General features: G+C 53.1%; 6 protein-coding genes across 18 annotated transcripts; 4 read left to right on the top strand and 2 right to left on the bottom strand.

Annotated features, from left to right (window-relative positions):
* Positions 1-82,590: 82,590 nt before the first annotated feature.
* Positions 82,591-105,703, top strand: ELN (elastin). 9 transcript variants are annotated; one of them, XM_065647338.1, is made up of 35 exons: positions 82,591-82,761; positions 89,369-89,422; positions 89,868-89,894; positions 90,082-90,114; positions 91,325-91,369; positions 91,965-92,057; positions 92,454-92,531; positions 92,619-92,684; positions 92,770-92,817; positions 93,866-93,937; positions 94,153-94,179; positions 94,388-94,459; positions 97,461-97,487; positions 97,943-98,011; positions 98,301-98,345; positions 98,479-98,598; positions 98,686-98,748; positions 99,641-99,715; positions 99,809-99,856; positions 100,419-100,586; positions 100,668-100,736; positions 100,889-101,050; positions 101,143-101,202; positions 101,907-102,038; positions 102,233-102,286; positions 102,484-102,636; positions 102,801-102,848; positions 103,264-103,305; positions 103,641-103,685; positions 104,104-104,145; positions 104,253-104,279; positions 104,525-104,566; positions 104,787-104,816; positions 104,942-104,992; positions 105,094-105,703. In XM_065647338.1, exons 1-35 carry the CDS (start codon positions 82,680-82,682, stop codon positions 105,141-105,143), a joined length of 2,319 nt encoding a protein of 772 aa, XP_065503410.1. In that variant the 5' UTR covers positions 82,591-82,679; the 3' UTR covers positions 105,144-105,703. The 9 variants fall into 9 exon arrangements, with proteins under 9 accessions (XP_065503410.1, XP_065503411.1, XP_065503409.1 ...); XM_065647339.1 differs by having other exon boundaries at positions 97,461-97,502; positions 100,449-100,586; XM_065647337.1 differs by having other exon boundaries at positions 97,461-97,502.
* Positions 105,704-107,396: 1,693 nt separating this feature from the next.
* Positions 107,397-117,109, top strand: LIMK1 (LIM domain kinase 1). 2 transcript variants are annotated; one of them, XM_065647001.1, is made up of 16 exons: positions 107,397-107,563; positions 109,690-109,786; positions 111,579-111,717; positions 112,059-112,168; positions 112,256-112,447; positions 113,269-113,374; positions 113,460-113,644; positions 113,728-113,911; positions 114,021-114,107; positions 114,308-114,439; positions 114,548-114,607; positions 114,728-114,793; positions 114,891-115,047; positions 115,171-115,226; positions 115,662-115,819; positions 115,904-117,109. In XM_065647001.1, exons 1-16 carry the CDS (start codon positions 107,506-107,508, stop codon positions 116,058-116,060), a joined length of 1,944 nt encoding a protein of 647 aa, XP_065503073.1. In that variant the 5' UTR covers positions 107,397-107,505; the 3' UTR covers positions 116,061-117,109. The 2 variants fall into 2 exon arrangements, with proteins under 2 accessions (XP_065503073.1, XP_065503074.1); XM_065647002.1 differs by lacking the exons at positions 107,397-107,563; positions 109,690-109,786 and adding an exon at positions 110,239-110,320.
* A 7,302-nt stretch (positions 117,110-124,411) lies between these two features.
* SEPTIN4 (septin 4) lies at positions 124,412-137,798 on the top strand. The gene is made up of 12 exons (XM_065646826.1): positions 124,412-124,463; positions 130,257-130,556; positions 130,781-130,874; positions 131,006-131,092; positions 131,927-132,050; positions 132,215-132,349; positions 132,437-132,554; positions 132,894-132,995; positions 133,366-133,462; positions 133,739-133,901; positions 136,266-136,365; positions 136,637-137,798. Exons 1-12 carry the CDS (start codon positions 124,461-124,463, stop codon positions 136,694-136,696), a joined length of 1,383 nt encoding a protein of 460 aa, XP_065502898.1. The 5' UTR covers positions 124,412-124,460; the 3' UTR covers positions 136,697-137,798.
* A 5,966-nt stretch (positions 137,799-143,764) lies between these two features.
* CCDC183 (coiled-coil domain containing 183) lies at positions 143,765-150,429 on the bottom strand. Its single transcript, XM_065647319.1, is given in 16 exon segments — positions 143,765-143,877; positions 144,528-144,624; positions 144,851-144,976; positions 145,089-145,248; positions 145,813-145,973; positions 146,252-146,352; positions 146,435-146,489; positions 146,597-146,725; positions 147,580-147,702; positions 148,083-148,187; positions 148,319-148,480; positions 149,203-149,277; positions 149,420-149,541; positions 149,628-149,958; positions 149,961-150,119; positions 150,121-150,429. Coding segments are annotated over 16 exon segments (2,328 nt in total).
* Positions 150,237-157,065, bottom strand: SBDS (SBDS ribosome maturation factor). Its single transcript, XM_065647320.1, has 5 exons — positions 156,896-157,065; positions 154,951-155,080; positions 153,908-154,108; positions 153,201-153,365; positions 150,237-152,585 (listed from the first exon to the last, which is right to left on the bottom strand). The coding sequence occupies exons 1-5, from the start codon at positions 157,021-157,023 to the stop codon at positions 152,457-152,459; spliced, it is 753 nt and encodes a 250-aa protein (XP_065503392.1). The 5' UTR covers positions 157,024-157,065; the 3' UTR covers positions 150,237-152,456.
* Positions 157,066-157,157: 92 nt separating this feature from the next.
* LOC135995620 (S-adenosyl-L-methionine-dependent tRNA 4-demethylwyosine synthase TYW1-like) lies at positions 157,158-272,435 on the top strand. 4 transcript variants are annotated; one of them, XM_065647071.1, is made up of 16 exons: positions 157,158-157,177; positions 159,762-159,910; positions 161,094-161,195; positions 161,791-161,892; positions 162,687-162,881; positions 164,311-164,592; positions 165,871-165,993; positions 184,529-184,655; positions 199,448-199,500; positions 202,356-202,474; positions 210,670-210,779; positions 216,502-216,679; positions 220,895-221,030; positions 245,859-245,969; positions 258,469-258,636; positions 270,870-272,435. In XM_065647071.1, the coding sequence occupies exons 1-16, from the start codon at positions 157,168-157,170 to the stop codon at positions 271,089-271,091; spliced, it is 2,187 nt and encodes a 728-aa protein (XP_065503143.1). In that variant the 5' UTR covers positions 157,158-157,167; the 3' UTR covers positions 271,092-272,435. The 4 variants fall into 4 exon arrangements, with proteins under 4 accessions (XP_065503143.1, XP_065503142.1, XP_065503141.1 ...); XM_065647070.1 differs by having other exon boundaries at positions 161,094-161,234; positions 202,356-202,456; XM_065647069.1 differs by having other exon boundaries at positions 161,094-161,234.
* The last annotated feature ends 7,463 nt before the right edge of the window (positions 272,436-279,898 follow it).

Here is a 279,898-nt window from a genome sequence, read left to right as displayed (position 1 = left end):
GGGTGCAGCCCTTGTGCCTTTGGGGACAGCACCCCAGGAAGGGGTGCAAAGGCTTGGATCTCTTGGAAGCAGAGCGAAAGGGAGCATCTGGGTGGGATGTGGTGTCATGTGAGACCAGCTGGGCTTTGGGGTGAATCTCTGCTGTCTGTGGCGTGTCTGTACATTAGTGCTGGATATGACCTGGTCTTCCTCGTGATGTCTCTGAGGTTTTGCCCAGGCTGCAGCATTGCAGAGAATCTGGGCTGGAGTGGGTGCTGTTTGGCCAATGATGTCCCAAGTGCTACCTTGCTTGGCCTTTGCTGGAGCCAGGAGGGGTGTGGGGTGGCAGAGAGGGAAGGAGTGGGGCTGGGAGGATGCCAAGGGAGGGTGCAGATGGTGTGCAAGGTGTGGACCCGACACAAGCACCCCGATGTGGCAGCCCCACAGTGCGTGCCAGCTCTCTTGTGCCACCAACGCTGAGGAGGGAAACAGCTCTGGGCAAAGGGGTGATGGCATCCCTCACTGATGCACATCCATCACTCCCAGTCTGGGGCCTGTGCCAGAGGGAAAGAAAACCCAAGTGTCTGCATCCATGGCAGGTGCTCCTGTGGCTCGGGATGACCTTTCCCAGTGGGCTCAGTCCCAGAGATTCAGTCAGCCCATAAATCTCCCTTCCTCTGTGGCGCGGACCGTGGAGAGGCAGCCCTGACTCAAGGCTGGGAGTGTCCAGCTGCGGACGATATCTCAGCGGAGGAGCCGTGTGTGGGGATGCCAGCATTTCCAGGCGAGAGACAATCGTGCTTTATTTCCCTGCCACATAGGAAAAATAAAAAACATTCCTCAGATTTGTTTGCAGGCTGCTTTGTGGAATAAATCTCAGACTGTTGTTGTCTCCCTGGACTCCCCAGTCCCACAGAACTGCCTGTTCTCACTCCATGAGTCACCGACGCCTGCGCTGCCGCTGACGGCACCTCCGAAACCCCGCGCAGTGGTCCAGGGACTGCTCAGTGTTGGATGTGCTGTGAACACCCGGAGCAGACGTGCTCCATGCCCTTGGGGAGCTCAGGTGGGCACATGTGTCTGTCGGGATTGATGAGCCCCCTGGACATCTCTGTCATCTACCAGCAGCAATCGAGGCAGCCCTTGGCATCTTGTCTTGGGCCTTCATCCCAGGGTCTGACAGCATGACATGCTGCAGATCTTCAAGATGAAGGGTCTGTCCCATGGGACAAGGGTTTCCCTGGAGAAGATCAACCTTGTGCTGGAGCCAATGGCCTTTCCTGTCCTCTCTGCCTGTGTGGGAAGGAGATCCAAGGGGTGCTATGGTCCTTCCACCTGTGGGAATATCCATCAGCAGTGCCCATTTTGGTGTGGCAGGATCTGGCCCTCTCCCAGCTGGTGCAGAAAGCTCAGCCTGATGTAGACCTTCATGCTGGAGATGTGGCTCCAATGGGGAGGAGGTGACCATACCCCTGTCCTAGCTAATCTCCATGGAAGCATCTGGATGCCACAGGAGGTGTCTCGAGAGGGAATTGTCCATGCAACATGCTTGAATCCAGATTCACACCATTGCTGATGAACAAGTCACATGTGCTGTTGGACAACATGAGAGCGGGAGACAGCAGGCAGTGCTGGACGAGCAACTCCTGGAGCAGCAGTTCTTGGTGTGACCAACAAGTAAACATTACCCACATCATGTCCAATGCCTAGCAAAGTGTGCCCAGTACCCAATCACATGTGGAGACCGCATAAACTTGGCATCTAACCCTCCCAGCTTTCCTCCTGCAAATGGTCCCACCACCTGGGAGACCAAGTAGGTCCTGGGAGATCAAGGAGGCCCTGGGAGCTTGGTGTGGACCATGTGTGTGAGTGGGGGCAGCTTGTTAGGCACAGGACCCTGGGTCAGCTGCTGCAGGATGGTCCCCACTGTGAGTGACCTGTGCTGATGGGCTGAGCCCCTTGGCACAGGGCTGGGGCACCTGAGCATCAGTGAATGTCCTACAAGGCGGGACGCAATAGAGGAGTCTCCAGGAGGTCGGTGTGTGGACACAGCTGGATGTCTGACCTCAGCCGCAGCATTGCTACACATGTCCCAAAATTAGCCAGTTTTAGAAACATGAAATCTCCCCATGCTATTGCCCAACACATGATACAAATATAGTGGCAGCAGTCCGTCTAGTGAAAGTGTCGCCAGAAGTAGTGCGAGTTACGGCAAAAAAAAAACGGCTTTTAGGAGTGAAGGTGGCTGGGAGATACTCGGTCCCTGGGGCTGCCAAAAACCTGGCAAAGGACTAGTCCAAACTCAGGGTGTTTGCAGAGCTGTTCATGGTGAATAATAGTAATAAAACCCCCCAAAGGTAAAGTATTTAACTGCCTCACAGGGAGGGAAAAATGGGCTGAGGAATGAATGAAGTGCTGTTGCCAGGAGGGGTTGTTCAAGCCCTGGAACAGCTGATAAAAAGCCTTGATGAGCATCGTGACCCCGGGAGCAGAGTGGCTGCCGGGGATGTGCTGACTCAACCGAGGGGCAGGAGGGGACCAGACACAGTCACCGATGGCTCTGGCACCCACCTGCCACCCTGCAGACAGCCCAGCTTCTTTAATTAGAGGGTCGTTTAGGGGAAATGTGGCTGCAGCTTACAGGAAAGTTTGTGTAGGGAAGGAGCTCCTTCCCTGGAAATGCCCGGTAGAGGCGCAGCAGATGTCTTGTGCAGCCAGTGATGTAACTTCTCAAGAGTTTCTAAAAATCCTAGATAAGAGCTGGTCATTACAGAAAGCTCTGGACACTGTCAGGGTAAGGAGAGAGTGGGCTCCGGTCTGTTAACAAGAGGCTGATTGCTGGGCTCGGGTGCAGGGGATCTGTAGGCACCAGAGAGCGGCGTGGCTGCCTTGGACATCAATGAACAGAGTGTTTATTTGGACATCTGAAAGGTCAGATTTGCTAAAACGTGAAACAATCGCTGGCATGTCCGGCTGGGTCTGTAAATTTAGAGTGGGAGGTGTTAGCAAAAACTGGGACTCATTCAAGGACATCCCAACAGTGCCCCAAAAGCCATGATTTCATAGACCAAAATAATTCTCCCAGGGAAGAGGCTGTCAGAGGCGGTTTGGACGTGTAAGCGTGGTGGCCCACAGCCGGAGGGGGAGGACCGCTCTGCCCTGAGCGATGCAGCAGGTGGGAACCAGGCGGGAGCCTGGTCGGCATCTGGGGTAGGGAGAAGAAAGCTGGATGAAGGCCAAAGTATTTACTTCGTTTCATTGCCTCAAAGAGGGCAGTGTGCCTTCCCCTCTTCCTCATCCTCTTTCTTCTGCTTCAACCATGTATTTTGGAGGGGTGACTCATACTGAGCAGCCAGAGTGAGCGGGTGGTGGTGTGGAACAGAGTGGCCATTGGATGAGAAAAGCAACCTTGGTGGCATCTCCTGGGACCACGGGGCAATTGCAGCTGGTGGAGACCTCAGCAAGGGTCTGCCCTTAGACCCTGCAGAGCCACCAGCCTCCTGCCCGGGCTGCTCCGTCCCACCAGAGAGGGGTGATCGGACAAGGAGAGCTGTGGCTCAAGCTCTTGTCCACCTTGGGAAGGGCTCTGTCAGGCTGGCTGTGGACAGACACAGGCGCTGTCACTCCCATCAGTTGTTACTAAGCACAAAAATGGTGCAATTCAGTTTCTCAAGCTCCCTGAAAATCAGGCACAAGCTCTGCTGCAGCCCAGGAGAAGGTTGTACAGCAATGAAATACCCAGGGTTAGCATTTCAAGAACAGTCTGTCTGGTCCATGGGGTGCTCCCATCTGTCCTGCCACCTCTTGTGCAGGGCAGGCAGGAGAAACCTCCTCCTGCATGGAGAAGGCTTCTTGCCAAGAGCCTAGGGTGTGTCAAAAACCAAGGTCCAAGCCATGAGCTGGAGAAGAGGGAGCACTGCAGGGAGGATGGGGAAAAGGGGGAGTGAAGAACTGCTGGTTAAAGTCTGCAGGTGGTAGAATGGGAAGCTAAACAAATCAACGAGCTGTTGCTGGCTAATGACAGTCAGAAGTCTTCGAAAATATACATTTAGGACAACCAAACCAAGCCAACCCCAAGTCCCAGCCCTGCGCAAAACAAATAGAGTCAAGCTGTAACAAGCAAAACCAGAAGTATTCAACAGATGACTCCAGCCTGTGCTTGGGTCAAAGCACAGAGACACGTTCAGTCCTGGAGGGGATTGAGATTAACATCTGTGATGGTTGGAGGCTGTGCAATCCCGGATCAACCCTTGAGCCGGGAATGAGCTGCTGGAAGAGTCCTCGAAATGCTGATGTTGACATTGAACAAGTCTTGGAAAGACAGGACAATATCAAGGGCTTGGAGACCTGCCAGGATCCAGGGCTTGATGGCCCAGGGAGGGTGATGTGCAACCAGACGTGGTGTCCACTTGTCATGGACTCCTGGTCCCACGGGCTGGGAAATGAGCTGCAGGATGTGTGTCTTGGTTTATACTGCTCACTCAGAGAAGCCTGGGAGGTGACGTGATCATTTTTATAGGTACGTGCACATAAAGATGTTTCCTGGTGGGGAAGGCTTTTGGGAGCGTTGACAAAAGTGTGCTACGGTCCACTGGCTGGAAACATAATTTACACAAATTCAGCCTTGAAACAAGCTGCAGTTTCCCACTCCTCAAGGTTCACTGAGCACTGGAGGAGATTTTTGGATACTGGGAGGATTCACCGTTGCTTGGAGCTGGGACAGAGCAGTTTTAATCGGTGGAAATGGGCTTTACCTTTGGTGGGGCTATCCAGCTGAGCAAAGGGTCAGAGTACTCGCAGGAGAGTGGGTCTGCGCCCAGGTCCTGCACCAAAGAGCTTCTTGGGCCACAGGCCACCCACAGAGGACCATGAAACCAGAATAGTGATGGACACTGAAAATTATATAGAAGACAGACAAGACAGCGCAGAGGAGTGGAAGATGCTATGGAACTGAGATATAAGCCATTGAACATGACAATACAGACCAGCAGCAGACAGTGCTGGGGACAAGGATGCAGCTGGTGGTGCTGACATCTACCTGTGTGTCTGCAAAAGGATCTCGCTTAGTCTGAGAACCCATCTGCCATCTGCCTGTCATCACCCAGCAGCAGTGCCCAGCAGATGTCACCAGCAGGATCAGGCACCGGCTGTGGCTCTTTTCCCAGAGCATCCACTGCTCAGATGCTACCATGTCACCCACCTGCCTGGGAACATCCTTGTTATCTCACCCCTGCCCACTCTCTCCTCCTCTGCTCCATCCTACACCCCCACCTTAAAAAGCAAAGGAGGATTTGCTGATTCTGTGCATTGCAGTGGTTGGGGCACAATTTACCTCGACCCTGTGCGTGCCCCTTCCTCCAGGAGCTCTGGGGAAGAAGGCTCTGGCCAATCCCTAAAGAGCCCGTTCCAGTGCCAGAATAGTACCGGCCAGTTTGCCCGGTGCCATTTGCACAGCTCGTGCTTTGGCCAGTCCCGAGAGCCACCCGGTGCTTTATTTCTGTGGCAGTCATTAAATGGGCTGGAGGGAGCGACAAAAATAGATGCTGAGAGAAGAAGCAGATGAGAAACCCCATCCCGAAGGGGAGGGGATGGGGTCAGAGCACCTGGGCCCCACCAGGCACTGTTACAGGAAGCTCACAGCAATGGATTGCTGCCTGCACTGGATCGCCCCAGCACTGGGGTGACTGTGATCCTTTCCGTCTTGCTCAGGGATGGGACCAGATGAGCCTTAACCAGGGGATGGTACCAGCTGCTCTGAAGCCCTGCTCAGCTCGTGGGAAGATGTCCTGGCAGCACAGGAAGGGCTGGGAGTGGGACTGTGACCCTGCAGAGCTGTCTCCCTCCAACCAAAACAGGTGATGGTCCCAGGGGACATGTGTTGGGGAAGTTCTCCTTTCTCCTGGCACTGACCAGGGTCACAAAAGGTCTCATGGGGAGCTGGGGTGGTGGTAGCACTCATGCCAACTCGCTTGTGCAGACGCAACCACCACCGTGCCCCTGTCCCAGGCTGAGCCGGCTGTGCTACCCTTGATCTGCCTGGGATGAGACTTGGGGTGGTCTCGGTGACCACCCTCCCAAGATGTCCCCATGCATCTCACTGGGGCTCAGACATCCAGCCCAGCCGGGCTGCTCTCGGCTCTATCCCCTTGTACTCCCCGGGGAGCCAGCTCCACAGCTCCCATCCATCCCCTTCCAGCCCCGGGGAGAGGTGTCCACTGCCCGCTCTATCTCACTGTCTGGGAATTTCTCCTGAGACTTTGCCTGTCCTTATTTGCACCTCTTTAGGCTCATTTATACCCTTGCATTGTCTCCTCCCCTCCTTGGTGCATCTCCTTCCCTCCACCAGCTGCCCCCTCTTGCTCCTGGACCTCTTTTGGTGGCCCTGTGGCCATTGTCCAGCACTGGTGTGAATGACCATCACCTCTCCCTGCTGACCCCCATCTCCAGGGTTGGTTTCTGAGCCCATAAACCTGTCTCCACCTCCATCCCGTTCTTCTCTGCCCTGTTGCAAGCTGCCTGCCTGGTATCCCACCCTACTAGCTCGTGCCTGGCCCAGCCCTGCTCGCAGCCCCCAGTTTTGAGGCTACTTTTTGCTTTTCATCTCTTCCTGAGTGAAGGCTGGAGCCAGCTGGGTACCTGCACTCTCAGGCTGGGTGCAGCCTGCACATGTTTGCCTGTTTCTCATCCCTCCCTGCAGCTCTGGGGTAATGCAGCACATCTGGATTCCTTGTAGCCAGCCCCCATCTTGATGTGCCACATCTGGATTCCTTGCATACAATCCCCGTCTAACAGGCTGTGTCTGGCTTGCCGGCATGTGATTCCTAGATAACAAGTCACTCCTGGATTTCCTACATGTGATTCTTGGATAACATGGCATATCTGGATTCCTTACATTCAATTCCTGGACAATATGGCACATACGCTCTCTGGCCAAAGCTGGGTCTGGAACAAGACTTTCTCTTTACAGTTTAAAGGATTTTTTTTTTTTCTGGAGAAAATGAAGCTTTGACCTGAATTGCTGGCTGCCTCACAAAATCTCCCTTCTACCTCGGCTTTGGCTGCTCTTGGCTGGGAGCCTGGCTTGAAAACAAAGATCCTATCATCTCCCCCCACCTCCTGGGCTTTGGGATTGCTGGCGGTGGACACGCTGCCCCTCGCCAATCACTGCTTACAATAATATTTTTCTCTAGGATTGAGCTTGGAATAACTTTGTTTTGACATAATCTGAACTAATGTCTCCCCGGCAATGGCAGTAAACACTCGGCAATAAGTGGCAAGCATAGCCCTGAAGCTCTGCAGAAGGGGCTCCGGGATGTGAGGGTACGGGGCACAGCTATGGGGAAGGAGCTGGTGGTGGCAGGGTGGGCCATAGCCCCAGAGCTCCACTTTGCACCCTTTTCCCTGCAGACACATCCCTCACTTGCTCTGCAGAGGATGATGGAAAATGCAGCGTGGGGCCATGGCTAATCAGTTCGCTGGGCACGAGGAGTTATTGTGTCTGTGGCGGTGGCAGCTCCAATTTAAACACTGTCACTGCACTATTAATGGTCCTGGCGCTTGCTGACTCAACAGCTAAGCCTCGGACCTAGGAGCACTAATATTTGTGCAACCTAGAAAAAAACACTGAGCTTCAGTCTGTGCCTTCTGCTGGCCATCCCCAGCTTTCTCCCAGTGCTGTCCCCATAAACTGGTGTGCTCAGGGTGCTTTGTGCTGGCACTGGCTGGTGCTGCCATTGCACATCACATCAGGCCATGATTTCTCCCCATCTCTTCTGGGGAAGGACCCCAGAAGGTCTCATCTTAATGGGATCAAACAGCACCCACCAAAACAGCTGCAAGAAGGCTGTGCAGCCACACAGCATCCCCTAGAGACCAGCTGACTGCTGGACCGAGGCATCAGGGTGGGAGAAAGACAAGGGGCAGGGGCTGGGGCCTGTGGGGAGGGAGCAGATAGGGACAGGACCACCTGGGAGGCCCCTGCAGAGAGGACACATGGGCAAGAGGCAGTGGGGACATGTCCGTAGGATCTTCCTCCCTTCCCTGTGTTAGCCAGTCCCTGAAGACATCTCAGTGCCTGCATGGCACCTGCTGTCCAGCCATGCATTGAGCAGTAGCTGGACCTGGACCTGGACCTGGACCTGGACCTGGACCTGGACCTGGACCTGGGCCTGGACCTGGACCTAGACCTGGACCTGGACCTAGACCTGGACCCGGACCTGGACCTGCTGTTAGCTCTGGGGCTGCACACAGGGCCGTGAAGAGCTGCCCATGCACCTCTGAGCTCTCCATGTGCCCCAGAGCCTCTGGCTCCTGGGGACCAGAGAATGTCCCACTAGTGCTTGTTCCTTCCTGGGTCTCTCCCACCACTGTGCTGATGCTGTGGTCCTTTGAGCCTCCCATGGGATCTCTCATGTAGCACTGGTCCCAAACTGACTCTTTCTTAAGCCCATTTTGATTTGTTTCATGAGCCAGCAAAGCCTGTCCAAAGGCTAAAGCCACTCACAGCATCTGTCTCCCTCCCTTGCTGGAGAACTCTGCTTCCCGTCCATCCCACCTGCACCTCCTCATCCCATCACACACTGAGACACTGCAGAGGGAAAACTAGTCCTGACAGCAAACAGCTTCCTGCTGGTTCACCTCCCTTTTTCAGCTCCCATTTTTGGAGTAATTAAGATGCTGACAGTGGTTTAAAATAGCGTCCTTAATGCAGCAGAGGTCTGTGTATTGCAGGAGCGAGCTGTGCCCATGAACAGCTTCTCTCCATGAAGGTAGCGTTGGCTATGGGCAGCGCAGACCTGTCTCTGTCCCTGTGGTCAAAACATGGGGACCAAGGGAATAATCCTCCCTCATCCCTATTTTTTGTGAGCCAGACATCTCACTCTGAGCCTGTTCCTCACAGCAGCGAACAGCAGTTCTGAGCTTCAAACCAGTGCAATGACTTCAAATCCCAGGGCTAAGGACACCAGAGAGTAGGTGACACCAAGTAGACCCATCCCTGGCTCAGCAGCATTTGGGCTTTGTGGGGAAAGACAGAGGTGCAGACGGGAGGTCCATCAGGGCAGGCGGGACTTCAGGCTGCCAAAGGTGGCTTTCCCAGAGATCTGCAGCCCCATCCCTGCTCCTTGCTGGGGACCACGGGGGTTTCCACATTGCAGGAACTGGAGGATCATGTCTGCCTGGGAACTCAGCACTGCAGTGTGGAGTTTGTAGACTAGTCTTGAGCATCTCCTGAGGGATGTGAACTGCTCTCAGCATCCTCCTCCAGTGGTCTCCTTGGGTACAGCTAGAGCTGCAGCTCCTCTGGTTATTCTGGAAGACCACAGGTTGCCTTCAGGGTTTTTTTTGGATGGATGAAACTTTGTGCTTGATATTGGGGCAGGAAAAAGGAGCTGTGGAACAATACCTGGGAGACTTCTGAATGTCAATGGAGCGAGCCCTGGAAGACTGGAAAATGGATGGATATGTCTGATGTGACTGGTGCCAAGGACAGCAAGAAAAGTCTGCCCGGGGCTGTGTGTTTCATGCAAAGAAGTGTTCTTTAGGGAGGATGTAAAAGGGACAGGATGAGATACGAGGCTCATTTAATACCTGCAGAACCATCAGCTCCTCTGAATGGTCAGGGCAGAGGTCAGGGAGCTCAGGAGTAATGTCTCTGCTTGGCAGAAAGGAGCCCTGCACTGATGAAGTTGCACTGAATGGCTTGTCTGAGGAGGAGCAGAGGGGACAGGCAGGTGGTGATGATCTGGCCACCGAGCAGGTGCTGAGGTTCCTCTCCTCAAGGGAATGGTGGGCTCCCAGACAAGCCTGGGACCAGTCTGGGTGGCCTTATTCATCCCTGTCTCCTTTTCTTGCCTTTTTGTCATGTTCCAGGAATCCTTTCATCCATGTGTTTGTTTTTCTTTCCCTCTCCTTGCAGATGCTCAGTAATTCTTTGAACACATCAGACGGGTTTGTGTATCCCTGTATCTGAGCTGTTCTGCGGATTCCACTCCCCCAGAGGAAAACAGGCACCTCTGGAGCATGTTGCACACTGGCCTGAGGTCATGTCTACCAGCGGGTTGGCAAACCCTTGCTGGAACACTGGCTCTGAGCAGAGGGCAGGCGGCGAGCTCGAGGGGAGAGCGATGCTGCACATGGGAGCACTTCCCGAGGTGAGGCGGGGCGGTGGGCGCTGGTGGGAATAAACATTGTGGTGCAGAAAGGATAAGGCAGCAGCGGCTTGTGAGTGCAAAAGCCCAAGGCTGTGGTAGAGCCATGGACAAGTCTGGCAGCTCCTTTGGAAAAGTGATTTTGCAGATCTCCTTTCCCTGGATGCTTTGTGGAGCATCAGATTGGCTGTGGGACATGATTTTTCTGCAAGCACATCTCCTCTCCAAGGCTAAGCTGGCCCAGGAGTGCCAAGACCTTCTCTGCCCATGGACGAGTGCCAGGACACCAAGCCCTGAGGGTCCTTCTTACTTGGTGTCTTGGCCACGTTGGATGTTACCCTTCAACATCTGAATGAAGAGGTGCCCCAAAGCAAGAGTCTGGTCCTTTGGAAAGCCATGGGCACACAAACTCCCCAAATACTGTACTTCAGGTGTGCCAAATGAGCCACTCCATGCAATGTGGGTCCAGCGTCACGCCCATATCTTCACTTGCTTTGGCTCTCAAGTACCGTGATGAACATGCAGCACCTGAACAGCTCAGGGACCAGGGTCCTCGGGATGTGAAGCTGAGAAGTTCAGAACAAGATGCACAAGACAAACCATCAGCAAGTGGGAGAGCGATGCTGCTGAATGAATGACACATGATTCAGCGATAGCTGCTGCCCACATGGTGCGAGACAAATTTTGGATAAATATTTACTCTAATGACTTGCATCTTCAAGGGCTTCCATATCCTTGGTGACAAAATATAGAGGTGTCCTGTCTCTCACACTAAGCAGACATCGCTGTCCTAAACAGGTGACCAAGAGGAGGATAAGGACAGAGCTACTGGCTCTGCCACTTCCCATCACTCCCAGGGATGGGACGTGCTTGTTGGGGCTGACCAGAGGCAGCTCTGCAGCCACCTTCTTCCCAGTCACCCAACAGCCTGGGCAGAACAGGATCCACTGCAGCACTCGGGGTCACCCCCGGCTTCCATGAAGCCCTTTTGCAGGCTGTGGCTGCCTCTACTCCCTCCCCAAAGGAATATTGTGAGCACAGCATCCAGGAGCTGCCTCTGCCCAAGTGCAAAGGAGGCCTGAGGACATGGATGGGGGGCGGGGGAGGCAGCACAGAGGAACAATTGAAAAAAGGAAAAAGGAAATCCTCCTGGAGCTGTGAAAGTGTTTTCTCAGACTGTCTGGCCGCTACAGTGACCTCATTCTCCGAGGTGATGTTAATTGGGCTGAAAGACTGGAGAACAGGACGTCCAGCCCTGCCAGCCCCAGTGCCAGGGTCACCTGTGCAGCCCCTCCTGCCCAGCAGCTCTCCCTAAAATCCTCACCCAGGCTGTCCCTCTGGGGACCCCGAGTCCCCGGGCTCCTGCCAGTGGCCGTTAATGAGGGTTAACAAACCACACATTTCCATGAGTTCATCTCAACTGTTTATCCTGGAAAATCCCCTTTGCAAAACCCGGTGATGCATGCGGAGATCTGGAGGGAGGAGGGAGCAGCTGAGCGCTCTGCAGGCAGAGGGAGGGTCTCCGAGGTCTCTGCTCATCCCCAGGCACCGACACCCCTGGGTGAGAGTGACTCCTGGAGGAACATGAGCCAGTGTTGTGCCCAGGTGGCCAAGAGGCCACCAGCATCCTGGCTGGTACCAGCACTGGTGTGGCCAGCAGGCCCAGGGCAGCGACCGTCCTGTGCTGGGCACTGGGGAGGCCAAACCGCAAATCCTGGGGGCAGTTTTGGGCCCCTCACACCAAGAAAGCCCTGGAGGTGCTGGAGGGAGTTGAGAGAAGGGAACGGAGCTGGTGAGGGGCTGGAGCACAAGTGTGATGGGAGCGGCTGAGGGAGCTGGGGGTTCAGCTGGAGAACAGGAGCTGAGGGGAGACCTCAGTCTTCACCTCTGTGTTTGAGTCACTCAGGGCATGCCACCAGACAGGGACCAAACCTCGACGGTCATTTGGTTTTCTCTAGAAACCTGTGGTCACTTAGAATCATAGAATCAAAGGGTTTGGGTTGAAGGGCCCTTCCCAGCTCCCCCAGTGCCCCCCCTGCCATGAGCAGGGACATCTGCACCAGCTCAGGTTGCTCAGAGCCCCGTCCAGCCTGGCCTGGGATGTCTCCAGGGATGGTTCATCCACCACCTCTCTGGCCAACCTGGGCCAGGCTCTCACCACCCTCAGGGGCAACGATTTCTTCCTCATGTCCGGCCTGAATCTCCCTCCTTTAGTTTAAAACCATCACCCCTTGTCCTGTCACAACAGGCCCTGCTCAAAAATCTGTCCCCGTCTTTCTTACGGGCCCCTTTTAAGTAAGGGAAGGCCACAGTAAGGTCTCCCTGGAGCCTTCTCTCCTCCAGCCATCAGTGTTGCTTATAAACATTCTCTAAAATACCACATGCCATGTATTTGTAGCTTTCTTTAAAGATAAGAGAGGGTTCCCCATGGTACTGGAGACTCATTCCCACCCCCGCTGGGCGCCTTTATAATGGTTGCAGTACCATATTTGTCCATTCCAAACCACAAAAGGTCTTCATATATTTTTCAATGCTGGCATGTTGCTCTAGGATTTCAAATGCCAGTAATGAGCAGGGACTGATAGTGGCATTTTTTGTGGTGGAGCCTCATCAACTTTTCCTCCAGGACAGATAGCAGCAAGCAAATCCAAGAAGCCCTCTTGGGACACTGTCTGCCAGAATGAGCCATGTCTAGATCGAAGCTTTGGATTAGAGGTCTGGCTTGCTGAAAGCAAGCTCTGACACCACTGACAGCACTGGCAGGGCCTCTCATGTCCGTAGTGAAGCTGGAGGAGATACTCATGTCACATCCGTGCAGAGCCTTTGCGGTTGATGAGCAACCAGCCATCGATCTGCCGACTCTCTCATTCCTTTGTCTCCATTTTTGTTCCTGTGGGAGATACCTGTGACTGCCAAAGTGGCCACAGCTCTCATCCGATCAGTCCCAGCTTTTCAGATATTTGGAAATTTCGCTGTTCAAACCTTCATTCTTCATTGTCGGCTCTCACCTTCCTTGTGTCACTTTGCAATGTCTTCCCTTATAGAAATGCTTGTAAAGTTTTGCTTGTCTTGAGCACAACGAATAAAAGATTTTGAGGCAAAATAACAGATGCCATCTGGTCTCAGTGCCCCAAATACTCGTTTTTATTGCAGGATCTCTTAACTACTTCTGTGGCAATCTTTAGTGTTTTGGTTTTTTGGGGTTTTTTTATATCTTCTTAAGCATTCTTAATGTGAACAACACTGTTATGCCCAAATAATTCTCTGAAACTGGATCTTCTCTTCCAAACCTGGAAAGCTGGAATCTGCTCCTGCTGACCTTCAAGATGTCTTTCCTTTGGTTGGTAGTACAGAGTGTTTTGTCCACAGAAATGGACTCTGCTGCAAGAATTTTTTTTTTATTTACATTTGTCTTAGTACTATCGTGAACATTTCAAGCTGTATGACTTTCACATACTTTTAATTTCCTACCAGTGTTGCTGTTATTCCCTTTGGAAATGGCTTTAGATTGAGACTTCAAGCCCCCTTGTTTTTCAGGATACCGCTGATTTTTCTTATGGGATGACTTTAGCTGATGAGTTACGACTTTATCTCCATTTTTCAAACTACTTGGGAAGCAGCTGATGTTAATTGTTGAATCTTAGTGATGTCATGGGACTGCATTTGGAACAGAACTTTCATTATGCTCTGTCTCAACTTAGACTGCAGACTCTAACAGTGAAATCTTGCTGTCTTCTTTGCTGTCCAAATTTGTTTGAAAAGTTTCTTGCAATACCGTTGAGCCCATCTCTTCCTTAAGGATGTCACTGAAAGCATTGTTATTAGGCATGAGAGTATTGACCTCTGCATCTGGTTTTGTGTTGTTTTGAGACATAACTTGAGATCCAGATTCTTTGCTAATAAAATCATCATCTCAGGCAGAATTTAGAGCTGGCATATTTTGTCCTAGTACTTATGTTTTAATTTTCTCCGTTTCTGAATAAACAAACCAGACCTGAATATAGTATTTCTTCTTTTTACTTTTTTTCTCCTTTTGTTTATTTTTTAGTCTATTTGAGCCAACAACTTTACATGGGTCCAGCCCACGCTGTTACTCACCTCTCTTGCCTAATCTAGATCTGAACTCATCAAGAATAGCCTTGCTTTCCCCAATGAGCTACTGATGTTTCGTTAATGACGTTTTCTGCTCCAGCACTGGGACACCGCTCCCCCTCTTCCCCTTCACTTGCCAACTTGTTGGTGGGCAGCAGCGGGTCCCCCCTGATGGAGAAGGGCTGGTGCTCAGCAGATGCTCTGGGGGTGGTCCAGAGGGATGGGAGGGTAGGAAGGCTGTGATGGGGTTCTCCACTGGGCTGCTGGTGGAGTTGTTAGGCAGGACTTGGTCTGGGATGTGTTTACCTTGTGCTGTTGGCCCCACACATACCCTCACCATGGGGTGACCATCTCCAGGAGATGCTCCAAAGCCTTTCTGAGATCTTCCTGGCTCCTTGCTTGGGAGCACACAGGAATCCAAGACAAAGGACAGAGGGTACATGTGAGGAGGAGCCCAAGGTCCATAGGGACAGCTGATAATAACACCCAGGTCCAACAAGACCAGGGGCAGCTGGGCTGCCCTGGCTGACCCTACCCAACCAGCTTTGCCCACACCTTGCTCCACACTCCCTCCGCAGTCTGCTCGTGTCCTCTGTCCTTGTCCTTCCATCCCGTCTGTCCTTCCAGAAGACATGGGTGGGCAGCAAGAGGGTGCTGGCAGAGCAGCCATCTATCCTGGACAGGACAGCTGGCACAGCAGCCGTATGTCACCCTGCTCTGCCCGTCCCTGCAGCCCAGCCCTCGCGTGCCACCCCAGTGCCAGGGACAAGGGATGACATCCTCTGGGGGTGGGGCAGGGCAGTGAGCGGGGACAGCAGCGTGCCCTGGTGTGGCTTTAGTGGGGTGCAGTGGCAGCCCCATTGCACCAAGCCTGACGTTCCTCCCAGCAGAGCAGCAACATGCAGCCCTTCCCTCTGCGGGCAGCTGCCTGGACCTGCCTGAGCGGCTCCAGATGTACAGGCGGCCGGTGAGCCAGCTGTGCGCTGCTGCCGAGACTCCTTGGGCCGGCTGTGTCTGAGGGATGCCGCTAGCATGCCCATCCCCTGCCCATCAGAGGGCTGGGGGCACAGCCCCTGGGGACGCCCCTGACCCCCAAGTGCTGCCTGTCTGCAGGGAGCCCCTCTGCATGGACGCGGGATGGGCTGTGCCTCCATCCAGATGTTTGCATGGCCCTTGACCCCCTGTTCCCTCGCAGCAGGGCCTGTCTGGGTCACACCAGGGGCTGGGGCTGGGCAGGTTTTGAGAGCACTGGCTGTTTTTGTTGCAGTAGAGGAGATGAGAGGGGATGCAGTGCAGCAGCAGGCATGTCCTGGCCTGAGCAGCCCCCGTCTGGCTGGAACCCCAGTGTGCCATGGGGAGGGCATCCCTCTGGGATGTGCTACAGGGAAACACAAGCTGCTGGAACGTGGCAGGAGGAGCAAATCAGCCCATGGTCCCACCAGTGGATGAAGCATGGAGAGCAGAGGGGCAGGAGCCAGGGACAGGCAGGGCATGGAAGCAGCCAGCCCTGTTCCCCCCTCTGACACCAGTCAGTGTCATTTTGGCAAGAAGCCCCTGGGACAAGTGCCAGCAGCTTCCCACCTTGACTCTGGTCTCACTGCAGTGCCCTGTGGGTCTCAGACCTCCAAACCCTTCAGCCTTGCTCTGCTTGGACCATACAAGCTGCGGGCAAGCCCTGATGTCTCATCTGCTCATGCCTAGGATGATGGGGGAAACTGAGGCACACAGCACCACCATGATGGTTCCAGACCATCTCCTTGCCTGTGGAGTGAAGGGCTAAACACATCCAAGTACTGGTGGACTAGTTGACCAACTATTGTTCATGGTGGGGATGACCTTGGGTGCACATTCAGAGGGGCTCAGGAGGAAGCCTTGGACTCTGGTGTGCTAGACAGCCCAGGGACCACCAGGCTCTAGATTTGCAGCTCCAAAACACGGGGTCTTTTGAGCAGGGAGGGAAGACAGAGCAAATGTTCAGGTGGTGCCTAGGCAGAGCACAACTCCTCTGCTCCAGCATCTTCATGTCTCTCAAGCACAGGCTGCTCAGGGGACCCGAGCACTGGTGCAGATTCATCTGGGCCAGTCCAGGCTGCAGAGACCCCTTTCCTGCTGGGTGAGGACATCACAGTCCCTCCCTGCCAGGGAGGCTTGTGCCCATTCCCTTACTTCACCCCATGGCACTTTGATATCCCCCAGAGCAGCCTCCTCGTGCGCCTCAGCATCCCTGGGATCCCAGTGCAACCACAGCTCTCCTTGTGCAGCCCAGAGCCAGCCCCACGTCCCCACCCTCCACACCCTTTATCAAGTTCCTGCAGCCTTCCCCCCTTGCCCGCCTGGGCCCTTGGCCAGGTCGGATTGGGACTGAGGATGTGGCAGAGAGCCCACAGCCCCCTGGTCCCCTCCAGTTCCTGGCTGCTCACCATCTCAGTGTGCAGCCTGCTGTCCCCCCGGCTGCTCCAGCAGCCTACCAGCCCATGGGGGATGGATGCTTTGGGCACAGAACCACAGGCTGGTTGGGTTGCAGGGCCCTCTGTAGATCCCCCAGACCCAGCCCTGCTCACGCAGGATCACCAGAGCAGATCACACAGGTCGGTCCAGGCGGGTTTGAATGTCTCCAGAGAAGGAGACTCCACACCCGCTCTGGGCAGCCTGCTCCAGGCTCTGGCACCTCCCAGCAAACAAGTTTCTCCTCATGTTCACATGGAGCCTCCTGTGTTTCAGTCTGTGCCCGTTGCCCCTCACCCTGGCGTTGGGCACCACTGAACAGAGTCTGCTCCATCCTCTGACACCCACCCTGAGATATTGATCCCATTGATCAGATCCCTCTCAGCTTCTCTTCTGCAGCTCAACAGCCCCAGCTCTCTCAGTCTCTCCTCATCACAAAGATGCTCCAGACCCCTCAGCATCTCTGTGTCCCTCCGCTGGACTCTCTCCAGTAATTCCTTGTCCTTCTTGAACTGGCAAGTCCAAACTGGACAAAGGAGTCCAGGCATCTGGGCAATGCATGTCCGCGCTTAGGCGACACAAGAAATGCCTCCAAACACCTCCCAGAGCCAAGATGAAGCACCAGAGCAAACCCTGTGCTCACTGCGATGCTGTGGCTGTGCTAGGGGTTGCTTTCAGCACAGGGGTGCAGCAACACTGCCTGGGCAGTGTCAGTGCCTGCTCCTCCTCGCAGATGAATGGGGGGGGCAGACCCAGCCTGGTGTGGGCTTTCTTGGGGTCAGGGGACACCTTGCATGGACCCAGACTCTCCTCTTCCTCGCTTGTGCCCCATGGCTGCTTCCAAACCTCATCGATGGGCTTGACACCCAACAAGCTATCCCAGGACAGATGTGCCAATGTCCTGGAAGCCCAGCAGTCCCGTGACCCCACTGGAGACCCGCCAGCCTTTCCTCCTCCTTCCTGAAGCTCTTCTTCCACAGGTGGCCCTGCAGCCCATGCCCAAAGTCTCCTCACCCTGCTCCAGCCCCTTCCTTTGCATCATGACTGTTCATCCATCCTGAAGAGGTGTGACAGGCAGAACCATGACCTTGACCCTTCAACAAGCTTTTGGTGGTTTTGAGGCAGCAGGGTTGGGTGGCAGGATGAGGTGGCTGTTATCTGGATGAGGGGGCTTGTGGGATAGCAGCCTTGGAGACACAAATACCTGGAAGAGCATGGGTCTTCCCATGGCCCCTTAGCTGGCTGAAATGCTATCAAAGGCTATGCAGGAAACTCTCTCTGACCAGGAGTCACCCCAACTATCAGGAGTTGGTTTTGGATGAGAAATTGTCTGGCAGAGGCTGCCAGGCGGGATGGGATGGGCAGTGTTCAGAGGAAGCGAAGGCAGGATGGAATGGGATGAAATGGGATGAGATGGGATGAAATGGGATGGGATGCCCAAAGTGTGGCAGAAGGACCAAGCACTGCCAGGCCACTCCAGCCCCCTGAGATGTCCTTGGCAGCAAGCAGAGGTTGAGCTGAGACAGGAGCTGGTGCTAAAGGACACGTTCCTGATGCTGATCAGGGATTTGGGAAATGAGTAGCTGGAAAGGCTGGAAAATACCCTGTCACAGAATCATAGGATCATGGAGTCATTGAATCATTTTGGTTGGAAGAGACCCTCAAGATCATCGAGTCCAACCATTAACCTAACTCAGTGTCAAGTGCCAAGGCACTGCAGGATGTGTCTGGACCCATCTGCCTGGGGATGGGGCAGCACAGAGTTTGAATCCCTGGCCACTGCGAAATTGGTGCTGCAGGCAGTATCTGGAGAGCTGCTGCTGCCCTTGGGCTTCTGCTCATTGTCATGGAAAATCCCAGCAGGAGAACCAGAGTGAGACCTTGCAGTGACTTCCACCAAGCTGTTGTCAGATGGACAGTCATGAGTAAATCTGAGGACCCCAATGCTCAGTTATAACAAATCATGCAAAATAGACAGTTTTCAGTATCTTTTTTTCCCCCAAAAACAAAGTAGCGTCAAAAATGCACAAGATGTGGTGAGACAGTAAACCTGGAGTGTCACAGGTTACTTTTTCCATAAGATGTGCCTCTGAACAGGCACGGTCCTGAGGAAGGTGTGGTCTGCGTTGGCTGGTTCCCCACACCTGGTCATATCCTGGATTTTCCTCCTTGCTCAAGTGCTCCCATGCTGGAGAGGACTCAGCCCACCCAGTGCTTTCTCACTCCTCCTAACCCCTCTTGGTGCTGGGGGCCACCCCATAACCATGCATCCATCCTGGTGTCCCCTGGGATGTCACAGAGCCACCCAGCCTGTGCTGGCCTCAGAGGGGCTGAGCCCCTCACCCAGGCACAGGGCCTGCTGCAAGCACCAGGCTTCTCCTTGCTCCTCAGCTCCACAGTCCTCTGCCACCCTCCAAACCTGCTTTGCAGCCACAGCACCGGCAGGACACAGGGGACACTGCAGCAGAGTGTCCCTGTGTCTCTAACAGCACCATGGCATGAGGAGGGATGTCCCCTGGCCATGACCTCCCTGTTAAGGACAAGGTGTCCCTGGGGAAGGTGCATGTCTTGAAATGTCCCGTCTTGGTGCCTTGGCAGCTTTGGCTTTGCTGTTATTTGTGTCTGGGCCTCTTATCTCACTGTCCCACCTAGCAGGGTGCTGGCTCTGGTGACCCCGGTGCCAAGGCCATGTCACAGCCCTGTGCCCAACCCAGCACCGCTGCTCAGGGGACAATTGGAGGAAGCCATGTCCCTCAGCAAACCCTGAGATTTCTTCTGGAAGTGACAACTGCCAGGAGAAATGGCAGGGGACAATGCCACACACGAGGACTGGCACGGGCCCAGGCAGCATGGCAGGAGCCATGCCCTCTCCTGCCTCACGTGCAGCCCCTGCCTGGACCCCCAAGCCTGCCGGGAGGTTCAGATATGGTGGGCAGGTGGGTGCATGCGCTGCAGGGCATCCAGCGAGCACCCCATGCTTGCTGTGGGGCTCACACAAACCTGCAAGCACCGGCTCCTGATGACAGAGCCACACGTGCACATCTGCACGTACGTCCCTGCTTGCACACAGTCGGCCATGGCACACACACACCAACACAGACATGAGAAGGTGGGGACCACGTGTCTTAGCACAGATATGAGTCATGCACTCGTCTCAGGGCATAGACACTTTCTACAACTAACCGAAAGGAGGTTGTAACATGGAAGATGTTGGTCTCTGCTCTCAAGTAGCAAGTGATAGAACAAGATGGCCTTGAGTTGCACCAGGGGAGTTTTAGAGTGGATATTGGGAACAATTTATTCCCAGAAAGGGCTGTTGGGCATTGGAACAGGCTGCCCAGGGCAGTGGTGGAGTCACCATCCCTGGAGGGGTTGAACAGACGTGGAGATGAGGTTCTCAGGGAAACGGGGCAGTGCCAGGGGTGACAAAGCCTGGGCGTGAGGTTGGGCACACACCTTGACACGTGCTCAGGTCCGGAGAGCCCTCAAATCCCTGCCCAGGCCCCTTCCCACCCAGCAGTCCCCTCCGCTGCCCCTGAAGTCCACCCAGGTGCTGTGGGGTCCCCAGTTCACCAGCTGGTCCCCATGGCGGGTGCTGCCTGCTTGTCAGTGCACGGAGTGCTGGATGGCAGCCGGCCGTGCCTGTGCCACACTGCCTGGGATGCTCGGAGAGAGCAGGGAGAGTTCAGCCATGGGGGACAAGCTTCTTAAAGGGCTGGAGATGTGCAGGCAGCTGAGGCTTTCCCAGGCAGCCAGGAGTTCCTGGAAGTTGGCTCCCTGTGCCAGAGACCGAGTCCTGGAGAACTGCAACGAGTGAAACTTCCTGAAAGGAGCCGCCTCGTGCCAGCCCTTGCCCCACCGTGGGCTGCCCCGGGGGGACTCTACTGCCCCTGCAAACCCTCCACTCGCTCCCGTGGGCAACTGGTGAGCATGATCTCTGCCACAAGCTCATCTCCCAAAAGAAGCCAACCTCATGCCCAGGTTCTGTGGACATGTGGCCAAGAACCGCCGTCATCGCAGTCCCTGTTCCCTTCCCTGTGCCTCTGCTGGCCCCGTTCCCTGGCTGGGAGACTGTCCCAGGCACAAGCTGGAGTACCTGCCAGTCAGGACATCCTGTGGCTGATAATGCCCCTCAGCTTATAGCCCTGTAGCTCCTTTGCATGCCCTGTGACCTCCTGGGCTCCCAGCAGCAAGGTGGGTTCTCACAGCCTTCTGAGTGGGGTAAAGGTAGGTCTCTCCTTCTGGTTTAGTCTCCAGTCTTGGAGCAGTCCAGCTTGTCTCGACCCCACCACATGCTTGGGATGCCCAGCGTGCATCCTCCAGGAGCTCATCCCATGGGCCAGAGACACCTCCAGTCCCACACAGACAATTGAAAGGTGCCTACTCCCCATTTGGTCCCTTGGCAGTGGCCAAGGTCTTGTTTTCCTGGAAGCTCTGATGAAACCCCAGCCATCAGATCCCTCTGGCAAGCCAAGGCCATGCAATACTTCTGTCCCTTCCTCACAGAATCCCAGAACCCCAGGCTGGTTGGGTCGCAGGGCCCTCTGTGGATCCCCAGCCCAGCCCTGCTCACGCAGGATCACCAGAGCAGATCACACAGGTCGGGCCAGGCGGGTTTGAATGTCTCCAGAGAAGGAGACTCCACACCCGCTCTGGGCAGCCTGCTCCAGGCTCTGGCACCTCCCAGCAAACAAGTTTCTCCTCATGTTCACATGGAGCCTCCTGTGTTTCAGTCTGTGCCTGTTGCCCCTCACCCTGGCGTTGAGCACCACTGAACAGAGTCTGGTCCATCCTCTGACACCCATCCTGGAGATATTTATAAGCAGTGGTCCAGATCCCCCCTCCACCAACATCAGCCATGAGCCCAGCACATGGCTGGACAGGAGATAGTAACGAGACAGTGGGCAGCCTCCAGGACCTGAGGAGGCCTGTGGACAACACCACCGTGGGTCTGTGCTTCCCAGGAGAGGGAGAGGACCAGGGTACATGGTGGTGCAGCTCACAGAGGTGACGGATCCTATGCCCCAGGATCCCATGTCCTCGATCCCAGGACCCCAGCCTCAGTGACCCCAGGATCCTTCTGACCCTTTGATCCTCTTGCCAGAGCCACCTCACATTGCTGGTTCAGGGCTGGCATCTGCAGCCTGGCTTTGCCTCAGGGGCTTCCACCAAAGTCACCTCTTAGGCCATAGCTGCCATGGATGGCTCATAGAATCATAGAAACATTACAGCTGGAAGAGACCCTCAAGATCACAGAGTTCAACCATTACCCCACCCCTGGCACTGCCCCATGTCCCTGAGAACCACATGTCCGTCTGTCCAACCCCTCCAGGGATGGTGACTCCACCACTGCCCTGGGCAGCCTGTTCCAATGCCCGACAGCCCCTTCCAGGAAGAATTTTTGTTCTATGTGCAAAACCTTCTTGCAGCATCATACCATGCTCATTTTCTCTTACTCCAGCTCTCGATGCCACCCATTTGCTGCCCTCCTGAAGCCTCCTGACCCACTGTATTCCTTGCTGCACCTCTCTGACCTGACCTCAAAAATGCATTTTAAGGAGCTCTGCTGGCTGCTGTGCCTGGCCCTCCGGCACACCATGTCCTCTTCCTGATAGCCCAAGTGATCCTGTGTCACTCTGCTTCTCCTCCAGCCTTCCCCGTAATTAGCTCTTGTCTAAAAATAAAAAAAGCAAACCCAAAAATGAACTTTATTTTTTTTTTTTTTTTAAGATGCCAAGTCAATCTGGTACAGTCTATCCCTGATAAACAGCCCTCCCAGGAGGCCTCTTGGGATCAGAAATAGTGCAGGGGCTGGACCTGCTCGGAGCGAACATTCTTCCCCGCACACGCATGTCTGCTTCCCCTGGCCGCCGGCAGCCCGGCCGTCCCCTGGGGAGCCACAGTGCTGCGGGGACCAGTGCCATGATCCTGCAGGTCCTGTCAGCACCCGGGGAGGGGGACCCAGCCACCCCCAGGCAGCTGCGCGTCCCCCCCAGGGCATCCCCCCATCAACCTTCCCTGCAGCAGGGCTTGGCTGAACTTGCTGTTTCTGCAGGGAAAAATATTTATTTATTAAAGTGTGCCACTGAGTCATGATAATCCCCGAGGGGCAGCCAGTAAAGCCCCCGCTGATCCGCACTGTGCTGAGCTGGCGGCCGCTCATGGCTGGTATGTGCTGCTAATCCCTTGGCCACCTCCCGGGGAACCATCTCTGGGATGGTCCTGTTTGCTCCCCAGGGAGCAAATCACAACCTCTCGGGTGTCCCCCTGCCCTACAGGGCTCTCTGCTCCGAGGGGAGATGCAGGGTCCATCCCTGAGCCCAGGAACCTCCTCTGCCCCTCATGCAGGGCCAGTTCTCTTGCTGGGACCCTTCTCAAGGCACCAGCACCCAGTGCTCCCAGGATGGGCCGCTTGTTTCCAGCCCTCGCAGCGCTGTTAAGTGAAAAAGTTTAGCATTTCGTACAACAGACTTTGCTCTCTGAAGCCTTGTCCTGCTCATCCTTCTGAAGGTTTTCCGTGATCTCTGTCTCCTTTACCTCATTCGGGTTTCAGCACCAAGGGCTGACCATGATGAGCTGCCCCTTCCCGGGTCCCTGCTGGGACAGCAGCTCCTGCCCACCCTGCTGTACCTGGGACCTTCCCTCCATGTCATTTTTTGGGGACAGAGTTTTCTCCTCTTCTTCAAGGGGGGTCTGCTTAATGCAATCAGTTTCTTAAAAGATTGCAAAACAACTCTGTGAATAAAGACATGGAGCCCCCACATACCACCCCTCACAATGTCTTTGTGGACACCATAAAGTGTCCTCTGTAGCTCAGTGGCTCCTGATGCTCTCTGCTTTCTTCTCTATGATAATTTTTATGACTCTTCCCCGAATTCCTTGTGGTGGGTGTGAGCTGAGCACAGCCCCTGGTGGGGACACACCAAAACACTCGCAGCCTTCCCACTTCTGCTCCAGCTCCCCTGTGTCACTGCTTTGGGGACCATGATCACAAATCACCTGCCAGACTCCCAAGCTGCCTCCTGGGAGAGAGCCCCCGACCTGTGGGAAGGGGGGCCAGGACCCTTGGTTTGCGGGTACAGGGCCAGAGCCCCTGGTCTGTGCTCTGTTCCTGCTGGAGTGGCTTCACACATGGCTAGAAACACACAGGTCACAGTGGCTGCTCTCTCTCACCACAGCCCGTGCCATCTGCAAACAATATTAATCATGTTTTTCATCCATTAATCACTTATAACATTAATCATGTTGTCTTCATGTTAAATAGCGGAGGACTGGGACTGCAGGAACTCGCTCGCAAGTGATGGGCCTCATCTCAGCTGCTTCCGAGAGCTGACAGCCAGCCAGCACTCAATTACATTTCACGTGTGCCATGTGGCTTTTATATTGTTTAGTCTCTAATTGAGATCTGGGGCCGGATTGAATTACCTGTCCCACAAGAGTACACTGCCTTGACACAACTATCGCCTCTAGAATTACATCGCAGAGTTCTCATGTTGGCTGGAGGAGATCCCTCACCCGTAATTGCGCAGCGGCTGCTGGGCTGTGAGCCATCCACGCACGCCTCACAGAACATGGTCTCTTTGTCCAGTCTGTGGCTGCCCATGACCGGAGCCAGACTGGCAGGAGTGTAAAAGTGGAGAAACAGCCATATGAAACATGGTCCTCAGCCCGCATGCAGGGCACCTGGATCTTCTGGCTGGAAAGGTCCAGCCTTTGAAAACATCCCCTTGGGGTGGTTCTCCCAGAAACCGCCAAGGCTTGGTGAGTGGGGGGCTCCAGCGGCATCAAATCCCATCTCTGACTCACAGCAGGACCATCTCCAAGATGATGTCTGGGTGGTTGTGGCTTTATCTGCCTGAGGCTTGAAAGCCTCCAAGGATGGTGATCGCCCACCTCTTTTGCTTGTCACCATACTGAGATCCTTCCCAAGAATCGATTCTGCATCTTGGGCACCAGAACAGACACTCCAAATCTTGGCCACAAAATGCATGGTCTCTGCTTTTCTACCAAGAGCAGAGCAATCTTTCTCCTGTGTTGTGAAGTGCTCTTGGTCGGGGGTCCAGTCCCTGTTTCATTGCCACAACAGCATCATTTCATTGCCACTTCACATCTTTGCATCAGAAGGATTTGTGCACGTAACTGACACTTAGCACAGCTTTTCCCCACCTTTTACCCGAAGCCTGCCTCTGAACCTGCCCGAGGAGGACTGTCATTCTTTCAGCAGGCCGACATGGGGGGCAGATTTCTCCTATCAGGTCTCTACACTTCTCCCCAGGGACTGAGCCCCTCACCACCACTCCAGGCTGCTGGAGACACTGGAGCCTGGTACCAACACATGATAGCAGAGCAGCAACTCTGATTTCCCCAAAAAATCTGACACTTGGAGACGTGAGTTTGTTTGGACATAGAATGAACCCAAGGCATGGAGCTTCTCCAGTCGACAGATTTTTTTGCAGGGGCGGGGGGCTTGGATCTGAAGCTGGCTGCCCTGACGCCCAGGCCCAGGGAATTCCTGGGAACGCTGACTTCGCGCTACTCCTCTTGCTGCTCTGTCCTCCAGCCAAAGCCCAGGTCAGCCATGGGAGCTGAGCTTCTCATGGAGTGGTGAGTGGAGACCTGGGGCTTGCAGACTCTCTAGGTTCTTGGGTTGCTGCCCATGCCCCAGGCAGCTGCTCGGGAGCAGGGAGAGGAGGATTGCCAGGCAGCAGGTCTGGCAGTTTCTTGGCAGAGTTTGACTTGTAATCAAACAGTCTCCACAAAACATCGCCATGAGCCAGCACATTCCAATGGAGAAATGTCTTGTCTAAATGTTTCTGACCAACTCTCGTGCGGCGGCTTTCTCACTTTTCCTCCTGGCTGTGTTTCTGAAGGAAAAAACTCTTCAAACATGCAGCCTTGGCTAAGGATGCTGTAGGTGTGACTGTGCCGTCTCAGCCCAGGTCCAGACCCTCCACCCGGGGTCTGAGAAGCCTCAGGAGAACCCTACCAGTGTTGGGCTGCCTGAGGATCCCTGAATGGGCACGAGAGGAGTGTGGTGTGTGTGCCTCATGGGTCAAGGAGCCCTTCATGAAGTGAAGGGCTGCATGGACCCAAGCCTGAGGAGCCCCGAGGTTGGGCTCATTGTGTGTGTGCATACGACCCAAGAGAGCTGAGGTGATGCCCAGAAGCAGATGAGACCCAACACTGAGCTGTGTTGGATACGTGGAGGACAAGATGTCCTGTCCACACCAAGATAAACACCAGCTCTTGGTGCTGAGATCTTCTCTGGTGGAGGGTGCAGACCTGCTCCCCACCTCCCACTTCAGAGTCAGCTCCTCTGCATCCACATCAGAGGGACTTGGGGTTTCCTCCTCTGCTGAGAGCTTCTAAGGCTCCTCAAGCTCCTGCTGCTTCTTCAGAGATGTCCCTCAACCTGGTTGTCACTCCTGGCATGTGCAGCAGAGCAGGGAAGGATGCTCTGATCCCTGGAAGCTGTTGGAACAGGTGTCCCTCACCCCAAGGATGGGTGATCCCTGCCACACCAACTATACCAGGGAGCAGGAGATCTCCCAAGACAGTCTGAGGGCACCTCCCAGCCACCATGGAGGTGCTGGACAGGCCAGGAGGAGACATTGTCCCCATGCAGAGGGGAGGTCCACCATCAGCGTGGGGCTGGCTGGAGGTGCTCGTGTTCCAGGGAAGGTGAAGTGTGCGGGGACACAGCGTGTGCCAGTGGGGTGTGTGTATGCACGTGTCAAGGCACGTCTCTGGCGACGGGTGTTGTTGTGCTGGTCGGCTTGGGGAGGGTGTGCGCGCCGGCCGACATGTGGTTTGTGTTTAGAGCGTGTGTGTCTGCTGGTGTTTTGTAAATGAGGTGCACTCGGCGATGTGTGTGTTCATTCTGGCATGCCGCGGCTGGTGGTGCCGCATTCCCTGGCTGTCCGGCACTGTTTGTATAATGGGGCAAAGTGTTCAGCAACACGGGGATGCTCGTGCACACGCGTGTGCCACCCGTGCGTGTGTGCACCTTCGCATGGCAAAACACGGCTGCTGCGTGTCCACCCCGCCGCAGGACCCCCTCTCATTTTGGAGACACGTTCAGGACTGAAAACCATTTTCCCTGTGTGGCTGCCATTCCTAGGACGGCAGTCCCTGCTCCCTCCCTCCTCCAAGCTGACCCCAATTGGGATGTGTGAAGGGGGGAGACGCTCCCCCGCCGCCCCCCACGGCGCCGCGCTCCCCGGGGAGCTGATGAAGTGTGATGGTTTGCCGGCCGGTGGCCCTGGCGAAGCCCAGCAGACAGCCTCTCCCTCCGCAGCACCCTTTCCACAGGCGAGACCCGAGCAGAAACACCTGGAGCCAATTCCCAGCCCTGCCAAACCGGCAGAAAAATGAGGCATCCGAGGCCTCGACGGGCTGTTCGCTTTCCCCCGGAGGAGGAAGGAAGGGCGGTCCAGTGGGCTGGCTGGATGGTCCAGGGATGCTTGGAGCGAGATGAAAGGCGGCGAGGTGACCCACAGAGCATCTCTGCGCCGTGCCTGGGGATGCAGGGGTCTTGGACAGGAATGACCAGTCGGGAAACTGAGCGGTCAGCTCGCAGCCAGCTTTATAGCACTTTGGAGAGGAGGAAACGCTGTCTCCATGGTGGTGAAGCTGCTTTCCAACCCTGGCAATAGTTCAGCTGTATCGAGCCCAGGCGGAGAGAGAGGCTGAGGGAAGGCAAGGGGAGACAGGGGGAGAGGAGGCAGAGATGCACCTGAATAACCCTGGAAAAAGCCTCTCATGTCTCCTGCGTGCTGTGGATAGGCAGTAGGGCTAAAGCCTCCCCGCCTCTTCGGTTTGGTGCATGGTAAGCAAGTCCTGAGGTATCAGCACTGATGGTGTGGCATGGGGACCACCGACTGCTCTGGAGCCAGGACAGGTTGACAGCATGGGGACGCAGCAGGACCTTAGCACCTGGTGTAAGCAAGGAGAGGTGACTCGTCAGCAGGAGCAAATCCTGTTCTGGCAGGAGCAATCAGGGGACCCATCAGCTCCTTGTGCCTGGCTCAGAACAGGGAACGGGGCTGTTGCACAACATGGCATCTTCTGTGCTTCCCAACAAGATCCAGGTGGCATTGAGCTGTCCTGCTCCTGGCTTGGATAACGGAGAGCAAACCTGGCAGATGGTGGACGATCCATTCTGGTGCAGCTCCGCAAGGCCAGGGACAGACATCGGAGGAGAACAGAAACTGCCCGAGGAGCTGATCACTGCACTTGTGTAAAATCATGAGCAATGGCAAAAGCAGCAGAACGTGGGAGGGACGCTGATGCAGAGCAGCTTCAGAAACAGCGACGGATGGAGAGAGAGTCTGGCACTCCACATCCGACTTTTATTCCTAGCTAAATAACAGAGCACGTCGTAGGAGAGAAAGTCATTAAGTGTGAAGAGCCAGATTTTGGAGGAGTTGAGCGCCAGATTTCCCAGCGCTCAGCACTACAGCCGGGGCCAGGCTTTCCGAAAAGCCAGTTCCCATTTGGAGCCACCGCAGCCGCCAGCCTTGCGACGGGGCTGGCTGGGGCTCCCGGAGGACCTGTCTGGATGGACTTGGGGGGACACAAGTGCCCAACCTGCTCGGTTCCTCTCTGACATGCCTGGTGCCCACGGGATGCTCCCCACCACTGACCCTGCGAGGTGTCCCCGCTGGGAGCGACGAGTTGTGTCACCTGGTGGGCTGGGATGGTTTCAGCCCATGGTTGGGCTGGGCTGAGGCTTTTCAAGCAGGAGACTGACAAATTGTGGGTTGTCAGCTTCCTGTGGGAATTTCTAAGTGAATAATCATTGTGAACATCATGAAAAGCATTTTAATAGTCAGAGAATACCATCTGGATGTTCACAAACAAAGGCGATATAAATCCACGACTGACAGCGCGTTGAACTCACTGCTTTCATAAGTAAAAGTATTTCCAAATTGTTTCCCAAATTATTTAGGCAAGTCTTTCCTCTAACGAAATTCAGAAAAGATCCTAACAGAGGCAAACAGTACAGACTGAGCACAACAGAGCCTTTATACAGAGGAATTAAAGTTTGGGTTGGATGTAATCAAATGACATCCCCTGCCTGCGAATGCCGTTCACATTCAGTGATAAGAGGAATCCCAAACACTTCTGCAGCGGGAGGAATAAATCTGGAGGTGCCAGAAGGGAACTGGAGGAATGAAAACCAGTTTTTGTGGGTGTGAAGGCCTTGCATGTGGGCGGCAAGCACTGCGGGGCTTGTTTGAGAGCGGACCAGGAGGATGTGCTTGCTCTGGTTGCAGTCACTGCTGAGGTCCCTGCAGTGGGGGACCCAGGGAGGGGCGATAGACAAGGGATGCTGCAGATAAGAAGAGGAGAAGCCGGCCAGGCACAAGCTTGTTTTGCAGGGGCAAGTGCTCACAGCCCAGCTGGGTGTTGGCTCTGAGGTGATGAGCATGATGTAGGAGAGCTCTCAGGAGAAGATGACAGGGACAGGCATGGGGTCATCTCCAGCAGCAGGAATGGACCTCTCTGCCCACAGGTTTTGGGTCAGAGCTGCACAAACCAGCACGAGTTGGGCTGAATGGGGAGGCCGCAGGACTCCCAGCTTGTGCTGGATGGTGACATGCACAGGGCTGCTGCTTTCCTGGACAAAAACCCTGGAAATCAGGCAGCATTGCAGATCCTGACCTCCATGTCCTTACATCCCAGAGCGCAACTCTTGACAGCGCAAAGCCATTGCTGAGCCAAGGGCTTTGTTCAGTGTGGACCTCTGTGGAGAAGGAGCTGGGAAGGGAAGGGGTGGTCAGGAGCCAGTGGAGGCCACACCGACAGCAGAGTAACCTCAGACATGCAGAAACCGGCCAAACCAGGCTGTGAGCTGGTCACCGGTGAGCTGGGACAGCCACTGGAGAGGTGACTTCACCAGCAGCACCTGGACAGCTGCGGCTGGCAGCATCACTTTCTGATCAATCCTAACCCAAGGACAACTGTGCCTCTGTCACTCCTGGACCTCTGGCCAGACTTTAGGATCCTGGCAAATGGTACAGAAACATCTGCTCTTGCTGGCTCTTCCCAATCTTGCAGCAATGGTTCAGGGTCCTCCAGCCAGCAGGGGCTGGAGAAAACTTTGGGCTGTGGATGAGGCATCCCACAACACTCGTACTGTGGTATTTGCTTGCAGACATATCCTTATGGGCATAGGACAAATCTGTCGTGCCCTCCATGCAGGAAGACCACACTGAAGAAACCTTGGTTCGAAAGCAGGCAGCCCCCAGCCCTGCCAAGGCACCCAGCACTCCTCCAGAGGACACCCTGCTGTCCAAGGGGACAGTGAACCTCACTTCCCAGATTTCACCAGAATTCACCTTCTCCTGTGGCGATGGGCAGTCTTCTGAGTGAAAAAAAAAAAAAAAAACAACATGTTTATTCATTCCTATTTAAGGCAAAGTTTTGAATGAGAATGGGTACAAGTTTTGGAAGCAAAAATGGTTACTCGCAGAAAGAAATAGGAAATAAGATCTGATCTCTGCAGCGTGATGGGATGTCTACTCATGATGGGACACCTACTGACAGCTGGACACCCCCTCTGCCAGACCCTCTCTGCTGAGATCAGTCTTTTCCCCTCGCCCCAGATGCTCATTTCCACCACAAGGTCGACTGAGCAAGCCTGGCTCAGGGCAGGAACGTGGGAGGAGGACAAGGTGCGGGGTCACTCGGTCATGCTGCCTCTTGGCTCCCTGTCCTCCCCACCTTGTGCCAGGGTTTGCTGCCTCCACGAGGCTTGGAGGCAGCTTCGAGAGCTTTGCAGGTTTCCAGTGCTGTGCTTCGAATTTCTCCTTGGAAACATTAATTGTACGTGCCTTGCGTTCAGCCTATGGGCTCCAGCGTGGTCTCAGCGTTGGACTGAGACCATGCTCGGCCTCTTTGGATGCTTCGGAAAGATTCCAGACGCAGAAATATAGTGTTTGCCCAGACATGCCGCCAAGGGCAGGCTGCCCCACACAGGACCGGCTGCCAGCTCGGGGGGTGCCATGTCCCCAGCTGGCCCCCAGAATGTGGCTTCTGTACGTCATGACAATGGGACTGACGGCTGGACCACTCCTGCCTGGATAAATGGAACAAGTGGTGTCACCAGTGTTGGGGGATCAGAGAAGCTGCCTGTCTCCTTGCAGTCACTTTGCTAACAAGCCCCTAAACCTTCTCCCAGCCAGAAAAAGCATTAGTCACCGTTACAAAGGCAGGATGAGCAGACAGAAATAACAAGTGCGTTCGTCTAGAGCACGCCCATGCCAGGCAAAATATTGTAGCTGGGACCCTTCTGTGCTTGTTCTGGGCAATGGGCAGAGGAACCTGCTCAGCCGGAGGGGAAAGCAGGGACTGCAGCACATCACCCCAACACCTGGCCAGCCATGCAGGGTGCTGGTGACCGCTGGAGCTTCAGGAGTCTGTAGTGATGCACTGACCTGGCAGAGGGGCTGGTGAAGCTGTTTGGCTCTGGGCAGTGCTGTGAGATGAAGAAGGACTTACGGAGGCGATGTTGTGACCTCCTGGCCATCAGAGACTCTCTGGGCTAGCACATGGCCAACCGTGACCTGGTGGACATTTTGGAGGGGAGCGCAGCTTGGGATCTCCTCCATCCCACATCAGCCCTGTCCATGATACCAACAGCCTCTCCTCGCATCGGGCAGCAGGTTGCCTGCGAGGGACCAGGCAGCTCACCCACCCTCCCAGGAGACTCCTGCCCCTCTAATTCAGCCTGTCTGTCCCTTCAGCATCACTGCCGAGGAGCAGATACTCTGGGAGTGGCATAAGCCAGGACCTGAATACTAGCTGAGGAGAGAATGGAGTGATATATGAAGTGGGCATGTGAAAAAGGAGAGCAGGGAGGATGCGGCCGGGTGCTCATGACGGGGGTGGCTGCAGACGGTATCACAGCAACGTGCTGGCATGGAGCAGGGGCCAGTCTGAAGTCAAACATAGGGAACATTTCTACCAGACGGGACAATTACACACTGGAGCTGCTTGCCAGTGAGGCCCCATCACGAGTGGAACAGATCCCATAAGATACTTCTAAGTTTAGAGTAAAGAAGCCCTCTCCAATAGGGGAGGATGTGAGACTGGAGAGCTAAATCCCGCACGACGCCGCCAAACCACACTCCCCGGAGAAACACACACACGAACCGCTTTTGCAACACTCGAGTTACGACTGAGACACACATTCCAGCCGAAACCCCTATTTTCAGTTGTTTATACATCGCTCAAAAAATATCCTTTTGGATTGAATTTGTTCATGCTTGATCTCAGCCCAAAAAAACGAAGGATTATTTGGGGATGGTTTGAACAAAACCCGTTCAGCTGTTTCTGTGTTATGTAAGCATCAGAATAAATATGTTTTCCTCTTTTCAAACATTTTTTCTCATCCTCACTAGCTGTCAGATAGCTCAAAATCAGCTTCATGATTTGGAAGCATTGTACTTATCCCATGCCTGGCTGTCAATGAGGGACCAGCCTATTCATCAGCCGAACGAAACGTCGTCAGGGAGTGGGGAAACCAGAAGGGACTACAGCTCTTATGTGTGGTGCTCGACATCCTTAAAGGTGACCTCCAGAGGCATTGGATCACAGCTGGGCACCTTGTGGGAATGCTTGGCAAGAGGAGCTTGGCTGGTGCCAGCTGAGGGTTAAATAATGAGACATTGAACAAGGGTGTGGAAAAGAGACGTAAGCGTGCAAAGCGGAGGTGAGCACGGTGCTGTTGCACAGACCACACGGTAAGAGGAAGGTTTTTGAGGATTTGTGTGTGTCTTACTGTCCACCTATCAACTCCATGAGAGCTCGCAGGTGCTCTGGAGCTTTATTTGTGGTGTGCCTGTTGGTGGTTGTGTTTTCAGGAGAGGAAGAGTGAGGAAGAAGAGCTCACAGATTTGGGGAGACTCTTTCACCCCAAGATCATGCCCAGGTGCAGAGAGGTGTCTGGTGATGGGCATTGCAGAAGGAAGCCCAGTCCTTGATGAGGTGGATGAGGCAGATGTTGGAAAGACTTTGTGCCAGCATCTTTGGGATGGGGCAGAGCTGTTGGAGGTTAATACGGAAATATCCTTGAAATACAGCTCCAAGGCTGGAGAAAACCATCATCCAAGTTTTAGGGGTTCACACCAAGTCAGTGTACAGGTGATGCCTTGACCCAGCAGACCCGTGAGCTCACAGGACTTCCTCTTGGATGAAGCAATGAAGATACAACGTTCACCCCCACGAAGTGCTCCACAGGAGTGAGGGTCTCCAAGACACTTGGGTGCTCACCTCTTCCAGGTGTGAAAAGGAATTAAACACCTGAACACCTGGCAGCATCTGGGACGTCATTCCTGATCCAGCACCTACAGAAACCAAGGGAAGTTTGTCTGTCCAAGTGCTCATTCTTAAGTACGGGGCATTTGTTCAAGGAATGACATTCAAGTAACTACAGACAAAATGCTATAGCAACGAAAGCTGAGCTTGCCAGTAATAGACACTCCAACATCATGTCACTGTTTTGTGGAGAAACCATGGGAAAAATGGGAAGGATCATTCTGAGCTGGAGACGGGGAATTTTCAAGAGAATCAGGATGCTGATAAAAATGCCCTGAGCACAAAGGGAATTAAATTAAAGTCCTCCAGCTGAATGTAGAGGCTGCTCGAGCATCTGTAAAAGCCACTAATGGCTCACAAAAATTGAGTGAAGAAAGAAGGCAGAAACAAGAATCACTTTAAATCTGTCAGGAGGGAAAAGGCTTTGAAACCATGAACAGGAAAAGGGAAAAATCCCCATATATTGAGGGAAATCCAGAAACATCTTGACCTTGACTGAAGTCCCCAACACAGGGACTAGAGGAGCAGGGAAAGGCACCAGGAGTCAAGGGGAGACCTCAGTGTCTCCAAGGGGAGACCACAAGCCCCCTGGATCTAGTGTGAGCCTGAGATGGCTCCTCGGAGCAGAGGTATCACTTGGACCCACAAGGGTGTCTGGTCCCCTTTGGAAACTTCCAGCACCTCTAGGCTGGCTGAACTGGTGAGAAACCAGCACCTCCAGGGTCCTGGGGCAGGAGGAGTGATTTAACCAGAGAGGGGGTGTTGAACTCTTGCTGGGACTGAAATAAGAACATGTCCAGAGCTTGGTGAAATCTGCCTCTGCCTCCTTCCTTGTTCCACTGGAGGATCCTGTCCATGGCTCCAGCAGTAGACAAGGACATGTGAACATCTTCGGATTTGCTTTAGGGCAGCAGAGGCATCTGGAAACCCAGCTATTTCCTTCTGACAGATCAACTTGGTTGATTCTGCACTGAAGCAGGTAAAGAGTGCTTCCACAATCCATCGTATGAGCAGGGAGAAATATGTTCTTAACTCATCCCAGATGTTTGCAAAACAGAGGTTTATCTTGCTCCTGACTAGCAGAAGAAAAATCACTGTGAAAAAATGATACATTAAAAAAGAAAACACCAGCTACACATGGTAGAACTGAGAGTGCTCAGGGAGACTAAGAATGTAGCAGCCGCTCTGTCAACTGAAGAAGGCAATTTAACATTAAAGCAGTAGCTTTCCAGAGGTCTACGGTGAAGCAAATGTTGTATTGGTCTGCAAAAAAGGCAGCAGCAATGATCCTGGGAGTAGTCCAGCATCTCTTTGTTCAGGAGAACATGCTGGAAGGAAGCAATCATTGAGGTTCAAATAAAGCCAGATGGAGGGACCTTGAGGTCCCTCTGTCTTGTTGACAAGCTGGATGGATGGGCCAACAGGAACCTTGTGAAGTTCAACAGAGACAAATACTGTGTCCTGCATCTGGGATGGAACAACCCCATGTGTCAGGACAGGCTGGGGACCAACCAGATTGGGTGCATGAGCCTTGCAGCAAAGGACACAGGGACGAGGTGAACAAGTTGACCATGAATCAGCAGTGTGCTTTTCCAGTGATGAAAGCCAATTGGTGTGCTGTGTTAGCAAGAGAATAACCGAAATCTGGAGGGAAGATGTATGAGAAGAGGCTGAGGGAGTTGGGGTCATTCAGACAGAATGAGAGGTGATGGTTTTAAACTAAAAGAGAGGAGATTCAGGCCAGACATGAGGAAGAAATTGTTGGCCCTGAGGGTGGTGAGAGCCTGGCCTGGGTTGGCCAGAGAGGTGGTGGCTGAACCATCCCTGGAGACATCCCAGGCCAGGCTGGACAGGGCTCTGAGCAACCTGAGCTGGTGCAGATGTCCCTGCTCATGGCAGGTGGGACTGGGTGAGCAGGGAAGGTCCCCTCAACCCAAACTGTTCTGTGATTCTGTGACAAGGGGGATCTAACTGCATTTTCCTCTGCCTAAAGAGGAGCTGCGGAGAAGACAGAGCCAGACTCTGCTCAGAGGTGAACAGCACGGGGAAAACGGGCAACAAGCAGAAGTTGCAAGCAAGGAAGGTAGCACTGGACACAAGAGAAAATGTATTGTGCAGCCCTGGCACGGGGCAGGGTCAAGTTGATCATCCCTGAGCAAATGGATTTGGCCTTGGAGTTAGCCCTGCTCTGAGCTCAACTGGACTAAAGACTTTGTGTGTTTCTCCCAAACGGAGTTATTCTCTGGTCCTATGGTTTTCTGATAAAGGGGGATGAGGGAAAATCACATTTCTCAGTTTATAACACAGTCTTAAACAGATTGGCAGAGCTATGGATGGAGAAAGACTGCTCTTTGATCCCTACAGTTTAAGATGAGATTGTGCCACCACTGGAGAACACTCAAAATTGCTGTCAGACTCTGGAGAAGTGTCTCTGTGTTGGATGGGGCCAGGACGGTGAATGGTCTGCTCCCTCTGCAGCATGATGGGCTGCTGCTTGGGAGGCTCCAGGATGCCCACAGTGATGCTGCCTTCTCCCTTTTAAATTCCCTCAACGTGCAGCCTGGAAACAGAGTTTCTGAAGATGCTCCAGCCTTGGAAGAAGAAGGAAAGAGTTTGTCACCATGCTTGCTGTGCTCGGCACTCATTCAAACTATGGGCAGAGGCTCTGAGAGAGAGCTCTGGCACTGCCTGAGGAGACCCTGGCACCTCTTGGCAGAACAGAATGAATTCTCCACTGAGGGACACCTTCAGGCCTCTTCCCCCATGCTCAGATATCTCTACTTCTTGGACAAGGTTGCCACTCCATTGCTTTTCCATTGCAACCACAGACAGGAGCAGGTGCCACCCTGAGCACCCACCACAGCATCAGAGCTGCTGGGTTGATCTGCACAGGTTGCACTAGTGACGCTCTCACTTGCCTTCCACGACTGGGATGGCACAAAATCCTTGCAGCCATCTCACATGTTGACTGCTGCTGGCCTTATCTCCAGGATCAAGACCATGTTTTTCTCCTTATTCCAGGAAGGACAAGTTTTAAGAGGCCCAGAATTGGAAACAGCTCTGCTCTCTTCCCATGCTTCCCACACATTTATTCATCAGGGGGGTTGTTTACCGTAGTTATGCAAGTGGAGAAAGAGGGTTGGTGTGAGAGTGGAGTCTTGGCTGCCGGGCACAGTGTGGATCCCACCACCCTGCACATCCCCCCTGGCCCCTGCATCCTGCGTGTTGCGATGCTGCACTGCACGGGAGATGCATGGGCGAGCAGAGGCAGAAAGAAACACCCAGGTGAGCAGGGGCAGAAAGAAACATCCCAGGTGAGCAGAGGCAGAAAGAAACATCCCACTTCCCTGTTCAGAAGGGACAGCCCTCTGGAACTAGAGAGCACCTCCAGCACCTCAAGGTCTTTCTTGTTGTGAGGATGCTGAGGCACAACGCAGCACACATCTGGGAATAGCTGGTCAGGATGCCATGCTCAGCCTGCTCACAGGATTGTGTGGAACAGGATTTTCTCAAGCAAGAGTGCTGGCAGAGTCATGAACTCAGTGTCTTGCTGCCAGCCAGCCCCACACCGGGCTCTTCCGCCTTCTCTGGGTACTCATCACAGCCTCAGATGTGCGCAGGGACATTGCTGGCTCCAGCATCTTAAACAGGACCACTGCTTCCCCACCACCTCCTGGAGGTGAAAGCACTTGACTTTACTCCTTCCACCAAAGGATTTATGTCCCTGGCAAATGTGATGTCCAATTGATGGTGCCAGCAGATATGCAAGCACCGTGGGTTATTCCCTGAACCCCACAGAAGAGCTGCATGCAGCATTTCTCCTGCAGCACAAGCTGACACAGCACGTGATTTGTCCTGCATGGCACAGATGAAGTCCTCACACCATGTTCTGGTGCAAACGGCATGAGCAGACCAAAATCTTCGGCCAAAAAGCGGCTTTGCAAAAGCAGATTCTGCCTGAGGTGTCTTTCAGCCTCCGTTTTTGTACCCCCTCAGAGCAGCTCTCTCCTACTACCGTCACTCCTGGTTAGGTCTGGAGAGTATCAGGGCCCTGAGGGCACCAAGAGACCTTAATTACCCAGATCAACCTCATCTGTGCCCCGTCCACACCCCTGCCCATGGCCCAGGAGCAAATATTTAAGCTCAGCCCTGGGTGTTCAGAGCCTTTCTGCGCAGGGTTGTGGGTGTGCTTGTGTTCTGCAGCATGGCCAGGGATGGGGTGGGATCTGCCTCCTGTGTGGTGATGCTTTTCTCTCTTCCACCATCCTTCACTTGTCATGGTCCCTCCCTCCTTGCCTTGTCCCCCTCTGGCCAGCTCTGCTCACCCACAGAGCACCTCCGTTCTTGCAGGGGGTCTTGATCAGCCTCTGCTCCTCATCCAGAGGAGAGAGCAGACTGTATTGGGGCAGGACTTTGTGCATAGCCTCATGGGGACCATCTCAGACCCAGCAAGCTTCACTCTGACTCCTGCACTGGGCAAAGCTCCCAGCTCAGTGCTCACGGCCCACCATCAGCCTGGGATGTTTTGGGGGTTTCAGGATTCCCAAGGGGTTGAAGGATGCAGACAGGGATGTTAGTAGTGAAAAGACCTACTAAAATGGGGTAATGTTGGTGGACCAGATGAAGCAAAGGGCAGTGGGCTGGTGCCCATGACAACGCCTGTGGCTCTTCAATCATGAGCCATGCCAGGGCCAGAAGTAGGGGTGACCTTAACTGGTGGGTCTCATGTTTGCAGTCCTGTACTAGGGAGGTGAGCAGAGCTTGGAGGACACTTGAGAAAAGGCCAGAGCTTTTGGCAGCCCTTCTGCAACCAGAACAATAGCTGACATCATGTTTTATTTAAGAGGGAGAAGGAAAAAAAAAATTGCAACCAGAAGGACCACGGCCCTGTAGCCCTGGGAGAGACAGAGTTTATTTTTCCTGCCTGCTGGTTCCTCTCACTCTCCCCAGGCCCTGGCCGTGGCACAGTACATTCCTTTGCCATGATCTCCTCCCTCTCATGCAACAGCACATTCCTCCCGCGCTGGCTGCTCCCTTCTGCCGTGACCACGTCGTAGCCCTGCTCTGGCCACCCTGGCATGGCCGGGGTGGAGGGAACAGTGACCACCTCTCCTTGGTGCCTGGGCACAGCTGGCAGCTCTCTGCTTTCCGCCATCGCTCGGCTCAGGCTCAGCCATAGTACATGTGGCCATGCGTGGTCCTGCTCGTGGTCCAGGTCCTGCTCCACCCCGTGAACAGGTGTGTGTCCTGGTGCTGGCCTCTCCATCCCTGAGAGAGTCCTGGAGAGATGGTTTGAGCACCACCACCTGTGTGGTCCCTTCCACTGTTGTGCCCCACTCTGTGGCAGGCACGATGGACCCAGGGAGGTTCCAGAGACATGGGCCAACCCTCCAGGTGGGGCTTCCTGTGCACCCCAGCCTGATGGGCCTGGGGGAATGTGACGTGCCAGACATGGCTTGCTGTCTTCTTATGCTGGGTGGAGCGAGACCAGCCTGGGCTTGGGGTCATCCGTTTGGATCCCAAACAAGCAAAAGCACAGGAAGGTGCCTGCCAAGTCCTGTGAGCTAACGCCTCACAGGGCTGAGTTCATGGGGCTGTGAGCAGCTCCAAGAGCAGGGGCCACCCTGGGCAGGGCAGATCACCCCAGAGGGTCTGGCTGGACCCTGGGGTCATGTTTACCCCAGCCAGTGCTGGTGTGGGGTCGGGAAGGCTGAGCTGTGGGTGCTGGTGCTGCTGTGCCAGACCAGTGCACTCTCTGCCTCCAGCACTCCCACCGAGTCGTGCTGGCAGCATGCTGCCGTGTCCCCGCTGCCGTGTCCTGCTCCCTCCTGACACGCTGTTGTGAGCCCAGACACAGGCCTGGCTTCTTGTCTGCAGCATTTTTCCCGTGCAATCAGACAAACGGAGGTGTTACCTTCTACCAGGACATAGCCCACGCTTACTCCAAAGCCTCTTCCCAGGCATTTGCCCTATCTATACCCAACCACAGAGGCTGACCAGCAATGTCCCCATGCAGCCCACCAGGACGTCCGAGAGGTCAGAAAGTCTCTTTCTCCTGTTTTTTCCACCTCTACCAGCTCCGCCTTGCTACTGCTCATGCTGGTGGTTGCACAGGACAGAGCTGGGGGCCTTTGGTGTAGGCTGGGATCCATGTTGTGGCAGGTCCTGCAGCCAGCCTGGGGACCTGTGTGAGGACAGGGGCCTGTGAGGATGAGGGGTCTTCCAGCACCATCAGTGTCACCCACCCAGGTGGCTCTAGCCCAATTTTGTGGCTCCTGGGGAGTCTCAGCTAGATCTGGGACTCAGCACCCACCTCTCTGCTCCAGGCACTGGGGAAGCCCATGTGTGTACGTTGCAGCCATGGGACACGATCCCTCCATGCAGCTTCAGGTCTTTGCCTCCACCACTCAGATCTATACTCCTGAGCCTGTGTTTTTCGGAGTAGCAAATCATAGAATAACAGAGCAGTTTGGGTTGCAGGGACCTTCAAAGCTCTCCCAGTGCCACCCCTGCCATGAGCAGGGACATCTTCACTCAGCTGAGGTTGCTCAGAGCCCCGTCCAGCCTGGCGTGGGATGTCTCCAGGGATGGGGCATCACTCAGCCTCTGGAGATCTCCCACTTTTGCTGGTTGGTACCATGACCATGCTCAGCCCAACACCAGCTCTCTCGCTGATGGATGCAGCCTCGGTGCCCGTCATTGTGGGGGATGCTCTCCATCTCTGATTGACACCAGCCTGGTCCTACTTTGTCCCAGGGAGTCCCAGCAGCTCGGGAGATGGGGACCTGCAGCCTTCCCACAGCCAACAGGCTCCTGGAGAGCCAGTGCTGAGGAAAGGTTCTGCACCCTGGAGTGCCCCTGTCCATGCTTGGCACAGCTGGTGGCCTAGCAAGGTGGGTGGCTGGTCCCGCTGCAGACTTCAAAGATGCCCATACCCCGTGGTGCATCCCATATCCAAACCAGTGCTGTAGCTTCTAGAAGGCAGGCAGTCCCATGCCTGCTGAGGGCTGCAGTGCTGGGGGAGTCAGATTGTCCCCACAGCCTGTGCCTTGAGCAGTAGCCAAGGCTGCAGACAGAGCTTCTCCTCCCCATGCCCCTTTGCCGTTCCCAAGGAGGCAGGAGGAGAAAGCAGAGCTTGCTTTGCAGCAGAGACAGGGCTCCTGCCTGGCTCTGGCTCTGGCTCTGGCTCTGACAGGCAGGGACATTGGTTGGCATTAGCTGATGGCCCTGGAGCAGCTGGTTGCAGACTCCAGCTGGTGGCACAGGCTTCAGCTGGGCCACATCAACCTGTCCATCATTTGTATTTCAAAGTGTGTGTACCAACAGGGATCTGGAGAGACACCACTGTCTGGTGTTCACCAGCTGTGTTTCAGCAGCGTGGCTCTGGGGAGGAGGCTGGACTTGGTGGCTTGGAGAGGCCCCATTTAGTGAGACACTGTCTCATTGCATGCTCCCCACGTGTGACAGGCAAAGGGACAGTGGCTGCTTGCCCCTCCACTTGGTGTCATTGCAAGGCACTGGGTGGCACAATGGCCTGGAAGGACATAGAGAGATGGTTGTGGCTCCTTTTCCTGTCTAAAGAGGAGAAACCAGGTGGTGGGTCTTGGACCATGGCTGCCTGAGGGGTATGTGAGGATGCTGCAGCCGCTGCTGTGAGCCTCAGGTGGGGTGAGACACCTCCAGCAGAAGATAAATGAGCGTAAAGAGGATAAACATAGTGTTCCTGGGGAACCAAATGGTTTCTACTGCCTGTACACACCAGGAGGTTTTGCAGGAGCAGGGAGTGCTGGCCAACATAGGACTCCGTAAGCCTCTGCCCTTGAGAGCCTTCGGGGAGGTGATCTGCTGGGATGATCCCTGCTCCCTGTGCTTTGGAAGCAGTGGCGATGCAGGTTGGAAGATTTCACACTTGCGGCTTTGTGTGTGATGTGGCGCTTGGCCCCACGTGCCCCTTGTTCATGTGTTTTGTTCCCCACCTTCCCGAGGCAGGGAGGAGGGTCTCTTCTCCCCACAGGCAGGTTGGGGTCTCATTCTGGGGCTTCACCTGCCCAGCACCCATTGGTTCACCAGCACCAGCCCAGAGGTGATGCCCTTTCTCCCCAACCACTGCCATTTCCATGTGGCCACCTGGGTTCGTCCTGCAGATCCTGCAGAGCGACAGCGGGAGAGGATTAGAGGCAAGCAGTCTCCTGGCATGGTCCCTGCTGCACAGATGTCTCTAATTCACCTGCTCACCATGCACAGGGAGGCAGAAAGGGGGTCTGAGCATCAGACCAGCCGCAGGGACATCTGTGAGGCAGTGGCTGAATGAAGGGAGCAGGACAACCGCAGGGGAAAGGGCGGCTGCTGCCCAGCGCCAGGCTTCTCTCCCTGCCAGCACACTGAACTGCTTAGAGCTAATGTCATGCTAACTCCTTTAATTCAGAACATCTCAATTTTCATTTGGAGAAAAAAAAAAAAAAAAAGGAAAAAGAGGTTTCCACGTTCACTTCAGCCTTACTGAAGCTATCTGGGAATATTCTTCCCGTAGACAGTGCCCAGGATTGCAAGGATGCTTCTTGTCGGATGTGGCATCACTTCCTTCACTGCATCAAGAGCAAAATCACATCATGTTTCTGCAGCAAGACGTGTGTTCAAAGTGTTGTGCAAACACAACAATCAGCCCAATTTACTGTTCCTGGTGACCTCGCTCCGAGGTTTCTGGCGAAGGATTTAATCTCTAGGACAATATTTTTCCCTTGCTTTCCGAACACTTTCCAAACAAGCTCATCTGAAATCATTGACTCAAGGGTTTCAAGAAGCTGTATCGAGCATAAAGACACGTGTCCAGAGACTGGTGCCTGTGGACTTGTCAGCTCATCGGCTCAAGAAATAAACAATAGATGAAGCAGACCTCTAAACATCTGGTGGGGGAAGTAGGAACGTGTTCCACAATCGGAGTGTCTGAAGGAGAGATGGGGCTGGATCAAGTCACAGCTCCTTTCTTTGTCCGCCTTGCAAGTGGGGCAAGCGTCATAGCTACAGTCTTCAGTGATGCTGTGAGTACAGCATCTTGGCACTTCTCTTTCACCAGCTTCGAGGGGAATAGCGACACATGTGTGAAAAACATGCTGCTGGGGCATAACGTCCAGGGTCCAAATGGCAGCGAAGACGGGAGAGAGAGAAGCTCTGGGGACAAGCTGAGCTCTTACTCGCAAACGTGCTCGGGCAGGGTATGCTGTGCTGGGACATGAAGAGAAGCTGTCAGTCTTGGAGAGCTGCAGACACCCAGAGAGGATGGAAACCAGGCAGAAAGTCGGATTGTGAGCAAGTTGGCTTGTTTGCCTGGCACTCTTGCTGGGGGAGACTTCCCTAGGGGTGGTTATTATACATGGACCTGACCAGGAGCAAGTAAGGGAAGCTTTAGCAAGCTTCTCAGCTAGGTCTTGCACCTTCTTTGTCTTCATAGGTTGGGCTGAAGTAAAAATAAAATAATAATTTTAAAAAAATAAACAGGACCTTGAGGATCAAGTAGCCAAGGAGCAGAACTTGGAGTCTGGCATGGAAATACATCAGCCAGTGAGTCTGGTGATCCCTGACTTGGAGTTAAGTGCGTGAGTGTCCCACTGATTTCACTTTGGGAGGAGTGTGCACTTAAGTGCTTTGCTGGATGAAGGCCTAGGAGATGGGAGGGCTGAACTCCAAGTGGAGCTGGGAAGGAAAGAGCTTTACGCACTTTGCTGCAATGGTTGGGATTTCCAGCCTGGAGACAAACGAGCAGGGCAGGCAGAGTGTGGAAATCCTGCCTTGGAGCCCTGAGCAGAGTCAGCATCTCAGAGAGCCCAGCTGGTGGTTCCCAGCACGCCTGGGATGGGGTGGGGAACTCTGGGGTGCTGTGCTGTTCCCCAGGAGGCACGAATATGGCCAGGCAGCTCAGATGTTTCTCCATCCTGAGAAATTTCTCCTTCCAGAAGCTACAGCAAAACTGACATAACAAGTTGGGCATGGGTGAGTGACGCAGAGACTGTGCCTGCCTGCAGAAGAGTAGGGATGGTCCTCCTGAGGTCTGCATGAGCAGGGATGAGAGACTATGACTCAGGAGAGCCACAACCAGCCAGGACACTGAGGCAAAGACCCCAACAAGGAGACTGATGATCTTGACATGGCGCAATGTTTAGGTGCACACATCTATAAGTGCCACACTGTGTAGCTGGGAAGCTGTGGGTGCTCTTGGCCTTTGACTGTGACACTCTCCCACGCCCAGCAGTAGCCATCTCCAGGTGACCATGATCTTGAGGTAGTCCTGGGGAGATGAGCAAGCAGAGAGGAAGAGGAGGAGGTATCACTGACCTGGGGAAGGGGCAATGTGGATTGGGGGAGGGTGAAAGGAGATGATCTCGTGCTTGATGAGGTAGGGCCAGGCCATCCTCAGGTGCATTGGAGGCCACTCCATCCCTGTTCCCAGAGGTCTCCTGGGGGCTTTAGGAGGTGCTCCTGGAGCAACACGCCTCGCTCACAATGCCAGGTCTGGGGCAGAGGTGTCACATCCCTCCCACAACCACAGGGGACCAAGGACAGCCTCTGCCATGAGCCTGTGCTGACAAGAGCACCAGCCCCTTCCCTTTGTCCCCTGCTCGAATCCCACCAGACCTCCAGCTGCTCCAAGGTCTTGGACCCCAGCTGTTTCTCCCACAAAACCACCATGCCAGGCAGGAGATACCACGGATGGCTCCATCCTGTACCTGCATCTCCCTGGGGGTTTGGGAAGCATGGCCCATGGCACCGTGCAGTCCTCCTACTGAACCACATTCCTGCTCCTGTGGGCCAGGAGAGGCCAACACACTGCCACCACCAAGGCTGGGGACAGGCAGGACATGCAGCTTGCCTATTTGTTGGGCTGTGCCCATCAGTGTCACCGTGCCCAGTGGTGACTGCTCCTGGTGGGGCTGGCCAGGGCTGTCCCTGGTGAAGAGCAACAAGCGCCCGAGACCATGGAGAGCTCCTCCACAAGAGGTCCATGAGATCCTGAGACCTCTTCAGGAGGGATATTGCCCGTGGGGAGCTTGACAACAGCTCCACTGACCCATCCACTGGCACTGGCGTGGCTGTTCCCTGGACATCTGAGCGGCCAAGGGATGCTTGCGTGTACAGGGGAGAGGGAACGGCTTCCTTGCAGCTGGGACTTGGCAGAAGCGCAATCTCATGCACGGGAATGATACTCAGATATCATCTCTGGTGATTTATGGCTGGAGCATGCAAGTGTTGGTTTGGGAAGATCCTCATAAATAGCTCTGGCATGACAGAGGGCCTGCTGGATAATGGAAAACTGAGGGATCATCCCTCACCATGGCTCTGTGTAGTATCTGGTGGTTAACCCTGCTGTGACAGCCGAGAGGGACACACAACTCTCCAAGTCAAGTCCTTTGGGTCCCCTCACACCAGGCAGGAACCCACGGGTCACCTCACACCATGACGGGCAGGACAGCATCGTGCCATGCCAGGAGACAGACCACGGGCATGCTGCGACATGGCTGTGACAGGCAGCAGGACATGGGTCGTGCCCCACCACACCAAGCTCCAGTGGTCATCCTGTGCTGCATTGCACTTCTCACGTTGCTCTGCTTGTGTGTCTCCACATCTTTCCAGCCCTCTCCTGTCTCCCACGCAGATTTTTGCAGCATTGGTGTGGAACAGTTTCTGTCTGGAAGCTCTGCCACCTGTTAGTAAATCTCATTAGAGCGTGGGCTTTCTCTCTAAAGCCAGACCTCGTGTTTGCCCCATTATGTTCTTCTTGACAGCTTTCTGCTCTGAAGCTCACCTCCTGCTCCCTCCTGCTGCTGGGGAGATCTCATCTCCCACAGCACTTGCACAGGGCCTTGGGAGCTCTCCCTGACCAGCTCCCCATGGACCTCCCTGCACATTCACAGCAAAGCCACCTCCCCAGGTTGGTTCCATCCCTGCAGACCTTGGCCAGAACTCATCCAGGTGTTCCCAGCCTTGACACAAGTACTGGACCGTCACCCAAGTTCCCATTCTTGCTGATGAGCCCTGGAGAGATACTGCCACATCTAAGCCAGAACAAAAAAAGAGAAATCATGGTCCCAGAGTAATGGAGTAACCTGCAGCCCCTCGCAGCAGCACTGCTCACCTCTTGGCATGGCACTCCTCCCAGGTGTCCATCCTCCCCAGCACAGACCTGAGGCTGGTGGCCACTGTCAGGACTCTGCTGGGGGGAAGATGAAGCATGGGGAGGGGGTCACAGAAGATCTCCTCTCTGGCAAGGGGTATCCAGTGCCCGCTGGACAAGTGCCCAGGCAGCTGGGATGGGCTTGACAGCATCAGCTCTGGTTCTTGGGGAGAAACAGATGGGATCCATTAGCAGAGATTATTGAGATATCTCCAAAGAGCTCTGTCACAACCCATTACACTTAGAAAAGCAGACATAATGAGGGCTTAACACGGCTGTCTCGGCAGCACGCCTGGCACAATTCAGCGCTGGTGGAGTCGTGCGAGGACACTTGTTGTGCACAGAGACCCCCTTCAGACCCCGGGGTCTTGGCAGGTCTGTTGAGAGGTGGCCCCAGCCCTAGGGTGCATGGTCTGGTCCTCCCAACATGCCTCTCTGCTCCCACACAGCTCAGGTACCCAGCAGCCCTTGGGATGGGGGGATGCCAGCTCCAGATGTGCTCTCCTGTCCCAACCTCAACTATTCCTCCCCTCCAGCATCCCCCTTCTGCAGAGAAACAGGAGGACACTGTTGTCCCAGGGCTCTGGCACTGGTCTTGTTCTTGGACCCATCCTGGGCCAACACACACAGGTTGTGCATGATCCCTGTGCTGAGCCTGGGAGCTGCCAGCTCTCCCGATATCTCAGCCCCCGGCTTGCCCAGCCTGGTTCTCAGAAACACAGCGACTGGAGAGGATCCCTCCACCATGGCCCACCAGACCTACCCCCATTGCTTCCCCAATAAGCCCAGACGCCCCTGACTGACGGGTGGAGGATGCCGCAGCCAAGAAAGGCAGCTGCCTCTGGCTTCTGGCCGCATGGTGCCATTTCGCAATGCCTCTAGCCCAGCGGGGTGGCTGGAGCCTGTCCCGCTCCTGCCGGGTTCCCAGCAGAGCTGGGAAGGTGCCATGTTATGCCGAGACCTTGCAGCTCTGATGCTGCTCAGCTACATCCTCGCCGGGTCTCCACTGCCACTGTCTCTGTTTAAGGGACTAATTTTTGCTGCTCTTTGCTTTCTCACAGCATGTCTTGTGCTGTGCGAATGCCATGTTTCAGAGGGAGGTCTCCCATGGCAGAGAGGGCTCATTGTCCTCTTTCGTGGAGGGTTTGGAGACCAGGTTTTCCCAGGAGATGGAAGGAGGGCAGGACATTCCCCAGGGCTCTCTGCAGAGGAGTGGACGTGTCTTCATTTACAGCTGCCCTGCACTGGATCTTAGAGCAGCCTTTAATGCAACAGTAGTTAGCCAACATTAGAGGGAAAAGGCTGGGAGGTGTTGGATGGAGATCCACCACACCACCAGGACAATTTCTGGTGGGTGGTGTATCCCTTGAACGAGGATGCTGCAGGATCTAGTGCATGTTCGGCCCATTATCCCATCTGTCCTGCTCCCAGGGGTGCTGCAGAAAGTTCTGGACTACCCTGTCCCACAGATCACATCTCCCAGGGGTTGCAGGGAGTCACCTCCACAGCGTCCTGCCCAGTGCTCCCCATACACATTGTCTGCAAAGCCTGGATGAGCTGTCTCCAACCACAGCGTGCCTTCTGCTGGCTTTCCCCATGGGATTCATGAGGCTTCCCAGGTTTCAGCTGCGGTGGTTTGTAACCAGATCATCTGTTTCTCAGCCTCTGTGTGTGATGGCTGCAGTTTTGAGGCAGTTCTCCAGGAATTTAGCAACACTGAATGGATTCTGGATGGAATGGCTCAGGTATCTGAAGGTATGTCAAGCCTCCACTCAACGATTTGACAGTGTTTTCCATGACCTCATTAGACTGAGGGTCATTAGCCTGGTCGCTACAGAAACTCGAGCTCCTAACAGGGAATTATGGTTCATTATTTGCTGCCAGCACAGTAGGTATGTCATGTCTAGCGAGTGCAGCTTTTATATACGCCATTACATGACTGGGCGTCGTAGTCTCTAATAATGCTATTTCTGGATTGCAGTAATGATAATTGAGAACTAGCATGTCATTAATTATACAAACGACTTCATGCCAGCGCTGGATTGTGTCTCTAATTTCTGGAACTACTGTCCTCATTTGTTTTCTTTGACAGCTTCTAGCATTTGATGTCTTGCATTATTTGACGTTTTATTCTACAGCCACAGTGAACCCAGGCCAGCGCAATGCATGTCCCTGTAGATGCCTGACCTTCTCCAGGCTCATCCTGCTTCCAAGCAGAGACAGCCCGGGATCTCTGCAAGAACTCCTGCTTGTAAGTGCTCTCCTCCCACACTGCCAGACGCATGCTGTCAGGACATGCAGCGTTACCAGGTTGGAGTTTCACCTTGTGCATGGTCTTTGCAGTGACAAGGCACCTCTGCTCATGCCAGGGAATGTGTTGTCCTCTGTGTTTACAGTTCCATTCTCCCTCGCTTCTCCTTACAGCTCTGAAGAGAGGGTTGGGGAGCACAGAGACTTTCCCAGGTTTCTGTCTTAACCGAAAAGGACAGTCTGTGCCCTCTGGCTAGTTTAAGTAGCCCAAATCTTTAGTGCCCGTGTGGGTCCAGGTGGAGGGGATGGGAAGGGTGTCTGTGCTGCTGTGCTGTCTTGCAGGGGTGCATCCCAGAACCACACCGAGGACCCATCTCCAGTGAGTGACATGGTCCATTTTTGTTCATTTCCCAAAGGGAATGAGCTGAATTTGGTCTGGGATTAGCCAGCTGGTTCAAAAAATGTTGCTGGTTTGGACTGGTGCACAGGTGGAAGACCAAGTGATGTCACATGCATGAAGGCTGAGGCAGCAGGTATGGTCTGTGTGGGCAGCTCCTGGAGTGGCTGAGGCTTCATCTTTGTTCAGCCACTTTTTCTCATAAGTTATTTTTTAACCTGGAGTATTTTCCTGTTGTAAGTCTCTCCCAGAGCTTTTCAGGACTCTGGTTCTGTTCTTCTGGCGTTTTTCCCTGTAGTATAATACGATCCCTGTGAACTCCACTGCCTTCAGTATCTCAAATATTTGCAGTATCTTTTTGTGAAATATTTTGGATGAACAGCATAGCCCCAGGGAGTCCCGGGAAGCACCTCCCAGATAAGGCATTGGGAGCACACATGCACGAAGGCTTGGGCTTTGTCCAGGGGATCCGGTGAGCATCCAGATGAAACATCCTACACTAGAACATCTGACCCCTGCCACTTGCTCCAAACCATCTCCCCTGCCAGGCACAGCAGAGCATATCATTTTCACACCAAATTTAACCGCAGAGTGAATAGCTGCTTCTTTTCCGTGTTGCACAGACCCACTCTGCAGTGCTTTGCTATCTAGTGTCTCCCTCTTGCCAGCTGGTTCCTCTGTTGGATCTGCCAGAGGGACATTTTTAGCTGCTCTTATGAAAGGACAACGTTTTTTTTCAAAAATTCCATGTTACTGATCAAGTCCTAAGCTTCCACAGCCCTGTCCCAAAGAGGACACTGAAGACAGGTCCAGGCATCACCCCCAACCCTCATCTCTGCCCAGTGGCCAGCAGGGAGGCTGGATGCCCAGCACAGATGCACCGAGCCCTGCTGTACCCATCTGAAGGTCAGCACAGTCCCATGCTGTCATCTGGCATATTCTGCCCCGGCCAAATGTTTCCCAAAACAGCCTCCAGCATGATCTTTTCCATGCTGACTCTGTCTCCCATGCAGCCACTGCAGGATCCCCCCTCCCCCGCCCCAATCCAACCGTGACGTGGTTGTGCTCAACATGATGAGTTTTTTCCAATGAGCTCCTTTCTGCAGCTTTAAAAAACCTGCACTCCAGGATCTGGCTTACAGGCAGGCGGTTCATGTGTGACCAAGGGGATTTTCCAGTCCCTACTTGTACAGTTGCTCAACAGTGTGCACAATGAATCCATCACTGTGACATTGTCTCCTCTTCAAGGACTTCTCCTCTTCTCTTCTCTTCTCTTCTCTTCTCTTCTCTTCTCTTCTCTTCTCTTCTCTTCTCTTCTCTTCTCTTCTCTTCTCTTCTCTTCTCTTCTCTTCTCTTCTCTTCTCTTCTCTTCTCTTCTCTTCTCTTCTCTCCTCTCCTCTCCTCTCCTCTCCTCTCCTCTCCTCTCCTCTCCTCTCCTCTCCTCTCCTCTCCTCTCCTCTCCTCTCCTCTCCTCTCCTCTCCATCCTCATCCTCATCCTCATCCTCATCTTTTTTCCTTTTTTATGGTTTGATCTCCAGAGATGGCTCTGCCTTCTGCAAGCAGAGCAGCCCTGGCACAGAGCATGGCAGTGCATTTATTACATGTGCCATGAGACACATATGGTGCTTCGTGCTGCATCCCTCATTTTACATTCTTGCGCTCCTGGTGCTGCCACCCGATGTTTGCCATCCAGCTCTGCTGCGCCACAGTCATGTTTTACCAAGGACTGGCAGTGCCATCCAGGTACATTCTCTAGGCTGGCAAAATCAGATTATTTTTATAAGCGCAACCTAGGATTCTCCAGCCATCTCTCTCAGCTTTGTTTTTGGGATCTACATTAGTTTCTGGGCTCAATTAGGGACCTGAGTAACCTCCAGTGCTCCCTTTGATCACTCAACAGTCTCCAGTTCGCTGTACATCTCAAGTGTCCTCTACTTGGGGCTGCTCCTCCCTTCTTGCACCCCAGTGCTCTCCCCATTCCCACGGTGCTGCCTCAGCGTCCTTTTCCCTTTCCAGCAGCAGCAGTTGAACAGCCTGTGCCTCTGTCTCTGCGCAGTTATCCTGGCAAAGAAGCCAGCAAGGAGTCCTAGGAGACCCATCAGTGCATGGCTGGAGAGGTGGAACCTTCCCATACGTGGTGGTCTCTGTCCCATCTCCAGAGCTCACCTCTCTTTCTACCTACATGCAGGGTGTGCAAGGGCAGTGAACAGGAGCTCGTAACTACCCGTCTGTAAAAAAACACTGAAGAAGCTGAGAAATACCAGTGGAGGAGGAGGGCTTAGGAGGGAGCTAGCACTTCTCTCTGATCTCAAACCTCTGTCCCAAGCCTTGTGCATGGACTGTCCTAGGAGGTCTGCAGCATCGAGCATCTCTCTGGGACGCACAGTTCCCTTTGATGAGAGGGGGAAGGACATCAGGATGCTGGCAAGGACCTGTAGGGAAATTACTGAGCTCTCACTCACAGGTTAGGAAATTCTTACAAGGTCCAGCTTAAAGATCAACATGAAGATCATCCACACTTGAGGCTCCTGTCCATTTGGGAGTCTCCAAGTCCAGGCATCGTGAACATCTTAGGCTTGCTGAGAAACTTTAGGCCGTGGGCTGAAGACAGTGATGGAGCTGAACAGGTGTTTGGAAATCTTGGACTCTCTTCTTGTTGGATGTCTCCTTACAGGCAATGTCACTTGTGAATCAGGGGCCCTCAGCAAACAGCTCCAAGTGCCATGATGTTCAGTGACAACTCTGCGGGCATCCAGAAAAAAGTAAGGTCAGGGAGACAAGTGGTTTCCATCGTGTTTTCTTGGGATACAGACTATGAAGTAGAAATAACCGTGCTGATCCTGACCCAACTGCATTTCTGTAGTCCAGGTCTTTGGTGGTGAGAGATGTCCTCAGAGGGTGGTATTGTGTCCCCATTTCAGACATTTCTCCAACCTCTCCACCTTTCTGTAACGTGTGTGTAACTAAGCCAGTGCTCCCATTTTTACTGTGAAGTGCTTTCTCCCACTATTAACATGAGTACATGGTTTTATCAACACTGCCTTCATGAATTTGGGGCAGTATGATTCAAAAACCTTAGTCTGAGACATCTGTATGCTGTCCTAGCTGGATATCCAGAATCCAACAGTATTAAACTCTGGGCTAATAATGATCAGGACCACCACTGTTTTGAGACTAGTTTGTGCAGCATCTGTCCGGAATCGTTTCAGATTGTATTGAAATACTTTCAAGAGCCCTACAGCTGAGGCTTAAGCAGGAATAAAATGTGTATATCCATGATGTAAGATGAAAGAGAAAGCACTTCTTCTATGGAAGGGAGGTGTGTAATTGCAGAGACGTGAACTAGATCTGGTTTTAATCCCATTGGACAGATTGGACACTGTCAAGTGCAATTTCTAATCTCAGTCCTGCTCTGCTGCGTTGGAGTATGGCTGAAGGTGGTTTTCAAGTGTTTAGGAGCCTTTCCAAAGACAACAGTATCATCTGGATAACATCAGCCTCCAGGCTGGTTACCGTGAACTGGATGCTCTTTGTAAAGCCCTCAGTGCTGATGCAAATCCATATGGCGCATGTTTAACCTGGGACGCGTCCATCTGTAATACATGCCATGAGGTTCCTGTGGCTCCCGCGCTCTGGCTCGGCCACAGTCAGCCCGTAAGTGCAGAGCAGAAGTGCTGTCCCCTCTCCCAAGTCCCACAGGACTTCTACAACCCACAGAATTAGTCAGATGGGTCACAGAGGGCTCCTGCCACACTGATTGCCCACATACAGTCTGCACCACTCCAGATCTTCCCAGCTCTGCGTGCAATGAACCCACTCAGCCTTTCTATGTGTGCAGTGCTGAGCTGGTCTCTGCACCAATATCCCCAGCAGAGCAAGAGTGCAGGGAGTATGGACCAGCCCTGGCTCAGCAGGGGTGGTCTCCTCCAGGGATGCCCTTGGTGGAGCCTGGGCTTGAGCAGGGATTCAGGGGGTGCAGAGGTGATGCTCAGCGCCAGCTCAGAGCCCTGGGAGGATGGGCAGCGCTCTCTGCATGCATCACCTTTTCCATCTCCAGTTTCAGGCACATTGATGCTCTCCCTGCCTCTGTCTCCACCTTCATCCCCAGGACACCCCAGTGCCAGCCTGGGGTGGATCTCTTCCATCCCCAAGCGGCTCCTCCTTTGCAGGGAGAGCTGCTCCTGCCCGTACCAGTCCTGGAAGACACACAGCTGGGAGCCTCTGCCCTGGGATGGAGTCAGCAGCCACCCCTTCATCCTTCAAAAAACAGTGAATGATACCACTGTGTGGGATGCCAGGCCTCCCCCTGTCTGAAAAGAAGGCACAGGAGGGTCAGCATCCACCAGCTGTGGGGCCAAGGGCTTGATCTGGCCCCAAGTCAGAGTCACCCAGCTGATTCTTGCAGTGGAAGAGTATCCACTTCTCTCTAAACAACTCTGAAGGGGCTTTTTCCTCTGTCCCGCTGACACTTCAAAAGTCCTCATGCTTGGCGCAGCCACACAGTGGTGCGTTCTTGGGTTTCAGTTTTCCTTTTGCTGCTTCTGTAGCTCTTCCAGGGGTGAAGAGGTTTGGAAAAGCTGCAGGTGGAAATGGAAAAGTGGAATGAATACAGATCCTAGACACTCTTGATTTTTATGGCTATGAGCAGCAGAGGGGAAGAAAAGAAAAATAGGTGTATGTTCCTGGCTGGAAACTTCCAAGCTGCAATTATAACAAGGAGGTGTTTGAGGAGATCAGGAAAACCACCATAGTGGTTTGCAAAGTTGTTTTCTGACTCGCTTTAGTGCACAGCCTGTCACTTCAGACAGCTCAGACTCCAGGTCTGGCCAAGAGCGGAGAGAATCAGCTATACGACGGCTGGCATTGACCGCGGAGGAGCAGAGTTTTACTTTCCAACCAAGAATGAGGATTTGAAGCATAGCATGCTGAGGAAGGTACAGAGAAGGGCTTAGATCAAACGTTTAGACATCCCTGTACTGTGTTAGGCTGGATATTGGCAAAACTGCATCAGTCTGCTGGGACACCAGCAACACTTGGCACCAGTGCAACAAGCCTCTGGCTAGGATTAACCTTGTGTCATCAGAATGTCACCCTACATTTAGGTACCCAAAATAAATCATGTCCCTATAGAGCAGCTGAGTGAGAAACAGACCTTTGCAGCTTGTCTTCCTGTTTACATTTGTTCTGGTGTCTGTCCCTTGTAAAGTGTCTGATCCACGTTTGCAGAGGGAGGACAAGCCTTGGAGGAGCACACATGGGCAGCAAATGCTGCAGCTGCACAATGGATGGTCAAGCTCCTGTGGAAAGAGATTTCCAGACACAGGTGCCAGCACTGCTGTACCTATGGTAAGGTAGAAAGAGGGTGATTTGGACCCTTTTACCTCTTTGTTCTACCCAGGCTGGTGGACTCCCAGCATCCCTGCCCGAATCCCACCAGTCTTGGGAAGGACAGTTTCCCACAGGGCCAGCCTGAAACAAACAGGTTCTGCTTTTGGAGAAATCAAAGTCTGACAGCATCTCTCTAGGGGCCTGAACTATTCTCAACTCCTTCCTCTTATTTTGATAACTTAATAGGTATTAATTTAATTCTTTGAGCAAAACCCTTCTACTGCCTTGGTAAAATAAAGACATTCTGGCTTTTTCTTAGCAAATCAGAGTTTTTGGAAAAGCAAATCTTTGCTTTTCTGTCTAAGCTTGCACAGGCTTTGCCTACACAGCCCCTGTACCCGGGGTCTGCAGCCAGATGCCCACTGATGCCTCGACCACGCTCCGGATAACCCAGAGCTGTCTCACACAGGTAGCTGGGGTAGAAATGAAGTGCAGAAGAATTTCATCTTCCCTGGTGCCCACCACACCAGTACCCAGGTGCTGCTCCCATGGCCCAGCTGGGTCTCGGTGAGCTGACTCCCTGCCATTGTCCCCAGGGTTGGTATCTTTGCTCATTTTCCTTCCAGAATATGGTGTCGAGATGCAAAAAAATATCATTTTCCCCTTTGGCACAGGACCTCTGTTTGCTGTATTTGTGTCTTCAGCTCACAGATTGGCCTGCTCCCATTGGGTGATGTTGCATCTGCACAACCATCCCACCAAGTGTCTGGAATGTGTTGCGGTGGTGGGACCAGGTTGTTTGCCAACAAAGGTGACACTGAGTGGCTGCCAAGTGTCCCTGGGGACAGATCAGTTCTGCTGGGAACTGCTTGGCCAGGAGGGACACTCTGGGCAGTCCTGGTCCAGTGTCCCACTGTCCCAGACCTGTCCCTGCTCGAGTTGCCTGCGGGTCACAAGTGTCTCAGGGGTCCCCAAGAGGTGGGTTTGGCTCTGCAGATGGGAGCACAGACAGACCCTGGGGCTGAGAAAAAGGATGGCAAAACACAAGAGAAAACACATCCCCTGCTGCGACTGTTTCTCCTAATGAAGAGCAGGGCTTTACCCAAGCCTGAGGGCATGGAGGAAGCGCTGAGCAGAACTTGGCTGGGGAAGCACTCCCTGCTGCAGAGCCGGTTCCCGTGCAGGAAGGCTCAGGGCGGGGGTCAAGCTGACAAATTTGATGAGCCTTGGGGACAAGGACCGGCTGGCTGTTGCTCCTCTGAGCCACTTTCCCTAGAAAGCAGACAGCGATGAAGACAGGCACGGTCGGAGGAGAGCTGCCGAGGTTTCTGGCGGGGGACACAGGGACATGCTGCCAGTCCGGGGAGGTCTGATGGGTCTCGCAATTGTTCAAGCTCTGCACTGCTGCCCCCGGCCAACTCTTGGGCTCTTCGGAAAGTATTTCTGAATGATTCCCAGCCATCGTTCCCATTTTGTTCTGTTTAAATCTTTTCCTCCAAGACAATCTCGCTCGTAATTGTTCTCAGATTCAGGAAACTGGCTCTTCCTGAGACCCAGAAAACATTGTTGCAGGTTGGGGCAGTATCCTTCTTGCTCACGGTGTGCTCCCTCGGTCAGTGTTTGTGCCTCGGGCTACTGCAGCGTCTCAGACCAGATCACGACCTCATTTTTGCTGTCGGTGTGAGGTCCATGCTTCCACCACCGTGTGCTCGGCAGAAAAGTTTTGGCTTCAGACATCAGCTGTGGCTTTTGGAGAGCCACGAGCGTTTCACGGTGGTGGGGAGACCCTCTGGTGCACACGTGAGCATCTGTGGCACGAAGGTGCTGCTGCAGGTGTTTTGGGCTGTCTGTCCCTCTCTCCAGGGACAAAAAGACCTCTGCCATGCAGCTTGTCTGGCAGGACAGTGATGCAGCAACGTGCGATACCTCGAGCCTTCAGCAGCCCTAAACTGAGCTTCCCAGTATCTGATTACTGAGCTCCCCAGTTTCTGATTACATCAAGAGCAGTTTTCCTTTAAAAATGCATCCTGACAGTATCTGGCTGGAGGATCTGCGCTAAACCAGCTCATAAATGCACTGCCTGAGCCCTGAGGGTGTTTTACCGCTGCCCTTGGCCTCCTCTTCACCAGCAGCTCTTCCCTCAGCGGCTTCCGTGCTCCAGACCTGGAACCGCTGTAAGGGGAGGTTGGACCATCAGACTTCTGCCAGCCAACACTTACCAGTGGATACTGGGAACCAGTTCCCCATTGTTGGGAGCCCAGTGCCTGCACTGGAGCTAGACCTCCTCTATCAGTCTGTCTAAGAGGCAAGATACAGAGATGTTCGCTCTCCCTTTGAGCATCTGGGATGGGGTGATCCAGGAGGCTGCTCGCGCTCTCCTGTTGTGGCACAGAGACGTGCTCATTGCATCTGCCTGGGGTTGCTGCCAGGATTCGTCCACCTGCCCTTCATTTGGCGAAGTGCAGGGGAAAAAGCCGCATGGAAATAGAGCAGAAAGGTGGGGAAATGGGGACAGAGGTTGGACTGTTGGAGAGGGAGGAACTGAACAATGGAGGGCAGCAAGAGGGTGTGCTGAAAGATGAGCTATGGCTTGAAGGCAGCTACTGGAACTGGTCCTGAGACTATGGTCTTGCTGATGAAATTTGGTAGACTGCCAAATGGGAAAGCATCATGGACACAGAGAAGGAGAAACATAACCTTCTGGAAAGGCTGGGCTGGGAGAAATATTATGGCAAGGTCAGGTGTCCACACAGCACCCCCAAAGGTGTCCATGAAAGTCAAAACGGTAATGGAAGAGCAATCTGGGAACACAGGAGCTGCCCATGTAGCCTTGGGAAGATCAAGCCCTGTTGGCAGGGTGCTCGCCATGGGGACCAGCTCGCACTCACTGCCGAGAGGTACCCAGTCCCGGCTCTGCTTGCCCAGGGGTGCGATAAAGGGCTCAGCATGGGAAGAGGTGGGACAGGCGGGTGGAAGGAGAGCTGGTTTTATGAGAGGAGCCTGGAAGTGCTTGGCTTGTTTAGTCTAGAAAAATGAAGGCCAGGAGAGAGCTGGTCTATAAATACATCTGGGAGTAAGCAGCAGGAGGGAGAAGAGCTATTTAGGCTGGAGGACAGTGCTGGCAGAGCAGCAGATGGCTATCAGCTGGCCGTGAATGCGGTTACGCTGCGAGCGAGAGGACCGATCCCCTCAGCAAAAGCCAACCCTCCAACAGCCTCTCCTGGGGTCAAGCGGGGCCAAAACCCACAGCTCAGTGGAAACCTTCAGCCCAACAGCCGTGTTGAAAATCATGTTGCATCTTCATATCCCTGAATGTCTCCGTGCCATCGGGGCAGTGATGGAAGGTGAGCCGCTTAGCAGGGCCAGCCCGGTTGGGCATCTGGCAAGGTCACCTGAGAGCATCACGGGGATGATACTCAGAGCCCCAGGTGCCACCATGGCCAGTATCCCACCACACTCGTCACTGGTGTGAGCTGTGAAGCTGAGAGGCACGTCGATTTGCCAAGCAGCTGTAGGGCTGGGAAGCTTGTGGTTCACCGGAAACTTAAAAAAAAAAAAAAAGCTGGTGCAGATCCAGTTTGGCACCAGCCCAGATTAAAAAAACAAACACGACATTTCTGGTGAACTAGAAACCCTGGCGCCTGGCCAGCACTGCAAATAGCCCAACTGGTTTCAAGATGGAGCTTGAAAAATTTATGAGGAGGATTACCCGAGCGGTTGCCTGTGGTAGCAGGGGATGGGAATGGGTCCCTCAGGAGTGCTTCCCGGGCCGGTGTTCGACCCGCAGCCGCAGCCCGGCACACGAGGACACGGACGCCCTGCTCAGCCTGGCTGGGAGTGGTGGCCTGGGCACCTGCTATGGGACCGCTCTCCTTCCACCACAGAGACCGCCCCAGGGAAATCATCCTTTGGAAAGCAGAGAGGGAAAGGATAGGTGTGGGAATCCTGACCATGCTGCCCGGGTGATGCTGCAGGCAGATCTCACGGCTGATGCAGTCGATGCTCAGGAGGTGCTCAGGGCTGGTATCTGCACAGCCATGCTAAGGTGGTGCCCAAGGGCAACTTGCACATCGCTCCCACCCCCCTTGATCCCGCTTTGTCCTCCAGCTCCATCCTCCCGTCTCCCTTCCCCATTGCAAGGGCTCCCTGGGCACAGTGGGAAGATGTCCCATTTTGGTCCCCGCTGCTCAACCCCTCCAGATGTGCAGTGGGAGTGGAGAGCTGGTCGTTATCTCCCGTGATTGCTGATGCCTGATGTGTAACATGACGTGCACACTCTGTGCAAGTGATGTGTAACACGATGTATAACATGACATGCACACCCAGTGCAAGCAGTGTGTAACACAATGTGTAACACAACATGCCCACCTGGTGCAAGTGATTTGTAACACGATGTGTAACACGATGCGCACACCTGGTGCAAGTGATTTGTAACATGAAGTGTAACATAACATGCACACCTACTGCAAGTGATTTGTAACATGATGCATAACGCGATGTCAACACCCGGTGATGTGTGACACGATGCATAACACGATGTGCAACGCGATGTGCACAACTGGTGCATGTGATTTTTAACACGATGTATGACATGACGTGCACACCCGGTGATGTGTGACATGATGTGTAACACGATGCACACCCGATGCGAGTGCAGCCAACTTCCACCCTCACACCCTGACGACAGACCTGTGCATCCCCAGGTGCTCCCAGTCAAATAATCTCATGACATGATGTGTCACCGGGGAGATTCCCACCCAGCTTTGCCACTCACAGCTTTCTCCATGTGACCTCATCGCTTCATGTTTCTTATCCATTTCCTCTTCCCCCCCAGCTGATTTGGATGATTTGTTTTATTTTAACGACCTGCCCCTTCCCCATCCCTCGAAGCCCAGGAGAAGCAGGAACAAACTCTGCTGGTGCTCTCAGCTGGGCAGTTGTGACGGCTGCAGTACAGTGTTTTAAAAGAGATTTGAAGTATTGCTCACACTTGGGGGGCTCAGGGCCTCTTTCCAGCTGGTTGAGCTTAAAGCAGGTTACAGCTTTGGGAAATTGGGCCCTTTTGAAGTGTCAAATACACCGTGCTTTGGCGTTCCCAGAACATGTAAGATGAAAACCTGCTACCCAAGCACAGCAAACTCCCATCCCCATAACATCATCTCTTTCAGACCCCCCAGGGACCCCTCTTTAGGATGGGCCCTGCCTGTGTTGGATTCGCCGCTCAGCAGAGTTCCCAGGCACAGTGATATAAAAACCCGTGTGGAAATAAAGAAAGATTTTATCTCCTGCCAGTGCTCAAGCTGCCAGCAGCCTGTGACTGTGTCGTTCCTTCCCTGGGGGACCTTCAAACATCTAATATCCAGCCCAGGCAGCGGAGAGCGGAGTGGGAAAGGATCGCAACCAGGTTTTTGATCCACCAGCCACTCCTGCCCCTTGCACCAGCCTGCTGCTGGGCTCTGCAAGCCCTGCCGGGGTGCAGGAAACCTGACCCTCCAGACAGGGAGACAAAGATGCTGTCGGGGGGCACCGAGGCACCCAGACACCCTGCACTAGGCTGCTTGGGCATCCTTGGCTTCATTACCCAGCTTCAAGCCTGCTCTGGCTTCGTGCAGCCCGGTGCATCACGGCACTTTGGCAATCCCAGCAGCGCCGGTGGGTCTCCTGCTCCACAGCTCCCATCGCCCAAGTGTCCTCAGCGTCCCCAGCTCCTCTGGGCTCCTGCATACCCAAGAGAACCCTGGACATCCCAGGCTCAGGGCTTGTCCCAGCTCTTATCGCACATGGGGATCCCCTCTCCTCCATGGCCTGGGGCTCATGGGGCGGTATCGCTGTGCTGGGCTGGGTGACCCCCATCTCAGGGTGCTGGCCCATCTTCCCGGGCTCTGGGATGGTTGTGTCTGCTCAGCCTGGTGCTCTGAAATCACTGCTGTGTTTTGTCTGTTCGAGACAGCTCTGCTGGATTCAATTAAGGGCTGTGCTGCATCTCGCTTGTGAAAGCAACTGGGGCTTGGCCTACTTGGTGTCTGCCGCTTCGCCTCAGTGCTTCACTGCCAGTGTCTCTGCTCCAGGGCTGGGCAAGGTGGCTCAAGCCTCCCTCAAAGCTGCGCAGACATGGCAAACGCCACCAGGGCACTGCCAGGGGCAGCTCGCAGCACTGGGGACAAGCGCGATACGAACCACCTCGGGTGGTGGCAAGGGCACAGTCCTGCCTCAGCAGCACCCCCCTCTCCTACAAAAGCTTCACTCTCTCTCCTGCGTCCACATCCCACCCCATGCACAGTGGCTGCTTGTCCTGCTGCCCCAGACACCGTGGGGCTGTGCAATGGGGCCAGCAGTGCCCGTTGCTCGTCTTGTGTGTGCTTGAGGACCGTGCCATCTGCTGCCGTGGCTCTCTGTTGGGACAGGGCAGCTCCCGTCCCCGCACGCCCCACGGTTGGGCATGGGTGCCACCGGGTGCCACCACCTGCAGCATCTGCACCCACTGGTGCCTGGGCTGTGCAGGCAATACCTCTGTGCTTGGGGAAGTCATCTGGCTGCTCGATGCCAACCCCCCTTTGTTATGTGCTAAGATGCAAAATATTTTAATCCACGATTCTCTTTCGCGTTTCTTTTCTTTCCCATGCTAGATTCCTAGAAGACAGGGAATTTATGGTGTGAGTCCGCTCCAGCCACAGAGAAAGCCCAGCCAAGGTCAACACCACGAGACAGGCAGCTCCTGCCAAGGGGGGAAAGAACGATCGCTTAGTGCTTGGCGGAGGAGGAAATCAAACCAAAACCCTTCCAAAAAAATCTAGATATAAAACACCCTCCGCCCCAAAACCCTTTGGTGGAAAAAGACCAAAAGCTGTAAGGACCGTGCCTGCACGGTTCCCCCCGCCGGCCCCAGCCTGGCCCCAAGTCCCCTCCACCCCATCCCTCTCTGCTGGCACCGTGCAGGGAGGCCAGTGAGTGGGGACATGGCCGGTGGCACGGGGAGGTCCCCACCACTGTGCCCAGCTCGATCGTTCACCTGGAGGTTAGATAGTCAGGCCAGTCTTCAGTGTTCAACACCCAGTTTGCAGGCTACCTTTCTTATTTAAGGGCTGTTCCTGCGTGGCTGCTGGGTTTAGCATCGCTCCTCAGCATCCTTCCCCGCATCCTGCCCTGGTGCCTCTGCCAGATGCTGATCTGAGACCTGCCAGGTGTGCAAGGGCCAGAGATTTCGGCATCTCGTGGCACACACTTTCCCAGCCTGGTCTTGGCAGCCGCAGGGAATTAGAGCCATTTCATTGCGTTAAACGCTGTGCTTTGGGGTGTTCTCCAGCAAACTCCCTCTGTGCCCTTCCTGGCGTGTGGCTGCATCTGCCAGTGCCTGTGCCAGGCTCTGCTGCATGGACTCATGCGTGTGTCGGTGAGGTTGCGCAGTGGGATCGAGGCCAGGGCACTGCCTGCGCTGCCCGTGCTGCCCGTGCTGCCTGTGGCATGGAGAGAAAGAGAGGGGAGAGAACGTCAATCTGTGGGGCGAGCAGCTCTAGGGAGCGCGACGGGGCTTGCAGAACCTCGGCAAGGACAGACGTGCTGGTCCTTTCAAAGACATAAAACAGCTACAGAGGGGAAGGGAACAGTCTGTTCTCCCTGCTCGTGGCAGACAGGATATCAAATGGGCTGAAGTTATAGCGGAGAAAAATCAGGTTAAACACCACAAAAAGCAATCTGAGCAAGGCGGCCGGCACAGCTCTGCTGGTGTGGAAGTGCCCGGACCTGGGGCCGGAGCAGGGAGGGACGGCAGAGCAGCCCCCAGCCCTCCCAGACCCCCCACCCTCCATCTCAGATCCTGTGGGCATCCCTGGGCATCGGCGTGGGCACTGGGCTCTGCCCCCCTCCCAGCCTGAGCCAGGCTGCCTGTTCCTCCTCCATCCCCTCTGATCTGCCCACATTTCTCTCCTGTCACCCCTTCCCCTTGTCCTGGGAGCTGGGACAGGGCCCCCGCCTTGCCCGGGGAGCTGCTGGAGATCACAGGAGGATCCTGTCGCCCATGGGAGGTGGTGGGGGATTGTGATGAGGGGGCTGGGGAAGCGGAGAGGTCCCACAGCCAGAGAAGCGGTGGCTGAACCCATGTGGTGAGGGTTGCTGTGCTGGCATCACGCACCACTCCTGGCTCCCCTGCCTGCTGCCTTTACCCCTTTGCTGATGCCAAAGCCTAGATCTCCATCCTGGTCCCAGGGGTGACCTACACAGTGGCCTGAGGCCACTCTCCAGCTCATGGCAGCCATTGGGAAAGCAAAGCCTTGCTGAGGCAGTGCTGGCCCCAGACCAGCCCCATCTGCTGTGGTGTCTGGGACGTGTCTGTGTCTCCCACATCTGCTGGCCCAGGATCCTTGTCAGCACCAGAAGGGACCTGTTCAGGCAATGCCGACAGCTTGCTGGTGCCCTGTGTGCTCCCAGCCCTCAGAGGAGACACCTGTCCAGGACAGAGGGGCTGAAGATCCCCATTGGGCAGTATGTCCTGCTCTCCTTCCACATCAGGACTGCTGTTCTCCAGGGCTTCCTTAAGGACAAGCCTGGACCGACCCACTGAGCAGGATTTTCACAACCTGCCCTGAGACACCAGCTCCATCATTTCACAGGAGACATCTTCTGGAAGTCAGAAGACACTGTCCTTTCTCCAGCTCTGCTGGGTCATCCCCATAGCCATTCTGCCTGCCCAAATCAAGCCCCAGGAGCACATGCACCAAGAACCCCAGATTGCCCATACTCCAGTTGTGCAAGCTTCACTGGGCCAGTGACCAGTGCTGGAAGTGTCCTCTGGCCATGGATCTGCTGGGGGGCGTGAAGTGACATCTGCTCACATCTAGGCAGGTGAAGTTGCAGTAGATGAGCAAAGACATGGTATGGGCCAGTGCTCAGGATGCCAGTGGTACTGGCCTTCTGTGTGAGTTTTGCAGGGAGGAAGAAGTTGCTCATTATCTTATCCACGGTGGTGGGGTTGACTGCTCAAAGCCCTTCAGTTCATCATGCAGCTGGGCAGCTAAGCAGTCCCAGAGCTGGGCACCAAACCTATCCCAGTGCAAGACATCTGGTGTAAAAGAGGTCCCGTGGCACAGGAGAACCCACTGCTTCCAGTGCAGCACATCAGGACGAGTGGTGCTGGGCAAAAAATCTGCCACCTTCTCCAGCTGGCTTTGCTGCTTGTGTGTGTTCCCTGCACCCAGCAGTGCTTGGGACAACCTGTGCCCGTGGGCTGGTGCCAGCCTGTCCTCTGCACCTTATCCAGGGGAAACGGCGTTTCCTGCGGGTGTCCTGCCCATCGGCTGCCGGCCGCCGCGGTGACTCATGCAGCCGGTTTCTCCTTGCACCTCCCGGCCTCTCCCGTCCACTCCCACCCTTCCTTGGCAGGGAAGGGTGTGAAATATCCAGCTTATCGTGGCCCCACTCCCCAGCGATTGCTATTGCTTCTCATGTGTAGGCACCTCCCTGCTCCACACCACTCAGACCACAGAGCTGGGGGGACCAGATGGGTCTCCAACCTGACCACAGCCCTCCTGAGCACCCTGAGCACAGGCACCTGCCTCTTGGGAAATCCTCAAACCTAGAATGTGCCTTGGCCATCTCCTTAGAGAAAGCCCCTGGCACAGCCCCAGACCTGGAGGTGCCCCATGCCTGTAGGGCGGGGATGGAGACTGACCCCCCCCGAGCTGATGGCTCGGGTGCAAAAGTGCAGGTCTGGTGACAACCACACACCACTCATCTGGACAAGCATGCTCACTTGTCACAGGAGCTACCTTCGGTGCGTCATGGTGACTGTTCACTCCATGCCCAGCAACCACCTTAGGGAGCCAAGGAGGGGAAGTCAGAAATTTCCAGCAGCAAGATTTGTGCGGTCTTGACACAATTCATTGAGGGAAGAATGACAGGGTTTGTGGTTAAACGTTTGGCGTCTAAGACATTGGCTTCCGTTCCTGCCTCTGCCACGCTTCAGTTCCAGACCAGCCACATGAAACCCTTTGGGCTGCTCTAGAACAAATGCCATGGAGCAACTGCTCCCCACCACCTTGGTCTGCAACGGGGCTGGTTAGACCAACGCTGACCAAGGCACTCGGCTGTTTGGGGTAAGAGAGTCGCCGTACATTTGTCCTAGACCAAGGAAGGGACCGTTGCCTGTGTTTACTCCATTTGACTTCTGAAGCTGACTGAGGTCTCCCTGTTTGAGGCCCCCTCAGCTCGACTCCATTTAAGGGGCTCAGGAAGAATTGAACATTGCTGGAATTCTTCTCTTGCTAACTTTAAACATTCATTATTTTAAATGCTAATCCCCTGGGATTATCCAATTGGAGAGAGAAATGTAAAGAAAAGGGGGAGAGAACAGCATGTCTTCTTGCCCCTTGCGCACCAGCTGATGGCTCTTTTGGGGAGGGAAAGTGTGAAAACGCCAACACAAGCTTCTCCAAACCTGGCTTGATTTCTACACCTTGGTGTGGACTCTCAAATAAGCCAAGTCTGAAGTCTCATGATCCAGCTGGTTTTGAGTCGTACATGTCCAAAGTGTCTCCGTGAAGTGTGAGGGGGAAATGTGTATTTTTCCATGTGTGTGACTCAGAAATGACTGAACTCAGTCGGTTCCAATTTCTTGAAAAATCTGCTTTTGGCTTGAGCCCAAGAGTGGAAACTTTCAACCAAAAAGAGTTGATTTGAGCTCTAAATAATATAAAAAAAGACTTAGAAGGGAAACTGGATTTCAACCATCATTATGGCAATCACTTCTCGTGGCCTTCTGACAGCAACAGCAGAGCAAGTAGTGAAAGTAATTCCCAAGGAAAATTCGCTTGGATTCCACGGGCAGGTCGGGATTCGGCTGCAGACGCTTTGTACCGGCCGTTCACGAGCAGGAGAGAGCTCAGCCCTTGGAACGGCGAAGGAGCAGGAGTGCTCAGCTCCAAAACGCACAGAGGACGGGGGTCAGCCCCGGGCCTTGGCACCGACCGAGCGCAGGGCAAGTGCTTTCGGACACAGACACAACCCTGCCCGGGGAGACGTTTCTCTCCCCCTTGGGGTTGTGCCTGAGCTGCGAAACGCCCTGTTCAGTCGAGGAAGATTTATTCCCTGAGAAGTGCCTGAACAATTTCAAGCCACAATTAATTAAAGACTGCTGCAATCTGCTTGCAAACAGGAAGCGGGGCAGAGAAAAAAGACACAATCTCTAGAAAACCGACGTGTTGTGAATTAGCTCTAATCAGGCTAACGATGATGGATGCACTCCCCCAGTGGCTTTCATCTGCAAGCTTATTATGCTGATCGTTGCGAAGGCCCTGTGCTGGATTAGGATGAGATGGACCAGCTGATAGACTGGGTTTCTCCTGCATTTCAAGGATGCTGGATCTCGGTGTGGAGATGCTGTCCAACTTGGCCGTGGTCACACCAGTAAATCAATGGCCGGGCTATAACCGGCAATGTGGCTCCCTGGCTCTGAAGAGAGGCCGGCAGATTTTCCTGAAAAGAGCAGACTGTTTATATTCGGTGAAAAAAAGCTCCATTAATTGGAATGAAAGCCTAGAACATGTGTTGCTCACCAAAGTATGCAGGACATCGTAGTATGGCACAGAGCTGCAGGCTGGGAGGGATCTCTGGTGACCCCGTCCAACCTCCTCCTCGAAGCAGGGCTAGCTCCAAGGAGAGACCAGGTGTCTTTGAGCTTTGTCCAGGCCAGTTTTGAACATCTCCAAGGAGGATTTTCACCCTCGCAGTGAAAATCTTTTTCTTCACGTCACGCTGGATTTTCCCTTGCCACAACTTGTGTCGGTTGCCCCTGGATCCTTCGCCACACACCTCTGAGAAGACTCTGGCTCTGTCTTTGTTACTCATTAGGCAGCTGATGACAGCAATTAGAAAGTCCCTTAGCTGAAGACACCCACTTCCCTCAGCTTCTCCTCGTGTATCACATACTCCAGCCCCTTACGATCTTGGTGAGCCCTGGAGTCACTCCAGCATGTCATTTTTTTATAGTCATCCCAACACAAATACAACACTAAGTCCCATCAAGAGCTAATCTGGGCATTGCAGAAATTAGTGAAGGTACAAATCACCATGACTTTGCCCCTCTGGTGTCACCACCTGACAGACACAGGTGTCTGCTCATAGCGAGCGTGGTCAACCAAGTGCCCAGCTGAAGGGGATGAGTGGTTGGGCAGGTGCTTGGGTTAAGCAGAGGACAATACCAGGTTCATCAAGCAACACGACTGAGGCCAAAACCATGGAGAGATGTGTGGGCTGTGGCAGGAGCCCTTGTATCTCATCACAGGATGTCTGGTGTGAGACATGGCTGTGGTGAAGGGAGATGTGAGCAGGACACAGGGGATGCGTGAAGGGCATGGGGTGACCCCATGATGGTGAGTGCCATGCAGAAATGTAGTACATCACTGTGGATGTGCCAGAAACCTGCTCAGATGAAAGGGCTTTGAGGGTTGATGTGGTTGAGGCTTCACTGACTTTGGGTGCAGGCTTTGCTTTGGGAAAAGGATAAATATCTCCAGGACTGTGCAGAGAAACAGGCTTCTCCAGAGCGCTGTGGTTGCCTCCAGATTGGGACCTGCACCTCATAAAAAGGAGGCTGTGGAGGGAAGCATTGCATGAGCATGGTGGTACTCAGGTATTTTTGGGTCAACTCAGGACCACAAAGATGATCAAGTGCCACAGAAGTTCTCAGAGAGCTGGAACAGCTCTGCTGGGAGGACAGGCTGAGAGACTTGAGGTTGTTCAGCCTGGAGAAGAGAAGCTCGGGAGAGACATTAGTGTGGCCTTTTCGTACTTAAAAGGGTCCAATAAGAAAGATGGGGACAGACTTTTGAGCAGGGCCTGTTGTGATAGGACAAGGAATGATGGTTTTAAACTAAAAGAGGGAGATTCAGGCCAGACATGAGGAAGAAATTGTTGGCCCTGAGGGTGGTGAGAGCCCGGCCCAGGTTGGCCAGAGAGGTGGTGGCTGAACCATCCCTGGAGACATCCCAGGCCAGGCTGGACGGGGCTCTGAGCAACCTGAGCTGGTGCAGATGTCCCTGCTCATGGCAGGGGGGGCACTGGGGGAGCTGGGAAGGGCCCTTCAACCCAAACTGTTCTGTGGTTCTATCATTTGACGATTCTGTGCTGGAGTAACTGCAGCCACTGTGGAGGAAATATGATGGGTGGGATGGGGTCCTTGTCTCCATCCCCTGAGGAGCTGGGGCAGAGAGGCCCCATGGAGAGATGCACTGGCTGAACCCTGCTTCTCCTAACACGGACCTGTGGAACTGGAGCCCAGCATGGCCTGGGGGACCATTCACATTGATTGTGCTCCAGTCCTTTTTAGGCACCGGAGCAAGCAGTCTGGGTATGCCCCTTAATCACGACTGCTCATAAATCCTGCTGTCACACTGGGAGCCTTTCACTTCCAGATATAGATTGGAGAGCAAATGCTACCGACTATTCTGGGACGTGGCAGCTGATAGATGGCTCCAGAATTTACTATTTCAGACTTGGTCTTTGCTGTTGGGAGACACGATAGAAACGTCCGTTGCAGAACGTGCACATTGACCACGGAGGTTTCATCTAAAACAAACTGAAGAATAGCCTCTGCCAGATCCATGGTTCAAGTGGGGTATTTCTCTTTCCCGTATTCGGAGAAGTTTAGGGACCCAGCCACCGAAGTCAACTGAACCGAAAAGCTCAGAGGCTGAATGTACCAGAGGATGACAGGGTTTTCAAGACAAAAGTATAAACCTATTTGGTACCCCCTGCAAGAAGAGTGGCTTGCCCACCAAAAATCACAGTGAGAATGAACAGAGCTTAAAGAGATGGGACAGATCTTCAGGTAAAAGCAGCTCTGGGGACCTGGAAGTGCCCAGCGTAAATGGGAATTGCCAGAAGTCAAGCTGAGCAGGACCTTGCAAAGGTAGTTCAAACAAATAGCGAAAGATTCTAGCTAAGTCAATAAAGAGACAAGTCGGTATGTGGATACAAGAGTGGAGATCAAAGGTAATCTCAGGATGCTCCCCATCCTAAATGCATTGTATTTCTTGTGAGATCAATGGTGCAGCCACCATAGGGTGACTCATGGCGATGTCCCCAGGCAATCAAACCCAGGGGTGGTCTCAGCTCAGGAAAGCCCACCTACCACAGTCCTAAAAGGACTGGCTCCAGCTCAATGCAGCGCCCATGGGAATAGGTCAGTGTGGGCTGGGGAGGGCCAGCAAAGGTGAGGGGCTCATCAGCCACCCCTAGCCCTGAGACAGGTCTGCCTGGAGCCCTGCGAGCCTCCCATCCCTGTCCCATTCTCAGGACAGCATCTTCTGGATGTTTAGCATCTAACTGGAGGTTTAGATTGGATATTAAGAAAAATTTCTGCATGGAAATGGTTGTCAGGCATTGGAACAGGCTGCCCAGGGCAGTGGTGGAGTCATCATCCCTAGAGGGGTTGAACAGACGGAGATGAGGTTCTCAGGCACATGGGTCAGTGACAGTGTTCGGTTAGTGGTTGGACTTGATGATCTTGAGGGTCTTTTTCCAACCAAAACAATTCTATGGTTCTATGATCCTATGGTGCTGCTGGGAGGCAGCAAGGTCTGGCCCATGAGATTGTGGTCTTTATAGTGTAGATACTAAATGCATAGGTACTATAGATTCTAGTTGTGTGGATTTTCATCATAGGGCTTATGGAAGACATGGAAACACTGACCTGGAGGAGCCATTCTGAAGGAGCCAGCGGGTAATGAATTTTAACTGTTAAGGCAATAAACAGGGATACTTGCACATCCTCGAGAAATTCATGCACTGCCAGGATTTAATATTTTGTAGATGTTGGGAGGAGAAAATCTCTTTCCAGTGTGCAGCAGGAGTTTGAATCCTTGCTCTAGTTGTAAAGGAGGAGGACCAGGAGATGCAATCTGCCTTCTCTCCCCTTGGACCCGGCTCAGCTCTGTCCCCTGCTCTCAGCTCTGTCCCTTCCAGCACCCCAGCAGGGCTTTTCAGTTTAGCAAGACCCTTATTGCTCTCCCACCACAGCTTTGCTGTGCGACTTGGCCCCGCAGCCTTCACCCTTTCATGAAGTGGAGCTTGTACCAGGGTCCAGTCTTGGTCCCATGTGGCCCCAGTGCACATGCACATCGCCTCCAAGGAATGTGCTTTCTGGGTGGAAACTGTGTCATCAGAGAAATATTTCATATTTTTGTTCGTTCACATTCCCCAAATGAAAAATGAATCGTGAAGTCTCATAAATAAGGGGCCGAGTTTCTCATTTACATATTTCTGTGGTTGTTGGAGCAGGGGCAGCAGTGGTCCTGCCAACCATGTCCTAAGCCTTCTCCTGTGCACCTTCACTCTCGCTGGCAGCTGCCTGTGCTCCCTGGAACACGCTGCCCCAGGACCCGCGCGCTCGGACATGCTCCGCGTCCCTTCGCTCACCCTTCCTCCTGCCTAGCCTTTCGTGCCTCCATGGGCTGCTAGCATGAGCATGGCGGGGAGACCATGGGTAGATGGGAGTCTCGGAGAAATCCCAGCCCAAGGAAGGTTTTTGGGATTCAATGTGGGGTTTGCACAGACCAGGAGAGTGTGCCAGAGAGGGAAAGCCCCACAGCGTGGTCCCGGTTCGGCTCTGGTGACAGGGCACTGGGGTGATGACGGGCTGTAGAGAACATGAACCATGGAGCAAGTGGAAGAGAAGAGGGCAGGGAATGGCAGGTGAAGAAGAGGAGGTTGAAAGGGAGAGGGAAGGAGGGACTGGGGCAGGCATAGCCTGAGGCAGCAGGCAGATGACCACAGGCTGATGTGGCTCTGCCTACACACTGGAAATGTCTGATTGCCCAAGGCTCCCTCCTTGAGCAAAGCCAACTGCTTTGCCCTCGCTCACCATGGGCAAGTCTCACCACCTCTCCATTCCCCCTCCTCACCCCAACCCTCTCCCTTTGCACCGTGACCAGGGCCACTTTGCAATTTGCCTTATCCATCCTGTTGGACCCCACTATGGGGACTCTGAACCCTCAGGGTCAAGTGTGTCACCACCGTTGAGTGTCTCCTCTGAGGTATAGCATTGACATGGGCAGGTTGGAGAGAGGACCAGGGTCTCTGGGCATCCTGCATGGATCCCCCAAAAGCGTTCGTAGCAAGGTGTGTCAGGACTTCTATCTGGGGCATATGTTTTCCTCCCAGTTCCTCCAAAGTTGTCTGCGTGTCTCCAAGTGGGTGCAGGGCAGCTGGGAGCTCTTCTGGGTGCATGGTGGGACCATCCCAGGGCACACACAGAGCTGGGAGATGCCTCTGTCCTTTGGGATGCTGCCATGCACATCAGTGACTGTCCTTGTCCTGGTGCACACCTGGGTGCAGGCACATGGAGGGGCAGCGCAGACATCACCTGTGACCACAGCTGTCCTGTGGACCTCCTTCTCCCCACACCCTGCTTGGGGGTTAAGGTGGGCCACCTTCTCCTGGCGCTACAGGGGGAGTCCTGTTCATGTCACCCAAGGGTTAAAGGCTATAAACTGTGCTGCTAAAGCCATCTTCTGGTTTCAATTTAACTTTGCATTTGCGTGTGGATTAGACTCAAGGATGTTCATATTCGCTTAATAATCTCCCCACTCAGGCACTGCAGAGATGAGCGCTCAGTTGCCAGAGCCAGGGGAGGAAGGGGAACATTTAACACTTGTCTTACTGAAAGGTGACCCCACTTTCCCAGGTCTTGGCCAGCAAGGAGAGCTGGACAACTGGCCATGAAGCCATAATGACATTCAGGGGGCAGATATGAGCTCAACAGGATCCACCATGCAAGGGCTTGGGAGAGATGCACCCCTGAGGTCTCTATCCTGCTCTTCCAAGGGTGCATCAAGAGCAAGGGGTGTGGGACAGCCAGTCTCCCTGTCCTCCCACAGTGCTCCATCCAGCAGACCACAATAAAATGCCCTGAACCCTGGCAATGCCGTGTGTGAGATGGAGATTATCCACCCACACCCACTGAGAGAGGATCAAGCCAATCCTGCTAAGCCCAGGGAAGCCCAACGCCAACATGGCTCATGCTTTCCGCCCAGGCACACAGACCCCGGGAACTTGCCTTGGCTTTCACTGGCCCCTCTCTTGTCAGGCTTCAGATTCTTGCAGAAAAAAAAAAGCTGTTTTTGGAGCTGGAGCAAACGTGTCCTGCAAACTTGTCTAAACATAGCACAAGGAAACAGGAACGTGGGGCAAAGCTCTGAGCGCAGCAAAAATAACACGGGGCTCACTGCTCACAGCTTGGCCTCCTCGCCGTCTCTGCAGCCAGGTCCCAGGGATGCTGGGCTGGCAGAGCAGGACAGGGCTGTCCCTCAGCCAAGGAGTACTCTGGGTGCCTGCCTGGGCAGGGATGAACTGTACACCACCCCAAGCCTCCTCTGCTGTGCTGGGGCTGAGGGACACCTTGGAGATTCAGAAATCCATGTCCAAAGGGGTTGTAATGGCACCAGTACTCTGCTGGGGCTCTGCTGGGCTCCTCATCGCTGGTACATCTTCCCTGCAAGACTGGTGCAGTCACTGTCCCTGGAGAGGACAAGGGGGTGAGGTGTCCACTGCCCAGAGTCTTCCCCAGCAGACCAACCTCCAGATGCTGATCATGGTCCTGGTGCCACAGCAGAGAAAGTCATAGTGCCATGGGCTTGCAGGTGAGAAAGCTGCTGGGAGACCCACACAGGACCAGAAGGATTAGCTCCACCAGAGGATGTTGTTTTGACCTTTCCCAGGCTACAGCTCTTTTCCACTATCCATCTCAGCAATAGGACCTGGACATGTTCCAAGTCATGGACACAGTCCAATGGACATGGTCTGTGGGCAACTTGCTCTCAGGTGACCGTGCTTGAGCAGGGGACTGGGCAAGACAACCTCCAGAGGTCCTTGCCAACCTCAAACAGCCTGTGATTCAGTGACTTTCCGCCTCTTCAGCCACTGGACATGCTCTTCTCAGCACTATCTCCATCCTTCAAGCCCAGGCTCCTGGTGCATGGACCAGCAGGTGGTTCTTATCTCCCCATCCTTCAGTGCTTGCTCAGAGGACACAGGGGATACATGCCCTGTGATGGACCCTGGCCATGGTGACCCTGCCATTCAGCCTGGGGCAGCTGGGCTGGCACACACACTTCCTTGGGAAGCAGCAGATGCACCACCAGGAGGATTTTTCCCAGTTCAGATCCCTCTGCAGGTGGCTGCCAGGTCCCTCTGGTGACCTCCTTGAGCTGCATGGTCTCACAATACCAGTGATTCTGCAGAAGTCTGGACTTCTCGGGGCAGCCACAGCAGCATGCAGGATGCTGCAGGCGCTTTCTGCAGCTCCATAGCTCTCCTGCTCGTCAGTCATGCACAGCCCTCATGGTTCTTGGCCAAGGGTTGTACTCCATCTCATGTTCAAAATTTGAGTTGATAGCAGCCTGGATACGCCTTGTGCCAAAAGGGACCTAATCAGATTAGGTGGTCTTCACCAGAGCAGACAGGGTCCTCACCTCCCCGTCTGAGACTCTTTAAATAAAACGGAAAGAAGGAAAAGGGAGCTTTTAACATAAAACATCTGGCATGTTATTCTGCCTTACACATTAGGATGGGAGAGAACTGTGTCCTCCAGGCAGAGGGGAGGAAAGAGGAGATCTCTGGATATATACAGTAACTGTCACAAGAGCAGCTGGACCAGCTGTCTCCATGTACCCACTGCCTTATGATCCCATGTCCCACAGGGTTGCACTCAGAACCACGGCTTGGGGACATGCCCTGTACCCTTGTGTGCCCTGGCAGAGATCAGGCTGCAGGGTCCATGGACACCTGGAAGAGTCTGAAGCCGCCTTGAGACCAAAAGCAGGGGTAGACCTGCTGACCACTGCTGCGAGCTGACATCAGGCGAGGTCCTGAGTTCCCTTTGGGAGCTGGAAACTCTGCACCCGGTGCAGGAGAGAGCCGGCAGAGTGAAACAGGGACAGGCTGCAGGAGGGTGTTAGAGAACAAACCGTGCCTGGGAGAGAGCTGTAAAATACTTGGTAGTCTGTCCAGCAAGCTGGCAGGAAAGCGAGTTCAGATGGACTCAAACATTGCTTCCACCTGGTCTGAGAGCGGTCCAGAAGAGCGAGGCAGCGCGTGGAGCCGAGCTGAGATCAGAGCCTTGCAGTGACCCAGACTAATGCTCCCTTTTATCACCCAGCTTTAAACACAACGCTTTTATGATGTGCGAGAAAGGGGCATATGGTTCTCTAATTAACTTGAGAGTGCTGAGTTGTGAAGTGCTGCGAGGAAAAGCAGCTACAGCGGAGATGGCAGGAGCATCGTCAGCTCCCGCTGCCACGCAGCCCCGCTCAGCTCGGGGGGAGACGCCTTCGCCCCAGGGCAATGCCTGCTCCCGGGCAGAATATTTGCCCTCAGAGGTGCCACTTGAAAACCTCTGTCTGATGAAGATGATGCTGATATGGAGGATGCCCTCATGCAGTAGTCCCTGAGGAAGTTCGCCGCATGGCTCTTTCTTCTTTACTTTCATTTTGCTGGGACTTTGCTCTTCACCTTTTGCATTTGGATGCTCTTTGCATCCAGCTGGATTAACACACGACAGCAGCAGGGTGACCTTGGCCCTACGGTGTCTGCGGTGGGTGACCTCTCGCCCATCACGTCTGCACATGTGGGGCTGGTGGGACCTTCCCAAACCCACCGCAGAACTCACCATCCTTTCACCTGCTCACGCTGGGGCACCTCTGGGACTTGGAAACACCTTCAGCATTTCCAGCACAGCTAAAAGCCCGATGTTTATCTGTTCTACCCAAAACCAGTGTTTCCGTGATTTCTACCCCCGAAATCAAAACTAATTCCCTAATAATCTGGATTCAAAGTGAAATGCTTGTTTCAGTCTGAAACACGCTGTCTGGGTTTGCTTTATTTGTTTGATCATGAAATATAATCCAGTTCCATGCTAGGATGAAAAATCCCCCACGTTTTGCTTTGAAATGGTGAAATACTTTGTCAATACTCTTTTTGTCTGAAGCCTCTTCAGCAAGCAGCTCACCTGGCCTGAGGCAATGTTCTGCAGTAAGAGAAGTATTAACTAAATTGAAATATTATCCATGTGCTAGTTACAAATGACACCTTAATTATCCAAGTCAGGCCAAAGTATTACTGTGAGCAGCAGGATCTGGGTGGCAGAGCAGAAGTGAACTTGGAAGTTGTTCGAGAGCTTCATCCATGTGTGTCCCCAAGACAAACATCCTCTGTTTTGGGCAGATGGCTCGTGCCGGGGCACTCGCACCATGGGGAGCGGGTGTTTTGAACACCCGCTCGCATGAGCACATGGTAGGAAGAATTATCCCGGTTCGGACCCTGCTCCTGGGAATAAATCATATAATCACAGAATAGTTTGGGTTGGAGGGCCCTTCCCAGCTCCCCCAGTGCCCCCCCTGCCATGAGCAGGGACATCTGCACCAGCTCAGGTTGCTCAGAGCCCCGTCCAGCCTGGCCTGGGATGTCTGCAGGGATGGTTCAGCCACCACCTCTCTGGCCAACCTGGGCCAGGCTCTCACCACCCTCAGTGCCAACAATTTCTTCCTCATGTCCAGCCTGAATCTCCCTCCTTTAGTTTAAAACCATCACCTCTTGTCCTGTCACAACAGGCCCTGCTAAAAGTCTGTCCCCATCTTTCATACCGGCCTCTTTTAAGTACAGAAAGGTGCAATAAGGTCTCCCCAGAGCTTCTCTTCTCCAGCTGAACCCCCCAGCTCTCTCAGCCTGTCCTCCCAGCAGAGCTGTTCCAGCCTCGGGTCATTTCTGGGGCTCCTCTGGCCCCTCTCCAGCAGGTCCATGTGTGTCCTGTGCTGAGAACCCCAGAGACGAGGACACCGAAGCCTCTGTTATGTCAGCAGGAATAAAGGACCTGAGGGATGGAGACACCATTGGTCCAAACAACAGGTGGAACTTGGAGGCTGGGAGGAAAATTTAGTGCCAGTTGTGACCCCATGCAGAGGGAGATGTGGCAGTAATGGGTTGTTTTTCTCTGAAAGTGAGGAAGTTCTTACCCTAGAGAAATACTCCAAATACCGGGGGCTGCTGATGGACCCTGGTGAACCAGAGACAGCCCAAAAGCTGGACGAAGACATGAGCTGCAGGACCCACCACCATCAGTTCCCACTCCCATTGGCTGAGGCTTATCCCCAGCATCGTCCAGCCGCCGAACCCAGCCCGGTGCCCTGTGTTACCCCCCGCTTCCCCGCCGCCTGCCTGCACTCCCGGCTCCTCTCATGTCCTCATCTGACTCCTTTTGGCCAGCCGGCCGGGAGGAAACAGCGTGCGTTGGTGGAGGGCCAGGGCTTCGCTTGTGCTGGAGCTCGCTGCCAGACTGCACAGCGAACGGCTGATCCTTCCCGGGGAGGGGGGGCTGTGTTTTGGGGCTCGCTCCTCAGCCCAGACAGGCCGATGGGAACCGAAGGACATTGAGACCTGCCAGGTCTGGGCAAGCGGCTCGCAGGGCTCTTCAGGAGGGAAGCCAAACCCCAAGAGGTGGACAAAATCATGGTTTCACCCTGGGAAGCTGAGACCTATGGTGGGGCTTGGGGGAAAGAGAGGAGCCATTCAGTCAAACAGCCCCTAAAATTGCAATACATGCTGCGCAAGGGCTCTTGACAACCTCCCTGTCTCCCCAAACTGGGTCTAGCAGTGTTTCTCACCTTCATCTCCAGGAGGATATCACAAGAAGAGGCTCTGGATTAGCCCTCACACATCCCTGGGAGAGATACAGGGGCAGCTCCTCAACATGATCCCTCCCAACTGTGCCAGGTGTCGGTGGTGGTCCAGAGACATGGGGGTCTGCAGGCTGATAGCAAACTGGATGGGGTCCCTCCTCCCTTCCTACCCCCAGAGCGAACACTCAGGGGGAAGCATGCACTGGGGACACGTTGAGAGGGATGTTTCCAACACCTCTTGCAATGTCGTCCCTTCTCTTTCACTTTCCAGCTCTGAGAGTTGGACCCTTTCATCACACATGGTGTTTGACCTCTCCATTTCGTGTTCCGATCTTCAGGCTCCCATCTTGGACTGGACCCTTGCAAGGGTGCTGGTGTCTCCTCCTTGGTCACCGCTCTGCAACACCAGGCTACTCATCCTTCTCCTTGTCCCTCCATGGTGCTCTCCTTTCCCCGTCTCCCCCTTGATTTTGGTGCCTGGTTCCCTCTATTCCTTGTCCCACCAAATCTCTCCTGCATTGGCGACCCCTTTGCTCCTGTAGACAACCCAACTGGCAGCATCAGCTGGGTCTCCCTCGCTGCAGGTCACACCAGTCGACTGCAAGTCCTGCTCCAGCTCTCCTTGCCCTGGTCCAGCCACCTTCTCAGCCCAACCTCTGGACCCTCCTGGCCTCACACCTACATCACTGTGGAAACCCTCTGACACGGCTGTCCCACAGGTCCACGATCTCCTCCATCCCTTCCTTACCATGTTATTTTGTTAGAGCCATTAAACCCCACAGCCACATTTCCACTTGCCCGGGCAGAACCAGGCCAGGTGTGGGTGCAGCAGGGAGTGCTTCTCTAGTGGGAAAAATAATGAACAAACTCTCTGTGGGGAAGCTGTGGGTCCCAGGGAGGGTGGCAGAGGGACCAGGCCAACAGTCTGCATGTATGTAGCCAGCTGCAGCCCTGACAGAAAGCACATTTTTAGCTTTTTTGGAGGCTTTCTGTCATTTCCCAGCAAGGAGATCAAAAAATGCCAGATCTCCAGAGTTCAGGGGTTTTAATCACACATGTGGTGCCTCTATGGGACTCAGATAAGAAGGCTGGACATTACTGCTGAACCAAATTCCCCCCTTGACAAGCATTTTGGCACAGGGAACTTATCTCAAGGTCACCCCATGGCTGATCTGGTCCCTCTCAGCCACCAGGTCACCTCAAAGCAGGACGGGTCGGTGTCCTCCAGGGTCTGTGAGGGCTTACAGCTCCCTGCAAGGAGCCTTTTTGGGAAAGGACATCCCCATGGTGCTGTCTCCATGGACCCACAGCCTTGTCACCATCAGTGAATGCATCACTCCCTTGCAGGTTTTTCAATCCCCATCTCCTGGAGTCATGTGCCTGAGGGAGGCTCAGGTTTCATTTTGCTGAAAGGAAAATGTCGAGCCCCTCTGGATTCATAGAAAAGCTGGAGGCATAAACCTTATGGCTTAAAAAGCAGAACACAAGAAACCATACCCGGTGTGTGTTGGGTTTTTTTTTTTTTTTTCTTTTTAAATAAGTCGCAATTTGAAGCTCTGCTCTTGATTTTTGGGCTCTGACTCATGCTGGGGATTATCAGGGCTCTGGGAGCCATCGACTGGCATTTGCAGGGTGCGTTGGGAGGGGAGGGAGGCAGCCCAGCCCTGCCTGCTATATGTTTCCCCTCAACACCACAAGGATCTGGCTGCGAGATAATAGAGCTCCACCGCCTTTTCCTTAGGGCCCCTCTGTGCTACAGACACAAACTGGAGCACAGGCAGTGTCTAAAGTTCACGTTCTGGCTGAGTTTTACCAGTTACATCTCTATGCTCGGTTGCCCACAACTTGCTTCAGTTTTCCCCTTTCTGGGTTGATATTTTCCAGCCTCAGTCTCTGTACAAAAGGCGATTTGAAAGGAAAGTCTCCTTGAACACGCTTTGGCCATTTCAGAGTACGCAGGCAGTGAAAAGCAATATCTCCATAATAAACATACCCTTTTTTGTTGTTGTTGTTTCGAGAATACAAAACAATCTTCCAATTTTTAAGCAGCTCTACTGCCGAAACTGCTGGGGGTCAGAGCTGACATCTGGCAGGGAAACAGTCCTGACCGAGAACGGCCGTGGCGCGTTCCAGTAAACACTGTGTTTCAGTTGCTGAAAGCTCTATCCACCCAGGCACAGCACGTTTTACAGCGATGGTACCTTTTAATCAACGCTTGGAAAGCTCACAAGCAGCCTGCAGAAAGAACGAAAACAGCCACTCCAAAGATGTGAGCGAAGCTCCGGGTGGCGGGGATGGAGGAAGGGAGAGGAGAGGATTCACACCCGAGCGGGGAGCGGGGCTGCGCCACGGCCTGGAGTCACCTATGGGCAGATGTTCAGCTGTCCTTGAGAAGGACGATGTGAATGAGATGTATGGAGCCAGGACCACTAAATCCCTCCTTGGCCAGCGTTGGATCATAACGGTTCAGCGATACATCACCGAAGGCTTCTCGGAACTACATACATACCGAAGAGAATTTGATATAAATCACTGAAGGATTTAGGTTGGGAGGGATATCTGGAGGTCTGCAGCTGAGCCCCTGATCAAGTTAGCACTCCAAAGCTGGATCAGGCTGCTCAGGGCCTTGTCCAGGCACATTTTGAGCATGTCCAAGGATGGAGATGCCACCACCGCTGTCCCAGGGCTGCACCACTCACTACACAACCTGAGCCTCACAGGTGCTGCACATTCACGTGTCTTCTCAGCACAAGGAGACCTGGTTACCTGCAGGAGAAGGGAAAAGGAGAGGAGAAAGAGGCAAAACGTGCAGAGAAGGCATCATCACAAACATCTCCTGGTTGTTCACACGTGGCAGAAAAGAGGGGCCTGGGTTAGGTGTCCAGCCGAGGGGCTGGGGGTGGTGTCTCCCCTTCTCTCCCTGACGGGACTCTGGTGATAAATGTTCCTGAGAGGTCTCTGGCTCCCTCCATGGCCGTGGGAGAACAATGCTGTTTCTGTTGGTCATGCCAAGGAACAGTGTCCTTCTGCTGCACACGGCTGTGGCTCCAGCACTGGTCCCACCAAGCAGCATCCTTGTGTTGGCAAAACCTTCCCATAAGAACCGCGGGAAGCGCCTGCCAGAGAAAGACGAGCTAATGGAAAGTTCAGACTGGGCGGGGTACTGCTGGGGTCACACGAGCCTCGTTAGTTACTCAATCAAACCCAACTGACACACGGACAGGACCTGCCAGTGATCGGCAGCTGGCGGGGAAGGGCTGTCTGAGCCCCCGCGGTCCCCAGACAACCCCCGCGGTGCTGGCAGCGCTTGACGGGCTTGGGAAAACACCCCAGTGCTGAGTGTACGTGGGGAAAGCTGAGAAGATCCTGCCCATGATGCTGAACCAGGTCTCTGAAGTGGCTTCCAGCCTTGTGCCAGGGACGGGACGGCTCCCTCAGCTGTGGCTTTGGGTACCAGAGGGGCGTCCCATGGGGCCACACGCAGAGTGGTTGAATGTTCCCCCCAGGGAATGCGTGGGGCTGACGTGATGGGATCCACAGCAGAGTGAGAGATGGAGACTCCATCCCCAGATCGCACCCAGTGGTCCTCAAAAGGGATGCCGGTGTTTTACCAGCTACCTATCCAGCCCAGTCTGAGACCAAACCTGTGGCTCCTGGATGACTGGTATGAGCAGCGGTTGACGTTCCAGCCCCGTATGAGCAGCGGTTGACGTTCCAGCCCCTGATGAGCAGGGGTTATCCAGGTTTCTGGTGAGAAAACACCGGAGCTACAGCCGCAGCCACGTGCTGGGGTGGTGACTGGTCACCTCCCTGCTGCCCATCGCTTGGACCTGGCTGCCGATGTCAGAGCTGGTTCAGGAGAGAGCCATGGAGGGGACCGCGGGCTGGTGAAAATACCTCCAAAAGATGAACTTGACAAGCCTGAAGGTTTCGCTTGCCAAAAATAAGACTGAGAGGAGACTTGACTTGTTTCCCAGGTACAACAGAGCCCTGTTCGTGCCTTAGAACCTGCCTCCCCCTCCTGCCCCATGCCCTGGGATGCAGCAGACAGACTTACGGAGATTTCTATTTCAATCAGACTCTTTCGTTTTAAGCTTTCCCTTTGCAGCAACTACAGGAGTGATAACCTGTTCATTAACAATTAGCAGCTGGTGAACCAAGGCAGGAAAACAAGGATGCTCAACCACGGGATGAGGCAGCTTCCCTGTCCCTTGGGACTTCAGATGAAGCCTGCACCACCTTTCTGGAAGACACACAGTGGCCAAACACGAGACACTTGCTCAGCAGAGAGATGAGCAGGTGAAATGAAAATTTTGGCCAACACAATGCTAGTCAGAATGGCTGGACCAAACCCACAGAGCAGCCCCAGCTTCCCCAAGACCATGAAAAAGCCACACTATTTCAGCTCCAGCATCAGCGCGCGGCAGCAGCGAGGACCGGCAGTGGCCCTGCTGCATCCCCAACCGCTCCCTGTCCCTTGTTCCTGCGGCTGCATCTCTCCTGGCACAGGCACCAGCTGCCGCAGCTGGTCCCTTGCAGAAATGCAGACGCAGGACAGAAGTGTGATGTGTCCTGGTCACTGCTATCCACTTCAGGATGCGCAATCCTCTCTCATCCAGCTTGCCCTTAATTTGCATCCAATCACAGAGCACTGGGCCACTTCTCCACCACCACCCGCACCACGTATCTCCTCTCCATCTCTTCTCTCAGAGCCCAAGAAACGCAGGGCTTCCCATGGGTGCTGCCCTGGGCATTTCAGGATATCGCCAGCTGCAAACACATCTTAGGTCCAGATCAGGAAAACTTCTTCCCCAGGAGGGTGGTGCAGTCCCAGGACAGGTCCCTGGAGAGGTGGTGGATCCCCATCCTTGGCAGATTTGTAGCCCAGACCACCCTGAGGGGTGACGGTGCTGCCAGGAACCAGTGCCGGGACCGGACACCTCAGAGGGGCCTCTCTCACCGGTGTTCCTGTGACCTGCCCCTCGCACATACCTTTCCTTTGAGAGCATCCCGTGCGCTCCCACACAGGCACCGTAAAGCCCGTCACACCCCGTTAGCTGGCGCCGTTTCCTATGACAACACTGTCAACAGCGCGGAGCAGGATTTGGGTCCGGGGGGAGGCAGGTGAGGGGCTCCTCCGTAACTATGGCAAAGGGGTGTTTACTTCTGTGTTTTGCATGTCAGTGTTACCCCCGGGACAGCTCGGTGTGTGTGCAACAGCAGGGTAAAGCTGTTCGGCATCTCCCCCAGCAACTATGTCAGCATTTTGGGGAACCGTGTGCAACCTACGCCTGCCAGCTGCTGCAATGGGACCCACATCAGGGACCGGCTGCACAAAACATCCTCCCCACAGCTGCCACGGCTCCCAGCAAAGCCCCCAGCCCTTCACCTGCCTCCACGCCGGTACAGGCAGGTCCTGGATGTGGTCCCAGGTGCTTTTGCTCCAGCCCCCATGGTGGGTTTTCTCACCCAAATATTGCACTATGCAGCAAACCCCCTCTTTTCCACATGGGCCCTCCTCGAGGGGGAAATATTTTCTGCCTTCTCCTTTTCTCATCAGTCTGTACCCGTAGCGGTGCTGTCCTGGCATCGGCTGAATCACACAGCTTTTCCCCGACACTTGATGAGCTTCGGGGAATGCTCCCAGCCCTTCCCCGCGGGCAGCTCACGGAGCACTCGGCTCTGCCCCGGCCAAATCGCAAAGGGCTTGGATCCCGTTCCCCGGCGCGAGTGCCAGGGGTGTGGAGATCTTGCCTTGCATCTATTCTTTCTAGGTACAAAACACTCTTTCAAAAAGTCCGAGCCGTTTCACTGGCAAGAGATAGAAGCTGCTAGAGGTGGCCAGCTGCCCCAGTTATGATTTCCAGCAAGGCCGCTTGCACAGCCCTGCTCTCTGCATGTTTTGCACACACACAGACCAAGGATGCATTGCCCAGACCCCCGGCCAGCTCCGACCAGGGGTCTGGATCCCCACCAGCCCTGACCCAGGTCTGCATCCATCCCCACCAGCCGCATCACAGCCCTGAGCCCGCTGGAACCGCTGCAAAGATGCTCGTCCCCGTACCCATCCACCCATCCGCTCCCGTGTCGCTCCTCTCAAGCAGAGCGCTCGTGTTTAATGACCACGTGTGTTTTCGCTCAAGAATTACATCATTCGGCAACATTAGCCGGGTGGACGGACAGGCCAGCCCGGCTGGCCTGCCCTTGCTGGTGCCCACCCCCCTCCACATGGTGGGGCACTCCGTGCCCCCCCAGCTTTTCTGGGGTCACAGGTGAACAGAAAATCAGCATCCACGCAAGGTCAGCAGCTCCTGCACGATCCCCCCCAACTCCTTGACTTGTCCCTGTGCCGGGTGTGGAGGACAAAACACTCCACAATTTCCACCTCCCGGATTTCCTGCGGCTGTAGCCACCCGTGCTTTCCCTAAAATAAAGTGGGAGCTGAGCTAAGCCAGACAGCCAGGCTCTGGGGGGACTGTCCTGAGCGCGAATTTAGCTCACACTTCTCTAAATGAGCATCCAGGTTTGGGACTTCACACCTCTCGCAGGCGGAGAGGAGCCAAGTAGATTTGGTGATAATTTGCTGCCAATTTCTGCAGCCGTGGAAGAAACATGGGGATGGGGGGAGAGGGGGCCGCTCACGGGGAGCCCCGCGGGAAGGGGGTGCAGACAGGACGTTTCCTTGCACGTGCTCTCGCTCCTCGGGCAGCAGATTGGGGCTCATGCGGAGTCAGGTAATGGGATGAGCAGCATCTCGGCCCCCAGCAAAGAGGGAGATCCCCTGTGTCAGACCCACAGCGATGGCATGGAGCCCTCGAGTGTGGCGAGGGCTGCAGGGAGAAGGGTATTTTGCTTTCCTTGTTCTTCATCCCCCCCGTTTAACTTGCTGCTCCCCAACAGTTGTCCGGAGGTGCCCTATGAGAAGAGGGATGAGGTGGCCGGCAGGGACACAAGGTGGCTGGCAGGGGCAGGTGGTGCCTGGGTTTGCACCAGCATCAACCCAGAGCCGAGGGAGTCAGAGCTCGGGTGGCCCCGAATGAACCGGGGCTGGAAAGGGGGGAGCAGCCCAGCTCGGCTGCAAGAATCCCCCCGGTACCGGACTCCGGAGGCGGTTGGGGGACACGGTGACCATCACCAGCCACGGCCAGCGCGGGCCGGGCTCTGCGTGTCCCCAGGACACCCCGGGGCCGGGAGGAGGCAGCTCTCCCGGCTCCAACCAGGGACATTTCTCTGCAAAACCGGCGGGTTTCAGGTTCTCGCCGCCGGCCGGACACCCCGCGCCCGCCACCTACCGGTCACCGCCGGGGGTGCCCCGGGCCGGGCCCCCCCGGAACCCGCAGCACCCCGCGGCTGCTCGCTCCGCACCCCGCTTGCACCCCCAAACCCCTTACCCAGCCTTCACCCCCGCCCCCAGCTGCCCGCTGCCCCCCGGGATGCGAGACCCCCCCCCGGTGCCACCAAACCCCCCGGTGCCACTCAGGGACGTGGTGGCCCACGGGGGTGGGCGCAGCCCTTCCGCTGCCTCCCCCCGCACCCCGCAGGCTGCCTTGGCAGCTCCCCCCTTCCAGCTTTTTTGGCAGAGAAGCGCCCGGATTGGAGCGAGCAGCGAGGCAGAGGAATTGAAAAAAAAAAAAAAAAAAAAAAAAAAAAAAGGAAAAGAGAAAAAAAAAAAATTAAAAAAATAACCAAGCAGCCAGCCCAATCGGCTGGAGAGGCTTGTGTGTGTTTGCCCTTTCCTTATGACGTCGTGTCCTGTGCCTCTCTCCCCCCTTTTCCCCTCCCTCCTTCCAACCCCCCCCCCTTCCCCTCGCATCCTTGGAAGCAACAATTAAGCAGCTCTGGGATAAAACACACAGCCTGCGGGAGCACGGGGGCATTGCTTCAAGAGATGGCAAGGCAGGCAGCTGCACCCCTCCTTCCCGGAGTCCTCCTCCTCCTCTTCTCCATCCTCCCGGCTTCTCAGCAAGGAGGTAAGGAAAGAAAAAGACTCTTTCCCCTTCTCCCCGGCCAGCGCTTCTCCCTGGCTCCGCGGGGACCCTCCACGGGTACCGGGGCTTGGCTGTTGCCCCCGACAGCCCCTGGACAGCCCCACACCTGCTCCGACTAAGGACAAGCAGCCCCTTGCCCTGCCTTGGGGACATCCCCGGGGGTGGGACGGCAGCACCCCTGGGTGTCGCCTCCCTGGAGGGCTCTTTCCCTCCCCAGCCTGGCAGGTGGCATGTGCCATGCCCGGGCAGGGCGGGATGTCGCTGAAGGGGATGGCACAGGGCAGTCCAGGAATGGCACCGCTGCGCGAAGCACTTGTCAAGGGGGGGTTGCGAGGTACTGTGTCCTGGGGAGAGGCTCTGGGACACCTGAGGCTTGGGGACACAGGAGGCTTGGGGACACGCAAGGCTTGGGGACACACAGGCAGGGCGCAGGGCAGGGCAGTGGGGGGTGGCTGCCAAGCTCCCACGGGGATCACAATTGTGAGAGACTGGGGGACCTGGCACCCGTCACCCCCCAGCGCGATGGTGGGGTGAACTGCAGGGGCAGCGGGGTACGTGTGCCTGCATCCCACAGCTGCTGTGTGCGAGCTGCTGCGCAGTGTGTGGCCCGACACAGCCGAGCAGCTCAACTCGCCTGAATCGCAGGCTCTGGCTGCCTGGGGTGGCCCCGGCACCGTCCTCCTTGCACTTGTGTCACCAGCGTCGGGTCCATCCCCCAGGCACGGCACGGCTCGCTGACCGGTCCCTGGCTGGGCAGTGGCAGGGGCTGCGTGACACCCCCAGCAGATGCACATCCAAGTGCAGCAAACCCGCTGCTGGAGTGGGGAGGAAAAAGCCAGCGAAGCGATGTGTGTCCCACAGTGCACATCCCGTGGTGCATGTCCCATGGTGCTGTGTGACAAAGCCGGAGCAGCCGGCACAGCAGGTGCCTGCCCACCGGACAGCTCGCGTCTCGTGGTCAGGCCAAGATCACGCACAAAGCGGGGGAGAGAGCACAGATTTACAGCCTGCTGCAGTGGCTGAACTGCACAAAACTGTGTGAGGTGGGGACAGCAGGATGGAACAGCCACCTCCAGAGAGCCAGGCGCAGGTCACCCCGAGTTGCGCCATGGAGAGTGTGCGATGGGCAGAGCCAGCGTCAGTGACGGGGTCGGTGCCAGAGCCATCGTGTAGGGTGTCTCGGCCACAGAGGAGCGAGGAGCAGAGGGAGGCAGAGGGCAGGATGCCGTGGGCAGGGGAGGGCAGTGCCAGGGCTGCGGGGGGCACTGGGCAGCTGCAGGCTGGGCCACCCCTTGCTCTCCGCAGCCCACAGCATCATCAGCCAGTGCCCTGCAGCTCCCTACTCTGCCCCGGTGTGCTGGGCTCTAGGAATCCCAACCATGGGCTCGTCTGTCCCCAACTGCACAGGTGAGGTGATCCTGGTGCGGTGCCAAGCCAGGCAGCTGCCTGTAAAGCCGAGTTTGACTTTGCTTAATCCTGGGGAGCTGCAGCTTAGGGTCAAGGTGCCATCCCCAATGGGATGCAGCTCAGTCCTGGGTGCTACTTGTCCCCGGCAGTGATGCTCCACGCTGGCTTGCTGAACCACGGTGGCTTTGCTCCCCTGCTGGGACAGTCTCAGGAGGACTTTGGCCCCAGGGTGAACTCCTGCAGTGGGTTCTGAGCAGTTTGGGGCTGTTGGCCCTGCTCCAGTCCCTGATCAGTCTCCAGGGGTGTTCACTGGTTTGGGAAACAACCCACAGAGGAGGTGGCCCTGGCCCTGGAGATGGTACCAGTGCTGATGGGGACACCCAGGAACACTTCCCCATGGAGAGGTGATCAATGTCTCTGCAGCCTGGTGTGCTGGGTGACACTGGGCAGGCTCAGCCATACCCTGCCAGCCCTCGGGGACTGAGCCGGGACAGAGGCACAGCCAGTGGCACGGAGTGGGGGACATGTGAGGGTGCTCTGGGTTGCACCCACCTGGAGAGGGCTCAGGGCAGCATCCTCCAGCACCCCCTGCTGCTGCAGCTCCAACAGCCTGGCAGGAAAAGTACCTTTGAGGGATTCCAGGGTCAGGGGGATAGGGGGGGAGCCCCCTTGCACACGCAGACTGTGCCCTTCAGCACAGTGACCCAGGCTTGCAGCAGCTGGAGGTACCTGGGGAGCTCCCAGCAGTGGGTCGGGATCAGCCCTGGCTGCTCCACACCCCCCAAGGGAGCAGAGTTGTCCTGGGCACCGTGGGGACATGCATGGCCAGATCTAGGCTGCTGCATGAGGACGGTGCCTTGTGTTCACCTAAAAGGTGCCAAGTTCCCCTAAAATGTGACAAGTGCAGCATGTCCCAGTGTTTGGAGTGGGGCATCCACCCCTCAGTTTCCATTCGTCCCTTGGTGCTCCCATCCATCCATCCATCCATCCATCCCTCAGTGTTTCCCATGGCGGAGCACAGGGGATCCCCAGGGACTGACGCCCCCGGGGGGACAAGAGGGACCTTGGGGTATCCCAGCCCTGCAGGCTCTGGGACCACAGGTTGGATACAGAGAGGCTGGCACCGGCTGTGCTGACATCCCAGCCTGGGCACCGTGGGGACCCTCCAATGACAGCCAGAGTCCCCAAGGTGCCTCCAGGGCCGGTAGTGCCAGTTGTAGGGCTGGGATGGCATCTCCTTCCCTCAGGTGGGCACGTCCCCAAGGCACCAACCTGTTGGGGCTGCTCCCTCCCCAAACAACTTGGAGGGTGCAGCTTGTCCGCCAGCGCTCGGAGATGAAAGCTGAAGCCTCCAGGGGGGCTGGAGAGGAGCCAGGCTCCGACAGCAGCCCCCCCTGCTCCCCCGAGCCGCTACCAGCGAGCTCCGGCTGGGATGCAACTCGGCTTCAAAGTTGCTTGGAGACTGCGTGTTTTCCAAAACTGATTCTCCCAAGAAAAAAGAAAACAGCAGCGTGAGGGAAGAGGGGAAATATCTGCGGCGGTTTCGTGCTGAGTCTCCTCCGGGAGCGGTTGCCCATGAGCGCGGGGAGGGCGGCGAGGGCCGAGGTTTGGCCAGCGAGGATGTGAGCTCCTGTCCTGCATGGATCCCGGTCTCAGTCTTGAAAGGAGGAGAAAATTAGCTTTTGAATAGAGGAAACATCTGTATTTCTGGCTTGTAAAGAAAGCTGCAAGCAGCAGTGCAGGTAGAAATGGTGCAGATGATACAAACAGTGGTCAATCCAAAATAGTGCAGGTGATGGGAGCGTGCAGATATTGCAAATAGTGATCTATGGCACAGAGCTACGGAAGAAAAAATCTAGTTTCTATAAATAAGGCTCCATCCCAGATCCTGAGCACCTCCAGGGGTTAACCCCTGCTGCAGCTGGGGCTGCACACGTGGGTGCAAATTCTCCTGCCCCTGACTTGATAAAACAGCGCTGGGGTGGGTGCTAGGGTGCTGGGGGCAGCCCTGTGCTCTGCAGGTTTACAGCCCAGAAGACAAGCTGAGAAACAGGAGAAACTCCCCCTTCCCAGAGTCCCAGCAGGCTCTGACCAGGGGCAGAGGCAGCACCACGCTCCTTCAGTGCCGGGAGGCTGGTGCCTCAGTTTCCCCTTCCCCAATGTGCCAAGGGAATGAGCAATGGAGAGGCCAAAGGGGGACATGCCATGCTGGGGAGCAGACCCCGAGCTGGGGAAGGACGAAGACCATCTGGAGAGCGATTATCATAGACCGGTGTGGCCTCGGGGAGCCCCCGGTGTAGCTGGTGCCAAGCACGTGGGGCTGCTGTCAACACCCCAGCCGCTGGTGCAGCCCATGGGTGGGACTGGTGATGCCGGAGGGAGTTTTGCTGCTTAGGGCTCGTCCATGGCTGGAGAGCTGAGTAGGTCAGAGGCCCCCATGTCCCCTGGCAGCCCCTTCACTGGGCACTGCCCCCCGGCCCAGGACAAGCCCAGCTTTGCCAGTGCCAAGGCAGCTTGTAAAAGAGCTTCCAGAAAAACACAGAACTGGCCACGTGTGGCATCAGAGCTGGGCAGGGAGAGCAGAGAGCGAGGAGCAGGCTCCTGCACTGCTCCTGAGAAATAACCTTGGCTCCCCAAAGCCATGCAGCACCCCGGCCATCCCACTGCCCCCCTGGCCATCCTGCTGCCCCCCCCGGCCACCCAGGCTTCTGCCGGGGCTTGCTGACCCCCTTCCACCTCCTGATTCGGACCGGCGCAGCCTCTCTAATCCTCCAAAAGGTGCAGACACTGGGATGAGCACAGTGCCTCGGCACTGGGATGGTACCTGGGGGATGCCTGGGGAGGGGACAGTGACAGTGACACGGCAGTGGGACTCACCTGCCAGGATCTGTAGCACCCAAGAGGGTGACACCGATGAAGGGCTGAGCCTGGCAGCCATGGCCACGGGCAGGTGTCACCTGGAGTTTTCTGGGGTCCCCACACACCCCAGGAAGGCTGTGAGACACCCCAGCCCCTCCCAGCTCCCCCAGGGTCTCTGTCTGGAGGGGACACCTCAGTCCGGGTGCCCGGGGTTGCCCAGCATCACCCCAGCACCAGGGACCTCGCCTGGCCATGGGGGCAGAGGCTGGGGACACTGCGGGGGGGTGAGCACAGCAGGGACCCTCCCGCTTGGGGAGGGGGACAGTCGCTGGCCCTGGGCAGTGACCGGCTGGGGGTCCCCGGATCGTGGCCGTCCCGCCAGCTCTGGGTCCCAGCAGCAGTGGGTGGGGGAGGACAGTCGATGTGTGGACACTCAGAGTTTGTTTGGAAACAGGCAAGAAGTTGGGATTTGTTTTTCCAAGCTGGGGGAGGTGGGTGGGGAATGTGCCGGGAAAAGGAGCTGCTCCGTACAGGCCTGGCCGGCTGCCGGGCTGTGCCGTGCCCGAGGAGTGAGCCGGCCGGCTGGAGCGATGACCAAGCGCGTGTCCCCTCCGCTCCAAGGGACGTCAGCTGCTCCAGGGCTGGATTCAGCCCCTGGCCCCAGCGGGACGCTGGGAGGTGGTTTTGGGGGGCGCAGAGCTGCGCCCCGCTCTTTGGCATCGCTGGGGAATGTGGGGGCTGTGTGACAGGTCCTGGCAAAGATCCTGTGTGTGCATCCCGATGGGTTTGTGGTGCGTCCCCACGCACAGCCTGGCACCCCTCCTGCACGTGTATGTGTCCTGACACGGCTGTGCATCCCGGTGCCCTGTCTCTGTGTGGCCGGGCTCAGGGTCCATCCCAGGTGCCCTGAGTGGTGGGGGACACACCTGAGCAGGGCCCAGGGGACACTCTTGTCCCTGCCATGTTGTAGCAGATAACTGCTGGAAGGGGGAAGTGGGGGAGCTCTGGGGCAGAGAGGGGGACCCCCAGAGTTTGCACCGTATCTGAGATGGACATGTGCAGCACAATGTGACCCCCTTGCAGTCTGCCAGCTCTGTCACCTGCCTGCCATCTGCCTGTCACCTGCCTGTCACCTGCCTGTCACCTGCCTGTCACCTGCCTGCCCTGCCCAGCCTGCAGTGGTGTTGCCAAGGGGTGCCAGGAGCACCCAGGTCCTGCGGGTGCAAGGTCCCCCCATCCTAGCCAGGATGCTGGGGAGGCCACTGCTACCTCGGAGCACGACAGCAGGTCCTCAGGTCCCATCTGTACCACTGCAGGGTCCCCAGTGCCCATCTGCCCTGAGCTCCATCCCCTCTGCCCAGCGCAGGCAGGGAGAGGGGTGCAGGGGCCATGGGGGGTGCTGGCCACGGCAGCCCTGCACTTGTCACCAGCAACCCCCAAATCGTCCTGCCAGCCATCCTGCAGATCCCGCAGCAATCCCCCTCCCAGTGCCAAAAATATGCTCCAGCCAAAAGCAGAGCATCCCTCTGCATTGCCACCTCCTTGTGCCACCAACCCCCCTGCCAACCCCTAATGGGGCAGGAGGGGACACCCAGGGCATGGTGGCCTGGTGACCTGTAGGACACAGACCTTTGTCAGGGTCCAAATTAGCCAAAAAACATTGCTGTGGTGTCGGAGCACAAGCTCCAGATGCCCTGGAAAGTGGTGGGATCCGGGCACTTAGCTTCTCAGCTTGGCAGAGGGATGCACGTGGTTTTTGGGGGTCTCAGGACTGTCCCTCCAGTCCAACGCCACCGGCCTGGCCTGAGCTGGCTCTTCCAACTGGCAGGGCAGGCAGAGCAGGCAGGGCAAGCAGGGTGGGAAGCGTGGGCACAGGACCAGCGTGGGCTGCAGGGATGAACTGGAACAGCCTCATCCCCCGACACGTGATGCATTCCCCCAGCACCATGTGAAGCTGGAGGTGATGGAGATGGTGCTGGCTGTGCTACGGGACAGGTTTTGGGAAGCAGAGCTGGTCACCAGCCAGACCTGCTCCGTGCCAGCTCCGTGTCCCTCCTTTCCGTGCAGGACCGAGTCCTGCTGACACCTCTGCCAAGATGCGCACCCCCAGTTCTGAACTGGGGCACCTCCAAGGCCTGTCACTACTGTCACACTGGGGAAACTGAGGCACGCAAGGAAAGGCAGGGACCTGCCCTTATGCCCTCGCTCCGGGACTCTGCATCCCACCCCCTTTCCCCATCCTAGGAGGTGCCTCCCCTGCCCGGACCCACCAGACACACTTGGATTCTTGGGGGGATTTTAATGGGTGTCTCTTCTCTCGCAGGGGTCCCTGGTGCTATCCCGGGAGTGGGGGTCCCAGGAGCAGGTTTTTTCCCAGGTAAGGGGGTCTGGGCAGTGGAGGGGGGGCATCATCCTGCTTGCAGGTGTCTGGGGTGTCCCTGGGTACCCCTGAGCCCAGCATGGAGGGCTGGGGACCTGCCAGCTGGGACTAGGGGACATGAGAAAATGCTACCTGGCCCATCAGCCCCAATGCCAGCCCCACGGCAGGGGGACAGGACAGGGTGACGGTGCCAGGCTCATGCTGGGGGTCACTAGCCCAGTGCTGGCACCTCCACCCTGCCCAGCTCCAGGCACAGGAGATGCTCAGAGGTCACAGCCTGTCCCCAGTGCTTCACCCAAAATCTTGGGGGCATCTTGAGGTGGGGATGCCACATCCCTTTGCACCCTTGTGACCATCTTTTCCCCCCACAGACCCCTGGGACCCTGGCATGGGGGGTGGGATCTCACAGGGATGGGTGCTAAGGCTGTGCCATTGCTCGCAGGTGCTGGACTCGGTGGTTTGGGAGCAGGTGAGTGCTGGAACCCCTTTGCCCAGGCTGTGCCGGGATGGGGAGCGGGGCAGCACCCCCGGCAGAGTTGCCTTGTGGTGGGCAGGGGGTTTGCCATGAGGCTGGTCCCGTCCCACATGGCGTCAGCCCCTCGGGGGATGCTCAGAGGCAGGATGGCTCTGACCCCTCTCCATTCGCTCTGCCCTAGGGCTCGGGGCTGCAGGAAAACCTCCCAAACCAGGTAAGAAACATTTCCTTGGTCTCAAACCCTCTCTGGCTGTGCCAGCAGCCAGGATACTTCCTGACCCCCCTTGTCCTCATGTTTCTCCCATGTGGCTGAGGGGAACCCCCCACCCTGGGCACCCCCGTGGCCAAGGCACGCAGCAGCCGGCACTTCCCGCACTGTCCCGCCGCGCTAACCCTCTGGCGAGCCTGCAAGGGAGCCTTCCATCCATCCCCTGCTTCGGCACACTGCCCTGTCCCCTCCAGCCCCCACGGGCCACCCTTTTGGGGTGCTTGCTGCCTGCAAACCTGCAGCAAAGCTCCTGGGGATGATGCAAAGCCGGGTACCGCTGGGAGCCGGTGCTGGTGGGCAGCTGGCAGCACCTGCGCCTGCCCCGGTCTGCAACTGAGCAGCTTTTGCTGAGGCTCCGCAGCCCACGCTGGCTTAGAAATGAGGGGATGAGAGGAGAAATCACCAGGAGCGAGATGAGGTGCTGGCAGGCCTGGGACACTGTGGGGAGGCGACGGGCACGGCTGGGAGGGTGCTGAGCTGGTAGGGACCGGCCATGCATGGGTCAAATTTGGTGCCTATGGAGATGCTGAGTGCCCATTGGGGCCCAGGGAGAGATGCTCTTTCAGGTGGAGACCCTATAGGGTTGATGGAGGTCCTCTCCCCTCCCCTCCCACCCCAGGGGTACCTGCTGTGCCCGGGGGCAGGGGCACACTGCCCCCCCAGCCCCCCTGAACCGGCCCGTCTGCGCGGCGGGAGCACCAGCCCGAGGCGGGGGCCAGCAACCTCCGTTTACTCGGATTTCAACTCGTGGAAAGAAAAACAAGGCCCTTTATTTCGGCGTAATTAAAACCAAACGCGGTGCGGCCGCGAAGGCCCAGCCGGAGCAGCGTCCGCGCCCTGAGCCAACGGCACTGGAATTTGCGCCTGGAGGGAGCGAGGGCTGATTAGCCCCAGATGTTGGAAGGCAGCGCTGGCCCGAGCCGGAGGGACTCATTCCTCAGCCATAAACATTTCGGCTCCGTCCCCTCGTGGCCTGGTGGGGTGGGGGGCAGGCGAGGCAGAAAGGGGATGGGATGGGGGACCTGCGTGCTGGCGGGCACATCTGTCACCTGTCCCTGGAGGACACTCCTGTCCCACTGGGGTGGTACAAATGGGATGCTGATGTTCTTCTGGCCCCGGCCGTCCCCCCCCCACCTCACCCCACTTTTCTTTCCAGGGGTCGCAGGCCTCGGGGGACTGGGCCCACTTGGCCTGCAGCCAGGTGAGCCTCAGACTGTCCCCAGGGTCATGTCCCCAGACACCCGCCTTGGGGACGGCATGTGGCTTGTCCCCATCGGGTGCTCTCCGCAGCCTGCCTGGTGGGTCCTGTCTGGGCTGGGCGCCCCTCCCAGAGCCGAGGGACTGGCAGCCACCAACGGGCAGCCCTGTGTTCCCCCAGCATCGTGACATCAACCACGGTTGGGTGACCCCACGCAGTGATAGGCAAGGAGGGACGGGGGGTCCCTATGGGGTCTGTAGCAGGGAGACAGTGTCCGTGTGTGGCCCAGCCAGCCCGCCCGGAGCTGCAGGGCACCCCGGCGTGCGCAGCAGCCGGTGACGCCGCTGGGTGGTCTGGGATGTGACTGGTGGGATGTGGGTGGGAGCAGGTATTTGGGGGGAATGCGGGAGAAGCCAGTGCAGGACAGCTCCGCACCCGCTAACCACCGCCTTGCCCAGCCTAACGCCAGCCCCGGCACCCCGCGCAGCCCCCGCGGCTCCCCACCCCCTGCACCCAGCGCAGCTGGCGTGAAGGGCAGGACACCTCCTCACCAGCCGCTTTTTGGGGATGCTCACACTGGTTGCTCTCCTTCCCGCAGGTGCTGCGGGTCTCTTTCCCGGAGGCGCCTTCCCCGGCGGCGTCTTCCCTGGTGCTCCCTCCGCTGCTGCGCTTAAAGCTGCTGCGAAAGCTGGTGAGTGCCAAGGGTGTCTGGTGGGATGCTAGGCCAGGTGGTGATGCTGGGCCAGGCAGCGATGCCGGTCAAGGCAATGCCAGGGCTTGGGCAGCCCCCAGGGATGCCCAATGTCCCCTGGGTGCCTGGGTTAGGAGACCTTTCCCCGTGGACCTGTTCTCATGGGGATCCTCACCAATGCGGAGGGATCCTGGTACATCTTGGTGTGCTGAGAAAGGGGTGCTGGCCAAGCCCAAGTGCCCAGGTCTGGGGCACCCATGCCTGATGCTGCTTTGGGGTGTCCCTTCACCCTTAAGAGCTGTCCTGAGCTTGTCCCTTCCTTTGGCATCGCTCTGGCAACCCGCAGCCCAGCAGTGCCATCTCATACTGGTCCACTCCTCTTCCCAATGCGCCCAGGTGTTGGTATTGGTGGCGTGGGTGGACTTGGTGTTCCTGGTGGACTTGGCGTTCCTGGTGGCCTCGGGGTTCCTACAGGTAGGAAATAGCCCTTGTCCCCAGTGTAGCCGAGCCAGGGTGGGCAGGAGCTGGTGTGCGGGGCTCAGGGGTCTCTGCTGCCCACAGGTGCAGTGGTACCAGGTGCGGTGCAGCCCGGGGTTGGTGCAGCAGTGAAACCCCCCAAAATACCAGGTGGGTGTGTGGCCCTGAAGCAGGGGGCTGGGGTGGGGAACGGTTTTGGCCAGTTGCTCCTCCCTACCTTTTTTCCACCCGGCAGGTGCTGGGATTCCTGGAGCTTTCCCGGGCGGTGTCCTCCCTGGCGCAGGTGAGCTGAGGGTCCCAAATATCCAAGGGGATCCCCATCCTGCCAGCAGCACCCCGGTTCGAGTCGATAGCCTCGTGGCCAGCTGCACCCTGGGCATTATCCCACCTCCCCTGCCTGCCCTGCAGAAGGCTGCCTGCAGCCCCATGCTGCCTGCTTGCCCGACTCCCTGCCTGCTCCATTGCTGCTGCCTGCAGTTTCCAAACCCTTTTTCACTGGGGCCATAGCGACATTTCCACTGTGCCAAAGGCGGGGGGGGGACCCAGTGTCTCCGGGGGTCTTGTGCCAAGCTCGGCGGGAGCAGGCGGCATCAGCGCCGGGAGAGGAGCTGGCACGGACCACGGCAGGGCTGACTTGCCCAGCCAAAGGCGGCGTGGGAAGGAGGGGGAGGAGATGATGGAGAGGAGGAATTCCTCACTGCAAAGCAATTTGGGGGAGGAAAACTTGTGAAAACAAGATGTTTCGACATTGTCAGAAGGAGAAGTGTGTTGCTGGTCAGGAATGTCTTTTCCATGTCTGAAAACGCGTGAGTTATAATGAAAGACACTTGCAAAAGGGGAAAAAAAAATAGCCCCCCCAAAAACATCACCAAAAACCCAACCCAAATGACTGCAAGGCCAAAGCGCTGCCTGTTGGCCCTGGAGGGCCAGAACTCAGTGGGCAGGATCCCTCTCCCGCTCCCCAAAGAGCCCCAGCTTGCACAAAGCATCACTGGCGTAGAGAGCAATGCCTGGGCTTGGCTGGACCGTGGCCTGGGCTGGTGCTTTGCTGTCACGAGTGGGACCCTCTCGTGGGTGCCACGTGCCCTGCAGGCACCCCAGGCTCCTGCGTGGGCTGGAGCAAACCTTTCCCCAGCAGCTCTGCATGGGGATGCTAGCACAGGGGAGTCCCAGCGAGCCCCAGGGGGATGAGGGGACCCTGTCCAAGGGCACAGAGGTTACTGTTGAGCCAGAGATGGGTGACAACGATTTGGGAGCTGGGTGCAGGGCTCTCGGGTACCGGCAATGCCATGATGCCACCATGCTCACCTGGCCCCTGGTCTGTGCCGCAGGTGTCCGATTCCCTGGCGTAGGCGTGCTGCCCGGGGTACCCACAGGTGCTGGAGTCAAGCCCAAAGGTCCAGGTAGGTCCCCTCAGTTCCCAGGGACACTGGGCTGGAGGGCGGGTCCGGGGTGTCCCCATCCTGCTGTGGCTGGCTCCAGCCCATCCTTTGGGGATCACAGCCCCACAAGGCGTGCGGGCAAGTGAAGCTGATCACCGGCTAAGCCCACACAGGCCAGTTTGGATCCCAAGGACCAGTCCTGAGGCTCACACGGGTACCTTTGTGTTTCTATCTAGGAGCAGGAGCCTTCGCAGGAATCCCCGGTGAGTGTCCCATCTCTCTCGCTCATCCTACTCTTCCTTCCCAAGCCTGTTCATCACAGCTGTGGCCTCCCCGTGCCAGAAGATGCTCCAAGGCTTCCCAAGCCACCTGCTCTCCTCTCCTGGGGTGTCCCAGGGCACTCCCGTCTCGTAAGGATTGGTGGCAGCCTGGGTGCGGGCTCCAGGTGAGAGTCTGCTGTTGGCTTTGCAGGACTAGGAGGTTTTGGAGGTCAGCAGCCCGGTGTCCCTCTGGGGTATCCCATCAAAGCTCCTAAGCTCCCAGGTAAGCTGCCACAGCCAGCGGGGCTGGGGGTCAAGGACTCCCCAGCAGTGCCAGAAGGACCCGCCGTTCCCCAGGGCTGAGCTGCCGTGTCCCCGGGTCCTCTGGACCTGGTGGTGCCGGTGCTCGCCCTGGGACAGCAGGACAGAGGAAAGGACACAGGGTGGGTAAGCCCAGCAGCAGCCCTGCCCATCGCAGCCCCACACGCACCTGCCTGGTCGCTGATGCTGGTCTTGGCCCCAACCCCTGAGGATGATGCTGTGCCTCTCTCCGGCTGTTGCAAGGTAGGAAAGAGCAGGTTCTGGGAACACGCTTTGGGCCAGGCCACCCCAGGCTGTCCCTGCCAGCTCCTCTTGGCACGAGGTACAGCTCTTGCAGGGACCATCTGCCTCCTGTGGCTCCTGGGGTTGCACTGGGCAGCACTGGGCAGTCACCAGGACCAAATGTCCCAGCTCAGGGAGCTCCAGCCAAGGCCACCAACGGCAGGCAGGCAGTGGGGATGGAGCTCTAGGCAGGTCTCCCTCCCCATTGCCTGCCCGGCCCAGGGAAGCCTGGGGGTGCTCAGCACCCCTTTCCCCAGCTGCGCTGCTCCAGGGACCTCCATCCCCCAGCCCTGTGCTGGGTGCCATCTCTGCTTGTCACCAGCCACACGCAGGGACAGTGGCACGACAGGCAGTGCCAGGCAGCCAGCACCACGTGCTGTGCCCTCCAAGAGCCACGCTGCCGGTTTGCTGGTCCCAAGAGCATCCCCGAGGAGGGGAATGGCCAAATCCAGCCAGAGACCTGCAGCCCTGGAGTGCTGGGACATAAGTAGATCCACAGGCATTTTCCCAAGTTGCTACAGGCAGGAAAGACTCGGCGGGGGGAGCCCAGCCCTGGGGAGCAGAGCCCATCCCGACATGAGCGCCAGCCGCGGCAGCTCCACCAGTTTCCCCCGCCGGGGCCCGTCGCCGCAAACGGCGGCAGAAATACTTGGCCCGCGCCAGCTTCCTCCTGCGGAAACAGAGTTACGCTCGTTAGGGCGACCCGGCCCTGCCGCCATCGGATACTGTCTGGCCTCCCGGCCGCAGCCCGGCCCCTCGCCGCCTTTCATGGGGTGCCCGGTGTGGAGAGCAAACCACCGGCACCGGCACGGCCGCGCCTGGCTCCATCCCACAGCGGCCCCACCGTGGCCCGCAGCCCGGGCGGGACTTCACCTCCGACTGACCCACTTTTTGGGGAATCTTCATTAAGTAAATCAGGGGAGGACACCCATCTCCTTGGCCAGGGAACCTCGTCAGTGCATTGCGCCTCTTGCGGGAACCATGGGGACAGTGGTGGTGTCCCCAGCTGTGGTTTCAGCTGCGGGTGCTGCCTGGCACCCAGTCCTTCCCAGGGTGCAGAGGGATGTTAGTTTGTCACCTCTGAGGGCTCAGGGAAATGCTGGGCTGGCTGGCAAAGCTCTTGATTTGAAGCTGCAGACAGACCCAGGGTCTCCTGCACATCCCCGTGTCCCCTAAACTGTTTCCCCATTGCAGCAGGTTTGGGTTGAGAAGAGACGAGGGGACAGCGGAGAAAATAACGTTTTCAGTGCAAAGTCTGCTTTTTAGATTATTTGCTCTAAATGCCCCCCCCAGCTCCTGCTCTGTGCTGTCCCTGATCAGGAGGTGACCCCAGGGCCACTCCGGCACCGGGGGCTCAGCCTGAAGCTGTGGCTGAGATCAGGGTCCCACTCCGTGCCATAGGGATGATGACTGCTCCCCAGTGCCCGGCTGTGCTGCGGTGGCATCGCTCTGTGCGAAGCCTTTTCCATGCCAGCCAGTGTCACCATCGTCCCTGAGACCCCCCAGCACTGCTGGTGGCATCCCAGCAGTGATGGTGGCAGCCCAGCAGTGTTGGTGGCATCCCTGCGCTGGCACAGGATGGGTGTGCACAGCCCCTGGCTGGGGGCTGGTGGGGAGCTGCGCTTGGACCTGGCAAAACCCTCAGAGACCCAAGGGCTTGGACTCTTGGCCCGTGGAGTCACCTCCATGTGTCTCACCCAGCACTGGACCATTCTGCAGCTTTGGGGTGAGCAAGGCGCTGATGAGGTGCCCCAGGATGGGCAACGGGAGTCCCCAGGGTGGGGGGACACCTGGTACAGATCAAGGCCACCTCAGCCTGGAAAGCCTCTGCCTTCCATCAACGCCACGCCGGTGCGGGACATGATGGAACAGCCTGGCAGGGTGGAGGGAAATCTGGTCCCCACATGTTGCTGGCAGGAGGGGACGATGTCCTATGCTCAGGGAGATGTTTTACCATGAGCAATCCCGTCCTGGCTGCAGGGAGCTGCATCTCCACCCTGCCCGCAACCCCGCCAGCAGGAGGGCTTGGTGTGTGACGTGCAGCTCGAGGTGTCCCCATGGGGATTTGGCATCCCATCACCCCTCCTCAGGCTTTCTGCCAGCAGTGATGGCAGCTCGGCACTGCCAGCTCCCAAGCACACCGTCCCTGCCGAGTCATGGGCGTCCCCGCGCCGTCCCCAGTGGTGGGATCCTGCTCTTTTGCAAGGAGATATTTCCTCGGCCGCAATGTTCCCGCTTGTAATCCTTCCTCATCCCTTTGCGCCGACCCCCTAACGAGGTCACGTTTCAGCAGAGGCTCCCAAGCCCTGATTCCAATTAAAACCTTTTATTTGGAGCCGACCATGGCGCAGCCAGCTGGGTACAGCTCTCGCCGCAGGGCTCACGGGGGACCCCCCACCGAAGCGGGGTCACAAGAGGTTCCTGCAAAACCAGCTTCGGGTGCCACAGCCCTCAGTGTGGGGCTGAGAGCAGGTGGCTCTTTTTGGAGCCGCTGCTTCCAAGGTGATGGAGAGGAGCAACTCACGGCCTGGCTCCATCACAGGGGGTTGTATCTCGGAGGATTTCTGATCCCAAGGGCTGGTCGTGCAGAGCCGGCGGGCAGAGAGGGGCTACACCGTGGGGCAGAGGGGGCACGGCCACTGGCAGCCAGGCGCTAACCCGCCGCCTTCTCTCCTCTCCAGGTGGCTATGGATTGCCTTACAGCACTGGTAAGCTGCCCAACGGTGAGTGCTCGTAGCCCTCGCTCCGCGGTTGTAGCTCCTCGCGGCTCTGCCGGCTGCTGCTGCTGTGGCCTCACGGCCACCGACCCCCGGGGCGGTGTGAGGGGCATCCCGCTCCCAGGGTGACGTGGTCACTCGGGGGACCCGTGCTTTGCTCTGCCAGGATGCCCGTGGACCCGGCTGGGAGCAACCCAGCTCTCCTGGCATCCCGGTACCGTTAATCCACAGGAACGCTGTGGCACGGCTGGCTCTCTGCTAGGACACGTCCTGAGCCGCGGCCAGCTCCAGGCAGGGGTGCCCGAACTGGCATCTCAGCTGGGGGGGGCTCCAGCATTGCCCCCACATCTCTCGACATTTGGGCTGAGAGAGTTGCTCCATCTGCCTCATCCCCCATCCCAGGGCCAGCACCTGACCCGGCTTTGCCATTCTGTTTGTGATTGCAGGCTTTGGGCCCGGCGGGATCGGAGCTGGCATCGGGGCGGCAGGGAAGGCAGGGTACCCCACCGGGACAGGTATGCTCTCTTCCAGCAGCCCCGGAGTGGGGGACTGGCACAGGCACAGTGTGGGGACCAGGCACCTCCATCACTTTGGCAGTCCTTGGATGGGGTATTGGGCACTGCCTGGCTGTCTAGTGGCCCCAGGGTGTTGGTCTCACCCCAAGGACAGCCTGGAGGGGTGCATCACCTCCCGAAGGATGGAGGATGGTGACAGGAGGGGCTGGCCCCCAGGGTCCCTGTGGGATGGGTGAGCTGAGGTGGGAATGGTCTCGGGACCTCAGCGGCTGCCCATGTCCTTCCCCAGGAGTCGGAGCACAGGCGGCAGCAGCGAAAGCAGCAGCGAAATATGGTGAGTCGCACTCTGCGGGCACATCCGTCACCCACCTCCCCAGTGCGTGGCTTCTCCCTCCCTCCTGTGCTGGGGGGATGCTGGTTGTGCCTCCGCATCCCAGAGCTGACCATCCCCTTCTCCCCTGTGGCAGGAGCCGGTGTCCTCCCGGGAGTCGGAGGAGTGGTACCCGGTGTTGGCGTTGCCCCAGGAGCGGTACCCGGTGTTGTCCCAGGAGTGGTACCTGGTGTCGGCGTTGTCCCAGGAGTCGGAGGTGAGGCCATGGGGTTCAGCTCTGGGGCTCGGGGACGGTCCCCTCCCGCTGTCCGGCTCCCCTGACTCTGTACCTGTCCCCTGGCAGTTGGAGGGCCAGCAGCAGCGGCAGCAGCGGCGGCAAAGGCAGCGGCGAAGGCAGGAGCTCTCGGTGAGTCCCCTGCTGTCTCAGTGGGTATGGCAGCTGCCTGCAGGGCTGGGCTCACTCTTGGGGTGCATCAGAGCTGCGCATCAGTGCCAGGGGCTGCGTGGCTTCACCGCCTGCCCCACCACCCCCTGCCCCATCTCCTGGGGTGCTCTCCCAGCCCCAGATCCCTGCCCCGTCTTGCCCAAAGCTCAGGATGAGGTGATGCCAATCTGCTGAGCCAGCAGCTTTGACCAGAGGAAAGTGGGAAACCTCCGCAGGGCTGCAGAGGGGCTTAACCCGCTTGCGGGGACAGATTCCAGCAGCCTGTTGGGAGAGCCAGGCTTGGGCGTAGCAAAGCCTGGTTTGCAAAAAGCAGCTTTTTTGGCAGTAGCTGGAGGGTTCGTGGGCTACCCCATGGCGCAGCAGCCTGGAGCGGGGCTGTACGTCCCTGTTACCAGCGGCCTCTCCATCAGAGGAGGTTTCACTGCCCTGGGCTCTGGCAGGGAGTCCAGGGAGACAGTGTCTGTAATGAGCTGACATTTGTTAGCTGAGGGATGATCTTTGTGATGCAGATCGCGTGTTCACTGCTCCTCTCATTAGTTATTTCACGGGAGAAAAGCAAGTAGCAAACGCATCAGCCCCAGGAGCAGTTGGGATTTACAGCCACGGCCTCGGGGGACCTCAGCGGTCTCCAAGCTCCTGGATTGCTGAGTGGGGTCCAGACACTCATGTTGGGTGTAGGGAGCTGGGAATCCCCCACCTGTGTCCACCCCCGGCCCCCTGAGCAGGTTTGGGAGGTGTGGAGAGCCCACCTCAGTACCAGGTGCCCTGGAACCTCCCATGACACTGGCGGAGAACATGCCCTTACCAGTGGCACAAGATGTTTTTTGGGGGGTCTGACTGTTCTTCCCTCCAGCTCCAGGAGTGGTGCCCGGTGTTGGCGGTGTTGCCGACTTGGTGCCCGGTGTCAGAGGTGTCCCCGGGGTGGCAGGTGACTGTTCCCAGGAGCCCCATCCCCACCACCCAGCTCTGCTGGGGGCTGCAGGGTCTGGTGGCTGAAGGTCCCTCTCTCCTTTGTCCCCAGGAGTCGTGACACCCTCAGCAGCGGCGGCAGCAAAGGCAGCTAAGTACGGTAAGTGCCGTGCGGTGCGAGGAGCTCCCCAGCAGCTCCCTGGGGACCCCTGCTGACCCTCCCCACCCCTGGCACCCAGGGTGTCCCCAGGCAGGCAGGTGTCCCCTGAGGATGTCTCCTGATGGGTCGTTACGGGGAAGCACCCAGGGTGGGTGTCAGAGGATGGAGCAGACTCTGTTCAGTGGTGCCCAACGCCAGGGTGAGGGGCAGCGGGCACAGACTGAAACACAGGAGGCTCCATGTGAACATGAGGAGAAACTTGTTTGCTGAGAGGTGCCAGAGCCTGGAGCAGGCTGCCCTGTCATGATGAGGATCATCACGGTCCCCTGTGCTGGTGACTTCCCAGCCTCTCTTTTACAACATTTACGTTTACATTTAACATCCTCACTGGGGCCTCTTGGGAGACACGGGACCCGTCTGTCCCTTGCACCGTGGTGTGTGGGATGAGGTGGTGGGGTGCTCTCCTCATCATGCCATGGTGGCGAGAGCAGACCTATGATGAGGTCCCACCTTTCAACTGCTGCTGCAACGAGATCTAATTTTCCCCACTCGTTACCTGCAGGAGTTGGCATTGGCGTTCCTGGCATTGCAGGTGTTCCTGGTGTTCCTGGTGTTCCTGGCGTTCCCGGTGTTCCCGGTGTCCCTGGTGTCCCTGGTGTCCCTGGTGTCGCCGGTGTGCCCGGTGTGCCCGGTGTGCCTGGTGTGCCTGGCGTGGTGCCCGGTGTTGGAGGTGAGCGGATGGGCTGACATGTACTGATGGGGTGGTCCTGGCCTCACCGGTCCCCTGACTGTCCCCTTTCTGTCCCCACAGTGGGTGTCCCAGATGGCGCGGCAGCTGCAGCAGCCGCAGCGAAGGCTGCAGCAAAAGCCGCGGCATTCGGTGAGTCACCATCATCCTTCCCCTGGCAGGGAGTGGGGACATTTGCAAAGGGGCAGGGTGGGGGGTCCCCAGTGCTGCGGGCAGCGGGGAGGGTGTGGGACCCCTGCCTATAGAACCTGCCTGCCTGGCTGCATCCCCGAATCTCTCTGCAGGAGCAGGGCGTGTACCCGGTGTCGGTGTCCCCGGTGTCGGTGTGCCCGGTGTCGGTGTCCCCGGTGTCGGCGTGCCCGGTGTTGGCGTGCCTGGTGTCGGTGTGCCCGGAGTTGGTGTGCCTGGTGTCGGTGTGCCTGGTCTGGTGCCCGGAGTTGTACCAGGTGAGATGGTCTCTAAGGGATGCTGAGGTTGTCTCTGAGCCATGGGGCCACCATGGGCCATCGCTGACCCTCATGGTCCTCCTCTTCCCCAGGAGTCGGAGCTCCAGCGGCCGCCGCTGCTGCCAAAGCAGCTGCCAAAGCAGCCAAGTTCGGTAAGCCAGGGTGTCCCCGGGGTTACCCTGCGTGTCCTGCCACCTCCCCATCCCAGGTTGCACCCCTCTCTGGGGCTGAGGTCAGGCACTGTGCAGGGTCCCTGTGGGTCGGGGTGAGGAATGAGCTCTCTGCAGGGATGTATGTGGGCTCAGGGCTTGGCTGCATCTCTCTCCAGAGAGGTGGTCTGCATGGAGGGTCCTAGGTTCACCATCTATACACCTTCTCATACATTTGTCCATCCACCCTCCCTTCTACCCACCCACCCGCATCACCAGCCAGCCAGCCAGCCACCTCAGTATCCAGCTGTCCACTCATCCGCCCATCCATCCGCACCTCCATCCATTCATCCATCCATCCAGCCATCCCTCCATCCATCCATTCTACGATCCATCCGCTCCACATCTATCCATCCACCCTAACATCCGTCCACTCCACATCCAGCCATCCATCCACCCATCTACCCCAGCATCCATCCACCCCACCATTCAGCCAGCCATCCCACCATACATCCACCCCACCATCCAGCCATCCATCCACCCATCTACCCCAGCATCCATCCACCCCACCATTCACCCAGCTATCCCACCATCTATCCACCCCTCCATCCATCTGCCCACCCCAGCTTGCCCTGCCTTCTCAGCTGGCTCCTTCCACCACCTCTCTTCCTGAGCTGAAGCCCCAATCCTTCTCTCTCTCCTTGCAGGAGTGGGTGGCTTGGCTCCCGGTGTGGGTGGCCTGGCTCCTGGCATAGGCGGTCTAGCTCCTGGTGTGGGTGGCCTGGCTCCTGGTGTGGGTGGCCTGGCTCCTGGAGTGGTCCCCGGCGTTGGTGTCCCAGGTGAGGAGGAGGAAGGTGGGTGGTGATGGTAGCTTGACTGGTGCAGGGGCAGGTCTGGGGCAGAACAGGCATGAGGAGGACAGTTGTGGTCTCCATCAACTCATGGTCATCCCTTGGGGAATGATGGGAGGGATGGGCATTGCTGGAGAGGACTCCTCAGGGACACTGACCCCATTCTTGCTGTGTCTGCTCAGGGGTGGGAGTTCCAGCCGCAGCAGCAAAAGCAGCAGCGAAAGCAGCCAAATTCGGTGAGTCGGACGGAGGAGCCGTAGGAGCTCACAGCTCAACCCAGGTTGGGCATCTGGGGTGTCCCTGTGAGCACAGACGGTCCAGGGGCAGCTGAGGGGCTCCAGGGTGGGCACCCCATGCCGACCACATTGTCCCATGGGAGTATGGGGGTCACACAGGGATCACCCCCACACTGCCTCACCCCCTCTCTCCACAGGTGCTGGGGTCGGAGGGGTGCCAGGTGCTGTTCCTGGTGTCCCTGGTGTCCCTGGAGTGCCAGGAGTGCCAGGAGTGACACCCGGAGTCGGCGTCGTGCCCGGATTGGTGCCGGGTGTGGGGGTACCTGGTACTGGCATCCTCCCCGGGGCAGGTATGTGCTTCATCACATCCCCTGCTTGGGGACAGCGGTGGCCAGGCATGCTAAAAGCCACTGAGCCACATGGCAGGGGCGATGTAGGCGGGATGGGCGATGGTGGCATGCGAGAGAGGTGCAGGGTGACTGTCCTCACCATGGTGCCCTCATTCACTTTGCAGGCATCCCCCAAGTAGGGGTTCAACCTGGTGCTAAACCTCCCAAATTCGGTACGTATCTCTGGCACTCTGTCCCAGGTCCACCTTGGACCATCACTGGGCACCCTCCTCCTGTGGCCATCAGGCTGCTGGCCTCACTTTGTGTCCCCTGCATGCCCCATGGTGCCCTGGCGGAGGGTGGCCCAAGTGTGGGAGACGGCATGCTGTCACCCATGGGTGCCAAGTGCCACCTGTGCTTGCTCCCCTGGGACATTTTTGTCCTGCTCTGCTTTCCCTGCAGCAATGTGTCAGGCAGAGTGTGAGCCCTCTCTGGGTTCACTTGCTCTGGGTGCTGTCAGATGGGTGCTGGGGACACCCAGGATGTGTGTCAGGGCCATCCCTGCGGGTTGAGCACCAGCTGGGGGTGCCCTGAGCTGTGAGTGCCAGGCTGAGGGAAGGACACCAGTTAATGGTCTCTCTCTGACAGGTGTTCCCGGGGTTGGAGTCCCAGGGGTTGGCGGCATCCCAGGTAGGTGCTGGCAGGAGCTGAGCAGGCAGCAGGGGTGTGTGGGCAGAGGGGTGCTCACCCAGAGGGATGCAGGCAGAGGGATGCAGGCAGAGGGATGCTCTCCCAGAGGGATGCTCTCCCAGAGGGGTGCAGACAGAGGGATTTGGGCAGAGGGATGTGGGCAGAGGGATGCTCACTCAGAGGGATGTGGGCCGAGGGATGTTCTCTCAGGGCTTGCAGGGGGACGTGGGGGCTGCCCAAGGACAGACAGGCACACGTGGTGCTGGGTGAGGAGCGGATCAGATGCTGCCCCACTGCCCGTCCCCACTGGTGCTCACCCAGGGTCCCTGTCATAGGTGGCCTTGGAGTCGGTGGCCTTGGAGTTGGTGGGCTTGGTGCTGGTGAGTGATGCTGCCCCTGGCATGGGGGCTCCCCAGGGCGGGGATGCAGGCAGTGGAGCAGCAGTGCTGGAAGCATGATGAAAAATATAGGGGATTTATGGGATGCAGGGTCACTTTCGTCCCCTCTCTGTCCCACCCCACATTGTAACCGTGCCCTGTGCTCCAGCTTGTGTCTGTCACCCACCCTGCCCCCAGGATGCGATCGGGAAGGGATGCCCATCGCTGAGCAGGTACCCAGGGTTGTGGTACCAGTGTCACCCATGGCACGGGGACAGAGGACAGTACTGTACCATGTCCCCAATGTGCAGAGATGCAGGTTCCTGCCTGGGGACCCTCTGGGTTTGTAGTGGGGTCCAGCGCAGCTGCGGGGGCAGCAAGCCCGGGGTGGGGGCTGCACTGACACCCCTCTCTGACACAGGAGCCTTGTTTCCAGGAGCTGCTGGGAAACCTCCTAAGCCAGGTGAGGAACAGGGGCTGCTCCAGCCAGGGGAGCTGGAGGGGTGACCCCATCCCTGTCGCCATCCCTGTCCCCATCCCCACCCTCACCAGGGCTCTCCCATCCTGCAGGTTTTGGTGTTGGGGGACTGCAGCCAGGTGAGTGCCACAGTTTGGGGCTGGGGTGGGAACATGTCCCCAGCCCCACCATGCTTGGCCCCGTTGGCTGTCCCCATCCTGCTGCCGTCCCCTGCTTGGCACATCACTGCACAGGAGAGCATCCCATGGTGGGGACAGGGGCTTTTGCAGCGGCTCCTGTCCCTGCAGTGAGCCAGGATGTCCCCAGCCAGGGTTGGGGTGGCACTGCTGTCACAGGCTGTCACCAGCTGCTGCTTTTTCCCCAGGGGTTGGAGTTCCGGGCTTTGGCGTGTCACCGATATTTCCAGGTACCGTCCCCAGGTCCTTGGCACGCACCCAGGGCACATCTTGATGTGAGGCTGGCTCACGGGGCCACGCACAGCCCGCGGAGCGTGGGGACACGGTCACAACCTGGGGGGGACCCAGGGGACTGCTCCGAGCCCGGGAGTGCTCAGAGGGGATGTGGGGCAGAGCAATGTGGGTGCCGCTGGGTGCCGCTGGGTGCTGAGGGCTTCGCTCTTCTTTCAGGTGGGGTCGCTGGCCAGCTGGGATTCGGTGGTGAGTGTCCCTCTCCCGAGTGGGGCATTTTTGGGGTGTGTGGGGGTGCATAACCCCCCTGCACCCAGCAGCCAAGTGTAACGGGGATCCCGCTCACCCTGCCTTTCTTCCCCACCCCTCTCCAGGGAAGCCCCCCAAGACCTTCGGAGGAGCCCTGGGTGCCCTGGGCTTTAGAGGTGAGCGCTGCTGGATGGCCCCTGCACCCCCTGCCCTGCTCCCAGACACCCCCTGGGGGGTCGGGGGGTGCAGGGGGGGCTCACCCTGTGTATCCCCCCAGGCGGCGTGGGCTGCGCACAAGGGAAGTACTGTGGGAGGAAGCGGAAGTAACCGTCCGCCGTCATCCGTGACCTCATGAACTTTGGTGCTACTGCATGGTCCAGAATGTAAATCCCAAGCAAAGCTGAGACATCCCCCCCCCTCCCCAAAAACCCCGGACCGTCCCCCCCACGCCAGGGCCATCCCCAGGCCCACATTCCCAGGAGGGACCGTCCCCCCCACCAGCCCCTCCGGCCCGCAGGGAGCGCGGAATAAACTGCGGGGAGCAGCCGTCCCCCTTGGTGCTATCACTCCCTGCGGGATTTGGGGGGGTCTTGGGGTGTCAACCCCCCCCCAGCGCCAGAGCTGACCCCGCCGGGGGGGAGGGTCAGGATGAGGGGCACCCCACATTGGAAGGAGGGAGGGAAGGGGGTCCCGGCGGCGGGGGCTGCGTGGGGGGGATGTCCCCGTCGCCCCGGGTTTCCTCACCGGTCCCCGTGGTCCCCCTGGCCCGGGGGGGCTGCGGGCGGGAGGGGCTCAGTCCCTTCATGTTACTCACTTTGCTATAACTGGGTGGGACGCCCTGTGCAGAGGGACTCGCTTCCAACAGACTAATAAAGGACAAGTTTTTAAAGGACTCTGGCTCTGTCCTGTGTCCCTGTCCCCCTCCTCGTGGTGGTGACGGGTGGCACTACCTGTGTCTTGTGGCCGTGGCTCTGCCCAAGCCTGCGGACATGCTGTGTCCTTGGTCTGGGGATGCCGTGTACCCCACTGCACAGTCACAGCCCTGGGACACGGCGGGTGGGTCAGGGGACAGCCTGGGGACCCAGGGGGATGCCCATGTCCTGTCCCACAGTGGCAGCCTCAGGAATGAGGGGGACATCCATGTTCTGTCCCATGGTGACAGAGCAGGGAATGATGGGGAGGTCCATGTCCTGTCCCACAGTGACAGCCCAAGGACCCTGCAAGAGGTCTGTGCCCTGTCCCATGGTGACACCCTGGGGATGCAGGGAGTTGTCTGTACCCTGACCCACGGTGACAGCTTGAGGACCAAAGGAGATGTCCATGCCCTGCCCTTGGTGACAGCCCAGGGGACGAGGGACACATCTGTGCACTGCCCCATGCTGACAGCCTGGGGGCTGAGGGGGACATCTGTGCACTGCCCCATGGTGACATACCAAGGGATGGTGGTGATGTCCATGTCCTGTCCTGCCGTGACAGCCTAAGAACCCAGTGAGATGTCCATGCCCTGTCCCATGTTGACAGCCTGGGGGTTGAGGGGGACATCTCTGCAATGCTCCAAGGGATGGTGAGGACAGCTGTTCTGGCAGGAACAAGCCCAGGTTTCAGTATAAGTTGGGGAAAGACCTGTTGGAGAGCAGTGTAGGGGAAAGGGACCTGGGGACAGCAGGGTGACCATGAGCCAGCACTGGGCCCTTGTGGCCAGGGAGGCCAATGGGACCTGGGGGGGATTAGAAGGGGGTGGTCAGTAGGTCAGAGAGGTTCTCCTGCCCCTCTACTCTGCCCTGGTGAGACCACATCTGGAATATTGTGTCCAGTTCTGGGCCCCTCAGTTCCAGAAGGACAGGGAACTGCTGGAGAGAGTCCAGCGCAGCCACGAAGATGCTGAAGGGAGTGGAGCATCTCCCGTGTGAGGAAAGGCTGAGGAGCTGGGGCTCTTGAGCTGGAGAAGAGGAGACTGAGGGGTGACCTCATTCATGGGGATCAATATGGAAAGGGTGAGTGTCAGGAGGATGGAGCCAGGGTCTTCTGGGTGACAACCAGTGATAGGACAAGGGGCAATGGGTGCAAACTGGAACACGGGAGGTTCCATTTAAATATGAGAAGAAACTTGTTCCTGGTGAGGGTGCCAGAGCCTGGCCCAGGCTGCCCAGGGAGGTTGTGGAGTCTCCTTCTCTGCAGACATTCCAACCCGCCTGGACACCTTCCTGTGTAACCTCAGCTGGGTGTTCCTGCTCCGGCGGGCGGATTGCACTGGGTGAACTTTGGAGGTCCCTTCCAACCCCTGACATTCTGGGATTCTGTGATTCTATCCCAGGCGACAGCCTGGGGGATGACAGCGATACCCACGTCGTGCCCCACGGTGACAGCCCAGTGGCGCTGGGGACCCCCGTGTCACCCTCGCTGACAGCCCCATCGCCCCGCCCCATCCCCGGCCCCGCCCCCTTCACCGCGAGCCCCGCCCCCGTGCCACTGACCACGCCTCCATGTCCACGGCCACGCCCCTTTCCCCGCCCCAGCTCTCTTGGCCCCGCCCCCCGGCCCCGCCTGGCCCCGCCCCCTCGCGGCCGCGCCGGCGCCGTGCGCCCCTGCCCGCCCCGCCCGCCGGAGCCGCAGCGGCAGGGCCGGGCCGGGCCGGGGCCGGGAGCGGGGCGAGGGCAGGGCCTGGCGCGGCGCCGGGCGGTGCGGCTGCATGAGGTTGATGCTGCTGTGCTGCACCTGGAGGGACGAGCCTATGGGAGAGGACGAAGGTGCGTGACACCCCCCCCCGGGCCCCCCCTCGCCTGACTCAGCGCTTCCGCCACCACTGGGGCCCCGCGACCCTCCCCCGGCTCACCCGCAGCCTGCCTGCAGCCCCCCCGCGTCCCACCTGCACCCCCACATCCTCCCCTGCACCCCCTACCCAGCCAGCATCCCACCCGCACCCCCACGTCCCCCCCCGCACCCCTCATCCAGCCCACATCGCCCCCTGCATCTCCTGTTGTACCCCTCTTGCAGCTGCATTGCCCTTGTAACCCCACATCCCCCCCGCATCCCTCCTGCACCCCCACATTCCCTGCTGCCCCCCTCATCACACCACATCTCCCCCCGCACCCCTTTTCCAGCCTGCATCCCCCCTGCAGCCCCAATCTCCCCATGCATCCCCTGTCCAGTCTGCATCCCTCCATATCTTTCCCTGCACCCCCATCCAGTGTACACCCCTGCCTGCACCTCCATTCCCTGCAGCAACCCCACATTTCCCCTTGTACCTCCATCCAGCCTGCTCACCCCTTGCGCCCCGACATCATCCCTGCACCCCTATCCAGCCTGCATCCCTGCCTGCACTCCACAAACACCCCCACATCCCCCCTGCACTCCACAAGCAACCTGCACCCCCCCCGTACCTGCACATTGCTCCTTGCACCCCACAAACACCCTGCACCTCCCTCCCTGCACCCTGATATCCCCCACACCCCCTGTTTCTCCTGTCTCCTCCCCTGCGCCCTCATATCCCTCCTGTGCCTCCTGTCCACTCTGCACCCTCAGACCCCTCATCCCTCCTGCACCTCCAGGACCTCTGCACCCATCCTGCGTCCCCCACCTTCCTCCCTGCACCCCCATATCCCTCTGCTGCACCCCATGTGCCCCTGCACCTCTTTCCATCCTGCAGTTCCCCATCCAACACCCGTCCTGCGCCCTTCTGTGCCCCCCCATGCACTCTCCATCCCCCGGCACCCATTCTGCATCCCCTTATATCCCCCAGCACCCATCCTGTACCCCCTGCATCCTCCAGCACCCATCCTGTACTCCTCTGTGTCCCCCCATGCACCCTCCATCCCCCAGCACCCATCCTGCACCCTCCTACATCCCCCTGCACCCATTTTGCACCCCTCTGTGTCCCTGCATTGCTCCTGTATCCCATCTGTGCTGGCATCGCCCAGCACTCTGTGTCTCTGCACCCCTCTCTCCTCCCATGCACCCTGTGTCCCCCAGCACCCATCCTGCCACCTCTCTGTGTCCCTCCATGCACTTTATGTCCCTCTGCATCCCTCCTTTATACCCTTCCGTCATGCACCACTTCGTCCCCTCGTACCCCTCCCTGCACCCATCCTGCACCCCTTCACAGCCCCCGCACTCCTTGCACCCATCCTGCACCCCTTCACAGCCCCCGCACTCCTTGCACCCATCCTGCACCCCTTCATCCCCCCTGCACCCTCTGTCCCCATCCTGCAGCCCTTCACCCCTCCTGCACCCATCCTGCAGCTCTGCTGCACTCTCTGCCCCCCTCCCGCACCCTGTCATCCCTCCTGCACCCATCCTGCACCCCAGTGTGTGCCCCCCATCCAGCCCCTCCTGCACCCCCCAGCTGCGGGTGCCCAGGGACCCCTCCACCTCTGTGCCGCCCAAAATCTGTCCCTGCTGTGTCCCCAGCCCCCCCATCACCCTGCACCTCCCGACCTGCCTGTCCCCTGTGCTGGCTGAACCCTGCACCCCCTCCAGCACCTCCATGGGACACCCAGGGTCCCCAATGCCACCCTCTGCCCCCACCCTCGGCCTCCCTGTGTCCCCCCACCCCCATGGGCACCCGGCACCCCCTGGTGACATGTGCAGTGCCCTGGGGGATAGGGGCTCTAGAGGTGGCATGGCACAATGCGAGCTGCAGCGGCAGCACTGCGCAGAGCCCCTGCCCTGTCCCCAACCCTGGGGACATCAGCGCCACGACCTTGGACATTGTCCCCATTATAGGATTGATGGGTGGGTGCCCAAGGGGAAATTTGTCACCCTGGGCTGAGGGACTCAATCCTGGGGGATGTGCCTGGGTGATGCTTGCAGGGAGGATGGGTACAGCTGGCAAGGTGACAGCCCTGTCCCCCTTGTGTCCCCCCGCTCCCTGCAGGGACCGACCTGCCGGTGTGTGCGAGCTGCGGGCAGGGCATCTACGACGGGCAGTACCTGCAGGCGCTGAACGCCGACTGGCATGCTGACTGCTTCCGGTAGGGACACCGGGATGGCCCTGGGGACACTGGGATGCTCCGTGGGGACAGGGACCGCAGATCCCACTGGTCCAGCCGTGGACACGTGCGAGGCCATTGCACGCACCCGGATGCTGGCAGAAGTGTGGCTGCGTGTCCTGGTGCCCGTGGGGCCGCGCGGCGGCGGGTGCAGGCGGCAGGGTGCAGGTGGCGGGGTGCAGGCGGCGCTCAACCGGTGACACTGAGCCCAGAGGGCTCCTCTGACATCCCCCGCTGTCCCTTCCGGGGCTGATGTCACCCTGTCACCCGGCCCCCCTCCGTCCGTTTCCTCTTTCGCTCGCACCCTCCCGACAGCTCCAGCTGTGGGAGCCCCAAGGAGGAGGAGGAAAGTCACAGGTCTGGGGGTGCAAGGGGTGGCTGGGACCTGGTTGGGGGGGTCCCTGTGGGGCTGGGGGTGCTGAGTGTGGCAGGGGACCAGGGTGGCGTTCCCCCCGTCCCATGGAGGATGCTGGCGGCGGTGCTGAGGAAGACCCACGTCCTGAGCGCCGGAGCCAAGTGAGTGGGAATGGGTTGGGCCAGACCCTGCGCCCCCCCGGGTCCCCGGGGTGCTTTGCCTGTGTCCCGTGTGTCCCCCCACTCCGCTCCCCGTGTCCCCAGGCTGCTGGATGCGGCCCCCCCGCGGTAGCCCGGACTCCGGCAGCCGCGGGCTCGCTGGCGCAGAAGCCTTCATCCCCCCCCGCCGCCTCCTCTCCCCCCCCGCTCCCAGCCGTGGTCACGCGTGGGAGGAGGAGGAGGATGCGGTGGCCCCGGGGGAGGGCGGGATTTAAGGGGGCGGGGCCGCGCGGCCGCCCCTCATTGGCCACCGCCGCCCCCCCCGCCCATCCCCGCCAGCCCCGGGGAGGCTTCGTGCTGCACTCGGGCGGCGGAGTCCTCGGGCGGTGACGTCATGGGGTGGGGAAATTCCGCGCCGTGACGTCACGGCTGGTTGGGATTCCACCTGCGCGCGGTGCCCGCCCCCGGTTGGGGAGCGGAGGGGGGGACTGCGGCAGCTCCCGTGCCCTCCCCCACAGCACCCCCTGCACCGTCCCACCTGCACCCCCTCCTTGCAGCCCCTGCACCCCCCGAGCACCCCCCGCACAGCCTGCTGTGCACCCCATTGCACAGCACCCCCTGCACCTGCCTGTGCACCCCCAAAATTCACAGCCCTCTCTGCACCCCTGGGCACGCTCTCCCATTGCACAGCCCCCTGCACCCCATCTCAGTCCCACAGGAGCTCCCCGCACCCCCTGCACCCCGTTTGCAGCACCCAGGGTGTTGTACCCCCAAGACTGGCATGTCCAGGACAAGGGTGACACACCCCTCCGTGCGTGGCTGTGACCAGGGTGGCACATCCCTCCATGTGCTGTCTGTGATCAGGGTGACACATCCATGACCAGGCTGGCACCCCTGTGACCGGAGTGGCACATCCCTCTATGTGTCTGTGCCAGGTGGCATGTCCGTGACCAGTCTGGCGTGTCCTTCCATGTGTCCGTGACCAGTGGCACATCCATGCAGGGCTGGCACATCCCTCCCCACGCCTGTCCCTGCCCTGTGTCCCCTGCCTTGTCCACCCCAGTGTCCCCACACCACCTACTGCCACCCTGGGGCTGATGACACGCAGATGCGGTGACCCTGCAGCAGGGTAGGAAGCAGGGGAAGCAGCTTGGTTGGAGGACTGTGGGTTTGATGAGTACTGAGTGCTCCTTGGGGTGACAATGAGGACAAGGTGACGATGAGGACATGGTGACAAGGGGGTCCTCATCCCCTGGGGCAGGTGCTGCGAGTGTGGGGCTTCCCTGTCCCACCAGTACTACGAGAAGGATGGGCACCTGTACTGCAAACGGGATTACTGGGCGCGTTTTGGGGAACTCTGCCACGGCTGCTCCGAGCAGATCACCAAGGGATTGGTCATGGTGAGTGCCGGGGTGGGGGGACACGTAGCCCTGACCCACAGCTGAGCCCCCTGGAAAGGGGACAAGGTGGGGGGAGGTGCAGAGCCCCAGCCAGGTTGGGCTCTGAGGGTGGCAGTGGTGTCCTCTGTGTTTTAGGGGGACCCTGAGTGGGGGTGTCCCCCTGTGTTGGGGTGGGGAATGCACGGGGTGGTTGGGAGATGTCCCTGCAGCTGTCCCCAGCCTGGTGGCATGACTGTCCCTGCCACACGCCATGGCTTCAGCCTCGCCCTTGCTTTGGCCCTGGTGCACCCATGGCTGCCCCAGACGCCTGGGTCCCCAGGGCTGATGGCATCTGCCCGCAGGTGGCTGGGGAGCAGAAGTACCACCCCGAGTGCTTCAGCTGCCTCAACTGCCACACGTTCATCGGTGACGGGGACACCTACGCGCTGGTGGAGCGCTCCAAGCTCTACTGGTACGTCCCAGCCTGGGTGGGTTGTGGGAGGGACACACACATGTCCCCTGTCACCCCCCACCCACCCGTGTCCTCTTGTGTCCGCAGCGGGCACTGCTATTACCAGATGGTGGTGACACCGGTCATCGAGCAGATCCTGCCGGAGTCGCCAGCGTCCCGCATCCCACACACCGTCACCCTTGTCTCCATCCCCGCCTGCTCCGACGGCAAACGCGGCTTCTCCGTCTCCATCGACCAGGGCTGCGGCACCGAGCACCCCCGCACCGTCCGCGTCCGCGAGTACGACTGTCTCCTCTGCCTCTGTCCCCTCCCCGAGGCTGGGGACATCCCATGTCCCTTGTGGGGATCCACCCCATGGAAACTTTTTGGGGTGGGAGGGTGAGGGGTGGGGCTGGTGTGTCCCCATCAGCTTGGGGGTGGCAGAGGGGACTGTGGCGGCATATCCGCAGCTGCTGGGATTGCTTGTGGGGACCGTGCTGGCACGTCCCCAGCCGTCAGGCTGGCTTGGGGGTGACATGTTGGTGTTGTCCTGTCTGCCAGGGTGGGCTGTGGGGACAGGGCTGGCGTGTCCCCATGCTTAGGATGGCTCGTGGGGACTGTGCCAGCATGTCCCTGTCCAGGAGGAGTGACTGGTGAGGACCATGCCTGCGTGTCCCCAGCTAGAAGGGGTGACCTGTGGGGACCAAGCCTACATGTCCCCAACACGCAGGGGTGACTCGTGGGTAACATGACTGCGTGTCCCCATCAAGCAAAGATGGCTTGTGGGCGGTGTGCCTGTGTCTCCATCCAACAAGGGTGACTCGTGGGCAGCGTGCCTGCATGTCCCCATCCAGCGAGGTCAGCTTGCCTGCCTGTCCCCGGCTGGCAGGTGACACGTGGGCAGCTTGCGTGGTCGGGGTGACCCGTGGGCAGTGTGTGGGCAGCATTGCAGGGGTGACTCGTGGGTACCATGACAGCACATCCCCATCTGGCAGAGGTGACTCACAGGGGACACAACAGCCTGTCCCCATTGGCTGGGGGGGTGGCTCGTGGGCAGTGTCTCAGCACATCCCCACCCATGACAGTGTCGTGGGGACACACTGACCCCCCGCTGTCTGCAGAGTGGATCCTGACTGCATCAGCCCCGACATGAAGAACTCCATCCATGTGGGCGACCGCATCCTGGAGATCAATGGCACCCCCATCAGCCACGTCCCCCTGGATGAGGTACAACCCCCCCACACCTTTCCCCAAAACACCATCGTGCCCCCCACTCCTAGAACCCCCCTGCCATCCTCTTCTGCCCCCCCAGATCGACCTGCTGATCCAGGAGACCAGCCGCCTGCTCCAGCTGACCATCGAGCACGACCCCCACGAGCCCCTCGCCCGCGAGTCGGGGTTCGCCTGCAGCCCCCCTCCTGCCCCGTACACCCCGCTGCGCTCCCCAGCGCCCCCGCCCTGCGGGGAGCCCAGCCCCACACGCCAGCGCGCCGTCACGTAAGGCCACCCGCTCACCCACCTCTCCCGTTTGGGGACTCCCTCCTTGGGGTTGACCCCCTGTCTGTCTGTCTGTCCCGCAGGAGGAGCTGCAGCACGGACAAGTCTCCGGGCTCCGGCTCGGTCGGGTCACCCGCGTCCCAGCGCAAGGACATCGGGCGCTCTGAGTCCTTGCGCGTCGTCTCCCGCGCCCATCGCATCTTCCGTCCCTCCGACCTGATCCACGGCGAGGTGCTGGGCAAGGGCTGCTTCGGCCAGGCCATCAAGGTGGGGCCGGGTGGCCACAAGTGTCACGAGCGTGAGGGTCTCGGCTTGTGTGTCATCTCCCTTGGGGTGTCCCCAGAGGGGGTGGCTCAGCCCCTGCCCTCCCTGCCAGGTGACACATCGGGAGACAGGCGAGGTGATGGTCATGAAGGAGCTGATCCGCTTCGATGAGGAGACGCAGAGGACCTTCCTCAAAGAGGTGAGTGTCCCCCTTTCATCCCCCTGGGCTGGGGAGGGACACGAGGGGCGGGGGTGTCCCATCCTGCCCCCTCCCGGCATGGGGTGCTGGGTGCACACAGTGGGGTGTCCCTGCCTGTTCCATGGGGGACACTTCACCCGGGGATGGGGTCTGTGCGGGTGGGTGCCTGGGGGTGTCACGGCCGCGGGGGGGTCCTGCAGGTGAAGGTGATGCGCTGCCTGGAGCACCCCAACGTGTTGAAGTTCATCGGGGTGCTGTACAAGGAGAAGAGACTCAACTTCATCACGGAGTACATCAAGGGGGGCACCTTGAGGGGCCTCATCAAGAGCATGGTGAGTGCTGGGGGATAGGTTGGACCCCCCCAACCACCCCATAGCCCCAGTGGGGCTGGGAGACCCCCTCTCCTCTCTCCTCTGCTAAATCCCCCCTCCTGCCCCCAGGACAGCCACTACCCCTGGAGCCAGCGGGTCAGCTTTGCCAAGGACATCGCCGCCGGCATGGTGGGTGTCACCAGGGGATGGGTGGGTGTCACCAGGGGACAGGTGGGTGGGATGGGTGCTGATAGGTGGGGGGCCACAGGGTAGGGGTGCTCCCCCAGCTCTCATTCATCCTTCCTCCAGGCCTACCTGCACTCCATGAACATCATCCACCGCGACCTCAACTCTCACAACTGCCTGGTGCGGGAGGTGAGTCCCACCTCGGCGGTGTCCTCCTCCGACCTGGGTGGGGGTCTGAGCCCCCCGCATGGCTCTCCTTGTCCCTCGTCCCTCTCCATCCACCCAGAACAAGAGCGTGGTGGTGGCTGATTTTGGACTGGCTCGGCTGATGGTGGATGAGAAGAACCAACCCGAACATCTCAAGAACCTGAAGAAACCGGACCGCAAGAAGCGATACACAGTGGTGGGTAACCCGTACTGGATGGCCCCTGAGATGATCAATGGTGAGTCTGGCCACGGTGATGGGAGGGGGGATGTGACCAGCCAGGGCTCTGTCCCTGAGGAGGGGACACTCGGTGGGGCAGGGACAGGGCATATCGTGTGGCCTGACCCATGTCTCTGTGCAGGGAGGAGCTACGATGAGAAGGTGGACATCTTCTCCTTTGGTATTGTCCTGTGCGAGGCAAGTACCATTAGAGTTGGGGTGCTGCGTTGGGGTTGGGGTCTCCTCTTGGGTCAAGTTCTTCCTTTTGGGGTGGGGTGTCCCCTTGGTGTTGGGGTCTCCAGCTGGGGTCTCCCCTTGGGGTTGGGCTCTCCAGATCTGTGGTTGGGGTCTTACCCTTGAGGTTGAGTTCTTCCTTGCGTTTGGGTTGTCCCCTTGGGATTGGGGTGTCCCCTTGGGGTTGGCATCTCCAGTTGGGGTCTCCCCTTGCGGCTGAGTTCTTCCCATGGGGTTGGGGTCTCCAGATCTCTGATTAGGGTCTTTCCCTTGGGTTTGAGTTCTTCCCTTGGGTTTGAGATATCCCCTTGGGTTTGAGGTCTCCCATTGGGGTCTCCCCTTGGGGTTGGGTTCGCTCCTTGGGGCTGAGCCCCCTCTTCCCTCCCACTGTCCCCCCAGATCATCGGCCGGGTGAGCGCTGACCCTGACTACCTGCCCCGCACCACCGACTTCGGCCTCAACGTCAGGGGCTTCCTGGACCGTTATTACCCCCCCACCTGCCCCCCCAGCTTCTTCCCCATCGCCGTCTGCTGCTGCGACCTGGACCCCGAGAAGCGGTGAGTGGTTGGGACCCTGGGGCTGGTGGCGGGGGGGTGGGACAGGGCCAGCGGAGCTGCCACATGTTCCCGCTTGTCCCCTAGGCCGTCCTTCAGCAAGCTGGAGCAGTGGCTGGAGACCCTCCGCATGCACCTGGAGATCCACCTGCCCCTCAGCTCCCAGCTGGAGCAGCTGGACCGAACCTTTGGGGAGACACACCGGCGGGGCGAGGGGGGGCTGCCCGCACCCCCACCCCGATAGAGTCCCCCCCACCTGCACCCCACCTCTGAAGCTGTGGGAGAAGGAGTTGCACCCGCCGCCAGCATCTCCTCCGGCTGCCACCACCCCCCGGGGCTGGATCCCGGGGGCTCCCCAGATGAGCCCCCCAACCCTGTCACCTCTGCACGGGCTGCCTGTGCCGCTGCCTGTGCTGCTGCCTGCACCGCTGCCCGCGCGGCCCCAGGAGCTGGCTCTCCCCAGGGCTGCACCCCCCACGCCGTAGCTCTTTCCCCCAGGACAAGCCCCACCAGCCTCACCCTGGGGACCGTCCCCATGTCCCCCCCACCCTGGCTCAGCTTCATCTTTGCACGCCCAGGGGCTGCGTGGCCACCTCCTCCCGGAGCCCCGGGGGCTCCCCCCATCCAGAGCCGCAGCCTCGCGGCGGTGCCTTGGCTTTCCCTGAACTTGCACTGCGACACAGGAGGGACCTCCCGTTCCTTTAGGGGGGTACACAGCCCACGGACCCCCCCTGGGAAGTGCAGGTCCCAGGGCAGCCTCATAGCAATGTCTTTGTCCTTGGCCGGTCCCTCTCACGCTGCTCCTGCTGGCACCCCGGGCTCGGGAGGCTGCCGGCATCCCCGGCTGAGCGAGGGGTCCATGGGGGGGACACCCCTTTGGCGTGGGGACAGGCACGTAGCGGTCCCCGCCACCCCCACGTCCCTGCTGCCCGTGCTCATCTACGACCACGCATCCCCAGGGTGGTCCAGAGGGACGTGGGGGATGCGGCTCGTCTGGTCCCCTCGACCTGGGGTGGTTTTGGGGAGGGGGGTTGCGCCAAGCGGTGCTTTTCATGCTCTTTATTCAGGTTCATTTTTTCTGTAAGATATTTAAAGAGAAGAGTTTGTATTATTTTTTCATACGACGTAGCGTTTGCCATTTGTCACTGCCTCGGTTCTGCTTTCCTGAAGGGATGAAACTGTGAAGCCGCTCTCCGCGCGCACTCGTGCCCGGGAAGTTCAAGGCCATGTCCTCTCCGGAGGTGGGAAGGGAGCTCAAACTGTGATGTACCCCGAGCTGTGAGTCAATAAATCCTTCCCTGCTCGCTGCCCGGCCTGCTTGGGAATTGCTCGCCTCCCCCTGGGGGGGCTGGGAGCTCTTGGGGAAACTGAGGCAGGAGGGGTTGGACCCTCCGCTCATGGTGGTCGGTGGCACCAGGCTTGGTGGCATCTCCCTGGCTGGGTCACCCCCGTGGTGGCAGCACTGTTGTCCCCCTTCATGCCGTTCCTACCGCATCATGGGTGTCCCCCCAGCCCTGGGGCTGATGCCACCCCTGGCCTGCGTCCCCAGGACCTCAAGCCCTGTGTCCCCTCCCTGCCTGGCTGTGCCCACTGTCACTCCACACGGTGACAGAACCCACGGTGGTGACAGGCTCGTGACTGTAGGTGCCGTGGAGCAGCTTTGCCTTCGATGGAAAACAAGCCCCAGGGGACAGCAAGGTGGACCATGCCCCACACTGTGGTGACCCATGACTGTCCCGTGCTGTCCCTCTGTCCTTGTCGCCTTCCTAAACCAAATTAAGGTCCCCAAGGTGGGGGATCTCCATCCTCAGAGGGGTTTGAGCTTTGACTAGAGAAAAAACAGACCCCAAGGAGCTTACTGGGGTGTGTGACAGGGGAATGTCCCCGAGGATGTCCCCAGGGATGCTGCAGCTGGGCGAGGAGGGTAAGGGACAGCACAGCCCAAAGGGTCCCAGGATCCAGGCTGGACCCCCCCCGCATCAGGAAAACCTCCTGGTTTATTGCTCCAGAGATGTTCAGCCTCATCATGGGAGGGACCGGGGGGGTTGGTGAGGTGACAGCAGCTCTGTCCCCCCCCGGGGTGGCTCCTTCATCTGACTGCCTGTCCCCCACCACCCCGGTGAAGGGTCGGGGCGGACACCCTGCCAGCGTCACCGTGCTGTCATGACGCCCTTGGTGACATCGCACGGCGCTGGTTCTTTGCTCCGGGAGCGGGACAACCGTCGCTCCCCAGGAACATCGGGGCAGCGGGGGACCTGCTGAGGCCACCCCCCCGGGAACCACCATGGTCCCCAACCCCCTGTCACCACGACAGAGCAGGACCCCAGGGGACCCCCAGCCCAGCAGCAGAAACCCCCTGTCTCCCCGCAGCCCCTTGTCCAACTGGACAGAGCTGCAGGGCAAGATGTGCGTGGTGCAGCCGGTGTCATCGGGCCACTTGCTGGTGACACTGCAGAACACCTTTGGCACTGGGGGGGCAGAGGGCCAGGGCAAAGCCAGCAGCCGGTCACAGCAGGGACAGAGCGGTGCCAGCTCGGGCACCCCCAGTGCCAGCACCTCGTCCCAGCCCAAGCCATCTGCCGGGAGCCCCCCGTCACCGGGCAAGGAGGTGGCCCCAGCACAGCCCCAGTGGCCCAACGTCATGGCTGTCACCCACCCAAAGCCACCCCCTAGGGGGCCCAAATCCAGCCACTGGCGTACGCGGCACTTGTACACCCCCCAACCCCCGCAGCCCCCCCCAGCTCAGCCCGATGCCAGTGTGATGGGCTCGGTGTCCCCGCTTCTGGCACCTGACTGTCCCCCCCAGTCGTCACCTCCCTGGAGGGAGAAAAGCACCCAGACCCAAGCCACCAAGAGCTGGCACCGTGCCACATGTCCCCCCCAGGGTGCCCCATCCGAGGGACTCCCCAGGGCCAACCCTGGCAGGGCTCTGCCCAAGCTCGTCAGCTCGCTGTGGTGGCCCGAGCAGCAGGCGGAGAACCAGGGGTCCCCATGTCCCACATCCCCACTGGCAGGCCAGCAGCCAAATGCCACCAAGGTGGTGGCCAAAGGCACCAGTGGCTTTGGTAAGGACATGGCTGAGCCAGCGCTGCCGGGCAGAGCCCCCCTCACCAATGCCCTGCATGAGGCCCCGGGCCAGAGCTGCAGCGGTGATGATGGGGACAAGCCACCGGCCACTGGGTTTTTTGCCTTCCTTGCGCGTAAGTTTGGGCAACTGTATGGGAGGGAAAGCATGGCAGCCCCCCTGGCATCGCAGCAGGGTGGGCACCGGGGCTGGGGAGACCTTCCCTGGGGGACCACAGCTGCCTGCGGGTAGCGGGGTGACAGGCAGCAGGGTCGTCACAGGGCTGGAGATGTGCAAAGAGAGGAGATGCTAGGGTCCCACCAGGGTGCCCACCTCCATAGGGATGTCTGGAGCTGGACAGGGGTCACTGGGGTCCCACTAGGGTTCCCACTTCCATAGGGACATCTGAGGGGTCACTGGGCTCCCACCGGTGTGCTCAACTCCATGGGGATGTGGGGAGCTGGAAGAGAGGTCATTGATGTCTGGCCGGGGTGCTCACCTCCATAGGGACTTCTGGAGTTGGACAGGGGTCACTGGGCTCCCGTCAGGGCCCCCAGCTCCATAGGGACGTGGGGAGCTGGAGAGAGGTCGCTGTGGTCCATCCGAGGCACCCAGCTCCATAGCGACGTGGGGACAGGTCCCCATCCTCAGCCACAGGAATGGTGCCAGAGGATTTCCCAGCAGCCTGCAGGAGATGGCAGTGGGACCTCCAGAGCCATTGCCACCAGCATTTCTGTGGCTCTGCTCAGCCCTGCTTTGAGCTAAGGCTGGTCTAGAGGTGTCCCCAGATGTCTCTTGTCCTACCCCTTTTTAACCTACCACCCTACACCTGCTGCCTGGCTCTGCAGGGTCTCTATCATGGTTGGCACTGTCCCCAGAGCCACCCTTTGTCCCCTGGGCACGTCATCCATCCTTCCAGCTCAGGATTGAGGGTTTTGCAGAGTCCAGGAGCAGCCTGAGCTGGGCACAGAGGTGTCACTGTCACAGCCTCATGTGTCCCCCCCCGCCCCCCGGCCTCAGACAGGAGCCACCTCCTTGAGTCGCTCATGTCATTGCTTCACTGTGACCTGGTGGCTCCATGGGGCGAATCCAGACCCCAGAAACCCCAGTGGGGCACCAAGGCTGATGCTGGCAGGTCGGTTCTCACCTGCCTCAGTTTCCCCTCTTGCAGAGGCATGGTGGGGGGTGCTGGATGTGGGGACGGGCAGAAAGGCCGATGCTCCAGCTCCTTCTCCCCCTGCAAACAGGGTGATGAGGGACATGCTGGCGTCCCCTGGTCCCTGAGAGGTGAGGCTGGCCCTGGCCAGGGAAATTCCATGGGTCACATGTTGCCGACTCCCTTGCTGGCTGTTTTTGTAGGGTCTACATAAATGTGGCATTTTTAAACACAGCAGTGGGGATACAGCTCTCCCCTGCTCCCCTGACTTCCCTGATCACTCATCCGTCCTTGTCCCAACTGGGGACACGAGGGTCCCATCCCTGACCCAGCTGGCGGTCCTGGGGGGGACACAGGGGCATAGGGGGGTTGCAGCCAGGGCTTGGTGGGGGATCCTGGGAAACCTCAGCTGCTTCTGATGGGAAAACTTGTTTCTCCTCGGTCCTGCTGCTGTCCTCTCCTCCCCCGGCTCTGGTGCAAACCCCCCCCGGCCGCGGCTCCAGAGGAGGAGGTAAGTGATGGGCTGGGGCTGCGGGGTGGGAGCGCGGGGGGACACCCAGTTCCCCAGTGCCACTGTGTCCCCAGGCCTGGCACCAGAGATGGGCAGTGCTGGCCGGTGAATCCTTTGCGAATGGTTTGCTGGGGCTGGTGCCGTGTGATGAGCTGTGGGAGGGCTCGGGGGGGTGGGACAGGCAGGTCTGTGTGGGTACAGGTTTGGATGGCTGCGACTTGCTGGTGTCACTGTCCTATGGAGTTCACCCTGTGCCCCCGCTAGGGGCTGGCACTGGCTGGACACGGGGGATCGTGGCCCCCAACAGCCCCCAGACCCGCCCTGGCTGGAGTTGCCTGGAGAAAAACAGTCTGGGGGACTTGGAACAAGGATGGGGTGACCCTGGCACATGGGTTTCAGGGGGCAGGGAGACCCCAGAATATGGGGTTTAGGGGGCTGGGAGACCATGGCGTGTGGGTTTAGAACTTTGGGGACCCCAGCCCATGCATTTTGGGGTCTGTTGCCCTGCAGGCATCTGGCACAGGGAGTGACCTGGGCACCGACAGCCCTGACAGGCTGAGATCAAGGGAAAGGTGGCAAAAGGTAGGAAATAAACCCCAGGTTTTTGGGGTGTCACCCTGAGCACAGACCCTCAACCCACCTGGAGCCAATCTCGGGGGTGCCTCAATGTAGCTCATCCTCTCCGTGCTGGGAAAAATGAGTTTATCCCCAGCTTGGAGGCTGCTTTGCTGCTTCAGAGCCCGGCAGTGCCACCTCCCTGCCCAGCTGCCACCTCTGCCCGTCCTTGGGGCAGCTTTTGGGATGGACCCTTCAGGGTTTTGTCCCCTGGGCTATTTTATTTGGAACATCGGTGAGGTGCTCCGCTCTGGGCAGCATTCCTCAGCGTGGCCTCTGCTCTGGGAAGGCCCCAAAACTGGACCCCTTGCGCCAGAAAGAGCTAAAAATAGCGGTTCTCACGGCGGATGCAGAAAAGCATCCGAATATGTGGCCTTTGAACCTGCCAGCAGCTGAGGAGGGGGGTGACCCCTCAGCCCTGTCCCATGCCCGGCAGACACCCTGTGGCCTCTGTGACCCCAAGTCTTCCCCCACTGACCCCCCACTTTGAAACCCCACCAGTGCAACCAAAGCACTTGACACTGGGGTGCTGCCGGGTGCAGGTGGGGGGGGCGCAGGCAGCCCCCCGGTGCAGGCAGCCAGGAGGCAAAGGGTTAACCTCCCCACACCCGGCAGATGCAGCATCCTGGGATGGGCTCTTCCCATCTTGTTTTGGTTTGGAGGATAAAAGCTTTGGCAGCAGCATAGCGGCTTCCCAAAAATAACTCAGCCTCCCATGGTAATTACAGAGCTCTGGTCCCCGGTAGCGGATCGCAGTGGCTTCCCCGCCTGGCTGTGCTGTGCTGGGACCTGATAACGCTGCTGCCAGCCAGGGTGAGGGAAAGCAGGGTGACTCAGGGACCTCAGGGACCTCTTGAGCAGCTCCAGCCTCCCTCGGTGTCACCCTTGCTCCCTTTGCGTCATCCGCTGGCCGAGAAAAATGCAGCCCCTTGCATCCCCCCTCCCACTCCACAGCTGATCCCTTCAGCTTTTAATGCTCTATTTAAAGCCCGGGTTGCAGCTTGCTGGCCTCCACGGGCACCCGGCTACCAAAGCCCAGCCCCGGCAAGCTGACGGCTGCTCCAGGCTGTGTCCAGCAGAGCTGAGAACACCCAGCTCATCACAGCGGTGCCTGCCCTGCCCTCCCGCCCCCACTGAGCCCGACACTGCTCCTCAAAGGGCCGGGAGAGACAGGGCTGGGATCCGGGAGCACCCCAGCCTGTAATCCCTGTTAATCTCGGAGGAAAGCGCTCGCTGCAGGGATTAGAGATGCAAACGGCCACACTTACCTGCCTGCCCCTGCCTGCCCCTGCCTGCAGCGCTGCCGGCAGCCCCCTGCCCAGCAGCCAGTCACCCCAGATAGACAGGGTTTGGGGGGCTGCCGGGGCTCCCCCACACCATGTTGAGCCTGTGTTGGTTATTTATGGGAATAACGGGAACATGGAGCCATCTGGCCGCAGCCTGGGCCTGTAACGCGGGGGGAGGCAATGCCTGGAGCAGTGACAATGTTGGGGACAAGGCTGAGATGGTCACTGAGCCTTGGTGGGAGTCTCTGTGTGCGGCTGGATCCAGCTTTTCCTGCTGGGAAATTACCACTGGCTTTGTCTTATGGGTGGGGAAACTGAGGCAGGGAGGACATTCCCAGGAGAAGGATGCTCTGGGGTTACGTGTGGCCTTGCGGCCCCCCTGGCACGGGGGGCATGAGGACAGCCCCAGTAGGTGGCTGGAGCGGATGGCTGAAATTTGGTAATGCCTGAGCCTCTGCCAGCTGCTCGCCGTGGGGAATGGCCACCGCTGGCCAAGACCCCCCCAGCCCCTTTCATGGCCAGGAACACACCCCACGCTGTCCCCACTGGCTGTGCCAGCGTCCTCCCTTGCCCTCAGCGAGGACAGAGGGGTGCAGCCACGTGTCACTGGCACCCGCTGCCTGTGACAACACGGATGGGGACTGGGACTGGGGACATCCCAGGCAGAGGCTGCGGGGACTGGCATGGGACGGGGATGGGACAGGGACACTGTCCGCAGGGTTGCTGGTTCCCCCTGCCAGGTTTCCAGCAGGATCACATGGCACCAGCCCCAGGAAAGGCTCCAGGAGAGGGAGACAGGCTGGGATTTTGCAGAGGGAGCATTGGGAAAGACTGGGAGCTGATGCCCTGTGCCCAGTGCAGTGTCCAGTCTCTGGTACCCAGCATATGGTGCCCAATGTGTGACACGGTGCCAGTGCATTTGTTCCCAGTATCCAATACCTGCTAACTGACACCCAGTGCCCAGTGCTCCTAGTGGCAGTGACTAGTGCCCAGTACCTGCTGAGCAATGCCCGGTACTGGTGCCAACTGCCAGGATGTCACTCCCCCAGTGCTGGGGCCATTCCCTCTCACCTGCACCAGTACCTGGTACTGGTGCCCTGTAGCTGGTATCCAGTGCCAATGCCCTGTACCTAGAGCAGGTGTCCTGTTCCCAGTGCCCTGTACCAAGACCCTGGTGCTGGTGCCCCATGCCCTGTGCCCTGTGCCCCGGTGCTGCTGCCTTGTACCCCTGCCCCATTCCAGTTGTGTGTTTCCCAGTGCATGGTGCCAGTGCCAGGTGCTGATGCCAGTGCTGGTGCCCGTTGTACAGTCTGTGGTCCCAGTGTATGGTGCCGGTGCCCACTGCCAGATGCTGTTGCTGGTGCTGGTGTCTGGTGCTGGGTGTTGATGCCAGTGCTTGGTGCTGATGCTGGTGCCAGGTGCTGATGCTGGTCCTGGTGCCCTGTGTACGGTGCCTGGTCCCAGTGCACAGTGCTAGTGCCTGGTATTGGGTGTTGGTGCTGGTCCTGGTGCCCCATGTACCATCCCTGGTGCCAGTGCCTGCTGCCGGGTGCTGATGCCAGTGCCAAGTGCTAATACCGGTGCCAGGTGCTGGGTGCTGATGCCAGTGCTGGTGCACAGTGCTGATGACTCGTGTACAGTGCCTGGTGCCAGTGCCTGGTGCCGATGCCGGTGTCCAATGCTGATGCCAGTGCCCAGTACCAGATGCTGGTCCGGTGCCTGGTGCTGACACCGGTGTCTGGTGCCAGTGCCCGGTGGTGATGCCAGTGCCGGATGCCGATGCCGGGTGTTGACGCCGGTCTGGGTGCCGCGTGTACAGTGCTTGGTCCCAGTGCCCGGTGCCGGATGCTGATGCCGGTGCCCGGTGCCGGTGGTGCCGAGAGGCCGCCCCCGCCCCGCCCGCCGCCCGCCCCGCCCCGGGCCGCCCCCGCCCCCGCCGGCTGCTATTTCTGCTAATCCCGGCCGTGCCGCTCGGCAGCCGCCGCTCCCGGACGGCGCCCGGCGCCGCAGCCATGGTAAGGCCGGCGGCGGGGGGGACCGGGCAGAGCCGGGCCCGGCTGCACCGCACCGAGGGGCCGGGCCCGCTCCCGGTGGCCTCCGTGAAGGTGACGGGGCGGCGGGGGCGGAGCGGGCCGGGGACGCCGGTGCCGCAGCGGGGCAGGGGGAGGACGACACTTGCTCCGTCCTGGCGGGCAGCAGCCGGGCAGCGTCCCGGGAGGAGATGGGGAGGTCACGCGGCTGCTATAGGGGAGACGGCGGGGCCGCCTGCCCCCCGCCCCTCACCGTGGCACCGGGGCGGGCGCCTCCCGGCAAAGCGACGCTGCCTTTGAGTGGCACCTGCGTGTCCCCGCGACTTGCGGCACCCCCGGGAAGTCGCTGCGCGGACAGGCGGGGCTCTGAGCGGAGCATCGGTCACCCAGCCGTGCCTTTGGCCGGTCCCCCGGGCTGCGGTCCCGGTGGCGCTGCCAGCCTGGCCGGGCCCTCCTGCGGGGACCGTCGCGCACGCCCGGAGCCCGGCTGCGCTTTGGAGCCGTCTCTGCAGTTACCTGCAAGGGCCGGAGCTGCCAACAGCCCTCCCGGCTCGGTGGGAGCCTGTCCTGCGTCGCTTGTCCCGCCTCACCCCTCTTCGGTGGTGACGATCCCCAGAAGCCACTCGTCAGGGCCACGTCCCCACGGGGACCTCGAGGCGCTTGCCATACCCAGGGTGGGGATGGAGGTGGAGGGTTGCGGCTGTGGCTTGTGTGGCATCGGGGCTGTGGCCACTGGGACAATCCCTCTTGGTGGAGACCGTCGCGGCCGTCCTTCCCCAGCAGCTGCCGTGGGAACGGGACCGGTACATTCCTCCAGAGCGGGACGCAGTGAAACCGGATAGGAGGGAGACTGGCAGAGCGTGTCACAACCAGCTCCAGCGAGCGCCTTCGCGAAAGGCTCCAAACCCCGGCTTTGGGGATGGACAGAGCCAGGCTCGGAAACATCTGGGAGGGGAGGATGACAGCAATAACTGGGCTGCTGTGGATGTGGGGTGATTTGGGGCTGGAGGTGGGTGTGGACGCATCCAGAAGGACCCGCGGAGGTGGAGCTGGTGCTCTCTGACACCGGTGCCACATGCCTTTGTCCCCAACGTGGTCCACGGCTCACCCAGAGAAGTGAGATGAGCAATTATCCCCCTCCACCGCTGCTCCCAGCTCTTAGTGGGCTGGGTCTTCTCGATATTCATGAGCTGAGATGTCACCTTGTTTCCAGCCTGCATGGGCCCCGCTGTCACTTGCCGGCTCGGAGGAGCCACCACATGTGGTCCCATCCCAGGGTCCCTGCGCAGGTGCTTGCAGGTCCTTCAAACCAGAGGATTCCCTGCAGGGAAGGGGCCGGAGCTGCTGCACCGAGGGATATTTCGGAAAAGCTTTTGTCCCATGTGCTCACCGGCCTGACGCTGACACCCTGCCCAGCATGGAGACCCGTGCCCCTGCATCTATAGGGTGCCCAGCACCCTGCTCCTGCTCAAGCTGTTGGTGGACTCAGTTTCCCAACTGAGATGCTGCCGATGGGGTGGGAGGGGAGAGCCGGGCGTAGGAAACTCCGATTCCAGCACACCGGTGGGAGCATCCTGTGCATCCGGGGGCAGGTCGGAGCAAGCACAGCCCAGCTGTGCTGGGCAGGAGCTGGGCTGGTCCCGGCAGAGCTGGGCTTTGACAGGGGCCACTGTGCCCTTGTCCCACGTGGAGCTTGTGCCTTTGAGACGGGGTGTTAGTGCCTGGGATGCTCAGCTGTCGTGCACGCTGTGCCATGGGGGGCACATCTGGATGTCACCTTTAGGTGGGCTGGGGACACCTTGGCCAGCCTGGCTGCCCTCTGGCTGTGGGGACAGCCCCTCACTCGAACATTTCCTTCCTTTCCCTGCAGAAACAGGCTGGGAAAACACATCCCATGGGAATGTGGTGCCGGGCAGAAAGATGCTAACAGGCAGCTGGTGGCTTTCCCAGCTCAGGCTTTGCCCACTGCCCCCATGCCCCTTGCTGCCACAGCCCCCGGGCTGTCACCATGCGGGGAAGGTTCAGTGGAGCGTGACATGTGGGGACAAGGCAGCGCGTGTGTCACCTCACTGGAGCTGCGGGGCTGGTGACAGCCCCAGTGCCGGCTCACGCGCAGACGGGCGTGTAATCCGCTTACAGGGCACCAGCACTGCCCCAGGCAGTAAATCCCCCTCCCCAGTTCCTGCCGAGAGCACGGGGTGGGACAGTTGGGAAGTGGTGGGTGTTGTAGGAGATCTGTGCTACACTCAGCAGGGGGGTTTTGGGAGGCGAGGGGCACCGTCGGTGGGGTGCAGAGCCTGGCCAGGCTGCTGGCATGTTGGGGGGTGCTGCAGCCTGTGGGGGTGGGGAAAGGGGCTTCAAAGCCATTGGGGAGGGGTGGTGTCAGCCAAGGGACAGTGACACTGCTCCCCTGGGTCTGGGCTGAGCAGGGACACATGCCAGGGTGTCCTCCATTGGCATTGGGTGGCCTCAGAGCTGGGTGGGGGAGATGTGGCGCTGGGGTTAGGAGCATGGCTGGGACCTGGGGACCAACACAGAAGCATCCAGGCCCCTCTCTGTGTCCAGCAGATTCACGGTTCATCACACCTGTCCCGGCACCAGTCGATGCTTGAGTGCTTTTTAGCGCTTTCCTGGTGAGCGCAGCCCTTCCATGGCTGAGCAAACCCATCTCTGCACCTGAGCTGCTCTGATGCATCTCGACATGCGTCAAGGTGAATCACTGTCCTGGGTGACCCTGGCAGTGACAGCTCGGGTGGTCACTGTCACCTGCGGCTCCTCCTGGGGCACCATTAACCCTTTGCCTCCCCAAGGATGAGCTGGGGAAACTGAGGCAGGGCCGCTGGAGCTCCTGCCAGGAATCCTTGTGGTGGGCACCATCCCTGCTTCTCCCAGCCCAGGGCTGGGTCACAGAATCCCAGCACCCCAGGCTGGTTGGGTTGCAGGATCTCTGTGGATCCCCAGCCCAGCCCTGCTCACGCAGGATCACCAGAGCAGATCACACAGGTCGGGCCAGGCGGGTTTGAATGTCTCCAGAGAAGGAGACTCCACACCCGCTCTGGGCAGCCTGCTCCAGGCTCTGGCACCTCCCAGCAAACAAGTTTCTCCTCATGTTCACATGGAGCCTCCTGTGTTTCAGTCTGTGCCCGTTGCCCCTCACCCTGGCGTTGGGCACCACTGAACAGAGTCTGCTCCATCCTCTGACACCCGCCCTGAGATATTGATCCCATTGATCAGATCCCTCTCAGCTTCTCTTCTGCAGCTCAACAGCCCCAGCTCTCTCAGTCTCTCCTCATCACAAAGATGCTCCAGACCCCTCAGCATCTCTGTGTCCCTCTGCTGGACTCTCTCCAGTAATTCCTTGTCCTTAAACTGAGGAGCCCAGGGTCCGTCCTGGCTGAACCCGTCAAGCCCAGCTGGAGCAATGACTTGGAACCGTGCGGGGAAGCTTTAATTGTCAGGTGCAAAAATGTTGAATTTTCAAAGAGGCTTTCACAGGAAACCTGTTTTTTCTTCTTGAAGAGGCTTTGGGGCCCTGCCTGGCAGCTGTGCCGTGCTCCAGGGTGGGGAGCAGGAGAGGAACTGGTGCGCACGGGGATGGAGGAGGTTATTGTCCTGGGATGGAGGAGGTTATTGTCCTGGGATGGAGGAGGTTATTGTCTGGGATGGAGGAGGTTATTGTCTGGGATGGAGGTGTTTTCCAGGGCTGAATGTCCTCCTGGGCTGCAGCAAAGCTGTGTGCTCAGCCTATGGGGGCTGGTGCTGATGGTGATGGTCATGTAGCCCCCCAGGACCTGCGTTACCACCTCCTTGGCCAACAGCACTTTGCTGGTCGCTGACGTGTCGGCAGCCAGGCAGGAGCTGGCCTGGGGTCTCCCCTCCTGTGCCCCCCGCTGGCCCTGCCCCCAGCACCCGCAGGGGCCGTTCCTGGCTGTTGGGTGCCGTGGGTGCCCGGTGCCTGCCCAGGGTGGAGTTATGCTAATGCTGCTCCCCATCCCTCGGCGCATCTGGTGCTGCTCATCATCCTCTCCCGGCCACGGGTGCCGCCGGCTCTGCCATGGCCACCTGCCCTGAGCTGCAGCCTGGGCAAGAGGTACGGGGACAGTGTCCCTCCCTGGTGGGACAAGAGAGGGGGCAGATGGGGATGGGGGACCTGGAGCACCCCGGTGCTGCAGGAAGGTGGCACAGTTGATGCTCCATCCCTGGGACAGCCGCTGCTGGGGGATGCACTTAGTGCAGAACCCCCCGAGGATGCAGTGCAACCGCCCCATGCTGCAGCATCGATGAGGCCAGCGGTGTGTCTGGGGATGGAGGACAAGGGGGAGCCACGAAGGGCTGGAGCCCCACGGGATGGAGTGGCGGTGGGGCTGGGAGCACCTGGTGGTGGCGGCATCATGTCCCAGCCGTGTGTGACCCCCGGCTGGGCTGTGCAGTGGTGGGAGCTGGTGCTGAGCCCCCCCCAGGTCAAGGTCGGTGAGGATGGTCACACTGACACACCAAGCGCTGTCAGCCTGCGGGGGGAGAGGGCAGCGTGGGGGCCCCGCAGCCCCTGCCCTGGGGCACCTGCTGCCCCCTCAGCCTGGGACTGTGGCCCCCGGTGCCAGAGGCTGCAGGGGGAGCGGGGGGCAGGCGTGCGAGCGCGCAGCGCCAGCAGCGCCGTGACCTTGTTTCCAGCTAATTCGGTGCATCTCGCCTCGCCGCCGGCACTGCTGTCCCCCCGCTGATGGAGCGGGGACACAGGACGGGGGAGGACACGTGTCCCCGTGGAGGGCCCTGATCTGGGGGTTGCACTGGCCCCCAGGTTGGAGGGTGAAGGATCGGGGGCTCCCCCAGGCCTGGTGTGCCCCCCATTTGGGAGTATCCCGGCCTGTGGGGCTGGTGCAGGACGGCTCGGTGCCACGAGAGTCGATGCCGGACATGCCCTTGGAACGCGTCCCCTCCCGCCAGCGCTTGTAAACAGGATGTGGAGCCGTCCCTGTCCCTTGTCGCAGCCCTGCCACCCCCCGGGGCCACCAGCGCAGGGGCCACCGCACCCGGCTCCCCGGCCCCTGCGCGGCTGCTGCCTGCACCAGCTCCGGGACCGGCAGAGCCAGGGCGAGCGGATGTCGGGGTCCCCGTGCACATGAGGACATGGCCATGGTGTGGCCGTGGGGTTCATAGCCCCCTTGCATGACAGGGTGTGCTGCCCTTTTGCACGTGATGACTGTGGGTCAGGTCTGTCCCCTGGGACCACAGGGACAGGAGCCCCTTGTGTCCTTGTCAGACCCTGGGAGTGGGCAGATGGGTGGGGGGACAGGCAGACCCCTGCCCAACATCTGCCCCGCCGGGTCTGGCCCCCCGCCAGCTCCGCCACTGCTGCTGTTCATCTATCTCGGTGTCTCCCCGGTGTCCCCTCCCCGTCCTCCCGGCAGGCCATGGGGTGCGTGGGGGTCCTGCCTCCTCCAGAAGACCCCGAGGAACGGCAGGGTGCCCAGGGGGAGGGTCCCTGTCCTTGTCTCCCAGAGTGCCAGGAGCCGGCTGCCATCCCCGCGCCACAAGCTGTAAGCACCTGGGGTGCATGGGACCATGGCTGTCCCCGCTGCCGCCCCCATAGCTGTCCCCGTGGCTGTCCCCAGGGTGGTGGCTGGTCCCCCAGGGTGGCTGTGTGTCCCCTCTCCTCCCATCCCTGCCATCCTTGGGGTGCATGTGTCTGGCTGCTGCGGCTCGGGGGGCTCATGATGCTGGGTTGGGTGATGCCACCTCGGGCTGGCACTGCCACCATTGGTGTCACGTCCTCCCCAGATAAAGCGTTTCCTGAAGGAGGACTCAGAGGAGGCTGAGCTGACCCAGCTCCTGCGGGATTGCCCACCGACCGACAGCCCCAGGAAGGTGGAGACCCCGGAGAGCCGGCGGGAGCCCGGCCACCCCCTCTCTGGTGTGGGCAGGGTCCTCCCTGACGAAGCCACCGACGAGAGGGACACCAGGATCTTCTCCCGCTCTCGGCCCTTGGATTTCCAGCAGCACATCACCGCCCCCCCGCCCCCCAGCCCCAACCGCCCGCGGAGCCCCTGGGGGCAGCTGGACCCCTACGACTCCTCCGAGGTGCAAACGCGTCCGTGGGGAGGGGGGGACAAGGGGCTGCAGGATTGACTGTAGAGGTTGCTCCCCGATCTGAACCCAAGGGGTTGGGGTGGACGTGGCTGCATCCTGCGGTGCTCCAACCGTGGGGGATCTCCTGGGGTTTGAGGGGGAAGGAGGTGACCTCTCAGGATGGGAGGGGGGGTGGGATGGTGACATCCCCTGTCCCATGTCCCCTCTGCCCACAGGATGACAAGGAGTACGTGGGCTTCGCCACACTGCCCAACCAGGTCCATCGCAAGTCGGTGAAGAAGGGCTTTGACTTCACCCTCATGGTGGCAGGTACGGGGGGTCCTGACCCTGCTCCAGATCCCAAAAGCCATAGAGGGGGTCTCAACTTCGCCAGGGCATGGCCAGAGGTTCGTGTCCCCTGTTAACAGCTGCCCCCCCTCACCCTTGTCCCTCTGTCCCAGGGGAATCCGGGCTGGGCAAGTCCACCCTGGTCAACAGCCTCTTCCTGACGGACATGTACAGGGACCGCAAGCTGCTCAACGCCGAAGGTGAGGGGAGACAGTCCCAGCAATGGGGGGACAGTCATAGTAATGGGGCGTCCTGTGTGTCCCAGGGGTTGCAGAGCTCCACGCTGCTCCTGGGGGGCTGCAGCCCCTCTCCCTGCCCAACTGGGCTCCTCCGGGTCTCTGAAGCCACGTGTGACATGTTGGCAGCTGCATGATGGCACTGGGGGCTACTCCAAGGCCACGGGGACCCCCCTGCTGCCCAGCACAGGGACCTCCCGCCAGGGCTTTGTCCCTGCAGGGAAAACAAGTCCTGGCTTGTTGGGGATCAGCTGGAGCTGGGACAAATCCGGGAGGCTGGGGACAGTCAGGGTCTGGGGCACGGTGCCTGTTCAGCTGCAGGTGGTTTTTGAATTAAAATTGCCCAAACTTGCCCGAATCCTCAGGGGTTCGAGGTGGTTGTTTGATTTGTTTTGAGGCAATTGTTTGATTTGTTTCCGTTGCTCGGAGCAAAAGCCAAAATGCCTGTGGCCACACACACACGGTACCATGGGAGCATCCTTGGGGACACAGGATGCAAGGACATGGTGGTGCCTGAGCCCATGTGCAGTCCCAGAGCCGTGGGGTCACACGTGGGGCCAAAAATGCTCCCGCAGACCCCCGTGCTGCCAGAGATGGGCTGTCATGGGGAGTAGTGACACAGCCACCGAGGGATGGGTGGATGTGGGGGTTACGGCGTGCAGCAACATCTCTTGGCACTGGACACCAGCACATGTTAGGGCTGATCCTGCAAAGCCACCCCAGCCCCCAGGGTGGAGGGTGACACCCAGGAGCTGCAGCGTCTCCCCGTGTCACCCTCATTGTCTCCCCCCACCACAGAGCGCATCACGCAGACGGTGGAGATCACCAAGCACGTGGTGGACATCGAGGAGAAGGGTGTCAAGCTGCGCCTGACCATTGTGGACACACCGGGCTTCGGTGATGCTGTCAACAACACTGAGTGGTGCGTCCCATGGGGTGTGGGGTTCTCCCCAGGGCTGGGCAGCACCTCCATAGGTGGGATGCCCATGGGTCCTCGGGCTGCGATGCTGAGCCATGGGAGGTGTTGAGCTGGGGCTCCAGGCAAAGCCCAGGGGTCCCACAGGGGTCACCTCTCTGTCCCCACAGCTGGAAGCCAGTTGCCGACTACATCGACCAGCAGTTCGAGCAGTATTTCCGTGATGAAAGTGGCCTAAACCGCAAGAACATCCAGGACAACCGTGTCCACTGCTGCATCTACTTCATCTCACCCTTTGGTCATGGGTACGGGCAGCCACTGCCTGCGCTGCTGGGAGGGGGCTGCTGGGGAAGGGGCTCAGTGGGGTGGTGCTCACCAGGCTCCCCCCACAGCCTCCGGCCCCTGGACGTGGAGTTCATGAGAGCCCTGCACCAGCGGGTGAACATCGTGCCGGTGCTGGCCAAGGCTGACACACTGACCCCCACCGAGGTGGAGCGCATGAAGAACAAGGTAAGGAGGGGGTTGTCCCAGGCTGGAGCCATCCCAGCAGGTCCATGGGAATGGGGGTGCCCTGGGGCCTGAGGTCCCCATTTGGCTGGGGCCTCTCTCCATCCCCTGTCTGGGCTTTGTCACAGAGAGTCCTCCATGCTTGCAGCACTGTAGAGGACAGTGTTGCCCACGTGGCCACCAAGGACACGTCTCTCTGGTGCTCAGCTGGGGGCTGGAGGGGCCTGAGGGGGTGTCCATGACATCTAAGTCTGGGGGGACAGGCTTTTGTGGGTCCCTGGGGGACACCGGCGCCTTTCTGAGGGCCAGAGCTGTGCCCTCAGCGGGGCCGTCTGCCTCCAGATCCGGGAGGAGATCGACCAGTACGGCATCCGCATCTACCAGTTCCCCGAGTGCGACTCAGATGAGGATGAGGAGTTCAAGCTGCAAGACCAGGCGCTGAAGGTGTGTCTGGCCCCTCTAGTTCCATCCTTGGAGGAGCAGAGCCCCATGGCCAGGAGGACATGTCCTCCTGGGGTACCTTTAGGATTCCTTGGGGCCCCACGAGCTCTCTGGCAGCCCCAGCATGGTAGGGTTGGTACATATTGCACTGCCCAGATGTGTCACCAAGACCCCACAGGTGCCACCTGCAGCTTGTGGGGATGGGGCTGGGGTGGAGAAACCCATGCTGCTGTCCCACCTGGGGGTCTCCATGGCTGGGGCTCAGGGAGATCTTGGCAAACGGGGATGGATATGGCCCAGGAGATGCGTGTGGAGGGACATGGGTCGCGTCGGCCAGGATCGAGCTCTGCCAACCCCTGCTGTCCTCCCACAGGAGAGCATCCCCTTTGCCGTCATTGGCAGCAACACGATCGTGGAGGCCAAAGGCCGGCGCGTCCGCGGGCGCCTCTACCCCTGGGGCATCGTGGAAGGTAACGCTGGGCTGTGTCCACGGGGTCCTTTTGAGGACATCATAGAATCATTTTGGTTGGAAGAGACCCTCAAGATCATCGAGTCCAACTATTAACCCAACGCTAACACTAAATCATGTCCCTAAGAACTTCATCTACGTGTCCTCCAAACCCCTCCAGGGATGGTGACTCCACCACTGCCCTGGGCAGCCTGTTCCAATGCCTGACATGCCCGTGGTGGCACAGGGGGACGCGGGGGGATGGCTGTGGCCCCCTGACCCCGGGTTCCCCCTGCAGTGGAGAACCCGTCCCACTGTGACTTCGTGAAGCTGCGGACGATGCTGGTGAGGACCCACATGCAGGACCTGAAGGACGTGACGCGGGAAACCCACTACGAGAACTACCGCACGCAGTGCATCCAGAGCATGACCCGCATGGTGGTGAAGGAGAGGAACCGCAAGTACGGGGCCTGGAGTGGGGTGCCAGCTTGGGGGGGTCTGGAGGGACTTCTCCTCTCTTTGGGGTGACCTCGGCCCATTGCAAGTGGTGATCTCGGGGGACTGGGGTTGTGTGTGGGTCCATGCTGGGCATCGTGGTGGGCTGGATGAGGAAGTCTTGGTGATGTGGGGGGGTGCCCCAAGGTGTGGGGGGGGTTCTTCCCGTGCCATTGGGCTGGGGCTGGTTGCGGGGGGGGATGCTCCAGCAGCAAGGGAGACCCTGCATCCCTCAGAGCTGGATTTGGGGGGTGCTCCAGCAGTGATGGGGACCCTGTGTCCCCCAGGGCTGGGGCTGGCTAAATAGGGGGGGATGCTCCAGCGGTGAAGGGAACCCTGCACCTCCCTGGGGGCAGCTGAGGCGGGGATGGTCCAGCAGCATAGAGGACCCTGCATTCCCCCTGGGCTGAGGGTGTCTTGGGGGATGCCCAGCAGCAAGGAAGACCCTGCACCCGCCTGGGACAGGTTGGGAGGGGATGCTCCAGTGATGAGGGGGACCCTGCACCCCCCTGGACAGGTTGGGGGGGGATGCTCCAGTGATGAGGGGGACCCTGCACCCCCCTGGACAGGTTGTGGGGGGATGCTCCAGTGATGAGGGGGACCCTGCACCCCCCTGGACAGGTTGGGGCGGGATGCTCCAGCGGTGAGAGGGACCCTGCAGGCTCTGGGGCCAGAGCAGGACCCAGGAAACAGCTGGTCCCAGGGCTGTGCCGCTGGTGCTGGGCACTTGCATCCCTGTGAGCCACCCCAAGATACTGGAGGGAGTCCCCCCACAGCAGGGTCCCTGTGGGGCTGTGCAGTCCCGGTCGGGGTGCTGGAGCGAGCGGAGGCTCTGTGGGTCAGGGGGGGCTGAAGCAGCAGTGCTGGTGGTGGGGATGGCTATAGGTGCCTCTAAGCTGGTCTCTCCATACGTGCTGCCGGGGAAGGCGGCACCCCTCCACGCTGAGGCTGTGCTGCAGCGACTGCTCCGCCGACTGAGCCACGATCAGGCCAGGGCCACCTTGGGCCCCTCTGCCCTCCTCCCCCTCCCACTGCCCTCCCGGCCCCTACATAAAGTACTTGTTGGTACCCAATGCTGTCTCGGTCCTTCTGTGCCCGTGCAGGGGCCAGGCAGCTGCTCCCGGGGAGAACTGGCCCTGTGTCCACCCATACGAGTCACCCTTGGGTGCCAGCACCAGCACCCTGGCTCGCCCAGGCAAAGGGGGCTGGGGGGATGCGTCCCTGGGTGGCGGCACCCAGAGTTTCCCAGCCCAAGCGCAGGGCTGCAGGGTGGGCACCCCCATCATCCTGCCCTCCCAGGGGATGTGTTTTTGGGGCGCAGGAGACAGCGGAAGGCGGGTTTTCCTGGGCCAGTGCCCTGTGCCCAGTGCCTGAAGCCTTGTCTTGCTGCCAGGGATGGACGAGCTTCCTCTGGGTCCCTCCCGGGTGAGGAGCCGTGACAACGGGCAGTGACTTCCAAAGCAGCTCAAAATGCGGCCAAAACCCTTAACACGCTGGCACGGCCCCTGGCACGACTGGGACCGCCCAGGGCCCAGCCTGCATGTGCAACACCCGCCGTGTCCTTCACCCTTGGCACGTGGAGGGGATGCACCGGTGGTGGCACACGGCGTCACACGTGACGCCTGCCAGTCGTGACAGCGGTGTCCCAGCCACGTGGTCGCCCGCTGGGGCAGCGTGTGGCATCCGCAGGGACCCAGCTGGGAGAGCTGGTCCCTCCCCATTGCCGGTGGCGTGGGACAAGCCATCGATTTTGCTCGCTGTGGTTCTGTGCGGTGGGGTGCCCCCGGGGGACGCCTGCAGCTCCCTCCAGCAGGGATGGGCTTGAGCGGGACCTGATGCTTGGAGGGGAAAAATGGGCATGGAGCATCCCCAGGGCTGGCCGGGCAGTGGGCCGCTCGGGGACTCCATCCTGCCTCAGGGCTGGGGATGTGACAGAGGAAGGAGATGCTGAGTTTATGATGTTTGGAAGCAGCAGAGAAAATACTGGGTGAAGAGAGCCCGAGCCCAGATTGAAGCACCCAGGCAGGGCTCTGTGCCTGGGGGGTCCCTGGCACCCCTGCTGTGGTGGTGCCTCTCTGGGTCTCCCCAAACTGGTTTGCAGCAGATCAGGGATGCTGAGGTTTGGGGTGGTACCTGGAGGTGTCCTTGTTCCCTCCCGCCAGGAAAAGGGCCCGTCCAGGGTGGCGCAGGATCTGCGCAGGTGGGCAGCAGATATCTGCAAGGTTTGGGGTGTCCAGGGCTGCAGCACCCCTGGGGAATGTCCCCCTGGGGGGGCGGGCAGGGGCTGGCAGGGCTCTGGCAGCGTCCTCACCTCCCCTCTCTGCCCACAGCAAGCTGACGCGAGAGAGCGGGACCGATTTCCCCATCCCTGTCATCTCCCCGGTGCCAGACGCGGAGACGGAGAAACTCATCCGGGAGAAGGACGAGGAGGTGAGTGTGGGGGTGGGCTGAGCCCCCCCGAGCACCTCATTCCCCATGTCCCCAGCCCCAGCGATGGCCCGGCCGCGAGGGACCACCCTTCCCGTGGCATCCCAGCAGCTGCCAGCCATGGTGGGGGGTGCTGGAGGGGTGTCAGAGGTTCCCTCCCCAACCCACAGCACTTGGGGATCCCAATCTGCTTGGGATGCTCAACTCAACTATGTTTGCAAGAGGGCTGGGGGGTGCCAAACCCCGCCACGCTCCCTGCTCTGCTCCCTTCCAGCTGCGGCGGATGCAGGAGATGCTGCAGAAGATCCAGAAGCAGATGAAGGACTCGCACTAGCCCCCTCCTCCTCCTCCTCCTCGCCACCCCCCCCCAGATCAGAAATGTTTACATCACGCTCCATCCTGCCCCGGTACCAACACCGCACCCACCACCTTACGCTGCTGCGGTATCGCCTTAGCCAACCGGCCAGCGCCCAGCCCGCGGGGACAGCGAGGGGACAGGCCACCCAGCCCAGGGGTCCCTTGTCTCGGCCAGATACTGCCCCAGCCACCCCCCACGGGCTGGGGACAGCTCTGTCCCCTGAGCTTTGGCTTTCTCTGTACCCCCTGCAGCTCGGGGCAGGGCCACTGGCCAGCCTGCTCCCCAGTCGTGTCCCTTGTCCCCGTGTCACCTCGGGCTGCCTGCTTACAGCTGTTATGCTCAGCTTGGCCCTTGCTTAAGGGGGAGAGTGATCCCAGCCCCTCCATCTGCCCTGCTGTTGGGGACAGAGTTGCTCCCCCCCTGCCCTTGGCTGGCACAGGAGGACAGTCCCTGGAGAAAGTCCCTTGAAGCCCAAATCAGAGATTGGGTCCCCAGCCTGGCGCCCCCGGAACGTTGGCCCTGCAAAGCAATAACAACCATCACCTGCCCGCGGCGCTGCCCGGCCTGCGGTGACAGCATCGTCCCTCGCTGGTGTGTCAGCCTCTGGTGTCACTCGCTTGTCTGTGGTGTCCCTATGTGTCCCTAGGACGTCCCTGCTGCTTCTTGGCACAGCAGCACTGTGTGTCCCTGCGTGTCCCCCAAGGACGTCCCCATCCACGTTGCTTCCTAGCAAAGCACTGCTGTGTGTCCCAATGTCCCCCAGGGATGTCCTCATCTGTATGGCAGTCCCGCAGTGTACTATGTCACGTCCCTGTGTCCCCCCAGGATGTCCCCATCCGTGTTGCTGCCCTGCAGAGCACTGTGCCATGTCCCTGTGTCCCCTGCAGGGGTGTCCCTGGGTATGGGGAAAGATGACGGGACAGCAAAGCTGCAGGGTGGAGGCAGAACTGGGAGCAGTGGGATCACTGGAAGCTCACTAGCATGGGGACATGTCCCCTCCCTAGCAGGGCCATCTGAGCCATGGTCCCCGGTGGGGTCACCCCTGGGCGAGGGGTTTGCACACCAAGGGCTCTGCTGACGGGGGCTGTACGGGGGGTGGGTGCTGCAGGGTGCTGGGGCAGTGTCCGCGTGTGTCACCCATGTCCCCGTGCCAGCCAGAGGGTCCCTTGGCCCCCGCGGGCAGGGACCCCCCTAGCATGGCAGGGCCCTGCAGGGTGTATTAGTGCTTTCCTTTTTTTAATCTTGCTATTTTCTTACAGAAGTACCTACCTTCGCATGATGGTCATAGAGGCATTTATTAAGGGAGAAGCAGAGTATAGGTTTATAAATTCTTACAGAGCTAGTGGAAATATTTTTAATCCCTCCACAACCATTCTCAATAAATACGGCTGACCCGGCTTGTCTGCAACCCCGAGTGGCTTCTGCGCCGGGAGGGGCTGACGGTGGCCACTCAGCGGCTTCTGGCTCCTATTTCCTGGAAAAAGGCTTAAAATGGATATTGGGGGGGTTTCTGCTGCACCCACAGGGGCACCCAGCTTGGAGGGGGGTGGGAGAGCCCTGTGGGACCCCACTTGGGGTCTGGGGCAGGACCCAAGGGTGAGGGTCCCCCCACGCACTGCCCTGGGGTCCCGCTGGTGTGGGGACCATGATGGGACCTGGCGGGGCAGAGCAGGGATCCTGGGCCAGGGATGCAATGGCTCTTCATGTGCTGCCCCCCAACATCCTTGTGCCCCGCCATGATGGGGTGAGCCCTGCTGGGATACACTGTGGGCGCTCGGTATGGCTGGGCCCCGCCATGAGCACCAATGCCCACTTACCCCAGTTTGGCTTCACCAGGAGCTGGTGGGGTGGTACTGGGATGGATGGACTGTGTTTCTACCTGCCTTCCAGTGGGCATCGTCCGTCTGCACCCTGTTATTTCTCTCTGCACCCCACTATCCTGTCCTGTACCCCACTATACTGCCCCTGCACCCTGCAACCCCCTCCCAGGCCCCCCTGCACCCCAATGTCCTCCACATGGTGCTGTTGGATGGATCCAGCTCAGCACAGGGTGGGGTGCCCGACAACTCTCCCTGGGTCCCCCCCACCAAATCCTGCTGTGGACCAGCAGATCCCAGTACAGCCCAGCACTGCTGTGCCTGCCCAGGGGGTGGCAGCCAGTGGGGGGGTGCCCAGGAGTGGGTGCTGGTGGTTTGGAGGAGCACCCGCCTGGCCCAAGCCCAGGGCAGCGTGTTGGGGTGATCCTGGGTCCCCCAGCATGACACCCAGCCACAGCCATTACGTGTGTGTCACAGGGCTGTACTTGTCCCCCTGTCCCTTGCAGGGCTGGGGACACACACACATCCCCAGGCACCTCAGAGTCCGTCCCCACCCCCCTCCCTCTCCCACAGGCATCCCCACCCTGATGCCTAAATCACCCTGAGCATCCTCACCTGCACCTCAACCCCCCCATCCCAGTTTAAGCCCAGCAGCCCCAGTGCTGGGGGTGTGTTGGGCTCAGCCCTGTTCTCTGCGCCCGCTTGGGGGGTTTCCTGCTTCCCCCCCTCACTTAGGTGTTTTATTTCCACCTGATGGGTGCTGGATGTGCAGGGGGACCTGCTGCTGCCATGGTCCCCTCTCGCTGCCCGGGGTTGGGGTGCTGGGGCCACCCGCAGCCCCAGCTCGTTTGCTGTACTGAGCACCCCATAGGTAGGAAGCCTGTGGATTGGGGGGGTGGTGACTGGCAAACCAGCCTTCCCCCCACCCCGGGTGTACCCATTCTGCCCCCCTCTCTGTGCACTGTAGGTTCTCCCCATCCCTCTTCCCCTGTGCATCCTCTCTCTAGTCCCTCTGATCCCAAATATCACAGCTCCTGTGCTTCCCCCATGCTGGCACTCACCCCCCCCCCTACCCCCCAGATTCTTTCCTGGGTCTCCCCCACTCCTCTTTACCCCCCAAATCCCCTCCAGCTCCGTTCCCCTCTGCAGGACTTTGTTCCTGTCCCCTGCTCGGCCACCTCTATCCCCACCAAGCACCTTCAGCTCGGCTCTGGTCCACTGCATGCTCACTCCTGCCCTGTGTGACACCCCCTGCACCCTCCCATCCCCTTCCCCCTCCCCATACACACCTGGATCCTCTCTGGACCCCTCTCCAAGACCCTCCCTGAGTTTCTGTGCCCCCTGCTCTGCTCCAAGCTCCTCCGGGGCCACCCAGACCCCTCTGTCCCTTCCTCTGCTCCCCGTGCGGCAGAGCTGCCTGCGAGAGCTTGGGCGGGTTGTGCCCCCTGTGTCCCCCATGGATGGGACCCTGCCCCATGGTCTCACAGGGAAAAGAGCCTGGAAAGAGGCTTTGCTTTCATCTGCTTCAGGTCGCCCATGGCAGGCTGGACCGGGACAAGCACCAGCCGCCTCCTTCCCCAGGTAAGATGGAGTTGGTCATGTCATTGTGCAGGTTTTGGCAGTTGTTCTCCTTGCTGGTGTTCTTCAGATGACCCAAATCCCAGAGCACAAAATCTTTCCCATTGATATTTCTCCCGAACAGGCACCGGTGTCAGAGCCAGCGAGCTCCTGAGCAAGAGCTGTGCCATCCCCGCGCTGTCCTTTGTCCCTGCGTGAGCGGTGAAAGCCTTGCAGCTGTGTGGGTGTGTTATTTTTCTCTGCTAAAGTGGCTGAAGTATTTCAAAGGGTTTCCCCAGGTGTGCCTGGCAGAGAGCTAAAGCCAGGCGCGTTTCTCTGGTCTCTGCATCACCCGAGACACTTCAGTTTTGGTTTTCCACCAAGCTGAGTGGTGCAGTCGGTGCACTGGAGGGAAGGGGTGACATCCAGAGGGACCTGGACAGGCTGGGGGGTCCATGTGAACCTCATGAAATTCAACCAGGCCAAGTGCAAGGTCCTGCACCTGGGTCAGGGCAAACCCCAGCACCAGCACAGACTGGGCAATGGAGGGAGGGAGGAATGGACGGATGGATGGACGGATGGATGGATGGATGGATGGATGGATGGATGGATGGATGGATAGCAGCCCTGTGGAGAAGGACTGGTGGGTGACAAATGTGCACTTGCAGCCCAGAAAGCCAAGTGTCTCCCGGCCTGCATCACCAGCAGGTCAAGGGAAGGGATGCTCCCCTTCTGCTCTGCTCTCCTGGGACTCTCCAGAGAACCAAGTCCAGCTCTGGGGTCCCCAGCACAAGACAGACATGGACCCCAGCGGTTCTGTCCCTCTGTCACCAGTGCTGCCTCAGTCCCACCCTGGTCCCTCCAGCATTTTAGAACGATGCTAAAACCCAACCTGTGGCTGGTGATGCCAACCCAGGCGATCTATGGGTCAAAAATCGCCATCACAAATATTAACCCTCCTACAACCAACATGGAAATGGCAAATGTTTGTGCCTCCTTGTGTGGAAGCAGCTCTGGCTGCCTCATCCCGCATCCCACCCTTGCAGCTCCAGGACAGACCCCACACTGGTGGCCCTGCCTGCATCTCCCATCCCAGAACAGCCAAAGGAGCCACTTGTTTTGGCCTCAAACTGGCTGATTTAGCCTGGTTCCCTTTCTCCCTGAAGGATAAAACCCGGTGCTGAGGCTTTGGTGTCAGTCACAGCCTGTGCCTACCCTTCGTTGCGCTTCATTTCATGTGATTTTGATCACATCGTTGAAAATAAAAAAAACCTCAAACCCACTCAATCTCAGCCCTCCCAGGGCAGAGATATTTCCGTGTGGTGAACGCTCGGATGCAAATTCTCCTGTGTCCTATTTTAGGTTTCTCGCCGGCACCGGCTGCAGACAACTACGCTTGAGCTGCCATCAAGCCTTTGGCAGTAATTGTTGTGGAAGGAATAAGGGTTTCTCAGGCCAGAAGAGGAAATCTCTCCTTTCCTTCTCTGGGCTGTGCCACCTCCCACCTGATGAAACCCCAATGGCATCAGCCCTGGTCCTCCCCTGCATTTCTTAGTTTATTCCTTATATTATTAATTTTCCTGTATTAGAGAGCACCATGCAACCTTTCTTTTCCCAGCATTTGGAGACGTGTGCTCCCCAGGGCAGTGGTGGGATCACCATCCCTGAAGGGGTTGAACAGACGCAGAGATGAGGTTCTCAGGGACATGGGGTAGTGCCAGGGGTGGGTTATGGTTGGACTTGATGATCTCGAGGGTCTCTTCCAACCAAAATAATTCTACGATTTTATGATCTCCATCTTGGGGACCCCCCCACGTGGCTTTACTGCCCCATGGCCTCCATGGGGTGGGGACAGTGCCCTACTGTGCCCCATGCAGCTCCCCTGCCCATTGCAGGCAGGTTGTCCCAGGCAGGGGTGTCCTGTCTGGCCCAGGGGTCGCTTTGGCAGAAGGATGCTCCTGACCCTGCTGCTGCCTTCCTGGTTGGTTGTATTTTGGTTTTTTCTTACTCTAGAAACCCAGGCATTGCCTCTGGTGTCTTCCCACTCGCTCTTGTACCTTTTCGCCACTTGTCACATCCATTTCCACGGCTGCCTCTCCCGGGTCAGGGTAAGACAGCGGCAGTCAGTCCAATTGCACCCAGCGTTGTCTCCTGGGCTGGAGCACGCTGGTGGGGTGACGCCTTCTCCTCGCCGCGCAGACATGGTGAGGAGTTGGGATGCTGTGTCTGAACACATTCGGTGAATGCTCATGATAAAGCAATTGGCCTTTGTATCCTCTGCTCACAACTTAACAGTATCAGTAGACCTGAAATTCCTATGTTGTTGCGTGTCGTTGCTCTTCCCTTCCTTTCAAGGCAGCTAAAGCATCTCAGTGTTACCTTGCATCTGGCAAACAGGCCACAGACCAGATTCTCCGTAAATTGAGATGGAAAAATTGAGTCCAGCTTTATCAGAGAGAAGTCTTCAACACGTTTTGTGGCTTCTCTGTTCCCCACAGCCAGAGTGCAAAGAGCAGACCAAGAGCCTGAAACAATTGCCACCAGGGGAGGTTTCGGTGGGCTATAGGGAACAATTTCTTCCCCAAAGGGCTGTCGGGCATTGGAACAGGCTGCCCAGGGCAGTGGTGGAGTCACCATCCCTGGAGGGGTTGGACAGACGGGGATGAGGTTCTCAGGGACATGGGGCAGTGCCAGGGGTGGGTTATGGTTGGACTCCATGATCTTGAGGGTCTTTTCCAACCAAAATGATTCATGAGTTTTTAGTGTTTATCCCAAATGATGGGAAACCCTAGTTCCAGCTCTGCTCTTTACCAAATACCTTTTAGAGGCTGAAGAGGAAGGAGACACAACACCTCAGCATACGGAGGGTTTTCCCCAAAGCTTCCCAGTGTCCCTTCTGTCTCCTCTGTACATCAGGGCAGGGCACAAAGTACCACCACCACGCTCTGAAAGGTCATCATTTCTACCAGCCACAACCTGATCTGGGTGAAGATGTCCCTGCTTATGGCAGAGGTTGGACTGGATGAGCTTTGAAGGTCCCTTCCAACCCAAACTGTTCTGTGAGTCTGATTCTGTGATTCTATTGTTTTCTTCTCTATGACCTTCAGGCTGTCAGAATACCTGGAACTGGGACATTCCCGATTGTTGACCAACAGACTTTGGATCTTGGATTCGGTGATGTCACTGCTGAGAGGTGGGTTTCTCCGTTACCCTGAGACTTTGGCAGATGTTTGTGGACACACACCAGCCCATTGGTGCACCCAGAGCTCCCTGGGGGGCAGAGGTCCCAGGAAGTTGCTGGCTCCACAGGATCAAGGTGGGGAAAGCCAGCCTGCCTCCAGCTTTGCTCTGGCCAGGGATGCTGTCCCGACCCCAGCCCATCCCCACCTCTGCGAGGAGAATAGCTGGGTGAGGGCCAGGGTGACGGGGCTGCCTCCAAACCCAGGTGAGTGCTCCTCAGGGTTTGACCCCCATGCGTCCTGGGTGACAGAAGCAAGCTAGGACCCCCCCATTCCAGCTTTACCACAGGTTTGGGAGGAGTGAAAAAGATCTGCTCTATTAAACCTGCTGGAGAAAGGGTGGTGGGGGCATCCAAAGCCAAATGGATGGTCTGGGCCATCCAAAACACAAGGGGTGATCTGGGGCATCCAAAGCTCTTGTGGAGCGACTGCTACTTCTTCTTGCTGGCTTTCTTCTTGCTTTCGATCAGCTGCAGCCCCTGCTTCTTGATGTCTTCCCGGGTGAGGACCTGGCTGTCATGTTTGTCAACAAAATCAAAGGGGTCTGGAGGAGGGAACAGAAAGAAATGGGCTGGGGAGGGTCTGCGGGGCCACCTCCGCTGTGCCTGTGTCACCAGGGAGAGCCAGCACGTTTTGGAGGGCTGGTGGCATCACAGTGAGCTTTCATGCCAAGCCCTGGCTCTTCCAGCCCAGCATCTGGGGGTGACCTGCAGGGCCTGGCAATGCCACTGCTGTGGCTCATCTCCAGCTGCTGGGGCTTCCCAGAAAGGTCTGGAGCCACGCGGTGGTGGACACAGCTCCAGCCTCATTAAAAAGAGGTGGTAAGCTCCAAAAACTCAGTGGCTCCTCCAAGAGCATCCAACAGGAAGAAGCCACAGATAGACCCAAGCACTGGTTATTCTTCACAGCCAGGTGATTTTGAAGACAAGGGTCTCCCTCCTTGCCCCACAGCATCTCTCCTTGTTCCTTCTGTGGTTCAATGCTCACCACCCCACCGGCTGCCTTCGTGCTCCCACATCCGCACCTAAAAGCACCGCCCATGCTCAAAGCCTTGGAGACAGCCCCAAGGTCTGGAAAAAACTCATGGGCTGGGGTCTGCTGGGACAGTGGGAGATAGGCGAGGATGGTCAGAAATCCCAACAGGCAGGAGCAGGGACAGTTGCCATGGGACGTGTCCCCGCTATGCTCTCCTACCGTGGACACTGCTGCCTCTGTCCTTCAAGGAAATCTTCAGGTTCTGCACATCATTTGCAGTTGTTTTCTCCAGAAAATTCCTGACCTTCACAAAAGTCTGTGAAAGACACCCTGGGTTAATTGCTGAAGGGGAGGTGGGTGTTACAACCCAAGGGATGCCCCACCTCGATGTCCCCCTGGGAGAACACCCTGCAGTGGCCAGTGCCACCTGGGGCTGAGCTGCTCCATGGGGCCTCCTCCATCCTCCTAACTTGGGACGGGCCATCAGGAGGAGCCTGGTGCGGGTCCCCAAAGACCCCAGCAGGGATGGAGATCCCACATACCTCATTGCTCTCGTCAGAGATGTGACTGTCAGGGGGCAGGTCGGCCACCCGCTGTGCCAGGTACTGCAGCTTCTGCTCGCAGTGCTGGAGCTTCTCCTCCACCCCCCGGGACATGAGAGAATCATCCTGGAGACAGACAGAACAACCTTGGTGGGGAAAATGAGCCACTTGGGGTGACAGTGGCTGCACCAAGTGTCACCGTGCCGTGTCACTGCACCACCCAGCGCTGTGTGGGTACCTGGTTGGGCATGGTGATGCCGTGCAGACGGAAGATGAGGTTGTCGATGCTGTTTTCAAACTCGAGGAGGAACATCTGGTTCCTCAGCATCTGGGCTCGCGTCTGCTCCAGCCGGGCCTCTTCTGACTGCAGGTTCACCCTCAGCTCCTCCTCCAGCATCCTGCAGCCAACCACATTCACATCCATACAACTGCACAGGGGTGCAGAGACACCACAAATCTGTTGCAAAAGCTGCTCACGTTGCACCTCCTACCCTCCAACTACAGAACAGAGATGCTGCCTGCCCACCCAGCTCCATGCTGCTGGTACCACTTCCCACACCAGGCAAGGAGAAAGAGGCCTCCTGTTGTCACAGAGGGAGATTTAGGTGCTCGGCCAGGACCAGAGCTCAGGGACACCCGGCTCAGAAAAACTCCCGGAGCAGGAGGGGTGAGTGGCTGCAGTGGGAGGGAGGAAGGGGGGCCCTGTTGGGACATCCATGATGCACACGTTCCCCTCCAAGGGCGGTGGCCCAAATGACATGTTGTTGGGCATTGGAACAGGCTGCCCAGGGCAGTGGTGGAGTCACCATCCCTGGAGGGGCTGGACAGATGGAGATGAGGTTCTCAGGGACATGGGGCAGTGCCAGGGGTAGGTTATGGTTGGACTCAATGATCTTGAGGGTCTTTTCCAACCAAAATGATTCCGTGATTCTATGACACGGCTGTCCCAAGGCCAGCAGCACCTGGTTTTGTTGGGGGGCTGGTGAAACTTCAGCTCAGCCTGCTGCAGCTCCAGATCCCTCAGTATCTTCTTCAGCACCTGCTTCTTCTCCTTGCTCTCCCTGATGTAGTTCTCCAGGTCCACCAAGGACTTCTGCTGTGCCAGGAGCTTGCTGGGGATGTCCTAACCAGGGGACAGCATGAGAACTCAGCCCACAGTGCTCATGCAGGGTGCAGCATCTGGGCCATGGCCTCAGAGTGGTTTCTGCACCTTGGACCACTGCAGGCTCAAGGCATGGAGAAACATAGCTCCATCCCTGCCCACACAAGAGGCGCTTTGGGGGGCTCCAGGCCCACAGGAGAGCTGAGAACCCCGCAAGAAAACAAGGTGAGCAGAGAGGTCTCGGCTCCCCGTGGCTACGAGCAGCCTCAGGTTTTTGGGGAGATGGGTTGTTACGTTACCCAGAGGCGGGAGCACTGCACCGCAGCCTTGGCCGCCTCCATCTTCTCGGTTATCCAGGCTGCGTGGTCCCTCTGGGACTTGGCAGCCTCCAGTTCAGTGGCTGAGGTGGGAGAAAAGTGGCAGAGGGGGGTGTCCGGAGCTGCCCCCGTGTCCCACCCCCCTGCTCCCCGCCAAGCACTCACCCACCAGTGGGTCCTGCTGGGTCGAGAGGTCCATGGTGAACTCGTACTTGGCTTGCTGTAAGGACGTTCATGGTCACCCCCCGAGCTGCTGGCACCCTGGGGAGCTGGCCCTGCCACCCCCACCCACGGGGGCTCGGTGCTGGTGCTTTCCCCCCAGCTCACCGCTCGCAGATTCTTTTCGCTCAGTACCCTCAACCAGAGCCTGTCGATGTGAACCTTCTGGCTGGCCAGGGAGCGGTACCTGAGCTGTCTGTCTGCAAGGAACTGGGTTTCCCTCTTGGCCATGTCCTCCTGGAGTGTATCAGAGAAGGGAGAAGTGGCTGCAGAAGCTGGGACCATAGAATCATTTTGGTTGGAAAAGGCCTTCAAGATCATTGAGTCCAACCGTTAACCCGACCCTGGCACTGCCCCATGTCCCTGAGAACCTCATCTCCGTCTGTCCAACCCCTCCAGGGATGGTGACTCCAGCACTGCCCTGGGCAGCCTGTTCCAATGCCCCACAGCCCTTTGGGGAAGAAATTGTTCCCCAGATCCAACCTCAACCTCCCCTGGCGCAACTTGAGGCCGTTTCCTCTGGTCCTGGCGCTTGTTCCTGGGGAGCAGAGCCCGACCCCCCTGGCTCCAAGCTCCTTTCAGGCAGTTCAGAGGTCAGAAGGTCTCCCCTCAGCTCCTGTTCTCCAGCTGAACCCCCAGCTCCCTCAGCCGCTCCCATCACACTTGTGCTCCAGCCCCTTCCCCAGCTCCGTTCCCTTCTCTCAACTCGCTCCAGCACCTCAAGGCCTTTCTTGTGAGGATGGACCTATGTGAGCCAGCTGAGCTTCTGGGATGGCCAGTGTCATAAATGACCCTCCTGTGTAAATGGGCTGGGTAGGAAAGCGGGCAGGATGGAGGGCAGGGAGAGCTGGAGGGTGGAGCGTGCTGCCTTCATCATGGCTGGTGCTTTGGGCGTGTTGTCCCCAGCCCCAGGGCACCCTGGCCCAAGAGTGAGATGTGAGAGGAGCTATGGAGGATCTGGGTGCTGTGGGCCAGCCCAGCTCAGTCTCTTTTGCTCTTCATTGCAGGAAGATCCACCAACCTGGGTGCATGATGCTGTCTGTGGGCTCCAGAGGGTGGGAGTGGGCCGCAAGGTGCTCGGATGATCTCACCTGGGCTATGTCAGCAGCTTTGCGGGCATCCGAGGCCATGACCTCCATGTCCTTCAGCTCCATGTGGTACAGCTCGGACATCCTGCCCAGGAGGTCCAGGTGTGAAGGCAGGTGGCTCAGCTCCTAGGACACAGGAAACCACAGCATGTCACCCCACTGAGCCACGGGGGTCCCCACGCTGTGACAATGGATGGAATCACAGAATCATAGAACAGTTTGGGTTGAAGGGACCTTCCAAGTTTATCTAGTCCTACCCCTGCCATGAGCAGGGACATCTGCACCAGCTCAGGTTGCTCAGGGCCCTGTCCAGCCTGGCCTGGGATGTCTCCAGAGATGGGGCATCCACCACCTCTCTGGCCAACCTGGGTCAGGCTCTCACCACCTGCACCTACAGAAGGACCTCTCTGAGCCAGGAGGATGTCCCACCAGCACAGTCCCTGGGGCACCTCACTGCCTTTGCAGGTAGAGCGGGTGGGCCAATGGCCCGGCGAGGAGGAGCTCACTTTCCTCAGGACATCCCGCACCCCCAGGTACAGGGTGGTCACATTCTCTCCAGCACGGACTTTCGTGAGCATCTTGTCAATGTTGTTCTCCAGCTGGCGAATCACCTGGGGCAGAGATGGGAGGGGACACATGGGGTGACACCACATGCTGAACCCAGCACTCACCCACAGGGTGCAGGGGTTGAGTTAAAGCCCCCTATGGGTGCTGCCACCCCAGGAAGAGAGGTCCTGGGTACCTGCACCTGCTGCTGCTTCTCATCCAGCTCCATCTCCTGCAGCCGCTGCAGCTGCTGCTGCAGCTTGTCCCAGACTTGGCACCGCTGCCTCACCTGGTGCAGCAGCATGTTGCACGTGTTCACCTGGTTGTAGACTGTGGCCCGGAGCTTCTCCCGGGCCACCTGGATGGGCAAGCGAGAGGTCACCAAGCTGGAGGCAGCGCTCGCTGGGCACCCCGGGAGAAGGGGGTCCTGCCTGGGAAACTCCCCCCACGGTAGAGCCGGGGATGCTGGGACGTTGCTCCAGGACATTGTCACTCCCTTGGAAGGATGAGATCTGGGAGAGCTTTGCTCTTGGGGGTGGTTGGGGTAAGGCAGAGGTGACATCAACATCTCAGGGCTCGGGGACTGAGTCAGGCAGACCCGGGGTCGGGTGTCAATAAAATCGATCTGTGTCCCAGACGCAGATGCTGGCGGAGAGCGGCGGCTCCGCTCTGTCCCTGCCAGAGGCCCCCAAGCAACGGCAGCTCTGTGGTGCCACCACCGCTAATTCCACGGGCTGATAACCAGGTCACAACCTTGGGACAGGCAGTGAAGGGCAGAGGCAGCATCTCTGTGCCAGGGACGCAGCTGGACCCCGCAACAACTCAGGAAAGGCAGGGTGGAAGGGCCAGGAGCTCTGCTGGGGCAAGGGATCTGCTCCAGGAGCTAAAGGAGGACCTGCACGGATGGGTCCTGTGGTGGAAAGGGACCCATGGGACGCAGGTGAACACCCTGTGTCTCACCACACCAGCCCTGTGGGGTTATCCTTGTGCCGACACCAGGTCCCTCCACCGTGCACCCTGTTCTGAGTGTCCCTGGAGCCCCAGCCCCTGCACCAGCCCGTGCCCACCAGACCCCGTTACCTCCATCGTCTGCCTGGCCAGATTGGCACTCAAGTTCTGCGCCCCGAGGACCTCGGAGGCCATGACGTGCTTGTGCTGCAGGCAGAGAGAACGTCACCGTCAGCCTGGGGACAGTCACATCCTACTGCTGTCTGCTCCCGGAGAGGGCTGGCGGAGGACGTGGCTCTGCAGGGCCACCACCGGGCAGGGGGACATGGCAGATGGGACCTCCCGGTACCTTCCGGGTGATGTCCAGAGTCTGGGCATCCTCCTGCACGGCCTCGCGCAGGCGGGGGAGCAGCTCCCTGTTCCGACTGAGCTTTTCCTCGCATGACTGTGTGAAAAACTTCCTCCCTTGCTCTGGGGGACACCAAGGTGCTGTTGGTGCAGGACAACCAGGGGACCAAGAGCCCCAGCCCATCCCCGTGAAGCCCAAGGGGCAGCACCTTGCAAGGCAATGACGGCGCGCAGCTCCTGGGCGCGCTGGCTCAGCTCTGTCTTCTGGCCCCGCACGGTGGCAGCCGTGCCCCGGCTCTCCGGCCCTGCTGCAGCCATGGCCGCTCCACCGCCTGCCAGAGCTGTTGCTGGGCTGGCACCGTGCACAGAACCGGGTGCCCGGTGCCTGCGGAACCGTCACCGTGGCAGCTCCGACTGCCACATATCACACACCTCCCGCTCGGCCACGGCCACTCACAGCCCCTTCTCCACGCCTGCATGCGACAGATTAACTAATGAGCAATTACTGAGCGCTCTGCGGTAGCCAGAGGCAGGACAACGATGCAGATCCCAGCTCTGTTTCCCATCACCGTGGCTACAGCAGTTTCAACCAGCCCAGTCGGGAGAACCCTCCAAACCCCAACAGACACAGAACAATTTCAGGGAAAATACGTGTATACGGACACACAATACAGCAGCGCTCGCCCGGGAGCTGCCGGCTTGTTCCAAATGGCAGGAGGAGTCTATTACTCCCTGGACATCCTCCTTCAGAAATTCCAGTTAATTAGTCAGGACATGGTTGTGCAGGAAGTTATTAAAACCGGCAAAAACAAACCAGCTGCCAATACTGATATTTATTTGGATGCTTACCATACATTCTTGCTGAAGGACAAATATGACAAGAAATGCAAGCATGTACATTTATTTGTTGATAAATAAAATGAAGCTCCCTCTACCAGAGAAAATACTTAACATTTGATTTGCAGAAAAAAAGACTTCATAAGGAAATTGCCTTCCTAGCACCAAGCTCATAAATTGGCTTAGATTAAGTTTCTGTAACAGAAGATCTTTGACCTGCAGCCGTCCTCTTGTGCTCTGGGTGTTGGGATGTAGAAAACAAATGATGGGATTATGAAATCAAGTATTACTGACACAATATCATCGGAGGCTCTTCCTCAGTGTCTCACTCGCAGATTTATGAATTGTATGTTAGCGCTAACTGCCAGGGACAAGCTAAATATCAACGTTACCATCCTCAGTGCTTCACAAAGCACGCATGAAGAGATGGGCATCTGAAAAACACGGATTGTACACACGAGGAATCTTGCCAACCTGTCCACGTAGAGATTTCCAAACTGAGGCTGTGGCCACACAGCAAATATAATAATTATGCCACTGAACTTTCCTCGGCAGCATTTAAACACCACGGAAGATTACTCTGGGGGCAAGAGAAAGTGTTTTAAAATGGACAAAATGGTTCAAGAATCTCCACGTCAGTGGCCCTCAGCAAAACTCAGAGTCTATAGTGGCAAATACTTTGAAAATATTCCTAAAGAAACTTAACCCAGCCTTGCACAAGCTCATGTAAATCAACCACCGCAGAAATCAGCTTCCAAGGGGATCTAGTCTCGCAGACTCTCCGCATGTGACACGTCAAACCTCCTCCCATTGACATCAACTCTCCCTGCTTAAATTCACACCGTGTTAATGGCACAAAGGCAAAGGTCATGTCAGGAGCACAAACCAGAGCTCTGTTTAATCATCACAGAACAGGCAGAGCAAACAGCGACCACAGCACACGCTCTACTCGCCGGCAGCTCCCGCCTCACCGTGTACTAACCACGCAGGAACTGGTACGTAATTCTTAAAGCTCCTTAAATTCCTGCTGGTTTAGGTTTTAGTCATCCAAGGATATATATGCTTTGCCTGGTGGTTTATATTTTTAGTTTCTCCTCCTCCAGTTGTTGTCCTCTCTTCCCCTCTTCTTTGAAATACACAAGTTAAACTTATAAGCTGAAACAAGATTTAACAGAATAATCAAGAATTATATATTGTGCCTCAGGAGCTGGCTGGAAATTCCATGCATGTGTTAGAAAGCAGCGTAAAAAGACACAGGACAAAGGAGAGCTGCCAGAATTGTTCTCAATCGCACTAAAAAGGAGCACGACAAAGGGTTACCACCAGGGAACTGCGGCCAAACAAAAGCTTGATGGCCAGAGGCCACCGCCGCCTGTTCCGCCGCCTGTTCCGGGTTCATTTTGTCACGGGCATGAGAACAGCTCAGAAACACAAGCTCCTCCTTCTGCCTACAAAAAGCATCGCCACGGCCACAGCTACCTCCTATACTATTAACAAAAATAATTATTTTCTTTCTTTCTGTATCTATAATATATGAATAGATAATAGTTCATTTTTAATTAATGTAGCTAAATATACTTTATGAATAAGTTATCTGGAGAACATTTTTTCTAAATCTGCAAGTACTGTTACACCCAGTGAAGGAAATCTTTTAGAATGGTCCTTTAAAGTTCTCTAATTACCAAGCAGCCAATTATGGAAGTCTAAGTCAGTCTTCACTCTGCCAAAAGATCAGTTTAGACACGATCCACACTTTGTACCCGTTTAAAAGTGAAAACGCAGCTCCCTTTTCTTCAGGTTCCCCTCCTCACATCCAAACCCCACCTTGACAATCTTCCACTCGACACTGACAGCGTAAAGCACAAACGATTGGCATTAAATCATTCGAAAACTCAACAGCAACCCTTCAAGTTCACCAAACCCAGAGTAACTTTCACATCAGGTCTTAACTCAATCCTCGTTAGTGCAACTCTGACACAAAATGTTCCTACAGGCAAACCCAGCTGGAAACCAAGCAAGTGTAAAATGATTAAAAAAACCCCCCACACTGCATGGAAAAATCCCAAAGGATTAGTGTCAGAAAATATTTGGCAGCAAGAGATTGGAAAAAAAAACCCACGAAGGCCTAACAGAAGAGAGCGGTGAACGCCGGTCATTTCGCAGGATGTCGTTAACGTAGAACCGCTCCAGGAAGGTTTTCATTATTCGAGCTTTTCATCTCCTTCCTCCACGTCTTTCAGACTGAGCACTTCCAGGGTTCCTTTCCCTTTGGTCTCGCTCCGGATCAGCTCATCGATCTCTCTGAAGCAGCCTGGATCAATAAGGCACACCTGAAATATTCCACGTTTCATGAGTCAAGCTATAAGATTGGAATTTCATCAGCCCCCTTACCAGGGCCACATTAATTGTCATTTAAAAATATTATTGTTTAATCACTAAGACAGACTTTGCAGGGTTGATAAGCAATTTCTATCACAGAATCTTTCCAAATAAGTTCTGCAGTTCCATTTAGCCGTGCTGGACATGGCTTTGGGCTGCTGGATTGATAGTCTGTGCTCAGAAAGATTTCTACCAAATTTTGCTTTACCACAGACTTCAAAAAAAACCCCAAACTTATTCATCACTGTCAAAATACAGGCCTGACCCAGCAAATAAGAGTAATATTCCATATATGCAGAGCAGCTTATCAGTGTTGTAGGATAATCGCTGCTAAAAGAAATGACACAGTTCTTCTCCTCAGCCTGAAGCAGCAATCTCTGTACAATAATGGCTATTTTCAAGCTTTCACCACTAGGACTGTGTGAAATTAAAAATTACAAACTACACCCCTAATTTAGAATCTCTGGTAAACTTGCAGCTTAGCTAAACAACATATTTGATCTTCTGGTAAAACATAGAGATGTAGTCACATCAGTTATGAATCCCAAGGATGCTTTATCGCTTACAATTTCTAACTGTTCGTGGAAATCTTCATTCTCAATCACTTTAATCAGCGGCTTGAGCTTCTCTTTCAGTTTCTTCCCCTCCTTTGCTGGAAGAATAAATCGCAGCCTCATGTGAGCACGTTCGATTTGCATGGTCTCCTTTAACTGTCTGATCACTTCCAGTGCCTACAAAGATGTTAAAAACAAAGAGCATTTACACATCTGCTTGAAAACCACCATACAGATCAAAACCTCAAATCCTTCGCATCAGCTTCAGACACTTTTGTCAGCGCTGCAGGGAGTTTGCTCGAACACTGCTTTGATAGATTAACAAGAAAAGGCAGAGTTCTTGTTATTTGTGATCACTCCGACACTTAAAAAACCCGTCTGAAATCTTAAATAGCACTTATACTGCAAACCAACACGTGGCTCACATGCAAAGCCTGATTTATTACCTCCACCAAAATAAATGACAAAACTTTTCTGTTCCAGGCATGTCACTGTTGCTGCTTTAATTAGTTTCTTTCTTTCTCCCTTCCCTGAATTGTTAGAAAACAAACTGCATGAGTTTCAGCAGCTGTTTGTATCCAGCATTCAACCGGCTGGATGAGTAATCACTGCAGACTTCAGCCCCCAGGGCTTTGCTGACCCCTCTGTGGCTGCAAACAGAGAAATTACACTTGAAGCCACCACCTCTGAACAGAACCTGATTTTGTGAAAAAACGAACCTGCTGCTTCGTGCTCTTGTTCGGTTTGACGGAGTAGTGAATGTCCTTCATGGCTCTTTCTATGAGGATCACTGTGTACGGCCTCTTTGTTTCGGGATTCACGCATTTGTCAGCGACAATAGTCGCGATGTCTCTAAACATCTGCTCCAGCTGCGTGTGCCGTTCTTTGTCCGATACCTGCAGCTCCCCTTTTGATAAAATCTGGACAGTAAATAATTCAAAAAAATCAGTTAATAAATGTCGCAGGTTTGACTAAAGAGTGAAAAGCCTAGTAACTGTGTTAAATTTAACAATTGCTTGAACGGTTTGGTCAGATGTGAAGTGCAGAAAAAAAAAAACCAGCATTAATAAGGTACGTCATTATGACAGACAGCACTGAAAGATTTCAAAGAAAAAACCCACCACAGGAAAACTCCAAAAAGAGAAGCACAGATATACTTGAATTCACAACAAGCCCACAGTTCATATCCTACCAAGGACTAAGAAATTAGATCTGTTCTTAACATTTAATCGGACTTCCCAAAGTGAGCAACTGTCCCTTTCCATCCCCTGCATCCTTAAAAATATACCTTAGGTGAGAAACTCTTCAGCACTGGTAAGTCTTCTTTTTTCTGTGTCTGTAGACATCAGTGCATAAAAGCTGTATGTTCTACAGAGCATTCAGAACTCTTTTCAGCTAAATACATACAAAAAATTCAGGACTTGGAGCACAAGTGTGATGGGAGCAGCTGAGGGAGCTGGGGGTTCAGCCTGGAGAACAGGAGCTGAGGGGAGACCTTCTGATCTTTGACCTGCCTGAAAGGAGCTTGGAGCCAGGGGGGGTCGGGCTCTGCTCCCCAGGAACAAGCGCCAGGACCAGAGGAAACGGCCTCGAGTTGCGTCAGGGGAGGTTGAGGTTGGATCTTGAGAACAATTTCTTCCCCAAAGGGCTGTGGGGCATTGGAACAGGCTGCCCAGGGCAGTGGTGGAGTTACCAACCCTGGAGGGGAAAGTCTTCTCCAAGCTTTTATAAAGCTGGTAACTGTGAAGTGGTTGAAACCTACCATCTTACAGATTTCTGTTTGGTCATCCGTCCCAAATGCTTTAACAAGATCTTCTTTCTTTGCCACCTGGCCTTTGGAAACGTTGACAAACACCGTGTGCGTCTGCAGGACCTCGTCGAGATCTTTCTCCCTAGAGATGAGGGCATGGTTAGAAAACTCGTGAAGTCAACAATATAAGAAAGAACACACAAGGTTTTGGCAAGGAGGAACAACTTGTGCTGCCAAGGAGCCTGGAAACTTCTACTCCTGAGATGTAACTCCCCAGGGGAAGGGCAGGGCACCGCGCTGCGTACGAGGGTGCTCCCCGTACCTGGATTCACTCAGATCCCACCATCTTCCTGGGCTGGACAGCCGGATACCATGAAAGCTCTCCGGCTCCACAGCCAGGCCCCACGTGGGCCTCCCCCCTGCCACAGCCAGGTGCCCACATGGGGCTGCCCCACACAACTGGGTCACAGAATCACAGAATGTGCTGAGTTGGAAGGGATCCACACGGATCACAGAACAGTTTGGGTTAAAGGGACCTTCCCAGCTACCCCAGAGAGGGGAACTTGCGGCCACCTGGGGCTGATGGTGGCCGTGGAACTGCCCCAACCCCTTGCAGGGGCTTGTGGGCAGAGAGGGGCAATGTCCCACCAACCCAGGGAACCTGAGGGTCAGTGGTAAAGAGAGAACCCCTTCCCCAGTGTCTCATGGACTAGTGTATGTTTTCTGTCCCGTGACGAGAGCGCCGAGGGTCCGATGTCCCAGGATTATCATAGAATTATAGAAGTTTGGGTTGAAGGGCCCTTCCCAGCTCCCCCAGTGCCCCCCCTGCCATGAGCAGGGACATCTGCACCAGCTCAGGCTGCTCAGAGCCCCGTCCAGCCTGGCCTGGGATGTCTCCAGGGACAGGGCATCCACCACCTCTCTGGCCAAGCTGGGCCAGGCTCTCACCACCCTCAGCGGCAACAATGTCCAGCCTGAATCTCCCTTCTTTAGTTTAAAAGAATCACAGAATGTCCTGAGTTGGAAAGACCCACCAGGATCATCAAGTCCAACTCCTGTCCCTGCACAGGACAACCCCACAGTTCACACCTTGTGTCTGAGGACATTGTCCAATCTCTTCTTGAACACTGTCAGGTTGGGGCTATGACACCTCCCTGGGGAGCTTGTTCCAGTGTCCAGCACCTCTGGGTGAAGAACCTTTTCCTCATGTCCAACTGCCCCTCCCCTGGCACATCTTCCTGCCATTCCCTGGGTTCTGTCACTGTCACAGAGAGAAGAGCTCAGCCCTGCCCCTCCTGCTCCCCTGCTGAAGCTGCAGCCCCATGAGCTCTGCTCTCGGTCTCCTCTGCTCCAGCTGAACAAACCCAGGGACTTCAGCCGCTCCTCACACGGCTTCCCCTCCAAACCCTTCACCAGCTTCGCAGCCTCCTCTGGACACTCTCCAGCAGCTTTATCTCCTTTTCTCCTGTGTCCCCAGCCCTGCACACAGTGAATGCTCCAGGTGAGGCCGCCCCAGCGCAGAGCAGAGCGGGACAATCCCCTCCCTGCCCGGCTGGCCCTGCTGTGCTGGATGCACCAGGACACGGGTCTCTCTTGGCTCCAGGGACACTGGTGGCTCATGTTCAACTTGCCATTGACCAGAACCCCCAGGTCCCTCTCCGCAGAGCTGCTCTCCAGCATCTCGTCCCCCAGTCTGTCTGTACAGCCGGGGTTGTCTCAGGTGTAAGATCCGGCACTTGCCCTTGTTGAACTTCATGTGGTTGGTGATTGCCCAGTTCTCCAGTTTGTCCAGACCCCTCTGCAGGGCCTCTCTGCTCTTCAGAGTGTCCAAGGGAGGTCCCCACACGCCCCCCCTCACAGCCCGGCCCCACACAGGCCTGGGCGCTGCACAGGCCTGGGCCCCACAACGTGCCTCCTTCCCCCCCCGCCCTCGGCCAGGCCCCGGGCCGGCACTCACGCTCCGCTGCGCCATCCCATGACCTTGTTGCGGTAACAGGCGATCTCGAAGCGCTTCCCGGCGCGCCGGGCCCGCACCACGGCCACGTTGGTGAGGCGGATCTGGTTGGTGGGGGTGAAGATGGACATGGCGGCGGCCGCCACTGCGCCACGGCCGGGGGGGCCGCCTCGCGCTGCCTTCCCATTGGTGGCCGCTGCCCCTGCCCCGCCCCAAGGAGCGCCGGCAAGAACCGTCCGGAGGGAAACGGCGGCCGGAAGGGGAGGGGCCGGCGCATGGCTGCGGGTGAGGGGGCCCCGGGGAGCCTGGGGTAGGGGGTGATGACTGGGGGGAGGAATAACCGTGAGGGGGTGAAATTCTGCGGAGTGTGAGGGGCGGAAATTGTGAGGAGTGTGTGTGTGTGGAAATTGTGAGGGAGGGGGGGGCGGAAATTGTGAGGAGTGTGAGGGGGGGAAATTGTGAGGAGTGTGTGTGGGGGGGGAAATTGTGAGGAGTGTGTGTGGGGGGGAAATTGTGAGGAGTGTGAGGGGGGGAAATTGTGAGGAGTGTGAGGGGGGGAAATTGTGAGGAGTGTGAGGGGGGGAAATTGTGAGGAGTGTGAGGGGGGGAAATTGTGAGGAGTGTGAGGGGGGGAAATTGTGAGGAGTGTGAGGGGGGGAAATTGTGAGGAGTGTGTGTGGGGGGGAAATTGTGAGGACTGTGAAGGGGAAATTGTGAGGAGTGTGGGGGGGAAATTGTGAGGAGTGTGGGGGGGAAATTGTGAGGAGTGTGAGGGGGGGAAATTGTGAGGGGTGGGGGGGGGGAAAATTGTGAGGAGTGTGAGGGGGGGAAATTGTGAGGAGTGTGGGTGGTAACCATAGGGTTTGGGGTTGGGGTAGATAACTGTGAGGAGTAGTGGTAATAACTAGGGGGTGTGTGTGAGGGGAGGAGTAATGGCCATGAGAGGAGAGTGTGTGTGGGGGTTAATAACAAGGGGGTGGGGGGTAATGACTGGGGGAGGTGTGAGGGGTGGGTGATAACCGTGGGGTGTGTGGGGGAGTAATAACGGGGGGAGCAATAACCCTGAGGGGGCGAGTGTATGTGGGGGTAATAACTGGGGGGCTGTGAGGGGTGATAACTGTGAGAGGGACGATAATGGTGTTGGTGATGACTGTGCGTGGGGGAGGAGTGATAACCCTGGGGGGTGTGTGGGGGGGGTAATAACTGTGTGTGAGGGTAATAACTGGAGGGGGGGTGTGTGTGGGGAGAAAGAGTAATAACCCTGGAGGGGGTAATAACTGTGTGGTGAGGGGGGAAGTGCGTGGGGGGTAATAACTGGGGGGGGTGTGAGGGGTGGGGTGTGGGTAATAACCATGGAGGGGGTGATAACTCTGTGCGTGTGGGGGAGTAATAACTGTGGGGGGTGGGTGTTAACTGGGGGGGGGGTAATAACTGGGGGTGGGCGCGTGTGTGTGGGTGTAATGATGTTGAGGGGGGGAGTGTCTGTGGGGGGGGGTAATAACTGGGAGTGTGTGTGTGAGGGAGGAAGAGTAATAACCCTGGGCGGGGTGGGAAAGTGTGTTGGGGAGGGTAATACCTGAGGGTATGTGAAGGGGTAATAACTGTGAGGGGGAGTGGGGTGTGTGCGGGGATGGTGGCTCTGAGGTGGTTAGTGGGGGGGTGGGATATAGGGGTCAGTGTGAGGGGCTTGTATGGGGGGGTTAGAGGGGTGGGTGAACACAGACCAGGGATGGGCTGGCGGGGCACAGGGTGGTGGGTGCTGGGGTGGGCACACATTGTGGGGTACTTGGGCTCCTGCAGGTTTCTGGAGCCCCCTCAAGGGGTAAAACCCACTCCTGTGGGCTGCCCATGTAAACCAGTCGTGCTGGAGGCACAGGACGAGCTGCTGAATGGGGCTGGGAGCACCTCAGCTCTTTTCTTTTTGAGAGTTCAGTATTAATTGTGGAGGGATGAGGGGGAAAGAAGCTTTTGTACCGTTAGTAACAACCCAGGGGGGAAAATAAGTTAGCAAAGTTTCCAGCCTCTTGGAAACGCTCAGTTTCTGAGCTCTTGTCTTGTGTCTGCAAAAACAAGATCCAGGAGGACTGTGGATAACAGCAGGAAGGTGTCATCTGCATTTCTCAGTCAATCAGTGTTGCAAACAAGCCTTATTTAAACTCTTAAATGCTTTTTTTTATGAGATAGGTAATGACAGAGACTGCACAGGTGCACTCTTGGCTACAGCATTATGAACCCTGATTTTTTAAGCTGGTTCAGAACAATCTTGGTTGTTCCAAATCAACTGTCACCCACATGATAGAATTCTGAAAAAGTACTTTGAAGGTTTCCAGGTTTCAGCCTGGCCTTGAAACTCTGGGTCAAAGCTGTTGTTGTAACCAGTGTGGTGTCTCATGCACACAAGCAAGGGTTGTGTTCAGCAGCAGCCTCTGTGGAAGTGATTTCTCCCCTGACATGGAGCTTTTTAGCTCCAGCGATCTACCTGTGTCAGGTCTGCGCAAAACTAAGGCCAGTATGATACAGCGAATGTTTTACAAGGACTTTTTACTTTCAGGCACTTGCACAGCACAAAAGTATTTTCTGCCTTTCCTTAGAACAGAACCTGTCTAAGAAAAACCCAGAGTTTCCATATGACGATGTAAGGCATTAACTTGGATACGGAGATGAAACTCAGTTTATGCACCTCTGAGGAGGTGAAGGCTCCTTGATTCAATTGTGGTTTTTTTTGTCTTTAGCCAAAAGCTGTTTTCTGCAAAGCCTGAGAACAGCTAATGGTGTGAGCCTGTGGGTCCTGTATGATTATTTTCTTGTGTGCTTACACTGAATTGGTACTGTAGGAATCTGCTTTCATTAAATCTGTTATTTATTCCAGATTTAGATGTCTCAATGGATACGTGGAACTTCTTCTATACTTCCCTGGTGTCCTTATGGCTGCACAGATTTTACGTCTATTCTGTTGTTGCTGTTGGGATCAGCGTTTGGATCATCGTTCAGTTCTTCACCACCAAAACCAAAAAGAAGGTAAGTGAAGATGAAAGTGCTTTTGTCTGAGAAGGCCCCAAAATCTGTGTATGGAAGTGAGTGGCTGCTGGGTGACAGTCCCCACTGGTGCAGTGACACGTGCTGCCCCACTGTGGGCCCACCTGTGGGTCACTGCAGAGCCCAGGTGTGGTCGTGTAGGAAACGATCACCTTGCCAATATAATAGGCACAGGCAGGATCTCTCAGCAAAGCATGTTTTATTAAAGATTTTGCAAGACCGGGTGTTCTACCTAAAGGTAGGCACACATAATAGGACAAAAAGCCCCCATTTATATCCCCCCAAATCCTAGCCGCAGTTTCCCTCCCCTGTTGCCCACTGGTTGGTACTTCAGGGTTTACAGACCACCCAACCCTGCCTCAGTTCATGTATTTCCTTCATCTAATCCAAACGATACCCTTTCCCTTATCGATCGATTTAAAAATGGATTCCTGGCTCTTTGGCTGCCCTTCCCCCTAGATTAACTTGTAAATACAGGTATCAGTTTGCATTCTGGGATTAGTTCGAAGAGACTTTGTTTTACATTAAGGATTCATAGTCTGTCTCTCGGTCCTTCCCCCGGCTGGGGTCAGGTGCCAGGTCCCCAGTTTTGTAAAAACATTTCTTCATTAAACGTTCCTTACCGTTCAGTCCACCTGAGGGTTATAATCCTCAGGTTATAATACGTGGGTGACTCTGTGTCCTCGTTGGTATGATGCTGGAGCAGATCTTGGCTGAACGCTTCTCCCTTTGTTACTGAGAGATCATGTCAGCCTGGGTTGCTCTGTCACTGCAAATCAGTCGCTCCGCTTGTGCTGGAGTTTTCGGGTTCATCTTTCCATTGATGTTAATGATGAGGTTGGGCTGGTTTTAGGACAGGAGTGGGATTAGGCCATTCAGGATGCTAAAACCTTGTGCAGGTGAGTGAAGTTCTGCTGCGCGAGTTGTGAGGTTCCTGTGTTCAGCTGGATCTGGCTGTGTGTGACCTGAGTTTATTGGAGCGTGGCCTAGTTCAGAGAAATGGTTGTGTCTTTCTCTAGGTGCGAGAAGCTAAAATGCTTTGACAGCCTCACTTAATTAGTTCTGAAAGCCTGGTCACAGGATTTGCGTTTTAAATATTTTTGGGAGAATGGGGTTAATATCACTTTGAAAAGGGATTTAATGAGATGTGGTGCTTGTTTCTTAGGGTGAAAAATCCAGTGGGAATCCAGCTTCTTCTGAAGGAATAGAAGACAAACTAGTAAATGGATCAGCCACCCTGAAGGCAAAGGAGCTCTATGTTGCCGGGGTAAAGATTTTCTATGGGTCTCAGACTGGCACAGCAAAGGTATAAGTTACTTTTCCTCCCCCCGCCCCCACATACATGAAGTAATTTGAAACATCATTGAGATTCAAGTATGTTGCTTGCCTTAGAAATATTGCATTGTGTAAACATCAGAAAGTTCATTAGCTCATGAAAAGTCATTGTCCAACTTGAAAGATACGTTAAAATTATATAAAAATAACATTTTTTTTCTACTCACTTTAAATGGTACATGCAATAGAGACATTGATTATGGAGTTTAAAGTTTACTCTTGCCATACTTTTAATTGCTAGCAGGTCTTCTTAGAGACAAGTACTGTTTTAGGAGCTTTCAAAAAAAATTGTGTGTGTAAATGTGAAATCATTAGTCATTAAAATTCATGTCACTCTCTTCTTTCAGCCAATATACTTATTTTTTTTTTTTTAACATGAGGAATTATAGGTCCAGTGTCCAGTTCTGGTATGTCTTTGTTCTTTCTGTTGTGGGAGAAGTCTTGTGACTGGGCGTATCAGGGCTTGTTTGATCCTTACTGTAGTTGGATTGAAGTAATTGATAAATTCCTACATTTCTGTTTTTCAGAGGTTTGCCCAAGGTCTGGCTGAAGCTGTTATTTCACTTCGTTTGCCTGTGGAAGTCATTAGCATGGGAGATTATGATCCAGATGATTGTTTAGCAGAGGAGGTAAGTACCTTATAAATATGACTAATAAATAAAAGTTTTTCCTTGTGTTGTGAAGGGTCTTTTCCCCTTGTATTTCTCTCCTATTATTCTGGAAATTCCCAAAGCTGTGTGTTTAAAAATTACATCCCTGCTACATAAGCGTAGCCCATCAACCCTCAGCAGAAAACACCTAAATTTTGAATATTTCTAGGAGAGGATCACATAGAATATTTTGATGCTGACAATGACTTTGTATGAGCTGGTTCTGTAACTCAGGTGTGAGTTTTGTGAGAACGGTTGCACCAGGTCCCTCTATTCTGTCTCTGTATCCCCGGGGAAGGGTTCAAGACCAGAACAAGCAGATGGTGACAATTTTGCAGCCTTCACAGGCTTATAAGCTAAAAACTCCTTGCGAGACATATTTATATTGAGTAATCCTTGAGGGATTTTTCTTCTGTGAATATTGATAGTTGCTTTTTGTATCAGTGTGAGACTTTATTGCTGCAAGAGTCTGCTCAAGAACCTGTTGATTGGGGTGGGGAAGGGGGAATGTTCTGTTCTTTTGTACCACCTCTGTTAGATAGCGGACAGACAGTTTGATCTCTCCTGGCTAATTTAAGACGTCTCTGCAGGGGGCATGGCCGTTCGCCACCGTTGGGGTTATCACCTGCAGCATCCCACACCAAAAACCCACTTAGAAAAAACCTCATCTTTTAACTTATTCCAACTCCCCATGTGTTCCAGCTCTCTTACTGATGGGAAGCATTCTGACAAATGTACTGATCTCTTCTATTCCGTTCTCTTTATATTATTAGGCAACCAGCAGGAACGTTTGTGTGTTCCTGGTAGCTACGTACACAGATGGGCAGCCAACCGAGAGCGCAGCATGGTTCTGCAAGTGGTTAGAAGAGGCAGCGCATGACTTTCGCTTTGGGAAAACGTATCTGAAAGGCCTGAGATATGCTGTGTTTGGCTTGGGAAACTCGGTTTATGTCGATCATTACAACACTGTAAGTATCTGCTTTGCACTTTTCTTAAATTTCTGCTCCTCTGAAAGGCTGAGCTTCCCAAAATGCTCCAAAACAGAATGATAACTGGTAGTTTGGGTGAGAATTGCAGCCTTCGTGTGGACTGGGTTTAGGGCACAGGCAGTGCAGTTTTGAAGCAAGTGTGCTGCCCTTTGAAATGGGAAAGGAGTCCCCTAAGCACAGCGTTAATCTGGGAGGTGTGGTTAATACATTTGGTAAATCCTTGCTGAGTTAATTTTCCAGCTTTGAAAATGTTTTATCAGTGTATGAGGGCACAGTACTGTAAGTCTTCTCACTTGCTGCCTTTTAGTTTAGAGCACTTTTCTTGACATATTTTGTGCTTTGCTGTGTTCTGTAGGCCTTAGCTTTATTTCCTGATGTAAAATAAGGCAAGACCTGGTGGTCCTGGGGACAGCAGGGTGACCATGAGCCAGCACTGGGCCCTTGTGGCCAGGAAGGCCAATGGGACCTGGGGGGGATTAGAAGGGGAGTGCTCAGTAGGTCAGAGAGGTTCTCCTGCCCCTCTACTCTGCCCTGGTGAGACCACATCTGGAATACTGTGTCCAGTTCTGGGCCCCTCAGTTCCAGAAGGACAGGGAACTGCTGGAGAGAGTCCAGCGCAGCCACAAAGATGCTGAAGGGAGTGGAGCATCTCCCGTGTGAGGAAAGGCTGAGGAGCTGGGGCTCTTGAGCTGGAGAAGAGGAGACTGAGGGGTGACCTCATTCATGGGGATCAATATGGAAAGGGTGAGTGTCAGGAGGATGGAACCAGGGTCTTCTGAGTGACAACCAGTGATAGGACAAGGGGCAATGGGTGCAAACTGGAACACGGGAGGTTCCATTTAAATATGAGAAGAAACTTGTTCCTGGTGAGGGTGCCAGAGCCTGGCCCAGGCTGCCCAGGGAGGTTGTGGAGTCTCCTTCTCTGCAGACATTCCAACCCGCCTGGACACCTTCCTGTGTAACCTCATCTGGGTGTTCCTGCTCCGGCGGGGGGATTGGACTGGATGATCTTTTGAGGTCCCTTCCAATCCCTGACATTCTGTGATCTTGGCCTAATTAGTTTCATCTCTCAGAAAAATGGTATGTGTCTTGTCACCAGCTCGTTATGTTTGCATAGCTGGGGCCATGCGAAATATTGTATGGTGTTTGTTGGTCAGAGTGTCCACGTGCACAAAGCAGCTTGTTCCCAGAGCTTGTCTCTCACCACATCAGTGTGACAGCAGAAGTGGGGCTGTGTGTGGTGCTCAGACTGTTTTGTGGCCGTGCTCTCAATCGGCAGCTGAGGACTCTAGAAATCCCTGCCTTGCAGCCCTGTGCAGCTTGCCAGGCTCGCTTCTCACTGTTTTAGTTGCCTGCTTTGCTTAACTTGGGCTTCATCAATTTCCCTTTACCTTTTATCATATCCTAGGTTGGAAGAAACGTTGACAGATGGCTGTGGATGCTCAGCGCCAGCCGCATCATGACTCGTGTCGAGGGTGACTGCAACGTGGCCCAGAGCAAGCACGGCAGCATCGAGGCCGACTTTGAAGCCTGGAAAGCCAAGTTCCTCAGCCGGCTCCAGGCGCTCTGCAGAGGTGAAAAGAAACCTTGCAGCGGGAAATGCAAGAAAGGGAAGTGCAAATCTCCGGGGAAGCAGAGCAAAGAGAGCTCAGATCCTGAACATGGAACGTCAGAATACGAGAATACTGAGGTAGAGCCAAAATCTGTGTGGCCTTATTTCTGGCTTAGTGCTCTTTGGGGTACTATTTGACTGTTCTCCTTCCTTCTACAGCCCAGAGGCGTGACATGGGAGTTTGATACTACTTTGTGGAGTGGAGGAGGAAGAGGGATGAGATCCCATGGCAGATAACAAGTAGAATACACCATCCAAAAAGGAGTGAAGAATTAGTGATGGACCATGGCTGTATGATGAGGGAGTCTTCCCCTCGAATAGGGGCAGGTGCATCTTGTGGCAGATGCTTCAGGGAGCCTGTTTGGGTTCTCATCAGTCTTTACTTTGTCTCGTGGCCAAGTGAAGCATTTAGTTCCCTGTTAATCTGCTTTCACTTCAACTTGTGGAAGCTGAGGTGCTTTGCCAGCATCCCAGGCTTTTCCAAAGGCAGCTGAGGGAGTGTTACCTTGGCAAGTCCTGGATCTCCTCTCAACGTATCTGCCTGTAATCACTTGTGTCTCTTTTGGAGTGTTTGCTGACAGGTTTTAAATAAGAAATACTCTCTCTTGCTCTACAGTGCAAGGTCTGGAGCCGCTATGGCACTTTAAGCCTCCTCGCAAGCCATTTATTGTGGATTTGAAATGATTGCTGTGGCCACGTTGAGTTTTGTAGGAAAAAGGACTCTTCTGGCTGAGTGGGTTTGAGAGTGCTGGCTGCTGCAGGAACAAGAAAAATAAATCTTGCTGTTACCCCATTGCTGTTGTGCTGTACCTTGGCTGTGTACAGAAAAGAGACAACTTTTCTGCTCTGTGAAGGGTTTGACTTGGGAAGCAGATCCCTCATTCCCTGTTCCTTCAGGCAGAGGCACTTACAGGAGTTAAAGGGCTTTAGGTTTCCAGATTCTCATAGTGTGCGGTGGGGTTGGACTCCTCTGTATCACTTCTCACATGGAAAATGGAGCAATCTGGAAGCAGGATATCTGGGCTGAGTTTCAGGTGGTCTGTGTGCTACTGAACGCTTAAAAATACATGCTGATAAAAGCCTCAAGTTTAAATGCATCTCATATATATTTTACAGGTTATTGGTAGACTATCTGTAGGGTCTAGTTAGAGGGGAGAGTAAAATATGAGCTGTTAGAGAACCTGTTCCAAAAAATGCATCTCGTATACTTGATACAGGTTAGTGGCAGACACTATTCCTTGTTTTTCAGTAGTCTTGGCTGATTGTGAGAGCTGATTTCACTGGTTAGGATAGATGCAGGTCTTCTGTTTAACATTCAGGTACATTCCATATTTTTTTCTCTGATCTTTTACGCAGGCAGAGGAGTTGTTTGAAACCAGTAGTGAGGAGGAAGCTGATGCTGAGGAAGCTGGAGGCACAAATTCCGTCATCGATGTTGAAGATCTTGGCAATATCATGAGCCACATGAAGAAAGCAAAGGTACTGCTGCTACAGCAAGTGTAGAACTGTCAGGTCTTTGTCACTGATCAGTTGAATTGATGAAAGTATTATCTGCTGGATTTGAGTCTGTAGGGCCTAGTTAGAGGGTGAAATATGAGCTATTGGAGAACTTGTCCCAAAAAAAAACAGACGTGAAGGTGTGTTGGATATAGTTACCTGCTAACTGCGACTCGTTCACCGAGCAAATGCTGCAATGGTAACTTGTTATTTTGAGTTTAAGGAAAAATTACTTCCCCTGCTAACATTCAGATCTGAATGTCCATCTCTGCCACTGTGATTCACAGTCTGGTGTCTGAACACAAACACTGTGGCTGTATCTGCCTGTAGGTACCTCAGTTGAAACACAGGGCTGTGTTGTGCTGGGGAGCAGAGCTGCAGCTGGAGCTTTAATGTGGCTGCAAGAGCTTCTGTGTCCTTGCTGCCACCCTAAGGTGAGGGACTGCTCGTGGAGCTGGGTCTGACCCACGCTGAGCCTGTCAAAGCCGAGCCTAATTCCCTGATCCATTTCAGGTTGTTACTGTTTCTGTTCCTGTGCAGTTCTGTTTGTATTTCTGTGTTCAGCCTGCAAACAGGATATACCCAACTTGTTTGTTTGGTTATGGAATCCCAGAACCCCAGGCTGGTTGGGGTTGCAGGGCCCTCTGTAGATCCCCAGCCCTGCTAATGCAGGGTCACCAGAGCAGATCACACAGGTCGGTCCAGGCGGGTTTGAATGTCTCCAGAGAAGGAGACTCCACACCCGCTCTGGGCAGCCTGCTCCAGGCTCTGGCACCTCCCAGCAAAGAAGTTTCTCCTCATGTTCACATGGAGCCTCCTGTGTTTCAGTCTGTGCCTGTTGCCCCTCACCCTGGCGTTGGGCACCACTGAACAGAGTCTGCTCCATCCTCTGACACCCACCCTGAGATATTGATCCCATTGATCAGATCCCTCTCAGCTTCTCTCCTGCAGCTCAACAGCCCCAGCTCTCTCAGTCTCTCCTCATCACAAAGATGCTCCAGACCCCTCAGCATCTCTGTGTCCCTCTGCTGGACTCTCTCCAGTAATTCCTTGTCCTTCCTAAACTGGGGAGCCCAGAACTGGACCCAGAACTCCAGATGCGGCCTCACCAGGGCAGAGCAGAGAAGGAGGAACAACTTCCCTCGACCTGCTGGTCACACTTCTCTTAATGCACAAAAAGGAGTGAGGATATGAACAGCTCCGAGGCTCAGCCTTAGTGTGTTCCCCATGTTCTTTGCTGGAGCAGCTGGCAGTGGGGAGGGGAAGGGTTGTCCCCAGGATGGCCCTGTGATCTTCTGTGTTGCCATCTGCTGACTCCAGTTTTTCTCCTTAGCAATCTTTCCATGATGGTGTCTTTCCTCGTGAAACCTTGAGCAATCCATCCCCTCTCACCAAACGTTCCTGTCTGTAATTACACCCTCCTTATCTCTGTGTTGAGGACTCCTCACAGCTCCTTTCTGAATCCAAACAGTCTCCTCAGCAGCCAGAGCCAAGGTGACACCGTGGGGCCACAGCAAGCCAGGCCGTGGGTCACAGAATGCTGTGTGCTGAGGAGGTGACAAGAGGAGCACGGGCATCTCTTCTTCACCTTAGGGTGAGGAAGGAGGTAAAAACGCTTCCTGCTGCTTGTAACAGTGTTAGAGCGGTCCTACTCTCCTGGAGGTGATGCAGAGTGTGCGAGAGCTCTTGTCCCGGAGCATACGTGGACTTGAGCGTTGCAGTTTGCAATGGAAGGATGGATGAACAGTTTGGTTTCCCTTGGGATGGAGAAAGGATCGGTCTTGCTCTGTGTGTGCCGCTGCTGTCAAGTTCTCCTCCCCGTGTGCTCACCACTAGAGGTCACTGACAAAAAGGAAACCGTGTTTTCTGCAGCAGCGGCTCTGGGAGATGCTCTTTAGACCAGGGGAGGGAGGTGGTGGTGTTTTTCGTGTTTTAAAAAAAAAAAAAAAAAAAGGCATGGAGTTTTCACTGACTTGTCAACGTGGCAACACCATGATCAGAGTGTAGTGTAAACAAGGAAAACCAGGTATCATAGTCCAGTTTGTGAATAAAAAGTGAGCACAGCAATAACATACTTTCTGCAGTTAGCTTCTCTGGTACTGAGCATGGCTGAAGTCGGTGTGGGATGGTTTTATACACAGGCAATCAAAAGTTATTGTTGTCTATCATTTTGGCTGATACATGATTCAAACAATTCTTATTGCTCTGCTTGTGTGGAAAGAGGCCTGTACGTTGTATGTACAAATTACTTGCTGCAAAAGTGCCAATATCTCTCTAGATCGGGTTCTTGTGGCTCTGCCTGCAGTAGCATCTCAGATGTGGGGGACAGGGTCCTGCACTTGGGTCACAACATGGATGTTGCAGGCTCAGGAAATAGTGGCTGGAAAGCTGCCTGGCAGAGAGGGATCTGGGGGTGTTGATTGACAGCAGCTCAACCTGAGCCAGTGTGTGCCCAGGTGGCCAAAAAGGCCACCAGCATCCTGGCTCATGTCAGGAATGGTGTGGCCAGCAGGACTAGAGGAGTGATTGTGCCGCTGTACTTGGTGCTGGTGAGGCCACACCTTGAATCCTGGGGGTCAGTTTTGGGCCCCTCACGCTGAGAAAGGCCTTGAGGTGCTGGAGCGAGTTGAGAGAAGGGAACGGAGCTGAGGAAGGGGCTGGAGCACAAGTGTGATGGGAGCGGCTGAGGGAGCTGGGGGTTCAGCTGGAGAACAGGAGCTGAGGGGAGACCTTCTGATCTCTGACCTGCCTGAAAGGAGCTTGGAGCCAGGGGGGTCGGGCTCTGCTCCCCAGGAACAAGCGCCAGGACCAGAGGAAACGGCCTCGAGTTGCGCCAGGGGAGGTTGAGGTTGGATCTGGGGAACAATTTCATCCCCAAAGGGCTGTGGGGCATTGGAACAGGCTGCCCAGGGCAGTGGTGGAGTCACCAACCCTGGAGGGGTTTAAAAGGTGTTTAGATGAGGTTCTCAGGGACATGGTTTAGTGCTAGAGTTAGGTTATGGTTGGACTCTATGATCCTGAGGGTCTCTTCCAACAGAAGTGATTCTATGATTCTATTCTATGATTCTCTCTGAGCACAGACGCTCATCTCCAAGGTGTGGTTTCTGCTCTCCTGCCTTCTCCCTGGAGGAGATGGCAAACCCTTGTTCTGTCCTGGCAGGTCAATGCTGCCCTCTGGGCTCTGCAGATGGTGAAATTCTAGGAGTACAGGGCCCTGGGCTGCTGGGGAGGACTGGAAGTACTTTCTGTGCATGGCATGTCCTGCCCCTTTTGGGTAGGAGCTGCCATCAGCTGGTGAGACAGGAGGCCCAAAAACTATGGATCAGCCTTTTTGTGGCTAATGCCACTGAGCTGTGCTGTTGTCACAGGTTTTTGGATTAATCTTGAAACCTTATAGCTTTTATTCCTGTTTTGTGTGGTTGATCTGAGCAGCTACAATCTTCATTTCTGGTTTCATGTGTCTGTAACCGGAGCAGGTGATGCAGAAGGGGCCCTCAGCAGTGACATCCATGTCCATCCTCAGCTCTCCTGAAAGGGGCTGTCACTTCCAGAGTGACAGCTGGGTGTGGCTGTGTCAATATTTCCCAAGCCTGAGCTGCTGGCGATCTGCATCCTCAGCTGAGACAAAGAACAACTTGGTCTTGGTGGTGAATCTCCAGGCGATGTGCGCATTGACTTGCAACAGGTTTATGCAACCACTTGAATGGTAAAATGATCCTGTAGGTGCGGAATCCAGTGCATTGACGATAACTTTCTGATGCAAATGGTGGAGGAGCCGACTAGGAGAGGTGCGCTGCTGGATCTCGTCCTCGCTAACAAGGAGGGTCTGGTCGAAGCAGTAAAGGTGGGGGGCTGCCTTGGTTGCAGTGACCATGAGATGGTGGAGTTCAGAATCTCCTGTGGTGGGAGCAGAATACCGAGCAGAATTGCAACCCTGGACTTCAGCAGGGCCGACTTTGGCCTTTTCAAACAGTTGCTGGAGGGAATCCCGTGGGCAAGGCTGCTTGAAGGTAAAGGCGCCCAAGATAGTTGGTTAACTTTCAGGGACTGCTTCTACCAAGCTCAAGATCAGTGCATCCCGACGCGCAGGAAGTCAAGGAAGGGAGCCAGGAGACCTGCGTGGTTAAACAGGGAACTGCTGGGCAAACTCAAGTGGAAGAGGAGGGTTTACAAATCATGGAAGGAGGGGCTGGCCACTTGGGAAGAATATAAGGCTGTTGTCAGAGGATGTAGGGAGGCAACTAGGAAAGCTAAGGCCTCCTTAGAGTTAAACCTGGCGAGAGGGGTCAAGGACAACAGGAAGAGGTTCTTCAAATACATGGCAGATAAAACTAACACCAGAGGCAATGTAGGCCCACTGATGAACGGGGTGGGTGCCCTGGTGACAGAAGATACAGAGAAGGCAGAATTACTGAATGCCTTCTTTGTCTCTGTCTACTCTGCCGGAGGCTGTCCTGAGGAGCCCCGTACCCCTGAGGCCCCAGAGGAAGGCAGGGCAATGGAGGAGTCTGCCTCAGTTGATGAGGACTGGGTTAGGGAGCAATTAAGCAATCTGGACATCCATAAATCCATGGGTCCAGATGGGATGCACCCGAGGGTGCTGAGGGAGCTGGCTGAAGTCATTGCTGGACCGCTCTCCATCATCTTTGCCAAGTCTTGGGAAACGGGAGAGGTGCCTGAGGACTGGAGGAAAGCAAATGTCACTCCGGTCTTCAAAAAGGGCAAGAAGGAGGACCCAGGCAACTATAGACCGGTCAGCCTCACCTCCATCCCTGGGAAAGTGATGGAACACCTTATCCTTGGTGCCATCTTAAGACATATCAAGGATAAGAGGGTCATCAGGGACAGTCAACATGGCTTCACCAAGGGGAAGTCGTGTTTGACCAACCTCATAGCCTTTTATGAAGACGTAACAAGGTGGATTGACGATGGCAGAGCAGTGGATGTGGTCTACCTTGACTTCAGCAAAGCATTTGACACCGTCTCCCACAGCATCCTCACGGCAAAACTGAGGAAGTGTGGACTGGATGATCGGGTAGTGAGGTGGACTGCAAACTGGCTGAAGGAGAGAAGCCAGAGAGTTGTGATCAATGGGGCGGAGTCTGGTTGGAGGCCTGTATCTAGTGGAGTGCCTCAAGGGTCAGTTCTGGGACCAATACTGTTCAATATATTCATCAATGACTTGGATGAGGGAATTGAGTGTACTATCAGCAAGTTTGCTGATGACACCAAGCTGGGAGGAGTGGCTGACACGCCAGAAGGCTGTGCTGCCATCCAGCGAGATCTGGACAGGCTAGAGAGTTGGGCGGGGAAAAATTTAATGAAATATAACAAGGGGAAATGTAGAGTCTTGCATCTGGGCAGGAACAACCCCAGGTTCCAGTACAGGTTGGGGAATGACCTATTAGAGAGCAGTGTAGGGGAAAGAGACCTGGGGGTCCTGGTGGACAGCAGGATGACCATGAGCCAGCACTGTGCCCTTGTGGCCAAGAAGGCCAATGGCATCCTGGGGTGTATTAGAAGGGGGGTGGTTAGTAGGTCCAGAGAGGTTCTCCTTCCCCTCTACTCTGCCCTGGTGAGACCTCATCTGGAATATTGTGTCCAGTTCTGGGCCCCTCAGTTCAAGAAGGACAGGGAACTGCTGGAGAGAGTCCAGCGCAGGGCCACAAAGATGATTAAGGGAGTGGAGCATCTCCCTTATGAGGAAAGGCTGAGGGAGCTGGGTCTCTTTAGCTTGCAAAAGAGGAGACTGAGGGGTGACCTCATTAATGTTTATAAATATATAAAGGGCGGGTGTCACGAGGATGGAGCTAGGCTCTTCTCAGTGACAACCAACAGTAAGACAAGGGGTAATGGGTTCAAGCTGGAACACAAGAGGTTCCACTTAAATGTGAGAAGAAACTTCTTCTCAGTGAGGGTGACAGAGCACTGGAACAGGCTGCCCAGGGAGGTTGTGGATTCTCCTTCTCTGGAGACATTCAAAACCCGCCTGGACGCCTTCCTGTGTAACCTCACCTAAGTTTTCCTGCTCTGGCAGGGGGATTGGACTAGATGATCTTTTGAGGTCCCTTCCAATCCCTAACATTCTGTGATTCTGTGATTCTGTGATTCTGTGGTTATTTACTGTAACGAAAATAAATGCTGAAGACTCTCTGTGAAACAGCAGGATGATCTGCATTTATGAAAGTAATTTATCATGATCAGGCTCTTTTGCTCCCAGGTGGGAAGATAAAGTTGTTTAAATGCAGCACAGCTGTTTCTGAAGTTGCATCCTCACTTTGGTGGCTCTGAGAAATTTTCTATTTTCAGATGAGTTATGCTGTCTCTTTAGCCTTTTTTTTTTTTTCCTCTTGCAGAATGCTGAACTGTGTAAAATTAATCTGACACTTTTGTTTTACACTGGTGTAATCTGTTGTCTTGCAGTAATCCTCACCAACACAGAAAAGTGCTTTGAGTTTTGTTTTGGGTTTTGTTTTTCTTTTGTAGCTGAAGTGCTGATATGCAAGCTAGTAGGTTTAAGGAGAACTCCTGTATTTCAGGGTTATATCCAAGATACTTCATACCCAGGGTTACTTGGATTTGGAATTTGCCTCGCCGATTCCAGCAATGGGTTTTATGGATGTCATTGTTGGGTATTAACTCCTCTGCGTATGGGAGGTAGAACACCAGGTGCTGCCTTGTGCAGTACAGTTAATTTGAAGTGTTTAAGGGTCCAGCCTTGATCACTTTTGCAAGTATTGGCTTTTGTGAGAATTGCTGACCGATAATACAGATATGTAGTCACAGATGGTCAGAATTCCTTGTTGTTCCGCCTTTTATGGGATGGCAGTGTGATGCTGTGGAGGCAAATGTATCTCGTGCTTGCTCAACTCTCTGCAGGTGATCTGAATTTTGCATCAATCTGTTACTTGACTTAATGGAAATCAAGGCTGAGTTTTCTTCTGTGGCTTTTTCTTCCATATACTGCAGCTTCACTGCATTTACCAAAGTGTTGTCAAAGAGTTTGAGGCAGGTAGTGGATTCCTGTGGTCATCTGGGTCGGGCAGATGGATCCAAGTTCAAGGTGAAGGCCAGAACTTCTCTTCCTGGTCCAGCTGTAGCTGTTATGTGCTCTCTCTTGGGAAAGAGGTGGATTTTTAAAGAGCTTCTGAGGATAAATGTCCACAGTTCAAGCTGATAGTGCCTTCTGCATGCTGAGCCCCAAAACGGACACAAGGTTGGGTGGCGAAAGGAAATAATTCAAATCTACAAACTGGTGACTGGTACAAAGGTCAATTCCACACTCTGTTCACCAAATCTCATGCTATGTGGTGATGACTACTTCATAGCTGCTGAAATCCAGCCCTTTTTTTCCTGAGAAATTCAATTTTGGGGACTTGTTGCAGGTGGTACAGTTGTGGGTGATGCTGAACTGGACTCAAACCTTCCCATCAGCACAGATGACACCTATGCTTTCACAAATTGAATTATTATATTAAGTGTGAAAGCCCAGCAGTGTGGGATGCCCATGGCCCCAAGGAGGCCGGGGGGGCTCAGTCCATCGCTGTCAGCCCCAAGGCTGCTCGTCTTGGCTCCCCGGTGATCCCAGGCTGTGATTTCAGGCTGGGCTGGGTGCTGCACAGTTAGATGGGTTCACATCTGGGTTTTCTCTGCGTTTTCTGTCCTTCCAGCTTGTTTTTAGGCTGAGAGCCTGGGCACATTCTCCAAATTGCTTTTATGCCGCAGCAGAATTGGTTTTTAGTGGACTTTAAGCTGTACAGTTGTGGCATGCTTTCCCTGCCCTCCAGAGTTACTCCCCTGAAATGCACTTATCAGCTAAAATGTGAAACGGAATGGAGATGTTTGTGGCCTGCAAGACTGCTATTAATCATAGGGACACCATTTCCTAATGTAGATTATCTGCCACAGCTGCGAGATTGTGATAAACTGGAACAACAGATCAATCTAAACTGGTTCCCAGGGACTGAAATGGCTTTATTAACCTTCGTATTTATAAACCACAGGCATGAGTAATAATAATAATAATAATATTCTAATTTTTTGATGGACTGGGAAGTAATCAAATGGGCATATTTTGTTGACACAGTTTTGAGATTAATGCTCTTGTTTTCTAAAACAAAAAGTTTAATGATGCCGATAGCCACATTTGCAATGTGAATAGAGAGGAAGGGTATGTGTGAGGGAGCAAGACTGAGTTTGCAGGAAACAAAGTGTGTCCCAGAGAGCATGTTCAAGGAGTTTCTTTTTATTTCTATGTCCATTTGGCACAGGGAGGGTTTCTTGATATTTTTTTTTTTTTTTTTTTTTTTTTTTTTTTTTTTTCCCCCCCCCCGGTACTCTTCCCTAAAAATTCATTCTACATTAGGCATTTTACCACCCCGGGACTGTAAATCGCACCACTCACAATGTTTCCAAAGAGCCTTTTGTGCCTGTGACTGTTATGGAAGATCAAACTTGCTGACACTGGGTGAAGAAACTTTCAATCGAGTTGCCTGGAGTTTTATTTGAAGTGGGACACTGAGTGTTAAGATTTACAAATTCAAAGTATAAGGTTTACAGACGAAGTGTTACTGCAGAAACTTTGAGAATATGCAAGAATTTTAGCCATATTTTAACCAAATTGAATACGGCCAGGGTACGTAACTGTCAGATTTAGAACCAGCTGAAAATGATGTGTGTGTTTAGAGCTCTTCAAAAACTTTCTCTAATTTTAATGGGTGGAAGTTTCTTATAGGAAAAATGTGCTGTTATCTGCACCCGCTCAGCCTCTGGGGTAGATTTTGACCTCTGCTAATCTGACTCAGAATTTGGTGTGATCCTACATTTTAAAATGAGCTTTAAGAAATATAATTTAGCTGCCTGGGGGTTACTTCTAGCATTAAAATTGGGATTTGTCACAGGGACACTTTCTCCCTTCCTGTGTTCAAGTCTTCTCTAAACCTTGGCTATTGAAAAGAATTAGAATTCATAAAGAATATTACAAGAGACCTTGAGGCTTGCCTTTTCCAGGTAAGACTTTGGAGCGCACAGTGAAAAAGAAGAAAAAAGAAAAAAAATCAAAGGTTCCCTCTGGTTGGACACACTCTTTGCCATGTAGTTCAATCCTGATTCCTTGACGAGCCTTTGTAAAGGGATTTGGGATATGCGAATCAAGACTTTTACGCTGGGTTGTAGATCCCATATCCCTTGCGGTTCTTCAGTCTGTTGTAAATTAGCCAATAAATAGGTAGTGAAGCAGAGCTGATAATTATAAAAGAAAAATCGTGGAAGTCTGAAGTCCCCATGGCTATTGAGCTTCCTCTTTATTTACAGCCTTTTCCTGAGCACATCTGCTGGAGCCGAGCAGGGTTTATTCTGCAGCAGGCCAGCCCATCTGCTCACTGTTTGTCACAAACTTTCTGCTGCATTTCTCAGGTGTTTCTTTTTCTGTGCATTTTTTTGTTAAGCTTCTTGCCAGCCAAACAATGCAGTTGAGCAGCAGTCCATGGATCAAGGCGCAGAGTAATTATCTGCTGATGGTAATTAATAGGAGAAGCATGAAGGAAGTTGGTGGTGTTCTATCGAAGGGCAGAGCAGTGCAAGGACAGCCTGTGCGAGCGCAGCATCTGGTGCCAAATAAATATGTTGTTTGGTTAAGGTGTTTTGAGGTACAGTAAACGCATCCATGTTCTGCTAGACCAAAAAAAAAGCAACATCTTCATCTTGCCCAGTGTCCTGCTCCTCTGTGTGAGGGGCAGCACCAGTTATGGACAGTGGGAGCTGTTTTTATCTTGCCTGTTATAAGGTGAGGCAGAGTTTTACTCCCTTGGCTGATAGTTGGGCTGCCCAAGCAGGCAAACTATCTACCTTGTGGTGTTCATGTCAGAGCTGATATTTTTGATATTTCTGTATCGCAGTTGGTTGCGGAGGCTTGGCATGAGATGGGGATTGCAGTTGCTTAGGTGATGTGGACGTGCAGACGAGATGGAGCTTCTCCTAAAAGCTTTCTCAACAGGAAAGCGTGGCATAACAGAATGGAAGTAGCGTTATCTCGGCTCTACAGAAGGAGCTGGACACTACAACATGGCATTAAACTGGTTTTGTATGGCACAGAGTACTTACATGTGTCCCAAACTGTAGAATCACAGAACAGTTTGGGTTGGAAGGGACCTTCAAAGCTCCCTCAGTGCCCCCCCTGCCATGAGCAGGGACATCTCCACCAGCTCAGGTTGCTCAGAGCCCCGTCCAGCCTGGCCTGGGATGTCTGCAGGGATGGTTCATCCACCACCTCTCTGGCCAACCTGGGCCAGGCTCTCAGCACCCTCAGAGGCAACAATTTCTTCCTCATATCCGGCCTGAATCTCCCTCCTTTAGTTTAAAACCATCACCCCTTGTCCTATCGCAACAGGCCCTGCTAAAAAATCTGTCCCCATCTTTCTTATCAGCCCCTTTTAAGTCCGGAAATGCCGCAGTAAGGTCTCCCTGGAGCTTCTCTTCTCCAGGCTGAACACCCCAACTCCCTCAGCCTTAACCATGCTGTGAACTTTTCTTGTAATACTGTAGTTAAGGAAATAATGTTCCTTTTTGTCACAGCCAGACTGGTTGATGGTGAGGCAGACTTTTCTTTTAGAAAGTGGAGTGCTGTTATATCATCTACTGTAAAGGAAGTGTGTGGAAAAGACCTGGGTGTGAAGTACAGGGTTTTACTGGAAAAACAGCTTGTGCAGTTGCGTGCATGGAACTTTGCTGTTACCCCTTGAGAGGATGAAGCTCCAAGTCATTTCTGACTCTTCTTTGGCCTGTAAACTTGGAAAGGGGAGCTTTGGGTCCCGAGGGATCCTATGCAGGGCTCTTGGATATCTGTCTTGGGCTGTTTTCCTAATTAACTAGTTTACATTTTTCTTACAATGAAGATTGATTATGGTAGAAGCCAGGCAGTTTCCTTTTGGCTTGAAGAATGTATTCTTATGATAATCTTGTGACCTCTCATCTAATCGTTTTGGAAAGCTGGTTGATGCACATTATTGAATGGGCTACAGACCAAAACGGTTCATGTGAGTGCTTGGGAGACTCATACGCGACTCCCAGTTGGGAGGAGGCAGGTGGGGAAAGTGCAGATAGCGACGTTCCTGTGCTGACTTCTGCCTGTTGTGAGCTTGTGTGTTATCTTTTGCAAAATGATTTCCCTGGGAAGACTAACCCAACTGGGGAGCTGTGCCTGGGACTCTCTAGAATAATTTTGGTTGGCAGAGACTCTCAAGATCATCAAGTCCAACCATAACCCACCCCTGGCACTGCCCCATGGCCCTGAGAACTCATCTCCGTCTGTCCAACCCCTCCAGCGATGGTGACTCCAGCGCTGCCCTGGGCAGCCTGTTCCAATGCCCCACAGCCCTTGGGGGAAGAAATTGTTCCCCAGATCCAACCTCAACCTCCCCTGGCGCAACTTGAGGCCGTTTCCTCTGGTCCTGGCGCTTGTTCCTGGGGAGCAGAGCCTGACCCCCCCTGGCTCCAAGCTCCTTTCAGGCAGGTCAGAGATCAGAAGGTCTCCCCTCAGCTCCTGTTCTCCAGCTAAACCCCCAGCTCCCTCAGCCGCTCCCATCACACTTGTGCTCCAGCCCCTTCCCCAGCTCCGTTCCCTTCTCTCGACTCGCTCCAGCACCTCAAGGGCTTTCATGGCATGAGGGGCCAAAACTGCCCCCAGGATTCGAGGTTTGGCCTCCCCAGTGCCCAGCACAGGGACGGTCGCTGCCCTGGGCCTGCTGGCCACACCAGTGCTGGTACCAGCCAGGATGCTGGTGGCCTCTTGGCCACCTGGGCACAGGCTGGCTCATGTTCATCCGCTGTCACCAACACCCCCAGAGCCTTTTCCTCCAGGCACTTTCCAGCCGTTCTCCCTGAGCCTGTTGTGCGTCATGGTCCTAGGAAGAGCGTTGAGCTCTTCTGCTCAACATTTTTCCTTGTGTTTCATAACCTGTATTAACATTTTTATGGTTATATAATTTCCTGTGTTACAAGAGTCCAAAGACCAGTGGAAGCTGCATCTCTTAATCTGGGCAGGAGAACCAAGTGCTGCTCATCCATGTCTGACTTGTGTCAGTGCACTGGGTGCCCTCCTGTCTGTGCGAGGTATTCAGGGTTCCTAAAACAAAATAGGTCTGCAGTCCAGCCCACTTTGCTTACAAATCTGTCTTTTGCACAATAGATATTGCTACTAGAAAATACACCTATTGCTGGCATTAGCTCAGATTGATGGAAGGCTTATTCAAGCACAGCAAATGATTGCAGAATCAAAAATCATTGCTGCTTTATTTTTTTTTTTTTTTTTAATGTTACACGGCATTTTGACCACTCGAAAAACCGGTGTTGAAATGAAATGCCTGTTCTTCAGTTCTGAACTGTATGGAGAAAAAGAAAATGTTGGAGTGGAGGAGTATTTAACAGCCATTTAAAAATCCGCAAAATAGGGCAAGATGTTGTGAAAGGATGTGTGCTGGATGCTCTGGGGAGGCAAAGCAGAACAGGCTCAAGTGGAAAATCTTGCTGGTTTTAGGCTGGGCATTTCAGGACACTTGTTAAATCATGTTACCTGGATTTCAGTTCTGCTTACCGTAGCACAGGAGTAAAGATGTGAATATATGGCCCAATTTTCAAATGTACACTAGTCTCTTTTGGGTAGAGACAGACACACATTTTTAGTTTTGATTCTTTTGTTTCCTTTGAAAATCAGTTGTATTTACGGTGTGTCCAAGAAGTTTCCCAAACCAAACAAATGTCAACAGAATCATGCAGCAGTATGTAAAATGGAGTCGTGGTTTAACGACACCTTGTAAAGCCTCGGTGAAGCAATTTTAAACCCGTGCATATGTATTTTTAGAGTTGTGATCTGGGAATTTTTTTTCTTTGAGGATTCTGGTGGATGTTGAACCTACAAGGAAGCGGACACTGGTGGGATCACTTGTCCTTCTGTATCTCACAGAAGATGTGCAGTGCCCTTGCAGACTGATTCAGTTGGATAGCAACAAAAGTCTGTCATTATTCATCTGTGTGGATTTGGGCTTTAAAATGCTGTTGTGTATATCCAAAAATCTCAGCATTGACTTTTCAAACAAAAGAAAATGCAGGATTTCCTCTGCGGGGGCTGAGCTGCAGATTTATTTGAATATTATCCTTTATTTGGATGACAACTGCTGCCTCAGAAAGATGGTCTCCCATGTTATTCTGTTATCACCAGCATAGTGAGGTAGATGTGGTTCAGACTTCCTTCCAGCTCATTATTGAAAATCTGCGGATGTGTCTATTCCAGGAGAAAAAAAAACCCTCACTTCTGAGTGTTTGTGTGTGTGTTTGGGTTTTTTGTGTTTTGGGGTTTGTGTTGTGTGGGTTTTTTTGTTTTTTTTTTTTTTAAAATCCGTCAGAACTTCTCAGGGCCTTTTCCCATTTTAGGGCCACTTCTTAAACGCGTGCCACGATTTTTGCTCTGGGTGAAGCCGCCCAGAGTTCCAGTCCCAGGTAATGGGTGCTGAGTTCCCATCTCTGGGCTGTCGTGCTTTCAACCCTTGGCTGCTTTTTGCTTCGGTTCAGACTTTTGTACTCAACTGGGCAGCGATGTCTGGGTGTCGCCTGCGATTATGTAGACTCTAGTAGCTCTTTTTAATAAGATTTTCTCGCTTTTGGGGTGTTTGGTTCACCGATGACTCAATCCAAGTTTCCCGTGTCCATCTTGGTGCTCACTTGCAAACGCTCAGAGCTGTTTTTGCTGATAACTGGCATCAGTTAGAGCATCTGTGTTGTCGTGGGGCTGGCAGAGTGTGTTGTCCATGGACGGAGCAAATTGCAGTTGTGTCCTTTGTTCTGGGTGGGTTGTGTGACAGCCGGAGCTTTGTACCTGGGGCAGGAAGGTCCCACAGCGCGTGAGCAGAGTCCTGTGCCTCTGCTCTTGGGTTCAGGACTATCTGTGCAAGTCCATTCCCTGTCTTGTTCTTTTTCCTTGTGTTTAGTCTTGCAGGAACGTTGCTTTGTGCAGAAATAAATGCCATTCCCATGGGCAGCCTGGTGTCCACTCAACTTTCAAAAAACCCCAGTGTGATTCTTGCCACTGGCATCTGAGCCTGAACGAGGTGAAAAATGGTCGGTTTTTCTACCCGTCCTCTTGCACTGGAGTTTTGCTTCCAGAGCTCATCTTCTTGTGAACTTCAACTCTTCATTCATGTAATTCATGAACTTTAATACTTCATTTAATGGCTCCCCTGGGAAAGTTTTACTCCGTACTTGTTGCTGCCAGGCAGCCTGTTCCTGACAGCCAGGCCAAAATTTTCTCTGAGTGCTGGTTTTGTTAGTCCTGGCTCCAGCCCCTGATGTATTACTGTTTTCTTAATGTTTGTGCCTTTCATTTCTTAAAAGGTCCTGGAGCCTTTTGATGGATGGGGCTGTAAATTGTCACAAGGCCAGGAGTTCCCTCTTGCTTGACCACTTGGAGGTTAAGTAGGGAAGAAGTTCAGTCAAAGTTGGAATATTCCAGGTGTCATTTTCCTTCCAGGAGTAAAAAGTTTTTGGGGAGCGTGTTGGTTTTCAGCTGTGGCACGTCAATAAACAGAACCGTGAGGCTAAAAAATTAAATTAATTTAGGGAATACTTCTTTGCATGGAGTTTAGATCTTTGTACCTTCTGCTCCTGACCCATCAACAATGACGTTCTGCCTGCCCATAAAGTATGTGCTGCCTCTGCCTGTATGGCTGGTAGAAGGTAAGAGGTTGTTTTTTTTCGCCTATACCTGTGAAGGAAGTGATCGTAAGTCCTTACACCTGAGATGTAATTGTTTTTATTTAGTTCTGCTTCAATGGCAGTAGCAAAAAACCAAAAACCAAACCAAAAAACCCAAACCAACAACAACAAAAAAACCCCCAAAAAACCCCACCCACACCACAACTAAAAAAAACCAAAACCAACCAAACAAAACCAAAACCAACCAAAAAAAAAACCCCCCAAACCAACCAACAACAACCCAGGCTGCAGCAGGAGCTGTGCTGAGCCTTATGGTACCAAGAATCCCAGAACCCCAGGCTGGTTGGGTTGCAGGGCCCTCTGTAGATCCCCAGCCCAGCCCTGCTCACGCAGGATCACCGGAGCAGATCACACAGGTCGGTCCAGGCGGGTTTGAATGTCTCCAGAGAAGGAGACTCCACACCCGCTCTGGGCAGCCTGCTCCAGGCTCTGGCACCTCCCAGCAAACAAGTTTCTCCTCGTGTTCACATGGAGCCTCCTGTGCTTCAGTCTGTGCCCGCTGCCCCTCACCCTGGCGTTGGGCACCACTGAACAGAGTCTGCTCCATCCTCTGACACCCACCCTGAGCTATTGATCCCATTGATCAGATCCCTCTCAGCTTCTCTTCTGCAGCTCAACAGCCCCAGCTCTCTCAGTCTCTCCTCATCACAAAGATGCTCCAGACCCCTCAGCATCTCTGTGTCCCTCTGCTGGACTCTCTCCAGTAATTCCTTGTCCTTCTTGAACTGGGGAGCCCAGAACTGGACCCGGTTCTGCAGATGGGGTCTCATCAGGTCAGAGCAGAGGGGGAGGAACAACCTCCTTGACCTGCTGCTCACACTCTTCCTCACACACCCCAGGTACCCTTGGCCTCTTGGCCACAAGGGCACATCGTTGGCTCATGGTCACACTGCTGTCAACCAGAACTCTCAAATCCTTCTCTGCAGAGCTGCTTTCCAGCAGGTCAGCCCCCAACCTGCGCTGGTGCCTGGGGTTGTTCCTCCCCAGGTGCACGACCCTGCACTTGTTGAACTTCTTGAGGTTCCTCTCCACTCAACTCTCCAGCCTGTCCAGGTCTCACTGGACGGCAGCGCAGCCTCTGGTGTGTCAGCCTTTCCTCCCGGTTTGGTACCAGCAAACTTGCTGAGCGTGCGCTCGGCCTCTTCATCCAGGTCATTGATGAACAGGTTGAACAGGACTGGACCCAGTACTGACCCCTGGGAACCCCACTGACAACAGGCCTAAAACAGACTCTGTACCATTGATCACAACCCTCTGGGTTCTGCCAGCCAGCCAGTTCTTGATCCATCTCACCATGAAACTGCAGTCTATCCCCAGGTTTCCTCATCTGTGGGTTTGGGAACACACACTAGAGGATGACTCTACAGTTTTTTTTTTGGCAGTGAAGTATTTTAAGGGCATAAAAAGCTGGCTCTTGTCACTGCTTGTTTGATTTGTTATGGAAAGACAGTAATTTGCTTTGGATTTACTACAGGGCTTTCTGCTAAATCACCAGAACTTGAGAAGTTTGCTCTGTGCAAAGTTAACTTTGTTCTCTCCACTCAAACCCTAAATAATAGATATGAAAGGTTTATTAAACAAAATAAGTAAAACTCCCAGGGCTGTGAACTCCGTTTCGCACAGGAGATGTCTGAAGCAATCACTTGCCAAACCGAACGAGTCAGGTATTGCAGTTCAGAGCAAAACAAATGATTATTTTGTTTACAGCAGGATGAGAGAGGGGGGAAAATGCTTATTGAAATAAATGTTTCTGCCCTGCCAGTAAGGCAATTTCATTTATTGTTCTTGTGTAGGTACTTTCCTCAGCTATTGCAGATAGGAGGGTAGAAATGCCCTTTAAATCCAGCAGGAATTTGTTGGTGTCTGAACACTGTCTTGGATGGGATGTCTCATTTCTACCTAAGTCAGTTGCTGCATTCTTAACATTATGATGTGCTCCATAATGTACATTTAGTTCTTCTCGGAGGATTAACCTGGCAGGAGGTATGAGCAGACAGGCCAGGATGGGTCCGCTTTTAAATCCTGAGTAGCATTTTGCGTTGATTAGCAAACAAATCTGCGCTAAGATTCTTTTTAAATCGGCGTTTGGGTTTAGTTCTGGATTGTGAAAGAAGCAGCTCTTTGTTTAAGACTTAATAGTTAAAAGATGAGGATTTTTATCTCCTTCCTTCCTTATGCATGAGGCTTTTCTAATAATATTTTACTGTTGAAGCGTCTTGCTCATAAATGAAGATTGAGTCTCAAGAAATGAGCTTTTAACCCTGACAAATGACAAGTACTTGATAGAACCAGCCTTTCAGGGAAGTTTTGATGTGTTTGTAGAAACAACGAAAATCTGCCTAAAATCTCGACAAACTGAGTGAAAGAAGTAGAAGATGGAAGTGTATTTTCCCTTCAATAAGGACCGCGTTGTGTTACTGGTCATTAGAAAATACCTTCCTGCCTGACCTCACTGGAACTGTTTTATTCAGAGTGAGTAGGGAAGGTAATCACTTCCCTCCCTAAATATTTGCTTTCCTCATCCCTTCAAGTGCTTTTTATGAACTGTGTTTTGTCCTCGAACCTCTGAGTCTGTGTGGGTTTTAATTTTTATTTTTTCTTCTAAGGCGCTTTTATTTTCTGAAATTTTGCTAAGATATGAAAGAAATCTGTGTGTCTAGCAATGGCTGGGTTATTTCTCCGTTTGGAGAACATGGCTTGGCAAGTGGGTTTGGTTTCCTTGGGGATGTGAACAGTTGGTGGGTCGACTCAAACGGGAAGCGTTTGTACGAACTTGGTGACGTCTTTGGCGCAAGAGACGCTTGGATGTGAAATAGCCTCAGTTTTGTGAAAACAAAATGTCTTCTGGCTGTTTGTTGTTTATCCATAGCTCCTTTAATATTTCAAAAATGCCATAAAGGACTGACAATCTACAAGTTGCATGAGATATTGAAGTAATTATTTACACTTTCACGCTGCTTTGTGCAGGTGTGAAACAATAAATACCCATAAAGTCTCAGAAGTGACACTAACACAGCGGGGGATTCGCGATCGCTTATGCGCTAGGGTTTGTTTCTCTGGCTTGTAAGTTTATGCTAAAAATTGATATTCCTGTCTTAGGTTTTAAATAAGCTCTGAGGGCTTAATCGTGTCTATAAAGCAGCGTCTGCTGGAAGCTGAACTTGGGTGGGATGGTGCCAATTGTGTCGTGGAGCTGATGGGGGTGGAACAGCCTTTTTTTGCAGGTGATCACTGAATTTTGGTGGGGGATTATGGAGAACACAACTTCTGCTCTGGAAACTCCTGATGTGACTTTCTTCCCTGACCTGTCCCAAACAACAGGGACAACAGCCGCTTGTCACTCCAGGCACGTGTGTCAGGCACGAAACGGTTTGTTCTCTCTGGTTATTGTGCAATCATGAAATACTTGGGTTTAAATCCTGGAGTCCCGCTCACTCTTGGATGAGATTCAAACACCTTGTTTCTTAAAGTGTCCTAGAGAATCTTATTGCTGTGTTAGCAGAACAAACTGAGTGTGTTGTGGTGTGTTTGTATGTGGGTTTTTTTGTTTCTTTTTAAATTTACTGTCCTAAATTACTGAAGGATCAGTGACTGTTGGGAAGAGAGAGAAAATGCAGGATTCCACAAATGCAAGAATTCATGTGTGTGTGCTTGCATCAGTTTTAATTTTAGCAGATTTGTGCTTGAACTGTGCAACAGTGCTTAAAATGTGATGCTTGAATCTAAGTGGTTGTAATTCATTGTCTTTAAACAGAGAGATCGTGAGCTTGAGGATGGAGATGTTGGAAAGAATTTGACTCAAGAGAAGGCTGGGAGGAAGGAGGAGAGTGAGAGGAGAGAGATGATAACTCCAGCTCTGAGAGAAGCGCTCACAAAACAAGGTGAGGTTCTGCAAAGACCAGATGTGGACCAGGCTTTGAAGTCTTAGTGATAGACTTGACAGAGCAAGTGCAAGATGGTGAACTTCGTGTTATGGATCCTGCTCTGGACCCTCGGGCATGCCAGATTCTAACCAGGGGCAGGACAGGGATTAGGCAGGGACTGTTTGTAGCTGATTCTTAGAATCATAGAATCATTTTGGTTGGAAAAGACCCTTAAGATCAGAGAGTCCACCTGTTAGCCCAGCACTGCCAAGTCCACCTCTAACCCATGTCCCTGAGAACCTCATCTCGGCGTCTGTCCAACCCCTCCAGGGATGGTGACTCCACCACTGCCCTGGGCAGCCTGTTCCAATGCCCCACAGCCCTTTGGGGAAGAAATTGTTCCCCAGATCCAACCTCAACCTCCCCTGGCACAACTTGAGGCTGTTTCCTCTGGTCCTGGCGCTTGTTCCTGGGGAGCAGAGCCCGACCCGCCCCTTGGCTCCAAGCTCCTTTCAGGCAGTTCAGAGATCAGAAGATCTCCCCTCAGCTCCTGTTCTCCAGCTGAACCCCCAGCTCCCTCAGCCGCTCCCATCACACTTGTGCTCCAGCCCCTCACCAGCTCCGTTCCCTTCTCTCAACTCACTCCAGCACCTCAAGGACTTTCTTGGCGTGAGGGGCCCAAAACTGAACCCAGGATTCGAGGTTTGGCCTCCCCAGTGCCCAGCACAGGACGGTCACTGCCCTGGGCCTGCTGGCCACACCAGTGCTGGTACCAGCCAGGATGCTGGTGGCCTCTTGGCCACCTGGGCACACGCTGGCTCATGTTCAGCCGCTGTCACCAACATCCCCAGGTCCTTTTCTGCTGAACACCTTTCCAGCCGCTTTTCCCCAGGCTTCCCCCTGTTGTTGCAGGGAAGAAGCCAAAGCTGGGTAATGCACCTCAGTGTGATGCACACTATAACATGGAGAGTATAGCAGGGTTCACAGGGTTTAATGTGTCTGCTAAGGCACCTTGAGAGAGAAGATGATAGTCCCTCTGGCTCCCAGAGTGTAGGTTTCTCAAAGAATATTTAAGGATCTGCTTTACATCTGTTTTGCATCTTGCTTTTATTTCAGTTTTGACTTTGATTTTGTTACTGAAACTATTTCCAGCAAAGGAAGTAGTTCAAATTAACTTTAACAATTCACTAGATGATTATTAGATCAGTAGCTCTGCTATGAGCTATAGAGAACAGTTTTAATGAACATAATGCTTTTTTTTTCTTTTAAAAGAGAGGACAAGCCTGAGAAGAGCTGCACTGACAGCCCCGCAGTGCAGAGGCCTCAGTTCTGTGGGGCAGAGCTGGGAGAAGGGTGATGGGAGCTCCCTGTGCTGCTCAGGTGGAGACTAGCAGGGGTTCAGTCTAATTTCATTTATCTCTTAAGAAGCGGGAGTACTTGGTTTTCTTGCCTGCTAAATCAATATCATCTCTCCTGATGCTTCTGAGAGGCATTTCTGGTTACTGCGGTGGGAGGTTCTCTCCACCCTCTTTGAGTCCAGCAGCTGTGGGATCCCATCACCTTTGCTCCCCAGGATCTTAGCTGTTCTTTGGCCCAAGCTTTTGTGTGCGGCCGCTGCTGCGTTCTGCCCAGCAAGTATCCGACACGTTTTGTCACTGCTTTTTTTCATTAACCTTAGCACAGTATAAAATAAAGAGCCATTCTTTAAATTCATACTCTGAAGGAATAAAGCAAAGAGTGGCAGTGACTTTCCCCCCTCTTTGTGTCCATAGTGCTGCTGCTGCTGACTGGGCCCAATGCAGGGTTGTAGGAGGCTGGTGTTGAGTTAACGGTTGCACTCCATTTTGAGCGTCTCTTCCAGCCAAAATGATTCTAGGATTTTCTTTTTTAATCTGGTGGCAGTTAATTGTAGCATGCTATAGAACAGCCGGAGCACTGTTACAGCCTTCTAGTGTTATTTATTCACTTATTTATCTACTACTGTTCATGTTTGATCCACAAGTCTAATTGTTCCACCTGCAGGGATGGTTGGAGGACGGGTGGCTTTGGCTGGGGGAGTGGGCTGCTAGAGAGAGTCTAGAAATGGGCAGTGGGGAGGTGAGCACGTCTGCTGCAAATCCCCTGTTGTGAGACGTTTGAGAGGCCGCTGACTCCATGGAAGGATGCACCAAATTCCCCAGACATCTCAGTTTTTGCGTTGGGACACAGGAACCCCAGGTTCCAGTATAAGTTGGGGAAGGACCTGTTGGAGAGCAGTGTAGGGGAAAGGGACCTGGGGGTCCTGGGGACAGCAGATGACCATGAGCCAGCACTGGGCCCTTGTGGCCAGGAAGGCCAATGGGACCTGGGGTGCATTAGAAGTGGGGTGGTCAGTAGGTCAGAGAGGTTCTCCTGCCCCTCTACTCTGCCCTGGTGAGACTTCATCTGGAATACTGTGTCCAGTTCTGGGCCCCTCAGTTCCAGAAGGATAGGGAACTGCTGGAGAGAGTCCAGCGCAGCCACAAAGATGCTGAAGGGAGTGGAGCATCTCCTGTGTGAGGAAAGGCTGAGGAGCTGGGGCTCTGGAGCTGGAGAAGAGGAGACTGAGGGGTGACCTCATTCATGGGGATCAATATGGAAAGGGGGAGTGTCAGGAGGATGGAACCAGGGTCTTCTGGGTGACAACCAGTGATAGGACAAGGGGCAATGGGTGCAAACTGGGACACGGGAGGTTCCATTTAAATATGAGAAGAAACTTGTTCCTGGTGAGGGTGCCAGAGCCTGGCCCAGGCTGCCCAGGGAGGTTGTGGAGTCTTTCTCTGCAGACATTCCAACCCGCCTGGACACCTTCCTGTGTAACCTCATCTGGGTGTTTCTGCTCTGGCGGGGGGATTGGACTGGATGAGCTTTTGAGGTTCCTTCCAGTGCCTGACATTCTGCGATTCTGTGTGACGGGCTGTGGACACCTGGGTGCGCTGCCCCAGCTCTCTCTGGTGCAGGGCCCTGAGTCTCAGGTTCGGGGAGTGAATGAAACGGTAACTTTCTGCTGATATGTCAAAAGTGGTCATTTGTACAATGAAAACAGTGCTGGAGGGAAGGTCACCTTCCTACTGGAATTTTTTGGACACAAAGGCTCCCCAGTGAACTCGGATTTCCTTGTAGTATTCCAGGGACAGGAATTAGACATACCTACTTATGTGGATAATTAATATTTCTCCCTTTCTTCAACATTTTGGGTATTGCCAGCATTGGATCAACTAGTAAGATCTATTTAAATCTGCAGTATCAAAGACTTAAAACTCTTGTGTCTGTATCCTCACAGTTACAACAGCTTCTCACCGGCACAACCCTCCCCTCCTTTCCTCTGCAACTATTGTAATTCTTTAATGGTCACTCAACAGTAAAGAGAAGCTGCTTTTCTATTTTCACATGACATATAGTATTTTTTTTTCCTGCAGATAACGCACCAAGACAGGCTTTTGTGGCTATAAAAATAAAACAACTCCCTCCTCCCCTCAGCACCATTCCCCCAAAATAACAAGTGCAATGTAGTCAAAGAATAATCTCATTTGTTTAGCAACAACCATTTGCTTTGGGTGTAGGTTCAGTGTCTCTTCAAGATTATCCCTGAGGGCATAATTAGCCCAAGACAAGGAAAAAACAGTGAATCAGGAGAAATATGTTCTTTTACGTTGTAGTTGTGCAATAACGCTTGTCTTTGAACAGCATCTCTCCAGGCTATCGTAGTGCTCGCTGTCTTTATTTTGATTCACCTTCGGACAAACTTACCTTCCTGTAGATAAACTCAATATTGCTTAAGCAATGGTTTTATTTTAGCACCGGCATTGAATTTCAGCTAAATATAACCTCACCTATTGTGTTGTAGAGGTGTCAGCCCTTGGAGTTGCCTGGTTGCAAACAGCTTTATAAAAGGTGCTCTGTAATAATGGCTCTTTAAAGCTGTAGCCAATCTTGTGGTGTGAGAAAATGCTGATTCCCTTTCCATCAGTGTTCAGTCTTGCATAAATATACAAGTACAGCACGAACTATTTAGTGCCTCCAAGCAACACAGAGCTGGAGAGAGGCTGGGGGTTCAAGTATTTGACTGTGTTATACTTGCAGTGGTACCATTTTGCTGTGTGAATGCTCTAGTAATTTAATCTGGTCAGGTAGATGTCATGAACTAAAATGAAAATAGAAGCAAACTTTTCATATTAACGTTTCCTGTGGTGATTAGTAGGTACAGCCTAACACGTTCTTAGTTGCTTCTGCAGTTGCTTGTAGATGCTCGAAACAATTCCTGCTGGGCTCAAAGTTTGTGTGGTGGGGTTTTTTGTGTTTTGTTTGGTTTTGCTTGGTCTGGGTACCAGGAGGATTTTGTACATGGTGCATTTGGCCTTTCCAGAGTCCCTGATCATTGGGCCTTTCACTTTTTATCCCCCCCCACCCCCCGCCCAGGAAATACATTTAAACCTTTCTTTAGCTTTAGAGGGAGGCTCAAGCTGCTGTTTTAATAGGAAAGGTGACTGGAAAAAAAAGCGCTCAACCAAAAACAAAACCAAAATGAGCCCAAACCAACAAAACAAACAAAACAACCCCCCACAAAACTGAAAATAACAATGACAAAAAAACCCCAAACAACCCCCCGGTGTGAATCCATGGATGTTCCTTCAGTGTCCTCTTATTTTACAGGTACAAAAATATTGATTGTCTTTTACACTTCCTTGCTGCTGTAAAGTCAGCACAGACCTGTGCTCTGGTGGGTTGTTCACCATCGTTAGTTTTAACCGTTCCTTGATTTGCCAAATGTTTTATTGGTAGCGATGGCCGGACTGGAAGCCAAATAAATTGTCATGCTGAGTAGGAAAGCGAAGGCTGGTGGTTTGGGGAATCGCGGTTTTCCTGTGAATCACGGTTTTACTGCGGTTAACGTCTGGAAATATTTGGAGGTCAAACGCGATGTCGTGCAGTGGCAGCCAGTTCCATCATCCCGCTCACATTACAGTTGTGTTCAGCAGTGCTCCGGGGTTCCTTTCATGTGCTTCTCTTAAATGTGCAGGAATAAAACAGTCAAAAAAAACCAACTCAAAGCCCTGAAGAGCTGATGGTTTGTTAGGAGGTTCCAAGGACCTGGACTTCTTAAGTTGCTCGTACCGTGTATTTCTGACACGCTCTTTGCTTTGCTTTCTTCTACAGTAGCACTGTGAAATAAAACTGCTTTTCGTGATAGGCAACGGGTTAATGATCCCAAAGACTGACCCCACTGTCAGTGTATAAATGACTCTGTGTGTCTGTGACCACAGTTACAGTTTTGCTGCAGTCTGGTTGGGTTGTTCTGTCTTCACTGGTGAGCATAAAACTCAGCACCAGGGTGTCCAGAATACCCCTATTTGACTTGTACTTGGATCTGAAATAGTGTGGGCTGCTTCAGCAGCTGCTTATTTTCATGCTTTGACTTCACAGTTGATATAAATATACACTTTGATCTGTGTTTTTTTGTGCGTATGGGCTGACTTCAGAAAAATCTTGAAGACTGGGCTTTTTGAAGTGCTTACCAGCCTTGAGATCAGGTTTTTGAAAGTACTTGGTGTTTTTTGCTGTACATTGGACTGAGGTTTCCAGGGTCTGCAGCTCTGGGCTCTTCTGACCATCTCAGCTTGGCTCACTGTGCAGAGTTTTTTAGGCATCCAGACTTTAGAAGTGGGATCCACATTGCACAGAGATTGGTGCTGCTGCTGTGTACATCTGCAGGCTGTGCGCTAAAATGCTTGCGTGCATCTTTGGGATTCGGTATACTATGTATATATACAGCATTTAATGTATAGCATTTAAACTCCAGGTGGCACTAGCAGCTCACAGCTGGGTCAGGAGCCACAGAATTCAAATATTGGCCATGGGAAGCTTGAAAATTAGTTTGCAAAATAGAAAATTATTCTTAGTAAGCAGAATAAATACGATGACTGAAAGCTGGCAAAGTTAAGCCTACTAAACTTCTTTGCAGTTCCTTAAATGTCTGTTTAAATAAACAGTGAATACACCGTTAAAGGGGACGAATCCAGGGAGGAGAAGATGCTGAAGTCCCAGGTGTGGAGCTGCCAGGAGCTGGTGGGACTTGACTGCAATACTGATTTGCTGGTGCAGATGTAGCAGCTTATCGGGGCAGAGTAGATGGTGAACGCTTCATTTCATGGACCTGATTCTTCCCTCATGTGTAGTTACTGAACCTGGTGGAATTACCCCATGTATAACAGAGGAAAATAAGCATAAGTGTGTTTATACTTGAAGTGCATCCATTACTTTTTTTATAGGTTTTGGAAGGTCTTTGGAGAGTGTTGGTCTTTGAAATTCAGTCTGTTAAGCTGGAACAAAATACGAGAGATATTCAGGCAAGGATAAAACTTGCTGTCCTTTTTTCATAACATGACACTCTCTGCAAGCAAGGGGACAGTTTATACAAATGGGAATGTGGAGAAAGAAATGTGCCTGGAACGACTGAAAAAGGAGACACTCAAAACGCAGACAGAAAAAGGTCTTGTTTGTAGCAACTTGTAGTTCTGTCTCTTTGTGTGTTTGTTCTGGGTAGGTGAGGAAGGGACCTGTGGGGCCGCCTTCCACTGGAAACTTTTTGGCCAAAGTTGATGCCGGTGTGCACTTAAATACGTGAAATTTCTGCAGTTTTCTTGAATTTTCCTCTGCATAAAGAGGAGATACTGAGGCTCTCATCCTCCTCACTGAATGACCTGACCTTGAGTTATGAGCCATCCTGTTTGGCCAGCTGGTTGGCAAGGGTGAGGTCATAGAACCATAGAATGTTCTGGAAGCACCCATCAGGATCATCGAGTCCAACTCCTGTCCCTGCACAGGACACCCCACAGGTCACCCCGTGTGTCTGAGGACGTTGTTCAGTCTCTTCTTGAACACTGTCAGGTTGGGGCCGTGACACCTCCCTGGGGAGCCTGTTCCAGTGTCCAGCACCTCTGGGTGAAGAACCTTTTCCTCATGTCCTCCCCTGGCACATATTCCTGCCATTCTAGGCCAGACACGCATTTGCTGCCTCCTGCTCAGCCACCAGGTCAGCCAGAATAGGTAAAAGATGCGAAGGGAGCTGGAGATATGAGGCAGGGCTGTGGTGGGCACTGGAGGAACCCAGATGTCCTTTCGTGGCAAGAGTAGATGGGTGTGAGGGGGAACGCCAGGGTCATGTTGCTCTGGCCCTAGCAGGGGAGCTGGGGCTGGGAAACTGGTTCTTCTGTGGGAGAACCTGTTCACGAGTCCCATCATGTGGTTTTATTTTTATTTTTTCTGCTCGCTTTGCAGCCCACATGTGAACTGTGTGTGCTCTTGTGTCTTCCCAGCCTCCTAGTGGGGATCCTTTGAGGGGATTTTGTCTTGCTGGTCTTTATCTTGGGTGCAGTGTCCAAGAGCAGTTGGAAGGTGATTTTTGGAGGTGACTGGTTAGTTCTGTTTCCTTAGGATTGTTCTGGTAGATGGTGATCGATATTAAATTTAAAATCTCTTGGCAAAAGTTTGGTCTCAAACTTCAGCTAAGGGCAGAGAACTCATTAGTCAAGTCTGATAGTCAGAAGATACTGATTTCCTCGCACTATGGAGTCTCTCTCATTTATTTTATATGGATAGTAGTGATACACTTCAATAATCATTGTAGATTCTACTCTCCAAATAAGGAAATATGTGACATCTTCATAGGTCTTCTGAACTCTTATGTGGGCAATCTAACGGCATAGGTGCATGACAGCTGCTGTTAATGTACAAAATGCCCTGAGAAGGTGATCTGCCAATGTTTATTAGTTTCAGAATGCTTTTATTATAGCAATAGGATTTTTTAAATTCAAATTAATTGCTAAAAGATGAACAGTTCCTCCAGAACCTAATTCAAGAACTCCCTTTCTGGGAATAGGGAGCAGCTGTTATCCTTCTGAGATGGTGAAGCCAATGTAGGAATTCGTGAATCTGCTTGGGCTGAGGGATGGACATCTTTTCTCCATCTCGCCTTGGCTGAGAGGAGCTCTCAAAAACTTGCAGTTAGATTTGGGAGAGGGATTGAAATGGGATGGGCTGCCATGTGGTCGATACCCATGACCTCACTTGTATAAGACACGGTTTGCTACGGTTGCCACTAGTGGAGGTCACCAATGTGAGATCTTCATGGCAAATGTTTTGCAAGAGGCTCAGCAAACGGTCTGACTTACCACGTTGCTTGTTGTCAAAGGTCCAGCTTTTTGTTTTTTCTTCAGTACTAGTTGATGTAGGTGAAAGTATCATCTTGATCTTTTACTTAGGTGGCACATCTTACCATCTTTGGTGGAACAACTTGAATCCCAAAATGTCCAGTAAGTGGAAGATTGATGCAGAAGGAAGGCGATTTAATGATAGATGGGAAAGCGAATACATGGTTTTGTTTTAAGGAGGAAAAACCAGTATGTCTTCTGTGTTATGAGGCAGTGTCGGTGATAAAGGAGCACGATGCACGTAACAAACACAAGGCCTGTGGGCCAAATCCTCAAATTACATTCGGCCCTTTGAAGGCAACCATGAGGCTGATGTGACCCCCTGTGAAAATGAGTTTGACACCTCATCATAGGCTTAGTTTGACAAGAAATTATGCATTTGAGTATTGGAGATTTTTTAATTATTCCTGTTGTCCCTTGCTGCAAAGCAGAAGGGGCTCTTGGATTAAAATGGACATCTGGGTTTAGGCAAAAAGCCAGATTCTAATAATTTTTAGCTCTTTTCTGACCAGTTGTTGAGGTTGGTATTTATTATAGCTCCTGGCGTTCCCGGCTCTGAACTCTGCCAGTCTCGTTTTCTTGACACCAGGTTAGGCTTGGCTTGCCTGCTGAAGCAGCTGTATTTTTCACTCACCTTAGCAGGCTTTTACTGTGTGTTAAAAATGTTCAAGGTGTTCTTAATTTTCTATATGACGAGAAGGATCTGAAGCAGCATCCCTGAAAGACCACACTGTCCATCCATTTTGCAACTGCAGTATTTTTGCATGTCAAGTAGAGCCCTGTAATATTCCCCTCTCATGTTCTCACTCCTGCTTTCAGTTCATGGAAGCAAACCCTTCCACAAATCTCAAGCCTTTTATACTTTTTAACAGCACTTTCTTTTCTTTTAAGGGAAAGAGGAAACCTAAAGAATAGCTCTTGATGGCCTTTCAAGGGTTTCTTGGAGACTGAGCAGTCCTGGGAATGAAACTGGAGTTTTCTCCTGTCATACTTGGGCAAGCTGAAAAATTCTTCTATTCTGGTATAAAATGCTGAAATAATTTGAACAGGTTCCTTTCACCAACAGTGTGGTGGTTTTCTTTTATTTTCTTTTTTTTTTTTTTACTAATTTTCTTGCTTTAGTCAGAACATTCTTTTGGGTGGTGGCTCAAGTGCAGCAATTGTGTTCGGTGGTGATGGATTTACCGCTGTGTCTGACCTTCAGCTCCAGCCCTTTTAAACCGCGCTCTTGTAAAACAGCAGGAAATTGGGAACTTTTTTTCCCCGTAAACGTTCTCCTGGTGTGAAGTTCCCTTTTCTGCACCGAGTTTCAGCTTTAACAGATAATCATTGCTTCCAACCCCAGGGCTTTTGTGGAGATTGCTTGATAGACCCACATTGATTTGCCAGCTGTGTATTTCTCTTCTCAGAAGAAAAGCCCTCTGGAAGTCATTTATGAGTTTGGGAAGCACAATGTGACATCAGATGGGCTTTTGCTGAGTTCATGGTGGCTGCATTTTTGGAGCAGGATGGCTGAGTCTTTTTCTTGTGACTTCTGGGGATTTTTCAACCACTGGTCTAGTTCATTCCTTTGTAATTATACCTTTCGTTTTATGCTTTCAAAGCCTTTTCTTGCAATGAGTTTTTGGTGGTGTAGAGATCTGTACTGGAAGGTGTCTTTGGGTTTTCTTCTGGACTTTTTGCCATGTTGGGATGCTCAGCAACCTGTTCTAGTGGAAGGTGTCCCTGCCCATGGTGGGGGAGTGGACACTAGATGATTTTTAAGGTCCCTTCCATCCCAAACCACTTCGTGAGGGACCTGGGCATTCAGCCTGGAGAACAGGAGCTGAGGGGAGACCTTCTGATTTCTGAACTGCCTGAAAGGAGCTTAGAGCCAGGGGAGGTGTTGGTCTCTTCTCCCAAGTAGCAAGTGATAGGACAAGAGGAGATGGCCTCAAGTTGCACCAGCAGAGGTTTAGATTGGATATTAGGAAGAAGTTCTTCCTGGAAAGGGCTGTGGGGCATTGGAACAGGCTGCCCAGGGCAGTGCTGGAGTCACCATCCCTGGAGGGGTTGGACAGACGGTTCTCAGGGACATGGGGCAGTGCCAGGGGTGGGTTATGGTTGGACTCGATGATCTTGAGGGGCTTTTCCAACCAGAATGATTCTGTGATTCTATGATCTTTGAAAGCTGTTCAGTGTTGCTGTCTTGCAGATGCTTTTTTTTTTTTTTGTAGACTCTGCAGATATCATGATGCTGCTGCTGCTACAGACAGTTGTACTTGTAGAAATTTGGTTTGTCTTGACTAAATCTGTTATGCTTTCAAAATAACATCATTGCTCACATATGCACATAACCTGTTCATGTTCAAGAGCTTAAAAACACTTATGATGTGTGTGGCACTGATAAACTAGCAAAACCACAGCCAGAACACCTCGCTGTGCTGGAGCACGACAGGTGTGGAAATGGTGTCCTGTCCTGAGAGCTCAGTACGGTCCCTCAATGAATTATTTGAATTTCAGGGAATGGACTTTTCAAACTATTATGTACATGGTAGAGTTGAAATGCTGCAAAGTAGCTTTGAAGGGTGGCAGAACAGTTTTGCCCCAGACAATGGAACAGTTGCCGACACTGGCCGTGTCTGTGGTTACAAGTCTGTCTGTGCTCCATCAAAACCCAGTGGAATTGTCGGGGTGAGCGATCACCAAGTGTTTGTCAGCCTAGTGTTATTGCCTCATAATGCTCATTTCACCGAAAAGCTTGTTTAAAAGCTTAATTCGTGCCTCCTTATAGTGAAAAAAAGACAATTTGGGGGAAGTTTGGCAGGCCTCTAGCTCATTCAAAGTTTATCATCTAGAGGAGGACCAGCTAATCCACAGACTAGATGTTCTTGTGCTTTTATTCGGGAGCTGACCTGATTACTTTGAGCCTGTTGATTATTTAAGGAATCCTTTGAATATCAGCCTCTGGGAATAATAAATGGATTGGTTTTGTTCAGCCTTGTTATCTGACGATACAGAGGGACTGTGAGCGGAGTCCTGTCAAGACAACACCCGGTATTGTTTGGAAGGTGGCGTATCCAAATATTCACCTAGTTATTGCTCGCAAGTAATATTTCTTATGAGAAAAATCAGTGAATATGTTTAGAGTGAGCCCTGGTATACGTAGGTGCAGATTTCTGGGCCGTCAGTAAGACTGGGTTCAACCACCGTTTGCCTTGGCAGGGCCGTGGTGAATTTGTGGCAGCAGGTTGAGCTGAGCCCACCTGGGCTTTCAGGAAGGTTGTTCGGCAGAGCCTGCGATGTGGAAACAGAATCGAGAAGACCCTCCGACTGGTTCTCAAACGCCTTCTCTCCCGTGTGTGGTTTGGAGCTCAGTGCTGCTTGGTTCTTGCTTAACCCTTTGTGCTTTATTTCACCTTTGTTTTAGGGCCCCAGTTAAGTACAGGTACCCACCCGCTCAAGGAAACAATAGCAACCTCTTGTTCCTCCTCAAAATTCAAGTCTGGGCTTCAAGGCAAAGAAGCCAAGTAGTTCAAAGTACACAGCGCAGAATATTTTTAAAAATTACAAAAAATGTAAAACTTCAGTTGAACAGTTAATTTTGTACAGTTGCAAGCAATTTATGTATGTCCTTAACATTTTTACATCAGTGGTTCTTCCAAGGTAGAGTCTGGATAGCATTGATCCATCAGCCCTAAGAAGGGATCTTTTTTACAGTAAAAGACCAGCCTGAAGGTTTTAAAAAAAAAAAAAAAAAAAAAAAAAAAAAGGGTATATTATCTGAGCAAAGCTTCATAGAGTAATATTATCAAAGATTTTTACCTCAAAAGAAATACGGACGAAATGGAGTTCTACTCGGAAGCCTTTATTTTTTTTTTTTAAATTTTTTAAACGGGCTTAAAATATGCAAATGAAGAAAAAGTATGTGGATATTATAAATAAGTCAGATAAGCTTACATAGTAACACTACAAACATGCCAGTGGGGAAAGAATGCAACACCAACAGTGGCCAGAGGTAAAGCGAGCGCTCAAAGAAAGGAAGGACTCTGCTCACCTCGAGTGTTCAGCCTTTATCACTGATTTTATCAAACTTCCAAGTGTGAAAAGCACAGCACAGCCAGTGTTGGCTGCCATGGCTTCTCTACCAGAACTACCAACGAAGCAAAGACCCGAATTCAGCAGCTTTGTGCGGCACTTCAGAGAAGTTCTGCAAGTATTTGCTGTTTCTTCCTGTAGCCGTAGCCGTGAGTCCTGGCATAGCAGGGATGAGTAAACCCCTTCTCATCACTAAAGCTGGCTGAAGTTTGTAAGGCTCTGATGTTGAACATGTACAATTTTCTTGGCCTTCATAGGAAGCTGTGGGCGCTCCACATGGTGGAAGTTGATTTAAGTAACTTAAGAGAAAATGCTGCAGCTTTGGGCTCCGGAGCTTGGCGCTTTGCTCGGTTTAGCTGCTTCCTCTCTTCCCTCAAGCAACTGGGTAGCAGATCTGGGCAAGCATGTCTTATTTCCAATTTAATTTGAATCTAAAACCCAGCCATATTACTCCTACTGACAAGGGATTTGTGTGGGAATAATCTTACATGAATTCTGTTGCTGGATTCTGAGAAATGGAAGAATTATGGCTAGAGCTGTGCTGGTTGATATCAGCAAACACTCTGGCTTGGACAGCTGTATTAGAGAGAGGAGGAACATGTCACGTTTTTCCATGCTAATGAAGGAATCCTGTAAGGACTCAAATTCTAGCAGCACGGGGAGGTCTTGGTTGAGATGAGACCTTGCTGGACAAGCCTGTTTGCAGAGAAATGTGGAAGAAATGGGCAGGATGGACCCAGGGTGGGAGAGATGCAGCCAGATGCAGCTGCGTGTGCTTGTGCATTCCTCTGATATGTGTTGGTCACAAGTTGCCCCAAGAGCTTTTGGTCTCATCCAGCGCTAGATGAAGGCGTCCCCAGTATTGCACGTGGCTTTGGAGACTCAGTTCAATGTCAGAAATGTTGATCAGGGTTACGGCGATGCCTTTCTCCAGGAAAGGACTGGATGATCTGCTATGTGAAATACCCAAGATTTTTGGCTCACAGCAGTTTGTTCTTCCTTGGCTTAACCCTGAAAATGCACATGAGGCTTAGGGGGTTATTCATTTAGGGAGGAAAAGGTTAAAATATTGTCTGTTCCCACTGAGTTGGAGGGGGAGAAGGATCTCAGGACATGGGAGCAGCTTGACATTGAAGTCACCAGAGTCTCAATCTGGCAGTTGTCCCCTTTGCCATCTGACAGGGCGTCCCCACTGCTTGCTCCTGCCAGCCCAAGTGTTGATACAGTCCCTTGGAGAGTCACCTCGCTAAAATTCCATATGTCCTGACCCCCCCAGCCAGCTCAGAGCCAGAGTGATGAGGCAGGAACAAGATCAAGAAGCAAGAGGAGACCGGGCAGATGTTGGCTGGGTTTGGGTGGCAGAGTGACCAGAGCAGCGTGCTCCAGATGTTGGGTGATTCCTTTGTAACCATGGGTGTCTTCCCAGGGTGTGATTATATTTTTTTTTTTTTTTTGTAGCCAGTGCAGCTGTTGTGGCATCTGCTGTCACTGTGGTTCCTGGCTGGCTCGTTGTCCTTGGAAGGGACTTTGGGGTGCGGTGACGTTCCCTTGGGATCTCGCTGTGCAAGACACACGGTGGCAAATGAGCAGGGTGGGACAATTATGCCACCTCTCCTCGTAGGTGGTGAAGGCCAGTTCTGCTGAACAAAGGCGCTTTTTTTCCCCCTGATAACTTCATGCTGATTGGCAGGAAGGAGATTTGATACCTGAAATTTGATTTCCCTTGAAAGCGTTAATGAAAACATCAGCCTAAAGTGGTTTGGGGACAACCAGGCCATTGATAGATAACTGCTACTGTGTGAATGACACAGTGAGGCTTCTCAAATCCCTCTTATTTTTATGCTGGTTTAGAAGTGACTTCTAATCCTTCAGACGTATTGGGCTTTAAGCACTTTTTTTCAAAGAGGAAAATAACCCAACTCAAGCGATTTGGGTAATAATAGTACTTAGTGCTTAACGAACGTTGTGGAATTAATCCTCCCGGGCCAATAAATTTAAATGAGATGGTGTTGATCTTGGCTGGGGAACAGGGAAGCGATGTGAAATCAGGTTTCCTATGGGCGCAGAGCGGCTGCCGGCTGTGGCTCCGCTGCTGCCGGTGGAGATGGAACTGGTGAAACTGGTGAAGTGCTGAAACCGGTGAACTGGTGAAACTGGTGAACCCGTGGAGTTTGGGTTCAACCCGAGCCCTGTATCTTGGTTCTCTTTTCACTCTCACAACTGCACTGTGAGTCAGGTGTTCTCCAGGCTTGTTGAGTCAAACGAGACTGAGGAATATAAACAAATGTGCCATTAAGTGAAATGGTTTCAAATTGGCCGAAGTCCCTTGGGTGGCCATGGCCTTGGCCCCAGAATGGAATGGCGAGTGCTGGGGGGGACCTGACATCTGCAACACGGAAAAGCAGCATTGAGATAGTGATGCTTAATAATTTCATGTACCAATTGATACGCTCTGTGTGCCAATTATTGTAAGTTAAAATGGATGGTTTGACTTCTTGTTTTCAGGTTACAAGCTGATAGGAAGCCATTCTGGGGTGAAGCTCTGCCGATGGACGAAGGTATGCTCTCTTTTCTTTTCTCATTTTATAAACTAAAAAAAGCTAGAGACTTTTCCAGGTATTAAAATTTCCAGATGAGATATCCTTTAAAAATGTCATATTACTTACACAAAAACAAGTTTCACCTTCCAAGCTGTAGTTTTGCATTTCAAGCTATTAAAAGCCTGCTGTGAAGAGTGAGAATGCGACCGCGGTGAAGAGCAGGGAACATCATTTTCTCCTGTGGTGTTTTTTTTTCCTGTTGTTCTGCTGTCTGCTAAAATATCTCCTGCCTGCCGAAATATATGGCAGGAGCAGAACACCGCAGAGAAAAGTGGGAAGGTTACATCACCGGTGTGAGGTCTTGGGAAACGAAGATAACGCCGTCGTCGTTGCGCTCGAACGGGCACACAAGGGCGTTTAAGCCCCTTGTTCTGTGGCTGCTATATCTGGTTTGCGACAGTCAGTGCTCCTCATGCTGGTTTTCAGCATTTGTCAAGTAAGATTTAGATAGCGAGGTGATTCACTTGTTAATGCTGGTTTTTTTTTTAATTATGCTGTGGGAGTGTGTACAGACATATATATGGTTGTGTATAATATGTCTGTGTATTTACATGTATACCCTGTTTCCCCCAAAATAAGACAGAGTCTTATATTAATTTTTGCTCCAGAAGATGCGTTAGGGCTTATTTTCAGGGGATGTCTTATTTTTCCGTGAACAACAATCTACATTTATTCTTGAACAAAAAAAAAAAATCAACATTTATTCAAATATAGTCATGTCATCACATTCTGGAACATCATCGTAACTCTCCAAACCCTGGACTGTAACTAGGGCTTATTTTTGGAGTAGGGCTTATATTTTGAGCATCCTCAAATCATGCAGGGGCTTATTTTGGGGGCAGGTCTTATACCCTCTTTCCTCAAAAATATAGGAAAAAAACCCCATCCTCCAAGCCCTGCAGTTGTGTATTGTAGGCTGGGTAAGCCAGGAGCTTTTCAAGTATTTTGCAAACTTAAAAACATTCCCGGCAGAGGCACAGAGAACAAACTTCAGCCCTTTCACTGTTTTGTTTTGTTTTGGCTGTTCTGCGCAGTCCCTGAGATGCTCAGAAGTCGAAAGCTGGTCTATAATGTCACACATTTGGGGAATAACATTGATTTTTAACATACTAAAGCTTTCCGCATTCATGGGATGATGAACCATGGGAGTCATGGCCTCGTTAAAATGCCAGCACATCTCTGATTCTGGGGCTGCGATCGGTGCCTGGGTCTCTCGGCTCTTTTGCTGCCTGATTAACTTTGTTTCTTTTGGAAAAGAGCTCTTGGAATGGCAAATCACCAAAGTGGGTGGCTGCAGTGAGGTTTTCGTATTGAAATGCCTGGTATCAATGAATTATCTTATCAAAAGACAGAAGAACCCATCGCTGCGCTGTCATGAATATCTGCGAGATCCCAATGATGCTTCTGCTGTTTATTCTTACAAATATTTTTCTCTTTGGTCATTTTTAGTGTCAGAGAAGGTCCTGAAATGTTTAAAGAAAAACTTGTCAAACTTCATCAATGCTGTGACAGAGAGAAAGCCCAAGAACCTTTTTTTTTTTAATTGAAGAACTGGAATTTAATGCAGCGCTGTAAAGCCATTTCACAAAATAAATAGCAGCTCTGTGTGCTCAGATAGGACCCTACTATTTTTAGCTTAAGCAGGAATTGAATGTAAAGGGTTCTACTAAATTGAGCTGAAATTGGTTACAGGCAGCGGCTTTGACTCCGGTTCACACCAGTGTGTGAATATTGTCTGACGGCTTGTTTGAGATTTGTATCAGCAGAAAGCGAGAGCAGGGCTATGAGGATTAGTATTAAGCGGAGTTTTAGTGATATCTCAAATTAACACGATTGTGTTCATCATATTCTGGAAAAGAGCAGAAAACCTGCAAATTTTAGGAAGAGTCTGATGTGCCTGTCTTATGAAATCTAAAATAACTTGCTCTCCTAGAATCTGAATATTCTGAAATCTCTATTGTTTGATGGTTGAGTAGAAAACCCAGCATTTTCCATTTTGTTTAATCTTCCAACTGTGCATCTGTCAGGAGTTACCTGGATATTTTTTTCCCTGCTGCGCAGTGGAGGCTTCCTCTTGGATCACGAAGACTCTTCAGGTAGAGGAAGGTAGATTAAAAGTGACTCCGTCGTATTTAAAATTTTCTCTTGAGAGGAGTAAAGATTCTTTCTCATTTATTATTATTTAACTGCGATAATGGCAGACAGCCTTTGCTCCAAGCAACTTGCATGTTAAATAGGTGCTGGATCCCGGTGGGAGCTGCCGATTGGTGTGAATGAGGGTTTATAAGGCCAGGGTATTTATTTAATTTAGCACTAGAAGAACTAGTGTACTAGACAAATGAAAAGAATTGAGTGTTCAGTGACGCAGCCTGGAAATCGATCCTTTTTACATTTTTGTGGGCTTTTACAATGATAGTTCTTGCAGTTTAAGTGGCTTCACTTGCTTTTTGTTGGCTGATTCAGGAAAGCACATGGTCGTGCTGGAGGGTTGCGAGTGAGAAGTTATTGATTATGTTAAAGTTTCTCTCCTCTAAAGCAGTTGTAAATTTTACACCATAAATGCATGGCTTCTGTAAGGATGTATATAAACAGACTGTATACTGATCTGTGTGCTTGGAATTTCTTTATCTGTCATTATTCAAGCTTGTTCCGCAGCTGTGACCTTGCTGCGGGACTTTGAACGCTGAAGTTACCAGTGACTCGGAGCTGCAAATGTGCCCAGGGAGCAGATGTCAAACCTTGGCGCTCACTTTGGTTACGGACGGTGTGTTTTAACTTTCTCGGTGTCTGTCTGTGTCTTTCTCCACTGTCAGTCGATGCTTCGAGGCCGAGGCGGCTGCTACAAACACACGTTTTACGGAATCGAGAGCCACCGCTGCATGGAGGCCACGCCGAGCCTGGCTTGTGCAAACAAGTGCGTCTTTTGCTGGAGGTAAAATACTGACACAGTTTTACCTTGAGGTGGATGGGGTTTGTTCCACTCAGTCCTTGTCCTGTTCCTCAAGCCCAGGGTGGTGTCGCTTTTGTGCCCTTTTCACTTGGAAGCAGGGGGAGGAAGAGATTGGAAGGGAACGTTGCTCCCCCTTCTAGCCTGCGCTGGTACCAGGGAGCTGGTGGGGGGATTTGACATCTTGGGGGGCTGAAGAGGATCCAGGGGCTCCTCAGTGCCACCTTCCCTAGAGCTGGGTCCGCTGCAGCCAGGTCTTGGGCCTCAGTGCATTGAGACTGGTTGGGGACCAGTGGAAGGAAGAATCAGGGAGGCAGGAGACAGACCCCGCTCCATCCGCCACCCTGCAAGTCCCACTGCTGCCTGTGCCGAGCGCTTGGTAGAGGTTTGGTTCCCTCTGGAGGTCACTGGGACTACCTGTGGCTCCTGGTGATCTGGAGAACATGGGCTGGCTTGTGTTGGCACTACAGGAAAGCCCTTGAGGTGCTGGAGTGAGTTGAGAGAAGGGAACGGAGCTGGGGAAGGGGCTGGAGCACAAGTGTGATGGGAGCGGCTGAGGGAGCTGGGGGTTCAGCTGGAGAACAGGAGCTGAGGGGAGACCTTCTGATCTCTGACCTGCCTGAAAGGAGCTTGGAGCCAGGGGGGGTCGGGCTCTGCTCCCCAGGAACAGGCGCCAGGACCAGAGGAAACGGCCTCAAGTTGCGCCAGGGGAGGTTGAGGTTGGATCTGGGGAACAATTTCTTCCCCCAAGGGCTGTGGGGCATTGGAACAGGCTGCCCAGGGCAGTGCTGGAGTCACCATCCCTGGAGGGGTTGGACAGATGGAGATGAGTTCTCAGGGCCATGGTGCAGTGCCAGGGGTGGGTTATGGTTGGACTTGATCTTGAGGATCTCTTCCAGCCAAAATGATTCTATTCTATTCTACATTGTGCAAAGCCACCAAGGTACTAAACGATGTGAGTGTCTTTGTTTTGAAACTTGCCCATTTTTCTCACTGAAAGTACTTTCACCCCCACCAATTCCGTTGTGTTCTCAATGAGCCAAAACTGATGACTTCGTAACTGTTGCCTTCCTAAAACAGTAGCTAATAAATGACTTTCCGTTTTAGTCAGTAAAGTGACCCCTTTTCTCAGAGGAATGACTTTGTTGTTAATTCTCTCAAGGAAATGAGCTTTGCGCTTACTCACCGGAACGCCGGGATCCCGAGGGAGGTTTTTGCCGGGCTGGGGAGTGCAGGGTGGGATGGTGAGAGCCTGGGAGGCTCAGCAGAAATGAAATCGGTGATGTGAAAGCGTGCTGAGTGGGAGGACGTGGTTATTATTTGAGCTCTTTTGTCTCCTACCTTGCTACCTAATTCAAACCATGGGGGCTGTGCTTCCTTTGGTATTCATGCCCACCCCAGGCTGCCAATAACACCCATTCCATTCTTAAGCCTGGGTGTCCAGCATCCCAGTATTTCCATGCAAAACTGGCCAAAATTCCGCTGAGTACCATTTTCTGTCTTTCATAGTCTTCAGGCCTTAATGATGCAAATATTTCATGAGAATATTTAAGTGACACCATCAGTGCAAAAGAAATGCTATAATTTGAAGCTGTCCTGCGTTAGTATTATAAGTGTTAGACATTGGTCACCCTGTTAAGTTTGCGTTTGGGAGTCTGTTCCAAAATGTTAATTGATGCTCTTGATGGGCTTTCAGCATCTCTCGGCTTGAGAGGGCACAGAAAATGGCATGTTTAGTGTGCAAGTTTTGCTGCTTTTCTTCAGAGCAATGTAATTACTGAGAACAATGTGCTGCTTGTTCCTCATTTCCATGTATCGGTGAACGATGGCGCATTGAGCTCTGCAGTGGTGACTGTACTGGCAGGAGGAATATTGCCGTGCAGATTATCGTCCCTCTGTCCCTACACATAAGGTACACCATAAACAGCAAATCGAAAGCAATAACATCACCAGAATGAGGCGTTTTGTTCCTGGTGTTGCACTGCAGACTATTCAGCACTGTTTCCCTTCAAAATGACCAAACTCTGGTATTTCTTAGCAGCAGCCGCCGGTGTCTGGAGTATGGGACTGAATTAGGGAAGTCAAATGAGTAAATTGAAAAGTGCCGTAATTGGGATAAATAGCCATGTGCGATACCTTCTGTGTGCCTCCAGTTCATCATCCTGTAGCTGTCGTTTGTCACTTTGAAGAGGAGTCCTGGAAACAGGAGCCCTAATGATAACGAATGCTAGAATGCTTATTTTACTGATGCTAACAGCCTGAATGCAAGGAAGCAGCTTTCCAGGGGACTATGCTGAAAAATGCTCTCATTTATTACGTTGCAGATTGGATCTTAGGAACAATTTCTTCCCCAAAGGGCTGTGGGGCATTGGAACAGGCTGCCCAGGGCAGTGGTGGAGTCACCATCCCTGGAGGGGTTGGACAGACAGAGGTGAGGTTCTCAGGGACATGGGGCAGTGCCAGGGGTGGGGGAACAGTTGGACTCTATGATCTTGGGGGTCTCTTCCAACCAAAATGATTCTATGATTATTTACCTTCTGCAGGTGAAATGGGTTGTAGTTGATGGACTTTTCCATATACACTGCAGCCGCATGTCTTCTCAGATCTCTCCTGAGTTGGAAGACTTGAAGGTTAATTTTGACACTCATCCCAAGACTCACATCATGTACACCTTAAGCCTGACATAAAGCAGAACTGAAGCTTTCTCCACTTTGGTTTTTTTTTGTTAGACTCTGTGGTTGGGGTGCCACAGCCTCTATGTGGCTGTGAGCTGTGCTGGTCATTTAATTTGGGGCAGGAAGACAGGAATTCCATACCCACGCTCCTCTCTACTGGTTGCATGTCAGCACAGCCCACTAATCCTCCAGCCAGCACTATCATACGCTTTTTATTTTAAACCACATTCGCAGATTCTGAATCATGTAGGACTGAGCGTAGAATTGCAGGGACCGGTGGCTGGGTAGGATAAATGGTACCTTCCTATTAGCAGTTACCACCTGTGCTGTTGGAGACGTATGAAGTGCTAGTTTGGATCTACTGTTGGCAAAATGTTTTTAATACAGGTTTTGTGCCTCGCTGTTCTCATCTCATGCGCACTAAGTTGCAGATAAGGCAACTGCGATTCTTTTTTTTTTTTTTTTCTTGGTCTCTTCTTTCAGGCTTTTGACATTTGTAGATTCTGCCAATGTTTCCAACCGCTGCAGCTCTCCCAAGATCTCTGAGGAAAAGTCCAAGGAGCCTGTTTGTTTTCTCTGCCTCACTTTGGCAAGAAATGCTGCAGTTCAGCCACTTTCCCTGGGAACTGGGTATCATTGTGTTTGCCTGGTTGTGACTGACACATTTTGGCCCTGTACCAGACGTCATGGGCAGAGCCAGCATCCAAACACACTCAGAAAATTAGGGTTTTTTGTAAAAAAATGTAGCTTGACTCCACACTGGAGACCTTCCCCCTCATCCCCGGAAGTGCTACAGCCCTGATAGATGCCAAACAGATGCAGATTTAGCATGTGGCAGCTTTTTTGGAGGGCAGGAAAAGCAGATAATTCGTTGGTGTGGTTCCCCCTGCAAGGCAGCAATTGTGCAGCGTTGAGCTCCTGAGGCTGTTGCATCAAGAGCAAAGGGGAGAAAAAAAATCCACCTTAATTACTGCAACATCGCTAAGTCATAATTCTCCCTAGAAAAATAGGCTGGAATGATCCATTATTGCTCTCAGCTGGTCTTGCTGCGTTTGTAGTGTCTCTTTAGCTTAATTGTCTAAATGGAAATGTGCGAGTGACCAAATGTTTTAATCAATTAGAGCAAGTGTGGGGACTGAGGGTTTCTGACACTGTGGTGCGGCACAATCACCAGGCAAACCTGATTTGATTGTGTTTCCTGGCTGAGTGTCTAAATCCCAATCAATTATTGCGGAGAGATGGAACAGCTAAATAAGATTTAAATTAATAGGGTTTATTATTTTTGCATCTGAGGAGGCGGCAAACCAGACAGTGAAATATCCTGTAAAGAAATTGGTTCATATTTCTTCTTCTGTAACTTTATGATGTTTATACCTGTACTTGGATGTTCAGTTCTAACTCGTACAGTAGACAACAGCTGAAGTTCTGTTCAGATGAACTGAATAAGTGTGTGGCCAAAAGCCAGTGATCACAGTAAACCCTGCAAAATGAAGAGATAAATAGCAGGAGAGGTACTTAATGAGGTCTTTTAAAAACAATTAAGAAGAAACTGAAAACATAGATTAAAACAAAAGTTTCTTCTCACTAAGTAACTTGACTCAGGGGCCTAAATTCTTCAGGGAAATATGAAATATTATGATATTAAAGGAGTCAACACTGCAGGTTTGTGAAACTTAGAACCTGAGCCTGAAAGTTGAGAGTCTCCGTGCATCTCCAGCCACCAGTCCTTGTTCTGCTGAGTTAATAATCTCTTTTCCCAGTGTTTCAATTTGCTTATTTTTTGTTTACAGAATTAATACATTGTGACCTCGTTTCCTTCGTTTCCTTGTTTCCTTCAGATTAGATTATTTACTGGTTTCTTGACCTTTTGGCCTGCCTGTCTTCCAGGAGCTCTTGAAATAACCCTATAGATGGGGTGAGGGACAGGACATCAGGGAATACACCTAATTCATGCCCCTGTGAATGGCAAAAATGAAGTCTTGGTGCCTTTATGTGCTGCTCTGCCAGGACTGTAACAACCTGAGGCTTTTCTAGGAGGAAATGTGAAGGCGGCCGATGGGGTGAGCTGAGTGCAGACCCTGATGACCGGCTCAGCTGGGTGCGTATGTGTGTGGGTTTAACCATCCAAGTGAAAACCTGGCGTTTAGATTAAATATCTCTGACCTGTCCTCTCCCTAATCCAGTCTGGGCTCTTCCCATTGCCCTCAGGAGAAAGGAGAAGAGAAGGTGCAAACAGGTTTGTTATCACAGAGAAACATTAAACATTGTGCATTGGACAAGCTTTTTCCTTGGTCTTATTGCTCACATCATTATAGGGAAAAAAATCTTCCTTGTTAGCCCTTTTGGATGTGTCCTTTGTTAGTTTTATCTGATTTTCTGCCTTGACCTTTCTGATTATGACCCTGTGTTCTTGTGCTTTTCCTTTTATTTTCGACTGGAGGATCACAAGGTTGCAGAAGAGGCTGTGATTCTGCCAGATTGGTTTCTTGTTACTCTTCCAATCTTTGCTTTATTATTGGCACAGTTTGCACTTAATAGGGTTTAAAAAACTGCCAGTTGTCCTGAACTCCTTTGCCCTTCAACTCTTCTCCTCTGGGATCTCACCTGCTGCTTCAGAGAAGTCTCATTTCTTGAGTTTTCATTTTTGTTGCTCTTTTCTTTTTCTCCTTTCCTGGTCACCACCTCCAGCATCTCACCACCTTCTTGGTCCCCACCAGGTATCAACATCAATCACTTGATCACTGGAGTCAATGATACTTTATACCTGTGCTGCATTTTCCCTCAAAGTTTCTTCAAAGACTCCACAGCACTAAGCATTGCTCACAGAACAGAGCAACTGTTTTAAGAGAGGATAAAGCAAAAGCTGATCAAAATAATACCCAAGTGATTGGGGAGGGGGATGTACTGCTCCACCAAAGCAGATGCATCTCTAATAAAAATGAAATATTCTGCAGGCAGCTGGGAGAAGTCTCTAATAAAATAAGGGCTAGCGATCGTGAGACTTCTCTAATAAAATCTTTCTGGTGTGGGAGGTTTTGAGTGAGATTTTTTGCTTATTTTTGGAAGGGCAGGAATATTGAGCACAGTTGCCTGCTCAAGACCTGAGTAGCTGGAGAGACGGCTGTTGCAGAGGGTCACAAGCCATTGCTTTCCTCCTTTATAGAAATAAACCTGCTTTTTGCCAAATAAGCTGATTTGTAAACGTGACCTGGTATGTTTATTAAACAGTTGGAATATGTAAAAATTCAAGGACTTCTAGACACTAATAATTAATAGCTGTCCAGTGTGCCTCAAGAGTCTATTGATTTTTCTGCCAGCTTGCTCTATTAAGTATACATGGTACAAGTTATGTAGTTAAACATGTGTAAGAGTTTTATAAATGCCTTTTTATAGCTGGCATTCAGAAAACTTTCTGTATTGGCAGACAGGGAAAAAAAAAAAGGGGAGATTCAAAAAGCAAAGCAGTTGTAGCTTAAATGATCTTGGATATGGTAAAGTCGTTTGAGAGCAGCCTTTGAATCTTTGCTCAAAGTGGATGGAGAGATGTTTGGGCCAAAGGGCTGTTTTTATTGCTGTCAGGTGAAGGATTTGTGTGGTGTAGGACTAAGTGTGGAGCTGCAGGCCTTTCTCACATGGAGAAATTAATGGGAGTCTTTTGTTTTCAGCCAGCACCGCACCAGCGTTTGGTTTTGAGAAGGTGCTTCCCTCTGTCCTTCCTCCTGCAGTTAAACACGGGGTGTCATATCCTGTTGCCCATGGAGCTGGAAGGCTGAATACAGCAGGTGACCTTGTGGTTTTCTGCATGGCCGAATTCCAGGGGTGATGAAGAGCAGGACTGGAAACAGATCAGCTGGTCAGAAAAGAGGTTCAGGAGTATGTGTTGCTTCATCTTGTTTTCTTGTCCAGAGCATGTTAATCCAATAGGGCTATTTTGAATCATAGACTCATTTTGGTTGGAAGAGACCCTCAGGATTATTGAGTCCAACCATAACCGAACCCTGGCACTACCCAATGTCCCTGAGAACCTCATCTCCGTCTGTCCAACCCCTCCAGGGATGGTGACTCCAGCACTGCCCTGGGCAGCCTGTTCCAATGCCCCACAGCCCTTGGGGGAAGAAATTGTTCCCCAGATCCAACCTCAACCTCCCCTGGCACAGCTTGAGGCTGTTTCCATTTATCTTATTGCTTATTACAATTAGGGTGTTGAGAGCCTGGCCCAGGTTGGCCAGAGAGGTGGTGGATGAACCATCCCTGGAGACATCCCAGGCCAGGCTGGACGGGGCTCTGAGCAACCTGAGCTGGTGCAGATGTCCCTGCTCGTGGCAGGGGGGGCACTGGGGGAGCTGGGAAGGGCCCTTCAACACAAACCATTCCATGATTCTGTGGTTTCTTGGGAGCAGAGCCTGACCCCCCCTGGAGATCAGAAGGTCTCCCCTCAGCTCCTGTTCTCCAGCTGAACCCCCAGCTCCCTCAGCTGCTCCCATCACACTTGTGCTCCAGACCCCTCACCAGCTCTGTTGCTCTTTGCATGCACAATGTCTTTCTTCTTTGAAAGACACTCCAAATATACTGCTTTCCATTAATTTATTTTATGAACCATGATAGAGTTGGTAGGAGAAAAGTTGAGGAGTTTTTGTAGCATATTGTGGAAAAAAAGCAGGAGAAGATGCAACAGGGAGGTGAAGGCACAGAAATTGATTTTTCTTAGGATGATACTTAAAGGCTGAATTTCTCCTAGTTTGATATCAATCTAAGCACAGCAAGGTTAGTGGGAAATTCCTCTCACAGCAAGAGGCCGGTGCCCTTGGACAGACTCTCTCTGGGTTTTGTCCAGGTGTGAGTCCAATGGGAACCACACCAGTTGCTCGTAATATTTTATTTGCTGGTCAGGGTGCAGTTTTTTCCATGTGACTTACAATGGCTTTGTAATGTCCTCTCATGCTAGTGAAATAAGGAATGGGGAGAAACTCCATATATGTTCCAGGCACTTGGGTGTATTTGCCTGGAGAGGCTTTTCCATTTTTGAAGAATGTCTCTCATGTGTCTTGTCACTAGAGCGTTACATGAAGATTGGGTGAGAAACAAATCCTGTGCTGCTCATGTAGGAGTTGGTGCCTTTGCAATGGAACTAAAAATGGCTCAGGGACTTTTCCTTTTCCAGTGTTTTGTGCAGCAGGAGGTAGAACCAGTTTTCTCTTCTTTACAGAGGTCTTTCTGGCTGTGGAGCATCATTTTAGCTTAGAAACCTTTTACCTGTGATTCAGAATAGGTTTGTGATGTTCAATATATACTGCAAGGTCCATTCTTGCTTCTGGGGAGAGCTGGAAGGAGAGAGGTATGAGAGTGGTGTTCAAAGGTGACATCTGAAAGTTGTGTCAGAAGTAGGATATTGCTGAGAATTTCTTGTTGCTTTTAATATTTTTAAACAATGCCAAAGTCCCCAGGGTGACAGATCTTCCATGTATGTTACAAATGACAGTGAAGAATTGTCTCTCTTTCCTTCAGACATCACACAAACCCAGTGGGCACAGAGTGGCGATGGAAGATGGACCAACCTGAAATCATCTTGCAGGAGGCTCTTGAGAACCATCGCAATATGATCAAGCAGTTCAAAGGTAACTTCTCCCACTCTTTCCCTGTCGATGCTTTTGGAACCAGCAGTAAGATCTTCAAAGCCTCGATAAAAACGTTCTGATCATCTGTGAAATGCTGAGAAGGAGGCATGAGGCTTATCAGAAAGATGGGTGAGTGAGAGAACTTTTGTGGCAAACAATGTTTTCCAATATGTTCTGCCTTGTTTTTCATATTAGAACATAAGTTGGCCATTGAGCATCTGCTGCTGCCTCGAGGGAGCAGGATGGAGTTGCCTCGTGTACATCTTGGTCGTTGTCGTGTCCTTTTCCTCGGTGTGTACAGAGGCTCCTGCAGTGTTTAGAGTTGGCCTGGATGACGAGGAATCTTGATTCTTATGCAAAAGTGAGGGCAGGTAGAAGGCAAAAGGAATCTGTTCTAACCTGATAGGAAATATACTGCCCAGCCTTAATCCCTTGGGAGCTCTTGTGTCAGCTCTGAAACTTCTCGATTGCATTTTTCTTATTAATGAGTGAGCATCCAGAGTATTATTACTTTCAGGAATTACTCAGTACATCTGTTTGTGACTAAGGCTGCAGTTACACAGCATCTCTGAAAAGTGCTATATTTTGCTTCTCATAGGAACTCCTTGTAAGTTTGTTGTTTATTTATTACATATCTATATCTACATGTGTAGATGGCTGGGGTTTTTTGGGTTGTTTTTTTGGTTTTTTTTTTCTTTTTTTCCCCAATGTTCTGAACTTGGTTTCTGCACAGGGTCAGCTCTAGGACTCTGCTCTCCCCAGTGGCAGCAGAAGGGAACGAGGAATCTATAAAACGTGCAAGATGAGCCTCAGGCTTGGCTGTGGTTTTGGGAACCCGTCTGTTTATGTTGGCTGCGCACAGATAGAACCCAATGGATTTAAAACGTGAAAGGCAAAAAAAACCCCAACCTTCTGTTAGCAGTGTGGAGTGGCTGTGTCTCATTCACTGGGGTTATAAAATAGGAGGAAAAATAACTCAAGTTAGGGCCTCGTGAGCATTATTTTCATCAAGTGGTTGGTTCAAATCATCTCGTGCTCTCAGACCAGCAGCTCTGGCCACGTGTTGTGTGAGGGGATGACCAGATCTGTGTGCAGCTGATGGTGGAATATTGAGGTTACGCTTGTAAAAGCTGGTGCGGGTGATGGACGGGTTGCCCCTGGATGGCAGAAACGTGTGGTGTTTGCACTAAGGAAAGGTGAAAAGCAAGTTATTTTGCAGATACTCTGCTGCCTTCTGAAAGCTGAGTGCAGGAAACTGTTTAAACCCAGCATCAGACTAAGGAATAACCCTCTCCTTCCCTTACTACGCTCTGGTGTCTTCCCAAAAAGGAAAGATGATAGATGGACTTGGCAGCATTTGGAAAATATTCCCAGAGTGTTAAGAGGCCTGTAAGGACATCCCAATTATTTCTTTTTGGGGCTTATTTTCCATTAAATTTGTAAAAATTCCCTGAAACTTGCATGTGCATCCTAAGCACAGTTACATTTCACCTGAAACTGGGACAGGAGAAAGACCTAAAGAGGAAAAAAAAAAAAAAAAAAAGGCTCTGGACTAGAACTGAGCTGCAAAGTGGAAAAAGAAAATGTGTGTTACTTTTTCAGAGTGATAGATGGCAACATGCTTCCAGTCTTGGGAGCCTCAAAGCAAAAAGGTTTATTAAGGGGAAGAAAAATTGGTAAGAAAAGCCCAGTAGGTCGCTGTTACACTTTGTGAATTTTACGTTGTCGCTTCCCTGAGGTGCGTGTGAAAATATTGTTAGATTAGAATCAGTGAAAGCAAAATTGAGTTGAATCGCTGTGGTGAGATGAAATAAAAGATGCCCGGTGTCTTGCAGGCCACGCGTCCCTGCGTGCCGTGCTGGGCGCTGCCTGGGATGGAAATGCCTCGGGCAGGAGACACGACTGTCTGTTGCACTTCCAGCAAACTTAGCAGAGCTCCACAAATAGTAGGTTGGATTTTATTATGACTTTAAAAGAAGAAAATGAACACCAAAACCCCACAAACCACCCCAAGACTTGAGCAGCGAGATGGACGAGGTTGCTTTGGTGCAGCTGGGCAGGGACAGGGACTCCGGAGTCGGGATTTTCTTGCAGGGTGAGGAGCACGTCTGAGATGTCTGAACCTCAACCGCACCCTGTGGGCTCCTGGAGAAGAGTAACGTGGGGAAAAAGTCTAAGCTAGAGAGGCCTCAAGGCTGTGGAGTGCTGCCCAGATAATACCCAAAGCTATTTGAATGAATTGGTACAGTAGCTTTCAGGTACACATATGCAGACATCTCCATGTGTCAAAGGAAACGGTGAGAAAATCTGATGCTTTATTAATTCCATGTATTGTAGGAAAAATGAGATCTTCTTGTGGTGCCATCTAGTGAGACCTTGACAGGCTGGAGAGCTGGGCAGGGAGAAATTTAATGAAATAGAACAAGGGCAAGTGTAGAGTTTTGCATCTGGGCAGGAACAAGCCCAGTTCCAGTATAGGTTGGGGAAGGACCTGTTGGAGAGCAATGTAGGGGAAAGGGACCTGGGGGTCTTGGTGACAGCAAGGTGACCATGAGCCAGCACTGGGCCCTTGTGGCCAGGAAGGCCAATGGGACCTGGGCGGGATTAGAAGCGGGGTGGTCAGTAGGTCACAGGTTCTCCTGCCCCTCTGCTCTGCCCTGGTGAGACCACATCTGGAATATTGTGTCCAGTTCTGGGCCCCTCAGTTCCAGAAGGACAGGGAACTGCTGGAGAGAGTCCAGCGCAGCCACGAAGATGCTGAAGGGAGTGGAGCATCTCCCGTGTGAGGAAAGGCTGAGGAGCTGGGGCTCTGGAGCTGGAGAAGAGGAGACTGAGGGGTGACCTCATTCATGGGGATCAATATGGAAAGGGGGAGTGTCAGGAGGATGGAGCCAGGCTCTTCTGGGTGACCACCAGTGATAGGACAAGGGGCAATGGGTGCAAACTGGGACACAAGAGGTTCCATTTAAATATGAGAAGAAACTTCTTCATGGTGAGGGTGCCAGAGCCTGGCCCAGGCTGCCCAGGGAGGTTGCGGAGTCTCCTTCTCTGCAGATGTTCAAACCTGCCTGGACACCTTCCTGTGTAACCTCATCTGAGTGTTTCTGCTCCAGCGGGAGGATTGGACTGGATGAGCTTCCGAGGTCCCTTCCAATCCCTGACATCCTGGGATTCTGTGTAATTCTTAGGGACCCTCCATCCTATAGTATATCCTAGAGATAGCCCTCTACCCCGTAAGAGTCCTGCGTGTGTTTATACAATTATGTCATATTCTCTTTTATTGTTGCTGGTTTTGGAGGCCATAGATGTTAGTTAATGTCATGTAATTCTCCTTTAAAGTAACTGATGGAGAGACATCTCACTGGTAGGGAGCTAAGGCGGGAAGGTGTGAAGCAGTTTCTTTGACGGATGCATTTTCCAGGTGGTGACCAGTAAATCTGTGTCCTTGCAAAGGGCGTACACAGAATGGAAACATCATTGAAAAACAGGAGAGTGGGAGTCTCTGATAATACAGCATTGGTTTGACATGGGGGAAAAATGGAGTGGGGGGAAAAAAAAGGCATGGCATGACCTGAACTAAGAAATCTTAAGAGTGGATAAAACAGGTTCCCTGGGTCCCCAGTCACCGGGGCACTGGTGGTGACTGGGACTTGCACAGGGGCACCCAAAGTTGCCAGCCCGTCTCTCTAGGGTGATATGCCAGATAGATGGTGCTTTTCTTTCCCAAACTGAAGTGCACCGGTAGGAAGGCAGCCGGAATCGGCTTTCCAAAGGAGATGTGCTGATGCAAGGCGGTTTGGCTGCGTCCTCTGCTGGGACCGGAGCTCGGCAGGAGCTGGGAGCTGCTCACGCTGTCTCTTGCTGAGCCTTCAAGTTCCTGCAGCTCCAAGCTCCTGGGCTGGACCTGCCTCATGCCCAACAACCTCTGCCAGGCGCTGGATTTGCCGAAGTTCATTGTCTGAAGACACAAAGAGGCTCATGTACAGGAGCAGAGGCTGAGCGCCGTGTGGTACAACAGACGAAGCGCAGGGGAGTTCATGTGCTCCCTGGAAAACCCACTAATCCTGTTTAGTTCATCCCTGTCTAGCTTGTGATTTATGTGGTCAAATGATTGTGTATAAAACCTCTACCCTCCTCTGGAGTGTGTTTACTATATACCACATTTGCCATAAACTGTTTTGAGAAAGTTACTCTGAAGCTTTAGGTGATGTTGGATTTTTTTTCTGGCTGCTTATAAAGCTGGCACAGTAATTATCATAGTCCAATTGCAAGATGCTGAGAGAGAGAAATAAATTAATTCCAAAAATGACTTACAGTAGCTTTAGGAATACGAAAGTTAGTCCTTTAATCTCAGTGTGTGGTTCAGATGCTTCTTTCTTTTCAAATAAAGTTCTCATTTAATGCTGTCAGGTTTCTGCGGAATAACCATTAGTCCTGTCACTTATTCCGGACTGAGCCTGGCTGGTTTAAAATCCACTAAGCTTCACTCTGATCCCAAACCAGTTTTTCTACGTGAGGCTAAAGCAATATCCACAAACACCTCTTTTTTATCTTGGCTTTGCAGTATAGCATGTAATTTTCTGTACTGCTTGAGCTCCAGCATCCAGGCAATGAGAGGTGAGCTGAGGACCTGGTTTCAAACTCAAGTCTTTGTTTTTCTTTAAAACCAGACTAACCCCAGTCTAAAACCTCTGATATTATTTGAGTACATCAAGGCACGTCAAGAAAATGTGAAGTGACATATTTGGAACAAAAGCTTGTTTGTTGCCAGATGATTTAGCATGGGGTCCTGAGCGTTTGGTTGGATATGGATGGGCTGGAGGAGTATTTGCCTCTCCCGTGGGTATAAAAAAAAGTCTCAGATCAGTTAAACCAGCAGGTGATGTTTTCACTGGGATGCTACAGTTGAGCTCCTTGTGTTTCCCTCTTCATTCTGCAATATCTTTCACTGTTCAGGATGGTGTCGTGTGTTGAGTTTTCTTTTTGACCACATCCTCTGGGGAGTTACATTTGATGTGGCTGCTAAGATGATTTTAAAACTGGTTGTTGGTCCTCTGCTCAGCAAAGGGAGCCTGGTCCCTCAGAGGAACTGGTCTTTCTGGGGCAGAGGACCACGGTGGGTCAGTAGCGAGACAGATAGAACCTGGTTTTCTTTTTTTAAGACACCCACTTGAAGTGGCATTAAACTGGCTCTTCTTTTTCTGTCTCAGCAATCAGGTGGCGTCATTGAGGTCTTGGCAATGGAAAGCTTGACTCAAATGTTACTGAAGAATTCCTTGCAGTAGTTAACAGAGCACATAAATCACAGAATCATAGAACAGTTTGTGTTGAAGGGCCCTCCCCAGCTCCCCCAGTGCCCCCCCTGCCATGAGCAGGGACATCTGCACCAGCTCAGGTTGCTCAGAGCCCCGTCCAGCCTGGCCTGGGATGTCTCCAGGGATGGTTCAGCCACCACCTCTCTGGCCAACCTGGGCCAGGCTCTCACCACCTTCAGGGGCAACGATTTCTTCCTCATGTCTGGCCTGAATCTCCCTCCTTTAGTTTAAACCATCACCCCTTGTTCTGGAGTAATAAAGCCCCAGGCTCTGCGTGTCTGGGTGTTTGCTGGTTTAGTTTCCTGCAGTGCTGGCTCAGTGGGCACTGGCTGGGACCTGGTGTACCCCCTGGTTTGTGGGTTTTAGTTGATTTCAGCCTGTTTTCCCTCTTTATTTTTTTTTTTTAGGTGTGTTAGGAGTGAGAGCAGATCGCTTGGCAGAAGCAATGACAGCAAAGCACTGCGCGCTCTCGCTGGTGGGAGAGCCCATCATGTACCCAGAGATCAACCGGTTCGTGAAGCTCCTGCACCAGCACGGCATCTCCAGTTTCCTGGTTACCAATGCGCAGTTCCCAGATGAGATCAGGTGAGAGTTAGACAAAATATCTCACTGCTAAAACATCTGAGTGCTGACCCGTGTTTTAGTTCCGTTTTCTCATTCACCAACGTCAGCTCTGCACCAAGCACTGACAACCTAAAAGCCGACTCGACATCTGTTTGATTTTAACCTTCATCTCCCCGTGCTCTTTCTCTCCCCCAGTTTGATTTTCTTTTCTCTATTTCTTAAACAAAGTGTGATTACTTCTGGAAGTGAAGAGAAAGTAATAAAGTACCTCCCGGAGGTGCAAGGGAAGAACAGTGAGTGAGCTGCGTCTTGTGCTTGGGGATGTCGATAACTGGTGTGAGTGTTCCCGACAGCGAGAGCAGGAGACCAAACTCATCAAGTGCCTTTTTGGGTTTTGTGCTTCTCTTGCAGTCTGGTCTTTGTTCTAACTCCATCAGATCAGCTATGAAGGCTCAGACTAAATATCTGTCCAGCCCAGCACCTTGTGCAGGATCGGAAAAGGTGAAAGGTGCAGGCTCATCTGCAAAAGTAGGACCATTTTTTTTTTTTTTTAACCCCTTTCTCAGAAGGGCTTGAGCTAAACCTTCAGAGCATTTTAACGAATGCTGAGTCTTTACAAATGCAAAGAATCCCTGTTTCTCATGTTCTGGAGCATCCAGACTGCTTTTAGTGAAACCTGAGGTGATGCAGGTGTGAGCTGTGAGGTGGTTGGGAACTCGTTGCAGTTCCATCAGCTGAGAACACCCGCCCAGGGTTATGAGTGGAGGGGAGAAGTGACTCGGGTTCATGGGTCCCCTTGGTTGGAAAACAGTACACACGGTACTTAAGGTCCGCAAACAAAAGGCTTTTATTTTGCAGCTTGGTCCAAATGGTATATGATTTGGTGGCAGAAGGATTTACGTTATCGTAGGTTGAATGGGTAAACAGTAAAAGTTTGCGGCATATGTGGGGTTCTCTTATGTTACTATGTTACTTATAAAAAGGAAAGCAAAAAAAGTACAAGTATGGGAAAGAAAGAAAAGAGAGAGAAAGATTTCACCGTCCTTATGGCTCCGCTTCATGTGTGATGGAGTTTGCAGTCTCGGGTCCAGCGATGTGTGGTGTCCTCTGGTGTCTCGTTCCGTTCATGCGGTGAGACCGGTGGGCAGAGTGGTCCTCAGGGTGGTGGGTGGGCCCCCCCAGTGCTTACACAAGGTGGGTATTTATAGCCCTCTGCATAATTTTTGGTCTTTTGTGGAGGTGTTATTGCAAGAGAGAGAAGAATCTGGAGGAGGGTGGTTGCGAAAGATTGACAAGTCTTGGGCCATATTGAAGGGTCTGAGCTTTCCTCTTTGTGCTATGCTGGGTGTATCAGAAGGTGGAGCTCTGTGCCCTCTGTGCCACCTCCTGTATTGCCAGCCGACCTGGTCCGTGGCTCGTTAGCTTGTCCTTGATAACTAAATCGCAATTCACCTTATACTGAGTGTCTCATCTCCTGTGGCTGCATGAACTGGTTTTGCCACGATGTTTGAGCCATTATCCTTATCAGTCTCTGACACGCTGACCAAGTCCAACCCCGGAGTTATGTGAGCGTGTTCGCAGAGCTTTCCTTGGGTGGGTTTGTCGTGTCGCTCAGCTTTACATTCAGCTCGTTGTCTCCCTGTTAGCACTGCTGGTAGCGCTTCCTTTTCCCTTCCCGTGGTCTGAATGTGGCAGCGAGAGGCAAAAGCATGCGGTTTTTTGAGGGAGTAATTATACACTACAAAGGCATTCCAAATGATTAAATAATTGTGTAATCAAGTTACTTTAAGTTATGTATTATGTGCCTGATAGACAGAAATTGCTCTTTCCTAAAAATAGCGTTGCAAGAAGAGAGCGCACATTATATTTTGAAGCTGCGCTTAGGATCTGCTGAATATTTTTTAAGAAGAAACAAAAAAGTGATAAAATGCTAGTCTTGCTCTCTTAAAAATTGCAACTGTTTTTTTGGCTCATCAAAGCGAATGATTTGCTTAATATGGGAGCTGAAGTGTGCACCGAGCTCAGTTTCCTGTTGTCAGCAGAGGGGAGCTATTGTCTGAAATAAGGAACGCGAGCTCTGGTGTCCGGCGTGGCCGGGGGTGTTCGCTGGGGTCGGCAGAGGGACCCGCTGCTCCGTGTCCAGCCTGGTGCTGCCTGGGCCTTCCTCCCGACCCTCCTCCTCCTCCTGTATCTGGTCTGCAGCTTCACCTGCCTTCAGGGACACCCGTTTTCATCAAGCGAAGGAGGTTTTATAGCCCGTGGACTCGTATTGAACATTCACCTGTCTCTTCTTCCTCCTCTTGTTTCTGGTCAGTGGCTCTGAACAAGAACCCTTGTATGTGTTTTCATTTATGAGCATCAATAATAACAATGAAGAGATGCTTTTTATTGCCTGTAAGCAAATGCTCTTTTTTATTATAGTGATGTTTCTGGGTTTTGTATCGTTGACCAGGCTGTGTCCTGTCTGCTTTGTCAAACCAACTGGCGGCCTCAAGTCAATTCGTCTTCCTTGACTTGTACAGTGCTGCTCGCTCATGATTTCTGCCCAAGTCCATATGTGGTAAATGCCATGAATTTGATCTCTTGGGTGCAATCTCAGCTAAGCTAACTTCGAAATTACAACTAAAAATTGAGGAACACTGGAAAATCAATCCTAGATTTGAGATCCTCGGAGAAGAGATGTTTTGTTTGGTTTTTTTTTTCCCCCCCTCGGCCCATATTTTGAAAAACTTGCTCCATCTTCAGTGAGGCCCCATTAATTAGGCAAATGCAGCATTAAGTAAAGAAAGGGTATTTTGGCTACATTCTTTGAAACAGAATACTTCAATCCACTTAGGCCTGGAATATTTGGTCATTTTTGGAGACTGTGTTTTTGGGCTGCCGGTCCAGACAAGCTCGTTTGCAAAAAAGGTGTCTTTTTTTTTTTTAACCTAAAATATTAAATTTGTTCTGGGCTATTTCATTCTTCTAAATACACACAGCGAGAACATGTTTTAATAGCTTGAGTGTCCAAGTTAAGTGGATTTTTCTGGACGCAGAGCTCTGCTCGGTCTCATTCTGCACAGTCCGTGTTACTTTGTCACCTCTGGGGATGGCAGGGGGCTGCTGTATTTTTGGGTGGCACTGTTCAGCAGCTGAACAGTAGTTTCTAGTTTCTTCTCATCTTCTGTAAGGAACCAAATCAAGCTGGGACTGTAGCCTGCTCATTAACAGATTTCACCAAAAAAAAAAAAAATCACCAAACAAACTTGCAAAACATCCTAAAAGTGTTAAAGCCAAAGAGCAGGATGCTGTCACTTCATCTCGGTGACCCTGGGGTGGAAGATGCCACAAGGGGTGGATGTGTCTTAAACTCACTGGCTTTACCAGTGTTGTCTGTGAGCAGGGAGCTCATTTCAGATTGTTCCTCTCCATGCCCTTCATTATCCCTTTGCTAATTGCCTGCAGCATTTCTGCCTCTCCTGTGATAGCCCTGGGGTGGTAGAAGGGATCGGGCTCGACCTGGCTCTTCACACGGCAGAGGAGGTTTAATCTCTTTAGAAGCTGCCGGTGTTGGGCTCACAGCTGCTGAGCTCGCTGCTGTTATGTGACCAGAAAAACGATAAGTACTGCAGGATTGATCTGAGCTAAGAGCCTTGGAAGTGGAAGGAGAACACGTTGGGGGGTTGTGGTTGGTTTTCTTTTCTAAACAGCTTTGATTTCCCTTCAAAAAAATCATTTCACTGTGATGCCAGCTGCAGGTCAGGTAAGTTCAACATGTCCAGCAGTAGAAACTGGCTGAATTTGACTGTATTTCTATTCAACGGGATTATTTTTTCATAGGTCAGGGCAAATAGAACTTGGGGAAGGGCCTGAGCTTTACGTTTTTGAACCATGAGAGCTGTGCTGAGGAGCAGTCTTGCAGTGAACCCCTGGCAGCCTTGGGGAAGCCGTTCGGAACGTGTGACAGCTACGCTGGGGTGAAATATGTTCCAGTACAGTGAAGAAAAGATAATTAAAATGTCAGCCAAGGCGTCTGGATGTGATATTCTTAGCTTTGGGGTGTGTTATTTGTTGAAAGGGGGTTGTAATGTCTTGCTATTAAGATGATGGTCACTTGGCAGAGAGGAACAGCTGGACTTTTCCTACCAAAGCACATATAAAATGCAGGGGCTATACAGTATTTACAGGGAAAACTATCCAATTCAGCCAGTAGTCATGTCTGAAAACAGCGATTCCCTTCTTTTGTTTTCCAAGGAACCTGGAGCCGGTAACACAGCTGTATGTCAGCGTGGACGCCAGCACCAAAGAGAGCCTGAAGAGAATCGACCGGCCCCTCTTCAGGGATTTCTGGCAGCGGTTTCTGGACAGTTTAAAGGCCTTGTCTGAAAAGGTACCCCATTAAGAATGTATTTTTAAATATTTTTTTCTTCCTTCGGCACCTCACCTACTCCAAACAAAAGCAGAAGACTCGAGAGGCTTAACGCTGACCATGTTCTGGGTGTGTTAGGAGCATATTTACACATTTTGTACATTAGGATGTATAAAGTCCAGCAAGTTTAATTGGTTTTCCATGCGGGGAGAAACTTAATGACAAAAGGAGAGCAGAGTGTGTGTCAAATGGGACAGGAAACTCTGCTGTGAGGATAAGATGTTGTAAGAAATGAAGAAATTGTAAAAGAATAGATTTCCTAATGAAGCATTTATGCCAAAAGCAGTGAAGGAAAACTGGAAATTCAGGGAAGCTTAAGAGTCATAAACTCCCATGTGGCACTTAGTACTGGTTCTAAAAGGTTCCCTTGAAACTGCAGTACATAAAGGACATTAAAATGTGTGAAATGAAGTTTAGTAGCTCAATTTGCCTTCCTGCTGCATAGAAATCTGCTTATTTCTGGAAGATTTAACCAAACCGGTAAATCTGAGCGTCATGCAAGGGTGACCCTTTGCACTGTCAGTGTTTTGTAGTAGTTTGTGTTTGAGACAATGACCTGAAGGTCCATGGGATCGTGTCTGCTGCTGTCAGCTCAGAACTTAGTCTGGGTAACAGTTTTTGTAGTAATTAATGAAGCATTTGTGGTCCTAGCATCACATGAATTAACAAGAATGAGCATATCTTCCCTCCTTTATTCACTGGTACCGTGCTCTGATGGAAACAAGTGCTTCTGTTGACCGACTTGGCAGAAGTTGACATGTTACCTGCTGGGATGAGCAGACAAGAGAGACTGTTTCATTTGAATAATGAGGTTTTTCTGCCTTCTGACATGACAATGTTGGGCCATTTTCTGCCAAATTTACTTACGTTAGTCGATCAGGGAGACTTGCTGTAATTGAGTGACGCTTTTCTTCTGCAAAGGCATGTGAGTAGCTTGATCAAGGTGTTTGCGTGCGAGTGTGGTGGCTGATCTTGTTAAGCACAATCTCAGGCTAAACTCTGAGCTTAACTGAAATCAGGTGTAAACTTCCCAAGGTCTCTGTGAGGAGGCTGTGGAAGGAAGGGGAGCTAAACTATTGAAGGCAAAAATATTGAAAAAAGTCTTTTGGGAACTTGCTTTTGCCCGTCATTTCTTTCCTTCTGCCTCTCTTGACTCTGGGTAGGTTTGGTTCATCCATCGCTGTGTGTTGTCAGAAATTTCCTTGCAAAGAATTGAAGGTGAAAGCATTGGCAGGTCTGTCCATACAGCTAAAAATACTCTGGTCAAGGTGAAGAGGAGAGGAAAAAGAAACTCAACCAGCAGGTGTATTTTTCTCCTCTAAGTAACTGTGCTTTAAAGGGTCCTTGAAACACTGATAACCCAAGAGCCAATTGGTAGTTGCTCCAGTTGGTAAAACTGTTCTGCCAGCCCTTGCTCAGCTTCGTGTGGCATCATCACACGTGGGGGACAGCAAGAAGTCTTGGGGAAGCTGCTGTTTTGTAGGTTTTTCTCTTAATGTTATATATGGTTCTGGTACCCCAAAATTACATTGAACTGCTCCTGGGCAGAAGCGCCTTCTGTTTTATTTCCAAGCGCATCTCTTGGTGTTCACGGCTGATGTCGAGTACTGTTCCATAGGACTGTGATGGACAGAAGGTGCTGAAAGCTGCTGTATCTGCTGATTCTTGAGAAATACAGCTCCTGTTTTAGAAAAGCCGGGGAAGCGCTGGTGCATTGTATTGGGCAAGTGATGTTCATATATCTGGAAATAAAATACAAGTCCCATATTTTCACACTGCCTGACAAACCATCCAGGCTTATTCAGTTCTCCTGAGACTGAGACAAGCTGGTGTTGCAGCTGATATGAGTCACTGCTAATAAGAATCATGGGTAGGTTTGATCTCTGTGCATTTAAAAAATAAGTAAAAATGGGAGAAGGGAGTTATTTTAAAACCCACACGCTGTGTTTGCTGGTGTGTGTTTGGCAGAGCTGGTGTGTCTGGCCCCAGGGCTCGGTGCTGCAGGGACGGGTCCTGCTGCGAAATGGGGATAATTCAAATAAGTGAGTGGGGAAAAAGGAAGAGGAGAGTCCACAGTCCCTGGGGAGAAAGGAGTGAGGATGTCCTTTGGGGCTGTGCTCTTTCCTGCTACCAAAAACCACGCTGATTCTTGTAAAAACAGAAATGGCAGGGCCTGGGCAAAGAAATAGGTTTCAGATTGGTTGCCCTAGTGGAAGTAGCTATACTGGTAATGGATTTCACGATGTTAACTGGAATTCTGCACAAAGTTCTTGAGCCCTTACTACATAAAGGAGTGAATCAATAATGAATTGTTCCCAGTATCATTTGACAGCATCATGCAGTGTCTTGGTGATTACTTGCTACAGCGTTTTTTGATGGACGTTCAGGAAAAAAAGATAAAAATCTGTGATATTTCTTCAGCAAACAGCAAGAAACCCCCTCGTTGTCCACTGCTATTTGGAACAAGTTTCATCCTTTCGTGGAGTGATTCTCATTGAGGTGATTTTCGTGTTAAATTTTCTATGCTGAGAAATGTTTTTTTGAGAGAGGAGTTTGTTAAGCAGCATGTAGAGTCCCAGAAGGCTCCATTTGTTTCTTGTCATGTGTCGTCTTGCCCTCCAGATTAAATTGAGAGGAAAAAGACATTAACGTGTGCAATTTAGAAAGTGCCCTTTCCAAATGTCACGTCTGAGGAGTCTCGTCCTCTGACAGCCTCGAGTTCATCAGGATGATTGAGAAGTGACTCAACTGGGTAGACAAGTGCTTGGAGGAAGCACCGAGGATGTGAATCCTTGTTCTTGTCACGAGGAGGAGAAATCTCTGTTCCAGTGGTTGAAAGATGTTCCTTCCAGCTATTGCTGCTTCATAATCCTGAATCCAGATGGGAAATAAGTACAAATTAGTAATGAGGGTCCAGAAGCTCAGGAGGGAAAAGGTAGATTTTCCATCCTGTGAATTTTGTGATAAAATTGGTGCTTTTTTTCAAAAATACCATTAAGCAAACGTGCTGTCCGAGCGAGAAAACAAGGAACTGATGTTCTGTGAGATCTCAGCCAGCAGCAGCCAGACTCATGACCCATCTGTGTTTTGTCTCTGTGCTCTGCTTCCCTCAGTGTTACAAGACCTGATTCTGTAGGTTGAGAAACTTTTGAAAACTGTTATTTTTCTTGTTGTCACCCATAAATCACAAAGTGTTTTCTGAAGCAATAGGGAAGTTGCCTGAGACAAATGGGAATCCTCCACTGAGCTGCTGAGAAATTAAGTGGGGATGCAGTTTCCCAGTACGGCAGAAGTCCTCACGGATTTCTTCCCAAATGCTTTGAAAATAACTGGAGAAAAGATAGAATCACAGGATCATTTTGGTTGGAAAAGACCCCCAAGATCATCCAGTCCAACCATAACCCAGCCCTGGCACTGCCCCATGTCCCTGAGAACCTCATCTCCGTCTGTCCAACCCCTCCAGGGATGGTGACTCCACCACTGCCCTGGGCAGCCTGTTCCAATGCCCCACAGCCCTTGGGGGAAGAAATTGTTCCCCAGATCCAACCTCAACCTCCCCTGGCGCAACTTGAGGCCGTTTCCTCTGGTCCTGGCGCTTGTTCCTGGGGAGCAGAGCCCGACCCCCCCTGGCTCCAAGCTCCTTTCAGGCAGTTCAGAGATCAGAAGGTCTCCCCTCAGCTCCTGTTCTCCAGCTGAACCCCCAGCTCCCTCAGCCGCTCCCATCACACTTGTGCTCCAGCCCCTCACCAGCTCCGTTCCCTTCTCTCAACTCGCTCCAGCACCTCAAGGGCTTTCTTGGTGTGAGGGGCCCAAAACTGCCCCCAGGATTGGAGGTTTGGCCTCCCCAGCACAGGACGGTCGCTGCCCTGGGCCTGCTGGCCACACCAGTGCTGGTACCAGCCAGGATGCTGGTGGCCTCTTGGCCACCTGGGCACACCCTGGCTCATGTTCAGCCGCTGTCACCAACACCCCCAGCTCCTTTTCTGCTGAGCACCTTTCCAGCCGCTCTTCCCCAGCCTGCAGCGTTCACGGGGTTGTTGTGACCCAAGTGCAGGACCCGGCACTTGGCCTTGGTGAACCTCAGACAACTGGCCTGAGCCCAACGATCCACCCAGGCCAGACCCCTCCGTGGACCCTCCTGCCCTCCAGCAGATCCACACTCCCACCCAACCTGGTGATGGATGTACATGCCCAGTTTGTGATTCAATATGACATTGTAACATCTCCAGATGTGCTTTTTCTCCACCTGTTGAGAGAATAAGACAACTCTTAAAGCAAGTGGTTGATGTTCATGGCTTGATGAGCACTGGGGGGAAAAAGGTCCCTGGTGTCGCTCTTGTGCTCTGAGGAGCGCTCGTCCAACCTTGACACGGTGTCGCTTCTTCTGTCAGTGTCTTCTTGACTTAATCATGACAAATCCTGTCCGTTCAGCTCTATGCTGGACCTGGTAGTACTTGCTGTGCTGCCAGGCCCCAAGCAGGCCTTGCTGAGCAGCTGTAACCCTCAGAGGACACGTGCCAATGTTCTCTCCACCAGATTGGAGCCACACACAAAGCAAACGCGGGGGGAAAAAAAACCAAACAAGTTTAGGTTAATAGATGTTGTGGCACTGCAGGAACTGCTGATGAAACAAAACCTTGTCCTTCCAGGAGGGTCACAAAAAAGAAACAGTTTATTGGTGCTTTCTGGACTTCAGTTAGACTTGTGTTTTTTAGACATCATATGCAACTATTGCTTTAGATCTCAGGTAAAACCTTGCCATTTTTTTTTTCTACTTTAAGGGAATTAAGGTTTCATAGAGTAAGAAGGTCATGGCTCTGTGGGTGGGGCGTAGCAAATGCCTTTTTTTATTTTTCTCCTATTAATAAAAGGAAAATCCATAGCTCTGCTTGTCCGAGGATATCGCATTTGACAACACGTGGATTTGGGTGCCCATGGCTTTGTTCTCCTTGCTGGAAGGTGATAGAGGTGGTTTATCCAGAGAAAAGCATGAAGTATAAAGCCATGACCTTTCAAGGTCCCTTCCAACCCCAACTATTCTGTGGTTCTATGTCCTATTACCATCTTCTGTCTGCATTTGCACACTGCTCACAGGTAGTTCCCTCTCCGTTTCTGGATGATGAAGACACCAGCTTGCGTATTTAAACATTTTCAGACTTGCATCTGGTGCTGTTTGCTTTAGTCTTTTTTCTTTTTTTTCCAAGGTGATCCTTTCTTCCGAGTTCCCCTTGGCTTCTATGTGATTACAAACGTAGTGTAAATACATCGAGTTACATCTTAAGCATGTTTTAGTTCTTATTATATATGATAGTGAGAATTACTTTCATGAAATGAGCATATTTGATTTGCGTGCTGATTATTTATGTGGTCACTGGGGAAGGGGAGCTAGTTCAGAGAGGCTGGGCTGATGTTTCTGAGCTAAGTGACTTTTTAAGGAGAATTTAAATGTAAAATTTGCAACAGATGTTAGAATCAGTAATCAATTTTGCCACTATAAATTTAGAAGGATTTGACTCTTCTGCACAGTAAATGCTCTCCACCAGCTGTGTGCTTGTTTTAATGGTTTTGCTAATGAGACTTCTGGTGTAAGCCTTTAGAAATGCGATATGATGAGTGTGACAAAGGTACAATGTTTAATATTAAGTTATTGTCGCTGAAATACATCATCTTTCAGTTTAGCTTACAGCGAGCAGCAACCCAAATGAGGCTTCAGCAAGATTCTTGGCTGCAGAGGGAGGGAAATCTAATTTCTTCTGTGTGTTCCAGTACCTCTTGGCTTGCTTGCAGGCAAGAAAAGGGGGAAAAAACGTTCATAAACACACTTAACAATCAAAAATGATGTGTTATTCAAGCTGCTGGGTGTTGCTGTATCTCTTATGAAGACAGGACGGTGAGGCTGGGGGTAGACAAGGTGTCCGTGGCCCCCCAGTCAGCCTAAGGCAGAGCTGGGGGTACAATCCATGTTGTCTTAGTTCTTGTGCGATGCTTTCATAGAATGACAGAATGTCCTGAGCTGGAAGGGACCCCCAAGTATCATGGAGTCCAACTCCTGTCCCTGCACAGGACACCCCACAGGTCACCCCGTGTGTCTGAGGACGTTGTCCAGTCTCTTCTTGAACACTGTCAGGTTGGGGCCGGGACACCTCCCTGGGGAGCCTGTTCCAGTGTCCAGCACCTCTGGGTGAAGAACCTTTTCCTCATGTCCAACTGCCCCTCCCCTGGCACATCTTCCTGCCATTCCCTGGGGTCTGTCCCTGTCACAGAGAGAAGAGCTCAGCCCTGCCCCTCCTGCTCCCCTGCTGAAGCTGCAGCCCCATGAGCTCTGCCCTCGGTCTCCTCTGCTCCAGCTGAACAAACCCAGGGACTTCAGCCGCTCCTCATACGACTTCCCCTCCAAACCCTTCACCAGCTTCGCAGCCTCCTCTGGACATTCTCCAGTAGCTCTATCTCCTTCTGGGTCTCCAGCCCTGCACACAGTGAATGCTCCAGGTGAGGCCACCCCAGCGCAAAGCAGAGCGGGACAATCCCCTCCCTGCCCGGCTGGCCCTGCTGTGCTGGATGCACCAGGACACGGGTCTCTCTTGGCTCCAGGGACACTGGTGGCTCATGTTCAACTTGCCATCGACCAGAACCCCCAGGTCCCTCTCCGCAGAGCTGCTCTCCAGCATCTCGTCCCCCAGTCTGTCTGTACAGCCGGGGTTGTCTCAGGTGTAAGATCCAGCACTTGCCCTTGTTGAACTTCATGTGGCTGGTGATTGCCCAGTTCTCCAGTTTGTCCAGGTTCCTCTGCAGGGCCTCTCTGCCCTCTGGAGTGTTGACAGCTCCTCTCAATTCTGTGTCGTCAGCAAACTTGCTAAGCAATCTCTCAAGTCCTGAGTCTAAGTCTTTTATAAAGACAGTGAAGAGCGCTGGACCCGAGATGGATCCCTGCAGAACCTTTGTCCATTATCCCACATCAGTCCCCTCCTCATCTCTGCCTGGTGCTCTGGGGTAGCCAGGCCTGGGGGCCGTTGATTTGCTGCTGTTCTTGCCGGGGGAGCAGTTCTGCTGCATAGAGGCTCCCCGGCTGCCACCCTCTTCGTTGGGAGAAGGTATTTCTCCTCCTTCCCACGTCTTTCGGACATGGGCTCTGACCTATGAAGCGTAAATGGGAGAAACAGAGGGTCCTCCTCCTCCTCTTCCAAGTTCTCTCTCCCTCCTTAATTAGCACACATTATTTAGCTTGCCTAACTTATCTGCTACTTAACGTTTACGAAGCATTTGCTGTTCTTGCTCTTTGTTAAACATGATCTTTCTTTTGCCTTGAGCTCTTCCTAGAGGCTGCATGAGAGATGCCAGACTTGGATTTTAGAGAACTTGGTTCAAACCTGTCTCTGTTCCCCCTTCCAACCCTTCTGTGACTTATTAACCCCATCAGTAGCAAAGGGCTGATGTGTCCCCTGGGGCTTGGCTCTGGGAGCCACAAGTACCCCAGCTCTGTGCTCCTGGGGACATCATCTCTCATTTTCCTTCTCTTTGTGAAACAGGGCAGTAGTCTTCATGTCAAAGCACCCCGGGAAGACAGAGCATGTGTATATTTTTATGCGAACTCTTAAAAATGAAAGAGCAAGCCTAAAATTCTGCTTGTGGCAACCAGGCAAAGGAAACGCTTTATTTTAAAACATATTTTTATTTAAGCTTATAAAGCTGAAGTAACTGGGCAGAATGCCATAGGTGGGGATTGTGCAGAGCATTGCATAATAATATTCCATTCTGCTAAATGCATTAGCTGTTGGATTTCTCTACTCACTGACCTGTTATCAGTGGCTCTAGCATGATGATTCAGATAAGAAGCTTTTATTGGGTTCATTGGATCTATTCATTTGGCACTTCAGGGAAGATAATTTGACAAAGCATCTGCAAGAGTCATCTGTTTTCTCATCTCGGACAGCGAGTGTATAATTGAGGCGAAAACACTGCAAACAAGAAAATGGATTTTATGGGGATGTGGTCACAGGTTGGGTGGTCCTCTGAAGCAGAGGGAACGTACACATGGACTTGTGCAAGGTAAATAAAATGAGGAAGATTTCCTGCTGTGGAGGGGGTGAGGAATCTTCTGGTAAGAGGTCAGTTACGATGGACTGAGTAGTGCAGGGGTGTTTGGGTGACAGAGGCTGGGCTGCTGGGTCTGGCCTTCAGGAGCAGCTGGAGGAGCACATGGAGCACACGGCCTTGGTGTCTCAGGGCTGTTCAGTGTTGTGTGGGCTCTGGGAAGGTTCTCCAGGGCGACATCTCCGGGGCCCCCAAGGCGAGATCAAGTGTGCTCAGCACAAACTGCTGGTGAAGGCGATTTGGCCTTATGTAGCTGGTTTGGAGCTGAGAAGCACTTGGTCTTTTCTTCCAGTTCTCCTTTAGGGCAGGATCCTGCAGCAGGTCGGTGGCAACAGAGCTCAGGGAATGGCTGTGTCTTCAATGCTCTGCTTCTCAGTGATCTTCCTCAGCTCCCATTTCATTTTCTTTGGGTTACCCGAGTGCCAGCGAGAGCAGAATCTGACCCTAAACTTCCTTTGTCAGATTGACTTTTGGCAATAACCCAGCTCACGCAAAGAAGTGCTGGTTTTCCATGTTGCCTGCAGACATTTGTGCCTTGGCCTGGTTCCCTTGTATGGCTGTCTGCCCCAAAAAACCCAAAGGGAGCTGGTCGTTTGAGTTGGGTGTTTGTAATTTCGGACACTTGCTGGTGGGTGTAAGCGCTGCATGTGATGGGTGGGGTGGTCTGTGACCTCCCAATCTGCGTGTCCCATCTGTTGTTTCTGTAGCTGCTGGAATTACCCGTCTGGAACCTTGTTGACTTGCAAGTTGTGCGACTGAGAGCCAAGTCCTGCATTTTCTCCTTGGATGAAACTGCCGTTAGATTTGCCAATGTCAGAAATGCAGGAATTACAACACGTGGATTCGGACTCTCCTCTGAAGCTGCAAAGTCACTTTCATATAAATCTGTGGAGTTTATTGTCTTGTACATACTTGAATACAGAAAGTCGGTAATTGGAAACAGTGACAAAAGGTTAAAGCAAACTAGCAAATCAAAGGTGACTTGTTTTTAATTTTTTACACAATTAAGGCCTTTGTGATGGGTGAGCTTGGCTTCTCTCAGGTTTGTTCATCCATTTCATTTTCTAAGTGCAATAGTCGGGTGCAATTAATGTGCTGGCTAATTTGGGGATCTCCTTTTCTTGTTATCCCAGAAGAGCACTTGGCTGCTCGTAAATCTGTTTGGTGGAGTAAATGATATTAGATGGGCTGTAAATTATCTCCTCTAACTGCTTAGCTGTAAAAACAGAGTAATGTGGAGAGTATAGGTAGTGATGAGCCCTGGAACTGGAGAGCTGATGATCCATAGCGCGAATGCAACTGTTTACAGACCTGTAAAAATGTGTGTTTGCTTCATTGCATTTATTTCATTCTGGCTTTGTGTTGAAATTTGCCTTAATGCTGAGGAGCCTCATGTCCCCGTAGGGCTCTTCCGAAGAGTCCAGCCTGCTGTGGAAGCAGGATGATTTGAAGTTTGGATTACTTCTACAATCTGTTTTAAGAGATTCAATCTCTTTTTTTCTTTACCTTGCCTTGAAGGTCCCTTCCAACCCAAACTGTTCTATGATTCTATGAAATTTAGGGACAGCTCCTTTGCAATCAGAAGTGCTGCTTGCCCCGTGAGCTGCCAGCCCGCGACCTCTCCAGACGCTTCTCCATAACGCCGGTGCGCGAGACTGGGGTAACTGGGGTAACTGGGGGGGAAACAACTTTGTCAGCAGATGGAAATGATGGGGCAGGGGCAGAGGAATCCACATGTCACTGCCTGCTCTGGAGTGGTGAAACTCTACAGATTTTCCTAGAGCATATCTGTAGGGAGGAATCCTCTGAAGTGTTGGGAACAGAAAGGAGTCTGGCTTCTTGAGGCTACAGCTTGGAGGGGAACTGCTCAAAATTAATATCTCAGCATGGGTGTCAGAGGATGCAGCAGACTCTGTTCAGTGATGCCCAACGCCAGGGTGAGGGGCAGCGGGCACAGACTGAAACACAGGAGGCTCCATGTGAACACGAGGAGAAACTTGTTTGCTGGGAGGTGCCAGAGCCTGGAGCAGGCTGCCCAGAGCGGGTGTGGAGTCTCCTGCTCTGGAGACATTCAAACCCGCCTGGCCCGACCTGTGTGATCTGCTCTGGTGACCCTGCGTGAGCAGGGCTGGGCTGGGGATCCACAGAGGGCCCTGCAACCCAACCAGCCTGGGGTTCTCTCAAGAGCCAGATACAAAGCCTGTGCACCCAAACACTGGGGTAGGTGCCGGTGAGGGGTATTTGGAGGGGGCTGAGCAGCAGCCCCTGGCAAATGGCTGTTTTGCAGCAGGATTGATCTCCAGCCCCCAAGCGTGTTGCCGAACATTGTCCAGGGGCTGCGTTCACAAACCTGCCAGTGTGGAGCATCATTCCATGTGTGATCGGGTGGGGAATGTCCCCTCTCCTTGTGTCACCTCCTGGCACATCTCGCTCTGCCCCCGCCCCAGGCAGGAGTGTTCTCAGTCCCCAGCTCAAGCCAGAGCTCAACTGTTTAATAAGATGGGCACTTAAAACGCCTAAAACCTGTTTACCTTTCCAGAATGTTTGTTGCTTTAGAGCCAAACTCCTGAGTTAGGCCTTTACAAGAGCAGTAATCTTGCAAGGATTGTTTAATCAATAAGAGAGAAATTTATTTCAGACTCCTTGTTTATGTTGTTCTTTGTTAAACAAAATGGGGAGGATTTTCAGCAAATTGTGGTGGGGCTTTTGGTTCTATTTTTGGGTAATTTGGACAAAACCCAGAAGAAAAATGTTATAAATCCTTTGCTTCGCAGACTGTGAGAGTGATTTTTTTTTTTTTTTAATGAGATAATTATGTTTTTATGGCAGATTAATCTCTGCTTTCATTGTTTGACTCTTGAAGTTACATTGCTGGTTTGTTGTTTTGTGAGATAACGAGTGTCAGTTTATTCTCTTAAATACAGCAGTGGTTTCCCAGCCTTTGGCGAGCCTGTGCTTGGTGTGTCCGTGTCCGCATCGCTGCCGGCTGCAGAAGTGCTGACATCCTGTCAAATCATGGATTCTCTTTTTACCTTACAGACATGATGTCTCTTCATTTTTTATTGTGATGCAATCGCTCACTTAAAGCATCATTATTACAGGATCATTTAAAATGCAGTTTATTCTTCCTTCCTGTATCCCCCATTGCTGAGTAAAAAGCACTGAGTTTGAGGAATATTCTTCTAGAGCGCTGCCAAATTTCAGTGGGATTTTGTTTTCCTGGCTGAAATTTCCAGCTTCAGAGGCCCGTAAGGCACCATCCAAGTCTTTTGGCTGAGTGTATAAATAACTGCTGGGATGGCTTAAAACTACTCAACACCTGGCAGCTGCCGTGGGACAGACTGGGCTCCTCCGCTGGATCCAAAGAGACTTTGGTGAATGTTCAGTTCGTTCTATAGCCAGAAGCGTTTGGCTAAAGTTGGGCTCTGTTTTTAAACTGCTTGTATCACTCTCGTTTTCTTTTTTTTGCTCAGAGACTGCCATTCAAGTTTGTTTCCTGATCTGTGTGTTAAAATATTTCACACGTAGCTGTTAGAAGCAGAGTTTCCTCCTTGTCCCCTGCTTTGGGGCTCTTCTCCTTGTCCCACTCTTTGGGGTTCCCCTCTTTGTCTGTAGTTTGTTCTTAATATCTCTGGATATTCTTGCATTTCTCTGCTGGGGTTATAATTGTGCACTATCAGGTGAGGCATTTGACACAGTGCCTCTCCAGGCCCGTCACTCCAGGTTACCCTCGTCTTTGGCCACACAGCCAAGCCTGAGATGTCGAGTCACGGAGCCAGAGGGACACGAGAGGTGGAGCTGTAACTGGGACTCGTGGCTCTTCTGGGGAATGTGAAACCAAAGGAGTCTGTGGGAAGTCAAGAGGGTGGTTTTGGCTCTTCCCCATCACAAGACTGACTCTGAAAGCCAACTGTGGCCTTTCAGTACTTAAAAGGGGCCGATAAGAAAGATGGGGACAGATTTTTAGCAGGGCCTGTTGCAACAGGACAAGGGGTGATGGTTTTAAACTAAAGGAGGGAGGTTCAGGCTGGACATGAGGAAGGAATTGTTGCCCCTGAGGGTGGTGAGAGCCTGGCCCAGGTTGGCCAGAGAGGTGGTGGCTGAACCATCCCTGGAGACATCCCAGGCCAGGCTGGACCCAAACTGTTCTATGATTCTTTTCCCCACACATATAATCACAGAATAGTTTGGGTTGGAGGGCCCTCCCCAGCTCCCCCAGTGCCCCCCCTGCCATGAGCAGGGACATCTGCACCAGCTCAGGTTGCTCAGAGCCCCGTCCAGCCTGGCCTGGGATGTCTCCAGGGATGGTTCATCCACCACCTCTCTGGCCAACCTGGGCCAGGCTCTCACCACCCTCAGGGGCAACAATTCCTTCCTCATGTCTGGCCTGACATGACCAGACACGAGTCTGTCTGCCCCGTCCTGTGACCTTGCACGCAAGGCACTGGCCCAGATGAAAGTGGAGGAGCCTCCTCAGCTTTCAGCGAAACCATTTTTATGGTCCGATCAGAGCAAGTCAGCGATTCTCTTGAATTTTGTGCCTCTTTGAAGGGGCTGTTTCGCAGACGGGATGGAGCCAAGGTGGCCGAGCTCCTCTGCTCATCCTCACTTTGTCTTGAAAAGCGGCAGCTGGAGCTGGACAGAGTCCTTGTCACTTGGTGCCCGTGTGGCAGGTCCCTGCTGCTGCCGCAGCTGCTGCCGTGCTTAATTGGGAGCTTAATTCCACACCCCCATGGAAAAGGTCCTGATCTCGCCTATATTTGGGAACCTCCACAGGAGCAGCCCCTGTCAAGCTTCTGCTCTAAGTCCTTGCAAAGTCAGTGGGATCTGGACACAAACCTGGAGCGTTGCTGAAGCTTTTGTCCTGGTGAAAAGGGCTTTTGAGTTTCACGCGTTCACTTTCTGCTCTGATTTGAGCCTGTCTTGGGCACAGGGCTCAGTGGGAACACTACCCAGGCTCATCCTAATGCTTTTCCTGGCTGTTCAGTGCTAAACATACTCTTATTTCCCCAGAAAACGAAATATCATCAGGCTGTGTGGTCTGTTTAACAGCAAGCTTGAAGTGTGGGGTTTTTTTTTCTGATACGTTCTGTTTTAGTGCTATTCTATTTTAAGTTACATTGCGTTGGGCTTTTTTTCCCCCTTGGTATAAATTCTATATGATAATTCCTTGAAACTGCCCTAGAAATAGCAAAAAGAAATAAATAATCGCTGGAATATTGTTGATGCTGATTTACAAGAGTAAGTGTATTATTATAAAAACAAGTTCATGGAAAAGGGATAAGGAGCACTCGTGGCTCTGGATTTACTTAAGAACGTTTTTAGGTCTCTGAACAAAGCTGTTCCTGTACTTTGTTTTATTTCTGGAGATTTTTAACTATATAAACAGATTAATCTCTACTGAGGTGTGAAGCAATAAAGTAGATGACAAGCAATAGGTGGCGAGTACAGGAGGAATGATTGTGGAGGGGAGTGTGACTTAGGATGCTGGTTTAGGGAGGTAAGATAATGAAATTTGATTTATTCTCCTTGGTTCCTGGTCTGGATCGCTTATTCTTGTGCTGTGTACATCAGCAGGACTGCTCACAGCCTGAGGGGCTTTTCTGGTTTAAAAGTCCGGCTTGGGAATTAGTGCTGATGTGCTTGTCTCCAGGATTTTCTTTTTATTTCGAGGCAGAATTTCAGAGCTGGTCAATACAAACCGATTTTGTATGATATGAGAACAGTTATGTTGACTGATTCCTGTCTTTAAAAAAACCTGGTGCCAACCAGAATTCCGACTTTCATGTTTTTGTAATTATTATTCATGACAGTTTTTTTTATCTTATTTTCAAGGCTCTGGAAGAGTTAAGAAACTTTATATGGCTTGCAGACTTGGCATCTCAGAATAGTACTCTATAGAGACAATTTTGTTTCTTATACAAGTAAACTGAAACTGAAAAAATTACCATCTGCTTTGTTCTTTGGCCTCTAAGGGGACTGACTTGGGCTCCAGGTGTCACGATGAGATGTAGGACCAGCCCCTCGTCGTTTGGACACGTGCACCTTGTAACTGGCTTTGTTACCTGAGTCTCTTGCAGACAACAGGAAGGGGTTTTGTATGAAAAGATAGTCCGAGGTTTGGGTTTGGTTTGTGGTTTTTTGAAGAAGGGGGTGGTGATGAGGTTGGTTTTCTCCCCCGTCCTGGGGATGACATGGGGACAACTTGTGCTGTCGGGTCCTGGCAAAGACCGAGGACTTTGGTGCTGATCTGCAGGGAGATGCTGGGGCTGAGCAGCAAGTATTCTAGCAGTAAAATCAAAGTTCTGAGCTCTGCTCTCGTTATACAGCAGAGCAGCTCACGTATTAATTATCCTATGGTAATATGCACCTTTTTAGCAATGAAGACAAAGCCTCAACTTGCTTTAAGCTGATGTATTAATAGCAAATGCTTGAACAATGTATGTTTTCAGTAGATACCTACGCAGCATAAGCTATTCAGGTTTTTTTGCGTTAATGACTGTATTAGCCTGAAGAAAGGGAGCTGAAAACTTTTATGCTCTGTGCTGAGTTAATCTTTGAAGGAAAAAAAAAAAATCCTCCTTTGCTGTGCAAATCTGCTCTCAGGTGTTTGCAATGTGACTTTTTGGAGGACGTCACCTCTTCAGTGCCTGCGTTCAGGGCTGGTTGTGCGGTGATGGATGAGCCCGAATGAAGCGGGGAGCCCTTTATTTAAGGGGAAGGGTCCTGGCTGCCAAAAGAATAGATTAATCTGGCATCTTTTCAAGGGCATGGAGTCGTTCCCTGATGATGTTCTCCTAGAGCTGACGGGTGTCACGGCTCCTCGGCGAAGCTTCTGGGGACCCGGAGGCTCAGCAGGGATGGATTCAGGAGAGGCAGGAGTGATCTCTAGATCTCAAAAATGATCACAGGGCCACAGAAATGATCCGACGCTGGAACAGCTCTGCTGGGAGGACAGGCTGAGAGAGTTGGGGTGTTCAGCTGGAGAAGAGAAGCTCCGGAGAGACCTTAGTGTGGCCTTTTTGTACTTAAAAGGGACTCATAAGAAGGATAGGGACAGACTTTTGAGCAGGGCCTCTTGCAACAGGACAAGGGGGCTGAAGTCCCTGGGTTTGTTCAGCTGGAGCAGAGGAGACCGAGGGCAGAGCTCATGGGGCTGCAGCTTCAGCAGGGGAGCAGGAGGGGCAGGGCTGAGCTCTTCTCTCTGTGACAGTGACAGACCCCAGGGAATGGCAGGAAGATGTGCCAGGGGAGGGGCAGTTGGACATGAGGAAAAGGTTCTTCACCCAGAGGTGCTGGACACTGGAACAGGCTCCCCAGGGAGGTGTCCCGGCCCCAACCTGACAGTGTTCAAGAAGAGATTGGACAACGTCCTCAGACACACGGGGTGACCTGTGGGGTGTCCTGTGCAGGGACAGGAGTTGGACTCCATGATCCTTGTGGGTCTTTCCAACTCAAGACGTTCTACGATTCTTTTAAACTAAAGGAGGGAGATTCAGGCTGGACATGAGGAAGAAATTGTTGCCCCCGAGGGTGGTGAGAGCCTGTCCCAGGTTGGCCAGAGAGGTGGTGGATGAACCATCCCTGGAGACATCCCAGGCCAGGCTGGACGGGGCTCTGAGCAACCTGAGCTGGTGCAGATGTCCCTGCTCATGGCAGGGGGGGCACTGGGGGAGCGGGGAAGGGCCCTGCAACCCAAACCATTCTATTATTCTCTGATCTCCAGTCCTCTTACAGAGACTCTGTCTCCAGCCTGAACTAGAAGGGTTTAGAAATCTGTGAAACTTGGAGTGTGGTGGCATTTGAGATTTCCTTTTGCTGTGTTCTGGATCTTTTATCCTCTGTAGGGTTTTATGCATAAAGATGCATATTATTGAATATGGTGAATAGATACTTGGCTGCAGGGTGGTATGGTTTTTTTTTTTCCTGATCTCATCCCTGTGACAAGTAATTTCCAAGTGTGAAAATTGCTTTGATATCTTTATTCAGGACTTGCTCACTTTGTAAGGCGTTGCATAACCTGGAGAAGAGACCCGGGTTGAGTTTTTGGAGCGGACCGACGGCTTCTCCCTCCGCAGGGCTGTTGTTCGGCAAGGGCAGCTCGCCCAGCGCTGCCATGGAAGACGAGGGGACCTGCCAGGAGCACCGGTGTGGGATTGCACATGCATTTCAGATTTTAGGCTGGTTTGTATCGTGATCAGAGCAAGTCCTTTCCAGCCGGGAAGCTCTGAAGATGTGTTATGAAGTCAGTTTACAAGTTGAGCCTTTTGTTGAAGGGAATAGGAAATACTAATGAAACTAAGCAGCTGGCTTTTGAAGTGGCTTCTTATTCTTCATCTAATACTTGCAGAGGATTTGTCAAGTTGTGTGAAAGGAACAGCAATTTTTGTTTAGAGTCTGCACTACAATTTCTTCTCCCCCAAGAGTGCTTTTTCCATTTAAGCAAAGCAATGTTTCTGTCGACATTATTGCTTTTGTTACTCGAGCTTCATTAGCTGCAAAATATGGATTTATGTTGAGTCGTCTGTGAGCGAAGTGTCATTTTTCCAGCAATAAAATTATTTTATCTCTATCTAAGAAAGGTATATGAGTGGTGAGGATATCTGGCGTTGAGCTAGTGAGTAGAAATAATGGGGTTTGGTTTTTTTTCCAGAGAGTAGGACACTTGTTCTTCTTTGTCAACAGAGCAAGTTAAAGTGACACAGTCCAAGGTGAGGGTCTTGCGTGGTGAGGAGGAGGTTTGTCTACTTTTTGCCCTTTGTCACAGTCCTTTGCAATCTCGTGAGGTCCAGTCCTGCTCCCAGCAGGAGAAACTGGAGAAAGGCGATGCCTCCCAAACCCAACCAAACTTGTATTGATCCATCAATCCCTCAACCTGCTCTTTGCAGCACGGTTGACGTGTTCACCCCTCCCTCTTCCTCCTGAGATAACACCCGGGATGTTTTATGAAGAATAATTATATTTCATCTATGAAAAGATGAATATTGAGGAGGAGGGAATTAAAAAGAAATGATAAAAAAAAAAAGCACCCCAATCCCTCTTGGTTATTGAAGCAAGAAGGGAGCACTTTGTCAAACTGACATGTGAATCTTTTATTAACATTTTCTGGGCCAGAGGAGCAGCGTCGCCTCGTGGGCTCCGTCTGAGGGGTGTTCGGTGGTTTGGCCACCGGCACAATATGCGCATGCAGAAAATATTCATTTGTGAGTGTTACAGGACTAGGACAATTTTGGGATGGTTTCAAAGGAAAATGTAACCGCCTTGGAAATGGGCAGAAACTTCCGTGCTGCTGCACTCTGCACCAGGCTCAGCTCGCTCTGTTCAGTTTATTTTTTCCCTTATTCTGGCATTCAAAGGGTGCAATGCTTTTTGGGGTAGCTTGGAAATATTTTTAGCTAGAGTTGCCTAGAGGGGAATATGCTACTTTTCCCCACGTTGGTTCTTCGTTCCTTCGTCTGAAGCGTTCGCTGGGTTTCCAAGTTGAGCTGGCCCCGCTGACTCGCATTTTTTGGGACCCATTATAAAAGGGTGACAGTTGCTCTGCAGCTTTCAGAATGCAATGAGAGCGAAAGCGCAATATCCCTGTTTCTTAAATGTGCTGCCAACACGGATGTGGTTTGTGTCCTCCAAATAATCAGGTTTGAAAGACTTGGGGGAATAAGTCATAGTGTGTTGGGGGGGGTGCCAAAGGGGGTTCTCAGTGGTTTTCCCTTTTTTAAAGATATTTCTTTGTCAGTATTCTATATTAAGGTGCTTTTTAATGGACTAACTGCCACATAAAATCCGAAACAAGCCATGATTGTTGTATTTTAGAGAAGTCTCCTGCAATTATCTGAGTGAAGGTTTGGGGAGGCAAGGAGTATTTGTATACAACTTCCCAGTTTCTACCTGTGTGCTCAGTGTCCTGTTGTGGGTCAAAAAAGCCTCCCATTAACCACCTTTTATACCTTGAAATTGTGGGCTGAGTGTTGGAAAAGTTCATCAGAACCGGGTAGAATCACAGGAACGTGTTGTCCCTTTGCTCCAAGTGCTGTGCACCAGCCTGAAGGAGCGTCACCCAGTGTGAAGGATTTGCAGAACCTGATGATATTGTCCTGAAGCAGCAGCACAGACCCTTCCTGGTGCTCTTGTGACAGGTCTTAAGGATGGACTTTGTGCTTCTGGTGTGCATTGTGACCTGTGCTCGTTGCTATTACAATGACGCGCTGTGTCACAGTAGCATCATCTCCTGAGTCAACTGATGTACCAAGGGCAAGAGGAAGAGCCTGGCTGACCCTTGAGCTTTGAGACAGAGAAGGGATGTCCTGGCAGAGAAGGGAGAATCCTCCAGCGGTGCTGCTCCCTGGGGCACAGAGCACAGAACCCCAGGCCGGTTGGGTTGCAGGGCCCTCTGTAGATCCCCAGCCCAGCCCTGCTCATGCAGGGTCACCAGAGCAGATCACACAGGTCGGTCCAAGCGGGTTTAAATGTCTCCAGAGAAGGAAACTCCACACCCGCTCTGGGCAGCCTATACCAGAAGGCGAACAGCTGGAGGAACCCAGCGGTGATGCTACATCACCTCTTGGGTGGCTGCTGAGCCTTTGGTAGGGTCTGACTCCTCCCTCCTTGGTCCTCCCTCCTGCCTGGTCAATGTGCTGTGACCCACAACTGTTCAGCACCTTTGTGTACCTTGTAGTGACAGAGGTGACCTCTTGTCCACCACTTAACTGCAGATTGGAGCAGAAGCATCGAGAAGGCTGAGGGGAGACCTTCTGACCTCTGAACTGCCGGAAAGGAGCTTGGAGCCAGGGGAGGTCGGGCTCTGCTCCCCAGGAACAAGTGCCAGGAGCAGAGGAAACGGCCTCAAGTTGCGCCAGGGGAGGTTGAGGTTGGATCTGGGGAACAATTTCTTCCCCCAAGGGCTGTGGGGCATTGGAACAGGCTGCCCAGGGCAGTGGTGGAGTCACCATCCCTGGAGGGGTTGGACAGATGGAGATGAGGTTCTCAGGGACATGGGGCAGTGCCAGGGGTGGGTTATGGTTGGACTCAATGATCTTGAGGGTCTTTGCCAACCAAAATGATTCTAAGGGAACCTTCTCTAAAAGCTGCTGCTTTTCATCCTTCCTCATGGAGGTGGTCTGCATGTCTGCCTTGGTTCTCCTCCCGAAAGGCACTTGAGAAATCTCTGCAGCCCCTGGATGGGCAGGGTGAGAGCTGTTGAGATGGGATGGCACCTCTGGAGACCGTCCAGTTCAACTCTTCACAGAATCCCAGAATGTCAGGGATTGGAAGGGACCTCGGAAGCTTATCCAGTCCAACCCCCCCGCCGGAGCAGGAACACCCAGATGAGGTTACACAGGAAGGTGTCCAGGCGGGTTGGAATGTCTGCAGAGAAGGAGACTCCACAACTTCTCTCGGCAGCCTGGTCCAGTGTTCTCCCACCCAGAGCAGGATCAGCTCAATGGGTTGGCTGTGAATATCTCCAAGCGTGAAGACTCCTCAACCTCTTTGGGCAACCCCTTCTGCTGTTCAGTCACCCTCCTTGTAGAAATTCCACTTAAAGGCAACTTTCTGTGTCTCAGCCTGTGCCCATTGCCTCTTGTCCTTTCTCTGGGCATCACTGGAAGACTCTGGCTCCATCTGCTGTACTCCCCCCTAAAGGTATTTATTTAGAAGGACATATTCCCTTGTTTTCTTCCTCATCTCTTATTTTCCTTTGCCACCCATCGGGCACGTGTGGTCCTGCCGGGCCTGGAGCTGCCCCTTCTTGGCAGATTCATCATTTGCATAAAGAGCTTTTTGGCATAAAATAGATCTGGTTTCACGCCCTGACTTTCACCCGTTGGAAAAGCTTGTTATTGCATCAACTTTTTCTTTTCCGGTAATGTTATTCTGGTAGCTGGCTGAAGTGAAATAGCGGTTGCTTTTCTTGGAAATAGGAGTGTAAAGCATTGTAAGTCTGGTTTTCTATCCTGATGGTTTAGATCATTATATTCTCAGGGCTTAAGCTCTTATTTCTTGTCTTTCAATGCTTATAAGAGGATCTCCTGGGGCCCTATTGTACAACCAAATACAAATAATACATTAATAAACCAGGGCTGTGTGTTTGTATTGCCGGCAGCCTGCACAGATTACTTGTATACAACTTTTTGCGGTGTTAGGCCCTTAGTCATTTTGATCTGTCCCTTCTACCACTTGTTTAGAAGTGTTTTTTCTCTCTGCTCAGACAACTCTTGGGAGACATTGCCCTCTGGGAAGCGGTTTGTTAAGTTGCAATATTAATTTCTGATTTTTCTACCTTTTTTCTGTATCCCTTTAGCAGCGTTTTAAGTTACCTGCTTTTTTTCACTACCGGTTGTGATCAGTTAATACAGTTTTTGTGATAGTTCAGTTGTTGAATTGATGGATAATACTCACAGGCTGCAGTTATTGCTTGTCATTTAGTGCTGCCCTATGGGGGGAAAAGCCCTTTTAAGATGCTTGTAGCAGTTTTAGTTTTATGAAGTACTTGAACTTTGAAGTTAGACTTCTAAAATTATCTAGGATATATATTAGTGAGTATTAAAACAAGATTTAAACAGGAGAAAAGCCCTCCCTTCATGCAGACATTCATTGCTGGAAGAAGAAATGCTTGTTGAAGCATTTTACTTAATGTACATTAGAAAATGTTGTGATAAAATTAAACTGATAAGGTTTCATCCTCTCTGCAAAACTGTTCTTGCGCTGTTGTTTTTACTCAGCTCTGCAAACACTCCTTGTGTCTTCAGCCTCAGCTTGGAACCATTTTTTGGTGGCATTTTATGTTTCGTCCCTCTGCAGAATGGGTGCAAAATAAATACATTTTTTGCAGGACAAATGTTCGCGGGGCTCAGCCCTGTTCCAAAGTGGGAGAACAAACTGTTAAGAGCTATAAGAACAAAGTGTGGAGAGCAGTTAGAGACTAGTCTCTAAAACCATTCTTTAAATGAAGGAAGAAGTGAGTTGGTCCCTCTACCACCAGCACATGCTGTCACAGAGGTGCTGAGCAGAGGGTGTCCCCCCTCCCTGGCCTGTGGGTGACAAGTGACAAGTCTGACACCAGCAGAAGGGGAGGGACAGCTGGCACACTGCTCGGTGGCTGTCATTGCACAGGGATGTCCTCTGCAAACGTGGGGGTTTTTTTGTTGGTGTGTTGTTTTTTTTTTTTTTTTTTAATCCCTGTATTTTTGCAAAATTCCTGCTGGTCCAGTTGGGTTTTGCTCATGTTGCCTGCGTGTGTGTCCCCTGGCTCGGGCCAGAAGCAGCTGGCGGTGGCTACGAGTCTTCACAGCAGCTTTCATGTCACCACCTCCCTTTGCACTGGTGGCAGCTACTGGGGGTCAGGGCAGCTCTTCCAGTCGCTGGGGGTGTGTCGGGGCATTCCCTGAACCTGCCCCATCTGCTCCGGCAGCTGCAGGGGAGGTTGAGGTTGGATCTGGGGAACAATTTCTTCCCCAAAGGGCTGTGGGGCATTGGAACAGGCTGCCCAGGGCAGTGCTGGAGTCACCATCCCTGGAGGGGTTGGACAGACGGAGATGAGGTTCTCAGGACATGGGGCAGTGCCAGGGGTGGGTTAACAGTTGGGCTCAATGATCTTGAGGGTCTCTTCCAACCAAAATGATTCTATGATTCTATGGCTGTTTGGGAAACAGTCAGACATGAATAAAAGAAGCCAACAAGTGCTGGAGGCTGTTTTTGTGATCCCAGGTGGAAGCAGCGTTCTGTAGGGTCAGCCCCATGTTCAGGAACTCCAGGAGGACCCGCTGTTTTCTGTGTGGGTGGGTAGACCATCAAGAACAGTGAGGCCAGCAGGCCCAGGGCAGCAACCGTCCCTGTGCTGGGCACTGGGGAGGCCAAACCGCAAATCCTGAGGTCAGTTTTGGGCCCCTCACACCAAGAAAGGCCTTGAGGTGCTGGAGCGAGTTTTGGTTGGAAAAGACCCTCAGGATCATCGAGTCCAACCATAACTCACCCCTAGCACTACCACATGTCCCTGAGAACCTCATCTCCATCTGTCCAACCCCTCCAGGGACGGTGACTCCACCACTGCCCTGGGCAGCCTGTTCCAATGCCCGACAGCCCTTTGGAGAAGAATTTTTTCCTAATATCCAATGTAAACCTCCCCTGACCGTGTATCCTCTGCTGATGACGCTTCAGCCAGCAGCGGAGATGCCGCTCGTGCTGGATTTCTTGGGATGCGCCATCTCGCTTGCCGGGTGCTCATTGCCAGGCTGTGCTACTTTGTCAGTGTGACAGCATCATCCATAAATCTGTGCTTAGTTTTAGCGCAAAATCACCCTGAAAAAAAAAAAAAAATAAATAAATACCCCTAAAGGCCAGACTGCATGGTGGATGCCCCACTGCGGTGATTGCACTGGGAACACGACCTCCCAGTCTCTGGGTTTGGATCAGCCTTTGGCAGGGGCTGGTATTAAAAATACAATTTTTATTTACTGTATCTTGCAGCTGCCTATGTCTGTTTACCACTGCGAGCTGACCTTTGGGGAGACATTTCTGGATTAATTGGGTGTCTAATCACTTCAGGCGATTGACAGGTCTGCGCGTATTGGAATTTTTCCTCTTGTTAGATGTTTTCCTGCTAGTTTCTTCTTTCTCGGTTATTTTTTATATCGGCTCCTCCATTGTTTTTCCCTTTAATTAACTGTTGGTTTCATACTCGCCTGTTGTCTCTGGGCCTAAACCCTTCTTTGGACTGTTCATTCAAATCGTGAGAGCTGCACTTTCTTGTTCTTAAGTATATGCTTATAACTTACATGTAAAGCAGAGGCTGCATATTTTAGGTATTGTCATATTTGGCCTTCAATTATCATTCAATAATTCTTTAAAGTTACTCTCCACAGAGTTTTTATAAAAGAAGCTCCACCTCTAACTTATTTTCTTAAAACCCTGACTATTTGTAGGTGTCAAATCCTCACTTGTGTTTATCCCCTGGTGAATTTTGCAGGTTTACCTGGTGCTTTGGGTTCCCAACAATTTCTGCCTGTGTTTGCTTCAGTTCTCTGTACATAAATACCCTAAAATCCTGTCCCTTGCTTTGCTGGGATAACACCAGGAGGAAAAAGATGCTCCTGGTATTTATTTGTTTGTCCTTTAGTTATTTGTTAGTAAATAATCTGGAAAGTTTCCATAGCAAAGTGATATAGAAAATAATTTTTTTTGCCCCTGTGGAAAATGTAAACGTGTTAGTTTAGGTAAGTGATGTTTTGATTTTGATACAGAGGACAAAATTATGTGGCATGTAGATCAGAGGCTCTGAAGAAGTAAAACGTGGCCGGATAGGGGATTTGTCCTGAGAAATATTGGTTTTATTTGCGGAAGGGAAATAGTATGAACTCTTTAATAGCCTTGGACTGGGGATCTGTCTGAGGTTTAGTGATGGCAAGTTCAGTTCTGAAGCAGATCTCATTCTTAGCTTGTCCTTCTGGGTGAAAAAATGTGTTATAAAAAATAATAAAAAGTGATAATAATTAATAGTTGTTGTTAATAATAAATGAATAGTCTGTGTGCTTCCCTCACATGGCACTGAACGTTGGGTGACCTTGTGGGCATGTCACGGGTAAGGGAGGATCTCAGCTCAGCCTGAGCCTAAACCTGGACTTTGTGGAGCAGAACTTGGTTCCAGCCCTTGCTGCTTCTTGGAGCCCCAACCCTGGGATACAGCCCTGGATTTGTTAACCAGAGCGAAAAAGCCCGGTAAACCGGTGCTTTTGTCACGTTTTACAGTGTGCCAGGGAAAGAAAATGAGTTAATTTAAAAAAAAAAATGGTGGAAGATTGCTCTATAAATAAACTGCAGAGATAAGTCAAATAAAACATTAGTGGAAGACGAAGGGAAGGAGAAGGGGAAGCTGGAAGCGAGCAGATGTGAGCAGTGAGACTGGATTTGTTGCGTGGCCAAGTGCTTCTATTGATAGTACAAGTCCTTTCGTCACCAGTTACTACTTTGGTGAGTGGCTCTCAGAGGGAAAATCAGAACAACCTCAAGGAAAGACGCCCTGGGTGCTGCCATGCACAGGAATGAGTTGGGTCTGGGTGACAAGGGGACAATGCTGCTCTTGTCATTAATGCCATCTCTGTTCCTAATGGTTTGCACCACAGTTTTTATCAGGCAAGGTCATAATTTTCCGTGTTTCCCAGTTGTGATTTTAATTGTCGCTTTGTGCTTCCCGTAAAACGTTCTGCATAACCGATCATGGCAGATCTCTGTGATATCATACCCGACGTGCTGGAAGAGTTCACACGGGGCGGACGATGGTCTGTCCTTGTTCGTCCCCTCCAAAAGTCACCGACGCCAGATGATCCAGCTGGAGGAAATAAAAATATCTGTATAGCAACTAATGGTGAGATTTTATGCCCGGGGAAGCGAATTAGAGAGAGAAACTTCCTGGTTATTTTCCCATTAAGTTAAAGCTCCTGTAAAAACACAAAATGTCTAGGATATACAGAGGGAAGATGAGTTCTGTGCAGGAGAAGGCGGCTCAGCTCACAGATGCCACGGAGCAGCTTTCTTGAAAGAACAAGTGAGGTGGCTCCTGGTTTGAGTGTGGTTTATTTTAGCCCCCAGGTTCTTGGAATTCATAATTTTTTTTTTTTCCCTCCCTTTTTGAAGCTGTATACAAGGCTAGAACCTCTTCCCTCGGTCAGAATGTATTGCTAATGTAATTTTTTCCCTTTATTTCAGCAACAGCGCACTGTTTATAGGCTGACACTGGTGAAAGCCTGGAATGTGGATGAACTCAAAGCCTACGCTGACCTGATATCCCTCGGTAAACCCGACTTCATTGAGGTCAAGGTGAGCTGTGTGGAGTTATTTTATTTTTTTCCATCAGTATTTTACTTTTTTCTTCCTGCATCCTGCCCCCTGCCACAGTTTTAAACTTACACGAATCAATGCAACTTGCACAAGTAAAAAGCCTTTTATGAGGACATAACGAGGTGGATAGATGATGGTAAAGCAGTAGATGTGGTCTGTCTTGATTTCAGTAAAGCATTTGACACAGTCTCCTACAGCATCCTTGCTGCTAAACTGAGGAAGTGTGGTCTGGACGACCGGGCAGTGAGGTGGACTGAGAACTGGCTGAAGGAAAGAAGCCAGAGAGTCGTGGTCAATGAGGCAGAGTCCAGTTGGAGGCCTGTGTCCAGTGGAGTCCCTCAAGGGTTGGTACTGGGACCAGTACTATTCAGTATATTTATCAACGACTTGGATGAGGGAATAGAGTGACTGTCAGCAAGTTTGCTGATGACACCAAGCTGGGAGGAGTGGCTGACACTGGAAGGCTGTGCTGCCATCCAGAGACCTGGACAGGCTGGAGAGCTGGGTGGGGAAAAATTTAATGAAATATAACAAGGGAAGTGTAGAATCTTGTATCTGGGCAGGAACAACCCCAGGTTCCAGTATAGGTTGGGGAATGACCTATTGGAGAGCAATGTAGGGGAAAGGGACCTGGGGGTCCTGGGGACAGCAGGGTGACCATGAGCCAGCACTGTGCCCTTGTGGCCAGGGAGGCCAATGGGACCTGGGGTGCATTAGAAGGGGGGTGGTCAGTAGGTCAGAGAGGTTCTCCTGCCCCCCTACTCTGCCCTGGTGAGACCTCATCTGAAATATTGTGTCCAGTTCTGGGCCCCTCGGTTCCAGAAGGACAGGGAACTGCTGGAGAGAGTCCAGCGCAGCCACGAAGATGCTGAAGGGAGTGGAGCATCTCCCGTGTGAGGAAAGGCTGAGGAGCTGGGGCTCTTGAGCTGGAGAAGAGGAGACTGAGGGGTGACCTCATTCATGGGGATCAATATGGAAAGGGGGAGTGTCAGGAGGATGGAGCCAGGCTCTTCTCAGTGACAACCAGTGACAGGACAAGGGGCAATGGGTGCAAACTGGAACATGGGAGGTTCCACTTAAAGATGAGAAGAAACTTCTTCATGGTGAGGGTGCCAGAGCCTGGCCCAGGCTGCCCACGGAGGTTGTGGAGTCTCCTTCTCTGCAGATGTTCAAACCCGCCTGGACACCTTCCTGTATAACCTCATCTGGGTGTTCCTGCTCCAACAGGGGGTTTGCACTGGATGAGCTTTTGAGGTCCCTTCCAATCCCTGACATTCTGGGATTCTGTGTGTGAATTCCTCCAAAGCTTTCTGTGATGCATAAGGAACTTACGTCTTGCTTTTAAAATTAAGCAGCCAGGTTTTTATTTTCTCATGTGTGTTTGGAGTATCTTCACTGTTAAGACAAGGTTTGTACCAGCTGTTGTCAACTTCTACCCAACAGAACCTTCTGGTCTTTTTTGTATTTCTCATGAAAACAGAGACCAATAAATATATATTCCTTCTTTTATGTCAACCAACATTTTAAACAATATTCTGGGACAAGCTGGCAGTTTTTGGTATTATGTTATTGTTCCCATTCTGAAATTCTGCTGATTGAAAAGGTGATAATGTCTGTCTTCCTGACACGGTATTTGTCAAACTGTGCAAAACAGGGGGAAATATTAATATTACCCCATGGGACTGGAAGAGCTACTAACAGGAGCATGTGTGATACAGCAGGGCAGGAGGTGCTTTATCATGGGTTTAATCAATTTAGTATAAAGAATGAAAAAAAGGCATGTTACAAAGTGTATTATAAAGAATCACTGTCAGCATTTTCATCCAGCAGCTCCTTTGCAGACCAACATTTACATCTGGTCTGTGTTTTTGCAGCTCCGTTACTTCTGGACTTTTCTTTCTCTCTTTTTTTTATTTTTTGTTGGTTTTGTTTGGTTTGGTTTGGGTTTTTTTGTTTTTTAACCTTGATTTACTGCTGCTTTGAAGAAAGAACCTGGAGTTTGTTGCAATTTCCTTATGAAACAAAACCCGAAGATTTTGATATTATTGGTATCGAGAGGTTTCTTTCTCTCTGAACATGCTGCTCAAGCTGATAACTTAATACAAAATAAGATTTTGAGCATGGTTTGGGGGGAAAAAGCCCTCAGTTTTACAATGCGTATGAGGCTGGTTTATATTCCTCTTCCCACCTCGCATCTCCCAACTCTTTTACAAATACAGGATCCAGCACGCGAGGGGCACGGAGCTGAGCGTGGAGTCTGAGGCTGTCACCGTACATGCTGCTCGGGCTGCTCTGTTGTGTGTAGCGACTTTAATTAGGAAAATGAATCAGGTGTGATTTAATCAACGCTTCTGAGCACAGATGCCCCCCAAGCGCCCTCCAAGGCGAACATCTGTCTCCTCCAAGACAGGGGCTGCTGTTCCCTTGGCCTGGGGAAGGATTCAGCCTTGTAGTTGTTGTTTCCCAGCAGTGGGAGCTCAGCTCTCCCAGCAGCTCTTCCCCTGCAAAATTATGCCCTGGACTGCCAGGGAAATAGTTGAAAAAAAGACAAGGTGATAGAGGTATTCTTGAGGTGGTCCTACATGTATTCCTGACGCTCTTGTAGCTACAACAGGCTCCTGTCCATGCTGCTTTAATTGAGAATTATCATTTTTGCACTCTGAGCACTTCACAGTGCTTTTCAGATCTTAAGCAGCAAGGACATTCTCCGAGGAAGGGACATAGATTGAGTGTGTTGCCATGTTGGGCCCTTGAGGACAAGAAAGGCCTTGAGGTGCTGGAGCGAGTTGAGAGAAGGGAACGGAGCTGGGGAAGGGGCTGGAGCACAAGTGTGATGGGAGCGGCTGAGGGAGCTGGGGGTTCAGCTGGAGAACAGGAGCTGAGGGGAGACCTTCTGATCTCTGAACTGCCTGAAAGGAGCTTGGAGCCAGGGGGGTCGGGCTCTGCTCCCCAGGAACAAGCGCCAGGACCAGAGGAAACGGCCTCAAGTTGCACCAGGGGAGGTTGAGGTTGGATCTGGGGAACAATTTCTTCCCCCAAGGGCTGTGGGGCATTGGAACAGGCTGCCCAGGGCAGTGGTGGAGTCACCATCCCTGGAGGGGTTGGACAGATGGAGATGAGGTTCTCAGGACATGGGGCAGTGCCAGGGTGGGTTATGGTTGGACTTGATGATCTTGAGGGTCTTTTCCACCAAAATGATTCTATGATTGCCGATGGGCTGGTGAGCCCCCTGCACTGCTGGAGACATTTGTGTTGGTGCTGTCCCTGCACTCAGACCCTTACCCCAAGGTCTGACCTGACTAAATTTGTAGGTTACCCTCCTTTTGATGACCGCTGCAATGGTTTCAGAGGCATCTGAGCTCTGCTGTTGAGCAAACTGGGGTCAAGAATTCTTCAGGTGCTTCGTTGTGCCTGTGGAATGAAGCAAAGATCCGGGGTCTCTGTACCTGTGGTGTTTGCTCTGGAATAAAAGGTGAGCAGGTCTCAGCGAAGGAGAACAGCAGGAGAAGGGGCTGCATTGTAACCCTCAAAGCCCGGGGCTTTGTGATTGTGCAGGCAAAAGCGCACGTAAGCAGAGTGATCACATAGATATAATCCCACAACGTTCAAAGTAATGCCTGATATAATGATACATAAAGTCAGGAGTTAAACTGGGACCCAAAGGAAGCCAGGCAGATTGAGGTGGGTTCAAATCTATTAACAGCAGTTGTTGTTATTCCTCTCCATTCACTCCATGTTATGATCCACGCTCAGACAAAAACTCCGGCCAGGGTCTAACTGGCGTTTGGTCCAGCCCCAGCACTTATGGTGTTCATGGAGCATTTGTGACCCACAAGACTTGATTTTTTTTTTTTTTTTTAATTCTTATTTTTATTAAAAGCAATTTCTTGTGTTCTCTTGGGAATGAGGCGTATTGAAGAATCTATTTGGCATGTGGATAGGGCTTAGCGTGGTTTTTTGTTTGGTTGGTTTTTTTTCAAAACCCCATCCTGAGAGGTCAAAAAGGTAAAGACCAGGTCCCACTCAAAGCAAATAAACAAAAAAAAAATTACAAGAAAACTGCAAAGTGTCCTCCAGAAAATGAGGCTCATCTCAGTAGGATTTCCTGCTTAAATACTTGAGATACATGACATTCATTTAAAATGAATGTAGCTAATCCCTTGTTGCTCCGGAGAGGCTCACGAGGTAGAGTGGGTAAAGATTTATTCTTGCAGGGCTTGATACTTGTTCTCATTTACATGAGTATCTTACAGCGGTGTAACTCTGTGGGACCCTATTCTCTTATTTAAGCCAATAGAAATTAGCATTGATTACCCTTGTGTAAAACCCAAGTCAAGGAAGAATCAGTCATAGTTATTAAATACACATCAGTTTTATTTGCCATACTCTGTTTTAGTGCCGTAATGTCACTGTCACAGTTGTACGAAGTTGGTGGTTATACTTCAGATCTGGAACATGCAACTCATCTTTTTGCAATATCACCCTCTTTTTGTTTTAAAAGCCAGATGCTGTGTTGATGTGCAGTATTTTGCCATTTATATTCCTTCTTAAACCAAAGGGCAAAAGGATTTTGAGGCAAAATGTGAGTCCTGAGGAACTGAAACGTGTGCGAGTGGAGTGTGCGCAGGGTCACGTTCCTGGGAGGCCAGGGGGGCACAGAGAGCCCGGGTGGTCCTTCAGTCAGTGCAGACGGGTCACGGAGCTGCGGGGCACATTTGGTGGCCGTATCCATGTGTCCTCTCTGCACTGTCAGTAGCTTTAATGTTGTGTGTGTGCAAGTGTGCATGTAATAGGAGAAACACAGAATCATTTTGGTTGGAAAAGACCCCCAAGATCGAGTCCAACTGTTCCCCCACCCTTGGCACTGCCCCATGTCCCTGAGAACCTCATCTCCGTCTGTTCAACCCCTCCAGGGATGGTGACTCCACCACTGCCCTGGGCAGCCTGTTCCAATGCCCCACAGCCCTTTGGGGAAGAAATTGTTCCCCAGATCCACCCTCAACCTCCCCTGACGCAACTTGAGGCCGTTTCCTCTGGTCCTGGCGCTTGTTCCTGGGGAGCAGAGCCCGACCCCCCCTGGCTCCAAGCTCCTTTCAGGCAGGTCAGAGATCAGAAGGTCTCCCCTCAGCTCCTGTTCTCCAGCTGAACCCCCAGCTCCCTCAGCCGCTCCCATCACACTTGTGCTCCAGCCCCTTCCCCAGCTCTGTTCCCTTCTCTCAACTCGCTCCAGCACCTCTGGAAGCTCCAGGTGCTCAGCCTTGCACGCCTGGCTTTGCATTTCAGATCTTCTGCAATGGTGAGGTGAGATCCGGTGGTTGTGGTCAGAGCTGCAGGTGGAACGACACCCCCAGGGCTGTGGTTGTGTTGCTCAAGTGAATCTTCACCCTGCAGCTGTCGATAGCAGCGCGGGTTCCTGCCTGAGCAGAGCCTTGCTGCTTCTCTCCATCCATTTTAATTTAAGGATAGAATATAAAAAACCCTGCCTGCCTTGTCCTTTGTGTGAGGGCCGTTCACCCCACAGTGCTGTCTGGGGGCAGGACTTGAGCACCGATGGGTCGTGGCTCTGCACAGAATTTGCTGGAGCTTTCACGAAGTCACTTTTCAGGCACCTGAAGGCACTTGGCCCCAGGGATCGTCCCGCGGCTCCGGCGCAGCATCCTCGTGCTGAGCTGGCGGTGGCGGGTGGGCTCGGTGTCCGCAGAGCTCGGGACCATGTTCTGAGGCTGCAACTCCCGCTCCTGGCATCTCGAGCTTTGCTATGGAATTAAAATGAACAAGTAAATGCCTGGAAGGAAAAGCCAGAGGGAAATATCTGTCCCAGTCTGCTCAGTCTTGTCATATTAAACAGTAAAGACTATTTAAGTGCTTAAAATAATGAGGAAAATGAGCCCTGCTTTAATGAGTTTTTAATTGCATGCAGCAAGAGGCGATTGCCCCCACCTGTCAAAAAGCTCTTCAGAGTCTTGCTGCTGTTCCAGGCTGCATTTAGATGGAGAGAAGGTGAAGTTAAAAAAGAAAAATCTCCTGTCCTAGTGCCTGCTATAAAATCCAAACAATGTGTAATTTCCATACCTGAAAAAAAAAATAATAATTTAAAAATTGGCCACTTAATGTCCTCCAAACTGCGAGCGAAGGCTCCAAGGAGAAGATGCGAGGTGTGGATGTCGCGATGCTGCTCTGGTTGTTATCAGTGTCCTGGTGACGGAGTGGGGGGACCCAGCTTGTCATTTCTGTTGATCCAGCTAAAGGTTACGAGTTACTATTAGATGTGTCTGAGGAGTTGGGCTTGACACTGAGGGGTTTTTTTTCATGCTGTGAGTACATAGTAAAGCTCGATAACAAGTTTCATTGTAAACAGAGGGGAATGATTAAATTCTGATTTTTCAAGTGCCCCTGCCACGCGGTTTTATCAAAAAGTCACTCTTTCATCCCAGCCTGTGGTCTGGTACAAACGCATTTCTGAAACTGAGGAGGAGTTTTTGCGGTCCAGCACTGGGCTTGGCTGCAAGCGCAAGCCTGATGAAAATCCGAGCTAAAATGGGTTGTTCTCATCTATTTTTTTTGTGTGTTTCAATAGAGGTTAGTGTCTAAAATAAGCGGGAAGCACAAGGCGTGGAAATTACATTGGGTTTGTGAGGCTTTTTTAGGGAAGCTGTAGAAAATAAAGAGCATATGGAGACGGTTGTGTGCGATGTCCGAGTGTGTCTGAGCTCAGCTAACAGTCTCATAAGGACGTTGTCTGTGGCTCTGGGTGCTGCAGGAGCAGGGCCAGTGCATAGACGAGGTTCTCAGGGACACGGGTCAGTGCCAGGGGTGGGTTGTGGTTGGACTCGATGATCTTGAGGGGCTTTTCCAACAAAAATGATTCTACAATTCTCTTCTGTGCAGCTGGGGAAACTGAGGCAGGGCAGCAGTGGGTCACAGCACAGCAGGTCGCTGGCTGAAGATTCACCTCCTGCCTTCCAGTCGAAGCTTTTTCTACTCCTCCCACCTCCCTCTGTGCAATCGCTCTTTAAGGGGGCATGAGGAGCAGGGGGGAGTGACTTAACATGATTTAACAGTGGCCATTTCTCTATTGATAACCTATATGGCTTGTTTTGAAGAGCTGGAATGAAAATGCCTCCAGCATTTTGCTGTTACAGGAGAAGTTCTTTTGACTTCACGGTAGTCGTGGAAGGTCTATGGGCGGCCCTAACCGCAACGCAATTAAATTAAACAGTATCCCCTAAAAATAAAACTAGCAGTTTCAGAACAAATACGAGGCCTTGGTGCTTATTTTAAAAATGTTCTTTAAGCTTCAATTATTGTTTGCTGCTACCCTTATCTGCAGTCATGCTGAATAAAGCTATAGGGAAAAGGCAAGTTAGGTGTATTCACGAGGTGTTAATATCCGTACGTGTGGTGTGTCCGGAGAGCTGGTGTTAAATATCAGGGTTGTGCTGCGGAACCAACCATCTCCATTCCTGCTTTTCAGATTGAACTGACACAAATAAACCTCGTGTCCTGTGTTAAATCAGCTTGAAAGCAATTATTAAAAACAACCAACGAGCCCGAATGCGCTCCAGCGAGGAGCAGGCGAGCTTTTCAGAGCTTGTGTATATAATTTGGATAATGCCGCTGCTCAGATCATAAGCATTTTTATTGCAGAGAGCGCAATCTATCAACATGTCATTTGGGGTTTTTTTGTACTTGTCTCGAGTGAGGGCTGCCCCAACTCTCCAACAGTGGCCCTGTCACCCAGCTTGGCTGACACTTTGTTCTTCTGTTAATTCACACAAGCCTCAATTAAACACATTTATAATTTGTGGGCTGGGAGTTAAGAAAATTCTCTTGTTCTGTAATTAAGTTGGGAAGCCTGGAGTTTCGGAGCTGAGAAACAAAGCGCTGCCATCTTTAGCTCCCCAGAAATTGCCCTGTGGACTGAAATGATCACTGGCGTCTCGATCTCGGGCAAGAAGCCCGATGGTGGCACGAGGAACGTGCTGCTCGCTGCAGCGATGACCATCCCGGCGTCAGGCGTTGTTTAAATACAGTCGTGCCCGCTCGGCTGCGTTCCGGCAGCACAGAAACCCAGAGCACGCTCAGGATCCGTACCAGGGTAACAGGAACAGCTGAGATGCTTTGCAAAAGGCTTCTGCATTTCAAGGTATTTGGCCAAATGCATGGCGTGATTAGGATGCTAAAAGCACCCTTATTAAAGACGAATTAAGAGGCAGCATCATTGATGTTGCTGCTGCAGGAAAGTTGGTGTAAGTGCTTAGGGTTGTAGAATAGAATGGTTTCCTTTTTTAATATTTGATGTCTTAATAACTGTCTCTGTGTATTACTGAAAAATATGACCACCCTAATCAACTGTTCATGTTTTTCAAGTGGCATCAGTGCTGTTAATTAACTCAGGTTTTAAGTTGGGGAGGTTGAAAGCTGCTGTGCTTTCACTCGCTGTGCTGCTAAGCTGATTTTCATTGATTTGTGCTCGTGGATTAATCAGCTATCTGAGCACTTAGTTATTCCATTTGCTGCTGCGCTTTCTTTGCTTGTAAATGATATCTTTGAAGTTTATTAAGAGAATGAGTCATGTTGTAGTTTCCAAAGAATTTTCCCCCTCTGTAGCCGTACATTTTTCATGCTGCTCAAACCATAATCTGTATAATGAACGCAGGGAAAATATTGCTATTCGGGGCTGCGTCTATACAGCTGAGCTGGGGAGATACATATCCTATTATCCGCATGGTTGGCTGCTCTAATCTAAGAACGTTTAAAATCTTTTTTCAGATTTTCAGAGCTGGGCTAAAAAAATTAATGTACTTCCCCGTTGAACACTCCCCAGCTCGTCTGCGGTTGTGCACGTCAACCTGTTTCCGCGCCGGTGTGAGTTATGGTGCGTGGCTCTAAGATCCTTTGCTTGGGCAGATTAATAGCGGAGATCCCTCATAAATTTACTAGCAAGAAAGTAATTGCTTCCAAAACTCGTACAGTTTCTAATTAGCGTGAATCTGTTTCTTTTGTAGCTCTATTTAAGCACAGCATGGTTCACCTTGCTCTGATTTTAAGTGTTTGCAAAGGATCTTGTCTCTGTTTCTTGCTGGACGTGTCGGGTTCAGCTTTAGTGGAGCTGAATTAGGTCTTGCAGGTGGAACGTCGGCCAGGACCAGGTGCTGTAAACAGCGTGGAGGCAAATGCCATTTTAAAAAAGGAGAAATGTTCTTCACAGTGAAAAAACATGCAAACACAAAACATAATCATCCATAAAATTGTGCGCGCTCTGTTTTAAAGAGCCCTGCTCGGTGGGGTTTTGTGACTGGAATAAAATAGCTCAGCCGAAGAGCAAAGGTGATGAAAACACCTAGAGAGGTACAGAGGAGTTGGGCTGTTGTCTGGCAGAAAAGCAGAGTTTCTTGTGTGAGTTTTGTCCTTTTGGGTGCCGGTGGGTTTGTGACCTGTGTTGTGATACCACCGGTTAAACCAGCTGCATGAGCCTTTAACGAATTTTATCTGGAAAGAAAGAAATAAGCAAAAATAAATCTTAGTAAGCTACATACTGCTGAGCTAATTTATGAGAGTTTTACTACTGTAATTAAAGAAGGAGCAAAGCAGTAGTGAAATCAAGGTCATGGCTGAGACTAAGTCGGTAATTCAGGAGGTTCAAGTGATCAGATCTCCAGATTAAGAGCAGCTGATCTCAAAAAGGTGAGGCTGAAGTTGGATGGAGTGGGGTGTGTGAGAACGTGAGGGGTTGTGATCACTGGCCGGTGATGGTTGCAGGGGTGGGTATGGCTGTGACCAGGGGACCTCAGCTTCTGTTGTCAGTAAATCACCCAAACCAGCAGTGCTGGAGTCTTGGCTTTGTGTAAGGAACAGCAGGAACTCGTGTCCCCCTCCAACGCTCTTTCCTTCAGTCCCTTTGCTCTGTTGGGTGGTTGGAAAGGGAGCTGGAGCGAAAACCAGGTATCCTGAAGACAAGAAAGGCCTTGAGGTGCTGGAGCAAGTTGAGAGAAGGGAACGGAGCTGGGGAAGGGGCTGGAGCACAAGTGTGATGGGAGCGGCTGAGGGAGCTGGGGGTTCAGCTGGAGAACAGGAGCTGAGGGGAGACCTTCTGATCTCTGACCTGCCTGAAAGGAGCTTGGAGCCAGGGGGGGTCGGGCTCTGCTCCCCAGGAACAAGCGCCAGGACCAGAGGAAACGGCCTCAAGGGGAAGCTGAGGTTGGAAATTTGGGAGAATTTCTTCCCCCAAGGGCTGTGGGGCATTGGAACAGGCTGCCCAGGGCAGTGCTGGAGTCACCATCCCTGGAGGGGTTGGACAGACGCTGAGATGAGGTTCTCAGGGCCATGGGGCAGTGCCAGGGGTGGGTTATGGTTGGACCGGATGATCTTGGAGGTCTTTTCCAACCAAAACGATTCTATGATCTCTTCTGACTTAATACAATTAAATCTGAGATGCAGGTGTCTTTTTAACAATGCCACTTCTAGATTAGTGACTAGTTTTGAGCTTCCAGAAAACGATCAGAAAAGCTCTTTCTCCAAAGACTCATTCGCACCCATGAGCTGCGGAACTTTGCCAACCCACGAGCAGCTTCTCCCCGCACTCTGCCCAAGGGATGCTCATCCTGCTCGTACATCCCACCCCATGGACTAGCGATTTTTTTTTTTTTTTTTTTTTCAGTTGCCAGCACTACGTGACTTTTATTTCTGATAAATCAGGGGAGCTCGGGAGAGCTGGTGCTGGCCGTTGGGCTGGCAGACTGCGTCAGGTAGGAGATCTGCAATCAGCGCAAATCAATCCTATAAGAAAATCCCTCTGTTTCCTGTGGATGTTTTCTCTGGGGCGATGACTTCAGCTCTCAGCGTTTCACAAAGCAGCACGGACTCTTCATGGAGTGGTAGGATTATAGAAATTCCTCAATTGTTCTGGTGGCCTTTGACCAAAACAACACAAGCTGCTTTTTAAAGTCATCAAGTCAATTCAACTTGTCACTAAACAGTAAAAGTTACTCTAAGACACCAGCTTAAGGCTGGATTTTCACCCTCCCTCTGCGTGACGCAGTCAGAGATGGACTTTTTTCCAAACAGCTCTCATTATTCACTGAATTAATTTAGGCAAAAGACAGAGTGAGATGAGCTGGAGGGAGTTTTTACAAATGCTTTTATATTTTTGGGTGTTTGCTCATGTGCTCAGCCCTGAGAAATAATCTGTGTGTTTACTGACTGTTTGCACTGGCTTTACTGTGCCAATGCTATTTTTGCATCTAGCTCGTGGCCCTCAATATACAGGAGGGATATTGAGCAGTTTGGACAAATGCCCCTAATCTCTTATTTTATTTTTTTTAATAAGAGTCTGGAGCACTGAATATCCATCCGGCAGCCACCGTAGCCATCTATTGTCAGTGAGGGGGTTTTTTTAAGTGATTTTGCTCTTTAAGCTTTCAAGAATTGTACACTTTGCACATGCACAGAAGAGAAGGAAAGGTTTTTAAAAGAAATCTGCTGTTTCTCTGAGTTCCAGCTGCTGCTGTTTTACTCAGAATCTCCAATATACGTACCCATAGCGCCAGGTTACGGTTCCTGGGCCTCATTGTGTGGGCACCACGGGGAAAATGGCAAATGGGTGTCGGGGCGCAGGGACTGTCTTTGTGTCTTGATTGCCAAAATGGTCTTGATCTGGGGCAGTTATCGTCTGCAGGTGAAATAAGTGGTTTTAATCAACTTGTAATTAAATTGGACAGCTGGAAGCAGGGAGAGCCAGCACTATATGGGCACAGGTAGCAAGGAGAAGGTGTTGGGTGTTTTTACAAGGGGCTGGGATGGGATTTGCATGGATATGAGAGGACGGCGGCAGAAATCGCAGCCCTGGCTCGGAGGGGACAGGTCCTTCCCTCTGCGGCACACGGGACACTTATCTCTACAAGTGTCATCCTCACTTGTGTTGCTTTTTCCAGATTTTCTTCCAGGCATATCGTGTGTTGAGAACGAAGTGACCTTCTCAAAGGTCCCACGGTAGCTCAGGAGCACGAGCATCCTCCATTCGGATGCTTTTAAAGGTGCTTCCCAGGATAAAGGGAAGTGGTAGAGTTGCCCAGGGCAGTGGTGGAGCCACCATCCCTGGAGGCGTTTAAAAGGCGTTTAGACGAGGTTCTCAGGGACATGAGTTAGTGCTAGAGTTGGGTTATGGTTGGACTCAATGATCCCGAGGGTCTCTTCCAACCGAAACGATTCTATGATTAAGCCTCACCTGGGATTTACTCCTGGGCAAGCCTGGGGACAGCGGTTTGGTGCCATCACTGAGGGCTACACTGATTTTTTTTATTTTTTTTTTATTTTTTTTTTTTTATGCCATCCCCAAGTTTGTTGCCTTTCCATAAGCTACAGTGTGAAGTGCAGGCAAAACAGACCATTTTTGGGTTCGGTGTGGCCGATTTCCTGGTACTTCCCCGAATGTGTGAAGGATTGAGCTGACGGTGCCGGTTTCCACGTTTCTCCGCAGGGTGTCACGTACTGCGGCGAAAGCTCGGCCAGCAACCTCACTATGGCCAATGTCCCCTGGCATGAGGAAGTCGTGCGCTTCGTCCAGGACCTGGCCGAGCTCGTCCCCGACTACGAGATCGCCTGCGAGCACCAACACTCCAACTGTCTCCTAATAGCCCACAAAAAGGTGAGACTGCGCCGGGGTGAGACACCAGGCGCTGTATCTTCTCCTTGGAAACGTTGCACAATTGCATTGTTCCAACATACATTCTCTCTAGAGTTGGCTGGATGCTTTTTGGGGGAAAACATGTATTGCAGAGAGTTGTGGGGTAGTTAGTGAAGCCGCTGCAGGTTGTGATAACTCAGCCTTTCTCTGGCAATCCCAGCAAGATGCATTTAACGGCTGCAGGAGGAGGCAGGTGCAGCGTCTCCTGGGCTTTGTCACTCTCGCTTTGCATTTTGAGAAAGAAGAACAAGTTTTGTTTAGATGCGTTAGCTGGTTTTGTCTTGCTTCTAGATTTTCATGATGGTTTTCAGTGGCACAGACAGCTTGCTAAGGAAGTTACACCAAAATAGGCTTAGGAGGTGTTTTTCCTCTTGTTGATCTTTGCTATACTCACCAGAACTGCAGACATCCTTCCTCTCAATCAGAGTTAATGTATTTTTCTTCATTCAGAGAAATAATTTTGGTAAAAGACATTGATATGTGGATGTTAGCAGAGGCTGCTTTCCTTTTGAACTGGAGCTGCCTTCCTGCAGAACTGCTTTGCAGGACGAATGAAGCAGCTGGGACAATTAACCACGTTCTCCATCCTGAGGATGGAGAAGAGGTCACGGTGCTGCCCTCGGACAGCAGGCGTTTTGCAGGCCCAGTGCGGCTCAGCAGCCTGTGTGTGTGTAAAATGCTGTGTCCAAAGTTTGGGTTCCTTCTTAAATACCATCCACACAGTTTGGAATACAAGTGAAATGCCAAAAAAGAAAAAAAAAAAAAATTAAAAGATGGCAGGATATGAAAAATCTCAAGTACAATTTGCCTTTGTGAGATTCAGAAAAGCTTAATAGAAAGATAATAAAAATGTATAGTAGTGGGCTAGCTAGGCAACTGATGGAGCAGCTACTTACAATGCTAATTGTGATGATTTTGCTCTTTGCATGTTCTTCGCTTGCGTTTGCTGAAGTCACGAGTGCTCTCGTGTCCCTTGCCTGAATAGGAGCTGGTTTGAGTGGTGTCGGGCTTTCCATGCCAGGTGGTTCGCAGTACGCACGGGGAATAACTGGTTAAAATCACTATTTGCAAAATATTGCAATATTTTAAATACATGTTTGATTAGAATCTCGTTGGTGAAAACTCTGCACGGTTACAAACCTGTGGTTTCTTTCGCAATTTCCAGTTTTATGGGCACAGCTCTAAAGGAGCAGAGAACAGGATACCTGGCGCCGCTTTTGTTTTAACTCACCTTAAAGTTGCTTTATTTACAGTCTCGGTCTTGGTTGTTGCCACTGGCAACTGTGCCTGTGCAAATCCTTGAATGCAAAATATTCTTTTTCCGTTCTAAGGTGAAGGGCCCAGGGAAAGAAAGGAACCAAATTGCCCCCTAACTTATTGAAGCATAATTTAAACAACACTGTTAGTAACAAGAATAGATTGATACCGGCCCAGGAGGAATTCAACAGCTGCTTTGCTTTCCAAAGCCATTAGGAGAGGGTGTCTTTTGGAAATAATCTATGCTCTGTACTAAAATAACTAATAAAAAATAAATTTATTTCTATTACGTTTAATTCAGAATTTCAGGCTCCAGTGGAGAATAAAATTTGTCAGTGTCTATTATTTGCAGAAAACCCATGCTCTGGGAACAATCAAACCGCAGTGAGTAATTGCAAAATCAAAGGTGTCTTTAAAAAGTTAAGGAGCTGCAGGAAGACGGTAATAAAAATCGTTAGGGAATGTGATTTATTTCACTGTGTTCTTCTAGGTCTGGGTTTTGAGGTGTTCAAACAACGCTCACATTAATAATTTTAGATGCCAATATTGAAATGCCAGGGGAATAACATGTTTTGCTTGCAGCCTCTGCTCCTTGATTTATGGAGAATCACTGATTGGCACCTGCTTACCTGATAAGTAATAGTTCAGGACTTGGGCTCTGAAGTCTCTTAAGGCCAAGGATTTAGGTGGAAAAAGGGATTTTTAGGTAGAGAAAACTGCAATTTGTATGTCTGTGGTTATTTTCTCAGGAAATCAAGAGGCGATACAGAGACAGGAGCATTTTGGGGGTACTTCAGTGTCTTAAAACATCTACCATTAGGCTTCAAGTCTCTTCCCACACACACATCCCCATTTTTCTTTATTTTTTCTTGCTGACCAGCTGTGGGATCCTGGTGTCCGAGTGTCTCTGCAGTTACAGGCGCTCGTGAACCCATCAGGACTCATTGGGATGTGCCGCGCTTCACCTGCGGGAGCTTTGGATCTGGTACTACCTGAGCAGAGCTTAACAAGCCTCATAAACTACAAGCCTTACAGCAAAATGTTTGTTTTCTAGTTACCCTTCACAGCGCCGTAAAAAAAAAAAAATCACATGGAGAGCACCTGTGCCCTGCTCAGCATGACCTGAAAACATGTTGGTTACTGGTATTTCCATGGTTTTTTTGGGCCAACCGGGTATCAGCTGCTTAAGCGTAAAGGATGAGGGGGGACAGGCAGGGCTGGGCTGGGCTCCCATGGGGGGACATCTCTTCTTCCCGGCTCTTCTGCACCCCCTCCCAGCTTCCCAGTTCCCCGTACGTGCTGGTTTCCATCCCTCCTTGAGAGCTGTTTTGGCTCCGTCCTCTTTGATTCTTTTCTTCAGCAATAGTGCTCAATTGTTGAGTGATTATATTTGCGTTGTAGCAAATCCTATAAGCGCCATGGTACAAAAAAAACTAATTTATTACAGCACTTTTGAACTAATTGGCTGAGATATTGAGACAGCAGCTACTTTATAATTTAACAGTTAATTCAAGTAACCTTTTCCAGAGAGAGACCTTAGGCGGCTGCTTTTCCTGGGTTGTAACAATAAACGTATCCTCAAGACAACCATAACAAGTGCCTGAGAAAGCGGAATGTGCTACAGCTGCCTCACAGCCAAGATTTTGTTTCAAATGAGAGTTAACATCTTAGTAATTTCTAGAATAAAACCCTCCGCTCCACTTTGTTGGATTTGCTTTACACATGTGTTTACCACCCGTTCTGTGTCGAAACACCTGCCTGCCAATTATCTCCTGTTAATTCATTTAAATATCTACCTTGCTCTTGCAAGCGCGTTGTTTCCCAGCCCCGTTCTCCCTGTTGTTTTACAACTGCGAGTTTCTTGTCGGTGCAATTTGTATCGGCTGCTGCTTGGGAGTTTTGCTGCTCGGTCTGCTCCGTGGCAGGTTTACCAGCAGGCGTGAGCATCCCTGCATCAGCCTGGCGGTGCTGGGGTTGATTTTTCATGGTAATGAACTATGTCTAGTACAGGGAATAGTCCTGCAGTCCCATCCATCTTTGCTGTCTTCAGAGATCTCAGTTAACAGGGTGACATGATGGCTGGAGGGCTCAGAAAAGTGTCATTGTCGTCCTTTTTTACCCTAATAAATGGATAAGCCTGACTTCCGCAAGCAGAACCGAGTCCATACCCTGGATGCAGATGTTCCCTCGTCATGTGGATACGGTTCTGGGTCATAGAGTTACAGAATCATAGAATGTCCTGAGTTGGAAGGGGCTCACAAGGATCATCGAATCCAACTCCTGTCTGTGTCCTGGACCTCCCTTGGACACTCTGAAGAGCAGAGAGGCCCTGCCGAGAGATCTGGACAAACCGGAGAACTGGGCAATCACCAACCACATGAAGTTCAACAAGGGCAAGTGCCGGATCTTACACCTGAGACAACCCCGGCTGTACAGACAGACTGGGGGACGAGATGCTGGAGAGCAGCTCTGCAGAGAGGGACCTGGGGGTTCTGGTCAATGGCAAGTTGAACATGAGCCACCAGTGTCCCTGGAGCCAAGAGAGACCCGTGTCCTGGTGCACCCAGCACAGCAGGGCCAGCCGGGCAGGGAGGGGATTGTCCCGCTCTGCTCTGCGCTGGGGCGGCCTCACCTGGAGCATTCACTGTGTGCAGGGCTGGGGACACAGGAGAAAAGGAGATAAAGCTGCTGGAGAGTGTCCAGAGGAGGCTGCGAAGCTGGTGAAGGGTTTGGAGGGGAAGCCGTGTGAGGAGCGGCTGAAGTCCCTGGGTTTGTTCAGCTGGAGCAGAGGAGACTGAGGGCAGAGCTCATGGGGCTGCAGCTCCAGCAGGGGAGCAGGAGGGGCAGGGCTGAGCTCTTCTCTCTGTGACAGTGACAGAACCCAGGGAATGGCAGGAAGATGTGCCAGGGGAGGGGCAGTTGGACATGAGGAAAAGGTTCTTCACCCAGAGGTGCTGGACACTGGAACAGGCTCCCCAGGGAGGTGTCCCGGCCCCAACCTGACAGTGTTCAAGAAGAGACTGGACAATGTCCTCAGACACGCGGTGTCCTGTGCAGGGAGAGGAGCTGGACCTGATGATCCTTAGGGGTCCTTCCAACTCAGGACATTGTAATTCTATGATTCTATTTCCCCGCTGGATGTGGTCCAGGTGAACTGGGTGTTCTCCAGGGTGAGTGTGGTGTCCCCTGCACTCAGGAATGAGCCACAAAATGACCCAAGGCAGCTGCTTTTAGGAAGCTCCCTGTAATAATTTGATCTTTTCCGGGGCCAGAATGCAGTGCTGAGGGTACACAGGGTACCACCGAGCAGGCGTCACGAGGAGTTTGAGTTGAAATGAGTTGTGGGGAGATGGGAACATGGCCAAAGGTGCTCATTGCTCTCCATCAATCTTCCCAGGAAAGGAGGAATCAGCCTTTCCCTTCCCACCGGGGTTTCCAGCATCGCCCATGTCTGCACCGCGGGCTCAGGAGGGACCCGAGGGCTTCACGTGCGTCCTGGCTGTGCTCGCGGAGGCTCAAGAGGTCGGGTGAAAGGCGCTGAAGTTGTTCCATGCTGAGCAATTCATCTATATTTAGGGAGGAAAAGGAAGCACTTAACTACCAGCTGCAGATCGACTAACAAGGGTTATATTAGAGAAAAATAGTCCGTTGCGTTTTATTTCCTTCCTGCCTTCGCACATCATTTGCAGAGCGCAAGCCGTCGTTGCGGTCCAGATCCAGAATTGGGACCACGTCCTCTGCCTGCTCGCCCACCGGTCACCCCGTCCCTGTGACAAAATCACAGCGCAAGGGGAAAAACAAACCTGGGTTTGCTGCTTCGTGCGATAATGTCCCCCAGTAGGTGCAATGTCCCTGTTTCTGTGCAGATGCAGGGGATTCCCCAGCTGAGGACAAGGTGTCTCAGTAGCCAAAGAAGCACCTTAATGCAGGTGTGAGCATGAAACGTTATCTTTCCTGAAGGTTTTTTTTTCTTTCCGTTTTCTCCTTCCAAATAGGAAGGCGGCTCTGAGCTTGATCTGTTAGTTATTAAAGGAAGATCACAGTTATCCCTTTTTCATCCGTCGGAATTAAAACTGTCTGCATGTAGCCCTGATTTAATTGGCAGATGAGATGTTCCGTTCCGCAGCGGGTAAGAATTAAAAAAAAAAAAAAAACAAAAAACAAAAAACCACTTTAGCAATAATGAATCTTTTCTTTAGAATAACTCGAGCAAGATTCGATGGAATAAGCGGAAGGCAGCGCGTTGCGGAGGAGCCGTCCCGAGGCGCTCGGGTCACCTTTGTGTTGCTTTGCTGGTGCCTTTTTATTTCACTTTTGGAGAACACGACAGCAGATCCCATTTCCAGACATTCTAGATGCCGGATTTGGAAGGTTTTTCATCTACTTTAATGTGTCTCATTGCTAATGAGTGCTGATTTAGGTCACTGAATATATAACTATTAATATGAGGCTGCTTTGTGTTTCCATCTAAAATCGATGGAAACCGTTGGTGCCGTTAATTGTTCATAGACACTGTCTGCGAAGTTGCGAGGGCTTTCACAGCTGGGTTATTCCCAGGACTCACTGTCCCTCCGCAGATTTTGGTTTAACCCCATGGACGTGGACATGCCCAGTGTCCTGTTCCATTGATTATTGCCCTGGACTGCACACATTTGTAACTTAATAACCAGCTTAATCTTAATTTCTTCTCCTTAAAGTCTGAGGTTACAACTGGTAATTAAAAGGAAAAGTTTTGTCGCTTTTTCACAAGCAATATGATCCTGTTTAGATAAATTAATCGACAATATTTCTTCTTTTCATGAGTAACTCCAGTTCAATCACTTCCACTGTCAAACAAAGGTAGCCTTAAATAATTGTGAGCCTTAATTAGATGAGAAATTATGTGTAATAATTCAGTGAATTATTTGATTGGAGAGCTTCTTAGTGGCAGGTGGCGAAAATAGTCACAGCAGTTGTATAATTTAAGTGCTTTGCACTCCCATTCTATATGATCTGTTTTAATAATAACCTGTGTGAAAGTGCAAAAACCGGTTTGTTTATTGCGATGATGGGCTGTCTTCAAATTGAAATGAAGGAGCTCAAGACTGGAGCCATGGAGATCATTTTTCCAGCTGCTTTTGATGTTGTACCCAGAGAAGTGGCTGGCAATGGGGACCAGCAAGAGAAAACCAGGAGCTGGAAGCTGCTGAATTACAAATCTGAAGGGGGAACTAATCCCCAGGTTGACACATTTGACATGTCCTGTTTCAGGTAGCAGCAGAATTAAACGTTTCTAAGCCAAGTGACCTTGGGAGGTGACGTGGAGCCAGAAGATGTGACTTTATTTTCCAGAAGGGGGATCGTAAAGGTAAAAACTCGCCAGTCAGCCATGGTGAGAGTGGGATGAACTTACCCATCCCAGCTTCTTGCGTGGCCTCGGCTGCCGGGGTGTTTTCATTCCTGCTGCTGCCAGAGCCCAGCTGCACCGTCTAGACAGTCCATGAGGCTCCTGTCTGTCCGGTATAGAAAATCCAGATGTTTGTTACCCCACGGAACATGTGGACGTGGTTCACAGAGCCGTCACCCGTGAGCTTTGTGCTGTTTGTTCAGGGCCGATGCGCTGCGGCAGAGCTGGGCTCCGTACGTGTCCCCTGGTCTCTGCGGTGACAACGGAAATGTCCAAGGAAACAAAAGGGATGACGAGTGTTCGACTCCTGCGCGGCTGGAGTAAAAAGTAGCTGGGATGGATTTATTTCTGTATTCTGAGATTTATCACTGGAGTTTGATGAAACTTGCAGTGTTTTGGTGTGGGATTGTTCCAGCTGCTGCCAGAGGTGCTAAGGGAGAGTGTTTCTGCTATGGATTTTTTTTTTTCCCCTCAAAATACTCTTAATAAAAGCCCTGTAGGGTGTGGGTGCGGGATGAGTGCTCTTCAGTGACCACGTGGGCCATGAGCTCACTCGACCTGAGATCCACAATCTGCACAGGCAGGAAAACTTGCAAACAAGTGTTTGAGGTCCATGACCATAGACATGTAACCATGGAATTAAAAGTAAATAAATCTGCCGAAGACCTGTGCGCAAAGTCACACTCCGTCTCCCCAGAACAAAGCTTTTCCTTCATAGCGAAACAGTATATTTAAGCTCGGCAAAGAAAATATTTTAAAGAAAGCCCCTGCAAAACAGACTGAGAGTCTCCTGGCTGCTTCTCCAAAGATAATTCAAAGATAAGTTGTTTTCACAGGCAGAATAAATGGAGCGTGGTAGTGGTTTGGTTTATTTTAAATCCCTCTGTGTGTTTAAATGCTCAGGCGGTGCAGGGACCATAATGTTTGCAGGCTCTGAGTGCGTTACTTCCCTTAAAAGTCTTTGTACATTAAATGATTTTGTTATTTTTATTTTTTGGAAAGCGAATCCCTGCCTGCCGTGGGCTCTCCCTACCCCCTGTGTGTTGCTGCACCGGTTCCTGTGCTTCCCTGCGCTGTTTTATCTGCTGGATTTACTCTTTTTTGTGTGTGTGGTCTTTACACATAAACCTGCTGTATTTAATCGTTAAACCCTATGCATCTGCCTGGGGAAGAAGCCTTGTGTCGGATGACTAAATCTTCGCATCCTTGAGCAATTAAAGAGCGGCTGTTGCGAGACCCAAAGCTCTGCGTTCTCTGCTCCTTGGGGATGCTGCCTTGCGATAGCCACTACTATGTAGTCCTTTCCTGAAAATATATTAATTTTTTTTTTATACAGAAAGACCATAATGAATGGATGATGAGGAACCTTCTAGTTTCAGTGTGTTTTTCTGTAAAGAAAATACCATATTATCCTTGTTAGGACAAACTAATTGATTTTTGGCTGGCTCCCATTTTCTCAGTGTTAGAGTTTCTTCTCTGCCTCTCTTCTGTATTTTATCCCTTCGTATAAACCCTGTGTTTATTTCTCAGCAATTATGCATGTCTGGAGGAATATGTAGTAAATTGTACTACTATATTAGCCTCAATATATGCATATGTTTTTAACCCCAAAAAGTCGCTTATGCAAATATGTTGATAAGAAAAAAAATATGTAGTGTTGTGGCTCTTCTCCTCCATGAATGCTTATGGGTTTCTGTAGCAAGAAGCTTCTCTCTTTGCAGTCGGAGCAGCTGTAAACCCACTGCAAAAGATAATTTAAAGACGTTTCTTGTTTGTATCCTCTCTCATGAGTTCTAGGAGAAGAGGGAGGTGTGAGCTGTGCTGTGTTGATGCTCCCAGGTGTCTTGGCTCCCTGTTTTAGTCCTGGCTCCTAATTGTCTTTGCAGTATATAGATAAATTTTGCTATAGACTGTTGAAGGGACTGGCCATGTCCGTGGACACCACAGCCCCGGGCAGGTCACTCTGTCCCTTTGCTCCATTGCTCTCCGTGATCCAGCCGTGCTGTTCTGGTAAGGGTGTGTAACCTCCCGACAAATGTCCCCAGTGCCGGTCCAGCATCACACCTAAATCTGCTTTTCTGGCCTTGAAGGCCACGACGAGTTCTCCCTCTCTTGTTTTTCCAGCATTAATGCCTGCTTGGGGCAATGCCCCAGCTGTAGGATCTGCAAAAATCAGGCAAGGTTTGCATTGCTGTGCACCTGGATCGTGTCTGCAGGGACCCAGCGGTGACGGGGCCTTGGGGACCCTGGAAACACGAGCTCCAAGGGGAAGGTGTGCGCTGGCTCCTGTGCCATCTCACTGCCCGAGCGAAGCCTTCGCTACAGGACAGACCTTGAGGTGCTGGAGCGAGTTGAGAGAAGGGGAAGGAGCTGGAGCACAAGTGTGATGGGAGCGGCTGAGGGAGCTGGGGGTTCAGCTGGAGAACAGGAGCTGAGGGGAGACCTTCTGATCTCTGACCTGCCTGAAAGGAGCTTGGAGCCAGGGGGGTCGGGCTCTGCTCCCCAGGAACAAGCGCCAGGACCAGAGGAAACGGCCTCAAGTTGCGCCCGGGGAGGTTGAGGTTGGATCTGGGGAACAATTTCTTCCCCCAAGGGCTGTGGGGCATTGGAACAGGCTGCCCAGGGCAGTGCTGGAGTCACCATCCCTGGAGGGGTTGGACAGACGGAGATGAGGTTCTCAGGGACATGGGGCAGTGCCAGGGGTGGGTTACGGTTGGACTTGATGATCTGGAGGGTCTTTTCCAGCTGAAATGATTCTATGATTCTATGAGTTTGATTTTTCCAGACAACCCAGCCTGGCTTCAGAGCCAGCTGCAGGAGCTTCATTACTTTTTTTATGATGCTAGCTTAAAAAAAAAAAAATATGAGGGAAGGGTTTCAGCCATTTGTCTTTTGCCGATGTATTTATCTACCTTAAGAGACTTAACCAGGTGGTGAAAAATTCAATAAAAAACCCAACCGCGTTAGCCTCAAATAGCACCGATGTTTAGCATTGTCTCGCCTGTTATATGGATGTTGTGAAACTACTTTGAGTCTTAAATCTTTTGTTATCTGTGGAATAATCACAAAATTGTTAAAGTCAAATCTGCAAACCTGTGGGCAATTGAGGCTGTTCTCCCACACCCCGTGTTTGTCTGGTTTTTATTCCTCAGCAGAAGTAATTGCTTTCCATGACACACTTAAAAGATTGCTCCCATTTCTTCGTGTTTTATAGCTGTGCTGTTGCGGCACTAAAAATCTTTAATATTATTTAATCTGCTTGTCTAATGAAACCCAGACGGCCTTTGTCTGGTTGTTCTGGGGGGAACGGTATCGTCACCTTAGAGTTCTATGGTTCTGTGGCTCCTGGCCTTAACACCAGTGTTGTGGCAGAAGCTGCACGCTCAGGCGGAATCAAAATTAAATAGCTTAAAATCTCACTTTGGTGACCTGACCAAAGTTCAGGGCCCAAGCAGCACAGGTGGTTTATGCAAATCTGGAGGGTTCTATCCTGTAAGGAAGTAGGTTAATGTCCAGGAAAGCAGAGCTGGGGCTTTAAAGAATCATAGAATTATTTTGGTAGGAAAAGATCCTCAAGATCATCAAGTCCAACCATAACCCAGCCCTGGCACTGCCCCATGTCCCTGAGAACCTCATCCCCGTCTGTCCAACCCCTCCAGGGATGGTGACTCCAGCACTGCCCTGGGCAGCCTGTTCCAATGCCCCACAGCCCTTGGGGGAAGAAATTGTTCCCCAGATCCAACCTCAACCTCCCCTGGCGCAACTTGAGGCCGTTTCCTCTGGTCCTGGCGCTTGTTCCTGGGGAGCAGAGCCCGACCCCCCTGGCTCCAAGCTCCTTTCAGGCAGGTCAGAGATCAGAAGGTCTCCCCTCAGCTCCTGTTCTCCAGCTGAACCCCCAGCTCCCTCAGCCGCTCCCATCACACTTGTGCTCCAGCCCCTCACCAGCTCTGTTCCCTTCTCTCAACTCGCTCCAGCACCTCAAGGCCTTTCTTGGTGTGAGGGGCCCAAAACTGACCCCCAGGATTCAAGGTGGATGCTCAGGGGTCTCGGCGGTGGGGACAGATGTCCCTTCCTGCCACCCACCAGGCCACCTCTCAACATCCCCCCTTGCTCAGAAGCACAACCTGGGGTCTGGCAGGTCTGGACATGTGTCCTTTGGGCTGGCCCCATCCTCCCTTCTCCTCTGTGTGTTCCTCCAGTGACCTCTGAGAGCTTCACTTCCCAACTCTTGGCCTCCCCAGGGCAGAGCAGAGCGGGAGGAACAACCTCCCTCAACCTGCTGCCCACACTCCTCCTCCCACACCCCAGGAACCATTGGCCTCTTGCCCACAGGCCACGTTGGCGCCTCATGGTCAACTTGTTGCCCGCAATGTGAATAACGAGCGTTGGATGAGTTTATCTAAGGCGAGAGTTGTTCCCACTGCGGTGACTCTGCAGTCTCACATCCCCGCTCTGCGCGGGGTCGGCTCCTGCAGAAACGCGCTGTAATTCCGCAGGCGGCCAGCGATGAGCGTTAGCAATGTTTGATTGCAAACTTTTGCAGGTGTCAGCAGTTTCTCCAACCAAAAAAGCTTTTAGCTCTTGGGCAGAAAGTCAAGTGCCGTTTTAAATGCGTAGCCATCAAGTTTTTGAAAAATACAGGGAGTCAGTCTGTTTTCCCTCTTTTTTTAATTTTTTTTGGATGAAGTGCATATTAAGCTCTTAGATAAATCCTAATTGAGGATTCAGTCAGGGCTGTTGCTAAATTAGCAGAGCAGGTCTGCTAGACAAACGCAGCCTCACCTTGCCAAAATAAGCAGTTCTTAAAACCCTCACGTGGAAAGAGGATCCGTGGCACTGAACGGTTTTATTTTCCCTCGTTCCCCGACACGACCCTCTTGCACCTTTCAAGAACTGCCCAAATCCAGCCCAGTCCAGCACACGGCTCCGCTGTCGCTCCCGCAGTGTTTTGCCGGGTTGTGGCTGCGCTGGGGCCGTGTCACACACTCCGGACGGGGCCTTTGGGTGGCCTTGGAAATGTCCCTTTGTCGAGGGGTTCCTGGGTATCACTTCGGATAGACACGTTTCCTTCAGGGCTCTTTCCATGCCTCAAGTCGAGGTCTTTCGGGTATAATGACACCTGGCAAGAGCAGACGTGCCTGGAACGTGCGGTTTGGGATGTGCCGTAGAAACCTCCTCCTGGCAAAGTGGGGACGAGGTGGTGGTGGGATTGGGGTCAAGCAAAGCACCTGTCAAACCCTCCAGAAGATCATCTGTTAAATGGCTAAAGCTGTAAGAAAAAGAAACCCATCCTGTATCTGTGTGTGGTGCCAAACCTCAGCGATGAAATTTGGCTCAGAAACGGTAAGTTCTGGATATTTGTCCACCTGAATTTTTTTCTGTCCCGTGTTAGTGTCTGGCTGGCTTTACCCTGGACTGTAATGTGGCTAGAAAATGAATAGACTACAGCTGCATAACCAATTTAACGTGCACCTGGCTTGTCTTCGCATGAGTGTGATATTTCGTACTCCCCATTCTCCCCGGCTCGGTAACACGTTTCTTCTCCTCCCAGTTCAAGGTCGATGGCGACTGGTTCACCTGGATCGACTACGGACGCTTCCAGGAGCTGGTGCGAGAGCACGAGAGGAGCGGTGGGGCCGAGACCTTCACAGCGGCCGATTACGTGGCCAGAACTCCTGACTGGGCGCTGTTTGGGTCCAGGGAAAGGGGCTTTGATCCCCTGGATGTGAGATACCAGCGGAAGAACAAAGCGAGAGACATCTCGGGGTGCTGAGGGCAGCTGGGGCTCGCCCGGCTCCTGGCTGGCTGATCAGGTTTGGGTTCCATTTCTAGGCTAAAACCAACTTTTTTTTAATATAGATCACCTAGATTTTTCTGACGTTTGATGTTGAGAAGGAGGGCGAAGCCTTTATTTAACCTTTCCCTCCTGTTTTTAGGGCTTCTTGGATGAAAATATTTATAAAGGTCTTTATCGCAAGATAACTCCCAAATGGTGCATGCCAGCAATTTATCGTAATTAGCACTGTGGTGAGGGAGGCAGCGGCTGTGGTGGCCACAGCGGAGAGGATTTGGGGTTGGATGTGGAGGAGGAGCGTTCGTTTGACGTTGGTCTCCAGCACGTGCTGGTGCCCAGAAACATTCGGCGTCCACGAGAACCAGTGCCAAGGGGATTTTGACACCGCAGGGACCCGCAGATGGGTCTGGATCTAAAAGCCCGAGCTCTGCTGGAACTGTTGTACTGACGATAACAAAGATTTATATATTTTAAACATTGGTGCCAATCGCCGTAAAGACCCTGTCCCACCCCCAAGAAGCTGCACCTTGGACATGGTGTAAGCAGCAGCACCCCTTTAATATTGCCTGCAACTTCTGATATCTCTCCAAATATTTTCCAACTTTGTAGGTTTGGCAACGAATATTTTCTGAGCAGTTTTTATCGCACTCCCCCAGCGGCTCTAAACAACACATAGAATTCTTCAAAGCCCCGTCGGGTGGTGAGGACGTGGTTTGGGGAGCCCGCCGGGTGAGACACCAGCACACGTTTCCCTTTGCTCTGTGCGGACACGTCGGCAGCGTTGCTGCTGCTTTGGGTGCAGGGGGTAACCTGATATAAGCAAAGTTGAATCTGGTTGAGGTCTTTTTTGTCAAAAAAACAACTTTTTGAATCCGGAGAGGTGATGTCTAGGTGCGAGCTCCAGCTGCCGAACGGCTGAACTAGGGTCCAACGCTCTGTCCCGTGACCGGCAGCTCCCTGGACATGTGTCCCTCAGCCTTTTGGGGTGATGGGCTGTGCTATGGGAGGACAACAGGGCTCCCCGTCACCTGCACGGTGGCTTGTTCTGCTCCAGCTGAAGCCCTTGGGCCAAGGAGCCCGATGCAACCAGCTGTGGAAAGAGCTGAATTTAGCCCCAGAGGTGTCAGCTGCTGGGGGAAGAAAACGCGATCGTTTTGTGTTTGTTAAACTCCCGGAGCAGCGTCCAGAACCTTCACGACGTTCCCACCTCAACGGCGAGTCCGTAAACCTGCGATTCCCAGCGCCCGCGGTGCTGTGAGTGGGGAGCGTTCCTGACATCGTGGGTTTATTTCTTTTGAACAGAACCTCGTTTCTTAGACTGCAAAAAGTGTTTCTAAAGAAGAAAGAAAATAAAGTGATTTTCCCTAGAGGACCTCTGGTGTGTCACTGCTGTACAGGACTTTGCAAGGGGGGACTCCAAATGGATTTTAAAGGCTCAAAAGCACAAGTGTTGCAGAATTTTGTCTTTTTTCTTAATGGTGTGCAAAGTCCCTTGACCTGCTGGCCAAACTCTTCCTCACACACCCTGGGAACCATTGGCCTTGGGCATGGGGCCAATGCGCGTCCCTAGACCCCAGCAGGATGGTGACCAAGGCTGTGTCCCCCTGTCCCTCCTGGGGCCCCGTTGCCACCGGGAAGCTGCTCTGAGAGCGATTGGGGAGGATTCGCTCCTGCGATTCCACTCGAATTGCCTCGTGCTTCAAGGAAGTCTTCCTGTACACGTATCCGAAAGAATCCTCTGGCACAAGCAGCTCTCGATTGTATGACTTCATACAAATCGCCGGCTCCAGCTATTTCGGGGAGGTGCTGAACTGGGGACCCGGGTCGGTGCTGCAGCTCCAGGTGGGCACGGGAATCGTGTCCTGGGGCCAAAGAGCTTCGCTGCTGCTGGAAGGGTTTGGGTTTTTTTGTGGTTTTGTTTGTTTGTTTGTTTTTACCTGCTCTCCAACAGCAGCATTTCATGCCTCACCTGAAATTGCTTCCTTTATTCCTTCAGATTTAAAATAGATTTGCCGCTCACCAGGATGCTCATGGAGGCTGGAGGTTGTGGGTTTTTTCAGAGGGAGGATGGGGTGGGATGGGATGGGATGGATGCACTCTGAAAAAAAGTGATCTTTGGTTAAATGAAATCTTTTCTATTATTCTAAAGATCAGTAAAAGTCCCCAATCTGGAAAGACCTCTCCAAAGTCACAATCTCAGGATCAGCCCCTGCTCTTGCAATGGTGACATTCTGTCCCTGTAAACATAATAACTATAAACTTAATAACTGGGTTGTGCCAACCCATTTTCCATACGTTTCCATCTGGACCAGAACCACCTGCCGGGGGTGCAGGGGGGTCTCCATCCTCCTCGCTGTCCCCAGGTCTGCCCAGGACACCCCCAAAGAACTGACCTCCCTCTGCTTTTCGGGATTTTGCCCAAACCCAGGGCATGATTTGCTTCCTGGGGAGTGTTTCCAGCAAAGAGGGGCCTGCTGCTTCAACAGCCAACCTGGAGGCTCAGGAGGTTTGATCTGAAAGGCAAAATGGGCAAAAATTATTGTAACCACTTAAAACCAGGGAGCACTTGAGGAACTCTGTTTCATTTTTGTCTGAGGATAAACATATTTGTTTCCAAAATCTCCAGCAGGAAAACATCCCCCAAGCAGGGAATTGTCATCCATCAGCTTTGTCTTCATCTGGCTCTGCTCCTAAATCATTTATGATGTTAGAGCTGCTATTGTGCCCCGAGGGGAAAGGAAGATGATCTCGGAATTAATTGAGGGAAGGGCCTCTTTTTCATTTCGGCAACTGCAAACGGAGCCGGGAGCCGGCAAAGGCTGCGGGTCCCGCGGGAGGGGACCCGGCCCAGCAGCGAGACCACATCAGGGGGAAGCAATTAATGCTGGGGAAGTGTTTCATCAAAGGAAGCCCTTGCTTTCCCGGAGCTGAGCTTTCCCAGAGATGGGAGCTCACCGGTTCCTCCCCCTCCTCGTCCTCCTCGGCTCCATCTCTGTCTCATCCCCTCCCCAGCCAAGTGAGACTGACCAGTGACCAGCAGGGCTGGAGGTGGTGGGAGCTCCAGGACGTCGTTTCCATCACTGACAGGGCGTGTCGGAGGATGCAGGACCCCAGGGCAGACATCACCCGGCTCCTTCAGCCACTCTGAATCTTTGCTTCCAAAATCCGGGGAGCAGCAGCTTGAAGAAGCAACTGGACAACGTCCTCAGACACACGGTGTGAACTGTGGGTTTGTCCTGTGCAGGGACAGGAGTTGGACTTGATGGTCCTTGTGGGTCCTTCCAGCTCAGGACATTCTATGACTGAGGCCCATGAGATTTTGTGGCTGTCACCATCCACCACCCCGTGCCCACATCCCCTTTCCAGCATGGGGCACAAGCCCACGTGGCCATGTCCTACAGCTCCCCAGAGCAGAACCCACGTGCTTGGGTTGTCTCCCCAGTGCTTAGAAAAATCCCCACCTCTTGCTTCATCCCAAAACCTTCTGTTATTGCTTGGAAAGACTGAGGAAGAAAAAGTCTTTCTGCCATTTGCACAACCCTGGTGACCCCACGTCACGAGCGATCCTTCCAAAAGTGATGCCGAGATGATCTCCCATCCCAGGAGACACTGGGAAAGGTTCGCAGAAACATGGCGGAGATGGGATAACCACCTCTGAGAGCAAATCACTGGATTAAATTAATGTTCAGCATCTTCTGGGGGAGCCCCAGGTGGAGAGGGGGCACAGGAGGGAGAGGACAGGGGGTGCCCGGGGTGGGGGTGGCCCAGGCAGGGGGGTCCCCATGTCCTGCAGCCGCTGGTGCCGAGGGCGGCCGGAGTCGCAGCCACTGCAAAGAGGCAGCTGCCGGGAACAGATATATTTAGTCCGGCGATTTATAGCATTTCCCCCAGAAGCTGCTGTTCGTGTCAGACTGGAAATAATTTACTGTCACAGCAGGCTTGCTATTCTACTAGTTGTTCTATTTATTTTTTTTTACCAAAAGCCAGCCCTGTGCCCAGTTCTGTCCCTGGACACCGTACCCGTGCCGTGACTCTCCCAGGTTCCTGGTGACCCTCTGCCCTTGGGGACCGACACAGCCAGAGCTCCCGGTGCCACCTTCCGCAGCCCAGGGGGACCTGGCGTGTGTGCCCCCGACGGGACATCGCTGTGCCTGACCTGGCCTTTTCCTTTTATACCTCCAAAAACCTGCTGTGATGGTTTGGAAATGCCGCTCGGTAACACCTGCCTGGAGGATGCACGTCTGGCTGCAGTGCCCAGCCCCAGGGACACCCCATCTAGGGACACCCCATCCAGGGACACTACTTCTCTCTTTCCAGCCCCTCTGCCTTTCGGCTGCCAAGGTCACAGCTCCTTACATGTATTAAAAGTGTCCAAATCAGTTATTCCCGATGCCAGATCTCCCTGCAGGCTCCTCTGGAGGATGCTGCAGGGATAGGGAAGATGCAGCCCTGCATCGGGGATGATATTCCTGCATGGAGCCCCCACTTCCACTAGGAAATTTGGGGGGATCTGACACAGAAGATGCCAAAAACTGCTGGATGTGCAGTATAAGAAGGTTTGTGACGGCAGAACAAGCAGTATCAGCTGATCCCTCGTCCCAGCTGTGCTGGTGCTGTCCAGGGCAGAGGGAGCTGGGGGCAATCACCTGGACTGGGGGGCTGAGCTTCCCGATAAATGGTTGAAACGTCAGTTCTTGTTTTCTGTGGCATTTAGATTAAATATTTGGGGAGATCTTTTCGTTTTTTCTCTTTTTTTTTTTCCTTCCCTTCCCTTCCCTTCCCTTCCCTTCCCTTCCCTTCCCTTTCCTTTCCTTTCCTTTCCTTCACTTTTCTCTACCTTGATGTATTTTAAATTTTTTTATTCAAGAAACAAAGTAACTAAAGTTGGGGGCAGGAGGTTGACATAAACCGTTCTTCTGAATGAAGAAGGAAACTTCTCAGGGGCTTTACAACCTAAAAACGAACCTTTGAACTGGAAGATGAGCTGTGAAGGGTCTTTCCTTGTGGGCAGTTTCTGCTTCAGTGATCTGGTCTTTTCACGTTCTTCCCCATCTCACACCAGGGCGGGCTCAAGCCCATCGGCAGCTGCCGGGACGGGTGGGTGCTCACTCCCCGGCTCCCCCATTGCACTTTCTAAACCAAAAAAAAAAAAAAAAAACCTTTTCAGGGTGGATCGAAATCAATGAGAAGGCTAGCAAGAAATTATTCCAGTCCCCCCCAAAAAATCTGGAAAAACTGCAGAACAGCAGCAATTGCTTGGAAAAAATTGTGGTTAGATGTTGATGAGAGAAATCGCCCAAAATGTGGCGCTGTTTTTTGCTCCCATGAGCCCAACTTGCTTAAGCATGAGCTGGTTCAGGTCCCATTGAGTGCACCCTTAGTAAGTTTGCAGATGACACCAAGTTGGGTGGAGTGTGGATCCGCTGGAGGGCAGGAGGCTCCACGGAGGGGTCTGGCCCGGGTGGATCGTTGGGCTCAGGCCAGTTGTCTGAGGTTCACCAAGGCCAAGTGCCGGGTCCTGCACTTGGGTCACAACAACCCCGTGAATGCTGCAGGCTGGGGAAGAGCGGCTGGAAAGGTGCTCAGCAGAAAAGGAGCTGGGGGTGTTGGTGACAGCGGCTGAACATGAGCCAGCGTGTGCCCAGGTGGCCAAGAGGCCACCAGCATCCTGGCTGGTACCAGCACTGGTGTGGCCAGCAGGCCCAGGGCAGCGACCGTCCTGTGCTGGGCACTGGGGAGGCCAAACCTCCAATCCTGGGGGCAGTTTTGGGCTCCTCATGCCATGAAAGCCCTTGAGGTGCTGGAGCGAGTTGAGAGAAGGAACAAGTGACAGGATGAGAGGAAACGGCCTCAAGTTGCGCCAGGGGACATTGAGGTTGGATCTTGGGGACAATTTCTTCCCCAAAGGGCTGTGGGGCATTGGAACAGGCTGCCCAGGGCAGTGCTGGAGTCACCATCCCTGGAGGGGTTTAAAAGGCGTTTAGATGAGGTTCTCAGGGACATGGTTTAGTGCTAGAGTTAGGTTATGGCTGGACTCGATGATCCTGAGGGTTTCTTCCAACTGAAATGATTCTATGATTCTAAACCAGCTGAGGACTCATCCCCTGTTTGCAGGGGGGTTGGAAGTCCTCGGTCATCCCAGCTGGTGACCACGGGGGACAAGGGACCTGTCCATTCACCTCCTACAAACACCGGCACGCAGGGCGGCTCCGTCACCTCTCTCCTGCCTCCGCGTTGCCGGGCGCCTTTCCCATCGCTGGGATTTTTTCAGGATGCTGGTAATAACATAATCCTCACCTCTGGGGCAGCCATCTGGGAGCTTAAACTGCCGCCGTCTCGTGAAATTTCATCCTCTTTGCCAGGGGCTCCGATTAGATCAGCTGTTTAAACCATCTTAGCGCTAAATACATGTTATTTGGAAAACAGAGAGAAAGCATCAAAGACTTGAATAATTAGCTGTTAAATGCCACAGCCCTGTGTGTTTTCTTGCCCCGGGAAACGTGAAGCCTCTTGTCAAATTATCCACAGCCCCCCGAGTTGTTGGCAACTGGTAATTTCTCCTCCGGTGAGCTGGCAGGTTGGTTTCCCCCATAATCACGAAGACGGGACCTGGCTGTGAAGTTCTGCGGTGAAATGGGTTTGTCACAGCTTTGCTGTCACGATGTCCCAGCCCGTAAGGGCTCTGTAAGGGGGGATGATGCTTTTAGGCAGCCGATGTGTCACCTACAGCATCTCACACAGAGAGGCAGTATGGCCTCGCTTCCCCAGCCTTGGCATCGATATTTCCACTTCTTTCTCCAAAATCCAAGAAGCCACCGATGCTGGGGGGACGTGGAGCCCCAGGGGGGTTTGCACGGAGCCACCGGCCCCACAGGCACCCCCTGCTCAGTCACCGGTTCCTGCCTTCCCTGCTGAAATAGGGGATAGAAACCACATCCACTTGCTTTTAAATGTTTGCTTCATCAGAGTTTCATTCATTTTTTTCAAGCCTGGGAGTTTAGCTTGGACTTTTCTCCTTTTTTGTTGTTGGTTTGGTTTTGGTTTTTTTGGGTTATTCTTGTTTTGGTTTTGTTTTCGTTTCTTTGTTTCGGTTTTGTTTGTTCGGGAGTTTTGGGCGGTAGGTTGGTTGGCTGATTTGGGTTTGGGTTTTGGGGTTTGGTTTTTTTCACCCAGGTGAAAGCCAGGTGGGTTTTTTTTTACCCAGGTGCAGGCTGGGCATGTAAAGCCTGAACCCATCGTTCCTATATCTGATGAGCATCCAGCCTTCAGCCTGTGAACCACTGCACACCAAGGTCTGTTTTACCCCCTGGCCATGGTCAGACATCACCAGGGGCTCGTGGGGCAGCCCCCAGCGTGGGCTGTGACACAGGTGACATCAGGGTTGTCCTCTCCAGCATGTGGCAACGGTGCGTTTTGTTGCCCTGAGGCTGCACGGTCCTTGTGAGGGCGCTAATAAATAAAAACCCACCTCAAACCATTGCATACGATTGCTGCTGTGTGGTGTATTTCAGCACAATGTGGGGTTCCCCGTGGGATTTCCAGCGTGCTTTGGTCTTCTCCAGCTGACCGCCCCGCGAATGATATGATATATTGTCCAAGTATTATGGAAATCCACTCTCCAGCTTAAGGCAGAAGGAAAAGCAGCGGTGAGTTCCGCAGGTAGAGACTGAGGCTGCAGAACGCCGGATCGTGGCATTAGCACGTGAGTAATAAAATATTGTTCTTCAGCGGCGGGCTTACAGCATTACAAGAAAAGCTGCTCTGAGCTCTGCTCAGCTTATGGGGGTAGCACCTGTGCCGCTGCTCTCCCAGTGTCTGCTCAGAACAAAGCTTTTCGGTTTCTTTAGACAAATAAGCCATAAAAGCTGCTGAACATCGTGGAGAAACAGCAGGGAGAGAGCAAGGCCACAGAAATTGAAATTATTATCCAGCTTTTTCAACGGGAGTCTCACTCGGATGGATGGGGGATGGAGCTGGCGATCTCCATCCCTGTAAAGTCTCCGAGCCTGAGCACACTCGTGACATCTCAGGGTGATGCAGCTCCACGCGTGGCCTCATGCAGTGGCCAAGCGGAGCCCTTGGGGACACGGGGGCACAAAATCCCCCAGTCCTGCAGGACCCGTCTCCAGTGCTGAGCTATGAGCTGCCCTTTTACCCTGGGGAGCACACGGTTTCCAGAAGGTCTGCAAATGGCCACCTGGAAAAGGAGGAAACGTGTGTGGATGTGTGTGGTGGGTTGACCTTGGCTGGCTGCAAGGTGCCCACCCAGCTGCTCGCTCACCCCCCCTCCTTGGCAAGACGGGGAGAAAATACGATAAAGAAGCTCATGGGTTGGGAGAGCAGCATCAAAGCTGCTCAGAATGAAGCACCTGATTTGAGGACACAATGAAGGACGTCCCCTGGCCACCACGGACACGGCGGAGCAGAGAGCGCCCGAGGAGCAGCGCGGCCTCAGCGTGCGGCGGTGTAACACACGGGGTGAGGACACGGGGCTAAAATCAGTGTTGTCGCTTCCTTTGCTGCAGGCACCAGGCATCGCTTGGAGGAATGTGCCAAGGTAATCAACACCTGTCCTTGAACACATTTGTGGCCACTTATAAAACGTCAGGGGCAAAGCTGGTTGCTCAAATTCCCTGTAACTAAACCAACTTGTTCATCTCATGGACGTGGCCCCTCCATGGTCGTCTGCAGTGGTTTTGGCGCTCACCTTGCAAAGAGGGATCATGCTTGGGGCAAAGCTCAACTCGGAGATGGAGAACCACCTTGTCCCTGGGTGTCCTCTGGTC

This window comes from Caloenas nicobarica, chromosome 17, assembly GCF_036013445.1.
Source record: "Caloenas nicobarica isolate bCalNic1 chromosome 17, bCalNic1.hap1, whole genome shotgun sequence".
Taxonomy (NCBI): Eukaryota; Metazoa; Chordata; class Aves; order Columbiformes; family Columbidae; genus Caloenas; species Caloenas nicobarica.
This window is presented reverse-complemented; position numbering and strand designations above follow the sequence as displayed.

Excerpts from the sequence above, each read along its gene's own strand:
- ELN (XM_065647337.1), top strand. The coding sequence starts at position 82,680 with ATGGCAAGGCAGGCAGCTGCACCCCTCCTTCCCGGAGTCCTCCTCCTC. Across the intron at positions 103,306-103,640 it reads AGGGGTTGGCGGCATCCCAG|GTGGCCTTGGAGTCGGTGGC; the intron begins GTAGGTGCTGGC and ends TCCCTGTCATAG. Across the intron at positions 104,817-104,941 it reads TGGCCAGCTGGGATTCGGTG|GGAAGCCCCCCAAGACCTTC; the intron begins GTGAGTGTCCCT and ends ACCCCTCTCCAG.
- LIMK1 (XM_065647001.1), top strand. The coding sequence starts at position 107,506 with ATGAGGTTGATGCTGCTGTGCTGCACCTGGAGGGACGAGCCTATGGGA. Across the intron at positions 111,718-112,058 it reads TCACCAAGGGATTGGTCATG|GTGGCTGGGGAGCAGAAGTA; the intron begins GTGAGTGCCGGG and ends ATCTGCCCGCAG. Across the intron at positions 113,375-113,459 it reads GCCACGTCCCCCTGGATGAG|ATCGACCTGCTGATCCAGGA; the intron begins GTACAACCCCCC and ends CTGCCCCCCCAG.
- SEPTIN4 (XM_065646826.1), top strand. Across the intron at positions 133,902-136,265 it reads GTGAAGGAGAGGAACCGCAA|CAAGCTGACGCGAGAGAGCG; the intron begins GTACGGGGCCTG and ends CTCTGCCCACAG. Across the intron at positions 136,366-136,636 it reads TCCGGGAGAAGGACGAGGAG|CTGCGGCGGATGCAGGAGAT; the intron begins GTGAGTGTGGGG and ends GCTCCCTTCCAG.
- SBDS (XM_065647320.1), bottom strand. The coding sequence starts at position 157,023 with ATGTCCATCTTCACCCCCACCAACCAGATCCGCCTCACCAACGTGGCC. Across the intron at positions 155,081-156,895 it reads ATGGGATGGCGCAGCGGAGC|GGAGAAAGATCTCGACGAGG; the intron begins GTGAGTGCCGGC and ends CCTCATCTCTAG. Across the intron at positions 154,109-154,950 it reads AAACAGAAATCTGTAAGATG|ATTTTATCAAAAGGGGAGCT; the intron begins GTAGGTTTCAAC and ends TTTACTGTCCAG.
- LOC135995620 (XM_065647069.1), top strand. Across the intron at positions 184,656-199,447 it reads AGAAGCGCTCACAAAACAAG|GTTACAAGCTGATAGGAAGC; the intron begins GTGAGGTTCTGC and ends TCTTGTTTTCAG. Across the intron at positions 199,501-202,355 it reads AGCTCTGCCGATGGACGAAG|TCGATGCTTCGAGGCCGAGG; the intron begins GTATGCTCTCTT and ends CTCCACTGTCAG.